This window comes from Barbus barbus, assembly GCF_936440315.1.
Source record: "Barbus barbus genome assembly, chromosome: 32".
NCBI classification, from domain to species: Eukaryota; Metazoa; Chordata; class Actinopteri; order Cypriniformes; family Cyprinidae; genus Barbus; species Barbus barbus.
In genome coordinates, this window is record NC_136760.1 from 22478221 (window position 1) to 22718964 (window position 240744).

At 36.5% G+C, this 240744-nt stretch overlaps 11 protein-coding genes across 19 annotated transcripts; 2 read left to right on the forward strand and 9 right to left on the reverse strand.

Moving 5' to 3' along the window:
* Nucleotides 1-33935: 33935 nt before the first annotated feature.
* Nucleotides 33936-45818, reverse strand: st6galnac (ST6 (alpha-N-acetyl-neuraminyl-2,3-beta-galactosyl-1,3)-N-acetylgalactosaminide alpha-2,6-sialyltransferase). The gene is made up of 10 exons (XM_079388568.1): nt 45710-45818; nt 43352-43726; nt 40545-40803; nt 39510-39675; nt 39123-39297; nt 38705-38843; nt 38218-38321; nt 37950-38033; nt 37624-37723; nt 33936-37089 (listed from the first exon to the last, which is right to left on the reverse strand). The coding sequence occupies exons 2-10, from the start codon at nt 43501-43503 to the stop codon at nt 36919-36921; spliced, it is 1350 nt and encodes a 449-aa protein (XP_079244694.1). The 5' UTR covers nt 43504-43726; nt 45710-45818; the 3' UTR covers nt 33936-36918.
* Nucleotides 45819-48984: 3166 nt separating this feature from the next.
* Nucleotides 48985-71902, reverse strand: cep131 (centrosomal protein 131). Its single transcript, XM_079388384.1, has 26 exons — nt 71663-71902; nt 70656-70844; nt 69983-70077; nt 67585-67696; nt 67242-67369; nt 66733-66837; nt 66404-66571; nt 66157-66274; nt 65788-65904; nt 64543-64696; nt 64327-64424; nt 64059-64238; nt 63432-63623; nt 63217-63354; nt 62930-63055; nt 61498-61614; nt 59110-59212; nt 58424-58625; nt 56792-56899; nt 56484-56601; nt 55712-55786; nt 54781-54923; nt 52801-52978; nt 51230-51426; nt 51042-51102; nt 48985-50929 (listed from the first exon to the last, which is right to left on the reverse strand). The coding sequence occupies exons 1-26, from the start codon at nt 71789-71791 to the stop codon at nt 50858-50860; spliced, it is 3423 nt and encodes a 1140-aa protein (XP_079244510.1). The 5' UTR covers nt 71792-71902; the 3' UTR covers nt 48985-50857.
* A 300-nt stretch (nt 71903-72202) lies between these two features.
* rnf213b (ring finger protein 213b) lies at nt 72203-102400 on the reverse strand. 3 transcript variants are annotated; one of them, XM_079389297.1, is made up of 63 exons: nt 102201-102400; nt 100776-101516; nt 100529-100684; nt 100214-100380; nt 99840-100105; nt 99394-99638; nt 99006-99209; nt 98688-98901; nt 98537-98592; nt 98275-98437; nt 98050-98193; nt 97719-97817; nt 97503-97631; nt 97180-97339; nt 95781-95948; nt 95542-95691; nt 94317-94924; nt 94071-94230; nt 93775-93992; nt 93440-93583; nt 93121-93273; nt 91753-92944; nt 91265-91449; nt 90992-91141; nt 86971-90894; nt 86695-86831; nt 86503-86601; nt 86260-86294; nt 86052-86168; nt 84982-85031; nt 84717-84873; nt 84488-84623; nt 83899-84087; nt 83664-83797; nt 83349-83524; nt 83049-83252; nt 82572-82759; nt 82358-82478; nt 82119-82219; nt 81672-81851; nt 81397-81542; nt 80946-81045; nt 80466-80577; nt 79859-80057; nt 79554-79744; nt 79308-79427; nt 78906-79016; nt 78389-78631; nt 78170-78251; nt 78044-78078; nt 77706-77954; nt 77366-77531; nt 76897-76982; nt 76516-76752; nt 76271-76403; nt 76078-76161; nt 75634-75814; nt 75081-75282; nt 74904-74981; nt 74524-74721; nt 74317-74406; nt 73561-73736; nt 72203-72671 (listed from the first exon to the last, which is right to left on the reverse strand). In XM_079389297.1, the coding sequence occupies exons 2-63, from the start codon at nt 101486-101488 to the stop codon at nt 72536-72538; spliced, it is 15147 nt and encodes a 5048-aa protein (XP_079245423.1). In that variant the 5' UTR covers nt 101489-101516; nt 102201-102400; the 3' UTR covers nt 72203-72535. The 3 variants fall into 3 exon arrangements, 2 of the variants coding, with proteins under 2 accessions (XP_079245423.1, XP_079245422.1); XM_079389296.1 differs by having other exon boundaries at nt 86260-86393; XR_013782589.1 differs by having other exon boundaries at nt 72211-72671; nt 77366-77548; nt 86260-86393.
* Nucleotides 102401-103068: 668 nt separating this feature from the next.
* dnai2a (dynein, axonemal, intermediate chain 2a) lies at nt 103069-109080 on the reverse strand. Of its 2 annotated transcripts, none has more exons than XM_079388555.1 (13): nt 108851-109080; nt 108062-108198; nt 107733-107897; nt 107072-107264; nt 106798-106940; nt 106611-106724; nt 106245-106384; nt 106006-106128; nt 105710-105930; nt 105239-105374; nt 105008-105154; nt 104618-104817; nt 103069-103474 (listed from the first exon to the last, which is right to left on the reverse strand). In XM_079388555.1, exons 4-13 carry the CDS (start codon nt 107242-107244, stop codon nt 103417-103419), a joined length of 1455 nt encoding a protein of 484 aa, XP_079244681.1. In that variant the 5' UTR covers nt 107245-107264; nt 107733-107897; nt 108062-108198; nt 108851-109080; the 3' UTR covers nt 103069-103416. The 2 variants fall into 2 exon arrangements, with proteins under 2 accessions (XP_079244681.1, XP_079244680.1); XM_079388554.1 differs by having other exon boundaries at nt 107072-107190; nt 108851-109073.
* A 2571-nt stretch (nt 109081-111651) lies between these two features.
* On the reverse strand, nt 111652-125354 carry LOC306852605 (nuclear protein localization protein 4 homolog). Its single transcript, XM_079389582.1, has 17 exons — nt 125204-125354; nt 124346-124426; nt 120546-120655; nt 120221-120448; nt 119971-120019; nt 119482-119576; nt 119280-119403; nt 118896-119075; nt 118236-118322; nt 116168-116239; nt 115950-116076; nt 115578-115738; nt 114768-114839; nt 114456-114548; nt 114156-114281; nt 113733-113835; nt 111652-113465 (listed from the first exon to the last, which is right to left on the reverse strand). The coding sequence occupies exons 1-17, from the start codon at nt 125216-125218 to the stop codon at nt 113308-113310; spliced, it is 1881 nt and encodes a 626-aa protein (XP_079245708.1). The 5' UTR covers nt 125219-125354; the 3' UTR covers nt 111652-113307.
* A 1036-nt stretch (nt 125355-126390) lies between these two features.
* On the reverse strand, nt 126391-130082 carry LOC306852181 (retinal rod rhodopsin-sensitive cGMP 3',5'-cyclic phosphodiesterase subunit gamma). 4 transcript variants are annotated; one of them, XM_079388852.1, is made up of 5 exons: nt 129994-130082; nt 129148-129277; nt 128439-128639; nt 128209-128249; nt 126391-128007 (listed from the first exon to the last, which is right to left on the reverse strand). In XM_079388852.1, exons 3-5 carry the CDS (start codon nt 128582-128584, stop codon nt 127931-127933), a joined length of 264 nt encoding a protein of 87 aa, XP_079244978.1. In that variant the 5' UTR covers nt 128585-128639; nt 129148-129277; nt 129994-130082; the 3' UTR covers nt 126391-127930. The 4 variants fall into 4 exon arrangements, with proteins under 4 accessions (XP_079244978.1, XP_079244979.1, XP_079244977.1 ...); XM_079388853.1 differs by having other exon boundaries at nt 129148-129250; nt 129990-130082; XM_079388851.1 differs by lacking the exon at nt 129148-129277.
* Nucleotides 130083-137377: 7295 nt separating this feature from the next.
* Nucleotides 137378-139000, reverse strand: oxld1 (oxidoreductase-like domain containing 1). The gene is made up of 2 exons (XM_079388564.1): nt 138785-139000; nt 137378-138177 (listed from the first exon to the last, which is right to left on the reverse strand). Exons 1-2 carry the CDS (start codon nt 138818-138820, stop codon nt 137809-137811), a joined length of 405 nt encoding a protein of 134 aa, XP_079244690.1. The 5' UTR covers nt 138821-139000; the 3' UTR covers nt 137378-137808.
* Nucleotides 139001-148216: 9216 nt separating this feature from the next.
* Nucleotides 148217-159221, reverse strand: gprc5c (G protein-coupled receptor, class C, group 5, member C). 3 transcript variants are annotated; one of them, XM_079388929.1, is made up of 6 exons: nt 158922-159221; nt 155391-156439; nt 151358-151458; nt 151028-151150; nt 150366-150409; nt 148582-149880 (listed from the first exon to the last, which is right to left on the reverse strand). In XM_079388929.1, the coding sequence occupies exons 2-5, from the start codon at nt 156433-156435 to the stop codon at nt 150404-150406; spliced, it is 1275 nt and encodes a 424-aa protein (XP_079245055.1). In that variant the 5' UTR covers nt 156436-156439; nt 158922-159221; the 3' UTR covers nt 148582-149880; nt 150366-150403. The 3 variants fall into 3 exon arrangements, with proteins under 3 accessions (XP_079245056.1, XP_079245055.1, XP_079245054.1); XM_079388928.1 differs by lacking the exon at nt 150366-150409 and having other exon boundaries at nt 148590-149880; XM_079388930.1 differs by lacking the exons at nt 150366-150409; nt 151028-151150 and having other exon boundaries at nt 148217-149880; nt 158922-159211.
* A 3893-nt stretch (nt 159222-163114) lies between these two features.
* Nucleotides 163115-173134, reverse strand: LOC306852230 (putative G-protein coupled receptor 142). The gene is made up of 3 exons (XM_079388935.1): nt 173002-173134; nt 168641-168788; nt 163115-167187 (listed from the first exon to the last, which is right to left on the reverse strand). The coding sequence occupies exons 2-3, from the start codon at nt 168771-168773 to the stop codon at nt 166235-166237; spliced, it is 1086 nt and encodes a 361-aa protein (XP_079245061.1). The 5' UTR covers nt 168774-168788; nt 173002-173134; the 3' UTR covers nt 163115-166234.
* A 7806-nt stretch (nt 173135-180940) lies between these two features.
* On the forward strand, nt 180941-187091 carry LOC306852601 (BTB/POZ domain-containing protein 17-like). The gene is made up of 3 exons (XM_079389578.1): nt 180941-181244; nt 183067-183349; nt 184982-187091. The coding sequence occupies exons 1-3, from the start codon at nt 181151-181153 to the stop codon at nt 186066-186068; spliced, it is 1464 nt and encodes a 487-aa protein (XP_079245704.1). The 5' UTR covers nt 180941-181150; the 3' UTR covers nt 186069-187091.
* A 99-nt stretch (nt 187092-187190) lies between these two features.
* Nucleotides 187191-211820, forward strand: LOC306852602 (dual specificity mitogen-activated protein kinase kinase 6-like). Its single transcript, XM_079389579.1, has 12 exons — nt 187191-188354; nt 202568-202631; nt 202854-202902; nt 205471-205584; nt 206501-206620; nt 206915-207031; nt 207190-207241; nt 207327-207454; nt 208552-208629; nt 209096-209235; nt 210204-210249; nt 211050-211820. The coding sequence occupies exons 1-12, from the start codon at nt 188267-188269 to the stop codon at nt 211125-211127; spliced, it is 1074 nt and encodes a 357-aa protein (XP_079245705.1). The 5' UTR covers nt 187191-188266; the 3' UTR covers nt 211128-211820.
* The last annotated feature ends 28924 nt before the right edge of the window (nt 211821-240744 follow it).

Here is a 240744-nt window from a genome sequence, read left to right on the forward strand (position 1 = left end):
GAAGACAATTTGAAATAAATGATGTGTAATGTTTTGTATAAACACTTATAATGGCAAAATAATTTTCATTTAATTATGCTAAATATAAATTTAACACTATATTTTATTATTTCTCTCAAAACGGCATGATAAAATTGAAACAAATTAAGCATGAAAACCTTTTTTTATGTCAATCTTTTTTTTCACAGGACAACTGCAGTAATGCATGGTCTCTTATAGCTAATTGATTTAACTGATGGCATCCTGTCTATATGATAAATGGCTTTGATGAGAGAAATACAGCAATGATACACCATTGAGTCTCTTCTGATTTCAGTGCATTTAGAATAACCAACATGGACTGAATGAAGATACTGTAACTTCCTGCTGTTTTCTCTCACTCTTTAAACTGTCAGATCTAATACTGCGATACACAGGCCAGTGGCACACATATTATTAAAGAAATGCCAGGGCAAACACATACAGTAATAATGAGCATAATTATCAATAATACAAGGGATACATGATCTAATTCATCATCTAACACAACAAAATAAGAAGACCAAGACTGATTGTCATTGTCAGTGAGGTCATATTTGATAGCTTTATTTATTTAATAGAATTGCAGGGTCTTATTTTCACTCCAAAGTCGGTTCCAGTAGTTGCCTTGGAAACTAGAATGGATACAACGAGTGTAAAATCTGCAGTTGGCTGCAAAACGCTCCGTGTTTCAACACATCCCCTCAATCCATGAATCCAAGCCTCCATCCTCACCTTTCAGCCCACTCATCTCATCTCATCTATCTATCTATCTATCTATCTATCTATCTATCTATCTATCTATCTATCTATCTATCTATCTATCTATCTATCTATCTATCTATCTATCTATCTATCTAGATGAAGAGGATGTGAGTTGTGAGTTTTGAGTTTACGTTTTATGAGCAATATGTTGTGAGGCCTCATGAAAAGCATTCATCTATATTTCATTCCCTCTGGTGCCGGGAGATTTTCTGGGTGCTGAACCGCTCACTGCAGCTGCATTACAATCAGACAGAAACAGCATTCTTCCATCTTAGAAACATTGCCAAGCTTCGAAACATGCTACCTGTTTCTGATGCAGAAAAGCTAGTTCATGCATTCATGACCTCTAGACTGGACTATTGTAATGCACTGCTAGGTGGTTGTCCTGCATCTTCAATAAAGAAGCTGAAAATGTCCAAAATGCAGCGGCTAGAGTTCTTACCAGGTCAAGAAAATATGATCATATTACCCCAATTTTACAGTCTCTGCACTGGCTACCTATTCAGTTCCGTATCATTTACAAAGTATTATTACTTGCCTATAAGGCCCTAAATGGTTTAGCTCCTGCGTACCTAACTCGTCTTCTACCACGCTACAATCCAACCCGCTCCCTAAGGTCACAAAACTCTGGACTTTTTGTAGTACCTAGGATAGCAAAGTCCACTAAAGGAGGTAGAGCTTTTTCACATTTGGTTCCCAAACTCTGGAATAGCCTTCCTGATAACGTCCGGGGTTCAGACACACTCTCTCTGTTTAAATCTAGATTAAAGACACATCTCTTTAGCCAAGCATTCACATAATGCATCTTATAATCTTGTACTGTAGTATATCTGATCAAATGTACATTAATATTATTCTTTAGCTTGGGTTGAACAAATCATTTTTGCTTAGATGGAACAGCCGCTACGCTAATTATGTCTCTATTTGTTTCTCTGTTTCATTAACATCCCGTGGTAACTAGGAATTACAGAAGCTTCAGTCTGGATCCAACCCTTAAATGATCTGAGATGACCTGAGAAAAGATAATGCCAACCCCTCAGAGGACCTCAGAGGATGCCAAAGCTCAGACAACATACAGAATTACCAAATTTTGCCATAAGTTAAATATATTAAGGTTCTGCAATATATATATATATATATATTGTGGAAACTTAATTTCCTGTAGTGCTGCTTTGCAACGATTTGTATCGTAAATACAAATAAACTTGCAGAGAGACACCAGAACTATGGCCAAACCACTAGAGACACTGCTTTAATGAATAGCAGTTGGGTTACTTCTGTTGTGCCTGGTAAAGCAGGTAATCAGGAATGTATTTAATAGAGATCTAGTCTCGGTCTGAGCGTAAGCATATCTGGTTATTTTCAAAGACGAGTCACAGACTGATTCGTACGAACGCTGGAATTAGTATTCATGAATCAGATCGCATGCGGTGATGAGGCACAGAGGGGAAGAGACAAAGACCCTTTCAAGCATGCTTCATTAGGAAAGGTTGATTGGATGAAAAATACAGTGATTTTGCTGCTCCAGGGTCGCATTAAAGAACATCTCAAATAATAAGGACCACACTGAATTTCCCCAAAATCGCTTGAGGTTTTAATCGTAAGGACGTTTCTATAAAAAAAAAAAAAAAAAAGTATAGCCAAATTTATATATTTAACCACATTCTGTTCAGTGTGAGATCAATGTTATTGAGTCCTGTCTTAACTGAAGACATTGAGAGGGCCCGAAAAGCCTTCCACTCTAAATGAGAACAGATATTACTAAAGACAGGGCACACAGACACTTTAAACCTCAAGACTTTCGACCCATACACATTTACATCTATTATTATTACTTGAATTTATTATTTGAGCCTTAAATTCATTTGTACACTCTAAAAAAATCAGGCACAATGTACTGTATAATTGAAAGGATATAATTTACTGTATTCATTTTTTAACAAGTGTTTTACCAGTATTCTTTATCATTATAGAATTAATGTAAAATTAAAGGATAATGTCCGTGTAATGAGTTGTCAGTAAATTTTCCATTATTTTACAGATGTATTTTTCACAGTGCACTAATAATCTACTTAATAAAAACTCCTTTAGTTATTAGTAGTGGAGTTTCAAGCAACAAAATAGTAACAGAAGGTTAAAATTTACATTGTACTGTAAAACAATTTTGTTCCATTAAATTAATTGTAATACCAAAGTATTTGGACTTTTAAGCACATTTCTCTTTCGTGGGGTACACACACACACACACACACACAATATATATGTACAATATCACATTGGACTGGTTGTCAGAAAATACACCAAATGTCCAAAAGTTTAGGGTCAGTAAGATTTATTTTATTCTCGTATTCAGCAAAGATGCATTAAACTGATCAAAAGTTATTTACAAAGATCCTATTTTAAATAAATAGTGTTCTTTAAAACTTTAAATTGAACAAAGAATCCTAGAAAACAGTGCATCACATTTTCCACAAAATGTTTTCAACATTGAAAATAATAAGAAATGTTAATGAATTACATTTAAAATATATTAAAATAGAAAATAATTTTTAGTGATAATCGTTTAAATCTAAAGACCTTTTCCAAGATCTGTGAAGTGAGACAATAAAACGATTAGAAGTGTCAGCTACATGCATATCTGTCACTTCTCCATTTCAGAATTCAGTGTTTACATTAACATTAGTCATGCAATGCTATTCTATTTCTGAGATGACCGTCTAGTTATCTTCATTTTAACACATTCTCTGAAACACGTTGTCTGGATCCTGTGAGCTCTAATTACAGACTGCTTTTCAAAGTGTGAGAGCTTCCGTGACTCATTGCAATTTCATCCAGCCATTACAAGGCTTTCAGATTCAGGTGCTCTCAAAATGTGTTGTCTTTCAGGTTTGATTTGGCCCAATCAAACTCTCAATTTGCAATCAAACTTTAGCCTAAAGTGCTTTCTGGAGCTTTAGACATGAGAATTCTTACTTTAAAAATGTTTTATAGCAAACAATCTAAACCGAAATGAATGAGCAGTAATCATCAGATTTAAAACACCATTTGGAGCCTATATTTTCCAAGATAATAAAACATTTCTCAGAAAGCCAGTTAGTAGACAGAGACAATACACCATACATTTCAGCCAAGCGCCATAGAAATACAGATTAAAAATATATATGTTTATCATTGTTATGATAAACCCTTTTTTAACCAAATTTTAAGTTTTTAATAGATACAGTTTACTGAAAGCTGTTAATTCCAGAGAATGTTTCTTTTAAAGCACAAAAAAAAAGTTTTACAAAAGTAAATTTAACAAATAATACAATGTGCTTAAAGAATATGACACCGAGTGATTTTTTAAATGATTTTTAAGGAGAAATTCATACTTCTATTCAGCAAGAACACATTAAATTAATAAAATCACCAGTGCATTCATGAGGTTACAAATTTCTATTTCAAATAAATGCTTTCTGCTCTTTTATTCATTAAAGAATCCTGATTTCTGAAAGATCATGTGACACTGAAGACTGGAGTAATGGCTGCTGAAAATTCAGCTTTGCCATCACAAAAATTAAATATATTTTAAGTAAATTATAGTAACTTTGTATTTTTTTAAAGTTATTTTTTGGTTATGACACTGTATATATTTCTTCACACCATCACTTGATGGACTTTTGTATATATCTGTGTTGCTGTAAATAAACTACACTGTTGTCAGACCTCTGTCGTGTGTGTCATGTGTTCCCGCCTCTTGTTTCCTTATTTGGTTTGTTTCCTGTCCTTATTTAATGTGATCATTTGTTAATTCTTGTCCAGCCATGTTTGTCTGACTATCTATGATTATCCTTGTGTTCAGTTTGACTTCGTCTGGTCTACTCGTTATTCCCCGGTGTTCCTGCCCAAACGAGTTGGTGGTCCTCGCAATATCACAAAATGGAAATGAGTTATATTAAGTTGTTATAAAATTTTACAATATTGTTTTTGTGTTTGTTACAAATAAATGTAGCCTTGGTGAGCACAATAGGCTTCTTTTGAAAACATTTTTAAAAAAGCAACTTCAAACACTTGTCTCCCCAGCCCTGCCTTTTCCTGTCATTCCAATTGAATTTAAATTCAAACTCAGAAACTGAAAAGAATCCATTTCTTAAATATTGCACAACCGCGACTCTCAGCACCAGATGACTGAACACCTAAAAAACAAGATAAGGCTGAGCAACTACTGTTAGAAAATATGAGCAGGAATACAGAGAGTGGCAGAAAGATATGACTGATGTTCTCCAGGCGTTTCATTTCAAGAATAACAAAGTAAATTAATGTGAAAGGGATTATAAAAAAAGAGGCAGGACCAGAACAATGTTTTAAGAGAGAACAGATGTTTTGTGTTTTTTTTTTTTTTTTTACAAAAAACGTTCTCACCGCAGTTCACTCTTCCCTCTCTCTCTCTCCTGCAGAGTAGCTCAGGGGTGGGTACCCATTTTCAGTGAGCTCAGGCAGAGAGCAGGAGCAGCTCTAATGACTAAATGATGAGGGATGGGTGGGGGTGAACCAGAGCAGAGCCACGAGAGCTGGAGAAAACGTGTACCCTGTTCCCGATGGGAAGCCACTTGAGCTCAACAAAAGAGCTCAAGATGAACCGTTCAGTTACAGCATTCAAACAGATACATTAACATAAACCAAGCCCAACCTGTTAATCAAGCATAAGACTGGATAATGAAGTTCTGCTTGTTTCTGTGGAGATGACTGACAGGTGATTTAAACGGCACAGGCTGGTGCTTACACAGGTCATGCGCTTTCACTTATACAGGAAATAAACTGCCTGAACAGCATTAATGGCCCTCTAGTCATGTCAGTACACACACAGATTTTTCTGTGATTGACAGGTCTGTTTGCCAAAACTAGACCGCATGAACTGACATAAACTAAAGCACTTCTAATGACTCTACATCCACATTTCACTTGATGGACTGAAATAAGCAGGCAAAACTTTAACCTGATCTCATGGACATAAACATATCATTCAATATGATAATCTGATAATATGATATCAAAAACATATGATTTAAAAAAAAAAAAGCAAGCATGAAGGTCCACCACCAGTCCTAAACATAACTGTCCCAGGGTGTATACACATCATATGAAAATGTGTGACTGAATCATACGATTTTGCCAAAAAATAAGTGTTTTTAAGACCTCAGTGTACCGTCACGAGCCGCAGGGTTTAATTTGGTTTTGTCTGTGTATGTTTTTTTGTTTCTCAAAGCCGTGGGTCCCATTGACTGCCATTATATGACTGACAGACTGTAACGGTTTGAGTTAAAAAATCTTTGTTTGTGTTCCACTGAAGAAACAAAGTCACCTACATCTTGGATGCCCTGGGGGTAAGCAGAAACACCAAATTTTCATTTTTGGGTGAACTATCCCTTTAATGTCAATATTTATGTTTAGGTTTTCTAAGAAGTACACGATATACTATTTTACTGTAAACTCTCAATAGAAAAAACAATACTATAATATTTATTGTTTTTATTTGAATATAAAATAAATTATTGCTTCAATAGCTTATATGTTTTCTATAGCACCTTTAAATGTTTCGCTTCAAAGAGCTTTACATAAACAAATAAAACAACAAAATACACCATAGAAAGATTATAAAATAAGCAATAAGAGAAGAAATGCATTTAAAACACTTAAAAACAAAATCATATAGAATATACAAATTCAAGTAAAAGCTACCCTAAGGAAATGAGTTTTAAGGCAACATTTAAAAATGCTAACAGATTTCGTTTAGTGAAATAAATAATTTGTTATCAGTCATCAATTACTTTTTTGATTTGATAATTCATGCTAATGATATTAAGTTTCATGAACCTTCATGACATCATGAAAGTAATGACTTAAGGTTCAGTAAGTCAAGTTAGTTCAATAACCACTCTGGCGTATTCAGTGAGTTCTTTCAATGAAGCATCAGACTGATTCAAACTTGGGAGTGATTCATTTGGAGTAATTAGGAGTAAAGAACAAGCTCACATGAGTCATCTATTTGTGAACTGGGCTACACTAATTGCGCCATATGTTTGTTTATGCACACAGAGAGCGAGGATAACATAATATAAAGTGGTACACAGAGTTTTTAGCTAATCACAGTCATTTACATTTACCTAACATTTGGCAGATTCTTCTGATACCAAAAGCATTCAAGCTATGCAGTACATATCTTCATGCATTCCCTGGGAATCGAACCCAAGAATTTGGTGTTGCTAGCATCATGCACTTTCGTTTTTAAATGCAAAAAAGCATGCAGTGCTATTGCAGATATAATAGTCCTACAGGATACTGCAACTGGCTTAAACATTGTGCTGAGATAGCTTTCTGTATTATACACACTCCTCACACTGATACTCAGGTAGTTTTAGTGTGCTGGCATCACTTCCATCCCTCACTCGACTATCTCCAACAGCTTTGCGCATTCAGCACAAGAGCAGGCAAAAAGCAAGTGATTAAAGACAAAAAATGCGAGACAGTAGAGGCTGAATGCCAAACATGCTCAGAGAAAAAGACAGACAGCCTGTTCAAACACGATCGAGCCATTAATCTAATAAGCTGAAGCCTAATATTGATGAAGGGACAGAATGTAAGAACAGAAGGCAAATGGAGGGATGGGTGGAGAGGTGGAGCTGGACCAAGGCCACGGCAGACAAACTGGAAACGGACATAGACATAATGCACATATGGCCAAAGAGCTGCTCAGACTGACCCCAAATACAGCCTGAGTGCATGAGAAACCCAGTCCCCTGGAGACATTAGCACACCAGAGCAAACAAACTGCCTCGAGCCAGGACAAGATTCAGCTTCAGATGTGTCCTAAATCTTTACTTTAGAAAGCAGGACAGTTCACTCGATGGCTATTTTTGTAACGCCCACAGGCAGGTCATTTGCAGAATTATTTCCTCACGTTTCAATACAGTGTCAAGTCACCAATAATAACAGACAAAAAATGTATAAGTTTATTTCTTCAGCTCAAATGAGCAGCATTGTTAATGTTAACTTAAAACTAAAATTATATAAAAATGTTTTGTTAAATGAAATAAAGCTAAAATAAAATTAAATAAAATATTAAATGGAAATTTCACATTTAATTCAATGTGTTACTTGCTGTTTCTTTGTAATTAATTGTGAAATGTACTAGCACCAAGTTCTAGTTCAGTGTAAAATAAAAGATAAATAGAAACATCACAATAGAGGTTATAGAAATATGACAAAAGCACATAACAAAATTAATAAAACTTAATAAAATAATAAACAAATCTAAATATGAATATATGCTATAATAGTATACATAAATTATGCTACCCTGCAAATCAAACTGATAATCAAAATATGCAATCAAAATATTTTACCGTGGTTGTTTCGCTATCTTATACATCTTTTGATTAGCTATACACTTATGATGAACATTCAGGATAACAATAAGATAATAATTGGGATGTTATGACCGATGATAAAATTCTACACATTTTTCAGGAAAAAAAGTATGAATGAATGAATGAATAACACTAAACATATAAATTTATACCTTTCAATTATACAAGTGAATTTAGGCATCAAAATATTATGATTAAAAGTTAAAAAAGATGATAGCAAAACTAATGTAAAATGGGAAAATCAGCAGAAGTGAGTACAATTCAATATCCTAGATCCTTTTTAAAACAAAACACTTGACCCTCTAAAACTTGCACTCTCTATTGTATTTATATCTGCTTGTTTTCTTTTTATTTGATAAAAAAATGCCCCTCCAACACTAGCATTCTCGATTCTTTTTCTATTCAGTTGACTTGTTTTATTTTTATTTTTTTTAAAAGACCGTCACACACTATAGCGTTCCCTATTCTATACTTGTTTTCTTTTTATTTATCAAAAACCCTTGCATGCTGCATTAGTCTAGGCTTGTCACAGCACTTACATATTATTAGTCTTTTGTTGATTTTAATTGCTTCTGTTGTCCTCATTTGTAAGTCACTTTGGATAAAAGTGTCTGCTAAATGACTAAATACAAATGTCAATGTATATCAATACGGATGAATGAAAAAGCCACTATAATTTACTGTGCAAATATTTTGCATCCCTATCTTTGAGGAACCTGTAAACTAATGTTGAGCAATATCCAATATTTTACATTATTTTTTATTTTATGTCCTTTAAGATACTCTCTCATGGCTTTCCATCAAATGAAGTCCAATTAAATGTGCAAAACAGTTTTTTTTCTTTATGGTATCTCTGCTTGGTGCTTTATTTTAAATGCTAATGACATTTTCAGGCCCAGCGAGGGCTGCTACTTACTGGCTGTTTTGAGCACTACAGTAATAACATGCTGTGTCACAATATCTAGTCTCCATGGCGACTCTCAAAAACAGTCTGATCACTGAAAGCTCTAATCATTTAGACTCCTTTCAAACTCGCTCACAGGAAGTAAAAAAAAAAAGCACACATACACAACATTGTGATGGAGGAGCTAGACACTCCTTACATTAAAACTGAGAGGCTGTGTTTATTTGATTAAAATACAATATAAACAGTAATGTTGTGAAATACTATTGAAATTTTATTTTAAAAATAACTGTTTTCTATTTGAATCTATTTTAAAATTACTCCAGTCTTCAGTGTCACACAATCTTTCAGAAATCATTCTAATAAACTGATTCGCTGCTCAAGAATAATTTCCTATATTATCTATGTTGAAAACAATTGTGCTGCTTTATAGTTTTTCAGGATTCATTGATGAATAGAACGTTTATTAGTCTTTACTGTCACTTTTGACCAGTTGAATGTGTCTTGAATACACAGAATTCACTGATTTTAGCTCACTCTTTAGTCATTCACTATGTAGTGTATAGGGAATTAGTAAACAAGTCAGTGGTTTTGAGCAGTTTATGCATGAATGGAAACATTCTTCTGCATAAAATTGTGAGTTTAACACTGAATTTACATGCTACGTTTGGCAAGCAGAGACAAAATTTTCGGATTTCAATCCCCTTTAAGAGCTATGTTTCAAATGAAGTTTTAACGAGGGTCTGAATGTGTTTTCAAGAAGCTACATGCATCTATTAATGCACACACGCACTTCAGCATGTCCGTTAGCAGATCAGCTGTATAGCAGCAGTGAAGTCTTTGCCCTGCGGTGCCCCTGCCTTCATTAAAGCTCGAAGATCTTGGAGTTGTGCTGGGCTCACAAACGTGGGGATTATGTAACTCCCAGTGAAATATGCCACCTTCAATAGAAAACCTTCGGTAGGAGTCTAATTGAAAGTCAATCCTTTTTTAAACTACTTCACCACTGCTTTGCAATTGTAATGTACACCTGCATGCTTACCTCTTACTCAAACAGCTATAGGATCAATCTTTATCATTTAAGTGTATTAAAATATGCAAAAGATATATATATATTGTGGCGGGAAGAGCAAACGACAGACACAGTGGGTGTGGTGTCAGGCCTCGGAGAGGCTTTTATTAAACAAAATAATAAAATAAGGTGTCCAAAAGGGGTTAAAGTGTCCAAAAATAAACAGGGGGTCTGGTGTCCTCGTCGTGCTGGGGGGTTTGTGAAGGAGGGCAGTGTTCTGAAAGGAATGGTCCAGGTAAGGGGCGCGAGGGGTGGTGGCTTCGTTTAGCGGCTTCGTCCTTCTTCGGCCCGCGGCGCTTCCGGGGGTTATACGGCCCGGCATCCTGGCCCGTCAGCCGTCTCGCGGGTGCGGAACTCGATCCCTTCTCGACGCTCCCTTCCTGGACCCACGAGGACACCAGCGTGCATGCACGGGGAAGAGACCGGTCTCCTGAGGAGAGGCGCTCTCGGCATTTAAACAGCAGCGGTGATGAGGCTCCATTCTCATCAGGTGCGCCTCATCACACGCCCCCAGCCCTGGCTGTTTCAGCGCCCCTCCTCTCTCACACACCCACTCCCGTCGGGAGCCTGGTGAAGGGCGGGCGAATATGGGACGGGGTGGTGATGATAATAAGGGGGGAGGCAGCCAATTCGTCACAATATATATATATATATATATATATATATATATATATATATATATATATATATATATATATATATATATCCTACTTTGTAGAAACTCTGACCCAAATACTAACAGCCTTCTTTTTGTACAGTCACCACTAGTTAGTGTGACACATTTTTACAGCAGTGACACAGATTGGCTTACTTCAGCACTGCTGTGCAGGAAGGCCAGATACACACGTGTGTGTGTCTGTCAGAAACACTTTTAGGGTTTACTGGTAGCTTTTGTTATGCTAAATCAACAACTCAATGACCTGGCTGTCCTTCCTTCCCATTCCCTGGATCCCTTTACACCTACTTTAAAATACAGTTCATTTATTCTAGTAGTTGGCACTTTTCCATCTGTATGATAGAAAGACAGACAGAGAAAAAGATCTATCAAGTATTCCCCACTGTGCCCTTTGAGCTGGATCTTAAATCTCATTTTCTTAATTTTCTCATTATGACTTGAGGCTCTTCCATGCCTTATGTTTATAGGCCTCATTTACAATCTGTGTTCTTTTTAAAGCTACCGCACATCCTGAATTTGCCTGGATCCAAGTAGTTCTTTATGAGGTCTTAGCAAAGCAAACTATATTGAAGATGAGAATAATAGAATGGTTTATATGGAACAAGGCTCCTGTGATTCTCCTTCAATCCAGATCTTCAAGATCTTTATCTATGTGTTTAATAAAACTAGTGAGATTATCCCTGAGCAAATAAGTAAACGTTGGCAAGCCAAAAAAGATATGTGTGTACTCTATCTGAGATATATGATTCATGGACCTGTCTGATCTATTAAATGCTGTTCATTTAGTTGGCCCAGTTTGGTTTTATGCTCTAGGCTAAAATAAACAGAACCATGCAGGAATGATTGAACAGAAAAGAGCAGAATTCTGTTTAGACTTTGAAACTTTCCGTCAAACTGAAAGGAATAACTATAAATTTAAGTGGTTACTTGCAGTTACAGTTAAATTCATGCATATTAAGTGGCTCAAACAAAACTCAATTATTTCAAATAATTTGATGCCACTCTGGTAAACTCTGACTAATCCAGTGATCAGTTCTTCCTCAAATCCGCTCATTGCATAAACCCTGTTTCTTGGCGGAATTCTGTACCTTGTTTTCCAGAAGTTGCTTAGCGCCAGCCACATTTTTTTCCTGAGAGTGCAGGGTTTAATGGGGAAAAAGGTCATGGTTTGACTCGGACTTCCTGTTCAGTCATAGCACAGGAATGTGTGCCCAGTGAAAACGCACACACATGCTTACTGCTGTTCCTGTCTGTGCACAGTAAGAGGCCTTTTTAATCGATACACTCCCCTTAAGTCAGCATGTCTACATGATGCTTGTGACAGGAATAGCATCTCTGTCCGTTCTTGAAGCTCACCTGCAGCGAGGACACATTATACGGTCACTAAAAGAGTCAGTGATGGATAGAGAAATGCAAAATCAATAGGAAAAAGTGAACATATGGATCAATCATCCCTTCCTCCAGCCATTTCATGCCTGTCTTTCAAAACCTAGAGAGCCTTCTTGTTGTTTTACTGTCTTTAAATGAAGCATCACAACTGAAATGTGTGATTAATTTGCAATATTCTACATAGGCAGCAACAACATTAAAAAAACTCTTCAAATGAAGCACACAGGAAAACTGACTTACATTTCATTTCAAAAGTTGGTTAGCATTTTACTAATTATACGATGCTCTAATTACATTAAAATAACACTTACATTGGGTGAAAAGTCTAATTTGAATATCAGTATTTTTTTCAGTACTTTTAGTACTTATCAGTACTTTTTTTTTTAATTAATACTTTAATTCAGTAAGGTTGCATTAAATTGTTCAAAAGTGAGTTTAAAGGCTTTGTTCATGTTTAAAAATGCAGTTTTTTTAACGTTCTATTTATTGAAGAATCTTAAAAGAAAATATCACAATTTCTACAAAATAATTATAAAATAAAAAAATAAGCAGCACAACTTAATTTTCAAATTTTTTCAACAGTGATAAAAAATAAATAAATAAATGTTTCTTGAACAGCAAGTCAGTATATTAGAATGATTTCTGAAGGATCACGTGACACTGAAGACTGGAGCAATGGCTGCTGAAAATACAGCTTTGGCATTACAGGAATACATTCAGAGACTAGTTTTTAAAACTGTAATAATATTTCAGAATATTACTGTTTTTAATGTAATTTTACATCTTGGTAAATGCAGTCTTAGTGAAACTTCTTTCAAAAATATATATAAAAAAAGTATTTCTAACATTAATAGTTTATAGCTTAGTATTTAGCAACACAGGGCATGGTAACTATACCTAAATATATTTATAATCAAAATTTCTCTGCTGTATTGGATAGGATTTTGTTTCCCACTAAGCTTGTCACAGTGAATTATGGGAGTTGCCTTCATGAAGATATACATGCAATGCTTCTTCTGTCCAAAAGGTATCTTATAAGGCATAAAAATATCACCTAACTTCTGGCACAGCTCTTGTGGCAGGAGTTACTTAAAAGCACCTCACCAGAGCCGATCTTTTTTTTTTTTTTATCTATCAATCCATCTACTCACTGTCATTCCAGCATTGACACTCTCTCCCTCTGATCCTCTCTGTGTCTGTGGTGGGAACCAGCAGCTGGGCTCTTGGGAGTCTAAATGCCTCATTCCTGGTCTGATCCTGCTAGACACCCACCACATCATCTCCTCTCAGAGATGCAGATCTCTGCATGGCTACGTGCCACTCAAGTTACATAACTTGCACTAAAAACAAACGTTGCTAGGCCTCTTTTTGATGTCTTTCCACGCACTCCTATCTGGTTTGGGTCAGGAGGCTCATATCCAGAGAGGATACTCAAACTCTGAGGACAAGAACATGACATTAAAATTTAAACACACACCAATGAAGTAGGAGAGAGTAGTTGGTGGAGTTGTAACTCGGTTCCTATAAGAGCTGCTGCAGCATCAGGCAGCTTGATAAAATAATGATGAAGAAATAAAAGGAAGACAATGTACTACAGAATAAAATGAGGATAAAAAGGCCTGAGATAGATAGATGTGTTTGAGTTTAATTCAATGTTTTTCCTAGTTTTCTTCATATTAGAAATGCATGCAGATGTACTATCTCCGTTTCAACCTCAGGCCACATCTCTTATTCAAATATTTGTATTATAAACATGGGCTGAGAGTTATTTGTGTCTGACTAAAAGTTACTTCTAATTAAATCCAATGCAGCAATATTTACTGAAAATTAAACAGTTTATCAACCAGTAATCATCATGAGTAATCAAGGAGGAAGTACAACAGATACTAATATCTCTAAACACATGTTGAGTATATATTCATTCATTTGGCAAACGCTTTTATCCCAAGTGATTTACAAATTAGGAATTCAACAACCAATTCGTGTTAAATGAATAGTTCACCCAAGATTAAATTTGCTGAAAGTTCACTCCCCCTCAGGCCATCCAATATGTAGATGAGTTTTTCTTCATCAGAACAGATTTAGAGAAATTTAGTATTGCATCACTTGCTTACCAATGGATCCACTGCAGTGAATGGGTGCCATCAGAACTAGAGTCCAAACAGCTGATAAAAACAGCACAAGTAAACTCCAGTCCATCAATTAACATCCTGTCAAGTGAAAAACTGTGTCTTTGTAAGAAATAAATCATGCATTAAGATGTTTTTAAATTTAAACCATCGCTTCTGGTCAAAATATCAGTTTGTAATAACACTATTGTTACTATTCATAATAACACTCTTTCAGTGAAAAAGTCCATCCCATGCTGTCCTCTCACATCAAAATCCACCAGAATATTTATTTAGAACTGTTTTGAAATGTTTTTGCATGTAAATGTGCAATCTGTGCATATTTCTCTCCTGATTCAGACTTTTTGAATGGATAAATCTATATTATATACAGTGTAGAGGAGATATATATGAGCATATTTTAGCTGGAAACAACTGTTTGAAGGTAAAAACATCATAATAAAGGATTTATTAATCATGCAGCTTTTCACTTCAGAAGATGTTGATATATGGTCTGGAATCGTGTGGATTACTTGTGGATTATTCTGATGTTTTTTATCAACAGTTCTCTCAGAACTCTAATTCTGACGGCACCCATTCACTGGTGAGCAAGTGATGTAATGCTAAATTTCTCCAAATCTGTTAAGATGAAGAAACAAACTCATCTACATCTTGGATGACCAGAGAGAGAATAGTAATAATTTTAAGTGTTCACAACCAATTTTGCTTCTGTAAGGTGATGTATTTGAGAAAAATATGATGTAATTTGTAATAAAAATAGCAAAAAAAATTGTCAAAACCTCATATTATCCATTAGGGATTTACTGAATTATGAGAAAAAGAATTTCTAAACAAAGGTTGGTTAAAAGGATGGTGACAAAAAAAAGAAAGATTATGAGGACAGTCCTTTTTTTTCCAGAATAACGTGCACCAGTTAATTATTCACAGTAAATCCAGGACCATGTGCAAATTTCAGTGCAGATTATTTTTTAAGCTTTGCAAAAAATAGTTTTTAAAAGATGGAACCAACTACATTGGGTTGAACATCAAAGAGCTGCAAAAAGTGCTGTTTCTCTTTTCAAAGAGGCCATTTACAATGGAGTCTGAATGGAAGAGCAGCAGAAAGGGTCAGGGAAAATAGGAATAAAAATTTAATTATGTTTTTAGCGCAAGAAACCTTGACTGACATTCTAAGTGGACAGTAATCAAAGAGCAAACAAAGCACAGAGCTGAAATGTCCAGTACTAGTCACCAAAACACTAATCATCCACTAGAAATATCCCAAATGATAATATTACAATGGCGACTACAGCATGAAAGGTCTTTGAGCTAACTGGTGGAGAATGACAATTCAATTCAAGCAAAATGAGAATTTTCGCTTCCGCTCTGAATAACGGGTCTACAAGAGCAGTGCCTCTAATTCCTTCAAAGCCTGAACTGGTCTTCCTGCTGTTGCCGTGGTTATAGATGGCCACAGTGTGATTACGCATTGAGAACCGAAAGCTTAAGTGTGCTCTTACTGTGCCATGGATGCTGAAGAGCTGTTACCATGGCGACAGAGAGACTACATATGTTTAATTAATTTCAACGCATATCACATGATGTGTGCTTTGAAGGTCAGGGCTCAATTATCCATAAACAGCAGTTCTGCCGGGTTTGGGTTCTGACTAGCAGCAGTGAAACACATCTAGAATCTTCCAGCTTCTGTGATCAGAATGGCAGCTTTATATAACCTTCAGTTCCTGCAGAGCATGTGCTACACGTGTGACGGCAAAGAGTGCGGTCTGTCTGATAGCGATTTTTTTTTTTTTACTATTTTTGTGTATAAGTCAACATTCTGTTTATTTTAATTTCTGTATTTTCAGTTGGTGATATTAATAGAACAAATGTGTTTGCTGGAAGGGTTATTGCCTGCAGGGTAGTTTAAGATATATCTGTGTGTCTTTATGTGAACCGACGGCTAATGCTCTTAATATGTAATGAATCAATGTCAAGAAAAACATTAAAAGGAACATCTCTCTCTCTTTTTTAAACAACTTTACTCTTTACTTTTTTTAAATCTAAAACTGCCTATTAGCCAGGAAAGAGTGTTTGACTGTCATGACAAATCATAGTTTGATTTACATAATATTGGCATCTAACATGATTACTATAGTTAACTAAAATAGTATTAATTAAAATTCCATTAAAAATTCAATTAAACAAAAAGCTAAATAAAATTAAACAATACTAAACTAAATATAAAAAAAACATTTTATTTCAGTTAGCTGAAATAGTTGCCTTGCTAATTAATTGAAATGTTTATTAATGAGAAAAAAAAAATAATAAAAAATAAAAATAATAATTAAATAAATATATATATATATATATATATATATACACACACACACACACACACACACACACACAGTTGCTACGTGCGGTGCTGAGTAAGGCGCACGACGAAGGAGAATAGGAATTAATCAGTCATTTAATATACAATGCAAGAAGATACATGGAGTCTCAGGAGTCAATCTGCACAAACAGACATGAAATAATAACTGACAAGCTCAAAGGACAGGAACTAATATAAGGAAGCTAATGAGGGCTCGACAGGTGAACACAATGACTAAATAAACAGAACGGGAAAAACTAGGTCACAGGGGAAAATACAGTCACAGTTCGCCCCCTCCCGGAAAGGCGCGCGCGGTCACAATCCAACTGAGGAGGGAGGGTGGGGGCTCTGGAGGAGGGAGTGGAGCAGGAGAGAGGACAAACCAAAAACAGAACAAAATTAAAGTCTATACTGTGTATAGACCGCCAGGGCCATATACAGATTTCCTAAATTAATTTGCAGATATCCTCTCAGATTTATTAGTTAATGATGATAAAGTGTTAATTGTCGGAGATTTTAACATTCACATTGATAATACAAATGATGCGTTAGGACTTGCATTTACTGACCTAATAAACTCTTTTGGAGTGAAGCAAAACGTCACCAGGCCCACTCATCATTTTAATCATACGCTAGATTTAATTATATCGCATGGAATTGATCTTACTTATATAGATATCGTACCTCAAAGTGATGATGTTACTGATCATTTCCTTGTATCGTGCATGCTGCGTATTACTGATATTAGTTATATGGCTCCGCGTTATCGTCCGGGCAGAACTATTGTTCCAGCCACCAAAGACAGATTCACAAATAACCTGCCTGATTCATCTCAACTGCTCTGTGTACCCATAAATACACATGAACTAGACGAAATGACTAGCAACATGGGCACTATCTTCTCTAATACATTAGAAGCTGTTGCCCTCAAATTGAAAAAAGTTAGAGAAAAACGTGCTACGCCATGGTACAAAAGTTATATCCATTCTCTCAAGAAAGAAACTCGTAATCTTGAGCGCAAATGGAGAAAAACTAACTTGGAAGTTTTTAGAATTGCATGGAAAAACAGTATGTCCAGCTATAGACAGGCTCTAAAAGCTGCCAGGGCAGAGCATATCCACAAACTCATAGATAATAACCAAAACAAGCCAAGGTTCTTATTTAGCACAGTGGCTAGATTAATAAATAAACAGACACCGCCCGATCTAAATATTCCCTCACAGATTAATAGTAATGACTTTATGAATTTCTTTACTGATAAAATAGATAACATCAGAAATTCAATATCAAATGTAGATTCTACTGCATCTAGTATTTCAGCTTCATTCATCGCACCCAAAGAAAAACTGTAGTGCTTTACAACTATGGGTCAGGAAGAGCTAAATAAACTTATCAGTGCATCTAAACCAACAACGTGTTTATTAGATCCTGTACCCACTAAACTACTGAAAGAGTTGTTACCTGTAGCAGAAGAACCGCTTCTCAATATTATTAACCCATCGCTATCTTTAGGTCATGTCCCAAAACGGTTATTAAGCCTCTTATTAAGAAACCACAACTAGATTCTAATGAACTGGCAAATTACAGACCCATTTCAAATCTTCTGTTTATGTCTAAAATTTTAGAAAAAGTTGTGTCTGCTCAATTGTGCTCCTTCTTGCAAAAAAAAGATCTCTATGAAGAATTTCAGTCAAGTTTCAGGCCTCACCATAGCACAGAAACTGCACTTGTTAAAATTACAAATGACTTGCTTCTTGCTTCAGACCAAGGCTGCATTTCATTGCTAGTATTACTTGATCTTAGTGCTGCGTTCGACACTGTAGACCATGACACACTCATAGATCGATTACAAAACTATACTGGTATTCAAGGGCAGGCTTTAAGATGGACCTCAGAGGATATCAATGCTCAGACAACATACAGAATTACCAAATTTTGCCTAGCTATACAAATAAACTTGAACTTGAACTTAAAGTCCATGGAGGAGTGGAGGGTGGGAGGAGCCAAGGGGAAACCAGGAGCAGGAGGAGCCAGATGAAGACCCAGGCCACAGTCACGATGGTGGCTGACGGAGGAGCCGACGGAGGGAGGAGCCATGGTGGAGGAGTGACCGCCGACTCCATGTGGGGCCGACCAACAGCAGCGGAGCAGGTGGTGGCGGAGCCCGAGAGCCGAAGAGCCGGGGTGAAGCCGAGGATCCGGAGGGCCAAGGCGGAGCCGGAGGCGTTGGCGACCGAGGTGAAGGCGGAGCTCCGGAAGGCCGCGGCGGAGCCGGAGCGACAGAGGACTGAGCTGGAGCTGGAGTGAAGGAGGAGACAGAGGGACGAGGCGTAGCCAGAGGACTGTAGTCCCGAGGTGGAGGTAGGGGGACGACTGACCAAGGCGGAGCCTGAGGGACAAGGGAGCCCGGTGGAGCTGGTGGACTGACAGACTATCTACAGTATATCTATGTGTTGTATCTATGTGTATATATATACTGAAAAAAAAAATCATTTAAAATATTAATAAAAACTACAAAAGTATCTTGATAGTATCTTGGGGAAGTCGTGGCCTAATGGTTAGAGAGTCGGACTTGTAATCCGAAGGTTGTGGGTTCGAGTCTCCGGCCGGCAGGAATTGTAGGTGGGGGGAGTGAATGTCAGCGCTCTCTCCACCCTCAATACCACGACTGAGGTGCCCTTGAGCAAGGCACCGAACCCCCAACTGCTCCCCGGGCGCTGCAGCATAAAATGGCTGCCCACTGCTCCGGGTGTATGTTCACGGTGTGTGTGTGTTCACTGCTGTGTGTGTGTGTGCACGTTGGATGGGTTAAATGCAGAGCACGAATTCCGAGTATGGGTCACCATACTTGGCTGAATGTCACTTCACACTTCACACTTGATGCTAAAATAACACAGGAATGTAAAACTAAATTCGAAGTAGTCTTGACCAACATAAAAATGGACTTCAGACAAAAAAATACAATGCTACAAGTGTATAAAATATGGCTACTTTAAATAACTACCAGCCTCAACATCCTCATTTCACCTCCTAATAAACTAAAGATTATAAATAACCCTTAATTGCCCAGGGTGACAGAAGTGACAGAGGTGATTCAGTATCGGGTGAATGAATCCTCCAGGCCAAGCCAATCAGAGTTTGATTAATGAGTCTGAAATGATTGGATGGTGTGAAATCTGTGGCACATGTTGCTATGGAAATGCGATGAGCATCTGCTGTGTAAACTCACCAGCAACGCTTCTGTCTTACACTTCTTAATCACACTCAAACTCAAATGCTGTGAGACAGAGAAATACTAATGGGCATTTACATGTGTTTTCATTACAAATACACTCACACGCATTAATCGCATACAGTGCATTAATGCAGGGTTTTTCCTAGTCACACAAATCATTTGAAATATTACACTGGCTGCCAGGATGTAAAATGGCAGTTAGTAGACACTTAGGTACACAAATAGGGTACTTTGGTGTCCCATTTCAGTTTTTAAGCATTAGATATGGCAAGGATTTATGTTATAATAAATATATAATGAAATAAATAATAGATTGCCGAGCATAAAAAGTAGTTTTGAAAATGTAAAATATCTGTACACTGTATGCATGTATGGAAAGTGTCAGTAGAAGGAAATAAACCAATTCACATCAATCCTGAAAGCCTGAAACACACTTCAGTTCACTACTGTTGAATGTTATTTCTCCAAACATATTGCTCTTCCAGACGCTTTCAAGAAAACCTTCAATCAGTTAGGGTTTTCCTGCATCGCATTCAATAGTTGTCTGTATTCTACAAGATGCATTGAGATTGCCAGCAAAAGGAGAGAGCGAACAATCATAATGGATTCTATACTGAGCTTGCATCTTAGCCTTGCTGTCCTTCAACATGGTAATATATATGAGATGGGAACAACATAATGGCCTCTGTTTCTCTCTCTGGAACTCTCCATGGTGCTGATGTGCAGAAGTGCAATAAAAGCCTGCTACATACAGCATACTTCACTAAAATACAGAATAGTATACTTTAATACAGGTATACAGGGCACTATGGTACCATTTCAAAGCCCAATCTAAACTTTGGGTACAAACTCAAACTTAAACTTAAATTACTCCTACAGTCAAACTTCTCATTTCAACAGTCTGCCCTTTCAGCATTTTGCTCTACCTTGTGTGAGTGATTTTGCTGTGCAATCCATCTGTATTTTCTGGGTCACTGTAGCCTGCAGTGAGTGTGACAGCAAGCAACTTTTCTCAAGCAGACACTGAGGACAATCAGCGCTTTTACTGTGTGGCGCCCTGTAGGCCTAGAGAGAGAGACAAACTGAATAGCAGGAGGTGCTTACAGGGAGGTCATGGCCCATCTAGAGGGATTCATATAATATATTTGCAAAACTGCTGCCAGTTTCATCAATGAAGTGAATAAGTTGTAGCAACATCTGCCTTAAACATAGATAACAGAAATAATCCCTTAAATACATAAAGGGATTTGCAAAGCCCTCAACATTCTATGCATACAATGGCATTCAAACCTTATGCAAACAATGAATACATTTTTGGTTCTTTCTGTGGGTCAAAAAAGGCCCAAAATGATTAATTACTGGGATACTATCAAGAATAGAAAAATCATTGTTGTCGTAAATATTACTAATGGTAAATATGTGCTATTCTTTAGAAACTTTCCAGAACTTAAAGGACAATAAGTCCTAGAAGGTTTCTAAAGAATAGCACAGTTACACTACAATGCATTCAACAGTAAACAATGGTGTTCACAGTTAAAGTCACTTTACAATTACATTTAGTAAACTGCTTGTACATTTATTTGACTCTTTACAGCCATTCATTCTCAAGTGAGCAATCTGTGGCATTTTAATCATTTAAATGAATTAACAATTGTATTTATCATTTAAATATAATTGAACACTCAACTGATCAAATTGTTTGATATAATCTACTTATTTGAATTATTTTTAATTGTTATGAAAATATAAAAAACAAGTACAAAGTTGTATTAGAGTCACCCATTTTCATATGATTCATCAGTGACTATTTAAATGAAGCTTCTGGCTATAACATGGCTGAAAAGTGACTAATGGCTTTGCCACTTTTCACTTTTTTTGAGATTATACTGCACCTCAAAGGGAAAAAACTTGGGTACTTCAGTGCTGTTCTAGGTCACAATCTTCCTTTTCTCTCACACTGAATAGCTCCACTTTGGGCATTATTGCAAGTCCTAGAAATAGTCTTGCACTTGGCCTTGTTTTCTCAAAGCTTTGATAATATAGTTTGATAGTGCAGGAAAAGCATTAAAATGTACTGAAAACACACAGACACAGACACAGACACAGACAAACACACACAAACACACACAAACACACACACACATACACACACTAGCAGATTAGAAAATTCTCCCTTGAGTCTGAGAATGCATGCTTCTGTTGTTTTTCTAATGAATTTCCTGAGTCAAAACAAACATACCTCTTATTTTTAAAAAGCATTTATAACTTTGCACTGGACTGGCATAGACTGTCAACAATATATATAAGCCAAGACAATACAACCAATATTGGTTGTAATCATATCCATGATGATGAGCCTTAATCAATAAAGAGTTCAATACAAAGAGCAAGAAAATAATATCATTCAGACTCCATCACTGGGAGTGGCATCTATTAGCGGATGCCATATTTTTTGGAGAGGAGAGAGATGATGGACTGCTCTTGTCTAACTGCACTAGACTACTTCTTTCCATCAGGATCGATTATCTTCCACCATCTCCTGTACTCCTACATACACGTATTCTCTTACTACAAAAACACACACACATGCACAAATGCAATGGCACAGGCCATTAGCACCAATCACGGCAGCTTGTTTGTAACTGAACCTGAAGGAACAAACGACAGCGCTTGGAGCCAAAGAGTAGGTGTTCAGAGCTTTACTTAGAATAGAACTGATGGGAGCAAATGTATCATGAAAATAACAGAGAGCTCACTGAAGCATGTGGACACCCCCTTATAATTAATGCCTTTGGCTTTTTCAGCTACATGTATAACGAATAGGTACATAAAATCAAGCAAACAGCCATGCAACAACTCATATAGACCAACATTAAAATATTTTTTTTTTAAATGAGGCATACATCTCATGTTCCAGCATCAGAATTCTCCTGTGCACAAAGCCCAGACCTCAAGCCTGTGAAATGATCTGTATAGTATCGTTTTTAGTGTCACATGATCCTTCAGAAGAAACCAAAAAATCAAGAAACATTTATTTTTATCAATGATCAAAACAGTTATTTTTGTGGAAACTGTGATGCATTTTTTCAGCATTCTTTGATGAATATAAAGTCGGAAAGAACAGCATTTCTTTGAAATAGGATTCCTAACATTATAAATGTCTTTATTGTCACTTTTTATGAAATTAATGTATTCTAGCTGAATAAAAGTATTACTTTCTATCAAAAAACACCAACATTTTAAACAGTATGTATTCAAATTCTCTACTCACTAAATCCGGTAAACCATAAATAAATCAAAATTGCATATGAACCATAGTGCCACTCACCTCTCACCAGCTTGTTTACATTACACCCGATGCCTTTTCACTGCCCTTCACCATTACTTGTGCATCATGTACCAGCTATGTCCTTCATAAACACATCAGAGCAAAAAAAATATCCTCTCTTCTCAATCTCAACCAGACACATCTTACACAAACTTTCTTTCAGATGATTTGAAGAATTTGTCGATGGTTATAAAATCTCATTATGTTATATTTCGTCTTTCCCTGTTTCTTCACTAGCACATCTCAACGTGCATATAATCTACTATAATCCATTGTAACATGCTCTTACCGATCCTTCTGTCAGATCCTGTGTGCGAAATTCACAGGAGGGGAATAAACAGCAATTGGTCTTTTAGGAAGAGCCCAGTGCTACAGGACAGTCTGATTGTCTGGCGGTCAGGAAACTTGAGCTCTGGAGGCTGGCATGGGATGGCCGCCAACACCACCAGCAATTACCCAACAAACACTGCTTCCAGAAAGATGATGTCATCGTTACAATCACCATGCCTCTCTATCGTTTCAGTTTCTTTATTACTAAGAAGTACATTTTAACATAACCTCAGGAACAATTGTCTAACTAGAACCATGCTGTTCTGGAAAAAGTTCACAGTTTTGTTTTTAACCATCTGTAACAGCCACTAATTTTAGAATCCATTAAGAAGATCCAGCTGTAATGATGCTCAGTGCTACATCACCATGATTCATGGTCATAACTGCTGACTTACAAAGTCATCGTGAGTCATTCACCTTCTAGCTAAACAGAAACTAAAAGGCAATTAAAATGGAAATGATGGGGTAAAAGAAGATTTCCCAGAATTTGTCCCTAAATTTCAGCCTGAAGTGTGACAACCTTTGCATTTTAAACACAAAATTATGTTTCTAGAGAAAGGAGATACACTGTTTTATTTCAAACTAAAAAAATATTTTTTACAAAGATTACTTCAAACTTCAAAATCATTACTACTTATTAATTTCACATTTAATAAAGGGATAGTTCACGCAAAAATGAAAATTCTGTCATTAATTACCCTCATGTCGTTACAAACCCGTAAGACCGTCATTCATCTTTAGAACACAAATTAAGATATTTTTGATGAAATTCTGACCCTGCATAGACAGCAACACAACTACCACATTCAAGGCTCAGAAATGTAGTAAGGACATCGTTAAAATAGTCCATGTGACATCAGTTGTTCAACCTTAATTTTATGAAGCTACCAGAACACTTTTTGTGCGCCAAAGAAAACAAAAATAATGACTTTATTCAACAATTCCTCTCTTCTGTGTCATTCTACGCTGTGCATTCACAAAAGTATACCACAATGCATGCGTGTGATGCTGCTGACGCAAGAGCCGGCGTTCTGACATTGAACCCGGATGCACTGTGGCTTGTTCCCAAAAAAATAAATGCACACGGATGCGTCATGGTAGTGTCTTGAATGCACAACGAATTCAGACACAGAAGAGCAAAAATTTAATAATGTCATTGTTTTTTCTTTGTGCATAAAAAGTATTCTTGTAGCTTCGTACAAATTACGGTTGAACCACTGATGTCACATGGACTATTTTAATGATGTTCTGACTACGCTTCTGAACCTTGAACGTGTCAGTTCTGTTGCTGTCTATGCAGGACCAGAAAGCTCTCGGATTTCATCAAAAAAATCTCAATTTGGGTTCCAATGATGAATGAAGGTCTTATGGGTTTGTAACGTAATTAATGACAGAATTTGTATTTTTGGGTGATTGGTTTATGAAATTTACTAGCAGTTTCAGAGTGAAAATTATTTCTGCACCAGTTTTACATTGCAAATATTCACAAAAACACAAATGAATCAATTTGAATCAGGCTTCAGTATCCTGGTCTGAAACAAGCCCAGTAGGACTACAAGAGCAGATTCTGTTTCCTTTATCTCCCTCTAATCATTCCCAGATTCTACAGGATGTGTCCTACTTCCATTCATCACTTTGACAGATAGACCTTGTTCCCCTCTTCATCACTGCTGATGGACATAATTAAATTGGGAGGAGGGGAAGAGGTCTGTGACTCCAAATTGAAACTGTAAAACATGGAAATTCCAATTTGTGAAAGTCAATTTGGAACATGGTGTACATATATACTGAAAAGAGGCTTCGATATAGTTAATAGCAGTATATCTCATAAAAGGTAATAATAAAAATGCAGAGAAATGGAATCACTGCTTAGATTCCTAAATCCAAGTCTGCAGACCCTCTTGGTAACCATAGGAACCATGTGAAGAGGCCACAAACACACAGCTGAGTCCAAATTTAGAAGGGAGGGAATACCATTCACCACTGGCAACAACCCACATGATGGCTCATTTTCACACCACAGGGAGGCTTTAAAGGGATAGTTCAACCAAAAAATGCATCATTATTTACTCGACTTCACGTTGTTCCAAATCCATATGCTGTTATTTTTTATCCAGCACAACAGTAAAGTACAGCTTTGTGCGAGGAACAAATATGGTGCCTTTAGAAGTGTCATATAAGGTTGGATGTCAATGACGTCAAATGTCTCATGAATGAACATCATTGATGTCAAGCTTTATCCTACGCCTTTTCTAGAAAGAAACTGATCTGACAACTGAGGGAGGGCAATATTTTTTAGAAAAGAAATTTGAAATTCAGGTAATTCTTCTTATCACAAAATTATTGTATGACTCCAGAAGACTTTAAAAGAGTCATATGAACAATTCCACGCTATTTTTTGCCCTCTCTGGAGCCTGACAGACTATAAACTGTTGTTAAATGGACAATTTCCTATTCTGAGGATTCTTCACTCATAAAATAAAAAATAAAATAAAATAAAATACAGGTTTAGAACAATGTGAGGGGTTGTAATGGAGCTTCAATTAGTGTCATCTGATATTTTATTATGTATTTTCTTTTGTTTCATTTTTAAAAAACTATATGTTAAGTGCTAATTGGTAAAGTGGTAAAATCAAGTATGTTTATTGCATATTTTTTCATTACATTTCAGCATTACATTGTAAAAAGTGATTTGTTTTTAGTTTTTTAGTAAGTTTTACAAGAAAATACTATTTTTTTAGTTCTTCTAAATTTTATGTTTAATTCAATGTGTTATTTGCCATTTCCATTTAATTGTTTGTGAAATTTACTAGTAATTACAGAATGAAAATAGTTTTTCATCTTAATTAAAATCTTATTTAAAACAACAACTGATCAGTAAGTGTCCCACTTTACCGGTATTCACCCTAAATTAAAGTCATGAACCATTTCAGGCCATTATTTTCTTTTTTGCAGCTATTTGATGTGGCTTGATGTGTCAATTTCTGGATCTTTCCATCTCATGAAGGTGAGTAAATAATGGCAGAACTTTCATGATATGTACCATAAGCATATTGAAGATGCTGTATGCAAATCTTTGTTTTTGAGTGCAATTTTAAATATGACTCTATATCTGTGTGTATACTTGTCTTAAACTACCCATTAATTCCATTTGCTGACCTTGTCATGAACCGAAGGTTATGCTCTTCCTCATTTACCAGTCATTATATTCTTAATTAGCTGCTCACTACACACACACACACACACACACACACGTCTCCCTGGAGGTTGATAGTGTCCTGCTTGTCCAATCAGAAATGGCTATACCTGTGCATCAATCACCCAGTCTTACACCTCCACCTCTCACCTTTGGCATGCGAGTCAATGGACGTGTGGAGAGGCAAACTGAGTTATTTTGTTTGCTTTCACCTATGGTTTATGAACCGAAATAATAATAATCTTATATAGATCGTTAAAAACAATAAAATGATCAGTTTACGAGTATTTCCCGTACAAGTGTAATAGAAAATCATTTAAAACGCTTCTAATAGAAGATCTCATTCTAGCAGCTCTCTCCATATGCTGCTGAGAGGAGCATTTTGCGCATCACCACAAACAGAAGCGGGTTTTCCTGAATCACATACGTGCATTAAAAACATAAAATACAGATGCATATATAAAAAAGCCTACCTGAGTCAAAATGAGAGCTCAGCGCAAAACTAGGGTTGAAAAACGACGCAGACATGACCAGCAGTGTTACAGACATGCTGAAGAGAACGTGAAGTCCAGTAATGATGTCTCTGATGTTAAATAAAAGAGTTTATTTTCTGTTCAAACATGTCATTTTCTCGCTCCTCCATGCTATAGAGCCAAAACAGGGGGATAGGCAGAAAATCCACTGGTTATGCAGTGCATTATCTTATGGATGGGTTTTGCCGTGTTCATTTGAATCTTCTCTGGTCATTCTCGTGGAGAGGGTCTCTGCTGCTTCTCTGCACCAAATGAAGCGAGCGTCCTGTGGAGCATTCCTTGCGTTCCGACTGAAGGAGAAACCCAAGGCGAATTCTGGCTTTCGTTTTAATTGATTGATCTAAGCTCAAATGAAACTGCTTGTTAAAAAGCCCGACGGGAGCTGTTCAGTGCTGAACGCCATCTTTGCTCACCTCCACAGAATCTCAGGCGGACTGCTTCTGCTGGAATCCGCTGAAGGGGAGGAGATTGCGCCACAAGCGCAGTGGTGACTGACGCTAACATTAAACCAAGAAACAAAAAGAAATAAAACCCTTCTTTTATGGTACATTACAATTCGCGGAACTGTTTGATGGGTCACAACTTTTGAATGATGAGAGTCATGGGAAAACACCTGGATTCTTGCAATATTGCTCATTATAAGATATTCGACTCTGAACTCTACAGGTTAATGCGCCAAGTTGTTTGTTGTTGTTCCGCAATACCGTTAAATAATGAACAGTAGGCTGTAACTTGGAGGAATAATCGCTTATTCTGATTAATATTTAACTTCAACAGTAGGCTAATTATTTGTTGAATATTTGTGTTTTTCTCTAATACTGTAGCATTTTTTGTGTAATTCATAATTCAAAACACTACTACATCATATACTTTCCATACTTGGAATGATTTTGATATAATTAAACTATTCTCAACATGTAATTAAGTATTGCAGTAATTAACACCTTAATATATTCACTTAAAAAATAATAATATGGTGCGTTTGGTCCAACTGTGTTGAAGTCTAAAAATAATAATAATAATAATAATAATAATAATAATTGTGCAATAGCTACAATAAAATAAATATCCTTATATATATATATATATATATATATATATATATATATATATATATATATATATATATATATATATATGTATATATATATATATATATATATACATATATATATATATATATATATATATATATATATATACATGAGTCCCATAGTTTAAATACTATAATAATAATAATAATAATAAGAAGAATAAATTAGCATAAAATGGTTTCTGAAGAATCATGTGACACCGAAGACTGGAGTAATGGCTGATGAAAATTTAGCTTTGCCATCACAGGAATAAATTCTATTTGAAAACATATTACAAATTTAAACTGTCAAAAAAAAAAAAAGAAAAATGAAAAACCAGCTTTACTCTTGTAAAAGCACAACAGATCTTTGAAAACACCAAAGGCAGAGGCTTACAATAAGTATAGCACAAGATAAAAGATATAATAGTATCATCAAAGTCAATACACTTCAGCAGCATTCACCTTCAAAGACTATGTCCTGTTTCCAAATCTGAAGACACATGAACCCATATGCCCTTACACTGTGTTTGGTTGTCCTAACAGGAAGCTGGTTCAGAGGCTAGAGTTATAATGTCAAGCGTTCGGTTTGTCTGAGACAACATGTCACTCTGTAAGGGTTGCCGTGGAAACGCTATAGATAGCCAGTGTGTTCATACAGTGCTGAGATGAATGTTAAAAGCACCTTTCTTTTTTCTCTCCCACTTTTCTTATACTCACACACACTGCTGAAATCTGCCTCTGTTCACATGCCTGCAGGTGAAAAACAGAAATCCATGAGTTGCTATGCTTTTTTCCCTCTCTTTTTTAGTCTTTGTGCATTTTTATGTATAGAGGGCAGTAGAATAGAAACATGAAAATGCAGCGAGAGAGAGAGAGAGAGAGAGAGAGAAGGAATGGGATCAGGACATGACCCATTGGTACTTGATTCAAGCCAGCACCAATTATGAATGTCACAAACATGATCAAAAAATGATATACAGTATATTGTCTGATCTCACCAACGATTAATGTCACACACACACACACATGTTGGTATTTGTGGTTTATGGGGACTCTCCATAGGCGTAATGGTTTTTATACTGAACAAACTGTGTGTGCTATTGCCCTACACCAACCCTACACCTAAACTTAGCCCTCACAGGAGACTTTGTGCATTTTTAGATTAAAAAAAAAACCTCTGTCATACCCATGTCATTATACAAATTTGTGTCCTCATAAACCACATAAACACGCACGCACGCACACACACACACACACACAGTCTTAAATCGCTGGGGTATATTTGTAGCAATAGCCAAAAATTGTAAATAAATACATTGACCCTACACTTTTGAATAGTAGTGTACATGCATTGATACAATGTTTTTTTTTTATTTTTTTTTTTTTACAAAAACATTTTCAATCATCTGGGAATTTAGATCAAAAGTTTTCAAACTCATGAGAAACTGATACAACTGTTGGTGCACAAATGCATAGTATGTGCATTTACTTGTTATCTAAATAATCATTCTGGGTATGAGTGCATTGGAGCTGAAATACAACCTCTTAAAGGGTGCTCAGACAGGAGACTTCCCTCCAAAATTACATTAGTTACTGGCTAGTCACATTGACTGAGATATTAACAGTGTATAAGTGGGAGAGACCAAGAGTGAAGGCAAGAGGAAGTGTAAGCATAGTTTATCCACAAGAGATTTATCAGGTATCCCATAAAACCTACCAAAGCATTAGACTATACTGAATCATGAACATTTTAGCTACATGACCCCCAGTTTAGAATCAGATGTAAATAATACCACACAAGGGGAAAAGAGCAGATGTTTCTTAATTGATCTGAGAGTCCAGTATGGTCTTAAATATCCAGAGCAGACTAAATAGCCTCAACCACCAACAAATGCCTTCAGAAGTTAAGTCTCCACCAGGGAGCCATAATCTCAGAATAATGTTAACATCAAATAATTAGACTTGAGCTCAAACAATTAAACACAACATTAGCCTTCTGAACTATTCACATGAGCCGAAGCTTAACACACAACTTTCATTAAGACAACACACACCAATAACACCCACATGAGCTTAGGCCTATATATACAGTGTCCTTCATTTGCACCCTTGGAAAATATCAGCAAAACAAGCTGTGATTTATCTTGGTGTTTTATTAAAGTACCTCAGTATTTCCACTGGAATGGATACCATCACTGTGCCATGATACTGCATTAAGCAGACTGTTGCCATGCTAATTTCTTCATGGAATGAGTGTGCCATTTATAGTCTTGCAAAGCTAATTAGTATAATAGATGCATGTTTCTGAGAGCTAAATGCATAGCAGTGAAGTGATAATGCAAGTGACACAATGAATATAGTGAGTTAACATGTCAAATGAAAATGAAACCGTGCTGGCAACCCATTTTACCTCTGTGAAGACGTAAATCATTTAAAATAAGACCAAAATATGTATTATGAATGTAAATATTTCTTGTTGGCTTTGAAAACTTTTCATCACATAGAGGTGCACCACATACAGTACCATTACAAAAATACATTGGCTGTCTAATCTTAGAGCACAGATGTTTTCAACATTGATGATAATAATAAGAAATGTTTCTTGTGAATATTACTGTATTTATAATTAAATAAATGCAACCTTGGTATAAGAGACTTAAGGGTTCAAAGTCATTAACAAATCTACTAATACCAAACTTTTCCAAGATCTCAACCATATAGTGCAACAATTATTGCACACATCTATAAAGAGAGGACTCAACACTCAAAGTACTAAATGTATACAAACAGACTGAGATTCCAATATTTATTGAAAACATGTCTCAATTTCCTGGAGCCTGTGGTGATAAGAGAGTAGCTTTCAGTAAAAGTGCTTTTATTTATTTTTGTGCTGTTATTACCGTAGATGCAAGCATTAAGAGAAGGACTGATTTGCTTTGAGAGCAGCTAATAAACACCATGTCTACACCGGATTCAACAATTGTCAAATTGCAACTTGATTCTTTTAGAAAGTTGCACCGACTGCCAATCCTGTGATAGCTTAATTGTCTCTCACAATCATGTCCATTACACTTGATTAGTGCATTATCTGACATTTTAAAGCAAAGAGGGTCAAGAATTGCCAATTACAGACAACATTATTGCAAAATTGCAACTCTGCGTGCAGTATTTTCTACACAGAAGAATTTTTCATTAAGAAATGATTTTAATGAAAAGGCTTTCAGTAGGTGCAATGATTACATACGTTTGAAATTCTGCTCTGCTGGAGCTCTCAAATATAAATTATGAGTTGCTCAAGAGGTTTGAAAGCGTCTCTGAGAATCTCTGGTGTGCCTTTGACCATCTGAGTAAAGCTGAGTTTGATCTGAGAGCTTCAGCAGATTATAGAGAGAAAGCATCTCTCAGAGAGAATATCAGGAGGAGGCCAATCAGTATATGCACTTAAACACACACATGCAATTCTTTCTATAAAACCAGTTTTGATGGTACAACATGACGCGTGATTAAATTGCATATTGTGACAGCTATGATAAATGCAGTGTTTTTCATTATGAGGCATGAATACATTTCTAAAAGGAGAAATTTCATTTCTTTCATGATGCATCTTTGTGTCGTGAGTCAAAACAGTTTACATAATAAATTGCCGTGTCTTAGGATGCTTAATTTAAACCAGAAAGCCCCCAGAGTGTTCTTTAGCTTTTCCCCCCATTTGTCATCTTCCCTCTTCTGTTCTGATCCACTTGGCTGTGTGGCAAACAGCCATCTAACTCGATTACATGCTTCTTCCTTAACCGACTGCAACAGCCAACCAAAAGCTGGACACACAGTAAAGTGATTATACACAGGAGCACAACCTAACGCACATCAAGGTGTATGTGTGTGAACAGCTATCAGAACTGTCACTTCTGAAGTCTAGAGCCGGGGGCGAAACGCGAGAGAGCAAAACACAGCCACTAAATCAGCTCCATTTGTATTTGCACAGACTCTCGTGCTCTGCCATGTCAATACTACTAAGAGACTGGGGGAATTCAACTTCTGAATGTAAGAGAAAAACAAAAAACAAAGAGAAGAGAAAGAATGCGAATAAGACATATAATACGAATCTTCTAAAGGCTAATATATGCATGTTACTGCTTATAGTTCTATTATGTAACACATTGCATAACACCACAAATATGACAAAGAATAAGACTCCTCATTCTTTGGAACTGACTATAAATAGCAAGTGAAATCATTTACTGCCTATTTTAGGCACATTTCCAATACAAATAACAGCTGCTGTTGTTTTAATCTCAGGCCAAAAATAGAGATATACAGTTAAAGGAATAAATCACCCTAAAAAAAAAAAAAAAAAATGAAAATTTGCTTAAAATGTACTCTCTCTCTCTGGCCATCCAAGATGCAAATGAGCGTGTTTTTCTTTTTAATAAGAAACAAATCCATCACTAAGGCATTTTAATTTTAACCTGTTGCTTTTGGCCAATGTATTTCTTTAGAACATGCAAAGCGGTGCTTGATCTGTGCATATTTCTCTCCGGATTCAGATTAAAGAACATTTTATTGAAGAAAGCGACTTTATGGATAGAGGACTCTATTTAGCTGGAAGCAGAAGTTATAAACATCTTGATGGATTTATTACAAAAAAAGCTTTTTGCTTCGCAAGACATTAACGGATGGACTGGAGTTTACTTATGTTTTTTTATCAGCTGTTTGAACTCTCATTCTGACGGCACCCATTCACTGCAGAGGATCCACTGGTGAGCAAGTGATGTAATGCTAAATTGATCCAGATCTGTTATGATGAAGAAACAAACTCATCTAAATCTTGGATAGCCTGAGGGCGAATATATTTTTAATAAATGTTTATTTTAGGGTGAACTATTCCTTTAAGACACAGAGAGGACATAAATTATGGCAGATTATCAAAGAACAGTCTGTGATTGCAGAAATTCACAGGTTATTGGTGGCAAAACAAGAACGACTATGCTGTTTCTGTCAGGTCTCCAATCAGATCTTTTAAGGCCACACTTTTGCTTCATTCACATGAGTCATATTGGAAGTAAGATGCTGCCTCTCAGAAGAGCCATAGACTCAAGACTTAATTTCCCTCATTATTCAAATTGTGAGAGTTAATGATCATTACAATTATTAAAATATCTTGCACCCGTCCTGCAAACACTCATTTAAACATAATAACATCTCTGTGTTAGTCATTATTATTAAAGACTGTATGCTTACTCAAGCATGTAGAGAGGGTTACTGGAGCTAAAATGTTGCTCTACATATATTTTGATACCAACCTACTGAAACTACTGAAAGTTGCTCTGGGCATGATGGTGAATCTGATTGAGAAAGACATTGATCAAATTCCAGATGAGGCAACAAGGTAAGAATTCACTGCATTATAAGTATACTAGACTGTGCCTTTAATGAATCTGAAATAAACTGACTTTTTTATTATTTGTAGTCTTGAATTCACATCGAGTTTCTGAATCAAAATTGATAACAGTATTTCCAACAGTTTTAAAAAATGTTCCTTTTTTATTTGACTCATTACATGTCCATGTAACTGCAGCATCATATTCAGATGTATGTAACGCTTGCAAAAACATCTTGAGAAAAGTTTTCACAGGCATAAAGTGTCTTGAAGTTATGGAATGGAACTAGAGTAGGTTTCTAGAGTTCATGACAGAGTTTAAATCCTCAGAGGTGCAGGAGGAGTCTATTAAAAAGAACTTTCAGTCTCTGAATAAAGACAACAGTGAACAGTGAGTGTAAATAGACAAAGAAAGCAGCAGAGAAACACCTCACCCACACTCTGTCATTTAACAGTGTGAAATTCATCACAAGACTGTAATTTCGTAAGCATTCACATACCACCTTTACATTTTCAGTCTATTTGTGCATCCAGTCCTCATCTCTGGCTGAACAACATCTTTCTGGGATATATTTTGTCCAAGCTCTGTGCCCCAGGCACCCCTGTCAGGTCAGGCCATTATGGAGTCAGTAGACATAGATACAGATGGACATCTCGAACTCAGAGGTAAACAAACTCAGGTCTTATAATTCAACCATTAACTACACAGACAGTGCACTAAACTGAGGTGTGCACACATTATAATATTCATTTGACGAATAATAAGGCTGCAACTTCGAATATTCACCACTAGATGGCAGAAGAAAATAAAAATAAAAATCACAAGTTGCAACGTTATCAGAATTCTAGTTTATGAGCAACCCTAGCAACAGCCTTTAGAATATTGTTTGTCTCATCGTTAAAAAAATATTTTTCTCTTTTACTGATATTTAAAACACATGACTCACCGATTCCTAAACACTGGGACTTGTGAATTCTCACGCGTTGGCAGGCCTGCTTAAATGACAAATGTATATGGCAAGCCATTTGGACTTTTATTCAATCTCAGGATATGAATTCTTGATATCAACAATTCAGTTTTTACTAGTTAAAATGTTAATTCTTGATATCAGGAATTAGATTTCTACTAGTGGCTATTTTTGATATCAGCAATTGTATTTCCACTAGTAACAATGTTAATTCTTGATATCAACAATTAAATTTTCACTAGTTAAAATGCTAATTGTTGATATCAAGAATTTAACTGTTGATATCAAGAATAGACATTGTTACTAGTAGACATCTAATTCCTGATATCAAGAATTAACATTTTAACTAGTAAAAATTGAATTACTGATATCAAGAATTCATATCATGTGAAGGAATAAAAGTCAAACCGGCTTGCCATAAATGTATAACATGTTGACACAGACACACTATAGGCCTACTTTGCCAGAAGCATGATATTGAACTCATTTATGGTTCCATTAAGAAGCTTTAACATCCATGGAATTATACTTTGCACAAAAAGTTTCTTTATAGTGAAAAAAGGTTAAATGTTCTTCACACTAATAAAAATGGTTCTGCTAACAACTGTTCACTCATACGTTCTTTGGGGAACTAAAATGGTTCTGTCACTGTGAAATCACCCTTTTGGAACCTGATTTTTTTTTTTTTTTTTAGAGCATATGCATATTCTGTTGTCCTTAAATGTAAAATATATTCAAATCTAGATGAAGTATTGCTTTATGACCTGATGACAGGTGGTTTAGGGATATTATTGTACATTGCTCCCACAAACTGGATTAATCTCAGATGTGATCAAATTCCTTAAGGAAGCGATAGTACAGTGTACTCAAAATTACAGTGCTAAACTGGTGCAAATATTTAGCTCCATAAAGCAGGTTGACATTACTTCATGTCAGTTCACACCTTAGGTACACCGAAACATAAATATAATGGAGTCATTGAAAAGTAAAACAATACCAGCATGCTGGGAGTTTGTATCCATCTATTAGATTTAACTCTGAACACTTTCAAGTTTGCTTTTAAGTTCTTTTTAAACCAAACTATATAGAATTGATTTCTACACAATAACTAAAGCCATATCCACATCATTCTGAGACAAAACAGAGGCGTATCATTTATAATCAACAACACCATTTCAAAGGATTTATTATTCAGAGCTTAAAATATACCCTTGCTGTAGGACAATCTTTCATTTTTTGATACTAGCATCCGTTTCCAAAAATCCTTAACCGTTTTATAAAACTGGAATGATTTTTTGAGCCAGGAGTGTGGTGAATCTCTAAAGCAGTTAATTTGCCCATAGTAAACATAGAAGTTAAATTATTTGGTAAAACAAATTATTAAATACAATCAAGAGATAGCATCAAGTGACCAAACAGACCGTAGCATTAACAGGATCAAATAAATCACAAAAGAAATTCACATTTTGATTCAAACCGCTTGTGAACCATAAGATATTGCACTTTAAAGCTTCCAAGTAAAGTTAAGCTATAAACATAACAGCTTAAGGCATAAAAAAAATCTCTTAAAAACAGAAAACCCTTCTTGATTTCCACATGATGCAACATGGCAAAAAGTACATTTTACATCTAGAAACATGTATACTCTAACGCACCATGTTAAAAAATGATTTAAAATATTCTCTTTGGTTGATTATTGTTCACTTAGTGTGATTCTCTGAATCTTTTAAACCCTCGCTGTTTCTCACATGCCATGACAGTCCATCGTTTGAGAAGTCTTAAGGCACGTATTACAGAAATTTTGTACGTGGACTAAAGCAAGATAGTGATTCATCCTGCCCGGTCTTGACGTGAAATGACTCAATAAGTGTGAACAAATAGCAGCCAAGAACACAAGAGTTTTTCTGTTATTTCTAAACACTATGTTTACAAGGCCAATCCCTAACACTCAGCCATTTGTCTCTCATGAATTGACTCAAAAGACAATCAATTCAAAGTATTCACTACGTAGATTCAGTACGTAGAATGAGCTTTTCCTTCAAAGGCAATATGTCTAATACCGAGGGAAGAGTAACAGGTTTGTCCTGCACACGCCTTCCAGAGGTTTTTCAGTTCTGACAATAAGAAACACCGTATACGACGTGTAGTGTTCATCCATTTGTGCTTATTGGCGCATGAAGAGATTGATCAGTCCGGCATTATGCAACTCTTGCCACAACCTCATTTCCATTCGCATGTCATGATTGGCATAAAAATGCACTTTACGTAGCTGTTTGTCGTAGTAGTGGTCTGAATACAAAGTGTAGTCAGGAGTCATGAACCCGTAAGCATCAACCTGTTAATAAAACAAACATCATCATATCATTAACTTTCTTTGGCAGACAAAAAAGGTTAAAAGGTTAATATTCCATCATTTGAAAATAATAATAGGCTTTGAATCTACACTAAAGCCTAACTGATAGTATTACCATTGTTTTTTTTGTGTCTGTTGCTGAAGCAGCCATGTAATTTTAGCTTGCTTCTACGAGTCTTTGGGCTTTTATCATGACTCGTGTTTTACCAGACTCGTACACGAACATGCCATATCTCTAGTGCAATGCTGTACCAGGTGAGCTACCGAGCAAGTTTACTAAAGAGAAAAGCCGGTTATGTGGAGCTGGTTATGTTTTGCATATGTCAAAATGTATTCTAAACAAATCTTGCACTATGGCAAAATGTTTTTGTGGGCTTAACATAGTATTATGCAAGGAACCGCATGAAAAGAAGACCTTGTTAATAGATAATCTACTCATTTTAAAGCAAGGGCACATTCTTAAAGAACCGGTTTGATTTAATTAAAATCTCAATTAAAAAAACTAAACAAACAAACCTGGTCACATGTATGCATAGCAGCTAAGAGCATCACTGCTCCCGTTGACGGCCTGTAAATTCTTCTCGCGCCAGTTCTCAGAAGCTTTGAATGCAGGAACCTTGATGAGAAAACAGAAAGTGTTAAACTTCAACACATACAAATGGAGACCAACAAAACAAAAAAGATCATCCAGTCCATTTAAATCATCCAACTAATTCAGGATGATCCTGAAATTCCACAAAAATATTAGGAAGCACAACAGTTTTCAACATTGATAATGATAAGAAATGTTTCTTGAGCAGAAAAGTGTACATTATCCCTTAGATTTTGTTTGCAAAGTTCACCTGTTTCTGAGGTAGCGGATAAAGTCTGGGTGGTAGATTTTGAATTTTTCTACTGTCACATCTTTACCAAAGTATGTAGGGGGCCTGAAAGAGATATGCATTATAAATAAATTGAGTCTTATTTATGCATATAATGTGCTATATTATAAAAGTGTCTTTTATCTACAAAAACAGTGAGAGTTGGATGTCGTGAGAGATGGACTTTATCTGATGTAGTGATCAAGGATATGCATAAGGAACTTTAGACTTGTCAGTTTAATATATTTACTTTTTGCTGCGCTCAGGGCCTTTAACAATTACTGTGTGCGTGGAAGCCGCCTTCATAAGAATATAATCTCTGTCGTGGTCTGGCAGGAATATGTACCTGGTTTCCTACAAAGGAGGAGATAAACAGAAATATGAGATAGCTAGCAGCAAACAACTTCCCAACTCAACATCAAAACACTTCCCTAAACAAAAGTATGTTTAACTTTTAGAGCAAGTCGCTATCAACAGCATGGGTTGCATTTGCAGGGAAGACATACCTTGATTGGACTGTAATAAAATGCATAATGTAAACTGTAGTGAGAAAATGTATTTGCTTTTGTTTTGTTTTTAAATCAACTTTCACACTCAATTTTCTCTAAATTTGAGGAAAGTCAAATCAAAACCAGTCTGTCACAGAACAGATCATAGTCAAAGGATTCAGTTTCACTCAATATAATAATTTTGACAAACAGTGGAATTACTGAGTCTTATCTTTTAAAAATGTTTACCTTGGATATAGGTGGACCTCTGTAGCCTACTCGAGCATAGCTACGCATAGAGTTTCGCATGGTGTTGGTTGAGAATGTGTAGAATGAAGTCCGTGATCCCACATCATTCTCAAACCCTGTAAGAGCCGCACCATTTACCCTACAGATGGGAGACCAAAGACAATTATTCTAATATTAATCAATAAACATGATTATCCTTCATTTCTAGCGAGAGAAGAGTCTAAATAATTAAAACATAACCCAAAACATTGATTTAAAGTAAAACTACACCATTATAAAAAGCATACAAATCAGTCAAAGACTTTCAGACAGTATAAGATGTGCATGAGACATGCATACTTTCTTTCTGAGATTTGACTCACTTTGAGAAGCACCAACCAAATAAATATTAATATCTTTTAATGATCCACCTCCTTACCTGAAGACATAGTCATGTTCATCTATCTCCTTGCCTTTCCTTGAACCATTAAGTATTCCACCATTTCCCACCACAGCACAGCGAATACACTCAGATGTGTTTGCTCTATTCTCCCAATCATCAAACATCAACCGATTTGCAGTTGTATTTAAAACTGCCAGCGAGCTGTTCAAAACTGTGGACAACAGACAATTGCTCGTTAATTGCGTCTGGCTATAGTGAATTCTGTGTAGCCTGTTTAAAATATAGCATCAGACATTTATCTAGGTTTTTGTTTTTTTGTAAATAATTGTATTGGCTAAAAATACTGTCAAACCCCAAGCACAAACGGACAATAAAAGCAGGTAAATTTGACGTTTTTCAAGCAGACACCCCAAAACAACACACCTTCGGCACTGACACTTCCCCAGCCGTGTGCTCCACCATAATGACTCAACCGCTGGTACTCTTCTGGACTAAAATGCTTTGCCCATTGGAGCACTGGGATATTGGTTAGAAACATCTCAGAATATTGAGTCTGAGGCACACGCTTCCTAATATTGTTGGGACAGTTCTGCAATAAAAAACAAATATTGAGAGAGGTTAGTATATTTCAGGGCAGTTGAAAACACTATTTTCACATTTAAACAACAATGGCTGACAGTTAATCGCAAAAAAACGATATTTTAAAGTAATTGGACCTGTTGTTTTGTTTTTACATGCATTATAATACAAAACAGTATTATCGTAAAACACTGTTACAATTTAAAAGAACCGTTTACTATTGTAATGTATTTTATTCCTAGAATGGAATTTTCAGCAGCCATTATTCCAGTCTTCAGTGTCACATGATCCTTCAGAAATCATTCTAATCTGATTTGATGCTTAAGAAACATTTTTTTTTTTATGATTATCAATGTTGAAAACAGTTACATTTTTTGTGGAAGCCATAATACATTTTATTATGAACAGAAAGTTTACAATAACAACATTTATTCTTTTGTACATGTCTTTACTGTCACTTTTGATCTTCTCGCTGAATAAAAAATAATTTCTTTAAAACAAACAAAAAAAAAAACATTTTGAACAGTAGGCTATGTATTATTTGTATTATAGAGCAGATGGTTTTCACTGGCCACAGTTGAGTTGTAATGTTTGGCTGTTTTAATTTGGGATATTTCATTGAATATTTTTCAGTGTCACCTAAATAAAATGCTGCTGTTCTGTTGTGACTGACTAACCATAGCTTACTACATACTGCTTTGCTTTTTCTCCGGATATCCACTGGCTTTTTGCTGAATTTGAATGATCATTAAATTTGAATGACCACTGCATTTGTACAAACACTTAAATGAAACTGACTTTAAGCAGGTGGCTTCTGGAAATTGCACTCACTCACGATACTAACAGACACGATACAATACTAGGCCCAAAAACACTCACTGTTTGTGAAGGAATGTCATCTGTGGCATACCGGTCACCAAAAAAGTCCGGCTCAGTGGGTTTTGCCACTGGTTTTGAGGAGCTTGTGAATGACTTTGCTTGATCAGACTTTGCATCATTTCCTGACTCTGATGAATCCTGAACATCTGATTTCTGAATATCTGATGAATTCTCCTCAGATGCTTCAACAGTGTCCAGTTCTTTCTCAGCAGACAGTTGATATTGCAAAGAACTGCTGTCATTCTTGTCAGAAAAAAACCTGCAGGCAAGAAAAGAAAAATAAGCAATGTTTTTCACTTCCTAACAGCAAGAATGAAGCCAAAGCCCACCAGCTCAATTAAAGGGGCCATTAGGAACAGGGAAACCACTGAATCGTACATCAATGTTTCACTGTTTGCCATAGAAAACAGCTGACTTGGTATCTGATACATCAGCAAACGCATCTTAATGAAAACAGGCATGCCAGCCATCTTCTGACTTCATAACTGAGGCAAGTGCCTCATTGTTCAACACAATAAAATGCAGATGACTGATAAGAAAACAGGAAATAAAAACTATATATAAAGCAGTTTAAAGGTACAGTTTAAATCAAATGAATGTACAAGGAAGAGAATGTATAAAATGCCTGAATGTCTTTTCCATTATTGCTTCATTGTGCATAATGTGAAATTATGTAAATGTTATGTAAATGTAACTGGAGTCATACTTCAAAATTCATAAAGAAATAGTTCACCCAAAAATATAAAAATTGCTCACTCTCGGGCCATGTAAGATATAGATGAGTTTATTTCTTCATCTGAACAAATTTGGAGAATTTTAGCATTATATGGATCCTCTGCAGTGAATGAATGGGTGCCGTCAGAGTCCAAATAGCTGATAAAAACATCACAATAATCAAAGTAATCCATATGATCCAGTCCACGAGTAAAAAAAAAAAATCCATATTTGTAAAAAAAAATTCTTTATTAAGATGTTTAACTTTAAACAATCGCTCCCTGCCAAAATAATAATATGGGTCTATAATTTATAATACCTCTTCTTCCCCTGCTGTCCTCTCACATCAAAATCCACTGACATATTTGTTTAGAACAGTTTGGACTGTTTTCACTTATAAACGGTGCTTGATCTGTGCATATTTCTCTCCTGATCCAAAGAAGTAAACTATTTCACTGGAGATAGCAATATGACAGATAGAGGACTTGTATTTTAATTAGAAGCAATGGTTTGAAGTTATAAACCTCTTAATGATGAATTGATATTATCTGCTGTTTGGACTCTTGTTCTGACGGCACCCATTCACTGCAAAGGATCTATTGGTGAGCAGAACATGGAACGCAAAAACTCATCTACATCTTCGATGGCCTGAGGGTGAGAACCTTTTCAGAATTTTTTTTTTTTGGGGTCTAAAGTTCTTCAATGCAAACATTGTTACATTTATAAAATACTTATCAACAGCTCATCATTAAGTCATTATTCTCAAACATAATTATACGTAGAGTGTTACTGGTACAACAGGTTTTCAACAGTAATTTTGAAATGTCCTAAAGTACTACTAACCGAACAAGTTTTAATGCCAGCTCGTTTCTGACTTTCTGTTTTTTTTTCTAACCATGCTTGGGTTAAAATTACATTTTTGCCCTTTTAAAAGCATCTGTGCTTTCACATAACAGACCCTACTTTCAGAGCAATGATTGTGCACTTCTCTAGAGAATACACTTCACCGGAGTTAAAGCCAAAGCCGAGCGATTCTACGCCTGACTGAACTAAAGGAGCAGACCCAGAGCCGTAGATCTCCCGTTGTTCATTTCTTTCCCTTACTGCAGAACAAAGCAGATAACTAAGGAAAGGTGATATCCCAAATGGTTTCTGCCTAACTACTTAAACATCTAAGGGAGTTTATTCCTTCCACTAGCAATTTTAGCTGCTCATTGGGACATTTATAAGCCTCTATTGTTTGTGAAGCTGTTTTGGAACAATATGTAGGCTATTGTGGAAAGTGCTATTCAAATAAATTGAAAGTAAAACCCTCCCCTCACTAGTGAAAAACAGAGACTCTCTTAGCTTGTGACACTCATCTCCACCGCAACGGCAAACATGGCTTCGCGCTGAACTGATTAGCAGAGGAAGCATGCACTGTGATCACGTATCTCAAGAGATGCATGCAAACTGTGACATCACTAACTGACAAATGGAAAAAAGCTTAACCTTAATCTTAATCCAACTTATTCAACCTCAGTAACTTTTTTTGTTCATGGACATGGCATTAAAATATGGCTGGCAGTCAATTCAGATAACAATAACAACAGTAATATTATGAAATATTATTCAAATGTAAATTTTTACATTGTAAACACACACAGCTGAAAATTCTGCTTTTCCATCACTGGAATAAATTACATTTGAAAATAAAAACGTAAAATAATGATGATAATAATAATAATAGTTTTTGTATATATTTATAAGACTATAAAAAAACACTAATTTCCTTTGACGAAAAAAATATTTGAATAAATTCAGGTTTGAAGCATACTGTAAGTAAAAAATAAAGGTTCCGAAAGGGTTCGTTTTTTTGTTTCGCATCAATGCCATTGAAGAATTATTTTGGGTTCCCCATCTTTCAGTGAACCATTTTTTTCTTACTGAGAAGAATGTTTAAACAACATATCAAACCTTTTTCCAATATAAACAACTTTTTTTTTTTTAATAAATATGTTCCATAGATGTTAAAGGTCCTTTATTGGGCCTATAACATCCTCTTCACAAGTTGGCAAAGATGAATAGTTTTTTTTAAGGAGTTCTCACTTTACCTGAAATGTTTACTTGGGAACATTCGGAGGCTCTTCACTTGCCATGGCACCTGAATCTGCGTAGTCACGCAAAGCACAACTAACGTCAATAATGCGACACCCAACAACCCAATGAACCACAGCAGAAGCCTCGTGGGCAGCCGGCTTGTCATCGTGCTACTTTCCTTGTGTTGCAAGTCTGCGTTCCCAAAAATGTCTGGTGATCTTGTAAGCACATGAGCGTTCTCCTGAGGAAAGTTTGAAGCAGTGTTTTGATGAAACTGGGGTTTAAAAGTACTCCTCAAGAGAAAGGGTCGGGAGGGTCGTTGCCAGTTAATTATTTGGTTTTGAGCTCCGGCTTTTGCATGTGGGAGTCTCCCGGCACCACCAGGACTTCTGTGAAAGGAGGAAAAAACAAGAGAGTGAAACTCAACATGGCGGCTTCTACACGGTAATCCTGTTTTAATTAAAGCGCCTGGAAAACCAGGAAGATGTGATCCTGGTTTCAAAGCGCACCTTTGCTCAAAGAGCGTTTCAGATGCTAATTAATAGTGTCAAAAAGACAGCAGGATTTGACAAAGGAAGAAACAGGGGAACAGATGCGGCTGTTTTCAGAGTCGTGTAAAGGAGAGGGTGAGGGAAAGCCTGAAATACTGTGGTAAAATTGCTTGTTAGTAGTTCTTCTAGGAAGCCAGAATTACTCCCCGAGGAAATATTTCCCTATGACCACATCTCCTGCTGATGTGTCTGGCATCATGTAACTTCTCAGAACATTTCACTGAAAAAAAGTGATTTTCTTGTCTTGTTTTCCCGGTACTAGTAACCAAATGCATACGAAGTCTTGTTTACTTACTTAACTTGAATAGGTTTTTCAGAAAACAAGACTTAAAATCATGTAATTTTGCTTCTCAAGTAAAAGTATCTTGATTTAAAAATGTTTGTACTGAAAAACAAGATCACTATTTTGAGTCAAGTAAGCAAAAAGTAGGCCTAAAAGATTTTAAAACATCTGACGCCCACTTTTCTCAGCGTTCACAGTCAGGCCCTCACTGAAGCAGAATCCCATTAACCCCTTCAGACTCTGTGACCACTGAAATGAACATCTCGTGGGTTTTGGTATAAACCAATATTTTTTTTGTTGCTTTTTCTGTAATGTGATTACTGTCTGGTCACTGATTGGTCCCTGAGCAACCAATCACAATGAATACATGACACCTAACTTCTGATCTGATCGAGCTTCAGGCATTACAAAAGACAAGCATGGCTAACCGACTAGACAGGACCTTTTATATGCTAATTTATGTTTACGGTAGCCTCATCAACTTGTACCTATTATAATCTTAATACTGTCCAGTGATAATATTAAAAGTTATTTTAGGGGATCTTTCAAGGATTTTTAACTTAATGTCCAACACAATGAACATCAGGACTTGAAAACTATCAGCGGGAACCTCTATGCTAAAATACAGACATGTAATGTTAATGTTTTATGATGAAAATGACTGTTTATTATTAACAGTATTAATATAACTTTATTAGTCTTCAAAGTGACTATACAACTATCATTCAATTCATAAGTGTTGTTAAAATATGAGGACATGAAAAAAGTAATAAACAAAATGCTGAGTTGGAACAAATCTTATTTCAACATTTGAAAAAGCAAATATAAAAAGGAAAATATCACACATATATCGCTTAGTGGAAAAACAAAATCTGGTCTTAAGGTTTGTTAATATAAGTATAGTGACATTAACAATTATTTGGAAGTCATTTAAAAAGAACTGGAAATACGAAATTACAATCTTTGCAAAATTGTCTTAGCTATGCCATTCAACATTCATGAATCATTAAAATATCCTGAAGATTCACATGCCACAATTTAGCAGTGATGAATCCCATTAAAGAACAGAAATATTTCTCTAAACGTTTTTGTAATTTCATTTAATTCTCAACTACTCTCTCAAATTCGGAGGCAGAAAGGCTTATGTTACGAGTTTTTGTCTTCAGAATTCCTGCTATTCTTTTTCTGTCATTTGTAGAATGAGAAGAATGCTATTTGTGTGAACTGCTTTGACTTTTACTCTGCTTACAATCCCAGTCTGAGTAATGTCTTAAAAATTAAACCATAAACCAAAGTCCATCTCTTATGAAACTGGATAGAATTTCTCAATAGTAGTAGAGTTAAAGACAATGAAATAAAGAAGGTCAAATAAAACACAAAAAGAACCAGCTTCACATCACATCAGACAAAGTAACTGTCCCCAAATGTAACATTCAAAGTCTTGCAACTTGCAGCAGCCCTTCAATCCAAGGAGAACTGGCAGAATATGTGAAAAGATACAAAAAAGAACTGTAAAACAAGTCAAAAGAGTCTCATACCTGAAGGGGAACTCCTGTCAAGCGAAGAGGGGTGAAGTCGAGTAGCAGTGTGCCTGGTTTAACAACATAGCTCTGTCACCCTCGCACGCACTGGGCTCAAGAGGCGGCCCTATTGTGAAAAGAGTAACAGCTGCTAGCAATTGGTCAACTCCCCTTCCCCCTCCCCCAAAGGAAGACATAAAATATGAGAACAACAGAGAGATGGTTACACACAACTCGGGGCTGGGTGATAACAACAGTGATGAACAAAACAAACCGTGACAAGAAGGTGCAAATTCAGGCATCAAACGACAGACGTAAGGATGCACATGTACACAGAATACCCAAAATGACATGCAGCGACATGCCGAAGACACCCTGGGTTCAAAGAGCCAGATAGTCTGCATTATCACAGCTGCCATATTTACATACTAGGCAGTTATCTTCACACTTTTCCACACAGTGGCCACTCCTCTTCCTGGTTGGTTAGGGGTGCAAAAGCAGGGGTGGTCACATGGGGACTTAAGACTTGTTGAGAAATAAATAGGCTGCATGTAACTTAAAAAAAATTGGAAACATCATGTGAGCGAGTAAGAGGCAAACTAGGGGTCAGAAATGTGGGTCAGAAGGGAGGACCTTCCTACAGATGGATGTGACTCACAGATTAGTGCACTTTTAGTGAGGAAGTGGAAGTGGTTAGTTGAGATGGCATACCTGAAAAGTCGTTTTGACAGTTTTTTTTGAAAACAATTAGTAAATAGTAAGATTTTAAAGTTTTTTTATATATATAGACTTTAATTCAAAACGATGCTTTAAATTGATCAAAAGTGACAAAAAATACTTTAAGAATTCAAATAAATGCTGTTCTTTTCATTGAGGAACCATTTCAACAAAATATGAAGTAGTGCAACTGTTTATTACATTGATTATAATGTTTCTTAAACAGAAAATCAGCATATTAGAATGATTTCTGAATGATCATGTGACAGTAATGATGCTGAAAATCCAGCTTTGCATCATATGAATAAGTTACATCTTAAAATATATCATAATATTACTTTTTAATGTATTTGTCAAATAAACACAGCTTTGATGAGCATAAAAGACTTTCCAAACTTTATATATATTATTTATATATTAGAATTTAATTACCATTTTCTAAATATACATATTGCTGATTATGATGAGAATCATGAAACTGCATGCACATTATAGATAGGAAAAATATGGCAATGACTAATCTTCAGTCAACTATCCAAGTGAAAAACTGCAGAAAAAAATATTTTTAAGGGAAATTAAATTTGGTTTTCTAGTTAGATAAGTGCTTCAAAACAAGATTGCAATGGATTGCAGTTGAGATTAAACTTGGAAGTTCATTCCATCAGGGATTGTGGAACAACTAATAGAATAGATGGACAAAATGCAGGGAATAATAAGGCAAACAAAATGCACCAGATCTGAATGTTGTCTGGGAAGTTGGGACTCAGGGAGTGGACTTCGGAGAACGGGAGTGATTATAATTGTTGGGTATTGCAAGTGGGGGGCAGAAAAAAAAAAAAACAAGAAGTCAACAAACTCATTTTCAAGATTTATTTTCATACTGCAGAGATTCTTTTCTTCATTTTTCGAAAACACAGCTATTAAATTCAGACCAAAATACAGGATGTGGGTAAAATAATCAAATTAAGAGCTACACGTTAAAGGGCACATTTAAATTACTTAAACTCTTAGTCATGCAAAAAACAAAACCTTATTAAAACCACGAAGAGGGAAAGGGGAAATGATCTAAGACATTAATTAAGATAATAAAAGTAGTGTTTTTTTCAGACCACAGTTACAAAAGGCCAGTAAAATGGCGACCGGCGCTTGGCTATTAAACACTACACTCACAAAAGAATGGTTCATTGGCACGAGTGGGACTGAGAAACTCTGGCCATGCCAACCACGCTGCCATCCGAAGGTGAAAGACAGCCAAAGACCTGCATCTGCTGCCAAAATGGACTTCTAACCTTCATGAAATGCATCTTAAACATTCTCAGAATGTTCCAACATTTTGAACCTCACACTGGGGTTCTGATAGAATGCATCCAACCGACCTTGGATACACACGCACACATTAAAATGTGATGTCAACAGGTGACTCATGAAATTAAGCCTCAGAGAAATCTCAGTATTTACACTGGAGTCTGCAGTATTCTGCCAGTGAGGACAGTTTGAGCTCACTCTGGCGTTCCCTCTCTGTCCTGAAATGAGACACCTGATCCTCTCATTAGAGAACGGGAATGAGGCACTTTTCATTCTGACCTTTTCAATGTAGCTCACACATCAGGAAGAATCTGATATACAAAATCCATCAAACAATGGTACAAGAAATCAGTTTCACATTGGGAAGTTGGTCATGGCTCGCTCACATTGTTCAACTTTTGATAAGCAATTTAGTTTGGCAAGTAAATCGACTTCTCTAACAAAAGAAGATTTTTGTAGATAAAGATACGTTTTTAAAAAGTAAGTTCTCTTTGGTTACAAAACCTTAAAGTTGCCCAATCAGATTAAACATCTGTGTCAAACTTCCCCAAGATAACAGAACTAACATTCACTGCTTTTCTGGCCTGTGCCATTACTGTTCACTTGAAAGGTTTTAGAAAAATCTCCTAATAAAATGAAAGGTTTTGCAAAAAATGAAAGGAAGAAAAATGTAGGGACTTTGTAACAAGAAACAATGGAGACTTGTGAGAGTTTTGAAGCACCTCCCCCACCCTGCCAACCCAACTCCTGCTGAATTGCATTTGTCTGTGTGTCTGTTCCTCTTAGGCAGACTGCTTGGTTTACAATGTGGAGAGAGAACGAGAGAGATTGGAGGGCTTTTTTTAGCTGTGTTTAAACCACTGAACCAATACCAGTCATGCTGCATCTCCCCGGGCTCACAGTCATTTTACCAAGGAGGAGGTTCCTGGATCAACATCTTGGTGTTAATGCTAGAACAACATTCATGTAAAGTATTTTCCAAACAATGGACTATACCTAAATTCAATAGGAAAAGATATGTTGATAAAAACAGGTTTTAATGTTAATGTTATTAATAATGCCATCAAATCCTAAAATCCAATTGGCTGGCGCTGTTCCAAGATGTTCTGAGTTTTCCCCTTTAAAAAAATAAAAAAAAATTTTTTTTACATTATTATAGCATTTACTAATATTTTTAACTGAATCTTTGAATATTTTTATATATTGAATATTTTATTTATAGTTTTAGTAGTGTTGTGTTTTTTTAGCTTTTATTTTTACTTCATTTATTTCGGTTTAGTTTTAGTAATTGTAGTGCTTCAAAGACAACTTATTTCAGTTTTATTTGTAATTCTCATATAGATTTTTTAAATTTAAGTTTTCTATTTAATATTTAAATTTAAATTTTATTTCAATGAATGAAAATCATTTTAGTTAACACTACTTGTAAGCCATGTTTACTCCAAAATATTTTGTTTTTATTTAGACAAAAAAGTATATATTAACTTTTATAAAATTTTATTAATTTCGGAACGAGACACTTCTAGGCCTGGAAAACACAATTTTAAAATTCCCTGACACTTCCATGACTGTGGGAACTGTGTATGTTGATTCAGGAACATCCTACTTGGTAAATCACAAGCACTGTGTATCACATCCTGTTGTACCTAGCTCTACTTTTCCTAATCATAAACACTGTCATTCTCTTAATTTTCATCTACCCAACTTTCTACATCCATCTCAACTCAAAACTCAACCAGGTCTCTCACCTCGGTTTGTGCAAATCAGCTGCAGATCATACCCCTGTGAGAGCTGCTCAATCTACTGTCAGTCCCTATCAATCTAAAGAGACATTCCATACTTATCTTCACCATTTACTGCTTTACTGTCAGCAAACCTTCTAAAATCTCTATCGTCTAGCTGTGCTGCCATCATTGCTCTGATGTCTACACTAGAACTGGGCCTCACTGAGGGCTCTGTGTGAGCATGTTTTGATGTCCTGGGGGCTTCTGGGACATCTCCTGTAATTTAGAGATAGCCCAGAGGGGTATCAGGACAAAAGGCATCTGTATGCAACACACAAAAGGCAGGGGGAGTAGGGCTGTTTGTGCTGGTAGGGGGTTAAGCCTCTCCTCTTTAAAGTAAAGGGTTAACTTCTCTGCTCGATTTTATAACATTTGCCTCTCCCAGGTCTCCTGTCCACTGTATTCTGCACCCATTTCCCTTATTCCAATGCTGGAGAGAGATGGGAAGAGGGGTATGCAGTTACAGAAACATCTGGAGCAGTTTACTGTGAATGCCTTTGTGCCCAGCAAAAGGGGCTTTCCACTTCTTGGGTGCATTTCACAAAAGCATGCAGATTTTACCCCTAAATCAAAATATGAAATGTTAAAAAAAATGCTATTTTGCATAAAGAAAATTAAGCTTATTTTAGGACTGTTTTGCATTGTGTCAATTTCCATGACAATTAATCACATTTTGCACACAATGCAAACTGTCATCATTGTTTGACGTTTGAAGGTTTTGCGACTCCCATTAATCTCAGTTGTGATAAGATAGACTATATTACAAGCATAAATTAAAAGTTAAAAACATGTTGCATAAATACTTTACAACTTAAATAATATATATATTTTTGCAATATAGAAACTGTATATTTTTGCTTAATGAACAATTTAATTTTCAAAGACATTTCTTTTTATCATTTCATTTCTATATTTTGATTCTGGGGTGAAATATGCACACGTTTATGGGGCGAAGTTTTATAAGATTCAACAACATACTAGATCCTATACTGAGGAAACAGTTTTTTTTTTTCCTTAAATTCATTTTGCTGTGTGAAACCGGTGGCTGAAAGAAGTCTGTAATTTGGTCATATCCGTGAAAGAGAGACCCACAAAAGCCTCTCCAAGAATCTCGGAGAAGACTAAATTCCCCTCTCATTTCTTGCCTTGTTCCCATGGGAATGCCAAAGGCCGTCTTTCTGGATGAGAAGTCTGTTAGAACCAAAACGTCCATCCAGAATCCATCAGTTCATCCAAACAACCAAAAGAAATAAAATAGAAACTTGACAAAAAAACAAAACAAAGAGAGTTTCTTTGTGCAGGAGGACGGTATGACAGAAGGGAAGAGGCTGTGGGGGATTTCAATGCCCTAACTTGTCAATCATTTCCCTAACAGCTGTTTTCTCTGCTGTTCCAACAAAGACTCGAGATGATCTGCTCTCTTCACTGCACCCTAAAGGACAGAGGAAAAACAAACAAGTTAGCTGTAAATCAAAACATATGCACAGCAAGTGTTGATTAACTGCAACAAGCAAATACACTGAATCAGATCGGTTGCAACTTACCTCATGCTGCTTGCGCAGGTTATTAACAGTCTCTTCTTTCTTCAAAATAGCTGACTTCACTCTACAAAAGAAACCAGGAACTCACATCAAGCATGCAGTAAACACCTCATCTGCAGCTTTAATCCAAAGCTTTTGACAACCACTGTTTTAAACAAGGAACTAAGAGGAAAATACTCTTCGATTCTGACCTTTGATGCACCTCTGCAAGCTCTTCTTCTTTCTCTCTTGTCACTCGCTCCACCTCTAAACGGAGTCGTGCCTTGGCCTCCGAGACCTCCATCTTCATCCTCCTGTTCTCTTCTTCCGTCTCTACAAGCCGTTCTGCAAACTCTTGTCTGATCACTTCTGCTAGACTGCGGCGCTCATCTGATAACTTGTCACGGGCCTGTGAGCCATTCCATAAAATGAGACCGAGACAAAGCATGAGGACGGAAGTTTATTGAAAACCCCCGGAAAACAAAAAACTAAATGATTCTTTGGAGCATAAATCTCATGAAGCAATTTTAGCATTATATCACTTGCTCACAAGTGGATCCTCTGCAGTGAATGGGTGCCGTCAAAATGAGAATCCAAACAGCTGATAAAAACGTCACAATAATCCACATGGCTCCAGTCCATCAATTAATGTCTTGTTAAGTGAAAAGCTGTGTGTTAGTAAGAAACAAAATCCATCAAGGCACTTAATTTCAAAGGTCACTTTGGGCCAAAATAAAAATTAATAATCCATAATAATGCTTCAAAAGTCTTCCCCTGTTGTCCATTAAAATCCACATATGTTTAGAAACGTTTTTGCTTATAAATGCTGCTTGATCGGTGCAAATTTCTCTCCTGATTCAGACGTGATTACCTTTTCACTGGAGGATGCGTTATTATCGATTATGCAATCATATTATAGCTGGAAGCAACAGTTGGAAGTTAAAAACATCTTAATGAATTTGATTATTACAAACACACAGCTTTTCACTTTATAAATTGCTAATTGATACATTGGTGTTAACTTGTGATGTTGTTATCAGCAGTTTGAACTCCTATTCTGACGGCACCCATTGATTGCGGAGGATCCACTGGTAAGCAAGTCATATAATAATAGATTTCTCCAAATCTACTCGGATGAAGAAACAAACTACTCTACATCTTGGATGACCCAAGGGTGCATAAATTAAGCAAATTGGATTTTTTTTGGTGAACTATTCCATTAAAATAGGCTTCACTGATTTATGAAATTATTATCATTTTATTATAATACACCACTGTAGCTGAGTAAGTTATCTAACCACAATCAGCAATCCATTTTCAGTTGTTTCATACACTGCCATTAACACTCAGGTGTAATGTTAAACAGAAAGTGTCAAAAGTCATTCAGTTTATCACACTTCCAGAGAAACAAGATGCCAAGCTTTTATCCCTTAATCTGAGCACTTCTTTACTTATTGAACTACAAGTCAATATTTTTTAGCAACTCAAAGTAATTGTTTTGTTACAGTGTATTAGTACTTGCATTTACAGTCTGTGAGACTTAAATCAATCTAATTATTTATACAGTGCAATTCTAATAACTGACTGTTATTGATTAGTATATAGTTATGACCAATTATCAATAATAAAATCATTAGGGAGCAAAAATTGTTACTTTAATAAAAGAATCCTTATAATTACCCTCTTTACCAAGGATTGTAGATAGAGCCTGTCGATTTATAAGTAACTTATATGTGTTAATGAGTGTGGACAAACAAAACCGTGCCACCATAACGACGGTTACCTGGGTGAGGTCTCTTATTTCCTGCTCTCGTTGTCGTAAAAGCGACTGCAGCCGGAGGAGCTCTGCCTCCATCTCACTGTGTTTCTCTCTCATCTCCTGCTGTTTCTGCAATGCTGCCCGTTCCGAACGCTCCAGATCTCGGAGCTCGGCCTCGTATTTCTCCCTCAAACGCTTTATCCTGCACACACACATACACATACACATACCATTCAAATTTACATTCAATTCGAAATGTAAATGGATGGGCTTAAATGTAAGTGGCAGTACATCCAGAGTGCAAATTGTCTAGAAAGAGCTCAAAAATGTGGTCCACAAGTATTCAAAACCTACTGAAAGTATCATTATATGATCATAATTTGAATTGGAGATTGCAAACAGGATGCAAAATTGACATCAAAGCTAAATACCATTCTTCAGTGTCACATGATCCTTCAGAAATCATTCAAATATGCTGAAGGTGTAAATTACAATAAATTAATTCACAGAATATATATTTTTAATTATAATTGTAGCAGTGAGTGGGGGGGGGGGGGGGGGGGGGGGGCGTGGGAGCGGAACGAGGCCGGTGGAGTGAATGATAATGAGCTACACCTGCACCACTCACCGGTCTCGAGTGCCACGGAGGAGCTCCGGAAGGATAAAAGGAGGAGTGACGACAGTGGAAGACGAGAGAGGACCAGGCCTGGACTTTATTTTGTGTTTTGTGTGCGGCAGTCGTCCGTGAGGGGCTGCCGCTTTACTTTTGTGTTTATTTTAATTATTAAATTCTTTAAATGTTTGCCGGTTCCCGCCTTCTTCTTCCCGACCTACGAACTTTGTTACATTGGTGCCGAAACCCGGGAGGAAGGAGGGACACGCTGTCAGAAAGCCCTCGCTGCTGAGGGGGATCGCGGTGCTGAGGAGATCGGGCAGCATGGAGTAGCGGGGGCGGCCGCTAGCTGTCCGAGGCGGCGGTGGTGCTGAAGCGATGGAAGAACAGGTGGGACGGAAGGCTCGCTGCCGTGCTCCTGGGTCGAGGAGGGGGGCTGCCGTCCGAGAGGGAGCGGAGGAGTCGGCGCCATTCGCCATGTGGCCGTAGCCTGCTGCCATCCACCATGTTGGGGAGGAGCAGGGAGTGGGGGACTCGCTGCCGGCTGCCTTCGACCGGAGGAGCCATCGCCGTCCGCCAGGAGGTGGAGCTTCGAGCCGTCCACCAAAGAGGTCCAGTACCATCGCATGGCACCGCGAGTGAGAGCCTCTCAGCTGGTTGAGGACCAACCAGCAGTGTGTCCGGGAACCGGACCAAATTTATTTTTTTTCCTCTCTCCCCTCTCTCGTCTCTGTCGCTCCTCATCCTTCCGTCTCCTTTTCTCTCGCCTCGTCTGTCCATACCCCCAGGTACGCCGCGGCTGCCCTGACGGGCCCCCCCCCAGGATGGCGGGGGGGTAAGTAGAGCGCAGTCTCGAGGGTACCCCCCGGCCTGCGAGGGGCAATGGGGGTATGTAGTAGTGAGTGAGGCGGGGCCGAGAGCCGTGGGAGCGGAACGAGGCCGGTGGAGTGAATGATAATGAGCTACACCTGCACCACTCACCGGTCTCGAGTGCCACGGAGGAGCTCCGGAAGGATAAAAGGAGGAGTGACGACAGTGGAAGACGAGAGAGGACCAGGCCTGGACTTTATTTTGTGTTTTGTGTGCAGCAGTCATCCGTGAGGGGCTGCCGCTTTACTTTTGTGTTTGTTTATTTTGATTATTAAATTCTTTAAATGTTTGCCGGTTCCCGCCGCCTCCTTCCCGATCTACGAACTTTGTTACAATAATTTAACTCATAATGGTCTACAAGCAAACTGGTCAGCAGGGAAATGTTAAGCACATACTGCGTCTTACAATCTGTGCTAATTAAACACATGGACATTTACTTCTACTGAAATGTATGTGAGAACTGTAACATCCTGTTCCACCAGAGACATTTAAGGTCACGCAAACAGGAAAGTGAAACACACCGGTTGTCAGACGCTCTCTCACACTCCTCTCTTGCCCCTCTGGTCTCCTCCTCTAGTCTCTGAATGGCCAGCTCGATCTCTTTGTCTCTCCCTCGACGCACTTCCTCTTTAAGCTCCCTTTCTCTGCTCAGCAGCCATGCTTCCTGTGGGAGAAAACACAGTGTTCTGAGATCACCATAGCGACTTTTTATCCTTACATACACTTGCAGTTGTAAACCTTCTGTGACTTTGTTAATACAGCGATATTTGACAACATTTGTTTGACCCAGAGGTGTGTAAACAGACTAAACCTGAGAAATTACACCAAGCAAGTTACTCTGTTACCACCTTTAACTCTTGCTGACATAAGATGCAAAGATGGATTATAAGAGTAAAAATAGAAGTAAAATAGAGTACAAAAATAGAATAAAACTGTTATATTGTGAAATATTATTACAATTTAAAATAGCTGTTTTTGATGCTCAAGAAGCAGAAATCTTTTGTAACATAATAAATGCCTTTGTCACCTTTGATCAATTTCTTGCATTCTCTCTGAATAAAAGTTAATTGGTTAAAAAAAAAATCTTACAAGCTTTTCAAAGGTAGTGAAAAAATGTAATACTTACTCAAACTAACATTTAGAATAGTATTTTTAGTAATTTATTTAGTATTGATGTTTAAAGCCATACAGTATATCTTGTCAAAAACATTTTCAAATTTTATAACATTTAATCTTAAAAACTGTTATTGAAGTGTAAATCTGGCAACTTTCACATCTGAGAGTCTCAGAAAGCAGAAGTGGACACTATATGTAATTTAACTTATGTAATTTAACTCCCAGTTGCCCATAACCGTAATGTACTAATGTAAACATGCAAAATATGCATAGAACAAAATAAAATATAAACTCATAATTTCTGCTCGATAGACTTGTTTAGACACAAACACGTACCTCTTTTTTCATATAATTTTCTTCCCATGTCTGTTTCTCAATCTCAAGTCTTTCCTTCAGGGCCTTTATTTCAACCTAATGAGAAATACAGCCAAAAACACAATTAAAAAGAACCAAAAGAAGGAGATGCTATTCTATATCACCACAAAAAAGGTGCTTTCATGTGTCAACATTGTGCCATCAAACACATGTACACATGTCTAAACGGACAGCTAATTTGAATACTATGCCTGAAAGCCTCAAGCAAATAAAACTGGTTGGGTTTGGATGATGCATGGAACGAGGAAAGGATGAGTGCTGCATAGTATGAGAGCTAATCAGAAGGCCTATCCTGAAACCTCAAACCGGTTGGTATCAGTAAAACTGAAAGTTCTTGTTGACAGTTTGTTCATTAAGACTGACTGCATCACATTTTAATGCATGTATGCGGTTTAATTGGTTGCCAGTGCTTTGAAAGGCATAGTTCACCACAAAATGAAAGTTCTGTCATCAATTACCCGACCTAATGTCTTACCAAACATGTATGACTTCCAAAAAAAGTGGAAAATAAAACAAAAAAAATCCAAGCTGCTTTTTTCCATACAATAAAAGTGACCACAGATGCCCACTTTCACTGCATGGCCGAAAACAGATTGCACAGTTTTCTACACGTATCCTTTTATGTTTGACGCAAGACAGAAAGAAAGAAAGAGAGTGAGTAAAATGATGAGAGTATGCTTTAATACATATTTGATTGTGTGTACTAATATGACTAGATGTGGAAGTGTTTTACCTGGTGTCGTCTCTCCTGTTCTTCTCTGCTCTTCTCCAGCTCTTCTCTCAGTGCTCTTGCTGCCAAAGAGCTGTTCCCTTCCAACTGCTTCCTTAAGTCCTCCAGCTCAGCATGCTGCCTACATAACACACAAACACATTTACATTTAGTTATAACTTAACTTTCATCTAGTCCCTCTCTTTTTGCAAGTATCACAACAAGAAAACACATGGAAGTTTCTTTAATTATTATAGAAATTATTTGCTAAGACTATTCCTGGCTAGAAACATTGCTCAGCAATTTGACCTTAAATAACCTTTGAACCTGACCTGGCTGCTAGCTGTGCGAGTCGCTCTTTCTCCTCTGCCACTTCTTTATACAGACGACGTCTCTGCTGCTGCAGCGAGTTCTCCTCTTCCTGCAGCTGTTTCTCAAACCTGAGATACAAACACACAGCTATTTTCTCAGTTGTACATAGACTTTCACTGAATATGTGTTCTTAAAATTCAATGCATGGGAAATTGAGACTTCATTCTTGTTTTATATACAAGGATTAGTAGGATGAATTTAGTTGTGCCACTTACATAAAACCCAAAACCCTTGCAAAAAAATGCAAAACCCTTATCCACATAATACCCACTATAAACATTGAGCAAGAGGTGTGTTTGCATACATTTTGCTACTGATCTTGGCAACAGTAATTGAAGACAGGCAAAGATTTGGGGGATTTATTTTACCTTATGATCTGTCAGCCATTATCTAACTGTTACATGAAAACATGTACTCAGCACTCGATTTGGGAATGTGTTTGTCCCAATTATCTCATTTGCATAAAGTGAAACAGTGAAAAAAAAACAATGCAGACGGGGTGTGCAAATTAGTGTTTATAAATTTTTTTCCCCCCGCACACACACAAAACATGGACACACTTTCCCATCTGCTTCTCTTTCTGTCATACACACATAGCCTAATAAAAACACATCCAGTACTCATGTTGGTTTTATTATCCCCTATGAATAATCCACAATTTGCCAGAAATCAGTTAGAGAGTAAGCTCAATTTTCAGGACCGAATGGAGAAATGGGTGGAATGTGGGAGGAAAAATATGCCTCCTCAATAAAGCCAAACACATTTAGGCTTACTTGATTACATGTGCACGAGCCACACAAAAAATTAAGGAATAGTTCAACAATAAATGAAACGGTCATTATTTACTCCCTCTCATGTTGTTTCAAATACTTTATGCTGTTATTTTTTTGTGGAAAATAGTCAAAGCTAGTGTGTGATGTATGTTCACATCCAGATGATGCCAATTCTGAAATCTGGACATAAATTCAGGCTGGACACAAAGTATGGAGGGGAAATTCTCATTCTGGTTTTCATACAAAGCAATCATACAGTATGGCTTCAGAGTCATAAAGACCGCGTTTATAGTGCTTCTATTGTGTATTTTACTTTTTTATTTGTTTTATTCTGTTTTTGTCAGGAAATAGCTGCATGAAGCGTATCTGACAGAAGTTTGTGTGTGAAACAAAACAGTCTTTGTGGCAAATTGTGGTTCACAGTTACAAACCATGTAAAAAAAAAAGTCCTACTTCAACTTCATCTTTCAACAGGAAACACACCAACAGAAACAGAAAGTTCATAGTACAGCAGGGTTAGTCTTTAATAAAAAAAGGCACTTTAAAAACAGCAGATTCTTTAGTCCTCATTGTGATAACCAAGTAAATATGTGTGTGCATTTTCAAAAGCAGCATTTAGTTTTGAGATCATGTCTAGTCAGCTTCCTCTGTCGCTCTCTTCCAGTCTCCTTTTCTTTAAGAGTTTGAATGTGTTTTCTAACATTGTGAACACATCGTCTTGGCTGTCTGTCAGGTTTGATCTCTGATGAACAGATGTGTATTCTGTGAGCAGATGATTCTGTGCTCCAGACACATGTGATTATGTACGGGTGTGCATACCTCTGTTTGGCCAGTTCTCTCTCTCTCTGGCACTGTTCATCTCTTTCTTTCTCCAACTGCTGTCGTAATTCCTCGGTCTGCCTGACGTAACGTTGGGCGGCCCTCTCGTCTGCCTGAAGCAGCTCTGCCTCATGAAGAACTCGGAGTTTCTTCAGCTCCTGCTTGTGTTTGGAGATGAGCTTCTGAATCTCTGGCTCCAGACCTGAAAGCAGGAGGAGACAGTTATGCAAACATTATTCAAAACTAACATAAATGTTTGCAGTAGCATTGAACTAATCAGGGAAATTCCAATGGAATTCAAAGCAGGAAAAGAATAAAACAACTATTGACACTATTCACTGATGTAATGTTTGAAGAAAAAAAAAAACTCAAATTGCTCATGTAAACTTTAATTTTGAATTAAAAATGGTATTAAATTGCCAAAATATTAAAATGTATAATATTGTGTGTGAGTGTATATTATATATATATAGTAGGTTACCACAAGCCAGTTATGCAATTTAACAAATGAACCTGGAGAACGTTGACATTATTCATCCTTTTCTTAATGCTACGGATATAAATCATAAACGTGTGACACATTTTGGCAGCTGGGTTTAGAGAAACAGGCAGGCTAGGCTGTAATGGGTATTGTTGAAGGGTGTGGTACTGGTGTGAACAGATGCTTGTTGTTGGACTCTGCTGACCTTTTACAGTGATCTCCTTGATCTTTTTGGTCTTCTCATCAATCCATTTCTCTCGGCGAATCTTTTCAGTGGCACTCATTAACTCTTTCAGCTTCTTAATCTCCTATGTGGAGAAAGAGAGAAATGGAAGGAGGGTTAAACATGTATGTCTAATGTGTTACTATAAAGAAATATGTTACATAAAAGTGGAAATTCTGTTGTCATTTACTCAAAATCATTTGTTTCCAAACTTTGAATTTGTGTTTTACTGGAACACAGAATAAGAAAATGTGCAGAATGCACTGGTCACATTCATTGTCTATTTACAGTGAATGGCCTCTGATGTTTTCTAGTGTTAAAAAGATGCAAAAACACCATAAATGTATCATAAATCCATAAGTCCAAAGTCATAGGATGGCTTTGAGTGAAAAACATTAAAAAAACATGTGAACCTTAACGAGAGAAGAAGTGTATGATTTGTTGGCGAGTTGTGTGACCAGCACCACAGGCCAAAAAAAATAATAATAATAATAACAATAATGAGGGTTAATTAATAAATGAGAATTCAGATGATGCGGATGTTCTCAATTACTCGCATAACTGCTTAGACTAGACTTACAAGAAGTCATCCAATTATTTTAATTGTGACATAAACGTTGGTATAATTTGAATCTTGGTATAATTTGAAGACTGATTAACTGCTAGTTAGTCAAACCAGTTCTTAACACAGTCTTAACTTGGTAACTATGTTTATGCAACTGGCCCCTGGTTTTAAATACAAAAAATTAATAATTTATTTCACAGTTTTAACATAATGGCTGTGTTTATGTAGTTGGCCCCTTAGAGTTGTTACAATGTTATGATTTGGTCTGTACATTTTGCCACGGTGTTGAGGATACACCAGAGGAGAGGTCCCTAAACCAACGGCCCATGGGCCAAATTTGGTCTTTGATTTGGCCCACCTTTTCACATCACAAAAGGGGAAAAAAAACCAGGGACAAAAACCCGTTGGAGCATATCTTAATTTCTAACTTGATGTTGTGTTTTAACACTTTTTGTTGTATTTTCGCATTAAAACGTATAGAATTTAAGTCAATTTGAGAGAAAAAAAAAAAAAAAGGAAATTGTACTACAGTATAGTTGAATATAATACAATACAACAATTAATATCGACCCATGGCCCTCTATCAAGTTTTTGGTCACACTTTATTTTACGGTTCAATTCTTGCTATTGACAAACCATTAACTATGACTTTTGCCTCAGTAAACTCTTAATTTACTGCTGCTTATTAACAGTTAGTAAGGCAGTTGTTTAGTTTAGGTATTGGGTAGGATTAGGGATGTACAACATGGTCATGCAGAATACTAATAAACATCCAATATGCTAGTAATATGCATGCTAATAAGCAACGTGAGAATTGGTCCTTATACTACAGTTTATTTTACTCTTCATAGAACAGAGTTTGTGCATTTCTGTACTAGACTAGAGCAATCATTTTATTTGAACAGCATGATGAATAATGAATGTATGAAATATAAGAAAGTATTAAACTTCAGTAATTAATGCAGAGCTGTTTTAATCTTTAGCCAATACAAAAAGTTATTTATTTTTCCTATTTCTGTATTTTGTTTCCATCTTAAACGTGTGACAAATGTTATGCGCAATGTAACTCCTTCCATGTGCAATGGGAACACCAAGATACGCTGATGGAATGTTCAGCACTTAAAATGTAACTGACAATGATATCACACCTTATTTGCCCAAACGTGGGCTATGGAATGCAAAAAAACAAGTTCTCGAAACCAGAAGTTTGACTAACTTGGAGATACTCTTGTTATTACAGTAAATTATCAAAAGCCCGCAGGCTACTTCCTTGAGGTTAAAAAAAAAAGCATGCAAGGTCAATGGCTCCAAGAAAAACGGAAAGTCTGCAAGTCTGTGTTAGATAAAAGAGGAATAAAAGAATGGAAATGACAGAATATGGGAGTGACGAGGGGTTAGATAGAAAAAGAGTTACCTCACACATTGGACCCATAATTTGCCACACCTACAGGCAGACAGAAGGAAAGATAACGAGAGAAACACACAACAAATGCAGAAAGATAGAAACAGTTAGCAGTGGCAAAGCAACACGGCACGTGAACATGCACTTGATGTTACTATGCACATACTCAAGATTTTGTGTAGAGATACAGTTAATGAAAGCAGCAGAGAAAACCACAAACCAGTGGAAACAATAGCTGTAGAAACCAACACACACTACCACTACATAGGCTATAACACACAGAAGCAGACATTTAAAGCTTGATCGCCGCCTTGTGGCATAAGTTGTTGTAAAGATTTTGCTCAGATGCACCTAAATCATATCACTACACCAACATCTCAAAACGTGAATAAACTGAACTCACCATCTCATGCTGCTCCTGCATCTGAGCGATCTTCTTAGTGTATTTCTGATCCACCTGCTTGAGTTCTCCCACTACTTCCTCACAGCGTTCGCTCAGGGCCTTTTTATCATCAATCAGCTGAGAGAGAAAGAGAGAGACACATTAATACATCTATAAACTCATCTACTAGTTAGACATACACTGCCATTCAAAAGTCTGGGATCAGTAGGATTTTTTAAGTTTTTAAAAGAAATTTCTTATGCTCATCAAGACTGCATTTATTTGATTAAAAATACAGAAAAACAGTAATATTGTGAAATATTATTGCAATTTAAAACAACGCTTTTCTATTTTAATATACTTTAAAAAATGTATTGTAATGTGATGTATAGCTGAATTTTAATCAGCCATCACTTCAGCCATTTATCCAGTCTTCAGTGTCACATGATACTTCAGAAATCATTCTAATATGCCGTTTTATTATCAATGTTGAATTTTTTGGAACCTGTGATATTTTTCAGGATTCTTTGAGGAATAATAATAATAATAATAAAAAAAAATCTAACTTTACAAAAATATTTTTTAAAATTTAAAAAAATATATAATTTCTAATTCAACATTTTTTCCCTTGATGAATAAAAGTATTAATTAAGAAAGAAAAAAATTTACTGACCCCAAGATTTTTTGAATGGTAGTGTATACAGATACAAAGGATTTCTATTTTAAATAATAGAATAAATTAGAATGATTTCTGAAGGATCATGTGTCACTTAAGACTGAGATAATTGTTGATGAAAATTCAGCTTTGCATCAGAGGAATAAATAATATTTTAAAGAATATTAAAATAGGAAAACATTGCTTTAAATTCCAATAATATTTCACAATATTACAGAATTTTTAATCAAATAAATGCAGCCTTGATGAATATATATATAATAAAAAATGTAGTATATAATATATATATATATATATATTTTATGTAGTATATAGTGTATATATAGTACATATACACACACACACACACGTCAACATTGGAAGTGGATCAAAACCTTTCATCAAAGTTGTCCTAAAACCAAAATGCGTTCTTGTTTGTCTTAGGACAACTTTGATGATCCACTTCAAATGTTGACTACTTTGTATGTATGTAATGTATGCATGTAATGTATGTATGTATGTAATGTAATGTGTGTGTATGTTTATATATATATACATACACACATATACATATACACACACACTATCATTCAAACGTTTAGGGTAGGTAAGATGTTATTTAAAATGTGAAATATTATTACAGTATAAAATTACTTTAATATATTTTAAAATGTAATTTACAATCCACATAAACTAGGAAAGCTTTTAAAGACAAGAAAAATATAAACAACACATTATAGGTTGTTGTCTGCTGATGTCTGGTGTCTCTATGCAGTTGAAGTGTGTTGAGATCAATACCTGGTCTATAAACGTCAAGTGTCTCTGTATTGTAGCTTCATACTGCTGCTTCTGTAACTGGAATGTATGATTGAGCTCTTTCTCAGTCTCCTTCACATGCCGGATCGTCAGCTCCCTCTGCTGGGTCTACAGACACACATTCACTTTCATATCAGTGTCAGACAGCACTGTTCATGTATCATCTGTTGCATACTGCACATAAACATATATAACATCATTGGAGGTTGAATGTGAAGAGAATATTGAACCATACTGATGATATGCAAATGTGCGTGTGTTTGTTTTACCAGTGCTGTCTGTAGCATATTGACTGTGCGTTTTTTCTCATCCAACTCCAGTTTGAGTCTCATCATAGATCCGGTGACCTCAGCAGCTGTGGCTGAGGCTTGTTCCACAACTGCTAGATCTTCTTCTGACAACACCACCTACACATGAATATAAAATTCAGTGCTGATACAGCATAAAAACTTAAGCTTCATATGCTCAGTTCAGATGCGCTTACCTCTCTATGTGATCCAGAAGTGACCGAGCGTGGTCTCTCCTGCTCTGACTTCTCCATCTCATCCAGGAAGCTCATAATGCTCTGTAGTTTGGCCTCTGAAAGCAGAGCGCCCCCATCTGGTAGGGCTGGATTCTGACTTAGCTGCCTGTGCCGTTCCACATTATCTGTTGTCAGAGAGTTGGAGTCTCCATCCTGAATAAAAAAAACAAAAAAAACAAATGGAGGTTAGCTAACCATTAAAAAGGTAATTTACACTCATAATAAATGAATATTTTTATCCAGCAAGGATACATTAATTTATCCTAACAGTAAAAGTAAAACAGTTTCCACAAAAATATGAAGTAGCACAACTGTTTTCAAATAATAAGAAATGTTTCTTTGCACAAAATCAGCATGTTAGAATGATTTCTGAAAGATCATGTGACACTGAAGACTGGAGAAATGGCTGCTGAAAATCATCAGCTTTGCCAGCACAGGAAAAGATTACATTCTAAAATACATTAAACTAGAAAACAGTTATTTAAAATTGTAATAGTATTCTATAATATGACTGTTTTTACTGTATAAATGCAGCCTTGGTGAGCATAAGAAATAGTAGTGTATATACAGAACTGATAAGTCAATCACCTCATCAATCCACGAATACTTGTCCTTCCTGTAGCTTTTGGGCTCTGATAGTCTTTCTGGTTCCTCTTCTAAGAGCTTCAGTGTGTCCAGCAAGTCATTCAGAGTGGTTTTTGACTGTGCCCTGCTTGATGACGCACACTGCCGCTGATCCTCCATGCTCACAGACCTCTGGAGGATCTCCTGAGGGAATGAAGCGTTGTGATGAGCAAGACTGTTTATTTTTCTTCACGGCTGGTGGAATCAGGACCAGTTTGTTGTGAGAGGATACCTGAGAACACGGAGATCCTCTGCATATAGAACCAGCAGGTGACGCAGCCCTTAGATTCGTCACATCATCCAGATCAGCCACCACTTTCACGTTAGAATCTGAAGAACAAATGCCAAACCTTGTGACTAATTAAAATGGATTTTTATGACTTAAGGCGTGAAACGTGACTGCGATTTTTTTTTCTGCGTTTAATCAGAGACCCAAAATAGTGCATACCTGTGTTCTTAGCCTTGATGTCAGTGGGAGAAGTGGGTGAACTCTTGATGAGTTTTTTACGCCCCACTTTCGCAGCATGTCTGAGTGCCTCTACCTCCTCCTCTGCGATCTGCTGTACCTCTGCAGCACGTTGTGCTCTTTTCTGCTGAAGCTCCTGTTTTGCATGCACAATGATGCACCAGCAAGTCATAAAACAATGGCTGTATCCGAAATCGCCCCCTATACTCTCAAATAGTGCACTATTTGAGGGGACAGCCATTTTAAGTGGTGTTTGAAACCATAGTGGATGTTCTCGAGTGCACTCATTCAATCCCACAATGCACCGCAAAAACGAGTGTACAACCGATGTACACTCAACGGCTAGAGAATCCCCAGAATGCACTGTGCGAGTCGTGTGCCGAGTGAATTCTGGCGTCTCGCCAGAAGATGGTGCCCGCAGCTGAATCATCCACTCATTCATTTTAGAAGCGCTCGTCCACGGCGTAATACAGCGTCATACAACAAAAGTACAAAATTAATTGTAAATTGACTATTAAGGTTTATGCATAATTTCTGTGACAGAGTTCAAGATAAATCCTTCAATCTTACTACTGGAGCTGCCTGTTTCAAATGATTATTAAACAGCAAGCAAACTATGCAAAAGCGGCAGTCCTTCCGGTGTACTCAGTGTCCGAATTCACTCACTCACTCGTTTTCATTCTCTCCTTCAAGTGAACTGTATGAGTGGACTAATGTAGGGAATAGTGAATGAGGGAAAAGGGGGCGATTTCGGATACAGCCAATGTGTTAGCCAACACAAACTACAACAGCAGTGCAAACTACACTACCGTTCAAATGCTTAGGGTTAATTTTTTGAAATAATCTCTTATGCTCACCAATGCTGAATTTATTTGATCAAAAAAAAAATTATATTGTGACATATTACTACAATTCAAAATATGATTCAAAATGTAATTTATTCCTGTGAAATCATTCTAATATTTTGATTTGCTGCTCACAACATTATTCAAAATTATTATAAACGTTGAAAACAGTTGTGCTGCTTAATATGTTTTTTTTTCAGGATTCTTTGAGGAACAGAAACATTTTTGTAACATTATAAATGTCTTTGCTGTAATTTTTGACCAATTTAATGCATCCACGCTGAAAAGTATTACCTTCCTTAAAAACAATATATTACTGACCCCAAACCTTTTAACCATAGCGTATATTAGTTCTGTATACAAGTTCTGAACCCTACTGTACCTGTATGGCAGTAAGTCGAGCCAGACGAGCTTTCTCTTCCCTGATGCGCTTTCGATCATCTTCTTTCTTCTTCAGTGAGTCAGCGGTTTTCTCCTCCTCTGCTCTCTGCTCCCTCTCCTATGGAAAGAATGAGACCGATACCTTTGAACAGACAATAACAATATCCACTGCAGGACTGTAGCCTATGCTGGTAGATACTGTAACTACATCACCTGGAAGCAAAAATAATCTTTCTACATTGAAGAGCATTCAAAAATAGTCATGCATTCTAAATAAATACATTTTGTATTCAAATATTAATGTGTTATATTTTATGATTAAATATTTGAGTCAAGTTTTTTATAGACCTCGTTGGGTGAAATACATTACCTTCTTTTTGGATGCGAGCAGGTGTTTGATTGTATTCTCATTGGCTCTCTTTCTGTTGGCTTGGCGACGATACCAACGCTGAATGGTAATAGCAGCCTGGTTCACCTGCTGAATATACCTGTAAAATTTTTTGTAAATGTTTAAATCACATACAAAGGCCATTTAGAAACAGTTTGAAATGTCTCAAAAGGTCAATCAAATATTTGCACAGAGATGATCACAACTAGGGCTGGAAAACACTGCTGACCTTTCGGCCTCCTCTTCGGTCACCTCTCGTCTGTGTGGCTGACCTGGGCTTCGGGGGGCATTGTTGTTGGAGCTTGATGACGCAGAGGAGAAGTTCTTCTGAGACTTTGTAAGAGAACAGCTCACATCCAGAGTCACATCATCATTTACGGTGGCTTTGATTATGTTACTGTAAAAACAGAGAGAGGGCAAATACTGTAAATGTGCAGGCCTGGAAACAGCATACTCAAACAAAAGAGAGCCTTATTTAGAGGACTATTAGTTACTATTAGACTATTAGAAGATTAGTTCACACAGCTGTACAATCATTCAACGTCATAATGATCCTACTTGAAGGAGGGTTTCTGATTGAAGCTCTTTGGAGTGAGGGGTTTCTCTGAGTGGTTATTATGGAGGATGGTGGTCACAGAGTTTCCCACAGCAGCTTTATTGCTCCTGAAAGTCAATGCAAAGACATTGTACATATTCAAATACATTTTTTTTAAATAAACATATTAATACAATCTAAATAATATATATGAAGTCACCAAGGCTGCATTTAGAATTAATTTACAATCTCAAGAACTCAAGCTCAAACTTTTATTTTAAAAGACTCTTAAAATCATAAGACACAAATTTAGTAAAGAGTCTCTAAACGTTTGACTGGTGCTGTATATTTTAAAGCCATAAAACTGAAAGGAATCTAGCACTTTCTGTCTAATGCTTTGACTGACAAGCACAAAAAGGCATAAAAGTGAATCTGTTGTCCGTGACACTGTTCTCATGGCAACCACAGAGTTTGAAAGCTAACCATTAGAACACAGTAAGTGCCTAAGCTGTAGGTGAAAATGGCTTCCCACCTGTTGTTGGCAGTGAAGTTGGCAGCCAGAGAGACGCCGGCTTCTCTCTTCTTCATGCCTGTAGGAGAATCCATACTGCAGGTACTGTGAGAGCTGCTGGGTACAGGAAATGCTCTCGGCTGGTCATCCTGAAAGCAAGACATCAGTTTAAACCAATGCAACAGCAAGAGCAAGCAAAAACATCATACCACTGTTTAGGGTCTCCCGAGCTCATAAATTAAAGCTATTTTTCACAGCATAACAATCAAATGGGCAAATTATCCTTATCATGGTGTCCTGCATATAATTTACAAATATAATAAGATCTGACAACTACAACACCCGAAGAGGAGTTGGACGTTACCAGGATGTTCCAGGTAGTACGGTCTTTGGATGTCTTAGAGAGGCTGGCCAGTTTTCTACGTCCATCAGAGCTGCTGTTGAACAGAGCCAGGAAGTCTTCTGTGTGGCCTTCACTGCAATCAGACGCAGAGAGAGAAAGAAGGAAGGAAGGAAAGACAGAAAGGTCAGAGTATTACACACTAAACACACATGAGGAACATATAAACACAACACTAGACCAATAACACAAAAGATACCATTCAAAAGATTGGGGTCTGAAAGATTTTAAAGGATTCTCTTATGCTTTCAAGGCTGCGTTTAACAAAAATATAGTAAACACAGTAATACTGTGAAATATTATTATTAATATGAAATACCTGCTTTCTATTTTAATATATTTTAAAACATACTTTATTGTTATTATAAATATTATTAATCCTGTGATGGCAAAGCTAAATGTTCAGCATCATTACTCCAGTCTTCAGGGTCACATGATCAGTCAGAAACCTTCAGAAATCAGTCTAACGGTAACATTTCTTCTTATGCTGAAAACTTTTTCATGATAGATATAGATAGCTTTTTTATGAAATACATTTTTCAGGATCCTTTTAATAATAGTTCAAAAGAACAGCATTTATTTAAAAATACATATAACTTTATAAAATGATTCCTTTGATCAATGTAATGTAGTCTTGCTGAATAAAAGATATGTATATATATATATATATATATATATATATACACATATCTTTTATTTATTATTTATTTATTTATAAATAAATATATATATTTTATACGTGTTAAAAAAAAAATTATACATTTGTTCAAATGCATTTTAGAGAATACCTAGTCTGTGTTTCCCTTCTTTAAAACAAAAGTAGAGGCAAATCTATGTCCAGTAAAAACAACCAGACTATTTAGGCTAAACGTATCAGATGAGCATATATATATATATATATTTAAAAAAAGTTTCCTTTTCAGAGGTGACAGCAGCTGCAGCTCACAGCAGAGGAATGTTTCAGCGGAGGCTGATTTTAAAGGGGCAGATGTCCATAGGCATATGGCAATCGCATCCCTCTGCATTTAAATTGCATAAAATGTTTAACATGATGCTCACCCCTATGTCTGACCCACTGGCATCTGTGCTAACAACTTCAGTATGTATGTGTGAGTGTTTTGGGGGTGTAAGGGGCGCCTAGCGTCAGCTGGTCAAATGAAAAGCAATTCAAGGATCTACATTCCTCCACGTTTCCTCTTTTTAAGCAATTCAGACGGGAAGAGAGGTCACGGAATGACAGTTATTAAGCACCAGAGGGAGGGGGAGGGGTATTAGGTGGTTCCTTCATTTAAACCCCCTTGTGGCATCCCAGGATGCAGTAGGATGGGAGGGCAGAACTGGCAGCTGCCGGACAAAAGAATTTCAGAGTGCACACTTCTCCTTTCACTGAGTCCTCATTCGAGTGAAACCGGAGACCCCGGCTCCCCTCTTGACAAAGCTGAACCCAGCCCCCTCTTGCTCGGCTTGTGCTGCAGCCGCCAGGCTACAATAGCTATTGTCTGGGGAAACCCAAAATCACTCAACCCCCAGCTGTTGCTGCTTTAAGGGTATAAACCCCCCGACCTCTACGGTTAGGAGGTGATCAACCAGACATACCACAGCTTGGGTGAAGTGAGTGCATGCAGGCATGTGCACTAGACTTGTACGTGCACAAACATGCCAATATTACTTAAAAAAAAAAAAAAAAAAAAAAAAAAAAAAAAAGCATATTTTGAATAAGTTGTCAGCTAACCTCTCACTCACATTCCATTCAGTCCATTCTCATAGTCTAAATAGGACAGCTGGCACATCTTGATGGGTGAATCTCACAAAAACATATCCTTTTTCTCACAAAATCAAAAGCAAGAAATTAGAATTTATAAATTACATAAAGACCATTTTAAGACCAAGATTTGCATAGGAGCATTTAGGACTGAGATTTGATTTGATTAATGATTTGATAAATACAGTATTTTTTAAACTGTATTATGGTAAATAAATATTATAATACAATGTTTTTAAAAATGTAAGTCAGCATAAACTACAGAGGGTACACCATATCATACAAATACCATACAATTTAATATATAATTATTATTAAATATTATTATATAAACATTAAATTATATATATATATATATATATATATAATATAAGAATGTTTATATTTAATTATGAAATAATGTCACAAAAAATCCTAAACATATACTAAAACAGGATTCATTTTATCAAACAAATTAGATTAAATTTTATTGTACTTATTTAGGATTTTTTTGATCGCCTGGATATGTTCTTTACAAGTTTTGTACGATTCACCAGCATCAACACCAAAAAAGACAAACTTTCAAAATGGCATGCAAAGGAATGACAGATGGTTCTGTACCTGGGGCTTGTGTTGGCCTGCTGGTTCACCTGTGTGGTGCTGTTGGACCGACGCAGATTCTTAATTGCTCGTGAGCTTCCCAATCCTGCATCAGCCTGCCAACAACAGAGAGTTCAAAGTAGTTACAATACTAGGCTTGCTGAAGACTAAAAACAGGTTTGGAATGGAGCAACTCTAATATTAAGGTGCAGTTATGACACTGGGTTAAGAGATATCCAATGCAATTTCCTGTTATTTGTGTCCAAACTGCACAATAAAAGGCATATTTTATTCATTTCTGTCTGTTATTACACCAAATTATCGTATGGCTTCAGACAACTTGAAATGCAATGCTTCAAAAACCACTTTGTTCCACAAAAAATAGTGTGTAAATAATGACAGAATTGAATTGACTTTAAACAAAGAAAGAATGGAGTTAGTATAATGAGAGCTGAAATGTGAAATATCCTGTTTTGAATTTGTCTAAATCTTAACAAACGAGTCTCAAAAGGTGAAGACAACAACATGCATATCAGAACAGTTGCCTTTATGACAAATGCAAGTCTCCAAGTGACAATGGTGGTATAGATTAATAAAGTATAACCTGCTTGTAGGACCATCACTCAATGACCTTATACAAGGAACACTTACTTCCATCTTCTTGATCATTACACAATCTTCTAGCCAGACTCACCAAGGTGTTTCGCTTCCCCCGGCCATCACTGGTCACAGACACAGATATGGATCGAGAGAAGTGCTTTCCAGGTGAAGCGCTGTTAGGTCTGCGGCCCACTGTGAGTTGAGAGCCGGTCAGGCTGAGGTCCAGAACGTCTCCAGCTGCCCCGGTCTGGACGGATGCGGATGGACTGCGAGTTGTATGCATCTTAAATTGATGAACATAGAAGAGGATTCAGTCATAAAAACTGACAAAATGCATGGATGCTGGATATTGTCAGGACCAATGCATTTCCATGATTTTTCCAATTTCTAGACATTACCAAATAAGTATTTAAGTAAAAAATTGTATACACATTATATCTACACTGATTATATATTTTACAGAGGAGCATAACTAGAAACATTTATATTCACTATACACATTTCCACCACAGATTTCATTAGCATTTCCAGGTTTTCCATGACCGACTTATCCTCTGGATCAGAAGCAGGGGAAAAACATGAAATACTAGCAGGTCAGTGTTTTTTATCAGCAAAAGATGCTGTTGAACGCCACAAGTAAAGTCATACACAGGTGTGTTTCTATGGTAACAAATTCAAAGCATCTACACTTTCCATCATATATCAAATTTCCACTTTTTTTGGTTACCTAAATAGTTTACAATATTCTTTATGCATACTGAAAATAATCTATGTTTAAATGAATATATAAATAAATCCTTAATATAACAGTCTAGGTCTTTCTATCATGACAATCTACAGTTCAAATATACAAAAACACAGATATTTAAAAACAAAGGCCTCTTTCGGCATCAGCACAAAACTGATGAGGGTCAATACACAATACACTGCCTTTGAGAAACATGCAAAAATATAAAGAAAGATGTTTAACTGAATAGTTACTGTACGCTACCACAGGATTGCATTACATTGGTTCAGCTATGGCGAAACTGTCTTTCTTGCTGGCTTCACATGATATACACGATGAACACAGCAGGATTAAACTGCCAATTCATTACTTACCTTCTCTAAATTGTCCACATCAGATGAAGAAACAGTATTTATCCAAATAAGAGCGTCGTTATTCCCGTTCGGAGCGTCTGACAGTGATTTCTCATCTGTCTCCAACTCCACAGCGCAACATCTTCTCATTGGCAACCAGAAAACATACAGGAGCTCCGCCCATTGAGAGTTTTGATTGGTGGAGGACGGAGCGTTCTAGTTAACTGATTGGCTGCTTGGGTGTGTCTTTTAGAAAGATGGCTGAAAGAGGTGTGACAAAAAAGGCAAGGTTGGTAGGCGTGCTGAACCGGCGGCAGATGTGATTAACTGTGATAAATAATTTAAGATGACTTCTTGTGTGAGGGAGTTTTAAAGGTGGCATGCTAATTAAACGAATGATCATAACTATTAAACATGGCAAAAATTAATTTACTTACTAAATCTTGTATTTTATGGTGTAATTTAAATTTAATTATGCATATGCATATTAATTTCGGTTTCTGGCATAATTTTACTAAATAATTGGACAAGTTTTCATATATTTTGTATACAAAACAAATTTGCCTGTTGATCAATAAAACAACTTTATTTGGCCCTGATTAATAGCGTGGAGCATATATGTGTTACAGCAATACAGTATTGTTTCATTAATTCTTTTTCCCTATAATTATACATTATTTATCAAATATTAATACAAATCTCTAAACAATAAAGTGCTCGACAATATGAAGACATGCTCAAAGTCCTAAAGAATAAACAGAGAATATTTTTAATCAACTGGTTTAACAATATAAAGACAAGAAAGATTCAGAGTGCTGGAATGAGTCATACATCTGTCCTAAACAACAGACATGACAAAACAATCAAAGAGTTTGGCTCGTTCAGAAGATCTTTTCAGTGTTTGAACTCCACTGCAAGCCTCCAGATTTCTGTTGCTTTAGCCAAAGTGATTTCCACTGGAAGATTGTCTAGACCAGGAAAAGAAGTGATGTTCTTCTCCTCCAAATGGGATTCCATGGTGGACCTGATGCTATGTTGTGAATCACAGAAAGAGAAAGGAGGAAGGGTGTTCAGTGGTGTGGTTTAGGATCAACAGTTAGCACTGGATTCTATTGTTCTCAGCACACGCATTCCTTTTCATTCCGACCAGCTGCCTGCTCAGTAGGTGACTAGAGCAGGGCACACTGACAGATGGGAGCCTGGAGGGGTCAAAGTGTGCCTCTCTTAGGTCTAAAAGCCCACAGGTCTCCAGGGAATGACTAGGTTTGGGAGGTCTGCATTGTTGTGATTGAAAGTGGCCGTTCGGAGGAAAACCTTAAAAGACTCTATGTCTATTTGTGTTGTAGTGCTTGGTACTAAATGCAATAGGATCTTTTTAGATGTATTTGGTTTGGGTGCCAGAACATTTCCTGACTTTTTATTTTGAGAATAATTACCTTGAACAATGACATTTAAGTGTATGACATTAAGGAATGGATTTATGTTTACAATAAAAGCCAGATTCAAAAGTTTTATGTTTCAGTATAATTCAATATTAAAATGAATTATTATACAGTTCTTTACAATACTTGACTGGAATTTTGGAGTACATTTTTGTATAATGTTTCATATTACAAATTAAATCAGTATTTCATATCCATTTATTTATTTGTTTGATAATTAGGGTCTTCATCAACCTGTGAAGGTTTGAAGGTATTTTGTTGTAATGACCGGCTCACATCACATTATCCCATATTTATATTTAAAAAGTAAAATGTCTGACATCTGTGAAACTTGGTCAGGCTCACTTTCCCTTTTGTGGCCAGTTTGCCTCATCAAAACCCACCCTCCCAAATGGTGAGACCAGAAGGCTGCAGTCCAGACGGCTGGAATGCTGGGTAAATAATATAAAAATGTAAAAAAATAAGTTTAATTCTTACTCCCAGTGTGGTGCGAAGCCTTCTTTAACGGTGCTGTTGGTCTTGAGCTGAAGGATCTCATGTAGCTCCAAAGAGAAAACGTCAGTATCTGTGAGCCCAAGGAAAACCTTCACCTGCTTTCTTTCCTCTGAAGTCAGTTTATCTCTGAAGTCTTCGGACAGTCGCTGGAATGGATCCTGCAAAATTGTTCATTGAAAGATTTAAAGATACCAGTAAAGATGCAAACATCATGAATATGTTACTGAATGAAGCTTTAAAAATGTCTCAAAAGCCTGGGTTAAAAGTCTTTGAACTGTTGGTGGCACACACTCTCTTGTTAAAGCTTAGCACGCTCTGACCAACACTTTCCCTTGGATTTACAACCCTCGTATGTCCACTCTCTATTGTTTACGGTCAATCAGAGGAGGTCAGTAGAGGTTAGCAGTAATGGGGTCAGTTTAGTGACAGGATAAATAGCTGAACAGAAGGAGGGATTTAGAAATTAGCTGCCTGTACAAGGAATGCACTGTGAAAATATTTATTCTGTCTTAAGTTATTCATGCATACACTACCGTTCAAAAGTATAGGGTGTTTTATTTATTTGAATAGAAATTTCAAAAGATAAGCATTTATTTTAAATACAGTATATATAGAGTCTAGGGAGAGCAGAAGAAAACAAATGTGAGAAATTGCAATGTAATTACTTCATAGCTTAGATGTAAAAATACTTGGTATTAATGATATACAGTACTAGATGTCTGATGAATGTCAAATTACCTGTCCTTTCCTCATCATCTGTTCACTCTTCCAGCAGGTAAGGAGCTGCCAGGTGACTGTGCACTGACTAAGCCGGCTCTCTTTTAAAGCCTGAAACCAATATGTGTGGAATCAAATTACAGAAAAAGATAGATTATACACACTGATAGTAGTGGCAAAATACCTGCTTGGTTAAATTTCCGTTACTACTTCAAATGCATGTCTCACCTCAGCTATGGTGCTTGAGATGTGTTGGTCCATTTTCAAGGAATCTGTCAGATAAGACAGCAGCAGATCTTGTGGGTGTCCACCAGTTTTACCTAAGAAACGAAGCCCAATCTCCAAGGCATAAACAGTGTCACACACATCAGTGAATGAACGTAGCATTGATCTCATGGAGTTGAGCACAGAGGTCTTGAGTGGTTCCTGTAAATCAAATAAGAAAAATGAGGCTTCCTTAAGAAGAAAATGTATTCAATTGAATAAACATATACTTACAAATAATTATATATTATATTATATATCTACTGTACAGTATCACCATTAACCCAGAGGCATTTGCTCCGCTGAGGCTTACTGTTAGTAAATTGAACGAAGTGCAAAATTACCTGAGGTATTTTGGCTCTGACCTCGTTGAGGACTTCTATAAAATTCTGATGGTGTCTTCTCAGATATTTATCAATGTCCTGCATGAAAAAAAACAGTTCTCACTGTTTAGCAACTAATGAATCTGGTCATATATTTAACTTTAGTATGATCGTAAGTTTTAAAATGTGTAGACTCACTGTTTGAATGCGTGGTTTGCCTGCAAAAAATCGTCTGCTGAGTTCTCTCTCAATAGCCTCATGATCATAGGAGCTCACAGTTTGCTGACCCTTCTCTAGTGTGTAATGGCAGTTAGCTAACACCAGGGGGAGCAACTCCTTCTCTGGGTGACACAGGGCAAGTTGGCTCTCAGACAGTGCCGCCAATGGCACTTTATAGTCACTGTAAGAGGAAATGCAACCAGTTGACATGCATTAATAGGTAAAAAAATAAATAAAAATAAAAATAAAATCACAAAATCACACAAATTAGAATGGTTTCTGGAGGATCATATGACACTGAAGACTGGAGTAATGTTTGTTGAAAAAATTGCATTATAAAATATATTTAAATAGAAAATAGCCATTTAACATTGTAATAATATTTCACAATATTACTGTATTTTTTATTAAATAAATTCAACCTTGTTAAGCTTAAGAGACTTCAAAACAAAAACATTAAAAATATTTCAAAACCCAAAAGTTTGAACAAACCAGAAGTTATTACACCAAACACGGCTTCTCAAATACACACCTGTCTTCCTGGTGAGAGAGTTTTCTGGCTTCACGCACAAGACTGTTGTGGGTCTCAGACAGGAGATCTATGATTGCGTGGAGACATGAGCCTGGACCGTGACGACTCAGGGAGAGAAACTGCCCGGAGCTTTCTTTAGTTATGTCTTTTTCACAAAGTGTAGGATCCAAACCCAAAGCAGCTAAAATAATGGAACAATATCATACCATACATTATACAAATATAAGGTTATAATGATGCCTAGACTCACCTGTATTATTAAAATGTTTGATTTTATTTAAACAAAATAGTATAGAATTTTAAACATGGTCTATTTAGTGGTTTATAACAGCTAGTTTAATAATTATCATGGATTCGACTCATAATGATAAATACTGAATGCACTGCAAGTTGCTTTGGATAAAACATCTTGCAAATTTCACATGTAAACTTCTAACAGCTTACCATTATTGGGTATTTCCATTCTGAGTTGGTTCCACACCTTCATGAAGATCTCTACTCTTTCCGACAATAATTTCCTCTGATGGCCTATTTTCAGTAACACAAATGAAAGTAATATTACAGTACATATATACAAAAAACCATCAATAAATCGAGCAACTAGCTATCTCCTTCATTGAGTATAAGTATGACAGACCAGCAGGAATGCATTGCAGTAGTGAAGCGATGGTGTGGGTCTGGGTCTCAGAGCCTGCTGGAAGCACTTTCATTAGATCAGACAACAGAGCAACAAGAGCCGGCAAATGGATCAGCTGTCTTATGCAATGCACCTGATAAACACAATCACACACATGTGGATATACTGTAAGTTTGGGAACATGCTTAAAGACAACATGTAACAAAGACCTGGATAATTGCTTTATATGTCTTCATTAAACAAACCTTATTGATAAAAAGAGTGAGCAGGGGTGCTTGACTCTGGTTTATTTGCTGTGAAAAGCTTTCCACTGTTAGGACAGGTGATGGGCTCCAGAAAGCAGAGTGGTGGGTGGGGCAATTGGTAGGGAGACGAAGGAGTATTTGAGGGTCTCCTCTCAGCACATTTATCAGGGGACTATCAGAAAGTTGGTTATCAGCTGCAATTAGATCCTGTGCTCTTCTCAACATCCTGTTCAAATCCTGAAAACAGACACAAAGGTTGACTTTTTATTCCCTCTATTTACATAGAAGGTTATTGGTGTTTTTCAAAGAAATTACTTAAATGTATTCCATTCTTTGCAAATGGCTCACACACTCCAGATATTCAGAAGTATCAAGACTGACCTGTAAAACAGGACTGATGACTGATTTACAGACTGTGGCCTCCCACTGCTCTCTGGACTTGCGTGTTGACAGATCCACACCAGCACCTGGCGAAGAGTAAAAAAAATTAATAAATAAAACATTTTCTGGTTGCACAGTTCATTGTGGTGTTGTTACAGTTAACTAAAACCTAACTAAAAATCCTTTTCGGTAATTGAAAAGCTGAAATATAATAAAAATTAATATTCAATATTAAAATATACATATAACTACAAAAACTTATGCAACAATTAAACTGAAAATACATAAATAACAAATAATAAAATTTAAAATATTTAGAAATACCACAAATTATATAAATAAAATAAATACTAAAAAACAATACATTTGTTCACGTTATGCTCTTCTTTATTACTATTATATAAGTAAAATATATGCAACTCTATAAAAAGTTCAAGCAGGTTTAACTTTAGTCAAGATTAAAGAATACCTGAGGTGGTCTGTAGAAACCTTTCAAAGATTAGATGAATTATAATGGTAGAGTCATCCAAGTTAAGATTTAAAGTCTTCCCAAGAACCTCCATATCCTTCTCAAGATGTTGCCAGAGGAACTCATTGACATCTTGAACATTTGGATGGATCATATTTCTGATGCCCTGTGAAGAACCAAAGCCTTTAAAAAACAGGGCTTTTATTCTCTAACACTAGAGGCCCACAAACTGATTTTTGACTAGTTCAAAAAAACAATGGGAGTTGGCATGCAAGACAACATTTATCAGCAGATCAGCAGGTATCAAGTGAACTTTCAGGGTTCCTTCAAACGTTTTTACCTGTTGGTGGTGAATGACTCCTTGCAACATGGCCAGGTGAAGACAGAGACGGAGGACACGGGACTCTGCTGAACCGAGATTCCTGTTTGGGGCATCAGACCGTTTTTCAGCATGTCCCAGTATATGTCCAGGTCGTGTCATGTCAGGGATTCCATGAGCTTCAATAAAACCTTCCACTGGTTTATGGTTTTGGCCTCCTATACGGACTCCACAAGTGTCACAATTTGACAAAGCCATTGGTCTGCCACACTAAATAAGTGGAGAAAATAAATAATCATAATCAATTTCCCAGACAATAGTAGCACGTCATTTAAATAAAAATGAAAACATAATCTCACCTCTCCCACAAAGCATGGATGACCGTTAGAACACACTGTAAAGTAAGGAAGAAAGACAAAATCATTTAGTCAGGTGGCATTTAAGGAAATATTTTTATTTTCACTTCATGCACAAGTCACACTCACGGTACATCTTCAAGTTTTTCTCTTTGAGCCACTGCCGGGCATCACTGGTATGGTCATCAGGCATTGTGGGTAGAAAGGCACCCTGAGGACAAGTAGAGAAAAAATCAGCACAATCCATTCAAAAGTCCATTTGCATCAACATGATGCAAAACATAATATCAACCGCAATCTCTCCAAACCCACTCCAAAAATGTATATTATTTATTAAGAAGCCCTTACTCTCATGTTCTGAGGTTGAGAGGCAATATTGTAGAGGGGACTCAGCAGCCTGTTCCCACTGTAAAACACTGCACTCGCATGCACCAGGAGCTCCAGTACAGGACGACACTTAGCAGGCACACCTTCTGTGAGACTCAGGTAAGATCCTGGACCTCCAATCTCATTGGATAAGAGAGCGGTGCAAAGCTCTCTGGCATGTCCTGCGATGTTCTCTCTAATAACCTCCTCCAAACATCTGATCTTCTGTTAACAGAGAGGAAAATGTAGGTGTTTAGGTCTGCCAGGCTGAGTGTTTTGCCTAATTGTTCTGAATCTCATAAAGTAAAAGGCATTTATGCTCAAACATTACTTTGGATGAAGTTCTAATGAACATCACAATAATACTTATGTGAATTAAATGTTTATAAATATGTGAAACTACGCTGTCATATTAAATTTAGTCCTACATGGATTCTAGTTGAATTCTGGAGGAATTTCACTAGTGATTAATAAAATCATAAAACCTAACAACACTTACTTGTTCTTGAGGATATATAGCTCTTTCAGGTGACATGAAGCGACAGGTGACCTGCCTGAACACAGCCAGAGTCAGCAGGACGTTTTTCAAAGGTTCTGAACCACCCATTGCCTGAAAAAAAAAAAAAAAAAAAACTCTGATTGATCAAATGTGACAGTAACATTTTTATTTCAAATAGAAAGCATATCAGAATGATTTCTAGAAGGATAATGTGACACTGAAGACTGGAGTAATGGCTGCTGAAAATTCAGTTTTGCCATCACAGGAATATACATTACATTTTAAAATATATTTAAATAGAAAACACATATTCTTAATTAGAAATCACATCATTAACCATTAGAGGTTTGCTCAAACAATGTTTTTGTGTGTGTGTTGTTTAATTCAGATGTAGACTCTGACCTGTAGGGCTTCTCTGAGTCCATTTGTGCCTTCTTGCAATGCTTCTCCCACTCCATCTCTAAGAGTGCGGTATAACTGTCCAAAACACAAGAAACGATCCACCTCTGCAGGAATCAACCTCTGTAGAAGAGAAAACAAACAAAAATGATCATAGAACAGCTACTTTTTGTATTATTTTTTTTAACCCTCAAACTCAGTATCTTTACGATGAATACCCTAAACATAACATTATTTGAATGGCCTTACATGAAGCCGTAGTATCTTTGCAGGGAAGATCCATTCATAATCAGCGTTGCTGATCAGTGCTTGCAGACAGTCCATGCCAGCATGCCTGTTGAGTGCTCGAAGCAAGTAAACTCTGTACCAGTCATTCTTACCGTATTCAAACACAGCCTTCACCTGGTCCAAAAGCTTTAGCTCAACTACCTCAAAATTATCTGAAAGACACCAAACACATGGAAAGGTTGCACAATAAAACATAAAAAGACGTTATTCATTTAAGCATTGCAATTTAACAACCATGAACTGGTCAGAGCAGAAGCCCCTCGTACCAGTTCTTTTTCCGATAGCTTGGGACAGGATACTTGCAGCAGAGTCCAGACACATTCTGAGGCGAGCCATAGACAGTAGAAACTCAGCTGGGTCATTCTGTCTTGAAGGTGTCTGTTTACGAGCCAGTCGGCTAAGGAAGTTTGAGTCCTCCTTCAGATGTCTATGATCTCCATTTAATCCAGAACAAAACAGGGAATCCTGAATAAACAACAAATCTGCTTTTAGAAACTTTTTTAGATTTTAAATAATAATTGTGGCAGAAAATGGAATACAACTGTTGGTGATTATACTTTATAAAAAATGACAAAGTTTTTTAGTGCTTTTCTATGCATTTGCTAAAATACTTTGCTAAGGTGTTACTAGGTAGTTGATTACTGGCCCCAAACAAACGTCTCACCATATGGTTTAGGACCATGGGATTTTTTTGTCCATCTGACAAAAATTGCATGTTTACACTTGATGTATCATTCATATCCATGGCACAAAATGGGTTAAAGTTTAGTACTTAAAACAACTTAATAGTAAAAGTGATACTTGGCTTTGCAAGCACCATTATTGAGTGAATATGTGGTGCAAAACCACCGGGGATACTTGATTATGACACACCTGGAAACAGTTAACAAAAAGCCGGTAGAGTTCAGTTCTGTCCTCCTGGTCCAGAAGCTTGTTCTCCAGGTTTTCTAAGTACATTTGCATATGCTTCTTTACCTGTTTGAAGCTGAAGAGATTATCGTAATGCAAAATGTTCTTGATAAGAGTAAAGGCCAATTCACATTGCACCAACAAACACTGACCAACGCGGACAAACACCAGATTACAGCACGTCACTTCCACGACCCAACAAAGGGCGACTGAACATGTTCAAATGGCAAATACATCGATCCAACAAGACCATACAAAGTGTCTGTTGCCATTGGTCGGCGTCTGCCAGTGTAGTGCCAATTGGCCTGAAACAAAACTCTAAAGACAGCTGTGGACAAAACAACTCACTATATGAAGACAATACTGCATATTTAAAGTCATAAACAAAAGGTCACATATTCCAGGATGTGTTAAGATGCATATGTGCTGTCGTTATTGCTGCACCTGTATTGAAGAAGTAGTTTTGGCAGCACAGAGCGCACCACAGGGCTCTGGTCAACACACTCCAGGAATGGGGTGAGCTCTCTGGTCTTATAAATATCTCCTGTAATATATACAGACATGTAAACATAAACATAAAAGGCAAATTATAGAGTAAATCCTTGATCTTTTCAGATCTTTAAAATGAATGAATTGCACAGAATTAGACTGAATGATTTATTCACAAACTCCATGATCCATGCAGATTATGTCTTAAATTTTGGCCTGTTTGTCCCATGCTATTGTATGATTTCATAAGACTTGGAATATAGAATGCAAGATTCGAAAGATTTGAAAAATGTACTTCCTTTTTGAAGCTTGAAAGTTCCAGTTATTGTTTATTGTAATTGCACTGAAACCATCAACCATGTAATTTCATTTTGTAATTAAATATTCTACAAGGAAATCCACCCGCCTTGTGCTGAAATGAGGAGAGAGAAAAGCAGTTCCACCAGGTCCTCTGGGGGATCTTGATCATCAGTCAGACAGAAATGAGAAACCACCTCCAGGAAAAAGGCATTACAGTATTTTCTTATTTCTTTATGCTGCTTCAGGGCTTTGCTGTAACAGATAAAAAAATTTAGATTATAGATTTTAAATCAACAACAGTAAAAAAGCCAATTCTTCCTTGTATACCCATTCAGTCTAAATGGGTATCTGAGGTTACCAAAAACAAAGAATTAAACTCACTCTATAGTTGTGGAGACAGTGAACCGGTAGTTGTTCGACAGAGATGTCCTGCACATGGGACAGAAGTCCGCTCCTCTCTCCGTAGATCTTCTCAAACAGGACAGACAAAACACATGCTCACAAGGAAGCACAGTGGGCTCTGACAGATCTGATAGACAGACAGAGCACTTCACACCATATCTGTGAAGAAAAAGTATACAGAAAATAAGTAATCAAAGATTTTTTTTGTTGTTGTTGGAATAGTACAAGCTAAACAAAGAAATACAGGAATCCTTAAATATTATTAATATTTGTATTAAAACAGTACTGATGAAAAATTATACATTTATATCATTTAGTTATTCTTAGTCAATAAACTGGAGTTTTAAAATAAAATGAATATTGTCACATGGTTCTAAATGAACTCAGTCATATCAAATAAAATTATACAGCTCAATTCAAGTGTACCGCAGTTCTCTACTGATGGATTCCTTGTGGTAATCACTGAGTATGCGGATGATTTGCTGAAGATTGTCTTTGCTCCTTAAATCAGGAGACCCTTCCATTAGCTATGAGAGAGGAAATATAAACAGCATATATGCTAAGGACTTTTGAGGTTCTAAACTCATACTTGTTGCTTTAATGCAGCATTTATCCTGAGATAATGCGGTGTTCATCACGTTAGCAGACAATAATTCTAGACTCACCCCATGTAACTGACTGCAGTGTTTCAGAGTCAGTGCTTTTATCCGGTCATCTCCCACTTTTATCCTGATGACCACCTTTTCAATGAAAGCAGCCACTAGCAACATCCCCTGCCACACTGACCTACAGAAATAAAACAGAAGATTATTTTGTAAGATATTACATTTTTGTTAATATGAAATTATCCTGTTTTCTAAATCAACATTCATAGCTCACTTTATAGTGTCCAGGTGTTTGAGACAGCCAGGGCTGGAGAGGTTGCTGTAACCAGGACTGAGCAATCTCTCTAAACATGGCTGAAGTTGCTCAACTCTTTGCAAGAAGGTCTGGCATTCATTTATTGATGTTACAGGTAGGAGCTTTGTTTCTTCAACACAGATACCAACAGCTAGAATGTCCTCACACTGAAATAAAGCAGAACAACAAGATAAACCTCCTTAAACCCATCTAAATATTGTCTAGTTAATATACATTTAGTAGTTTGACAACACTCAATGGCCTCTTATTCAGTGGTAGTTATTTTGCTACATAACAGTATTTTAAATAGGCACTGGAATCTATGTCACCAGCGAGTGACGACTAGCTAAAAAGTTTTGCTTTACTTTTCTTTTTAGCTAAAAAGAAGCATAACTAGACTAAAATAAGCCAATTCTAAATCAACTTGGAAATTCATGCTACACTCCTGCTCCTCACCATATCAGGGCTTTCTCTCTTTAATCTTTCTCGTTGGATGATGCGGGCCAGCTGAGGGTTGAGCTGAAGGGCATGGGATAATGTGTCCAGGCGTGGGCTGTAGATTTGAGCTGCTGCAAGGATCCATGATGGAGAGAGCTCAGGAGTTACTGACATCTCCATCTGCAGAGCAAACACACAACCCAGCACTGCACTATGAAAGACCTGTAAGAAAATGCACACACGCCCATAGACATCCACATTAGAACATGAGACTGTGAAAGCAAATGTTACCAGACTTATTAAACCTATGTATCTCACCCTATGCTCTTCCTCAGAGTGGATTTTGAATGACAGAAAAACATAATCGGTCAAGTAGCGCTGACCCAACTCGACTTTATCTCCCTCTGAGAGTTTCTGAATATAGCTGCCCAGTCCACTGCCTGATACAGCACTAACAAACTGCTGAATCCTCACTTTGATGTCTTGCTCAGAGCCTGGAAGAAAATGTAAACATTGAGTATACTGTTTTAAATGATCTTGTAAAGCTGTAGATGTTTTGTGTACAAGACGTGTGTGTAGTATCTGGTTAGCTAACTGGCCAACTGTAGTCAAACACAAAACAAATGACCTTACCTCGCACAAACTCTGATTCCTCCCACAAATTCTGGCAGTATGTTTTTATTAGCCAGCTAAAAGGAGCAGTACAAGGCTGTTCTTCTTCTCCAATAAACAGGTGACACTGCACATTAATCTCCTGATCTGGAGCGCTAAAAGGAGAAATCCACCTCATCAGTTACAGTTAGAAATTTTAAGCATTTAATGCCTCATTTAATCATGAGCAGGTTTCATATACAGTATTTAAAAATACCTTGCATTTTGTGAGATGGTTAGTTCAAGGAGCTGTTGATCTTCAAAGATATCCAGCCAGAACTGGGCCAGACCCACACTGAGCCCTTCTCCATACAGTAGGTACAAGTTGCAATCTCTGTCCAACACTTCTAGAACTCGGGCAAACACTGGAGTCAAAACACCCTGTAGGTTGCGCCACAAAGTGTGCCTGAACACAAACACAGAAATGTTTTGCTAGCATCTTACTTATCTCTAATCTACGGCTGATCATCTAGTGCAATTAAACTTTGAATCTCATGCTGTTGATTGCTAGTACCAGACATGACAGCATTTGGTAGGGATGAAGTTTGAGATTATTTTAAAGGCCTTGTGCAAATCTTACAAATAACAATTCTACTGTAATTGTATTCCCTTTTCTCCACACAAGTATAATTATCTGAGATTTTTATCCAATCCCTTTTGATTGACATGATATAATCGGTGCTAAGCATCGGCTGTTTTGAAACATCTGAGATAGATAGATAGATAGATAGATAGATAGATAGATAGATAGACAGACAGACAGACAACAGATTGTTAAGGCTAGTTGCATTACAGTACTGCAGTACCGAAGTGTTCCACCTTCCTGCAGAGCTTCACGGTTCTTTGCCAGTTTATAAACCCAGTCTTCTGCATTAGGAATCAGTTCCTCCTTCCGGATCAGTGCAAACACCAGCCTCCTAAACAATACTTCCTGGAACCGCACTGAAAGAACATATGAACAAGAATTTGTACGCTTATAATTTGTCATGGTTTCTATTTTCACTAGTACTTTACATAAAAAGTACAGGTGCTGACCTCCTATCCGCCCAGGGTCACCTCCCAGAAGGCCAAGTAATATGTTCATGCGCTCCATACTCCTTGAGTTTTTTTTGCCTATATCTCTCAGCAATGAAACAGCTTTCTGGGTGCAGGATCTCAATAAGGACAAACTGTGTAGATGCACTGAATCTCCCTGACAACCAATTAAACACAGTATTTCTGTCAAGAGGTATGAAGTTCTTTGAGATTCTTTGTGATATACATGTTTAATCCAATCTATTGCATGCTTAAAGCATTTTACCTTCTCACTTTCTGGTTCACTTGTATCCATTTCCTCTGATTCGTTGACATCTGTATAAAAAATATAGGATATATATATATACTGTATATATTATAAATTTTTATTATTATTTTATTTTTATTTGTTTTGTTTTTTATGAAGAAAAATGTGAGTTGTGCTTGTGCAAAGTTTACCACTACAAAACATGGTGTTGCTAGGGTGTTCTAGGTATTTCTGAACCCTAAAGGCCGGGACACACCAAGCCGACTACAAAGACCTAGCGGTGCCGAAAGCCGACAGTGTTGTCGCCTCGCGTCGGCAGCGTCGGACCAAAAAGCTGCGCTCGAACACACCGCACAGACTACAGCCGATGCCAAACTAACACGTGCGTTCTGCCCATGCGTCAGAGGAATTAACTGTCCATATCAGCAGTTATCAGTAGTATATATTCGTCATTCAAAAGGAGAAACCGAAACAAAGATATACGAGATAAAAGCAGATATACGAAATGTAAACAAAGCAGCGCTTGCTTACCAGTTTGAATATCAGTAACGTTGATAACTTTAATCATTTTAAGCGGCTCATGCTGTTATGAAAATATTTGCGTATTAGAATGACTGGGAAAGATCACATAACATTTAAATAGCCTTCTGTCTGTACCGCATTCATTTACATGCTTGTTTTCATCACTTTTTTGTTCGGTAAACTGAACATCCAATCAGAGTTCTCACTCTCGCCGACGTTCCCTACACCGATTCAGCATGTTGAATTGGGCAAACTGCCACCGACGTGAGCACGATGAGTGGAACACACCAAACAAACTAGCCCGACCATCGCTCGCCGTTGGCCGGACGGCTTGGTGTGTCAAAGCCTTGAATATGGCTTGGGTCTTTCCTTCAGTGCAAGTCTGTGGGATTTTTATCGTCCATCAGGTAGAAATTGTAAGATGAATCACTAACACTTCACCTCAACAAGCTGCATGATTTGAGGTATAATATGATGTTTAATAGTATATATACAAAGGGGTAGGGGATTGTTTAAATGCTCATGATGCTAGTTGCTTTTCGTTGTTGGTACCTTACAGTACATACCTGACTCGACTTTCTGGGAGATGAGTTTACTTATAGGTATTCCACAAAAAGCCTTAAGATTTAAGCTCATGTCACCAGAATCTCTGAGGTCATCAATATGTGCAGATAGCCAAACTCCTTTAGTAAAAAAGGCACTTGATAAGAATATTTATTTGACAATATCTGAACACACTGCAAAAGTTTCACCTGCCAAAATAAATCCACTTACCTCCTTGAAAGCCAATGTACTTGTTTCCGCTTGTTCTAAAATGCTCCCCAATTCGGGAGAGTTTTGTGATAAACACAGTATAGAAGTTACACTCATCTGAATTTAAGGACAAGATGTCATTCATGGTACAGTATCTAAGGTAAGAAGAGTGACAGATAAAATGTCATTAATGATGAATTTAACTCCTGTTGTATGGGGTGTTAATACACTGAAATCTGATTTAACCAGCATCGAAGGACTTACTTTGCTGAAGCAATAAGTTCATTTTTGCACAATGATTCTTCCATGTCCATCTGAACCAAAAGAATGTGCAGAGAAAGTCCAGATTCCCTCAGGAAGGACCTTTGGAAAAAGAGGTACAATGTTTTAGAAATTGTTGACCATTTGTTATGAAAAGTACTGAATAAAGTCAACAAAAAATAATATAAACATTACCGTATCTTGCTGCAAAAAGAAGCTTCTGTGTCAAATTGGTGTAAAGACAACAGAAGGAACCGCTCAGTGGACAAGCCCAAGGCTGGGGCAAGGTTTCTCACATCAGCTCCAGTGAGAAGATTTGAGAATGTAGTTACCTGGTTACAGAAAACATATACAGTACATTGATTTTGCCAGGTAAATTGGTAGAGATAAAACATAAAATCAAGTGCACATTGCTTAAAATCTTTAACAAGAATATATGCATTGGTAAACTTCTACAAAAGTAAACATTACCTCCAAGAATCTGTTCTTGTCCTGATCATTTTTGTTCAGATGGTTGTCTAATAGGTCTCTGAGAGATTGATGGCTTTGCTCATGAAAATAGATTCTCTGAAGTTTGTCTTTCTCCTGATTTGCAAATTCTGAATACTTTAACCTAAGTACAGAGTCTGGTGAGGCACAATTCAAGAGAAAGCTTTTGGCAGTTTCGTAGACTTGCTCTTCCTCATCCATGGTTTCGTTTGAGTCCATGCTGTCTCTTGCCTCAATGTCAACAGGATCTTCATCCATTTTCACAAGTTCAGAAGCATCTCCAAGAGTCTCAGTGTCTTCAAGAACTTCTGCATCTTGTACCTTGTTGTCAACTTCCATTGAGGCACCTTCTCCTTCTCCTTCTATTTTCACCTCCTCCTCATCAGGGAATTTGTTCATTTCCTCTTGAGACTCTGTCACATCCTCATCTTCATCAATGTGATACGCCTCACTTACCTCTTTCTTCATGTATATGTCCTTGGCCACATTAACATCAGAGCCCTCTTTACTTGGTTCACTGATTTCACTATCACACTTGGGAATGCAATGGAGTTCATTGTTTTGAGCAGCTTTATCATGGCCCCGTTTTTGTATTTTCTCTAAAGCCTGCAGAAGTGCACTGGCACAAGCATCCCCATGGAATCCAACAAAGGCATCTGATAAGATGAATTTTGCTTCAGTGGATCGATGAACTTTTGAGAAGTCTTCTGCCCACTGTTTGAGTTTTTCCAAAATTCTGTGCTGCCAGGGATTCAAATCCGTACTCCTATCAACTTTGTGCTTCTCCAGTCTGTTTTTAAGTGGAACAGGAAACTTTTTGTAGACTTTTTCCTGGTCCTCCACCACAACCAGTCTGAAATCTTTGTGAACTCGACACTTTACTCTATGTGAACCAAGTCCCAAGTCAACATAATTCTGTCCACTGAAGCAGACATAGTATTGATTCAAGGCATCATACAGGCTCTCATACAAATTGAGGAGATTCAAAAGGATGACTGTTCGACCTGTCTCCATGCATGCCTTTATTCTACTCACATTGCGACATATCTGGGCATACTCCTGGTCTTTGGGAAATCCTGATCCAAAGACAATTTCAGGGCATGTATAGTTCTCCTTGGAAAAAATGTGGTGTTGGATAATGTACAAGGCAGCATTGTTAGTTGTGAGCAAAAGAAGGTACCGGCAATCTTTGTCACTGTTGGGGTCAAGATTTTGTTCAATCATTTTCAGTGTACTTGGCCTTTGGATTTCAGTGTTCTGAAAGATATCCTGAAAGTAAACAAGAGGATCGAAATCATCCCTTTGTCCACTGAAGTTTCTCAACACAGCCTCTGCCAACTCACTGTCAGATGGCTCTTGATCTGAACTGTTGACTGTTGCAAAAATCATTTTCACCAAGCTATAATAATCTCGGAGTCCAAAGAACTGTTCACTGTCAGTTTTACAGATGTCTAGGTAGCCCTTTGCTAACTTTGGCAGGAGGTGCTTGATTTTGAGAAGAATGTTATGGGAGGATGAGCAGATTCCCTCGGCCGTCTCTATTAAGTCTCTCTCACTTGGGTCCCAACGGGACACAAAAATACCTCTGTTCATTTTTGCTGGATCGAGAGCCCAGTTTGAGATTCCAACAAATCCAACCTTCATATGTGGCTGTGGGTTATCACTGTCTATGCATCCATCCTCTAGAAGAGGGTGCAATGTCTTCAGTGGCATCTGAGGAGAGTCCTCTGCAAGTCCTATTTCATCTAGAACAACTACTGACACATACTCATTGAAGTTCTTGTCCTTTTGGAAACGGGCACAGTTCCGAAAGGTTCCAATGATTCCTTCAGGGCTTGAGTGAGGGCTGCATTGAAAAGACACCATATGAACTTCCTTAAGTTTCTTGAATAAGTCACAATGAGAGGCCTGGCGCTGCATTGCATCTGCTACAACAGTTTTAGCAAGAGATTTTGAGCTCCCTGGCTTGCCAACCAGAAAGAGTGGAATTCTCAACTCAATGCAGATGACCATGAGGAAGACATTTTCTTTCAAGGCCAAATTTTTGGCAATTGTATCTCTTGTTTGTATTTTCTCAAGAAACAAGTCTTGGCATGAAGTTATCTCCTGCTCTAGTGACTCTTTGGAGTTGAACGGACAAGGAAAGCATTTGCTCATATTCGCTAGGTATGTCCCTTTGTTTTCAAGTGATGGGTAGTAGCAAACACCTATGGCAAGCACCAAGCACTTCAAAGTCATCGGCTCAGTTTCATTCCTGTGGTAACCTGGAAAAAGATCAACTCTGTGGTTGTAAAACCAAACTAGGACACACATTGATCTCTCCACATCCCTAAGACTTACAAAGCTGCATTCATCTGCTTGACTGCGCATGTATCTTTGAGAGGTAGACAAAACTTCTGTGATCACTTTCTGGCATGCATGGGGCAGTTCATGTTCTTCTATTTGTTTCTTCACAATTTGACGGATATAAGAGAGCTCGGCTGAATCACTTAATTGTCCAAAATCCCATACCAGGGGCACCATGCTTGGGGGTAAAGGGTGCACACGGTACACAAGCTGTCTCATGGGAACTTTACCAAGGCGATCCTCTGTTTCTTCAGCTTTCACTCTGTATCCTAGCCCAGCACGCTCCAAGCGCTCAATCATTCTGGGTGTGTGTCTTCTGTATGGATTGCAGGCAGCAATTATTTTCAGACCAGAATTTTTCTTCAAAGGGTACCCTTGTGCAGTTTTGTCACATAGCACTTCCTTAATAGCAAATATTGCTTCGGTTGTGTTGGCTTCATCAAAAAACAAAACTGTGTCAAGTTCATATTTTTGACGGTTGTTCTGAGCAAGTTCTTCTGCTTCTTGCACCTTCCTATAGATGACCTCAGAAGTAGTACCTCCATGAACTTTGACTAGTTTCATGTTTTCAACCTTCCTGCCTTCACGTTGCAGATCACAGAGAAAGCGTATAAGCCGTGTCTTCCCACAGCCAGTTTCTCCCATGATGATCACTGGAATCTCACATCTGAATCTCATATGAATGGCCAACATCTTCATGACATTGTCAGTAGTGAGTTCATACGTGGGGTCTGGATCAAATTTTCCTTTTCCCCAGCCTTTTTTGGCACCAACAACTAAGGATATTTTTCGAATCTTGTCTTCTCTGGACAGGTCATCAAAGTTCTCTGAAAGGTTAATTTTTTGTTGCTCAATGTCTGAAAAGAGATCTTGTGTCATCACATTAGACATTAATATTTCGCCACTTCTTGGATCAACTGCATTAAGAATTGCCCCATTTTTCTGCACATGGAATCCTAAGAAAGACATGGTGAAATGGTCTGCATTGAAAAAGATGTATGGGTGAGGTTCATTTTCCCATCGTTTTCGAATAAATAGTTGGGCTAGGATATCTTGCTCATCCTCATTCTCAGAGAAGAAGGTGGGGCTTTCATCAGAGATGTCAATGGATGGAGAGGCAAAGTCTCGAGCCATGTGAATCATGAATTTTACTATGAAGTCCTTGAAACCACTTAAATTGTCAGCAAGAAAGTCTGAATCACAGTACAAAGAATTCTCACAGTCTTTAAGCTGCAGGTTAAGAAACCAAGTGAAGTGCTTTAATTCTGCCCATGATGGGTCTTTCAGGCTGTAGTTTGATAAAAGATGATGGAGACAGTCAACCGGGTCACCTTCTACAGATTGAGCTTGATATTTGAAACGATCCAAGTTCTCATTCCTGTTGAATCTTCTCAAGTATTGGTAGGGTCTCTGAATGGCCTCACTTTTAAACTCTTCATTATCCATCAGTGGATCTAAGGATGTGTACCCATCTTTTTTTCTATTGATCTCCAAAGCTTTGACATCTTTAGGAGGTCTGCAGAAGATAGTAGGTAGCGCATGCAAAAAACCATTGGTTAGCTGTAAAAAACAACAACAAAAAAACAGGTTAATGCCTGTAGCTCAACAATTATTCAAAGAACAAAAAGTTACCAAAATGGAAAAAGTAGGTTTGCACCTCCAACTGGGTTTGATTCTTTTGAACTTGCTGAAGTGCTTCAATTGCCACCAAGTGAGCTGCATTTCTCCTCCATATAGTTCCATTGCTGTCACTAATACATCTTAGAATGAGTAATTTGAATAGGAATTCTTCCAAGCCATGACGTAACTGACGTAAAAAGAATTGTAGTGAGACAAATTATCTTATTAGTGATCCACAGTTAGTACTGTATATAATAGTGCATGTTATAAAATAGAAAAAATTAATGAAATATTGTTTCATAAAACATACTGCTGCAATATCAATATGCAACACCACAGGGTCCTGCTCTCTCAGTGGAGCCAGTCTTTCGGACAGGGTTTGGACAAATCCATCCATGTCAACGCAGGGCTCGATGAGTCTGATTGTTAGACAGGTGGCTGTTGGAAACTCTCTTTTGAACTGCTCAAACAGACGCTTGACATATAGTGACTTTCCTGCACCAATAATAGGAAAAATTCCAGAGAAAAAGAGGAGAGTATCAGTATAATGTTTGGTAACGTTTTCACCATATCAAGGCAACATGAAACGCAACCTGTTTTACTTCCACAACGGGACATTTTCAATGACAACTTCTTAGTACACATAAATGGCTGGAGGAAAGGGATTGAAAAATAAGAGGGATTTATAACATCATGCACTATAAATCTTGCACATTAAGTCAAGAAAATGCATTTAAAAAATCAAATAGAGTCCATTTTGTTCATGTTGACTTCAATATACAAAAATCTAATACATACCAACAGCTGGACGTTGGGATGAAATCATCCAGACAGAGAGCTCCCCTGGATAGACCTTTGAGTGGGGAACAAGCTCAGATGGGATACGTAAGTGATGGCAAAGATAGTCCTTAATTCTTTCTGCAGATATACTCAGACCTGTTTGTACTTTATAGTTGCTGAAGAAGGAAGGGACATATCTATCCTGGTTTACAAGACAGACCATCACTAGACGGTAATGAGTCCCAGCACTCTCTTCTAGTCTCTCAAAGTATTCCACCAGTGCCACGCTCACATCATAAGTCAGTGAACCTGGATTGACCAAAGAGTAAATCTTCTGATGATTGCTTGCAGTGCCTTGGAATCCAAGACATCGGCGGAGGAAGATCTCCACCTCCTGTTCAGTTGTCTCCTCCTGGCACATTAATATCTCATCAGATGTTGGAAGAGGATGCTCTGGACTCTCTGTGTAAAAAGACAGAGTTGTGCTAATCAATTCCGCAACAGGGCACTGGACAAGGTTTGGCCTTCCCTCTTGTAGAATAGGAGGAAGCTTGCGTTTGATGTCCATTTGATTCATGGCAGACAGATTGGAGAGAAATCGTCCAAGTGTTTCAATGTCCACTTGATGGGTAAGGAAACTGGACATATTCTCTTTAAATTGCTGCCACAGGTCCTCCAAGCAATCAGTACCAACATCTAGTAAACCGAAACTCAAAGGCAGGTCAAAATCACTGTTTTGTTCTGATTCCTCTGTCATGTCATCTTGCATCATAGATTCTGTCTCTGTTGCTTTTTCCAAGGCCTCTCGTATCTCATTTAAGGTACAATCTGGTTTAATAGGAGTCAAAAGATGCCACATTTGTTGTGGCACAGGTTTCCTTTCGATGCTAACACTGTTGATCCATTCGCAAAGAAAAACGATTTGCTCTGAGGTGTAATGATTCAATGCGTAGTACTGGGAGCGTATCTTATTTAAGTGGTTACACCAGTCTTTATGAAAGTTCTCCAGAGAGCGACACAGTTTTTGAAGCTCCTCTTCAACCACACCATGATATACAACACACTTGCTCAACATGGTAAAGCTAACTTGAATGCAGGGTTGATCTTGGTGGTTGCATGTTATCTGTGCCTCCCAGTTTCGAAAGAGCATATTGCCCGATGTGCGCAACTGAAGGAGGATACGTCCCATCCTCTGGACTCCTTCAAAAACCTACAAGATGAAAATAAAGGTAAGTCTTCACAAAAGTAATGCCCATTTTCCTGAATAAAATGATGCAAATATAGAGATCTGATCTTTTATTGGAACTTTATGTTTTCAGACATCAGTAGTTTAATATTTCTAGCAAAAGGCTGGTGATAATTGTGATATTGTAATAATGGACCCACTTGTGTAAACTTGTTGACTTGCTCCCTTCCATGCTCCCCTTTAGAAGACATCAGCATGAGCTTATTCTGAAGCTCTAAGAGTTCATTAAGATTGTATGTGTTTTCTTGTTCCTTCTTTGTCACCTTCACATAAAAGACATTGCCCAAACCTGTCTACAAACATATCACAACAAGACATTGTTCTGTTACTAAGTAGATGTTCACAGACTCATCTATTGCACAAAATACTTTGACTAATTTAAAGAAACATTTTTGTGGAAAAGTTAAAAAAAAAGTTTGACTATAAGCTCTGAACATTTTTATAGTAGTGTCTACTCACTTTCCCATTGAAATCTTCAGGCCAGCCCACATGATAAACACCTCCAGTGTTGATAGCTGAGGCCATGGACAAAGACGATTGTTCAACAGAACCATGAGTCTCCCTTAAACCTTTCAGCCAATCCAACCATCGATTGGAGTCTACCTGTATACAAGATTGTATATCGCCAACACTACATTAAAAGCGTGTATGGGTCATGTTCCACGATAGTGACTTGGCAGTTTTAAATTGCATTAAAAGAAGAATAATTCAACACCTATTAAATGGAATATTAGAGGTGTACAGAACAATTTACATTTAATTATTGAATTAGTTAAGTGTTTGCAGAAACTAACCAATTTATCCATGAGTTTCTCATCTTTGTCAAGGGTGCCCCATACTTGCTTGGCACAGCCAATAAACTTTTCAAATCCTGCATTTTCTGGTAGTGAGTAAAGCAAAGGGCCGTAGCCCATCACAACAGTCTCGAAACTGGCTAGCCTATCAATGTCTGCATCATTCTCTCCAGCAGAAATTGTGGCCAGTTCCATAAAGACTTTCAGGTCCTTTAAACCTGAATGAAACATTCAGATTTTGATTTATGATTTTTCCACACTACAACACTATTAAAAAGATAAATCAAAAATCTTACTTGGAATTTGCATTTTGACCCATTTTATCAGAGCATCACTTTCCAAAAATGCCTTCAGACAGGCTGTGTGCTGGCATTTGACATCTGCCAGTTTTTGCCTGGCTCTGATCAGGTCATCACTCAGCGAACCCAGAGTATTTTGTTTGAAGGAGTCATCTCTCTATATATAGAAGAATAAAATGTTCACAAATCTAAACAAATATACATATATGATAAATATAATGACAATAATGATTGGTTTATTACCACTTGAATCAGGCTATCAATATGTCTGAAGTCTCCTTGTAATTCCAATCTATCTTTTATTTTCAGTATGACCTCAGCAGATTCCGCAGCATGGTAAAGGCGTCTGTATTCCTGAATCTGACTGAGACGATGCTCCGGCCAGTTCTCATCCAGCTCCTGGTGGCTTTTCAGCATAGTGGCCATCAAAGTAAGCTCTTTCTTTAAACGATCTCCTTCACCCCTGTCCTCACACCATTTCAAAGCTTGGTCCACCTCTTTAAAACAAGTGTCTCCAACTGCAATCCGTAGACCAAGGTTGAGGAAGTCAGTGAGACAAGGTTTCCAGATTTTGTCATCAATGTCTGTAAGGTCTAGTGACAAATGGTAAGGCACAAAATTTGTTGCCTTTTCTCGCCATAAAGATAGAAGAAGGTTGCTGGTCTTCACTTCATGCATCTCCCGTGCCATGTCTAGGACTTGTAGATCAACATTGTAGAATAACACTCGCCTTGTGTTGTTTTTGTCAAGATCTTCTTTGGAGAAATATGTCTGCACTTCCACCAGTTTGTCCAGAGTTACCATCTGCTGGTCAGTTTTGACCATGTCTTCAAGGGAAGAAACCTCTGGTACTGAGGCAAAGTTATAACATTTCTTTAAATAAATAAATAAATATATATATATATATATATATATATATAGAACATTATAAATTGATCTAAATCTTCAGAGAACTTTCATTGACAAATGTATCCTAAGGCAGGGTTTCTCAAACTGGGGTCAATGAAAAATTTAGATTTAATGCAGTTAGTGTAAATAGAGTTACCGACTTTGATATTATTATGGTATTGCATTTGATATTATTATTTGGAAATCATGACATTAATCATGATGGTGTTTTGTATTCTATTGATAGCTTTCATTTTTAAGAAATAAATAAAAAATATTTTATTTAAAAATATATATAAAATAGAAATTGTACTTCCTTGCACTGTCAACTTAATACAAAGTAAATATTTCACAGAAAATATTTGAATAATTTGCTTTGTCTCCAGGTAATGCAACAATATAAATGGAAATTATTTAGTTTTGGAAACAGCAAGCTGTCTTTATAATATCACACTTATTATTTTTCAGACACAGTATAAATGGATATTTCATCTTAATAGTTTAGGAAGGGGGTCCCTCACAAAGGGTTCATCATATTTGGTATCAAATCATTTGAAAACCCCTGTCCTAAGGTCCTTACCATCAACAATATCAGTAATCTTCCCCAGCATATTAATAAGCTTGGTCATGTACTCCTTCTGTTGTTCAAAGGCTTTTAAGTCATCTTCTCTCTGACTGAGTAGCTCTGACACATCGATTGAGATATTCTCTTCTTTGTTGTTCTTCTTATCTGATGTCAAAAATAAACCAAACAATGAATAAGCCTGTGCCTAAAGAGACATCTATAAGTCGTAATGATACTAAGTTCATCACACTTACACTGGTTGTAAAGCTTCTGAAATTGACTCTTAGACTTAATGATGGTCTTAAGGTGGCCCAAGGGTATACTTCCCTGACAAAGGGTCTGAATCAGAAAACCCAAGAATGACTGAGAATCTGCTATTAAACGACTAGCATCATCTTCCAACTTCCACTGATTCCATTTGTCTGTGAAAATTAAACATAAGCCACAATGTTAATAAACAACTGCTGCCCATATTGTATTTATGTTTATACATGAAGGATTCTAAAACTGTGTCCAAGTTTACTTTCTCTGACTCAGGGCCGGCCCATGGCATAGGAGGAACAGGCAAATGCTAGGGGTGCAATCGATCCATAGGGGCGGGGTTTTTTTTTTAAACTATTTATTTATTTTTTATTACCAATACTACTTCAATACTATGAATTGAAAATTTTACATAAAAGTGATCGTCCCACAAAAGTATAACTATTTTATTGCTCTCCCAACCGAGTCCCGACTCACCCCGGTTTGACTCATTATCAATCTACCCTGCATAGCTGCACTTCCACATAGCCCACATCAGTTACCTGTTTGTGATAGATGTTCACTAATACATTATCACTGTCAAAAAGACCGAAGCCCTCTGGTGCACAGGTATGAAAAGAGAGAGAGAGAGAGAGAGAGAAGAAGAAGAAGAAAAACAACAAAGACAGAGGTAATGTGATGTATGCCTAATGAATAATGATTATCATATAAATGAGGTAAAAATTGTGGACAAACTTTATGTTGGCCTAGTCTAGAAAGCCTATTGTCTAAAAGTTTAAAATAGGGAAATAACTATGTCTGGAGTTCCAGAGATCTGAGATTTTGTAACATAATCGTGTCATTTTTCGTGTCCCATGATAACACGTTTTTATAATATTTTTATGCTGTAATTGTGTAGTATTTGGGAATTGATGGTATTTTTAAGTTGATTTTGGTAATGATTGTATATAACATTGCTGCCATACTGGAAATCGAACACTTTTTCAAATTTATTTTGAAGATTAAACAGTAGCCTACTGTATGCTAGTGAAGTATTCAGGAATACAGTTTTGTGCAGGAATGCATGTTAATTATTCTCGCTGTTTGTGTTTAATTTATAATGTAACTTAGGCAGCACCTATATTTTTATAGTTTCACAGGAAACTATTTAAAATAAGGTTAATTTTCAATAACTAACATTAACAAAAATAATAATAAATACTGTAACAAATGTATTGTTCATTGTTAGTTCAAGTTAGTTAATACATTTACTAATGTTAATGTGAGGCAAGGGGCACCAGGTAAACTCTTGCCTAGGGCAGCAAACTGGCCAGGGCCGGCCCTGCTCTGACTATTCACTTTGTTGTTAGATCATGTTAAAATCATGAAACTTGTAAGACCCTGTCACTGCACCTTGAGACAAAAGGAAGTTGATTGCTGACTGTGGGTCCAGTAGACGACCTTCATGATCCTCTCCAAAGCGAGCTGCTGACTCCACAATAATGGAGGACACAACAGGCCATGAAATGGGCTTGGTAAAAATATGGTATAAAATGTCTACTTCCTTATTTGCCTGCAGCAAAAAGCAAACAAATACAAAAAGGTAACAAGTACTTACAAATATACCAATCTACTTTTTTTTGTAAACAGAAAACAAGACAGTGACACATTCAGTACAACAATACTGCAAAAATAATAAACAATATAATTCTTTCAGCATGAAAAGTTGACATTACCTTACACTGGTTCTTAACAGCAGCCTGACACATCTCTTTGAAACAAGACTGAAGGTTTGCATGACTATTCTTGATAGACTTCGCTGACATCTCCAGACAGCATACAATAATCTTGTCAGTGTCAGAGACCTGAAAAACAAAAGGAGGATGGTGACATATATTATGTACAATTTTCAATGTACAGTATATACTTCTAAAATAAAGTTTATATCTCACATGGGACAGTCTTCGTCTCAGGTCTTGGTCTAATAAGTCCTTCCATCTTTCAGAGACGCCTGGTATTGAACAGTCAATCCCATACAAATCATTCCACAACTACAAAGAAGCATTAACAAAACCAAAAATTATTATTTAGATCCAGTCAATTATCAAGTTCTCTGACCTGAAAATTTGCATAGTGCAAAGACATTTGACTGATAAAGGATCTAAAAGACACAAATTGATCTCTTGGTATAATTCAAAGAACAGCGAACAGTGTTTGAAGTAGTTTCACATTCTTAAAGTCTTGCATAACCTTTAAGTTGATCGGTTGTACTGATTACTACACCTGTATTTCTTTAGGGTAAGTAAATTTGGACTCCTTCATCAGAGGATTGTGTAGCAGCCCATCTCTCCATTTACTGAAATCCATTTGAATTTCATTAAGCATGGCCAAGAGCTGATTTTGTTTTTGTTTCATTTCCTCTCCACCCTGCAAAATAAAATAATTTGCTTACAGAGATGCACTACCACCTTTAAAATTGCTTTCAAGAAGATCTCAATGATACTGTACCTTTGAAAAATTATCATAATCAATTTCAGCCATTTTAAGCAAGAGTTTGAATGAGAGCACTGCGACTCTGTATTGTGGGACAATTCGAGCGATTTTGCACGCGCTCTTGTGAACATTTCCGCAACACTGAAGGATTATGCCAGATGACTTGGACTCCATGATTCTGTAATTAAAGAATTTCTACATTAATACCTGCCTAATATAATAATAGTTTTAAGAATAAGATTACTTAATAAACACCACATTTAATAAACTTGCGCACCGTTCTCTGTCCTCCTCAACCCTCTTCAACAAGACGTTCAGAACCTTTTCAGTTGCCTGCAATTTAAAAATCAAATATTTGTTGGTAAGAAAACATTCTCTGTGCCAAATACAAAACATGTAGAGCTAGGTATGTGACCTTAATCATGTACCTCCAGGTTTTTTTCTGTGCGGTTAGAATCAGTGTTTCGTTCAGTCTCCTTCATTCTATACATCAGGCTCTGGATTAGGAGCTCAGGAACAATTCCTGTCAACTGGACAAACTCAGGGACATCCTCAAAAGCCACCATGGAAAGCCAGCTTTTCAACAAGTAAGGATTATCCTTGGTCATTGATGAGTGATCTTTGATCAGCTGAAGGACCATCCTACAATTTTAGAGACAACACATGTAATATGCCTCACATTTTGTTTTCAAGTCTTAATATTTTGAGAAATAAAAATGAGTTCCTCTAAAAGTATTTGGACAAACCTCCTTTTCTCAGGGAGTCCTCTAATTCTCTCCCTGAAAGATGGATACTCTATTTTTTCAAGCCCTGCCCATCTCTGTTCATTCATAGCTGAGCCTGGATCTGACTTTGCCTCCGGTTTTCTCAATAAATGAAGGACAGGAACAAGTAACACCACTTCTGAGATCAGCTTCTTTGCACATTGATTCATCAGTCCCATCACAGTGCTACAAAGAAACAAACCAAAATTATGATGATATTGTGGTGTCTTTTAAAGCATACATAAGTCATTATTTAAAACACTAACAACTATTCAGTAGGCAAAAGGCTTTGCTTTATGTTGTGCATTAGGGGACACAGATAAAATCAAATTATCTGAAACTACAGATTTGTCAAATAAATCTTACTCACAAGTCAATCAATGGTAGGGTTGTTAGAGTTGTTTGCACTTCTCCAAGAGAAGCAGTCTTTTCACAGACTACTTGGCAGAGTTTGCCCCAGTTCTTTGGGCCAAGATCCACATCACAGCCACGGCACACCTGGAACACTGAGAGGACTACTTCCAATGATTTGATCGAGGCCAAGCCCTCTGAAGTTTTCCCTTCTAATTCTTCTTTCAAAATCCTATTCAGTTTAGCAGAAATCAGCTCAGAGACCTACAGTAAAACAATATAGTTCTGTTGTATAACATTGTTTCAAAAAAGACACACATACATACATGCATACACACACACACACACACACACACACACACACACACACACACACACACACACATATATATATATATATATAAATATGTATATACACATACAGTACATAGATACAGTACATATATATATATATCACACACTTACATTTGGAAATGGCAAGAAATTCTCTGGGAATCTGACACAGCTTGAATGAAAACCTTTTTTATATTGGTTTAGGTGTTGTATAAATGTCCTGCTGCTTTCTAGGTTAAATGGCTGCCATTTGCAAAAAACTCTGTCTAGCAACACATGTGCAGAGTTCTCCCAGCCTTTACTAATTTCTTTTTTTTCAGACTGAAACCAACTCTTCAACCAATCTGGAAATGATCCTGGGCTTGAACAGCTTATATAGCCTTCATAGAGGTGAAGTTCTGGAAAATGTAACAAAATCAGCCATTATTATTACAGAATGCACAGAAAATAACCAAAATAATAATAATAAAAAAAAAAAAATACATAATGTTTTTAGATTTCAGTACCTTTTACTGCATCATCAGTAGGGATTTGAACATATCTCACTGCTATTTCCAGCCTCTGATTGTGTCTCTGCTGCACTGCGTACGCATATTTAATTGTGGCACCCCTCGCCAGACTTTCCTTAACTGAAAATTTTGCCTCAATCAAACAACCATTCTTTCCTAGATCCCTAAGCAACAAGAAAAGGCAAGACATAAAAAATACTGATACTATACAATACACCATTTTACATCAGTTAACATCTTCTTGTGCAATTAATATAGCATTTGCTACCTATGGGATACAAAATACAAACAAAAAATTAATAAGAAACTTACATAAAATCTGTCACGTGTAGACTGATGTTTCCATTTGCATGAAGGAGCAAAAGAGAATCACAATCTTTGTTAAATCTGAATCTTTTGTCCAAAACTGCATAAATGTAAAATGTGAACATTGGTGGTTCATCTGGAGCCCTCACTGGGGAAGGTTTTCTGTGAAAATAATATACAAAATTAAGACGCATCAGAGGTTATATATCTACTTCGGTCAAAATTTTTTTATTATAAGTGCAATGCTACAAACCTTTTAGTCCCTTTGCTTTCCATTGTGCTCTCCAGATTCGCTGCTGTCTGATTTCTCTGCTCCTTATTTTTAGTCTTTCCTGCTGAAGCAGCTGCTGCGTATGATTTTGCGTCTTCTGTTCCTGATTTAAGGTTGTTAGTGTCTTTTTGTGAATCTCCTCCTGAATGTTTTTCCTTTGTGTCTGCATCTTTTTGCTTATCTCCATCTTGTTCTCTGCAACCATCTGATAGTTTGGTCCTTCCTTTTGTCTCCTCTGTTGCTTCACTTACTTTCCTTTTCTTCCTCTCAACACTTTCATCCTTTTCTCCATCACTTTCATTTCCTTTGACCCTTGACTGGCCAGTTTCCACCTCCATCTTATCATCTTCAGGACTGAGTTCTGTTGGCTGTGACACTTCTGTGGTCTCTGTGTTGCCATTGAGCTCTGTTTGTGTCTGCTGTGTTGCATGACTGACAGTCTCCGTCTGAGTCTCCTTGTTTTCCAGCCCACTTGGGCTTGTTTGAGTCTGAGCGTCTTTACTCAGCGGTTCAGGCTCTGTTGCACCCTTGCTGTGCCCTCCATGCCCTCTGGATGAGCTTGGATGACTAGTATGCTTGCCTTTCGTTAGGCTCTGTGAGCGTGTTCTGGATGATGCGCCACCATCTCTTTTTTGGGCCCCCTTCTTCTGTGCACCTGCCTTTCCTTTCTCTCCACTCTTTCTTTTCCTTGTCATTTTCTATCGTCTCACAGATTGTGACTTCCTGGTTGTAGCAAAAGAGGTTCAAGTGTCAAAGATTCTCTAAGATAAATATTTCATAAGTAACATGGCAATATTATGCATTTTTAAATTAAAATTCATTTTTGTTTTACTGTTGGCCTACTACCATTAATCAGAAGTGAGGGAGGTAGTGCTGTAGTTGCAGTACTGTATTTGTTTTTATAGGCTATCATACGCCATAGTCTGCTTTACAGAAACCACAGTCTAACCATGTTAAGGAGCCATCCATGATTTTACCTGTGGTTATTATGGTCTTGTTGCGAAAACTACGGTTAAAATATGGTTATTATACGACTACGGAAACTTTTCATAAGGGATCACAGAACATCGCATTGCCTCAATGACTGCAACGACATAACTTCTCAAATTCATAACAAGGTTTTATGTTTTTCCTCAGCTCAAAACAATCTCATAACCATCTCTGCTCATCAATAACAACTTCCTCATAACTTCGCTTAGGTTTCCTTTATCAGAAATAATACTGCCTCACACATTTCCCGAAAAGAGAAATCTAAAAATGTTTAAATACAGTTAAATGAGGGCAATTTTGAGTGAAATACAGAATTCAAAACAGCACATTAGAAAAATAAGAAAAGATGAATCATAAACCTCGTTTGCAACAAAACGGGTGTCTAACAACAAAATACCTTATGACTTAATGACTTACCTGACTTGATCCCTGGCATTGTAAAAAGATGACACATACATGTTTTGGAGAGTCACTCTCCCTGAATAGTCATCACTCCTGTCATCAAACCGAGCAATTCTCTGCAGTCCCCCTCCGCTCGGCTTCTTATAGCATTCGCTACACTTTCGGTTTCGTTTCAGCAGCTGGTTTCTAGACACTGGCCGTTCCCTCTTTACAACGAACTAAAGCTTCACTCATGAATATTAATCTTATCCCTAAGATGACGTTGCGTGACGACGCATAGTTTTATTTTATTACTAGGGCCTATATTTGAGATATTTTAAACTAAAATGTAGGGGAATAACAATAATTTGGGTAGATACTTGGGGAAATATATATCACATTTAAAACATTGGAAGATATCACGGAACATTTATGTAACGATAGCAAAGTACATTTCTTAAATTAATTATCTGTTTATATATGTAATGAGCCGGGCTTGATTCCAGTTTTCTTTTCTATTTCTTGCTCTGCCTCCTAGACAATCAGCGCTCGCGTCCATTAGGTCATGCCCCACTCTCTCCTATAATTTTTTTATTATTGTGAAATTGTACTATATTAATTGAAAACATTCTAATAACTTATACTGTTATGGTAATAATAATAATTTCTTTCTACGACTGAAGGAATAGGTAACTTGAAAAGGATCAAGATGGGGCTCAGTTCCTGGGTTGTTTCATGCTAAAAGGTGGATTAATATTTCATCCTCACATCCACAAAAAGTGCAAATGTTAACATTAACAATCTTAAAGACGGTACACTTCAGAAGAAATAGTTCCATTATGTGCCAATATTTCATGCTAAGACTTACATTATACAAAACAAAATCAAGTAGACCATTCATTTTCGATAGTAATTTAATGCTGTTAATTTATGCATTAATTCAAGGGTATTTATGCATATTATGTCTTAAAATTACAATAACTTGTACATGTAACACTCATGAGTTTACAGTAAAATAAAAACAGAGATTAAAGGACACATTCATAGTTCACATTTAATTTTCAAGCATGTCTTCAATTGATACTGAGTTGGTTTATGTATTATGGTTTATGCTAAAGTTATGTCTTTAAAAAAATAAAATCAAATAAATCAACCCAGTGGGGGGCAGCAAGGGTAATAATCTTGGATGATTTTTTTCAATGTACTTAAGATTTAACTGATTTAAAGTCTGTATGCAATTGGAGAAGCTTTCTTATTTGGCATCTTTAGGATCCGTGTTCTGCTTGGATGCCTTTACACACACCACTTTCCTACATGGGGACAAGAAACAACCTTAGAAACCATAGATTCAAAACCTGCCAAATTACATTTCTTTTGTTGATTACCTGTATCAGGGGCGTCATGCACTCATTATTTTTGAGGGGGCACGAGTTGGTGGGGGGGGGGGGGGGGGGGGGGGGTCGTCATGTGACACACAGCAGCCACAACAGCATATGTTTTATTTAGTTTTTTCTTTTTATTCTAAAAAATTCCCAAATGCATTAACTATATCATGAAATATCTTGATTCTCACCTTTATAGATAATGTTAGTTGATCTAGTGGGCGATGGTCAAAGTAACCTAATAATGTACATCTATTAACTATGCATAAAAACCTGTCTGTTTACTTAATTAACAGATACGGGTGTCATGCCACAATATATTTTAATACGACTGACTTTATATTTAATGTGAATTTAACATTGAAAGTTAATGTGAATAAAAACATTAAATTAGGCTACTAATCATAACACTTTCATTGAACAGAAAGAGAGCAAAGAACATTTACATCATTAAAGAACATTTTTACTGACAGTCTAGAGTTCAAGCACTCTCAAAAACTCCCATTAAAATCACTGAAGCTGTTTACACTGTGAAATTAATATCTTACTTACATATTCATATACACATTTGCACTTTGATGTTTCTGATGAGAGAATTCGTCAGAAAGAGGTATTCGGTCAATGAGCAAGTGAAGAAAACACCAGCATTTTAGCGATGACTCATCTGAACACCTCTGATTGGTCATTGCATTCATAAGCTCAACAGAATCGTGTGTGATTGGTTATAATGCGCAATGCTGTAAAAACGTGTCTGGCTCAGTGCCAGCCAGCGAATGCAGATTTGAATTAAGCAGCAAGACGCACTGAATGAGTGATTGTATTGAATATAGAAAATATTAATCGGCTATTTTTTGTCTTTTGGAAGCTGCATTCAAAATCCACTTGGCTCAAAAATCTGAGTGGGCACACTCTGAATGGGCATGACGCCTCTGGCTGGTATATACTGATGCCTACTAACATATTGATTCATGTCAAAATCATACCATGCCTGACAGTCAAACAGTTAAGCTTTAAAATCTTATTAACAGTGGAACCCAACCGTGTTAAACCTGAAAGCAAAACATCCCTGACCTTCTCTCTTTCTCCTCGTCCTCTATTTTCTTCTTCTCAGCTTCCACGGTCTCAAAAAACTCCCTCTCTGTACAGGCCAGAAGTTCCTCCATGTCATCTTTTCCTCCCTCATCCTCTACGGAGGAGCTCTGTTTCATTTGATTCCTCTCTCTGTACTGACCTTCCAGAATCTTTTCTCTCTTGGTCTCACGTTCAAACATCTGAAATGAAGTAAAAATCCACTCCAACAGCTCAGTGTACATCAGAAGGAAAAAAAAATGTTGCGTCTTAGAATTATATCTCTTTATAGTACAGTATAAATTGTCATCATTTACTAAAATCTCATGTCAATATGAATTTTAAAGTGTGAATGTGTTTGCATATGTGAAGGAAGTTGTGTTCATGTCTCACTTCTGAGACCAGGGCCTTCTCGTTCTTCTGCAGAGTGCACAGGTCTGGTGACATCTTCAGCAGTCTAACGGTTCCTAGCTGAGATCCACAGCACACCAAAGAGTCTTTATCTCGTACACGAGTGCTGTACAGAGCTTCATCACAAACCTATGAGAAAAAACAACAACTTATAAACACTATAAACAAATAATGATTTGATATTCTCAGTATGAGGAGATGTTTAGGTCTGACTTTGAGACTGAGAATGGGGTCCTTCTGTTTAAACAGTATGTCCCACACATCCAAGGTGCCATCCATCTTCACCGTAAAGAAGACAGAGGGTCTGACTGGACTCCAACAACCATCTAAGAGATAGGTCATGTGATATCTGTAGAGACAGTTTCTATGATTTTGTGATTCCAGGAGCTCTTTGTACGTTCTTCAGTTAAAAGGTTCAGTGTTCTTTAGCCTTTTACTGCAGAGTTAGAGTGTTTTCTATTAATAATAATGTATTCATTTACATACTTTTTAAAGTATATCAATTTAAATAAAGCATATCAATTTAAATTAAATTTAAAGTCATCCTGCGGCCCCCTAGGCCTCATGGTTGGGAACAATTGACTTAAAATATAGTTGATCCAACTTTGCATCACAAATAGTAAAATAAAACCCATTTGATTGGTATAATTACTGCTGTATTTCAGAACAATAGCAGTTTCTCACTTGGATGAAATGATGGAGGACTCTTTGATATCCTCTGACCAGATGCGGGCGGTCCAATCAGCAACAGTCAAGAAGTTCTTTGGAAAGAAGGGGTTCCTCTGGAGGGCGTAAATGGGGCCATGGTGTCCGCTGTACATGCATACAATCGGATCATCTGTGCTCTCTAACTTGCGATTGCACGAGACCACAAGCCCCTGCTCTGTGCCCACCAGAAACTTCGCCTTTTGTAATCAAAACCAAAAAAAACATGAATTTCCACAATGGAATGAGACAAAAAGAATGAGAGCTGTTCTTACCATACTGTTTTCAAACTCCATTGAGACTGCACCAAGGGCATTTTCACGTTTTCCCTTCTTACTGGGATCCAGCACAAGCCGCTTGGTGGGCTCATTCATATTACGAATGTCCCAGAACAGTACCTGGTGTCAGACAGATACTTCTTTGAGTACAGTATTTAATCTGACTAATTTGATTAATGTGAAATATTGGTGGCTTATTTGAATGTTTTTGAACTGTTTTGCCACTGTACACAGACCTGACCATCTGTAGAAGCTGAGAAAGTTTCAGTGCCTATCTTTGTCTGCAGCCAGATAACCTTGTAGACAGGATCTTTATGGCTATGCTCAGTGGCGGACATTTGTACTGGCTGGCTGCCACTCCGAGTGTCCCAATAGCCTGGAAATGAGGCAAACTCTCTGACTTGAAAACATTTGTGTACCTTTACATAAATACATCTACAGCTGTGATTTCAAACATATATCTGTGATGTTTGCAATCAATGGCAAACACATGTAGGGCTTGAGCATCGCTGAGCTTGCACAAGAGTGTCTGATGGATGGAAACAAGTACATCTGTCTATATAATCATTCATATGCAATTCATAATCATAATAAAAACCTACCGATCTGTCCATTGTAGCTTCCCCCAATAAGGATGTGAGTATCTTTGTGGTTGTACTCCAGACAAACAAGTGGAGATATAGGTTTCAGTGTCATCTCCGGTTTATTGCAAATTTCTGTAGATGAAGAAAAAATATGTATTTACCAAATACATAAATAGTATCATCAATGAAACTGTGTATAACATACCAATGTTCCATATGTAGGAGTCAAAGCTCATATTTTTGGGCGCTCTCTGAAATTCCAGACAAGAGTAGGCAACAGCTAGTTTATGATAATCAAGCGGGTGCCAGGACAAACTGGTGGCAGTGCGTTTTACTTTATTTGGGTCTCTAGAGAAAATCACATTGTATTTTAGTTAAAGTTGTGCCACATAAATCACACACTGCATCTTATTTATTGATCTACCCATCCATCCGAGCCAATTCATGTGTACACTAGTTGCTCTAATAAGTGCGCTTACCTTAACATACTGATGATTCTTGCTGATGGCTCATACTCCATTTCCTCCACCACCTTCTCATCTTTTAAATCTGGGAAACAATCTTCTGCTTCTTTACACTGGTTGCAGTGTTCCATGACCTTCAGTTGACAAGTAGACAACAATTCATGAAGTGATTGTGTTTCTGAGGACATGTGAGATTTAATAAGCAGTTCTGAAAAAGATGGAGATAAAATCTGAAACCAAAGTCAAATTCAATCTCACATTGTTTCAAACCCATAAGACTTTTTTCTTCCATGGAGCATAAAGGAAGAAATTTGTGCAGGATACAAATGAAAATGAATGGAGACAGCAGCTTTCAAGCTTTACAAGCTCCATAAAAGTATAAAAGAAGGACAAATATAATGCATCTGTCTTTTCAAATGGGGATGGGCAGGTGTACAGTATTTCCATCTTTACCTGAACTATTCCTAAAATTTACAACATTTAAAGTAATGTAAACAAAATTCACTTTTTTTTTTTTTTTTAAATCAAAGACATGCTCTTTGCTTAAGAGGGAGGAGAGGGGAGGATTGCTCACCAAGCTTATTCTACAGTATAATTTAAGCACATTATTACTCGCTTTGCAGTGCCTGATATACTGCTAAAATGTTTATGGTGTGTTTATAGTGTTGGCACTCACGCTAGCAGTCTCCATAACTGTGTGCTGACAATGCTCATCCTTCAGATATTTCTTCTTGTAGCGGGCAGTCACCTCTGTGTCGTCTGCGTTGATCATTTTTGCCCACCCCCCTTCTACATGGTTTATTCCTTGTGACACTTTTTCAAATGAAGTCATTGTGCTCACCTGAACAAGTCAAACAGACATTTTTATGCTTAATATAAAGGAAGGAAATACATTTTGAATTAAGTTTTTTTGTTTTGTTTTTTATCTCACTGGCAATTGTTTCCTTGTTTAAGCATCAAAAAAGGAAAAAGACAAATAATGTTGACCAATGTTGGGGTTTTCACCTCTGACATATCCTTGCTCAGTTCTGTGTTAACTTCAGATGCACAGATCTCTTGCAGAGCAGCATCAGGTGGGATGTCCTCATGCTCCACAGCACTTTCTGAAAAGTCACACGACTGATCGATGTCCATTTTGAAAGCTAGAAAAAAATGGGAGAGGGTTATGTACTGTAAACAGAATCTTAAAGGAGGTGCATGAAGATACACATTAGAGGTACATTCATATTTTTGATGTTTTCTTGAGAAACCTATTTTAATTGGTAGCCTAATCAATGTATATGTTTTTCTTCTGCCATCACTTTTTGAGTCTGTGATATCTCTTTAATATCATAATCCTACATTCATTTCTCTCTGTATAATAAATAAAACTGAATCTGATTTATTGAAAAATAAACGTAAAAAACAATTAAGTTTGCTGACACCCTCAGGTAGGTCAGTTTATATTCTTAATGGACAATAACTAACTTCTTCATCACAGAGTTTAAAGGTACGGCATAGCAGGAATGACCCATAAAAACAGACACTGATAGCAAGACTGTGTGTTTTATGAAGCACACTTACAGAAACTAAAGCTCAAGTTTGACTGCAGTTCAATGAACGCCGCTAAGTTAAACGGTTAACGTCTCCATGGCAAACAGGCTAGAATTAAAGCTGAAACGTAACTTAAACAAAGTTCGTCTTATTTTTAGTTTTCCTCAGCACAATTCTGTAATAATCGAGATGTCAACGAAACCTAACATTATAAATAAATAAATAATAATATTAAAGTTTGAAAATCTGTTGCTGACTTACCTTGACAGAATGAGAAGAAATCCAAAAATAACGGACAGTGATAACGTCAGTGATTTAAAAAAAAAAAAAAAACGGATAAAAAGCTCCTGTTTAATGCTAAGTGTGTATTTAATATATTTTTTTACGACGACGTAATAGGTATTATTCAATAAATTACAGTATTTTTGAACTTCCAGTTCTTGAATAGCATAGAGAGAGAATACTTGTCTCATGAATATTAATTAGACCATGCTGACGTCACCCACGTAACGTAATATATTAATATTCATAATCATTACCATACTGTGAGAAATCAACCAAACAACGTTTGTAAAGAATCAGGCCTATTTTGCATTTTTTCTAAAACACCACCGACCACTGTAAGAATATCAACAAATTTAATAATGCGGGAAAATGTATTCCCAACTTGAAAACATGGAAAATACAGAGAATATACAGAAAAGAATACAACAAATGCTTTTGATGAGATGATATTAGAAGCTGCCATTGCTCATCACATTATCTAAAAATAATTACAATGAATACATTTTTTTTTAAAGCAGCAAAAGAAGAAAAAGCTTGATCGTGACCCATTGTATATCATATTTTGTGGCTAAATGCTCCAAAAATCTTATTTTTTTCACCTGATTTAAACATAAGACATATTAAAAATCGACATATTCACTTGATTGTTTGTTTTTATTTTTATCTAGATACAACATAATTAATGTACAATAAATCTGGTTTTATGCATATGAAGATACCTGAATCAGTCCTAAATTTGTGAATTATCAGGTTTCTTAATCCTTCGCACCACCACCCTGTTCCTGCGTCCCTGTCTTGTGCCAGGCTCAGATGGGTTCCCCTCTCCCTCAGGAGGTGGACGCTCTGCTCGAGGAGGTGAGTGACTCCTGCCGGTTCGAGCTTCATCCACAAACAACTCTATTCCCTCAAACTTTGTGGTCAGCTCCGCTAGTCTCTCTTTCAAAGAGTTAAATTCCTTGTACAAGTCATTTAGAGCTTCAGATAATGGCTGAATCCTGAAGAAGAAGAAGAAAACACACAAGATGGAGCAAGCACATAAATATATTTATTTTTATTAATTTACTTATTTTTAAGCATACCTTCCATAGTCTGGTAGCACTGTGCTGTGATCATTCAGAAGGAGGTCTTTGACTTGGGTCATGATGGCATATTTCCAGTTATCCAAGACTAAAGTGAGATTGGCACATCCTCTCAAGTTCACTTTTTCAGCTAACACACACACACACACACACACACAAAACAGATGTTCATATTTCTTTATTTTTATTATCTTCTAAAAAAAAGTTTAAACATTTACAGTTAATACATTTAAATATTTTATCATGGTATAATTATTCACAATATAACAAACGTGTTATAATTACATAGCATTTCAAAAGCTTTTATAGAACAATACCTGTATGCAGGATTTTACCTTCAGTTTTGTAGTCCCACTCCACAGTCTGTCTTGTGCTCTTCTGAGCAGCTCCCAGTGACAGCACAAAAACCAATGGCAGTAGACAATTCATAACTCTGTACAAACAAATAAATTCAAACAGGATCATAAATGAAATTAAATCAGATGCATAACTACTGACAATATGAAATACAAAAAGAGTTTGGGAGATAAACATTTTATGACTATAGCGATGTGTTTACCTGAGGTCAGTTTGATTATATTGTCTCAAAAGCCAATTAAATAATAATAATGAAAAACACGTTCAAATATCAGAAAAATATTGGCATTATGCGTCTTTCTGGCTTTTATATTATCATTCCCACCTAATCCCGCCCCGTGGTTAGGGTTGTGTCTGAAAGTGGAGTTAAATTTCAGTTTTTAACCCACCTTGTCACACTTTCTTTTGGAAGAAAAACAGCTTTTATAAATCTTTTTCCCCCATGCATATTCAATAAACCTAAACTACTGTACAATTCAATTAGATACTCAAACAAGCGGACAAATCTCAAGACATCTAGAGAGGGTCATTGCAAACATATTGGGAAACATCTGAGAGAGAAAAATTGTATTTTTTAAAGGAATAACAACTTAGACGACATTTAATAAAATTAAATTATTGAAATATGATGGATAGTTTTCTATACCTATTTTCACTGACATGGATGTGTTCACACGTCCACATAAGCTAAAACCATACTGACAGAGATAACAACATGCCAATCACCTCTTCCAGAGCCCAAGTTCAAATGTAAAAAAGGCAGGTGCCTCTCAAAGGATCTACAACTGTCCCATAAAACTGGTCCCCACTTCTGTGGAGGTAGGTGTAAGATGAGATAGTGTTAAATTAAGAGGACTAGATAGAATCCAGATGTGTCAGACTGAACTTCTGAGAGCTTCGGGGAAGATGTTTGATGTCAAGTTCACTCTACCTCAGCATTCCAGCGACTCATCTGCCACACATATGAGGTCCTTCTGATTTCATGGAAGTGAAACTTCGTCAACCTTTACTTTTAAGAATCAAATTAACAAAAATTGACCTATACATTTTTAAAAAACAAACTGCAAAACCTTCACCCTCATGATAGACTCATATTTATGCTAAAAAGTAACTGATTTGTATGACATACTTGAATAAATCCATATGCTCAGCTTGTATGTGGAGCCCTTGAAGTATATCTAAAGCAATACATCAAGCAGCACAGGGCCCCATCTGGTCTATCCTACCATAAAAATGAATCAACTTTTGTATTTTTTAACCAAAACGTTGCTATTGAAGGCTAAACTAATTCATAGGTTATTAACAAACACAAAATCAGGAAATAAAAAAGACAAGACCACAGCATCCAAAGGAATCGATTTTATTGTTGAACTATTTTCCTGTATTTAAAACCCCAAAACCAACTGAAAGCATACAACTCAGGGCACCTGTGTTTTGTGACAGTGGGGCCTAACCACAGCTATCTGCACCTCAAACCTCTTAAAGCAAAAATCAGATTTCAGATTTTATTTCAATTTAAGTGAACCAATAGACTGAATTGAGTGTTGGAAATTATGGGTGAGTTTGAGAATTAAGAAAATTTAAGAAACTCTACAAAATATAACACAAATGTAAACATCTAGATCATTTCAGAGGGCTGAAATTTTCCTGAATGCATATTTAAGAGATGTCTTTGGGCTGGTTTCTAAATTATTGAGTTGTGGCCAAATGAAAATGGCTGTCAGATGATGATATAACCCTGTGTCCAGCCAGTAAAATCTATCTGCTGAAATACGCAGACCAGTGTAGAAGATCTGAGGCTGGTTTAAAAAAGTCCAAAGCAAAGATGCCAATCAAGTGGAATAAGTTTAGACTTTTGCTTTTATATTTGTACCTTTGTTCTTCCCTATCTATCAATCAATCTGTCTTGATCTCCACCAGATGTGGAGCCGACAGGTGAGCGAGTGTGTTCAAAGACGGCCCTGACAGAACTCTTTGAAGGTGCAACGGTACAGGCTCCTTAAGGGCTGAACAGTGGAAAAAAAATCTCCACAATTGACATCTGGACAAGCGCCAGGGGGACGGAAGGGGAAATTGGTAATGAAAGGGAGATGACAGTGAAATGGTGCAGAAAAGGGTTCCAGCACCAAAGTTGAGTGGCTACAGTTTTTGCAAAGCAAACGTAAACCAATCCACATTCAAAGCATAGCTTCTCAAGTCTTCAGAAGTCAACAGTCAATTGCAATCTTGAGGAAAAATAACCTCTGTGGCCAAACCATCCATTCGACTTCAATCTAATCAAGCATTGATGAGAACTGATGCTCAAAGAAACTCATCTTCCATCAAAATAAAGTGTTATGAAAAATTAATGGAAGAAAATAAAGCAAGCATGCGTGTTTGGTGAAGAAGGGGTTTTAAACTACGGTTGAAGATCTAAGAAACCATGATGATGTAAAAAGATCAGTGCTGCAAACCACAAAGCTCCTTTAGCTGCATGTTTACTTCAAAATGGGCTTGAAAAAGTAATTTCCCTCAACATATAAAATCTTTTGAAATTAAATAACAGTATTATTCCTTCTCTGTTTATTATTTACACAACATCCTCAGTGAGAGTTGGGGAAGGACATTTAATATCAGATGTTTCACCAATGGTGCTGAAAGGTTAGTTTGGACCATGGAGGGAGATGAGGAGGGTGGAAGGAGCTTCGCCGAGGGTGGAAGGAGCTTCGCTTGTCTAAATAAAAGTCCCAGAATGCACTGGGCTCACACAGAGAGTGCTACATGGGTACAACCCATCATCTTCGGCCATCAATCATCATCAAAGTGATGCAGCTCACAGCGCTGGATCGGGCGCATATTCGGGCACACGGCTGGCATCGGCGTTTAGATGCGACAGTCAGTGAGGGAGGGGAGGAGTTAAGGATTAGGCATACTAAAACGGCAGGAATACAGGGAAGCATGCCCACTCTCACTGCTGTTCCCGGTGGGATGTATGGTGCAGCCTGGACCCGTGGGGTTTTAGCTGCGGGGCAAACTGCACATCTCGCAGTGCTCGGTGCCAGGTTGGTTCATGAAGGTGCAGTGGAGGCAGGACCACACAGCTGAAGAGGACTGGGGGAGAGTTGGGCCACCCATGGCATAATCCAGAGATCCCGACGGCTGCCCTCCAACTGTGCCTGGGATAAACAAAAGAAAAATGGTCTGCCAGTTGGAAAACCTATTGAAGAAATACTGAAAAACTGAAGTTGAAACACTTAAATTACTAAATGGAAAAATAAACTAAAACTGAAAAAAAATTAATTAAACATAAATAGTATTATTAAAAAAAAAAAATCAACAAAAAATGAAAATTTAAATGAAAACATAAAAATTAAAGCCAATTCAAAATATCAATAAAAACATTATATAAAGAGTACTAAACAACATTGTTCAGGACTACTCACTGCAGAGCTGCTCGATTGTGGCCCACTGCTCAGATTTCTTCCAGGTCTGAGCCAGCTCCTCATTGGATGTCTTCACTGCATCCAGCAGAAGCCCAATGCTGTCCTGTAGACATCAAAGAAAAGGAGATGAAGTTGTCAGGCAAAATACACATACAAACACTTTTTAAGATGAAATTAATACTTTATATATAAAAAAAAAAAAAAGTGAGAGAATTTGATGTGTGGAGATATATATATATAACAAATTAGAAAATGCACACTTTTGTTTAAAAGTTCGGGGTCAAATACTTTTATTCAGCAAAGGTGGCATTATATTGATCAAAAGTGACACTAATGACTTTTACATTACATAAAAAAAAAGAAGATAATTACAATAATGCTGTTCTTATATATATATATATATAAATACAATGAAAAACTCACCTGTAAGGGCATGACCTCATTGGTGACAAGAAAGAGAAGCAGATGGAAGTCTGAAACGATGTCCAGGAAGGAGGAGGAGGAGGAAGAACAACACTGGGAAAGATACGTCGCTAAACTGTGGAAGTCCTGCGCACACACACACAAAAGTCAATATTTCACAAGAACTGTACCACAGTAAACAGAATTACAAAGAGTTTTATGCTCATCTTCAACAAGAAAAGCTGAGAGACATCTCCAGAAATGACACAGATCTAAAACATCATTCCTAGACTGAAGAGACTTCGAACCCTAAATGTGTACCTGGGTCTCTCCCAGAGCATCTCTGTTTTCGATGGGGAAGCGAAGAGTAGAGGAGAAAGTGAACACTGGGTCCTTTGGGAAAGTGGTGGTGATCTGAAAAACAGAGGGTTAAATAGCAAATGTCATGTACCATCATTTGGACATGGCTCTCTGTTGGGTTTTAAAGACCAGCTATCAAAGAGGACAAGATCTACATCTAGCAGTATAAAAACCACTTCCCTATACCATTGGCTTTTTGACTGAAATGTGTAGGCTGAAGGTCTAGATTTGATCAGTGCAAAAGTATGTAGTTATAACATGACAATTACTCACGTCAATGATCAAGTACTCCACTGGCAGTGGTCGGGCTAAATGTGTGATGTCATTGCCGAATTTGTCTTTGTCCTGGAGGTGAAGAAAAAGATTGGAAAATGTGAACCTATTCATGCCTCACTGACAACTAATCCCATGCATTCTTGTGGAAGAAGTGACACTGATAACACTGTTTATGCCCAAAGCAACAGAAATATTAATTTCCATTCCTTCTGTTTTAAGAAATATGACACGCTCAAGTAAAAAGAATCTCAGACTGGTTAGAAACATCAGTCAAACCCTGCAAGTGATATGATCAAGGTTACAGTTACATGCTGGAACAGAAATTAGAAAATGTACACTTTTGTTTTAAAGTTCAGGGGCAAATACTTTTATTCAGAAAAAGTGGCATTATATTGATCAAGTGACAGTAATGACTTTTACATAAAAAAAAAAGAAAAGATGATAATTACATTAATGCTGTTCTTTTGAACTTTCCATTCAATCAATCAAATTAGAATTAAGTCTGATTGATCATGTGACACTAAAGACTAGAGTAATGCCTGCTGATAATTCAGATTTCCCAACACAGAAATAAATAACATTTTAAAATCTATTACAACAGAAACAGTTACTTTAAATCACAACAATATTTCATAATATTAATGTTGCTTTTACTGTATTTTTGATCAAATAAATGCAGATTTGGTGAGCATAAAATGTGTCTTACCAACCTCAAATGTTTGAATGGTAGTGTATGTGCATGCATGCATCCTATGCATATGTCTTTAGTAACATGTTGTGTGATTGATCATCCGTTTAATCAAGTACCTTATAGAAGACATCAGGGACGTATTGCTCTGTGCTGGACTCTTTGGCAAAGCCCAGTTCAGGAACATCTCTGCAGGGCAGTAGACATTCATCCCTCACCAGAGCCATGCACTGATTGGACACTTGATACCCTTCAAAGTGCACCTGGTTATCGGGACCACCTGTCAACGCATAAAAAAATCTAAACCGGTCAAGTTTTTCCGGGTACCAATAAAATATTCCATGCAAAAAATGTCATGGATTGAGAATGATTTATCGGCCTTGAACTAAATACCACACAGGTTTTTGACATGACCAAATGCCTTAATTTATCACCACACTGGATAACCGAACAGCAGCAGTAAATCTTGCGCAAAGGAGGAAGCTGCAAACCTGTTGCCACCACTGTGACAAACTTGGATCCAAAATGGCCATCCGGGGAAAGCCGACACGCGTTGGCTTGTTGGTTCTGGAAGTGTCCAGCTGTGATGCACTCCTCTGCACTCAGGAAGTATGAATCCTAGACAGGTGACACAAATCCACTGGTTAATAATGATCTCCGAACACACCATGCAGTTAGTCAAATGCTAATCTTTCATTTCCCAATTGACCTTGTTTCTACTGTAGCGGACTGTGCCTATCCTGGTGTCCTCTGACAGAAGATCTGTGAAAATCCAGCCCACCTGAAAAAAATAGCCAATATTACTAATTAAAAACAGCTTTACATTTGGAAGCTGTTCCACATGCTCAGGCAGCAACAAGGGCCATGACTGATCAGGCCACTTCTATCATGCACCAGACAGTAATTTTGAAAGTATCATATGGAAGCCATAGATCTGTGAAGAGAAAGGAACTCTAAGAATCCCATCAGAAAGCCTCATGAGATGTATGACTACACTAGGTACAGAAGATCTACACCAAAACTACTCAGTCTTACGTATATATACAGTCAGGTCCATAAATATTGGGACATTGACACAATTCTAACATTTTTGGCTCTATACACCACCACAATCGATTTCAAATGAAACGAACAAGATGTGCTTTAACTGCAGACTGTCAGCTTTAATTTGAGGGTATTTACATCCAAATCAGGTGAACGGAGTAGGAATTACAACAGTTTGCATATGTGCCTCCCACTTGTTAAGGGACCAAAAGTAATGGGACAGAATAATAATCATAAATCAAACTTTCACTTTTTAATACTTGGTTGCAAATTCTTTGCAGTCAATTACAGCCTGAAGTCTGGAATACATCACCAGACGCTGGGTTTCATCGCTGGTGATATCTCTGCCAGGCCTCTACTGCAACCGTCTTCAGTTCCTGCTTGTTCTTGGGGCATTTTCCCTTCAGTTTTGTCTTCAGCAAGTGAAATGCATGCTCAATCGGATTCAGGTCAGGTGATTGACTTAGACATTGCATAACAGTCCACTTCTTTCCCTTCAAAAACTCTTTGGTTGCTTTTGCAGTATGCTTTGGGTCATTGTCCATCTGCACTGTGAAGCGCCATCCAGTGAGTTCTGAAGCATTTGGCTGAATATGAGCATATAATATTGCCCGAAACACTTCAGAATTCATCCTACTGCTTTTGTCAGCAGTCACATCATCAATAAATACAAGAGAACCAGTTCCACTGGCAGCCATACATGCCCATGCCATGACACTACCACCACCATGCTTCACTGATGAGGTGGTATGCTTAGGATCATGAGCAGTTCCTTTCCTTCTCCATACTCTTCTCTTCCCATCACTCTGGTACAAGTTGATCTTGGTCTCATCTGTCCATAGGATGTTGTTCCAGAACTGTGAAGGCTTTTTTAGATGTCGTTTGGCAAACTCTAATCTGGCCTTCCTGTTTTTGAGGCTCACCAATGGTTTACATCTTGTGGTGAACCCTCTGTATTCACTCTGGTGAAGCCTTCTCTTAATTGTTGACTTTGACACACATACACCTACCTCCTGGAGAGTGTTCTTGATCTGGCCAACTGTTGTGAAGGGTGTTTTCTTCACTAGGGAAAGAATTCTTCGGTCATCCACCACAGTTGTTTTCCGTGGTCTTCCGGGTCTTTTGGTGTTGCTGAGCTCACCGGTGCGTTCCTTCTTTTTAAGAATGTTCCAAACAGTTGTTTTGACCACGCCTAATGTTTTTGCTATCTCTCTGATGGGTTTGTTTTGTTTTTTCAGCCTAATGATGGCTTGCTTCACTGATAGTGACAGCTCTTTGTATCTCATCTTGACAGTTGACAGCAACAGATTCCAAATGCAAATAGCACACTTGAAATGAACTCTGGACCTTTTATCTGCTCATTGTAATTGGGATAATGAGGGAATAACACACACCTGGCCATGGAACAGCTGAGAAGCCAATCGTCCCATTACTTTTGATCCCTTAACAAGTGGGAGGCACATATGCAAACTGTTGTAATTCCTACACCGTTCACCTGATTTGGATGTAAATACCCTCAAATTAAAGCTGACAGTCTGCAGTTAAAGCACATCTTGTTCGTTTCATTTGAAATCCATTGTGGTGATGTATAGAGCCAAAAATTTTAGAATTGTGTCGATGTCCCAATACTTATGGACCTGACTGTATATATAAAATGTTATTTCATTGATGAACTACAGTTTACTTATCCCTGACAAGCCCCCAATTTTTAAGAGGCATGGAAAAAGACTCACCTTCCGCAGGCCTAGTTTTGCAGCAATCTCCTCAACTGCTTCTGCCTTGGGATCGTCAATCAACTCCAAACTGTTCTGGGTTCCAATCTTGAGTCAAAGCACACAGGTGGAAAGGAAAAGAACAAATCAGCAAAACAATACTTGACTTTATTTTAATAAAATGGTTCCATACATGCATGATGCTTGTAATGCAATTTATACAACTTTATTAATTGATAGGGAGCAATTTGGATTAAATGGCAGACATGGTCAGTAAACTATAACACTGTATTCCAGATCAAATTTGACCATTGGTTTGAATTAAATTCATTCATATGAACCAAAACCTCTGGAATTAAAGTATTAAATTATATATTATTTTATTAAATTATTTTAATATATGGCCACTCCAAGTTTGAAAGAGTATTGTCTTCATTTTAACAGAAACAACAGAAATATCTTCTGACAAGGGGCCTTGAAACAAAAGTCTGAAAACTGCTGTCCTAAATGTAAGTCTTTTATTGCCCTCGTGTTTATCTGGTATCATTGCTTAAAGAATAAAAGCTTAGAGAATCATAGTCACTCAAAGTTATGAAAACTTACCTAATGCTTTTGTTTTATTTGCAGTAAAAAAAAAAGAATGCTGGGCCCCTGATTGTGTGTCAGACCTGAGTCTCTTACCTGAGGAGGTTCATAAATTGTGGCAACCTCTGCTCGAATGCCAAGAGGGATGTCTTTGTGCTCGGTGTAGCGTCCATACAGGTACCCCATCCGCTGGTTACCCGTCTTCCTCCAGAAGTCGAGGAAACGGTCCGCAATGGTGTGATTCTCAAACATGATGTTGTCCACATGTCGATATTTCTGCAGTTTCATCAGATCAAAACAGACAGAAATATGACACTGCCCCTCAGGGAGCGCTCATTTACTTGCCCGAGCAGGAAACAGAGAAGCAGCGGGTTCATTTTTAAAACAAGAAATTGATTAGTGAACAGTCTGTCTGTATGTAATGTAAGAGTTAGATGAAAGTAAAGATGTTTATGATACAGACTGAGAGGAGCTGTGTACCTGTCTGTTGAGAGTGATGGCGCTGGGTTGGCACTTGGTACAGATGCCCTCTGGCCAGGGTGGATGCCCCTCACAGCCAGATTTAATCTTACAGCTGATATTCTCAAGTGCCACAAACTTCCCCCTGAGAGACAGGAGAAGTTTATTAAATCACTCTACAACCTTATTTAAATGGGAGTAGAGAGCTCTCAGAAGCACTAACTTGTCTGCTCCGCCGGTGAGTTTCCGGATATAAGCGTGAAAGGACATGTGCTTGACCGGTGGGTCGAGGTGGTTCAGATAGTCTTCATCAAAAGGCTATTAAAACAGAAAATGAAAGATGAAATGGCAACTTTGTACTTTTGTGCCATGCAGCAATTATATTTTACAAAATAAACAAATACATTTCCATGACCTTTTAGGGTTTTAATTATTTTCCATAACTCTTCCAGGTCTAGAAATCACACTTTTAATTTAAAATTCCTCACATATCCAAGTTTTCAGAGACTGCGTATAAATAAAAATGATAGTTGTTGAGGGAACAATTTTAAAAATGCATATGTTTTAAACTTGGTTTTTAGCTGTATTAGCTTATTTTAAATTAGTTTAAGTCTTGAGTGTTTACTGAGGAGCCTTGGTTGAGAATCACTGGGTTAGACCAGTCTTCCCATCAGTATTCTTGTGTTCCAAAGGGAGGATCACAAGTTCTTACCTCTAAAGGTACGCAGTGCACACATTTCCCCATGGGACCGTGCCGGCACCTGAGAAACAAAGACAAAGAATGCTTTATAAACATAAAAATATGTCTTGAATACTCTGTAGTTCTCATATTGCAATGAATTATTCAGAAGGCTGCATGATGCTGTACCTCCAAACTATGGCATGAAAATAACTTCAAGGTTTTGGGAATATACGGTATAAAAACTTTTTCCAATGCAGTGTGGAAAGTGAGGCAGGCTTACAGCTGGGGGTCTTGGTTTCTGTAGATCTTTCCCTCTTGTTTGGACAGATACTGGTCAATCTCGTCCTCCTGGATCTGTGGTGCAGAGTGTGAACGGGATAAGGAAGATGATGATGAAGAGGATGTAGGGAAGGAAGGGTAGGAAGAAGAAGTGTGAGGCTGAGCTGTGTCCATGTTCTCACTGGAGGGTCCAGCTGAGGATGGGAAAAGAAAGAGCATGTCGCCATGCCTAAAAGACAGAGGTAAAAAACAACTCAGTTATGTTTATGCATGTAAACACACGTGCAAAACGGAGTAAACTCAATCTCTCACAACGGCACACTTACTTGATTTTCAGCAGACTGAGGGTCTTGTTCTGTGACAGGATCTCTCCAGTCTTGTTCCGGTTCAGGTAGATAGAGAAACCATTTGAACTGAAGCCAAACTCTTTGCCAACCTAGCAAGAATGTAGCAAAGGATGTAAGAAACAAGAAGCTGACAAGTATATGGATCTAACATCAGTGCTGAAATTGGACATTACTTGTCCATTTCTCTTATCCTTGTTTTGGAGCCTCCAGTAGTTAATAGATAAAATGTAGATATCTTAAATAATACAGACATTCTGTGTAAAGAAAGTTCGCCTTTCAGAGATTGCTCAAACTCTAATGAAGTTATGAGAGTAGAGTGCATGAGAGAAAGAGGAAAAGAAAGTATTTGAGTATTTACAAGAAAACAAAAAAAGATTATACACTCCTCATTTTCAAACATTTCATATATACAGACATATACAATGGAAAAATCTATTAATCAATTAATAAGCCACTGAATCTAGTGGAAAGTCTACTAGTTGAATGTACACAGGAAAACAATTCATCTTTCAAAGATTTGATGCCACTGACATAGCAAATCCAGTCCTTAAATTCTTCATCTAAAGCACTTACGCTACACTCACTTAACTCATTTCATAGGACACTTGTCCAAAGTGAACTCATTCGTAGCTCGACAGGCTGTTCCGAATTTAAACTAGTTATAATTCACCATCAGGTGGTTCTGGTAACAAGATAGCCTAATTGAGAACAGTACTCTAAAAAAGTGCAGTCTCAGAAACAAATTGATCCATCATGTCCAAATGACTGTCCATTAGGCAACCGAAAACCCAGCAGAAGACCGATATCTTTACTAATCCAATCAGCAAAAGCTTTTACTGCTCACTCAGGGAACTATGTCCTAAATTTAACTTTTAACTGTAACATACTACCCTTTTAATAACATATTCAACATATGAGGCCTTTTTAAAAATGCAGTGGGCATTTCTTTTAATCCATGCACCAGAATACAAGATGAACAAGCACACATTTTTTAAAGCTAGAGCCCTCGACATCTCTCTGTCTCTTTCCTGCCATTTAATCCCAAAATCAAACTGTGAGAGGGTCTCAATTGATCGCAGGCTCACTCTCCACCCTCCTGCTGAGACATGAATCTTTAATGGGCCCTGCAGTGTCTACATCAGGCAAACACAAACCCTCTGCCCCTCTCAAAAGAGCCTTCAGCACCTTCAACTACCAACATTCTCTAAGACTTCTAATATAATACAATTTACCCAATCAAATGGTCAAAGACTGACATGAGGTAACTACTTATTTTGAATATTGATTACGTAAGGAATAATTGACAACGGGCCGTTGAATTATTAGAAAAATAATGCACACCCGAGGTGGTGATGCGGCCACGACGCGAAGCGGAGTGGCCGTTACACCTCGGGTGTGCATTATTTTTCTAATAATTCAACGGTCCGGAGTCAATTATTCCGCTTATACTACGGTTGCCACACCTCAAGACATCGATCAGATTATATATTTCAAGGGATTCGTCCGGTTTTTCTACTTAAATCGCTATTGTGAGTAGGATTATTTCTTCCGCATCTCATCCAACGACTCTTTTGCTAGTTCCAAAACGTCATTTTAAAGCTGGCAATGGAGGCTTGAGCCGTTGATAGCAGACTAATGCAGTTAATAATGAAGTTATTAGAAAGAGAGCGAGAGAGCGAGAGAGACAGAGACACAGAGAAAGAGAAACAGAGAGAGAGAGAGAGAGAGAGAGAGAGAGAGAGAGAGAGAGAGAGCTTGTATGAATTAGGCTACCTCTGTGTGTCCCTCAACAGTGTTCTGAAGCACCGTCTCTAAACTGTAAGTCTGCTTTAAGATGCAGCGCTGTTATTACCTCGCTAGTGAGAAATGTCATGTGTAGCCTTTAAGTTGCTACACTAGGCTAACTGATAAAATCGTCAGGGCAGCGCTGACAACGATGCGAAGTGATATGGAACTGTAATGCGGTCAAGAAAGCTGCCTGGAACTACGTTCGCCGTGCGTTTCCCTGAAAATAATTGCACACCTCAGAACGTTCGTCAGCCAATCAGATTCAAGCATTCAACGGCCCCGTAGTATAACTACTACTAATTTGCTACTAAACATACAACTAGTCAGACCTAGAAATAGAATTTTATGAAATATAGCTATTTTTAGATACCAAATAAAAATATAAATAAACTACAAAGGCCCTTCATTTGATATTAGAGGCATTTTGGTCACTTTTAATGGGATTTTGGCCACAAGCACAAGTTCATTCCTGACTTTGCTGCAAGCACACCGCCCATCAAGTTTTGCACCACAGCAAAAACGTGTGTCACTGCAGCCCACATCTGTGTGACTGCAGCGTATGGACATAGGTCTCCTTTTTCAGAGCCGCCTCATTAATAAATCAACACTCACAACTCAGCAGGAAGAGGAGTCTGTGCCGGCACTTTATAATGACTCAGGATCTGATGCTGTGCTTTTGTTGTAGTGTTATTCTCAGCTTTTTTACAGACAGGCTATGAATGTAACTGTCGCATAAGTGCAGAGGCATGACAATGGATACTGGGGTGAATAGTAACACCTACACTGTCTGTCATAACTATAGTGAAGGAGCAAATTAATTTGACAGGATATTTAATACCTATGAGTTTGCTATATGTTCTTTTTCTTCTTGCACGAAACTAATTTTTAATCCACTTAGCTTCAAAGGCTGATTGATAAATGTTATGTTCCATTTTTGGAGCAAATATATTATATGATACCGTTTAAAAATTTGGGGTTGGTAAAACTTTAGATGTTTTTGAAAACATCAAACATCAACAAAAATGTCTCTTATGCTCATCAAGGCTCACCAAATCAGGAAAAACAGTAATATTGTGAAATATGTAATATAATTTAAAATATTTGTTTTGTATTTTAATTTATTTTAAAATGCAATTTATTAATGTGATAATTTGTGTAGTTGAAAAAAACATGATCTTTTAGGAATCATTCTAAGATACCGATTTGGCAATCAAGAAACATTTCTTATTATTATCAATTGTTGAAAACTTGTGCTGGTTAATAGTTTTGTGGAAACGGTGATGCTTTTTCAGGATTATTTGATGAATAGGAAGTTAAAAAGTACAAAATTTATTTGAAATAGAAATATTTTTCAACCTAATACATGTCTTTACTGTCACTTTTTAAAAAAATCAAATACTTCCTTGCTAATATATAGCATACACACACACACACACACACACACACACACACACACACGTTTGTGCCCTACTGTCAATAAGAGATTTTAAATAAGATAAATTGTACAATATATGTGACCCTGGACCACAAAACCAGTCTTAAGTCACTGGGGTATATTTGTAGCAATAGCCAACAATACATTGTATGGGTCAAAATTATAAATTTTTCTTTTATGCCAAATATCATTAGGATATTAAGTAAAGATCATGTTCCATGAAGATATTTAGTAAATTTCCTACTGTACATATATCAAAACTTCATTTTTGATTAGTAATATGCTTTGCTAAGAACTTCATTTGGACAACTTTATAGGTGATTTTATCAATATTTAGATTTTTTTGCACCCTCAGATTCCAGATTTTCAAACAGTTGCATCTCAGCCAAATATTATCCTATCCTAACAAACCATACCTCAATGAAAGCTTATTTATTCAGCTTTCAAATTATGTATAAATCTCAATCGAAAAATTGACCCTTATGACTGGTTTTGTGGTCCAGGCAGGGTCACATATGAGAAAGAAAATAATATCACTGAGTGAGGTTCCTTATACCTTCTTGAGGAATGCTGCAGCTGTCTCGCGCTTTGTTGAGGTGATTTTTTTCATTCCCTCTGGAGACTGGACACGGATGACCTGTCGATGAATAAACATAAGGGAAGGGAAAGTAAGTTGGTTACTAAAACAAGTATGTTTGTTGTTCAATAATGTGCTTGTTTCTCACACAGATCTAGGACAGAATTACTCATACAGAAAAGTTACAAGTTAAAACGAGACGAGAGCTCAACTACAAATCAGCAAAACAAACCAGTATGAACAAGAGAAAACAGGTGGTTGGAGAGCAGACCATTGACATTTGACACACAATAAACTATCGCAGAAGGTATGCATGCCACACAAATCCATGTCCAAACATCTCACTGCATGACATATTATATTAACACTGAGCTAATGCTCTCACTGCTTTTTCTTAATACAAAAAACAAAACATCATGTGTCATTCAAAGCACTTTAATAAGTTACTCAATGTCATTTCACTTCCAAAATATAAAACTATGAGAAGCACTGAAGCTAAACAATCATTTTACCTTCTATTTTAACACCTCAGCTATTTATTAAGAGCAAATTCAGCATCTAGACTTTAATAAGTCGTTGACATGAAGACGAGATGTGTCAATGCATCAACCGGTGCCAAATAAAGTCCACCACAGCAGAAATTATAAACCTCAGCTGCAAATTATAAGCTAAATAAGTCAGATGTGTTGTAAACACACACATAAAAGTTGTTTTTAGTATTCAATGCGTTTCTGGACGATTCTGATCATTAGCATTATGCTAACAATTCTGCTGCCTCATCACTGGATGACAGACTTCATCCAAACTACCGATATACACACGCAGACTGACACTTACTATGTTTTCCGCCATGTTGATGGGATGAACCGTCCCTCTCGATGTCGCTGAAATGAGAGTTGACCTATTTTAATATCGCTGTTTATATGATCTGCTCGGACCTATGCAGCGATGCCAAACTCATAGAGCCGGTGCTACATCTATCTGAGTCCGGGCTGTGACTGCGTCCTGCTTAACATCACCGGATAGAAACAAAGAGTTAAATGTTGTGTTCATCTATATGCCAGATTATTTTAAGAGACTGTATGTATTGTTTTAATTTAATTTAATTTAATTTAATTTAATTTAATTTAATTTAATTTAATTTAATTTAATTTAATTTAATTTAATTTATAAATTTAATTTAATTTATAAATAAGAAATTACTTACAGCAACAAAAACGTTTAAAAATTATATACATAGTTTTTGTTGCTGTACAATTTTCCATCTAGAGATTATGCAGATGTTAATATCAATATATTTTCTTCTATGACATCTTATTTATACCGTAGGCTAATTTAACCAGTTTTTCATTGTTGTTGCTGTTTCTTCATTTGCATGCTTACTGGTGGTGGAACTGACTAATTAGAAATTATCCTGAGGCTTTAGGACAACATAGCCTAATATATTTAGCATATATAATGTATATTTTGAATAGCCACACTGTATTGCACTGCATCAAGTACAAGTAGAAATCAAAACTACTCTCTGAACAAATCAAATATTTCAGTACTGACTTTAACTATATTTTATTCAAAATATGATTCTTTAGATAATAGCTGCATTACATTTGAAAAAACAAAATCATCCATGTACATTTACATTTAGATATTTAGCAGATATTTCCAAAGCGACTTACAAATGAGGACAATGGAAGCAATCAAAATCAACAAAAGAGCAATGATACGCAAGTGCTATAACAAGTCTCAGTTATCTTAAATTATATAATAAATAAAAATAAAGTGTGTTAGTGGTTTTTTTTTTTGCTTTTGTCAACTGTATAATAAACAAAAAGAATAGAGAAGCTAGTGGTAGTTTTTTTTTAAGAAAACAAGCAGTTAGTAAGCTTGTAGACTTATATTCGAACATTTTATTTTATCATTAACAACGTTTTCAACAATGTTTTTTTTTCATTTCTCAGTTTATTGACTGTAATAATATCATATAGGCATAAAAAAACAGGCAAATATTTTTTTTTCTCTTTTTTCAAGCTTTATTTTGATCTCATCCTGTAGAGAGAAATCTTCCCTTTAGTCAATGATGTTGTCAACCCTCAAACATTCCCTCAAAATTGATACATGTTCAGCCGGAAACCCTATATCTGCAAAATACAGGCCTTAACAACACAGAAGAACTTCACTCAAGACTTAAGGATTCAGAAGGACACACACAGTCCTAACACATATAAAGGATCTGTGCAAAAATTAACATATGTTCATGCTTGTGCAAACCACATCTTTTCATAGAATTTACTTTGGATATGTTATCTGGATACATGAGACTCTGACTGTGCAGGAAATGGGCTTTTTTTACTAAATGAAAAATCTAGAATGTGACTAAATAATGGATGAACAAATGAATGAAAATAACAACAAAATAGTGAAAGATAGATCATGCAACAAACATAAACATAGGGAAATAAACACATACTTGACACAATGCCAATAAAGTGAAAGAAGGACATTTAAATGAATATATTAAATAATAATTAATAATATTTTACAATGAAATATACAAATGGAAAGTAATGAATACATTAGATTGAAATGACATTAAAGTGGGGCACAATGATAACAAGGAGTGTGATGATGAGGACAGATGATGGCGATGAAAAATGAAAAAAAACTACAAAAAATGATCACGGATGAAAGAAACAAGACATGACAGCCCAACAATGTTCCCTAACAGTCACCTGAGAGTGACATGAAACCGAAAAATTATAACCAAAAATGAAATCGTGCATGTATGTGTGCTAACATATGAAAGCATTGAATGAAGGGGTTGCAAAGCACAAAGCAAACATGATATTTAAAAAAAAATGTACAGTTCCTGAGGGTATCCTTATACAGAATACACAAAAATAAAAAAAGTACAAGGGAGTGAAAAGGTTGAAACTTTTAAATCAGCATTTATTACCCAACTGGGTATCTTGATGGGGAAATAGTGGGATGAAATATAGTTTTGGGAATCTAATGTCGACCAGCAGCGTGATTCATCTCTACAGGACTTTGATCTTTTCTTATGAACTCGGCGAAGGTGGACAGAGGAGGCACCGAGGCACGTGAAATGAGAAGCCATTCATTTCACGGGCACGTGTCTTGCTTTTACTCACTCTGAGGCTGTCTTGCTTACGTAAGTTTTGTGTTCCAGAAGAAAACAGGGAGGGAGAGTAGAAAAAGAAGAAGAGAGCAAAGAAAAGAGCAGCAGTCTTTCTAGTCAAACAGAATGTGATCTGACGGGATCGTATAGAATTTTCTGTTCTATAGTTTGAGCAGAACGTGTTCTTGGACTGCAAGAAAGAAAAGAAACCGGAGGGATAGATAGTCAGATAGATTTTTTTTTTTTTGTTGATGTTGATTTTTCTTAGTTTTTCCATTTTTATAAATGTTGCTGTTTTTGGTGTTTATTCTGTTATAAAATGTGGAACGGTCCACATGGAGACGGCGGCCAGGATGGAGGCAGGTGGTTTGGAGAACATGACAGGAAAGGGTCTAAATTGCCCAGAGGATGATGGGAAGGTGACAGGCTCAGATGATACCATACTGAGCCAGCTCGTGAAGCTCCAGATGGTTGAAGGCCTCCCAGGGGCAGATGACAGTGATGTCTGTAGGTAGAAACACAGGAACATGAGTTCATCTATCAATCAAAGGGTTAACTTAAGCAGCTTGAAGGCCAGCTAGCATTCATGTTTGTTTCATCACAGTGATGTCATAATGTCATATGATCAGACTAATCATTTCAGATAAGCGCAGCTTAGAATAAATGGTAGGAGACACACGAGGAGAAATGCAGAGGAGAAACTCACCAGTGCCTAAACCTTCCATGCCAGGGATGTCGTCTCCGAAACTATTAAAAATAAAATAAATTCAGTTAGATACCCATTATAAAATATATTTTTGAACAGTCATGATGCAGAATTATTGAACATGCACAGTTTTACGTATTTTTTTTTGTATAATCCCATGACTGAAGTGTGGAATATCACAAAGCCATTATCACAAAGATTTTACTTCATGATTTTCCTGTCTAACTTACCCTTGGATACCCTTCTTTGGTGGTTTGCTCTTGAACTGGCGAGTCTGCCTCTGCTTGAACTTGGGTGGTCCTTTGCGTGGTGTGGCGGGACCACCGGTGACACGGGTGGCAGATTTGATCTCTGGTTTGGGCAGCTCAAGATTCATGGCTGTTGGTCACTCTTGGTCGCTTTTCTTTGAATTCGCCCCCCGTGATGTAGTGCTAATGTAAATACATAAAAAAGACTGGAGTGAGTTTATAGTTCACACCCAATGACATATTGATTTTTCTATAAAATTGACTTTGGCTTCATTCTAGAAAGAAAATTTACTGTGGAGGTCTTTATGACACATAAAAACACAGATTTTTAAATTACACATTAGGTCAGGAAGGTTACAGTAATTGCAAGGTCAATCCGACAGCTAATGAATATCTATGGCAGCCACCCCAGACTGAGAAAACTGTACCCATAATCCTCTTACTGATGAGTAATACACAAATCCAAATATATATTCCACTATAATTGAATGTCTAACATGGCCCGTGCTTCCAGAAATGAGCTCAGGGAAAGTGTGATGGGTAGGGTGACCCATTTTGTGTAATCCAGAGCTTGGATTAATAAATGTCCCCCATTCCAATGGTGGCAGTCTGCACTTGGGTTAATCTTATTAGAACAGGGATAACACCAAACATGCTGAGCAAACAGAAATGATAAGAGTCAAAATATGACCTTCAGGTAGATTCCTCATAGATTAATGGGAATAGACAATGGCAATGATGCCTGTTGCACATTTGTTCTTTCTTTCTTTCTTTCTTTCTTTCTTTCTTTCTTTCTTTCTTTCTTTCTTTCTTTCTTGTAACTGAGATAACAATAATGAATTCTGTTAACATCAAATTCACAACGTTATATTTATATTAAAAAGGACAATGGTTTGCATATTTTCATATATTTTAAACAACAAACATGCATACATTTTAAAGATGAATCTTCAGTGGATAATTTGTGTGTGAGAGAGTGTGTGTGTATATATATATACGCGCACACACACACACACACACACACACACACACACACACACACACACACACACACAAACAATACTTAATTATACGCACATTTTTCAGTGCATATGGCCTATGTCCATTTAAACGGTGTTAATACAAAGTAATCCATTTATAATTAATTTAAATTGTTCAATTGAAAGTTTTTATATTTTGCAGATATATTGTATAAAAATAATTATACAACTTCCTGGAATATTCTGTTTGGCCAATTATGGCACTCTGTGGTTATGCAAAATGCTGACTAAACTGTATAAATGACTTATCCCAGGCTGTTATACAAATCTATGGTCCATTTCTTCTTACATAATAAAATATAACTCAAATCAATATTTCATACTATTCAATAAGTACCCATATAAGAAGTAGCATGGTGTGCAGTCAAATCCTCCTCAAGACCCATAATACCTCATAGTATTATGACCTTTTGACACATTGTATATTTTCAGCCACTTTGTTACAGAATATTACAAAACAACTCATTCCTTATGGAGAATTAAATATTTGCACTCACCGGTTTGTTGATTGACAGGCTGTTGACGGTGACGGTTCTTATGTATGTCTCTCCTGTGGAGGGGTGGATGTCAACGCTCGGCTTTCTTTGGGAGCGGTGCAGGGGTTACAGGTCTTTTATACTCTCTGGCCCCCTTAGAAGATTAGGAGAGGGACGCCTCCCGCCCCTGATCCCCTCAACTGCAGATGAACACAATAGGTATGCATTTAATATATATTATAATACATTTTTGATATAATAAAACAACATACAGAACTATCCACAATAAACTACATACAATGGCCTCAAATAGTATTTGGATAAATAAAATATCATTGCATTTGATGATGCCACTTTATATACAGTACTTCAGGCCTGGTTTTGTTTAAAAAGTGTGTAACAAATAATTTTTTACAAAGCTGGCTTAAAAATAAAAATAAAAATTTATTTTAAATGTCTTCTTTATATAATTTAATATAATATTACATTATAATACATATATATATATATATATATATATATATAATTCTGTTCATTTACATTAAATAATCAAATATTAATATTTTATATAGATAAACAGACTAAAATCGTTGTTCAGTAATATTGCTGTAATATGAATTATGTAAAAATATAAATGATGTTTCTGAACTCATTCTGTGCAAATGTAGTGTTTGTAGGATTTACTTGATGTTAGAGGTCAATAACTATGAAAAAATAATTGTTCCAGAAGGTTTCTAGAACAGGCTAATTCTATTTGAGATGGGATTTGCTAATCGAATAACACCGGATAATATAATGGAAATATCCAGAAACGGATGATAAATGTTCACCATATAGCGTTCTTCTAGACTTCTAGAGCTTCTTTGTTCTGCAACTTTCTATCCTTGTTACGCAACAGGCCCACATCCGTGTGGCTCCATTACATTGTCCAATGGAGTTCATTAGCGTCTCATCTCATCTTTAGCAGAACCACTCCAGCAGAGACATCAGATCAAATCACACATGCTGTATTTTGAGACTGCCTTCAGGACAGCACAAAAATAATTACTGCAAGAGGTTTAATTAGTTGATTACATGATCTAGATCTGCAGTCAGGATTACTTAGCCTCATTAAGGCATCTGGCCATCTGTATTGCTCTACTATAATGAGAGTCTTTGTTATTGACAAGCTGTTGTCAGTTAAACAATAAGAAATCTATGATTAGGATTAACTATAGCTCAAAAAGTCCTTTGATCTACATCACTATGGGTGATTAAATCTAGTTCATTTTCATCTGCAGAACATAACATTTAGCAAAACATCTCTAGATGTCTTCTGTCCTTATATTTAGAAAATATGTATATAATATATTTGTATCAGGAAAAATGAAATGTGTTGATGTGTTAAAAAAGGGATTTATGGGGGTGCTCATACTTGTGTCTGGGTCAGAATTTGGCCCCACGGCCTCATTGAAGGTCAAACATGCCCCTTGTTCTGTCTGTGGTTAATGAGATATGAAGACTCTCTGCATGAAGAGGCACAACAGAGGAATCGATCAGTTACAAAGCCAGTAGGTTACAGGGATTCATGTGCTATAACAATTGATAACTATCTTGTGAGATTACTGTGATGACCCAGCTCAAACAATAAACATGTGACCAAACTCTTATCCATGCTAGTTATCTGAGCCATTCAACCAATCACATAACTGACACTTTGATTTGATGTTAAAAATGTTTTATTATATATTATATAAAGCCTCTAAGTGCCATTTGAAATTGTCTTCTAAAATGAGCATTTTTGTCAGGCTTCTATGTTTATATGTGTAGGTTCAGTAATTTCACTTTAATGAAATAAAGTGAAATTTAATATTTATATATATACATTTTGGCATATAGATAGATGATAGATAGATAGATAGATAGATAGATAGATAGATAGATAGATAGATAGATAGATAGATAGATAGATAGATAGATAGATAGATAGATAGATAGATAGATAGATAGATAGATAGATTTTTATACTGTACAGACTGTATGTGCTATTGCCCTACACCTAAATTTAGCCCTCACAGGAGACTGTGCATTTCAACTTTCCCCCCCAAAAAAACTCAATCTGTAGATTTATAAGCATTTTGAAAAGTGGGGACATGGGTCAATGTCCTGAAAAGTCACCTTCACCTTGTAATACCTGTGTCATTATACAAATTTATGTCCTCATTTGTCACGCGCACACACACACACACAACAAATATATATCAAGAAAATGATTGTATAAATGCTATATTATAAATAAATTATGCATAGTATTATTAGCATTTGATACAATACTATTAGTTTTTAATATACTCTATGAAAATCTGAAACTCAAAACGTTAAAAATCTTAAAAATAATAAATACTAGTATATAATATAATATAATACAGGGTGGGCCATTTATATGGATACACCGTAATAACATGGGAATGGTTGGTGATATTAAAGTCCTGTTTGTGGCACATTAGTATATGTGAGGGGGGCAAACTCCTCAAGATGGGTGGTGACCATGGTGGCCATTTAGAAGTCGGCCATCTTGGATACAACTTTTGTTTTTTCAATAGGAAGAGGGCCATGTGACACATCAAACTTATTGTTAATGTCACAAGAAAAACAATGGTGTGCTTGGTTTCAACGTAACTTTAGCATTCATCTAGGAATGCTCGGACCTGACACCCATAATGTGGTGGTGCACCATCAATGGAAACCTCAAGGCCACTGGATATTTGAAATTGCTACATGATGATGTGTTTCCCTCTTTATGCACTGAAGCTGGCACGTTCCCTGAGTTTTTCCAGCAAGACGGTGCACCACCACATTATGGGTGCCAGGTCCGAGCATTCCTAGATGAACAGTTTCCTGGAAAGTGGATTGGTCGTCGTGGGCCAGTTGAATGGCCCCCAAGGTCTCCCGATCTGACCCCCTTAGACTTTTATCTTTGGGGTCATGTGAAGGCAATTGTCTATGGTGTGAAGATACGAGATGTGCAGCACCTGAAACTATGGATACTGGATGCCTGTGCTGGCATTTCTCCTGCGGTGTTGCTATCAGTGTGTGAAGAGTGGGAGAAGAGGGTTGCATTGACAATCCAACACAATGGGCAGCACATTGAACACATTTTATAAGTGGTCAGAAACTTGTAAATAACTCCTGAACGAATAAAGTTACGTTGAAACCAAGCACACCATTGTTTTTCTTGTGACATTACCAATAAGTTTGATGTGTCACATGGCCCTCTTCCTATTGAAAAAACAAAAGTTGTATCCAAGATGGCCGACTTCTAAATGGCCACCATGGTCACCACCCATCTTGAGGAGTTTGCCCCCTCACATATACTAATGTGCCACAAACAGGACTTTAATATCACCAACCATTCCCATGTTATTACGGTGTATCCATATAAATGGCCCACCCTGTATAATATAATATAATATAATATAATATATGTGACCCTGGACCAAAAAACTGTAATAAGGGTCAATTTCTTGTATGAATAAGCTTTCCATTGATGTATGGTTTGTTAGAATAGGACATTATTTGGCTGAGATACAACTAATTGAAAATCTGGAATCTGAGGGTGCAAAACAAATCTAAATATTGAGAAAATTGCCTTTAAAGTTGTCCAAATGTAGTCAATGCATATTGCTAATCAAAAATTAAGTTTTGATATATTTATGGTAGGAAATTTACAAAATATCTCCATGGAACATGATCTTTACTTAATATCCTAATGATTTTTGCCATAAAAGAAAAATTTATCATTTTGACCCATACACTGTATTGTTGGCTATTGCTACAAATATACCCCAGTGACTTATTTCCATCGCCCTACACCAACCCTACACTTAAACCTACCCCTTACAGGAAACTTTGTGCATTTTTACTTTCTCAAAAAAAAAAAACTCATTCTGTATGATTTATAAGCCTTTTGAAATATGGGGAAATGGGGTAATGTCCTCATAAGTCACCTTCTCCTTGTAATACCCATGTCATTATGTCACAAAAACGCGCACACACAAACACACACACATTACATATACATTTATTTCTTTTTTATGTTTGTGTCATCAATTCTCAATTCTCCTTAAAGTCAAAGAGGAAGAAAATATTTCAAACTTCATTGTCATTAATGACCTCCATGAATCAGAGTTGCACTGTCTTCTGTACGTCTTGTCCTCAGAATATCTAACCACTATTCACGTCATTCATCACAAATCCTTCAAGCAGCTGGATCACAGCCCTGCTCTCAGGCCTCGGCCTGGCACACGCCATCAAGCCCTCATATGCTGACTCACAGGTACTCAGATCAGGATGGCTGTCGTCAAAGAAACCACTCATACAAGTGCCGGCCAATGCCATGATCAATGCTGCTAGGCAACCCTGATGACTATTCAGAGCCAGCCAATGTGGGTTCTAATGCCACAAGAGCTGATCAGAGAGGGAAACATTCTGACCCTGTGTCATTATAATCAGCATTTGGGTACAGTTATTGGTCAGAAGCATTTAGATGTGAATCTATGTATACTCATAAGTTTACAGTTTTTCTCGATTGCTAAAACACTATAACCAGGCTTTTGAACTAAAATTTCAAATTTGTCTAATTTTTCAAAAAGCACACCCATCTTGCTGAACTATAAACACTATTCCCTGCTTTAACACATGAGTCAGATTTGGTGAACTGTTACTGCAAAACTCTACACACAAATCCCTACATTTCTCAGTGCTTTCACCATGTGGTCATTTAGAAAGCACTAGCATTCAATATTGTTCACTCAAGTCTGCACAGTTTGAGCTCAATTAGCACACAATTACCCAAGTGGAAACACTAAGAGTCTAAAATGATCACACACCAATCAGAACCTTCGATGGATAAAGGGCCAAAGTCAGCTTACAGTGTTTCTCAGAGGCTTTGGTGCATTTCTCAGATCAGAGATTAAATTCTCTAAACTACTTCAACCTCCACATCATCTAGTCACTTGTGCACATCATAAAAAGTTTCTCATTCTTTTGAACAAGTTGCGATTGCTTTGATACATTCAAGCAACTGATTACTGTATGTACATTAGTCTGTGGTTTCCTACATTATCAGTTGCTATTGTCATGTTGCTCAAAATGTATAGTTCTCTGTGCTATAGACTTACCCCTCAAAACCTCAAGTCATTAGTTCATTGTATAAATCATTACGGTAAATGCAAAATGGTTGATCTAGTTGTCATAAAAAGTCAAGCATATTTTCTACACATTTCTATTAGACTTTTTATAAATTTGCCATGAATTGTTCAAGTGAATCATTAGAATATAGATCAACCAATGACAAACCAGTTCTCTGAAATAGGTCAAAGGAACATCTCATGAACCTTCAATTGGAAAGCATATATAGAAAGAGGACAACACAAGACTTACACATTCTGATAGTGGACTTTCATATTTTTATTGTCGCCTTTGTGCACATATTTCTTTTTCTATACTCTATTTCACAATGATGCTGTAATGTTTTTTTTTTTTTGGGGGGGGGGGGGGGGGGGGGGGGGGGTCAGACCACTAGTAAAAGTGTAACTGTGAATCATATCCAGTCTTTTTCAATCAATATCCCACATACAGTAATGTGTACATTTGAAAGGATATATGACATACATAAGAAGTGCAGTCTTCTGCATTTCAGTACAGTGACCGTCATCCAAACCGTTGCCAAGAGTTTACATCAGGTAATACTAACAGAGTGCACTGTTATATTGACAACATGACTAAGCCTATCTTGTTTGTGAACAATGACACAAGTAGGCATGCGAGAGGAATTTACCCCCGCTGCCAGGCCAGGGCCAGTATAGCCTGTGATGTTGAAGAGGTTCTTTGGCCTGTCCCAGACCAAAGACGGGATACTGGGGCAGAATAATTATTTTTGTTGTTTGCTGTATTGTACTGTAATCTACAGTACATTAAATTGAGGAATAAAACATTTGGGGAGTACCACAAGCAACACTTATTACTGTTTTTGTAGTATTGTTTTGAATTGATCTCATCAGTGTGTAAAACTGTGCTGTAGTGTGTGTGTTTTTGACTGTTTGTGTGTCATGTCTGAGAGCAAAGTTTTTCAGCAAGATTGAGTTGTTTTGAGTGAACAGCTTCATTTTGACCTGAATATAGGAAGTTTGGGGAATTGAGTTAGAAGTTATGGATTCGTGTTTACTGTTTTGAGAATATGAGGCATAGTTTCAAGAAATGTGTTTAAGCAATCGAGAAAAACTGTAAGAAGTCATCATAAAGGCTTTTTTTCTGTTCAGTCCTTCTCCATGGAAGCATATTGACACACACAAAAAAAACATACACTACTGACCAAGACAAAATAGCAACTGAAATGAGTTTGCTTACACACCTTGGTTTTAAAGATAGTACCATCCTGCCTAGTGTTTTTCACAGAAAGCCTCCAGGTCCAAGATCTTTGATTAGGTTGCAAGCACTGTGTGTTTGAGTTCTTCATGATGTTGAGATCCTAAAAGTTAATGATGCTCAAGGAGGAAACACATTATAAAAACAATAGTATTTAAACATTTGTATGTAAACTTCTGCAGGACAATTTTATAATTTCACATTTAATTTGTGAAATACAAGCTAAAATATTCCACATGTAACATGATTTTTAAAGAAATTAATGCTTTTGAAGTTTCTATTAATCAAGAATCTCAGTTTGTTTTAACATATTAAGCAGCATAACCGTTGATAATAACAATAAATGTGAAGCACCAAACCATATTAAAATGATTTATGAATAATCAAGTGACAATGAAAACTGGAATAACACTTACATTTATTAATTACAAAAACAAATAACCTAAAAATAAATTACATATAAAACATTGTAATAATGTTTCACAGTATTACTGTTTTTGTGTTTGAGTGTGTGTGTGTATGTATATATATATATATATATATATATATATATATATATATATATATATATATATATATATATATATATAAAAAACTTAAAATAAATAAATGCATCCTTGGTGAGCACAAGAGCAGTCTTTAAAATACTTGTATAAAATGTTTTTAAATTTTTTCAAAAAAAAAAAAAGAAAAAAAAAAAAAAAAAAAAAAAAAATATATATATATATATATATATATATATATATAAACAAAAAAATATATATATATTTAATGTGATCTGTGTAACTTAAGTTATTTCAGAGAAAACAAATGTGTGCTATATATATATAGCACACATTTTTTTTCTCTGAAATAACTTAATAGTTACACAGATCACATTAAATAAGTGATAAGAAATTGTACACTCTCTTAATATGCAAAATTATAAAACTATAAATATATAACATCTACAACATTTAATATTGTTTTCAAATTATTCAAGAAAAACATGTTTTTTTTTACATGTTTATTACAATTCACACCATTTTCCTATGTATAATATTTCTATTATAATAAACTGTACTGTATTCTGTGAAGAGTACTAAAAGAAGAAAAAACCCTCATCAAATTGTTGTTTTAAAACTGTTTTAATACTATAAAGCCATTCCAAAAAAAAACCTCAGAAATAAAACATCTACATGCATTAAAATAATAAGGATTTTGGGGGAAAGTGATAATTGTCATGAAAAAAAAATGCAAAAAATGTTTATGTTCCTAAAATAAGATTTATAGTCTTTGTGCAATATACATAAATATTTTTCCTTTTGATTTAGGGGTGAAATATGACCCGGATGTGTTTTCGACAGACTCACCCATTAAAAATGTGCAAATAGCTGCTGCTATGAAACTTTGAATCTGTTCTCAGTAAATCTACACCCAAGTTCACTATCATCAAGATTTCTTCAGTAACTTGATCTCCATTTTAAGATAAGCCTTCAGGTTGTCATCGAGAACGCTCTCCTCAATGGCCGCCAGAGCTCTGTCTCCCCCATCGCTGTAATATTTCAGCAGTTTTTCAGCATGTTCGATCCACACGCAGTTATGGCAGCCGCTCATGCAGCAGTGGCTGGGGGGAGATGGAGGGCCCTCGTCCATAGCTTCTGGGACCGTCTGTGTCTGGTTTACACTGCTGACGGTAGAAGAAGAGTCAGAGCTTGAACACTGCAGTTGGCAGGCAGAGTAGTGCAAAGCTCTGCTCTGAGAAAACACAGTCCAGCGATGGGGTCTGTTTTTGAAGAGAGCCATGTAGCAGGTGTGCAGCTGTAGAAAAGAGTTACAAATAGATTTATGCAGGAATTCACAATGTTTATATTTTAACAGCCTATTCTTTCTCTGAGCTTTTCTAATTTTCAAAATTCGATCTTTTAACTTCAACTTTGTATTTTAATAATGTTAGGTTTTTTAAAACAGTGATAAACAACATGAAATAAAGAAAGGAACACATTATTTAGATGAATATTTTTCCAAATGTCTAAATTACTAACGCTAAAACTCTTGAGAAACTATATCTATGCAAAAATGCATATAAAACGTTAATATACATTAACACTTATATATAAATTTTGCATATGTATGCAAAAATATATCAATTTATTAGATATATTTAAAATCCCAGATTTTTCCAAAGTGCATGTTAAAATATTATTTAAGAAAATGTTGGCTTAAAGAATGATCTTACTATACTATCTATCTTACTTTAATATTTTTTTGTGATATATACAAGAGACAGTTACCATATTTCAAGAATGTCCCTTTGCCAATCAATAAATATACACAAGACCCTCAAACACGGTGTACTTTGCTTATTTTATCTGATTTGTATTTTTATATCAAATTATAGCGGATATATATGAATTTTCAAACCCACCCTTTGCAAACATGACACAACATTGAGTGAAGGCATCGCAGAAGTAGATGACAGCTCAAACAGTCTCTTCAGGTATCGCCATGTTTTCCATATAAATTAGAATGCATTCTCCTCAAAATAAATGAAATAACAAACATTATTTTTACAATCACACAGAGGGTAACGTTTCAACTGGAGGCATCCATATTGGAATAATGTGTGACCTCTGTTGTGAGTGACTGCTAGGGTGAATGCAGTTAGCCAATCAGACCGAAGGATGAAAATTCTTTGAGCCAATTAGAAGTTGAGAAAGCGCTTAGGAGGCGGGGTTTGTAGAGAACGCAAACAGACTGCACTAAAAATGATATCCAGTAGATGTCAGTAATGGACCATAATCCTACATTTGTCATGGAAAATCGGTGATGGCGCCATTTCCACACACAAGAAGATCAGATAAGATTCAAAATAACAAGAAATGCACTAATACAGCTGCTACTACTACTACTACTAATTCATGTATATCCTGTAATACAAAATAATAATGACTATTAATATAACATAACTCATAAATTAGTAAAATAAATATTATTTAATTGTAAAATGCATATATTTGCGATGCAAATTGTATATTAGGCCTATTTGTGCAGTAATGAGTAATAAGCAATATTGTGACCTGCTGTTTTAGGTCAGTATTCCTAAATCTGCCTTTTTTATTACATTATGCTGTTTTAATCAACTTCTGCTGGTCAGTTGTCCCTATTATTATTAATATCAAATTATAAACCCCTGGTTTCATAGACAAGACTAAAATGCATGTCTGGGCTATTTCAACTGAAAGAAACTTGCACTTGAGTGATCTTAAAATTGACTTAATTACTTTCATTAAAAAAAAAAATCAGCTTTAAACATATTCAAATTATCTTTAAAATATGTAAACACATTTTATGGTCAGCCAGATTGTGAATTATCAGTGATGCATGTAATTATCCAGTCATCCCTACAGGACTGTGTGTTTTAGAGGCACGTCCATAGAAACAGAACACACAGCACCCATGAGACCTACATAAATTGTGCATGAATGGAAACTATTCATTTTCAACATGCTGTTTAAACCCACTAGTTCATAATACTATAAAACAATGTTTATTTAGGATATTGGCATCTTTCAGATAACCGATACTGATGACTCAGAATCAAGTGTTCCCATGAACAAAACCTGTTTTACTCTTTGGAGAAAACTAGGCTTGGCTTTCCTGTGATTAAGTCTTGAAAAACAAGGCATGTCATTCAAATGATTGGCTGAGAATATTTTTGACTTAAAAGGGAGGAATTTTCCCATTCGCAGGACAAGTTTATTCATGTTTTGTTAGCTGTGAACACAATGTGATATCAAAAGTAATAATTAAACACGCAACTGGCCTGAGAAGTTAAACTTAAAAACTGTGCAATGATATAATGACACACACACACCTGTCCACAGTGATACCGTTATCATTGGGACAGTCATGTAAACTGGGGTCTGAAAAATCATAGGTGGGTCTGAAACACAACATTATCAGAGCAGAGATTGGTGTGGCTTCGATAGAGAATTTTTAAGTGATTGCATGAACAGGTGTGTACGCTAGACGATCTTATTATAGTTAGGTGCCGTCAGAATCAGAGTTTAAACAGCTGATAAAAACGTCACAATAATCCACAAGTAATCCACACAACTCCTGTCCACCGATTGATGTCTTGTGAAGTGAAAAGCTGCATGTTTGTAAGAAAAGAAATTACATAATATTGTCTTCGCCTTTTAAAATGACATCTCATCTGAATCAGGAGAGAAATAAGCACAGACTAAGCACCGTTTACAAGCTAAAACTGTGCTAAACGAATATGTTGATGCCGGATTTTGAAGTAAGAAGACAACTGGGAATGGACTTTTTCACTGGAGGAAGCAATATTATGGATTTTGGACTCACATTTTATCCAGAAGCAACAGTTTAAAAGTTAAAAACACCTTAATGATGGATTCATTTCATAAAAATACACAGCCTTTTCACTTTACAAAGCATTAATTTATCGTCTGGAGTCTTGTGGATTATTGTGATGTTTTTATCAGCTGTTTGAATTCTCATGGTGGTACCCATTCACTGTCCATTGATATAATGCTAAAAGAAACAATCTCATCTTGAAAGGCCTTATGCACATTTTTAGCAGATTTTAATTTTTGGGTAAAGATACGAAATGTAGAAATGTTAGATAAGTATGAACACTTTCAATCAAAATATGCTCACCTATGACATTCATTCATGCCTTTTTATTCATATAGAAAATGGATAGGCCTATCACTGAGTAAGGAAATAAATTATGTAAAGCAGTAAGAGTGTTATGGAAACCGAGCTTTTAATATGCATATGGACTGCTGCATGCATGGACTGAACCCTCGCAAGCTTCTCTGACTGTGTGAATCAGTAACTATGCTTGGCATTTGAGTATGTCCACAGTTCCAGATGAGGAAAGGTCCTTGAACATGCTTTCACGCACACATACGGAGAAGGCACACATACGGATAAACACAAACACACACAGTTGCTGGATTATTCTTAAAAGTGTTGCTATGACAGCGGTGGATTCTACCTTAGGCAAAATGGTTGGAGGTGTTTCAAACTCACACGAAAGTGAAAACAAGCATTAGAAGTCAGAGAGAGTCACACGTAGCTGCTAATACTCTTTCATTCAGCCCCAAATCAGTCTGGGACATTTTAAATACATTAATCCCTGCGATAGAAATGCTCTTTGCAGCACAATAAGCCCTGGCATATTTTCTGACAAGGTCTGCACATTCCTGACCCTCTAATGCCTTCCTGCTCTGCCTGTACTAGAAACTGCCATGAGAACAAAATAATTATCCATTATTGTCAGGTAATTCATTGTGCGTGTGTGTTTGTTTGTATGTATGTATAACATTTCATATTTCATGCTTTGCATACATTCAAACAGTTCTACATTCAAAATGTTTACCATGCAATTTTGTGCCAAGAACAATATTTTCCTATAAAATAAATAAATAAATACTATTTTTTCAATACATACAGTTGAGCCCAATGAGGCCTGTATAAGTGTAACCATTATAAAATACTAAATTAAAGTACTTCTCTTTGAACCATGTGGTTAAAAACTATAAAAATGATATCTACTGGAATATGATATAATACGTATTGGAATATGTAGACATACATATAATGTCTATATCTAATATATACAAATGTGTGTATATATGTATATACACACTTTTACATTCACCTTTTTTAATTAATATATATATATATATATATATATATATATATATATATATATATATATATATATATATATATATATATATATATATATATATATATTACATTATATGTATATTTATAATATATATAATATACAGTATATATATATATATATATATATATATATATATATATATATATATATGTCACATGTATGTTCTGTTTAGTTTTGAGTTTGTTTTCATTGTTTTCTGTTCTACCTGCCCTGACCTAGTATTCCTTAGTTCCCTGATTATCATTTGCATACCTGACTCCTTCGTGCTCTATTGAGCTTTAAGTCCCAACAACCCGTGACAGAAGACAGGACCTTTAAAACAGAAGGAAGACTGCGGCTGAGGACAAGCTGTGGGGTTTGCGGCAGGTCGGTCGGAAGTTGGAGCGGTATGTGGAGGATTTCCACAAGCTCGTTAACCAGCTGAGCTAGCCCGACGCCGCTCTTGGTGCGTGCAGTCCGCGGCGAAGTCAAGTCCGCCGGCTCCAGACCCAGAGCTCCTGGATACGGCCCTACCCCTGGAGTTCTCGATGCCTATCCTTCCTCCAGTGCCCGCTCCTCCAGGGCCCCCTCCAGAGCACCCCCCAGTTTTCCTTAGTTCCCTGATTATCCTTTGTATCACCTGTTCCTAGTTAATTTACTCCTTAGTCTCTTGTTTGGTTAATATTTATAGCCCTGCCTTTCCCCTGCTTCTTTGTCCTGTCTTACGTTATTTGAAGAGGTTGTTTTCTCGTTCTGTGTAGATTTATTAAAAGACTCTGTTCATTTGCATACCTGACTCCTTTGTACACTATTGAGATTCAAGCCCCAACAACCCGTGACTATATATATATATATATATATATATATATACACACACTCACCTAAAGGATTATTAGGAACACCATACTAATACTGTGTTTGACCCCCTTTCGCCTTCAGAACTGCCTTAATTCTACGTGGCATTGATTCAACAAGGTGTTGAAAGCATTCTTTAGAAATGTTGGCCCATATTGATAGGATAGCATCTTGCAGTTGATGGAGATTTGTGGGATGCACATCCAGGGCACGAAGCTCCCGTTCCACCATCTGGAGATCTGGTGACTGTGGGGGCCATTTTAGTACAGTGAACTCATTGTCATGTTCAAGAAACCAATTTGAAATGATTCGAGCTTTGTGACATGGTGCATTATCCTGCTGGAAGTAGCCATCAGAGGATGGGTACATGGTGGTCATAAAGGGATGGACATGGTCAGAAACAATACTCAGGTAGGCCGTGGCATTTAAACGATGCCCAATTGGCACTAAGGGGCCTAAAGTGTGCCAAGAAAACATCCCCCACACCATTACACCACCACCACCAGCCTGCACAGTGGTAACAAGGCATGATGGATCCATGTTCTCATTCTGTTTACGCCAAATTCTGACTCTACCATCTGAATGTCTCAACAGAAATCGAGACTCATCAGACCAGGCAACATTTTTCCAGTCTTCAACCGTCCAATTTTGGTGAGCTCATGCAAATTGTAGCCTCTTTTTCCTATTTGTAGTGGAGATGAGTGGTACCCGGTGGGGTCTTCTGCTGTTGTAGCCCATCCGCCTCAAGGTTGTGCGTGTTGTGGCTTCACAAATGCTTTGCTGCATACCTCGGTTGTAACGAGTGGTTATTTCAGTCAAAGTTGCTCTTCTATCAGCTTGAATCAGTCGGCCCATTCTCCTCTGACCTCTAGCATCAACAAGGCATTTTCGCCCACAGGACTGCCGCATACTGGATGTTTTTCCCTTTTCACACCATTCTTTGTAAACCCTAGAAATGGTTGTGCGTGAAAATCCCTGTAACTGAGCAGATTGTGAAATACTCAGACCGGCCCGTCTGGCACCAACAACCATGCCACGCTCAAAATTGCTTAAATCACCTTTCTTTCCCATTCTGACATTCAGTTTGGAGTTCAGGAGATTGTCTTGACCAGGACCACACCCCTAAATGTATTGAAGCAACTGCCATGTGATTGGTTGATTAGATAATTGCATTAATGAGAAATTGAACAGGTGTTCCTAATAATCCTTTAGGTGAGTGTATATATATATATATATATATATGAGTTAAGTTAGTGTTACACAAACAGCACCAATTTATGAGAATGACCCATAAATACTATTTAAAGTGTTACATTTTAAAACTATTCAGTTTAGTTCAGCTTGTGTACAACATTTGCACATCTGTTTTTATTATCGTTTTTTTAAGTTCCATCCTCTGGTGAGAAGGTTTTTTTTACTCTTTCAGGTCTAATACACCTGCTGATGTGAGCCAGCACATGGACAAACACCTGGAACCCTCTGAGACTCTTTTCCTTGTGCGTGGTGTCCTGTTTCATTGCTAAGTCATTACGCTTTCTGCCACCCACACACACCATTCTCCATGTGCCAACAGTTCTTTAGAAATTCTGAGAAGTTGAAAATTTTTTGGACTGTGAGTGTGCTATTTATAGCTCTCCACACCCCACATGAACGCACACTTGGGCCGTTATAGCACCCACCCGTATTGAGATCTTTTCTTACAAACTGAATGGCTCTGTACTGCCTTCTGTTCGAATATTGCATGTTGAAGTTTTTTAATTGGCTCAGACTGTGTGAGCACTTGTTGTTTTGTTGAGCGTTGGTGTTTTGTCCTCTGTTACTCGAGGTGCAGAATCCAGAGGTAGGTTTGGGTATGTGTGTGAGGGTCCTTCAGATGTCCTTGGCTTCCAAGCATTAGAGGAACATTAACCTGCTTTCACACAGGTCCAGCTTTGTCCAGCTTGCACAAAGACCACACTGTTCCTCTCCTTTCCCAACAGGCAGGCTGAGATGGACACAGAATGACACCTTTGTGACAGGTTGTGCTGCTCTTCTATCTTGTCCAACAGTGGTATGAAATGAATATCGAAAATAGTAGCCTACTATTGATGTATTCTTCTCTTATGCAAACACATTGAACTCTGGAAAAAAGTACAAATTTAGCAGATTTTTTAATGTTGTATTTTGGTGTCCAGCATGTTTTCGAGTGTGAGCTCATGAAGTCATTGCTAATAATGATTGCACAACAGCTTCCTGTGCCATGAGGCTGTTCTGTGTCGTGAAAAGTCACAAGGTACAACAAATTGAATCCCAGCAGGGGCAGCCAGGCAAACAAGGCCTAGGAGTCATGAGAACGGTCCAATTAAGGCCAAATGAAGAGACAATCAGCTCTTGTGGGAATTTTGGTATTCCCTCTAAAATCAGTTTGAGGCACCTTCCTAAGCTATAAGGAGATCGAGAGAAAAATATATTCTTATTTTAGTAGTTAATGAGGTTTATTACTGTTGACAGTGAAATAGGAAATCAGTTTGTATACATTTATCATGGTTTCACATGTATGATCACAGAAATCAATCTCCCAATTTTTTTCTCTTATGGAAAGTCAGAAATGCTATTGCGGATGTTTCCTTTTGCTATTTTCCTAGTTTTCATTGACCACTATGGCAGTCACTGTTTCTGAGAAATCCTGAAATGTAAAACAAGAGTTCACTGTGAATAAGACAGTATGTAATTTAGTAGTATATTATAAGCTTCAGAAAGTGATTTAGTGCTTCAACATACCAGTCATCCTTATGATTAAAAGGTTATAACAAGGATATTATTAGACAAGCAGAACATGCTGTTGTATATCTGGAAGCTTTAAACTTAACCATACTAGCCTTATGATCTCTAGCGAGAGATCTTGTCTTCTGTATTTTGGCATCTGAGTGTAACAGATTGCTGAAACAAAAGTAGGCCGGGGACTGTTTGGATGCAGATAGATATGCAATGCCAGCTTTCCATTATACGTCAAAAAATTAAAAGTTTGAATAATTCAAAGTAAGATCAACAATATGCATTTACACTTTCATAAAAATTTTTGACAAATCTGTCATTGGAGCAGTACCCTAAGATAAAAAAGCTCAAAAGTACATTTTTCACCCTTAATATTAGTACCTTCAAGGCACAAGCTAGTACTTTAAAGAATATAGATAAGGGTTTTCATATCATGCCAACTTTAAGCGGCTTTTAGATTTTTAAAGCCACTGAATAAATCTGCCACCAAAAGATACTTAAATGTTTAAATCTGAATACAACATATTTGTTCGGTCACCGCATACATTCAGCTAATGTTGACCAGAGACTAATTTAGCACTAGCTGCTGACAATAATATCACTTTAAAAATACAGCGTAGCAACTTCTATTCATCCAAGTTCTTTCAGCTTGAAGGCAGCGCTTTATAAATGAATCCCTGGGCGTGTAGTTTGTTTGAGGACCTGTGAGGTGAACAGGAGTTTGCAGATGGATTCATTCTGGTTTACTGAGTTTGTATGTTTCACAACAGCTGTTTTAACTGACTCCTAAAACACTTAGCAAACGTGACATGCCCAGAGTGGTTAAATTTTTACACCTTTGTTTTTCTATATAGGTTGAACTTTAGGTTACAAGGGGGAAAAGAGAGATATGCAACTTATGTACCACAAAAATAACAAAGGGCCGGTCTTTTGAAGTTCTGTGGATAAGAATGGAGATCGTATAATACAGAACATGGGAATTGTTTAATGGGTGGACCAGTATGAACAAGCACTGTGGTGACTTACTTCGTGGATCTCTTTTAAAGCCTCTCTCCACCTGGATGAGAACAGTTCTTTATAAGCCTGCTTGGGAAAGTGGCTGAATACATGGGATGATGCAAATCTGTTTGTAAAAAAAGATGGAGTTTAGATCAGGTTTAATGCTAAAATATCCCCTGAGGATTTAAACCATTTAAATATATATATATATAAAATCACTGTGCCTGTAATGTGAGACTTGTTTTGTGTTTGTAGATTCGGAGTTCTCGATTCAACATATGTTTGCAAAGCATTATGAAAATAAAAAAGGTACACTGATACAAATGCAGGCAAATAAAATGCCACCCCTTTATGAGGATCATTTGTAAAATGCACACTGAGTTTACATACACAAGCTATTATAAGAAAAGTGATATGATATGATCATCAATATTTTACTCTTTTAAAAGTCCAAATAAGATATCCTGTATACGGATCTAATTTCGGGTCTTATTCAGAATATTTGCAGAATATATGATCACATATCACTTTCATTTGTCCATGCGCAATATGAAATCTATTGTTTTAAATATTAAATATTTATTTGCTCATGGACAAATGAAGGTAATATTTTATAAAGGTAATCCCTTTTTTTCAGTTTTGACTTTAATTTTAGTTTACGTTTTAGTAGTTGTGTGCTTTTGTGAGTTTTATTAGCTATTAGCTATTCAGTTTCAGTGCAGCATTTAGTCATTTTAGTGCTTCAACTTATTCCTGTTAGTTGCCAATGCAACATTTCTCATTTTCATTTACTTTATTTTTATTTCCTCTCAAATGTTTATAAAAAAAAAAAAAAACAGTTTTTAATAGTTTTAGGTTTAATTTCAGTTAAGGATAATAACTCTGATATATACATCCTGCTTTTTGGAAAAGTTTTAAAATAGAATTTCTAAAATAAAAATTCTGTTCATGTAAAATGTCTGGCTCTGACAGGTGACAATATCAAACTTGTCCTGGTTCAAGAGTAACAGTAAAAGATCATCTCCTGTTAAACCACACAGGCTGACAGATTGCGAACAAGTTCTGTAATTTATGTTACATAATTTAGCCAAGTGGGCGGAAATGAGGAAAATTGATACGTCCATAACACCTACTCATTCATTTAATGTGCCAAATGTCCTTTTGGAATAGAATAACAAACAGCCGCAAACATTATCTTCAATGTTGTTGTAGAAAGGACAGTTGTGTCTCAAGGACAGGTTTTATGCTTTCTCCTTAAATACCCAGCACACAATGTTCTCAATGTGAGGAGAAAATGCTTATCATATTACCTATAGATTCAGCATCTAGATTTTACCGGCAGCGCTTAACATTTGATACACAGTCAGGACAGGCTGCAGGGAAGACATCCAAGAAGGCAGCCAGGGAGAACTTGATGAGAGACAGTCTAGAACCTACAGACGCATCCTAAATGAACAAAACATGCTCGATGCTTAATTTGCTAAGTCTGCACTGTTCAGCATTATTTCCCAAAGACAATGAAATGAAATCTTACGCATCTTTTTGCTTTGAAATTTTAATGCATATACTCATACTACAAAGTCTGTACTTTGTACACTTGTTTGCTTGGAGAGTATTTTGATTTTGCCAAGTATGTGAAAACCGTACTGACTGTAAAAAATGATGGCTGCGATTAGGTATCACAACTGAAAATTCAACATCAGAGTAAGTTATAATGTGTTGTTTCAAGTGTTTGTGCTTGACTTAAAAAATTATAACTTTAGTTAACCTGGATATTTATTTCAACAAAGTTTAAATTGTTATAGCGAATTGCAGCATGCAGCATTTTTTATTTTTTATACAATGCATGAGATGTTTAATTGCTGATATAATGCAGATTTTATATACAGTACCATTTAAAAGTTTGGGGTCTGAGTAAGGTTGCACCAAGGCTGCATTTATTTGCTTGAAAATACAATAAAAGCAGTAATATTACATTATTTAAAAGCAACATTTCTTAACAAATGTTTATATTTTTGTGGAAACCTTAATACATTTTTTCAGGATTATTTGATGAATAGAAAGTTTAAAAGAACAGAATAAAAAGAGAAATAGTATAACATTATAAACATCTTTACTGTGTCATTTAAACAATTTAATGCATCCTTGCTCAATAAATGTATCCATTAAAAAAATTGTACTGACCCTTAACTTTTGGAAGGTAGTGCACATCTAATATTGCTAATTCAGGTGCGATAATACAAAATACAACCGTGTGAACTATGATCTGTGTTTTGGTCATGTGTTGACGCAATGGCTACCTTCAACGCCCCTCCATCCGGAACCTTGTAGCTCAGGCTGACATACTGAGACACTTATCAGCAGTGCCTATGTAAATGTCGTCACTAGTTACTGTGAAGAGAATTTTCCATACGACTAACTTCCCTTTGGGAAGTTATCCTGATGAGGTCCCTGTGACCAGGTCACACACACAAACAGTCTCACATTAGGAAATCAAAAATAGTATTTTTTTTCACATGGAAAGCAGTTTGTAACTAGAGCACAAAGAGTTAATAAATATTCCTGAATTTCCCATTCTGTCAAATTTGAATATCTACATCAATAAACAGAACATTTGCATTTTGTTTTGAAAAGGTTTTCTGTTCAGTTTAATTGTACTTTACACTTACAATAAATACAAAGTTGGGTAAATAATGAAATAATCTTGTTGCTGCACCACAACGTTTGTGATTGCACATTTTATATATGTAATTTAAAGCTTAGGCATATGTATGGTGTCGCTATACACCTACGTTTACAGTGGTAGAAGCAGCATTTCAGTGCTTATACAGAGTGACAGAAAACCAGCACACATTTATTTTACAGTCCTTTGCTGGTCCGTGTTTCTTAGTAAACACAGCTGGTAGCATTGCAGTAGTCTACACAGTCATTGGTACAACTAATCTTTTTAATGTGTCCCATGCACAACCAAGCCATACTGTACGATGTCTCAGTGTCTTCAGCTGTTGAGATAACCCAACACATTGGCTTTCAGTGGAGCAAACCAACTAATTGTTGCTCAGTTAGTCGGAGTTAACAGAAGTTGGTCTATGTAGTCGACCACAGCGATGGAAAGGAAAACAAAATCAGAAATCTTAATTAAGAAACACCAGAAAAAAAATAAAAAAGTCGGTGTGGGCTGATCACTGGGGTCTTCTGTTGAAATGTCCCTACAATGAGAAACAGAGGAAATATTAGATTACGTCTGTATAAACTATCCGGAAATATTTCAAATATTCTACAATCGACTAAAACCGCAAACATTAAAAAACAATAAGCAAAATTACTAAAATTTTGAATGCGAAATCTAAACAAAAACAAAGGATTTCAATGACACTAAAATAATATTGTTTAAATAAAAAAAATATGAATTTAATAATATACAAATAAATATAATTAAATCTGTAAATACCTTGAAAATATTACTTAAAATGTGCAGATTAAATCAAACTAATTGCAAATAATCACATATAATAATAGTGATGTCTATAACATATAACACATAATTAATACATGTAAAAAATGTATTTTGTAGCAGTGACTCTCTGACAGAAAGAGGAAATAAGTAGCAATAAGACAAACAGACACCTTCTGTTACAGAGGTGAAAAAACAAAAAAATAAATTATTTTTGAAATGAAAAGCCAGAAAACATACAGTTTAGTTTATTAGATCTGATGCCTTCTTCCACCCTCTCATACCTTACAAAAAAAATGAAAATAAAAATAATTAACACAAACAAACACAGACAAAAAAATAGCTTTTAAATTCCACCATTCCAGACAGAAAGGTAAAGTGTCACCAAGTGTCATTTTAGGAATGAAAGCAGATCTTGAAAGAATGAACGACAAGGCAAAGAGGGAGAAGAATTCCCCACGGACGTGTGTAATCGAGAGAGAGGCACCAGAAGACCCAGAAATTCGAGAAGAAAAGTTCAAGTTCTCGTCACCAAAAGGAAAGATGACGTTTTGTGTGGGTGATTATGGGCTTCATTTTCACCGTTTCATCTAACAATCAGTAATATGCACATTGACAGTATCTGTTGATTAAACCAGTGGCATTTACAGGCAACAAAATCATCCCTTTATACATCAAATGCCCCCAATTTACGGTAAACAATTACATTTTTTTTTTTTTTTATTTCATACAGCACCCTTACAAAACTAGATGAAACTTTCCACTCAATAAGATCATTAGAAAGTAGGTGAGTATGCATGCATGTTGAAAAGGAAGGAAGGAAGGAAGCTAAAAGTGAAAGGGTGATAGTCTGGAGAGACCCAAAGCAATGAAAAACAGCATGAATAATGCTCTCCACATACATTTGTATATATTTGTCTCATATCATCAAGTTGTGTGGAGGGGTTGGTGTGGCCGCTCTGGGGTCTGGGAGGAGTGCCTGTGGATGCTCGTGGAATTATATTGTCATATGATTCCATCTTTTGCTACAGCCGAAAACAGTCCAAATAGACATGGCAGGTGAACACACAAATGCACAAAAACATTGGGTCTACAATACAGATATGTACATAAGGTTCTTTTGTGGACTTTGGAAAATTTGTTGTATTTTTTATTGTGCATTTTTGTTTGTGAACCACACGACTTCGTGGTTGTATGCATATTCAAATCAGTAGTAAAATATGTGCACTCACATTGACAACTCCTTTGGTGATGATGGCTAGTTCTGTCGGTTGGTAAACACAATTTCGGTGTTGGCCATTATAGCCGCCGTATGGGGACACAGGCTTATTACCTGAGAAAATGTTAAAACAAAAAGGTTAGCTGTTTAGACTTGAGAACACCTTTGTGTGTGACACACATGACATCCATATATATACACACACTTCATGAGACAATAAAAATGACAACGCTGCAATATGTGATGAATATGTAGATAACCTATTTCCCCCTAAATCATAGTAGTTAAAAAAAATGTATTTCAAATGTGTTATGACTTAAGTTGAACTCAATCTTAGATATTTAAATAAATACAGTTAACTAAAATATATATATATATATAAAACCCTATTGTTACTTAAATAAAGCACTAACTTCAAAGTAACAAATATATATATATATACATACATACATATATATGAAAGCGTAAACACTTTATTTCAGCTATTCTCATTTATTTTGTTTAACTTAATGTACTAAAAAGAAATATTATTAAACATTATTAATAAAAAACGAATAAAATAAAATTATTAAAATAAAACATAAATATAAGAAAAAATATTAAATATTATATTATATATAATTATATAATATAATATTATATAATACACAGATTAAATAAAACTAACTGCAAATATTCACATACAATAATAGTGATTATATAATAGTTTGGAGTCATAAATGCTATTGTTGGTTCTGCTCATCAAATAATCCTGTTGTGTAAAAATATATGTATTTTAAAAATGTAAACTGTAAAGTAGGCTATATGTAAAAATGTATTGTGGTTTCCACAAAAATATTAAGTAACTGTTTTCTGACAATTATTATAAAAAATGTTTCTTGAGAACCAATTCCGCATATTAGAAGACTGAAGACTGGAGTATTGACTGCTGAACATGTACATTTTACTAATATTTCACAATATTAATGTTTTTAGTGAATTTTTGATCAAATAAATGCAGCCTTTTTAGAAGGAGACACCTCTTTCAAAACAACCAAAAAACAAAAACATACTGACCCCAAAACTTAGATTGGTATTGTGTGCCAATATAAATATATAACTATGTACACACACACACACACACACACACACACACACACACTTTAATACATATATTTGCTACTGAAAACCTCACATTTATTCTGCAGAACAATAGCAACAATAAAACAATGTTATGTTTCCAAGAAACAAGATACGGGCTATGCCTTCCTTATATCACAATCACTTAGCAAATATCTCACGTTATCTTAACCGATAATACGTGCGTTTCGATGCCATGTGACACAGTGCGGTTTGATAAGACTGAAATGATGCAGTGGGGCAGAAATGTCCTCTTGCTCTGTGAAACACCTAACACTGATGATACTGTTGCCACACCTCAGTCTCCTTGGAGACATGCTAATGTAAACACACGCTTCAGGGTCACCACAGAGAGTCAGATAGGAGTAGCATGTGCTCCTGTTGACTCATGTCAGGGTGGGAAAGGTCCTCTATTTTGCTCTGGGTGTTCATTTACTCATGAGATATGATTCCTGAACTTTCCAGCACTCCCTGTTCAATACGAACAGAAGCATTCCTTTCATATCACAAACCCACAGCAGCTATGCAAATATTGATGAAGATGAGGGAACGTTATGTGTATGGTACCTAACTGATAGACAATTGAATAAATGTGACTGTACTGTAAGCTATTAGTTGAGCAAACACCGTTGGATATTGTTGATCTACAATAGAAAGGCTTGACCCATAGCTCTGAATGCGCAAATGCATGGAAACTCTGGGTGCAAGTTCATGGACATCAAAAAGCAAAAGACATTTGCATGTTTGGCTGGAGGAAACAAGCAGGTGCAAAGACAAAGAGAGAAAGAGACATAGACAGGGACAGACAGATAGTGAGAAGACAGGAAGAGAGGACGGGAGGACGGATGAACAGCGTGTTCAGTGCGGTATGATCAGATACTAGACTGACTGGATTCAAACATCAGCATATCAAATTCAGGTGTGTAAGCAGCAGTTATCGTTCAAATTCAGCCCTGTTTCCAGCATGTTCTGCAGCTTTGTCCTCTCTCAAAGTCACGCGCTCCCTCTCCTCTCAGTGCATGTAAACACACACAGACATATTGGGTTTCTGGAGTTAGGCACGTTTAGTTTAATTCAGAATCACTGCATGGAGCTTTTGAAACGGCACAAATAAAAGGTGCAAGGTTACATGGCTGTACACAACGTCCAAGACGTTTTAGATCCATAACAGCAATTAGAGTTAGGAATTCAGAATTAATTTGTTAAAACTGAATGATTTTCATGATGTTTGGGTCCATTTACAGTTCTGGAACATTTGCACCCAGCAATAGAGCCAACAATATTTACATGAAACGTTAAAACAGAAACTTCTACCTATAAAAGCCTGATTTCAGACTCTGTTTTATTACGAAATATTTCAGAACAGATCCCAATGAAACATATCCTTCTCAGCGTATCCACAAGTGGTGCTGCAGTGGCTGTCAGTATAAACTGTCTGTTACAGCCAGTTTTCTCTTACAGGTCAACTACAGTACTTCCCCAGTGAAGAAATACTTGTTTAAAACTAACTATCTGAGTATTTATGCTGAATCTGAAAAACTGCTGAGATATATAAAGGTCACTTCAGGATCGCATCTGCCAAATGCAAATCGCGATTAGAATTATGAAGGAACCAGAATCATTGTGTAAAGAATGACCACAGGCACAGATACACTACTGCTCAAAAGGTTTGGGGTCAGCAAGATTTTGTTTTAAGGAATTAATTTATACTTTTATTCAGAAAGTAAGCATTAAAGGGATAGTTCACCCAAAATTGAAAATTCTGTCATTAATTATTCACCCTTATGTTGTTCCAAACCCCTATGACCTTTATTCATCTTCAGAACACAAATTAAAATATTTTTGATGAAATCTGAGAGCTTTTTGACCCTGCATAGACAGCAACGCAACTACCACGTTCAAGGCCCAGAGAGGTACGACAGCTCACAACAGTGCCAAGATGTCATGTACTCGCATGAATGCACATGAAAACTGAAACGGAAGAGAAGAAATTGTTGAATAAATTAATTAGTTTTTTTTCTTTTATTTTTGTGCACCAAATGTATTCTAGTAGCTTTATAAATTTAAGGATAAACCACTGCTGTCACATGGACTGATGTCCTTACTACCTTTCTGGGCCTTGAATGTAGTAGTTATGTTGCTGTCTATGCAGGGTCAGAAAGCGCTCGGATTTCATCAAAAATATCTTAATTAACTTGTGCTTCGAAGATAAACAGTGGTCTTACAGGTTTGGAACTACATGAGGGTGACAGAATTTTCAACTATCCCTTTAAATTAATCAAAAATGAGAGTAAAGACTTTTACATTGTCTCAAAATCCTGAAAAACAGGATCACTGTTTCTACTAAAATATAAAAAGACAAATATTATTATTATTTATAGTAATAAATGTTTGTTAAGCACAGATATCATCTAATATCAGCATATTAGAATGACTTCTGAAGGATCATGTGACACTGCTGAAAATTCAGCTTTGTCATCACAGGAATAATTTACACTTTGAAATATATTAACATACAAAACCGTTATTTCACATTTTAATAAAATATTGCACATTTTACTGTCTTTTTTAATAAAATAAATGCAGTCTTGGTGAGCACAATATTTAAGGGCTTAAAAACATAAAACATGCTGCAGGGTAGTGTATGCAAAGCCAATAACATTGTTAAAAACTGGACAAATATATAATGTTTACCTTGCTAAAAAACTAAATGTATAACTTTACAGCAAAAAAAAGATAATCAGCCTTATCAGACTGATGCTTATAAAAGCACACATAATTTTCCTGATAATGATATGAACACAGATATATTACGGATCCCCAATAAAACCTAGCTTGTAAACTAAAGTAACTAAACTGAAGTTGATAACTTCAAAGCAAAGATGATAAAGTTAAGAACAATACAAAGTAAAAACTCTTGCATTTACCTGCGTTGGGCTCATCCATAGAGAAGGCCTTATTCTCCATATATATGCTCTGTGTACTTTGCTCTTTCAGAATGTTCTCGTACCCTCTGCTGGGGTACAGATTTTCCTCAACAGCTGTATCTTCATCTTCCTCACTCAGGCTACACACCGCTGGCACCGTGTGGAGCAGCAGAAACACCCAAGCGTTTGACACCAGTGCTATAGCCAATGTGGGGTCATCCCAAGTCGGCCCACCGTGCTTTGTGTTCCCGTACACATACATGACAATCCACGCCACCCAGATCCCCACCGAAAGCAGTCCTGTGACCAGGATGAAGGCTCCATCTTTGCACCAACGCTTGTGCTTACCTGCTAATATGGGCACGGATGCCACCACCACCGCCAATAGTAGATTTAGAACGTATATGAGCGCCATGACAAAATCCTGGTTTTCGATATTACAGGAAATAGCGGTAGCAGAAGCCAGAATTCCAGTGATGTTAGTTGGGTATCGTACAATAGTAATGATTAGCCATTCGGTGTTGATGACAACTTCTACTAGCCAGAGTCCCAGAGCCCCCAAGCACCAAACCCAACCTCTGGGCGCCGAGTTCCTCCTGGCCAGTATGTTCAACCTGATGGCTTGCATGAGAAGGCAAGAGAAGCAGCCGGCGAACAGCACACCGAAAAGAAAGCGGCGTGATGCACATGTATCGAAGTTTTTTCCAATGATGAATGCGAATGTGAGGGCAAACAGTCCAAATGTGAAGATGAGGAACCCTACGTGTAGCCCCAACGAACTGCGCCACTTCCTGTCAGTGATGAAGGGAAGGCTGGCTAGCAGCACGATCATAAGAATCAGGGATGCCACCAAGCCAGCAGCTGCAAATGCCTCAACTACAACACCCCAGATTGATGTCAGGTCACAGAGGTTGAAATATAAGGAGTCCACATTATCTCCACAGCCCCTGGGGACCGAAGTCTGGGCCAGTGATCCAGGAAAGATGCACAGAGCGATGAAGAGCAGAAGATGAAAACGTTGGGATTTGAAGATGAGGTGATCCATGTTTCTAAGAGAGAAAATCAAGAATGAGCATGCAATTAAGAGTTACAAGATATTGAGTGATATTAGCTCAACATCCTCCCCTTACACACCCAGTGAGGGAGTGACAACATCAAGATCTTCACAATATTAAAGCCATTAGAATATCACTCACATGGTTCAAGCTTCACAAGGGTGGCCCACATTAGGCTGGCTCTCTAAAGGTGTGGACTCTCTAGACTTTGAGCATGCAAAATTACTTCGGACACTGCAATGATTATGAGAAACAGGATTGCATAACTTAAATCAAGATTTAAGTTACACAACCATTTAAAGTCAGTAAGAAATGCTTCTTGAGCACCAAATTAGCATATTAGAATGATTTCTGAAGGATCATGTCACTTACGACTGGAGTAACAATGCTGAAAATTCAACTTTGCAATCACAGAAATAAATTATTTTAAAATATATTAAAACAGAAAAAAGCTTAAAAATGGTACTATAGTATTTTACAATACTAGTGTTTTTACTGTATTTGATCAAATAAATCTTACTCACTTTATACTTTTAAATGGTAGTGTATATAACCTATGCTATTTTACGCTTGCATTTGTTCCAAATTCATGCTCTCACTGCTTTTTAAGAATATTTCTGCCTATTTTGGGGGAAAAAATAAATATTGGGTTCACTTCACAGTACACTAAACCTTACAGTTGAACTTTAATATGTTTATTTTTTTGTAAAACATCTTTAATTTTTATAAAAATCACAAACCTAAATGGTACAGGTTCCTGGTTAATTTTGAATGAGACATTTTCCAAAATAATTGTTTAATGAGGAATTCAGTTATGAACTCAGTGATAGCTATAAAATGATTCACCTGAAAGGGTTTGATTCATCTAGTGTGACCGCACCTTAAGAGCAGACATTAATCATTAAGAGTAGAAATATCTACACTTGGGAGTTTATCCAGATTTGTCTGGATTAATCATTAATCGGATTTTTAAAGAATATTGATTTTCTTAGTTCCACATTCAAAACTTTGAAGAGAGTGAAACAATGAAAAATATACAAAATGACAAATGGACCATATAGAGCTCTTCGAAACCTTGAAGTTTCATTTACTTCTTTCATTTACTACTTAGTAAGAAAGGTGTATTTAAAACACCATTTACATTTTCTATTGCGTTGTGAAGGCTAACCACAATGAATTGAATTCCAATGAATTATAAACAATCTCATTACAACCTAGAAGTGATACTGTTACCGAGTGATAAGACCATTCATTGTTAACAGGTTGTGTCGGTTTGATCACATTGATTTCATTACTTAATCGATACTTTCCCTCAGAAATTAGGGTACTCTTGCAGGAGCTGCTACAGTACAGTTTGTGCTTTACTGAAGCCAGTCGCTTTTACATCTGATGGATAAAGACTACTTAAATTAGTATATTTGTTCAACTCTTGCACTGGAAGAACTCTCTGAAAATCACAACTTTAACACAGTCATGCAATATAAAAGGTGGCCGAATTGATGAACATGCAGTGCCTTAAAAATAAACATAACATGAACTCAAGATCTGTGAGTTGTTCACCTGCTGGATGGTTAAAACTCTCTCTAGGGTTCTCATGTTCTGATTACATTTCTTATTTTCTACCATGTTAACAAGATGTCAATTTCTGAAACAATCAACAAGCATTTTATTATTTCAAGTTCAAGTTAAAAAATAAATAAATAAAGGAAGGGCTCTTCATTTCCAAGCCTTTTACGTGAAATGGCTTGTGTGGTTTTCTCACAAGGAAAGAGTTCCAGTGAAGAGTATTTATAGCCTATGTACTCCTTGTACTCTTTATTATGTATACTCTTGTACTTAATTTACATACAATGCTCTTTCTTTCTTTGAAAATATTAAATAAATAATAAATAGCTTTAACACACAGTCTATTAGAATATTCAACACACATCCACCCAAATATGTAGCTACCACACATATAAAATGTAGTGATTATATATGACATTTTAGCAAGGTTTAAATGCATTTTTTTTTTTTTTGGTTCTTTTCGATATTTTCTACAAGTTCAAGTGACATACAGCCGTTTGAGCCAATCACATCATTCAGTCCGTTGCAACGCACCAATCAGATCGCAGCAAGGGCGTCTCACCTGAGCAGGTGAACAAAGATTCTCTTTATTGCTCAAATATAACGGGATAGTTTGACAGTTAAAGGTGAATTTGAATTGATTAATATCCCAAATAGCATGCATAAAACCGCAGTTAAACATTCGCGACCACCCGAAAACAAAACATGATACTGAGTCTATAATCGTGCTATTTTCACCAATACATTTATAAACAAACCAGATCAATGCTCTTGTAATTGCATAAAACGGATTAAAGCCCAAAGCACAGGCAATTAATATCAATAAGCCACAATAAAATAAACCACAAACATATAGTAAAAGTGCCAAATCTGTCTACGAAATCACGGACATGCACATGAATAAACTCACCTTTTGCAGTCAGACGTAGATACTGTGTCGTTTCTCTGTCACTCTTTGGTATTTGAGCACAATTTACCTGTTCCAGCAAGTGCACGGAAATAAATAAGACATCGCGATGCCAAAATGTGCCAGAGAGCTGCTGGGGTGAGGTATTAAACCCTGAAGAAGAAGAAAAAACAATGTTCCCTTTGTATTCCAGGCAAACAAACCTTCAAACAGCTTCAAGGATAGTCGAGGGCAAACACTTGGCGAGTTTTGATAGCGCCAGTGATGTGACTCAAACTCTCAGTTTATCTCTCGCGCGTGCACGAGCTTGTACGTGCCTCTCTCGCTGTCATTGTCGGGAGCGCGCCTGCTTTCACTACCTGGAAAAAAAACCTGACAATGAAAAGAAAAAGAAGGTATCATAGTGGCACCTCGGTGAGCTAATTATGGTGGATATTATGTATTTTATCCAACTACACCTGTCTATCCTCAGCACATTACAAGAGCCATTACTAACTTTACTACTATACTCTTGTAATTTGAGGCCTCAATGCTGCAGCACCAGCCTACACTGCTGACAATGGCTTTGTTTCTTTTTCTGTACTTCTGGGTCTGAACAGAGATGAAAAACAATCTGAATCGAGGCAAAACGAAGACACACATTGAATCTTCCCTTGCTTATATGCTGCCCATTTAAAATGAGCCAAAATATGCTCAAAACACATTACTTGTCGCTGTAATGTTACAAACCTAAATTGATATTACAAATCTATATTTATGTTATCTGCGTTTCACATTTGCAAGCAGAAAGGTAACAGGTTCAAAACTGAATTCTGTGGGATTTATGTTTCTAAAAGTGTGTGTACATTGCCACCTGGTGGCAAATCATATAAACATTACCTATTCATCTTGACTGTTATTACTGCCTAGGAGGGAGCACCACTCACATTTTCTACAGATGAATCTCATGTTTTTTATTCCAGCAGTGACAAAACCACATGTGAGTAACGTGGGTAAGATGTCTTGCTCAAGGTTATATCTTGATCCCCTTTTACCCTCCCTTTACAGTTTTATATTTATTTATCTGAATACAGTTGAATATGCTGTATTATATACAGTGCCCTCCAAAAGTGTTGGAACAGCAAAGACAAAATTGCTCTGTTGGCTGTAGAGTCAAGACATTTGCAAATATGATTAAAAGATGAATATGAGACAAAACTACAGAATGTCACATTTTATTATTAGCCGTTTCAACACATACATGTTTTACCAAATAAAAAGAACAGCACTTTTAGAGTTCATCCCACTCATTGATGTGAGCATAAGTATTGGGACAGTTGAACTTAAGGCAGATATAAAAGATTAAAAGCTATTATTTAGTTGCAGATCCCTTGCACACAATCACAGCAGTGAGTCTGTGACCCATAGACATCACCAGACTCTTGGTCTCATCCTTTGAAATACTTTTCCCAGCCTTTAATGCAGCCAATTCCACTTGTTGCTTGTTTTGGGGAGTTTCTGCCTTTACTCTCCTCTTCAGCTGGTGAAATTCATGTTAAATCGGATTTAAATCTGGAGATTGGATATAAATTCCTTGACTGATCTGGCAGGGTGTTTTGGGTCATTGTCCTGATGCAATATGAAGCACTTCCCAATGAATCTGGTGGCATTTTCTTGAATATTGGTAGGCAAGATGTTTTTGTACCCTTCCAAATTCATTCTGCTACTGTCATCATACATTAAGTCATCAGTAAAGTTGAGAGGGCCTGTTCCAGAGACAGCAATGCATGCCCATGCCATGACACCACCTTCACCATGCTTTACAGATGAGACTGTATGCTTGGGATCATTTGCAGTTCCCTTTTTTTCTCCTCATTTTTGCTTTCCCATCACTTAGATAAAGGTTCATCTTCATCTCATCGGTCCATAAACACAGTTCCAAAACTCTTCTGGCTCACCTTTGTGCTTTTTTGCAAACTCTAATCTTGCCTTTCTATTTTTGGTGCTGGTCAGAGGTTTGCATCTTGCTGTGTAGCATCTGTAAGTCTGTGTCAAAGTCTCCTGAGGACAGTAGATTGTCAGAGTATCACCCTAAACCCAGTTGGTTGCTGGTGTCGCTGGTGGTTTCCAAACTCTTGATTTCTCCATGCCCTTTATTTTTGCTATAGCTCTAATTGACTTCCTCTTTTCTTTTAGCATCCAAATTGCTTGCTTTTCTCTCAAAGTCAGCTCCCTCATCTTCATCCTGGTTTGTGTGTGTCATCATCGAATGCAAGATTCAGAATACAGAAGTAATGGATATAACTGATACAACACATTCCTTGCTTTTAATATCTGAAGAATTAATGCAACAGGACACAGCTGATCACTTACCTGTGAGGCAACTGTTCCAATAATTTTGCTCACATCAGATATAGGGGGATGAAACTCTAAAAGTGCTGAACTTCTTAGCTGGTAAAACATCTATGTGTTGAATCACCTAATAATAAAACGTGACATTCTGTAGTTTTGTCTCATATTCATCTTTTAAACATATTTGTAAATGTCTTGACTCCACAGCCAACAGAGCAATTTTGTCTTTACTGTTCCAATACTTTTGGAGGGCACTGTATATGCATCTTAATCTGTCTGTTTGTATTGTATCCTATATAGAAGGTTTTTTGTCCATTTCTGTTACAGTGATGATATACTGGAGGTAGTGCTAGCAGACTCATTGTTTGTTTTTGTTACGAATCCTGGCCATGCACTTCAGTTTACTCACCACCAGAGGTCACCCGCTCACCACATGGACTTTTACACTACACAGCACACTGGACTCAATTTCCCATAATCCATTGCACTGACGACTTGCACAGCTGTTCACTATTTCGCCCACACCTGATCACCATTTCACAATCACCATCACTCTATTTAAGCCTGGGACTTGCTCTTGCTCACCGCTGAGTATTGTTAGCCTGTCTGCACTACAAAGTGTTCTCTGTTCCTAGTTTTCCTCGTGGTTTTCCTGTGTTCTGATTCTTGCCCGTGTTTCTGGATTATCTCTCTGCCTTGCCCCTTTGGATACTGTTCGCCGATCGTCGACCCACGCTTGCTCCACGGATTGCTTTGTCTTGCCTCCACCATACCTGTTTGCCACTGTCTGACCCTGCCTGTTTACTGACCATGTTTGGTAATAAAGCTTTGCATATGGATCCGCACGTCTCACGTCTCGTCAGCCCCGTTACAGTTTTCCTGTCTGGTGTGCTGTTGGAGTGTGAGGTGTGAATGTGTTCTGCTCACATAACAGGATATTGTAGTTATTGCACAGTGTGTTTTCTTTCCTTTTTTGAAAGCCAGAAGGAAAGGAAGAAAAAAGTCAAAGAAACCTCAGCATGTATCACAGCTGATTTTATAGGCTTTAATTCTGAATGTTTCCATTATTGAAATACAACAGAACTTTAGGTTTGAGTGCTTTTATTTTTAAGGACTCCAGACACATAAATAGATACTCATAGACATTTAATTTCCGATCAGTATGATCAAAATGCAAAAACAATTCACTGCACATATTCAATAACACAACCGAAGGAAAGCTTGTGTCACAATGTAAACAATGAACAACAATGCAACCTTTAAGAGGAAGTATCATGCAAGTGGCACATGCCTTTTTGTGGGGATTTCTGTTCTGCAGTTATCCTCTTACACCACATCACACAGAAACATGTTTAGTGTCACAAATTAAATATCACTTCATGGTAAAATACAGCATATTACATAACTGATGAAACAGGTTGGCAGTTCTAATCTGCCAGACATCGCCATTGGTTTTACTTTTAATTTATTTAATTTATCTGCCGTAGGTCATATAAAACCATTGAAGTCAACATGAAATCACTTGTTTCAACCCCATTTATTTTCTTAATACATTCTTGGTCTTATTGTGCACATTAATCAAAAGTAAAGTAAGAAATAAGTCTTAATCTTAGTGATTTGAGTAAGAACACCATCTGTCATCCTTGCTTATGGGAACCACAGATATTTTTGAGCCAGTTTAAACATTGCTACTTTTAGATCCACACTAACCAGCCAAATTTTAACCTCTTGAAACTGACTCTGGCATAAAACTCCTATATTTTCATAATCCAATCAATTCCAAAAATATTTTTCAAAGTTTGACTAATTAAAAAAATATTGGAGTATGTTCAACAAGAAAATACTATTTCAGTCTTTCCACTTCTAAATTTCATGTTTTATTCAGTGTATTATTTGTAGCAATTTCTGAGAGAAAATAGTGAGTAAATCCTCCAACAAATATTTTTCAGTGTACAGGGTTATGAATGTCATTTCATGTTAACCTTAACAGATTTAATGTAGGTAAAGCGGCAAAATGCATGCACAGCGAGGACAAAACAATCTTCTGCAGCTGCAGCACAAGGCTTAGCAAATTTAAACCTCAAACAGAGCAGGTTATTTATTGTCTTAAATATTCATACTCTTTCTTGTGCTGTCAGCCGTCTGCTCGTATTAAGGCTTTAACGATAGATGCGCTTTCTTCTCAGGCATCTGTGTTTGTGATGCAGCGGGGGACTTTTTTCAAAGAGACAACATCTGATAACATCTGCAGGGCCAGAGGCTCCCTCTCATGATTGATAAGGGAGAGCGAGATCAAGAAAGAAAAAAGGAAAGAGACACACAGGATGCAACACTGGGTGCTGAGAAACACAAGTGTACTAAAAGGACAAGCGAAGCATTCATAACCAAAGCTCCGGATAATAAGTGAGTTAGTGTTTTTTTCTTTTTTCAGACAAAATTGTTAAAAATGTTTTTCTCCAATTCACCATAATAATTAAGTCAAAGCTTTCAATGTACCTTTTAGTCAAACGTGTGCTTCATTAAATCATTAGTCATAAAAAGGTCTTCTAAACACATTTAATTATCATTTGTACAATCAAGGAGTCATATAATTGATTCTTGCAGTCTCTCTTCCATCAGATTTATTCAGATTAAACTCGACAGGAAAATCGATGCACACGCTTTTAAAATAAAAAAATAATTTTATATACAGCTGGCAAGTGTGTACGTGAAAAAATCAAGACTTAGGTCTTTGTATCGTATTTTGACTGCATTTAGATTGAGCTGAACCTAAAGATCTCAATCTGTTCTCCTTAAGTAGCTACACGCTGGCAAGTACTGCACGATATCTGATCAGATAACAAAGTACAGAGTAATATAACTGATCCTAGCACATCTCTGGTGATCCTGGTGAATTCTAGCAAATGGAAATTTTTGCTGTTGCTGCATGGGTGCACAGAAGCTCAAGGCTGGCTTTGTTCAGCAGAGCCTGAGCTCCTCAGATGGGTCTGTTTGTACAGTGGTGTCTTCACTCGTTGTGTTCCCACGTCGAAGCCCCTTTTAAAGCCTCATCCAGTCGCCATGCACTGAAAATAAACAGCTAAGCTAGCGTCTGCAGTTTGCACACGGGTTAAAAAGGTTAGCCATCTTGCTCTGCTTCACTGGATGGGCTCTGAAAGGGTTTAATTCAGTCGTGCAACGTAACCTACAGCTGCAAGAAAGGTATTGATCAGAACATTATGAACTTTATGGAACCACGTCTTAAGTTTGATAAAAAAAAAATACTAATTACATTCAAATGGGAAATTATGTAGTGTTTAGAGCATTAATATGTCTTGAGTAGATTTCAGATGGCTTCAAATCTACCAATAAAAATATTTTATTGTATGGAATGATAGCTCATAAATAAATGAGACAAGTCTGTTAATGAAACGCTATTGTATGTTTAAAGAACTTCATTCATCAATATGAGCAACATTTATAAAAACACTAAATACATGACACATTCTTACAATATCAAAATACATCAATTAAATGGAATAGTTCACTCAAAAAAAAATCTGTCATCATTTACTCATCCATATGTTATTCCGAAACTATAACTTTCTATCTACCAAAGGTAAAAAGTCTGGACCACTCATCCTGTTTTTGATGTCAATGTGACATGACCATCATCATAAATGTCAAAACTTGTATAAATTACATATAAATATAAATGACAGTATGTCATATTTGAACGAATGCAAATTTAAAGAAACATATGCCTTTTCATATAATGAATTGAATTTCATCCTTTTCTCACACGGAGCTACGTATATCTAATGGCTTTAAAACACCTTCATAATCGTTTACCATACGCAATAGTTTTACAATACTTTTATGCTGCTTTTTGTCACTGTGGTGCTTGATAGTATACATCATTTACTTTCCTTATATAGAAAAGTGTGTTCCACCAACCTGTGTTTCACAGAAGAAAGTAAGTCTTACGGGTTTGGACTGACACAAAGATGTATAAATGACGACAGAATATTCATATTTCAACCTATTCCTTAAAAGGATAGCCATTTATGGAAAATGACAAGCCATAATAGTGCTTATTTGATGAGCCAAATATCTTTGTTTCATAAATACTTTTCTTATCCCCGCAGAGGACAGGACTATAAATAACACAGATATGCAGATCAGTGCAAAAGACAAGTAAGCTTTGCAGAACAAAATACAATCTTTTCTGGAATGGTTATGTCTTGATATCCGTGATGTCCTGCAAAGCTTCCTTGTCTTATCAGCAAGACAAAGTTAATATTATTGGGCTTTTGTTTAATGACCGTAAACAGTGGTCTCTCGGGTCACTAACCAGAGGTCAGATAAGACAGCATTCAGATTAACAATACCTGTGGTGCACATAATAGCGTGAATGGATGCTAGACTCTTCATTATGATACTTTATTATGTGGGAAACAAGTCAGTATTTTTTCTATTCTGTTGGGGACACTAAATCACGCACAATTACACTGTAATTGTAAAAAAAAAAGTTCCCCATGGAACAGAAAGCTGCTTGGTTTGAAAGTGAATTTCAAAGTGAACAAATGCACCTTTTTTTTTTTTGCATGCAACATTTCGCTAATGTGACCGCACCTTTAACTTTTAAATCCATAAATGCCACTAATTTGAATTCTTTTCAACTTCATTTTAAGAACAAGACCATGCTTTTGTTGGGGCTTAAAGGATAGTTCGCCCAAATATGAAAATTCTGTCACCATTAACTTTCGCTCCGAAGCTGTATTCTTTAATCTTCAGAACACCAAACATGCTTCTCCAAAGAATATTTCAGTGTTTTTTTGTCAAAATAATGATATTAAATGGGGTCCAAAACCACATTGTACCCTAGTGACTTTCACTGTATGGACAATAAGAAAAGTCATACAGGTTAACATACAAAACAACATGAAGGTGATTAAATGATAACAGAATTTGAATTTTTAAGTGAACTTTCCCTTTAAGCAGAACTATATCTTGATGTCTGCCCTTTTGGTAGAAAGAGGGGTGACCTCTCGCTGGGAACGTTTGGAGCTGGAAATAGAAGACGTGGAGGCATTGGCAGCAGTGCGATGGTGATGTAGGGGGCGGCGTGGGTGCAAAGGCGCCCCCCGGAACAACAGGACGTCCCTCACTGAAGCTCTAAAGGGTTTGCTGACAAAACAGTACAGAAAGAAATTCACAGCAGTGTTTAGCATGGCTAACATGTTGGCTAAGTCGTATGCTAGATGTACCCGCCAATCGTTGTGCACTGATGACACGTAGAGATGATAGAGCACCACTCCGGTACGAGGCGCCCACAAGACAGCAAACACAGAAGTCACTGCTAGGAGCATAACTGTGGTTTTACCCAGCTTGCTTGGCACTGCCAGCTGCTGCCCGCTCTCGTCTTGGCACATATGCTGTCGCTGTCTCTTCCGGAGCCTCAGGATGATCAAAGAGTTTAGTACCAGGAAGATGCAGCATGGAAGGAAATAAATAATAGTCACGTGGGTCCAAATCAAGGCGGTATCCAAGCTGTTTGGCGCACGGCTGACCCTCCACATGTCTGACCACCAGAAGAATGGCACGCCGGATGTCAGCGCCAATGTGAGCACCACTGCGATGATCCGCCGAGCCCGTGCCGGGTAACTTATCTGCCGGTGGAGTAGCGGGTGGCACAAAGCGACATAGCGGTCCACTGTGAGGGGAACGGTAGCCCAGATAGATGCATGATTGGCAGAAAACTCCATCATACTGACCGACCTCAGCAGCAGGACAGGGACGTCTCGGTGAAACACAGCCGTTTCTAACAGGAAGCCCACAAAGATGATGAAAAGCTGACTGAGGATGTCCGAGCCAGTTAGAGCAAGAAGATACACGTACAGGGCTTTCTGAGTACGAACAGCCAGCCGGTAAAGAGCCACCAATGTCAGGATGTTCACTAAGGACAAGAGATAACTGGAATTAGAAAGAAGGAATGAGGTAGAGGAGGATTGAAAAGGCATAAACAGTTAGGGAATGAGGCCAGAGAAGGGAGAAGCAGAAGACAGAGATAGAAATCAAGGGCATGGAGGGAGTTGACACAGCAGGATTGATGGGACGTAAAAGATTAGGGGTCATATTTACAGAACATGGCGGCCCACAGGAACCTTTGCCCTGATTTTCCACAAAGAAAAGATTAAACTCAAGTGAATTTGTGCTGTTTTTGCTGGTTGAAACAACAGGAGATAAGTGTATTTTAAGTTTTTTTAAATATTTTTATAATAAAACTATTTATAGAAAAGACATTTCTCCAGACAGCAGAATGGATAACACTATGGAGAATTTAACTAAACTGAATCCAATAAAATGAAAATATGATTTCTTCTCTACTTACCATGTCATACCACAGTAGTAAAGCCTTTGGATAGTTCATTGAAAATAAAAATTCTGTCATTATCTCCTCATACTTACGTAATTCCAAACCTATATAATTAATTTTTTTCTGTGGAACATAAAAGAAAATATTTAGAAAAATACTTTTCACAAAAATACTCAGTATTTTTGTGTCCATACAATGATGTTTCAGATCATTTTGACTTTCATTGTATGGACAAAAAGTGTCTGCTTTTGTGTTCTGTAGAAGTAAAAAAAATAGTTATAAGTTTAGAATGACATGAGCGTCAGTAAAAATGACAGAATTTTCATTTTTGGGTAAACTATAGAGAGATCTTATATTAGACGACTAGTAAACTGATTTGTCTGTGACCCTGATCTGATTTATATTAGCAGTTTATTATTAGCCTTTATTATATTAGCCTTTCAAATGAGTCTCTAATTAATTGTAATTTGTATTGATTGGTTTATTGATTTCTTTCTTGTCCTCAAGCAGCTGCCAGTCCCTCCCAGGATTGGTGTAGTAAAATGTTTGTGGATAATTAATTATTTCTAGTCTGGTCTGATGTGTGTCTCACAGAATGAGTTCATACCTTGAAAAAGGCTACTAGCCTAAATGTTGGTTAATAAATAGTCTATGCTTAAGTGAGTGTGCGGTTGTTCCCTCTTCATTAGGTCTTAATTTTTTCCTACAACCTGCACCTCAACAGGTGTGCATTTGCTTTGCCTTACTCACAGAATGAATTTACCATGATCTTCCTCCATCAAAGGACTCAAGGTGATGAAGATCAATTTCCCATGCGCCAAAAATGTATATTTTGGAACGGTTTATGTACCATGCTGAATTTCATTCCATTCTTAATAAATTCCATCATACTTCCCTAAATTATATCCAAAACTGCATATTGATTGCCACTCAGTTCTTAACTTAGTATGCATTCTCAATTCAGTTCTCAATGGCGCACGACCCTAATCTTAATTAACCCATGCTTATAGATATTAAAATGCACATCTCATACCTGGCACTCCAACACACAACAGAGTACTGTAGTAGACGACAGGGATGTAAGCCAGCACACACTCTGACCTCTCCTGAGCGCTGCTCTCATCCTCCTGCTGGCCGGGTGCTGTGCCATTGTGCCAGTAAATCATGGCCTCTTAGTTGCTCTTGTGAAAGGAAAGAGAACAAGAAGGAAACCTTGAAACTACAGTATCAACTGAAATCAATGAAATCAACCTGATTGTGTTCATGTCTCATAGATTCTGCCGTGCAGAAAAGGTCTAATGCATTTCTGCATGGAATTTCACTGTGCTCTGGTGGTCTTTCCCGGGTCACTTAATGACAGACGCAGCTTGCCCTCACAGGTTAAAAACAGTCAATTAGGGACAGATGGAACGAGTGCACAACACTCTCCCATTTACTTGTCTTATCTTTCCACTTTCTACCTTTCCTTCTGTGTTTAACTTTGATTACTCCCATAACTGCCCCCTCCTGAGAGGATGAGGTGATCAGCTCTGTGCCAAACATGTTTATTTGCTTTCAGACCCAGTTCAGAGAGCGGAAATGATTGCTTTGCTCTGTATATTTCCTTTTACCTCATGACATCATTGAGTTTTACGAACTACTCTGCTAACGTGCTTTGGTGATTTTCTTATGGTCAAACTAGGCATTTTGCCTTGTGTGTTGTCATTGGAATTGAACTGTGGTATATTCATAAGCCACTCATTCTTTCCTCCTGGCAAAAAGACAATATGAAAGAGCTGGTTTATGTTGTGGAACATGATTGCCTGCTATGATGAGGCTGCTTCATCAACTATCTTGCTTAGGTGGGCAAATTCTCACTGTGGGTGAGAACTGGACAAGACAGGAATGATTGGTCTTCTGTCACTTTATAATTACTGATCTGTCTTTGCCTTAATGGGGATTTATGTGAGTTCCATAGAGTCTTTATGACTGCTTTAGCAATTTGGACTAAAGCAATTCCTTTCTACATTTGCCATTCATGTGCATTTATAATAAATTTAATTGAGGAAAAGCAGTACAATATATTTTGTTACTATGTTGTGGGAAAACATTTAATACCCATAGAAGTTATATCTATAACCCATAAATGAATATATAAATGACTAATTTAAATGAATACGATTTAAAAAATGCTTGAAATAGTTTAAATGGTCTAAGAAAACTATTTAGTAAAAGATACTTTTCTTTTTTTCTAGCAATAACATGAAATAAATGTGAAGATTAATAAAAATAATGAAAAATACATCCGTCACGATGTGTAAGAGGACTGTAAATGGTTTGATATACACACATATTATATTATTATTATTATTATGCATATATTATATACGAATATAATTTTTACATTTATTAAACAACAGGGTTGAATGGGTGAGATTGACCAATGTAGAGGACGTTAAATTTGAGCAAAAATGAGGAAAAAATGCTTTCACAGTGCATTTCTGCATTAATAGTGATCCACAAATGTTTTACAAAAATTGATTTGTATCGTCTCAATGGTAAAATTAAAAAAGCATCTTATTATTTCCACATCCAGAGAAGCATAATCCCATTATCATGGACAGTTACATCATATATTGCAATGAGACTTTTATGGCTCTTTGTTACTCTGTAGTTGTTTTGATACAGAAACTGATAAATGATAAATCTTTAACTAAAGCTAAGTGTGTGCTAGGCTACAGAAGAGAGGTTTTCCCTGAAAGGCTTAAAGTACTTCACTACTAATGTTGTTTTCCCTTCTGAAAATATCTCTACAAATAAATCATCGCTCATTTAAGAGATCCACAATGAATGAGTAGCGTGTGTGTGTGTTAATATGGGTCTGAGTGTGTTTATATGACATGCTGTTTGCTCTGTGAAAATCTGACTCTATTTAGATAAAAAGGGTTGGGTTCACGTAACACCAATACTTTCTTCATTATTCAAAGCGTGAAAGCATGTATCTAAGGAAAGATCAATAGTGTTAACTGGACAGTAGTTGAGAAATCAAAATGATTATAATGATTATGGATTCAAGAATCAATGCATATGCATATCACACATTATAAATAATGTGGAAACAACATTTTCTTACAAGGTTTAGAGTTTATGGATTCTCATGCATTAGACATGCCTGTTAGCGAAAGACTTTAATATACCCACATTTCCTAAGGGAACTCTTTGGATATTATCCTATTTCTCTTTGCCAATCATTTTTTTATTTTCTAAAGTACAATTTTATAGGCTGTGTGATATAACTAGAAATATATATCTCAATATATTTTAGCATTGTGGCGATATATACAGTATATTGTATATTTCAATATTTATGCTTTTTTTCAGTCACAGGAACCAGAATTTCAACCAAACAGCCATTAAAACCTTATTTCTCACATGTCCTGATATGGATGGTATTGTTATATCTACAGTATATCATCCTTGAGCTCAGAACTATTGTTTCAGGTGAAGCCAAGCAATGTAAGAAGTAAAATATAGCATGTTTCCACATTTTGTCACTAAACTGACAAAAAGGAATTCATTAAAATGCAACAATATCACAATACATACCGCCTTCAATCTTAATTTCCTCAATTTTAATATTGACATTAACTTTTAAGCGATGGTGCAAATGAATTGTTCAATCAGAGATTTGAACTGATTCATTTAAATTATTTTATTTTATTTTAAATTGATTTTGTTTTAAATGATTCACAGAAATGAATCACTTTTTCTAGCTTAAATCAGACACTATTAAAGCATCCCTGTCTAATGTTCACATATTCAAGAGTCATGATGGTGAAATTAGTCATATTCGTTAAGAAAACTTAATGGCCAAATTAAAAAAAAATATTAAAAGTCTTAACTGGCCTTGCATTGTTTCCTCATATACAACAAGAGCTTAAATCCATGACCAGGGATTTTCAAAGTTCCCATCCAGAGGCTACCATCTAGAATTAGGGTCTCAAAAGATTCATATGAAATAACTCGTACAAGCTGTTTAAACTGAAAGCATGACACTGCAGCTTATAGTAGGCTACAGCCTGATCTATGTGAATGCCAAACAGCAATGTTTTCTGTTACTGCATTAGTTCACATTGCCTCAGGGCAAATACCAAGTATCTATATTTGTTCAAACAGTAGACAATAATGAAAAAAGTTGTTTTTGCCAAATAATGAACTATGGCTCTGTCTACTGAGTCTCAAGGGTAATCACCTCATTTTGTACCAATATAAATGGCCGCTGTTTTCCATTCTGGGATGTACAGGGAGTCAATGTGTAAGGTTTCAGATCTCTCTCCATGGACTTTTTGGTCTATTGAACACTCAATTATTCATATTCGGCCAGTACACCTGAGACAATAGTTATGAGCTCAAGGACGACGGTATAGCAACACTATCCATGTCAGCACATGCAGGGAAAGGAGTATACGTTTCGTTGTTTTCTAAAAAGGACGAGAGAAGATGAGAGGCACACAGTAACAGAGGTCTTGAAATTCACAGTCTCTTGATTACATAAGACACTCACAAACAATGCCAAACATTTTTAAGGCAATCTTTATGACTTCCAGAGCTGACCTCTGGATATCCTGTAGTTCTCGGAGAAAATATTAAGATGACAAAACACAGAGGACATAAATAACTGATTGTCCAGAACAAGCCAGTTAAGACTCGTTTTTAATAAGCTGCTTTTTTAAGAGGATGTAAATAAAAGTGGAAACTACACATTGTACCAATATAAATATTTTATTTATTTATTTTGTGAGCATTTGAATGTTTTGGAGTCCTACTATTTTATATACTTTTAAATACTTTTTATTAACATATACTTTTATACATATAAATTAAACTAATAAATAAAAAATCTAATTAATTTATATCAAAATGTATACAATTTGTATATATTTTTAAAGACTTTTAATAAAAAATATATGAATTAATCAAATATATTCACATCACAGTCTCAAGGGTTTTATGGAGTAAATTATAAATTTATATATACATTTATTATATAAACACACAGAGTTTATACTATTTATGTTTTATAGAATTTATATACTGTTAAATACTTTTTATAAAATATAAAAATTTGTTCTATATACTATTATAATTTCTTATATGGAATACATTATAAATGAACAATTATTAATTATTAATTAAGTGACATGAATTTCACTCTGAATTTTACATTTTACTGATATTTTGAAAGACTTCGTTCGACTATCGTTACACTTTACACTATTAATACAGCAAAAATATAGTAACAAAAACTGTAACTGCAACTGATGCTCAATTTATTAAATTCACTTAACACTCTCTTAAATATAAGTTAAGTGATCCATTAGATAAAAACTGATATGGACAAAGAGGTTTTCTTACCCTCACAAATCGCTGCAGGTCCCCATCCGTGGACTCTGGGGCAGGAGTCCTAACCGCCGATGCCCAGCCAGGCAGCCCTTGAGGAGGACAGGGAGGGAGGACAGGGGACTTTGAATAACAGACACATCACTGCAATCAAAGAGCGAGTTCGGGAGGAGGTTATGGAAGGAGCTAGAGAGAGATAGAGAGGGAGAGAGGGAGGGGTTAAGCAGGGCTGATTCCTATAGAGAGGATATTGGTAAATGAGTGAAGCATTGAGAATGAAGGTGAGTCAGATATACAGAGGTCTGTCTTTCAAAGAGAGGTCAGTATAGCGCAGACACATGAGAAGAAGGGTGTATAGTTTCACTCAGCGATGCCTTCAGACCCATGGGAGCTCTTATCTGTTGTGTGCTCTTCTTAGGGCCCTTTATAGGATTCCTCTGGCTGTGATGTCAATTTAGCTTAAACCTAAATATAGTCTTTTGATCCTTTTTAAGCTTGAATCATTTGAATCAATAGGTTTGTGTATTTACTAATGAAAATGTGAATGGTTCTCGTCTGTGCAAAACTCACCGCAATGCTAAATAAGGTCATGCTGGGGTCTTCAGGTTGGTTGCCAGGGTATTGTAGTTGCTAAGGTGTTCTGAGTGGTCTTTAGCACTTTTTTATGCAGTCTCTAGGTGGTTTTTGGGTTGCTGTATGGTTGCTTGCAGTCAAAAGAGTCCAATATTCTGGTTATATGTAAATAAATTCTTCAATGTATGTTTATGGGATTTTCTTCACCGTTCATTTAATGATGCACCAGAAGTATTATGTATATACTAAATGTAGTATTTTTAAAAACATTGTGAATTGGCTTTTATTTTTATATTTCCTTATTTTGTTGTAATTGTTTTACGTTTTAGTCATAATGTGCTTTTGTCGTTTTATTTGTTGTTTAATATTTCTATAGCTTTTATTTATATCTATTTCAGATTTAGTTTCAGTAATTCTAGTACTTTAACTTAAACTTATATTTGTCTCAGTTGTCAAGTCAACATTTCTGATTTAGTTTTGGCCAAAAAGTCACACAATTTGACAAATCGTATGGGATTTTTAAAATGTAGTTCTACCATTTTTTTTATAAGATAGAACCATCACATTCTTTAAAATGCTTAGGCATACCAATCAAATTACAATTAGTATCAACGTACTATGGTATTACCATCTGATACCATCACTTCACAATACTTTTACAGTACATTTTGTTCATTTAATGATAAAAATGTGCTTTAGGGTTCAAGATTTTTTTTAGCCAAATCAATAAAGGTATTAGATGTTTTCTAGAAGAATTAGCTTCCCTCACCAGCCAGCAACATCATGTCTCCAGATGGACGGAACAAAAAGTACATGTACACCACCATCTGGACACAGAAGGAGAGAAAGGATGGAGGATGGAAATCTGAATGCATGGATGCTCTCTCTCTTTCTAGTGAATGCTCATCACTGAGTGTTCATTTTGATAATCAGTCTCTGAGCTGGCCTTGCACCACAGCAGAGGACTGGCCAGGCAGAAAATGAGCTGTGTAAACTCTCTGTCCTTGGTCGTGGTTCCAGCAGTATAAGCTTGTGTGATTGTAAATATATTAATGCTGTGGTGTGACAATAGAATTTGCTATAAATAGTTATCAATAGTGATAAGGTAGATCATCACAGACTTATCTTATTGACTTACGCAGATAACATGCACTTCTGCAAAAAAAAGTCCTCTTTACATTTCCAGATCATAGAAAATATAGAAAAAAATTAAAAGGATTGTTCACCCAAAAATGAAAATTCTGTCATCATTTACTCACCCTCAATTTGTTCCAAATCTGCATAAGTTTCTTCCGTTAAACACAAAAGAAGTTGTTTTAAAGAATATTGGTAACCAAACAGTCGATGTAGCCATTGACTTAGTATGGAAGTCAATGGCTACCATCAACATTTTGGTTATCAACAGCTTTCAAAATATCTTCTTTTGTGCTCAACAGAAGAAAGAAACTCATGCAGGCTTGGAACAAATGGGGTGAGTAAATAATGACATAATTTTTTCATTTTTGGTTGAACTATACCTATATAATGCATTGTGTTAAGCAACCATTTCTTCCCTATGGTTTAGCAAAACATAAAATACAAAATACAATAAAAATCTATTAAAATAGTAAAATAATGCAATAAAATGCCCATATTTTTCCCACTGACACAATATTCTCTAATACAAGAGCAATTTATGTATTTATGTATTTCGAACTACAGAGCCTAATCAGCCTCAACTATCGGCCCACTGTTGTCTCAGTATATATCATAACATTTTTTGGATGGCAGAGACACCAATAAAACATTTCTCTTAAAAGAAAGCCTAGCAACTTTGTTTGGAATTCATGTTTTCATGTTTTCAGGTTAAAGTGAGGGTCAAACTCTGCAGAAGAAAATGTTGATTTAATATGTCCCGTGATCCAGAACAGCATTCATTATCCCATATATTCTTGCACTATGACACTTCAACATGTTAGATCTGAAACATGGCAGAGTTATAGTTTTATAAACATATTCCAAACCTCATCATCTCACATTATCAGTTTTGCTATCGGACTGGTCATAGTATGCATTCCAGCTGTCAATCAATTTCTTCACTCCACTCAACATGACCACTAACAAGTTTAGTTTATTTAATTTGATTTACAAAGCATCTTAATATGAAATACGGTTGCTCTTGTGCAATGGAAGTCAGCAGCTCTGAGTTAAAAAGAAGTTTGTACGTCATACAAACCTCTCATGTTTGTAATTGTTTTTATCGATTGTCCCAAAAGAGCAGATGCTCACACAGCTGGAGGAAGTGCAGTCTCTGTTCATTTGACCTACAACAATCGCAACTTCCATATAGCTTGTGGAGGAGTGCAGTGCTATTTTACACAGGCCTATAAATCCTGTCATTCATCCCTCCCCAATGAAATTATGTTGTTCCACTTTACAAAAAACCTATTAAATATGCTGTGATGCAGAAAGCGGTTATGTCCACTTTGTCCACTCTGGTTCACTTTGCTTTTATCTACTCTTTGTAGAGTGAAGAAGAAAAATTGCCAACAAAAACTCACTTAAAGTGAAGGGTCCTTTTGTTCCATATAAACACATTAATTCATAATGTAACTGCTGTGAGTGGGAGCCTAGAATTATTCATGTGAATTTAATTACCTGTAATTTCTGAGGCATGTGGGGGAGATGAAGCGAGAGAAACAAGATAAAAGGAAAAAACAGATGAATAAGTGGCAAAAACTAATGAATGCAAAGGGATAAATAGAGAGGCATTTTTTGTGATGAATTATGGGTTGTTAATGTTTCTTTGTGTCTAGGACAACAGAAAATTAGTTTAACAATGCAAATGTGTGTATGTATTTCGCTTGCAACAATACAGCCCTCTAGCGACAACGTCCATTCAAGTTTAGTAAAATGCATGATTGTTTGGTTGGTTGGAGACATGAATGAAAACATAATGTTAAACAAAATAATCAACTAATTAAGGAAAATTTAAAATGAAACCAATTTCTTCATGACCTACAATACAAAGAACACAATATACAGCTACAAGGCAGTAGAGCAGTAGATACATTGAGGTGCCAAGTGGGTCAATTAATGGAGTCCTATTATGAGAGAGGGAAAGAAATCGAATTAGGTTTGCTGGGTCACTGTATCACTGATTTTATCACTCTCGTAAATCAATATTCCTGCAGGCTATCCAGACTGGCTTTCTCTCCACTGAGTAGTACAAATACTGGAGTTTGAGTTATTAGTACAAAAATAAAATGGGCCACGTTTTGGTCAATGACTTATAATACCATCAAATAAGCTATGCATGAGATCTAATGATATTCTTATAAATTAGCATGGGTCTCTTAGATATATTTGTATTTTTTAAATGTGAAAAAGTTTTAAAATGATGAGAGTTAGAGTATCAGCAGGTACCTTCTTGAGCCATGGCACAACATTCAGGTAAAATGGGCCAGCTGTTCAGGTAAAATGGGCCAGTATAAAAAGGTAATTTCAGCTTAAATCATTTTATTTTTAAAAGTAGATTAACGCTATTGTCTTTTGTGTGCCATAGCAACACCATAAATGTATTTCATTAAATATAAAGTTGAATGAATATTTAATTAAACAATGCAATTAAAAATTAACTGATCATGGTGTATAGGTGTGTGTTTCTGTGCATTGGTGTCTTTTGTGTGTTTGTGTGCATGTGTGTGTGTATGCTTGTAAGACTGGTAAGATTTTGTATGGATACATTTCTACAGTAGGCCTATAAACCTATTTTCACCCTCAATTTCTGTGTAAAAGTATGTGTGTGCATGCAGCCCATTTACTGACATCTTCCTTTCTTTCCCTTTCTCTTCTCGTCTCTCTGTTTCCTTTCTTTGCTTGTCCTCCTACCATACTGTCTGCAATGCAATTTTTTTAAAGTGTGTGTTTGTGTGTGTGTATGCAGCCCATTTTAGCTTAACCAGCCATTTATACCTAAAATGACCATTTTCACAAAAATCAGTTTCTTTTATAAATTAAACTTTTTTATTTGAAAGAGCATGCCAAAACATTGTTCATAAACCTTTGCTTTGTATAATTGCTTAGTACCCTTATTAGTGATTAATTAAATTTTCTTCGTCAGGCTCAGTTACCTTACAATTTCTCTGACAAGCTTCATGTAACACTCTGCCCTGCCCGCCTTAAAAAACTCAGACCAATAAAAGTTATTGTTACATATATCAACTGTTAAAGCAACAATGCAAGATCAGTTATTGTGATTTTCTTTTCAAATTTAAAGAGATATAATGCTACAACCTTATTTGGCCCATTTTACCTGATAGCCCATTTTAGCTGACTTCACCCTATTAAGTAAAAATGTAACGATGGTATGATTTCTCCTATTTTTTAAAGTAAGAGTCATCATACAGCGTGCACTGTAAAAATAATATTTTAGTCTTTCCAACTCAAAATGTTTAATTCAGTGTGTTACTTGCTGTTTCTGTGTGCAATCTGAACGTTGTTTGAATCCTACTTGATAATAATATTGCCTGTATACTTGTCAATGCCTGTTGTTCTTTCACCTGAATATGAAAGCTTGCTGCTTTATTACACTATCTATGAGTCACTGCATCACTCATAGTTACTGTTATAACACTCTACAATAATATTGACCGTTCCTAGGACAGGTCACCAATGAAATAATACAAACATTAGGCATTATGTATAATCAGCTGGTTATTATCATGCATTATGTGGATTTTGGTGTACCAAATAAATAATTAGCCAATAAGATGTGAGATGTAATGTTTGTGTCACAGTGTCAAAGGTTCCAAAGACGAAGAGTCAGAAAGTTCCAACACAAAGGTATTTAATAAAAGAATAAACACAGGGTAAGCCAAGGCAATGTAACAGTTTGCATGGCACATAAACAACAACCGACAATGAACCGAGGTAACAAGGAACGTAAGTATACGCTGATAATCAACTAAAGTGTGTGTGATTTGAGTGTGTTTTGTCTCAGTCAAAATAAATTTTCATATTCACCCTGAATGTCGCCTTAAGAGGAATCCATTCATCGCTATCAGTCTAGATCAGGGTCACATTCGGCCTGATAGTAGCTTTAGGGTTTCTCCTAAGTAAATGATTTACTCAAATTTTACTCGGAAGTTCGTCTCACACACCCACTGCACACACACCCGTACACTTACACAAACACACGCGTATCTGTGCTCCCTCAGTCGCCTTGTCACTCAGCCAAGGTTCAGGCTCTCTCAGCACATTTCCACCGCTCCTTTGACTGGCAGTAAACAAGTGACATAACCTCTAACTAGAAGACTCTGCAGCAGGGGTGGATGTCCTTACATACACAGAGAGAAATAGACTCCAATCCTTCTTTTGATCCCGAGTGTGGACAGCATGTAATAGGATCCACATGTTCAGTCTGGCTGAGGGGTCTCACATACTTCTGGGTGCCATGTTTAGATAGTCCTGTTACTACTTCTCATACTTTAAACAAACCACTAATCCGAAGAATTATTTGTATTTTTTATATGGAATGATATCTCAAATTGAGCAGGTCATTGTGCTGTATAAATTATGCAATTTTAAAGTGATAGCTCACCAAAAATAGCAAATTCTCTTCTTTACTTACCCTTATGTCATTCCAAACCTGTTTGAGTTTCTTTCATATAGAATACAACAGAAGATATTTAAAAACTGTGTTATATTTTTGTCCATACGATGAAAGTCTTTCAGTGTACTGAAAATAATCCCTAGATTTTTCAAAATAATTTGTGTTCTACAAGAAGAAAGAAATACATACGGGAATGACCCAAGTGCTGGTAAATTATGACCAAATTCTCATTTTGGGGCAAACTATTCTTTTCTTTTTCAATAATGGACAATACAACAGACAGAAAATCACAGATTTACATTGAAGAAGGGATATGAGACACATCTACAGTGTAAAAATGATTTTTTTTAAATACAACAAAGATTATTGTAGTATGTTTTACAAGAAAATACTATTTACATTTCACATTAATTCAATGTGTTACTTGCCGATTCTTTATCATTTGTGAAATTTACTAGCAATTTACCAGAAATCAGAGCGAAAACTGTTCCTACATCAGCGATCATAGTGCTAAAAACCACTCAGAACACTTAAAGCAATCATTTGCCCATTTTAAACCACCCAAATATCCCAGTTTATTTGTTTATTGTTATGTGTTTCTTTACACAGCTGAGTTAAGGCTACTATGTGCCTGCACAAAATTCAGTGTAAAGACGCAATGCTGGATAAAAGCCAGACTAAATTATGCCTGCTGTGACTCACCTCAGCCCATAGTATCAAAGTATACAGTTGAATTGCTGTATAAATGCCAAGTTCTGTCATGAAACTCTAGATAGTGCAGTCTGATGGTTCATTAATGCAAATTGCTGATATTCATAGTGTTAAACTACTTGCAAAAACTGATTGATTCATGTTGCATACACAACCAATGAGCTTACTGCTTTACATTTAAATGGTTGGTAAGCATTCACTAGAGCAGTTTACAATGCACTTTCAGAGTTCCTCTGAAACCCTCCACCTTCCCCAGCTCCACCTGTATAAATCTCCTATGGGTTATTATATATGTTATTTGTGCAGCAGCAGTATGTCTTAAATACTCACAGCACCGTATCAGCATATGTATTGGTAGTAGCAAGTTCCTGTACTTGCTTTGCAGCAGCAGCAGCAATAATGTACAACAACAGCAATAACCAACAGCAGCAGCAGCGTAGCAAATTTATCCCACCAAGACTAAATACATTAAATTTAAATCTTCCGAGAGGTGTCATGATAGAAATGCATACATGCCACCTCTGAGCAGCATTAAACAGTCTGCGTGAAGACACCTAAACGCCATTTCAGAAGCACTTCTGTGTCATCTTTGCTGTCTTTGCTCTGCATCTTTGCTAAATTTGGGTATGTAACAGCAATTTAAAAAAGTGTTTCTACAGTGACAGCCAAGTTTTATTAAAAGCCCATCTTGCCAGCTGTGAATTAGCCCAAAAAGCAAACACATAGCAATTCTCCGATAACCTCTTTTTCTTCAATAAAATGTAAAAATCTAGTTGCTGTTCTAAGAAAAGCATGTACTTATTCATGCATACAGATACATTTGCATGAACACACCTGCAATTCTCCATAGCAGTTATAATTTGTGATTAGAATTCCACGCTTGCTCTGCCCGAACAGCTGAGGCCTCCTCTGGATCTATGTCATACAACATTAAAATAGAGAAAAGTCAAAATCAAAGCCGTTGTCATGGCAACTGCCGTTCCTACCCACCAAAATGAACTCCCCACCCCCCACAGGTTCCACTGATCGATAGGATATTGTGAGGGTGGAACTAACCCAAAACAACCAGTAACCTACATACTAGTTATGCACCATAGCCTATATGCCACATAAAGAGAAAGGGGCCGACAGACCATCCATCATCCACAGAGAAGGAGGAGGAGGAGGAAACAGAAGAAAGACAATTAAATTAAGGAAGAGTAGAGGGTTAAAAAGAAATAAAAGAGACGAAAATATAGAATTCAGACAGAGAAGAGGAAGATCAAATCTACTATCGGACAATAAAAGATGGCTTATTTGTTGGGGAATGGGCTGCTTGCCCACATTTTCCTGCTTTTCTTGCTGTTGGCAGCCGGGTCTCATGTGCAACCTGTCCATGGAGGTAAGATGACTTTCTTCTAGATAATATATGCTTCGCTTGGACATCATGTCAGAAGTACTGGTTTTGATATCCAGAACTCTGGGTTTCATCTGTTGGATGATAGAAAATGATGAGTCTAAAGTGTGAAGTCTGCAAAGTTGCATGTTAAGAAATCAACAGATTTTAACATATCAGTTGAACGCCAATTCATCAAGGTTTTATTCTTTGCAAAAAGCATGTTTTAGAATGAAAAATAATGCTCAAATATTTTCTATCAAAGACAATGACATACCTAATCATATTTGGTTTTAACAGACAATTATATTGTTTTAATTTGATGACAAAAAATGTATTATCAGCCTTTCCTTCTATTTCATTATTATGTTGTATTTATTTATGGGTCTGTTTTAAGATTCATAACGGCTTGCACTTTAGGTGGTAACAAGTAATAGGAAACCAGGGCGCTATAAGTGGTTTGTTCACACGCACACCAACGCAAACAAAAGCACACACACAAGCAGCTCATAGCATTTCCCAGAACTCTGCAATGACACCTAATACAACAGAGGCTGGATGATCATGAGGGTGCAGAGCCACTTGCCCATTACAAAAACATATTCTGTTTAAAAACATTTGTTACCTTCTAGGCAAACAGGAGGGTAAAGGCAGTTCTACTATATGTGTAACTGTAACAATGGAAAAGAAGAAACACTGAAAATTAACGCAAACATGTAAAAGTTGTTTCCATATACAGAGGAGTCCAAACGTTAGAGACTATATAAATCTATGATTCAGAATCTTGCAGAAAGAAGCAAACTTTCTGAAAAGTTTCTTTTCTCTCTTCTTTCAGAAATAACTTTCTGAAAAGTTTGCTTCTGAAAAATCTAGAGAAGAAATATTTAAGATAATCTCATAGGAAATTATACATAATTATATTAAATATGCGATTGTATGTATATCTTGTATACAGTACCGTTCAAAAGTTTGGGGTCACTACATTTTTTAATACTTTTATTTAGCAAGAATGCATTAAATTGATTCATTAAGTTTATTACAGAAGATTTCTATTTCGTATAAATGCTAAATTATTTGTATTAATCAAATAGCACTGACAAAAAAATATCATGATTTCCACAAAAATATTAAGCAGTACAACTGTTTTAAATATTGATAATAACAAAAAATGTTTCTTGAGCAGCAAATCAGATTTGAAAATATATTCAAATAGAAAACATTTTTAACTTGATTTTAAGCTGTAATAATATTTCACAAAATTGCTGTTTCTACAGTATTTTCTATCAAATAAATGCAGTCGTGTTGTAACAATGGACAAGAAGAAACACTGAAATGCAACATCTTTCAAAAACTTTTGAAGAGGAGTTTGTATATATATATAGATATATATATGAGATAATGTGGCTAGAAATTTACCAAAATTAACCTTTAAAAAAAAGAAGTAGTCAATTCATGGATTTTGATCATCCAGGCTCTATACAACTGATCTATAAAATGCATATGGAACAAGGTCAACATACAAGCCATTAATGCCACATCTAACTGTGCAGTCAGGTTATGAGGCCTGCTACACTGTTGCAAAATGAGTTTCAATGCTGGGCCATTTTTTAATGCGAAAAGCAGAGAAAACATACTTATTTGTCAACAAAGCCTTTATGAAGCTAATAATATCATGGATTAAATTACACGCCCTTTGTTTGAGAAATGCATCTGATTCTTGAAGCAAGTTTCAGGCAGCGACAGGCACTCAGCAGCCATTTCTATTCAACAATCTAGATGATTAGTCACTGGAAATTGATAATTACACCTCTTCCCCCTTGCTCTGCAGGTTTGAGGGCAGAGGGACTGGTTGAAGGCACCACAGAAGTGATCAATCACTCACAGGGGCTGGTGGCACGGCTAGAGGGCCTTCTGGTGCTGGGAAATAACAGTGACATTTCCCTACGTGTGGAAACAATGGATGCGGATGAGGTCAAGGTTATCCAAGCCCACACGCTAGTGCTTTCACTGCAGAGCCGAGTGTTTGAGAAGATGCTGAGAAACCGCAATAGTAGCACGCTAGTGCTGCGAGAAACAGCAGAATGCACTGCCGTGTTCGAGAAATTCATCAGGTGAGAATCATTGCATTCAGGAAGCTCAGTTTGTTTTTTAATTTTTTTAAAATATTAATTTGATAATTTTTAATATATTTAATATATATCAAATATCTGTATATATTGAAAATATGTAAAATATATTTTATGCTAGTTTAAAGTAGAACACAAAAGGAGCCTTTACCATTTAAAATGTTTATTTTGGTGTAAAATAAAATTAAATTAAACATTTAGAATTGCAAAGCATCATAAACATTTACCACAGCACCCAAAACACATTTTTGGAAAAAACCTGCAGTGCTGTATCATCCCAACATGTTAGCCTAAAACATGTTGGGACATGACCAATTATGAGAACATTCCCATCCCACACATGTCCAAGACTCTCTCTATTGGCCAACGGTGGAACTGCAACCTTCCTGTCAGCACCTCAGACCCAAAAGGAGATAATATCTATGAAACATAACAGCAATATTTAAAAATGAACTCTCTGCTGTAATGTAAGGCAGCTTTATAATGAGAAGGGCCGAATAGGGTGACATTACAATAGTGATGTGTAGCTAGCGTGAGAAGATGTTTTGGTTACAAGAGCACATGCCTCCTACTCATTTATTTTGAATGAGCTGAAGTTTTTTGTTTGGGGTCTTATTTCCTTTATAGCGATCCAAAGGATAAGACAACAAAGATACAATCAGAATTTTTTTAAAAGGCAAACAAGGCAGTGAAAGCATTAAACTACAACGGTAAACAACACAACAAGATGCATTATTATAAAAATAGATTTATACTTGCATATTATTTGATCAGGTAATAATCCAATTTGGCTCAATGAGACAATGGATGCCATATCTGAGACAGCTTTTTTTTTATTAAAAAAAATTAATGCAAGTTAATTTAATAAATATAAATGTATAAATTTTTTTGCTGTGAATATCTCATTTTGTTTTCCATGAAGGAAAGGAAATGTAAAAAATCCGGCCAAAAAATATTCACCACCAGCTAACCTCATTAAAATAAAGTTAATTTAATATTAAATTAATACTCTTCTATGAACATGTTATTTGGTGATCCATGAAGGAATGGAAATGAAAGCTTTGTAAATCATGACAAATAATTCTTAAAATTAGAGCCAAAAACAAATAATACAATCAAAATACAATCATAACAATGTTTTTATCTAACTTCATAAAATAAAAAAAATAAAGTTAATTAATTAATTATTATAATTAATTTATTGATTATTTTAAATAAAGTCAATTTATTAATTATTGATTTCTTGAATATTCTGCAATGCATATTTCCTTTTGCGTTCCATGAAGGAAAGGAAATAAAAGTTGACAAATTTCTTAAAACTACAGCCAAAATGTTCTTGTCAGCTAATTTTATAAAAAGTTATTTATTAAATATGAAATAAAATTCAGGTTTAAAAAAGTATAAAATATATGAAAGCAGTATATAATACTACTACTAAAATTAATACAATAATATACATTTAAATAATAATAATAGTAGAATAAAATGGAGTTTTGAAAAATCAGTTATGACACAGTTGTTTATTGTTTTCTACCTTTAAACACAGGCAATGCACTGAAATTTTGTGTAAGATACACCGAATGAAGCTTGATGAATTCTTTGTCTTCTGTTTTGCAGATATCTGTATTGCGGTGAACTCACATTGCAGTTAGACCAAGCCACACCACTGCACAGACTAGCTACCAAGTACGGCCTCTCCAGCCTCCAGCAAGGATTAACCCAGTATATGAGCCAGAACCTGGCCAGCGATTCTCTGGGTGGTCACGTGGTGGGCTGGTACCAGTATGCTGTTTCGGTTGGCGACACAGCACTGAGAGACAACTGCCTTCAGTTTTTATCGTGGAATCTGTCATCGGTGCTTCAGAGTGCAGAATGGCCTTCGGTTAGTGTTGAATTGCTATTGACCCTCCTGCAGCGCTCTGATTTAGTATTGAAGAATGAGCTGGAATTGTTTGAGGCGCTTGAAATCTGGCTCACCCGGAACGACCTGGATACCCTGAAAGCAGAGAACGCCCTTCGACTGGTGCGCTACGCCATGATCCCTCCACGAGAGCTGTTTCGCTTGCAGCAACAGTCGGCAATCATGACGCGCTACCACGAGTCGGTGCGTGATCTTCTCTACATGTCGTACCAGTTCCATTCAGCTTCGCCGCTTCAGCTGGCCAAGTTCTTCGATGTGAACTGCAGCCTCTTTGTGCCCCGCAATTATCTCTCATCCATGTGGGGATCTCAGTGGGTCATAAGCAATCCAGCACGGGACGACCGCAGCACTAGTTTCCAGACCCAGTTGGGTCCGAGCGGTTTTGACTCCAGTAAGCGGGTGACTTGGAACGCCCTGTTCTCGCCCCGCTGGCTCCCGCTCAGCATGCGGCCCATGTACACCGAGCAAGGTGCCATGCAGCCACCACGCCCTGATGGAGGAAACGGCATCGCCCGGCCTCGTATCATCATCACACCTGCTACTTCCAGTTCAGATTTTGCAGGTGTCAGCTTCCAAAAGACTGTGCTCATCTTGACAAAGCAGAAGAACAAGCTTGTGGTGCGGCATATCTTCGGTTTCCACCAAAGCACAGAGGAGGTGGGGGATTTCCTGATTGGCGAGGACCTGCAGTATCGCACATCTGAGTTCCTGGTGGATGGATCGCTGTACTTGCACATCATTGTAAAGCCTATCTACCAGACTCTTATAGCAACCAAGAAATAATGTAACAAGTACATTGAAGTAGAAAACATTTTAGATTTAGAAGGTCTTATGTTTTATTGATGCATGGAAGAACATGTTTAGGTTTAATGTGATTAACACTAATAAAGTGCATCTCCACTGTCCTTACTCTGGAAAAAAAAAATGAAATGCGATAATACACATAAAAATTTTGTCATCATTTACTCACCCTTGTGTCATTCCAAACCTGTATAATTTTTATTTTTTTCCCCATGGAACACAAAAGGAGATGTTTGGAGGAATGTTGAACATTTCAAGTTCTCTAAATAATATTATTGTGTGAAGAACAGACTGAAATTTAAGTTGTAAATTTTACTTTGCGGTCACCATTAATTGGAATTAAATGGAGAAGAACAGCTTTGAAAATATTCTATGAATATCTCCTTTTGTGTTCCATGAAGGAAAGGAAATAAAAGTTTTGTAAATTATGACACAATTTTAATTTAGTTAATTTAGCTTTAATATAGGCCTGTGACATACATTAGTGTCCCAGATATAATAACTCATATCATAGGTATTTTTCAGCTTGATAAGGCAGAAGCCCTTTTCTTTTTAGGAAAACCAATTTATGTATAATCACCACAACATTCTTTGTCCACACTGGACTCAATGAACAAAGAGAAAGTGCACAGAATTGTTGAATTTAGCATATTATTGCATAAAGTATATTGCAAAAAATGAAACACAGGTGGCAATTGTAAGTTTTAATATACTACGTTTTAAGTGTTTCAAGGTGCTATTGTAAATTTAATGAGAAATATCACATCTTTCAAACCTGTATTGTCTTGAAACATCACACATTTGTGCTGGTTATTTAATTATTTAGACCATTAAGTGATGTTATATATAATAATTCTTAGATAGGCGGCAGGCCTAGTTAGTTTTTCTGTATTTTCCTATCTGTGCTCATACTATTTTCTTAGATCTGTTTCCTTGCATGTTGGGATCATGTATAGTATTCACTCCCCTGAGCAGAACATACAATAAAATACATGATGCTTGCAGAAAGTTTGAGTCTATCATTGATTATGTGGGTAAAGGAAAAAAAGACAAGACTTCAGACACAAGGTCATTATGGTCTTCTTTACAACACAGCTACTAAGAGGTCACGTTTTATTGAGTGCCTTTATCTGCAGGGGTGTAACACGTACAGAGATTCTCATACAAGACAGAATCTGCGGCCAGTGCACAAAACACTCTCATAAACCAGTTCTTTAACGATGACTGTAGTCCGACTCACGAAAGAATGATTTGAATGAGTCGATTCTTTAAAGTGAATCAACTACACGCAGCGCGACTAGTGGAGTCCGATTCCCGATCGAATGACTCTTACGAGCCGGTTCTTTCAAGTGACTCGAAAACACTCATGAATCAGTTGCGGTTGTAAATAAAAAATTCAGGACGTCATGTCGAAACGAATTTAATGACAATTTTTGTTTTGCTGTAATCAGCATATAAATATTAATTAATAATACAAAAAATGATCACGTTTATGCCAAAAGTCTTTGTAAACAGAACATACTTTTTTTTTTTTCAAATAACTGTTGATATCTGACATGTTACAAAAAAAAAAAAAATTAAAAAATTGTTAGTGGAACTGAAATAGTTCAAAAGAATCATAACAGGAACAAGAACTGGTGATTCATTTTCTAACGATTTCCAAAAGAAAACGTTTCCGTCATCAAATACTGAGTTTCAAAATGATTCCAAATTCACGAAATGACTCTTGAATGATGAAGTACACTTCCTCAAGTACTTCACGCCCTGCTTATCTGTCTGAAATACACAAGCGAATCTGTCTGTTAGCCTGAAAGAGACTCGTATTAGCATAGGCCTGCTCCTCCTTTTCCCCGGCGCACAGCAATTACGTGCAAACTACCAGTCCCATGATCCCCGGCGTCGTCAGGCAGGAAGAACGTGTGTTAGCAGGGGCTCACACTGATCCAAGTTAGGAGCTCTCAGCTGCTGGCCTTGGCCCATCATGTAAGTGCCTGCCGAGGTTTCTTTGCAGAGTGGTTGCAGAAATCTCTTCGTTTTCGTTGCGTGCAATTGAAGAGCCAGCCTTTGCACGGAGAACAAGTTACCCGACGCCCAAAGGCTCCGAGTGCATGAAGATCGCGGCTTGTATTTTGCACCTTTGTTGCAAGCAAGCCCGCTTGAAGCCTCACTGCGAGGGATAGATGGAAGGAGGGAGCGACAAGGAAAGCAAAGTCTTTTGTGCTTCCCCTTCCCCCAACCCAAAAGACGAGATGTCCGTGCCAAAAGGAGGTAGGTGCTTTTTTTACTCAACCGATCCGTGCAAAACCTCGGAAATGCAGCCAGCGTTGCATGGCTTGCAAAGTGCACGGCTGCAGCTTCATCGTGGCCAGTGCATTAAAAGTTTGATGGCTCGCGAGGGTCAGTCGCAATTCCTGTTTTAATGATCTGCCCTTTTGCAGAGTTTCTGGTAAGGCGATGCTCTCCTTAGACACTCGCACAGGCGCTATTTGCATTATTGTTGTGCCACGATTATTAAAAGAAACGCCTTCTTTCCGCGTTGCGGAACTGCCTAGCCAGCAATGCAAAAGTGATTGTGCAATGGCAACGCTGTCCGCACCCGACTTATTCACGCGCACGAGGCGATTTTCTCTCGAACAATGTTCGATTGTTACGTCATGACGGCCTCGGCTTCGTTCTGCACGTTTAGATTAGTTCGTACAACTTCTGGCGTTGATGCATGCGAGGTGCATTAGATAACATGAAACTTTGGCCGACGGGTGAGTGTGCAAGTGCAATGGGGAAACAGGGACCTGACAGCCTGCTTGCATGCCATGTTGAGCATGCAACAATTTTTATTAGTTGCGCGCAATGGAAAATAATTCGGACGCTCTGTCATGCAAGCTTTGTTCCAGCAGTAATGCATAGGTAGAGGCTGCAAAATAAGGGGCTAAATATAGTTTTGTTGCTGCAAAGGAATAGGCTTCAGATGTGCTACACAAGTCTCCATGCACAAATATCCACAAACCCTCCTCGAGCCAAAAGCTGCAGAAAAAATACTGTTTTGTATTCCAAGATTACTTGTTCATATTTTAAAATTGGCTTTTACTGGCATTTCACCTGTTCATGCACAATCATTATACTCGTTGTATGCAAATTTGCTGCATGCATTTTCATCTTTTCCACTTACAGTGCCCCACTGCATGAAGCTTTGTGTGCTTCAGACCCTGCTCTTAAATTGACCCACCAAATTATTTGACAGAGGATGTGACACAAGTTAAATTACTGGCTGATGGACATATTTTTAGCTATGCAATTGTCATCATATGGTCAAAGAAATGGCAAGTAATAGTCGATTTGACCATTTTTTAGTGTCTTTAGGTTGCAGTGCTATGTTGAAAGTACTTATTTCAATATAAGAAAGAATTACAGACGTTTTAGTAAACTGGGACATGTCTTACAATTATCAATTTGCTTTGCACAGTCAGACTAGTAAAATTCATGCGAGTATATAAAAAAACTGAAGTATATAGTGCTCTTTGGTACTGGTGCACGTTTCAAACTTTCCTACCATTTCAATTTTGGAATGCATGCTCCGAAAGAAGTATATAATAATAATTCTGACAAAAACACTGCATGCTTAGTTAGACCCGTTAATTACACTCCATGGAGCCTTTATATCTAATGTTCCTGCTCTTTCACAGAAGTACTGTACAGAGCTCGTGTGTGAGGTTTCTCACACCTTGGGCTGAATTGACGTACATGCACAAGCCCAAATTAAAACTATGGGCAGCAGCTGTTATACTGGGTCCATTCCTATCCACGCAGTGACCGCAGTCGAGAGGCAGATTGCAGCGCAGGAGTATTTACATTTTGAGAACAGAACACTCGTGGATCATGTATTAGTAGGCGTGGTTGAGGAATGTGTGACTCTGACGCCCTAATGAGGTGATTTTTGTATCGTTGAAAGAACAGTAATTGTGTTGTTGCTTAACCGTGACACACCTGAGGAACATTTGAGGAACTAAATCCTTATGAACCAAGCCTCCGTCATGCAAACAAACACAACTTTACCTTTGCACGAGGAGCAGGTAGTGGATTGTGAAGGGCAATATTTAAGGGCTGCTTGATAGTGCAACTAGTTTAAACTTAAATATAAATGTATTGTATTGTTACTCCCTAAAGGGATAGTTCACCCATTGTTACTTACCCTAATCTACTTCCAAAACTTATGCATTTTTCTTGTGTGGGGAAAACAAAAGTTATAAATAATGAAAAGTTGGTTTGGACATTTGGACTGTTTTCGCTTCTAAACATTGCTTGATCTGTGTGTATTTCTCTCCTGATCAAGACGAAACAAATTTTTCACTGGAGAAAGCAAAATTATGGATAAGATGCTCATATTATATCATCTTGGTTGACCTAAGGGAGAGTAGAACTTTCATTTTGCATGGTCTATTCCTTTAAGAATTTATGCTTAATTTTCTTTTTGGTTTTTTTTATGATGCATACTTGCACACTAAAACTGTGAGCTGAAGTTCAGAATGAAAGCTGCATAGTTCAGAATGAAAACTGAAAGTCAGATTATAAATCTGATTGGAAACAATCACTTTTAAGTGGATGCATTGCACAGGTAGACACTTTTCCTGTTTGGAAGCGATTTCTTGGAAGAGGAGCCCTGCTTACATCAGTAGGGGTCTATATTGTGCTTGTTGGCCCCTGGTTCATTGAGTTTGCACTGGCCCCAGTGTCGTACAGAGCGAATTGATGTCCCTGCCATGCAACCATGCAGCGTGTTGCTGCCATGTGCAATTGCTACGTTTGTCATGCTAATAGACCACAGAGATACTAAATCCCCTATTTGCGACAGCTCAATTGTTGGTGACCGTCCAGCCTTGCTGTGTTGTTTTCATGCAATAGCATGAGGATTGTTTTAAGCATTGTGCAGCTGATCCCCCCCAGACCTTTCACTTTTCATCTGTGTGCGTGGAGAGCACAACAATGCTGTTCCATCTCTCCAGCATGCTTTTGCATGAATTTATGCAAGCTGCAATTCAGGGCATGAAATCTCCACTAGATACTTGCATGCAAATCACAGTCTGCACGTTGGCAAGCTTGCATCCCAGTCTCTATATCAACGAAAGCAGTACATTGCATGCATTTTTTTAAGCAGCTAAGCTGTTTTTAATGGGGTAATGTCAGGCCTGGGAGTGTCCTCCTGCTGAATCGCTTGGGAGTGACCATATGATGACTCTGTTGGCTCTCTGGGAGGCCCTGTCTAGAGGCCCCTCTCTGTCTGTCTTTGTTTTTGTTTTTTTCCCTCTCTCTCTTTCGTGCTCTCGCTCTCTCTCTCTCTCTCTCTCTCTCTCTCTCTCTCTGTCTCTCCTGTGGGCCGTGAGCTATGCTGGGTCGCAGGAACTGCATTCTGACATTGATCCACCTTATTGCAGACTTCTGAATAATTGACCACTTTTAGGGTTTTCTGTTGAAGGCCGCCAGGGTGTCTCTTACCATAGCATTACTAACAGTATTGCTTTACAAGAATGGACTGCCTTTAGCTTATTGCAATCAGGGTGTGAAATGCATGTCTAGAAAGGGCTGAGGTTACCTCCTTAGATGCCTCATGTTGGGGTGAAAAGCAGTTGGTGTTTTTTTTTTTTTTAAATCAATCCAGAATTTTTACACTGCATTTATTGATGGAAAAAATGTATCCGAATGATATAGTTTTGTTTGTTTGCTTTTTTAAACAAGGTTGCTTTGAATTGTTCAAACTTAAAATGCATTTATAATATTACCAATTATTTCAAATAAATGCTTTCATTAAAGAATCCTCAAATTTATCAGTTTCCATAATATAAATAGCAGCACAACTACAACATAACAATCAATGTTTCTTGAGCATCAAATAAACAGAATTATTTCTGAAGGACCATGTGACACTGAAGACTGGAATAATGGCTGCTGAAAATTCGCCATCACATCTCAGGAATAAATTACATTTGGAAGTATATTAAACTACAAAACTATTTTTACTGTATGATCAAATCATTAATTTTTAATCAAATACACGCAGCCTTAGTAAGCATAAAAATGTGTCATTTGTAATTGCGGAATTAGTCGTGCAGACAAAAGTTATTTAATGTTTGTAATGAAATTTATGATTTCTAATCTATATGTTCTAGAGAATGTGTGCAGAAATTTCCTACATTATGAATGACTCAATTGTGTGAGAATCCCACAATCCTGCACCAAAATGAAGTTCCAGATGATTATGCTATTGTAGAGAGTGAGTACGTCATCTATCCTTAAAAAAAAAAAAAGATTTTGTATTTACAACACCCAAGGCATGCCCCTTCTCTGCAGGGGGCAGTAAACAGCTTTCTGTTGTCATCCAATGAAGCCAAAATGTGTTAGATATTAAAGCAGACTTTACTTGGCCCCACATGCACAGTTGTATAAAACTCTCTCACATGCAGGAAATAATGTCTTTCTACAAATGACAAGACTGCGGTGCAACATTCTTCTTGTAATGCTGGTCTCTTTTCAAATTGACACTTATGAAATTTCAGGTTCAGTTAAATCCTTACAGATTTCATAATAAAGCTAGTAACATTCAATATGTTTTGTTTTCTTATGTTTTGGAATAATTTGCCAAAGGCTACAACTTGTGTATTGCATTTAAAATGGTGGCGTCTTTTTCTTCGTACAAGGGTAAGATGAACACCTTACATAGTAGTTGCATTGGTCTCTAATGCCCTCATTTACTGTTAACACTTCTGTTTGGTTTTCAAAATGGTGTATGTCACAACCAATTACGCAAAGTGCTGAATAAAAGATTTTGCATCACATACAAACCACTTAGTGTCACTGCGGCAGTGTTTCGTGGAAGATGCCAGGGCAGAGATTGAGTGTCAACAGGTTGAGGACTCCACCCTCTGGTAGCATTTTGCCTTGCTCTAATTCTGCCGGATCGTGCATCGAGGAATTGGGACGCCTCCTGGTATCCTCCCATGCTTGGAGGAGAATATCATCAAAACATCATGGCTTATTTCATTCTAGAGTTTAACTGTCAGAATGTGCATGCACAATTATTAGATTGCAATTTGAAGTAGATTTATGTGACACCACATCACCAAATATAGCTGTCCCCTATCACAAGCTGAATCCATCGACTGTAATATGCATGCAAAAATGGTTAGATTGTAGTTAAAGGTATTTATGTGCCACTAAAACCACTAAATGTACTTGCAAAAATAACTGTTTTCAAACAGCTTCGTTCATTGAGGCAATGTTGCTGATTTGGACTGGGCTTCTATCACAAACTGCATCCATCTAAAATGGTGGCATGCAATATATGTGCATGCAGATTATTAGATTGCACTTAAAAGTGAATTTATGTGCCACTAATATCACCAAATGCGCTTCCAGAAACAACTGTTTTCAAACAGGTTGGTTTTATTGAGCCAGTGTTGCTGATTTGGACTGGGCTTCTATCACAAACGGCATCCATCTGGTTGATGCATATGCACACTTTCAGTCAGACACGTGTGCAGTAGTGTACAAATGTAATGGCGACATGGTTGCTGTTAGAACAAACTGTTTTGTTAAATGGAATTACCTGTTAGATTTTTATAACATCTACATTTACAGTAATCTATCAGTATGAAGTTATACACTGTGGAAAACATCTCTCAACAAGCAGTCTGTCAGAGCTCACACTGCAAACCACACAAAGCTGTATGATCTACCTTAAAGCGTTTAGTATGAAGTGCTCCCAATTTAGCTTGTGCACTCCCTCTGTGGTCCCTGCCATTCAGATGCATATTTTACATAAAATCACATTTTTGTAAATACTCTGAGGTTTTCAGTACTGCAGCACACATCCAAAAAATGAGTTTCTTTTATTTTCAGTTTAGTTGTTTCAGTTTTATGTATATTTTTTATTATTAAAGGCCTTGATATACACACTAAAAAACTTTTTTTTTTTTTTTACATTTCTTATTATTAATGTTGAAAATAGCTGTGCTGTTTTTAATTTATAATATTTTTGAAATATTTTGGGGAACCATGAACAATTTTTTTTCAGGAATAAAAAATGCATTTCTATGAAAGAAATATATGTATAAAACAGTGCCCCCCAAACGTATTGGAACAGTAAAGACAAAATTGCTCTGTTGGCTGTGGAGTCAAGACATTTACAAATATGATTAAAAGATGAATATGAGACAAAACTACAGAATGTCACATTTTATTATTGGGTGATTCAACACATAGATGTTTTACCAGCTAAGAAGTTATACTTTTAGAGTTTCATCCCCCTATATCTGATGTGAGCAAAATTATTGGAACAGTTGCCTCGCGGTCTTTCTAAGTGATCAGCTGTGTCCTGTTGCATTAATTCTTCAGATATTAAAAGCAGGGAATGTGTTGTATCAGTTATATCCATTACTTCTGTATTCTGAATCTTGTATTCGATGATGACACACACAAACCAGGATGAAGATGAGGGAGCTGACTTTGAGAGAAAAGCAAGCAATTTGGATGCTAAAAGAAAAGAGGAAGTCAATTAGAGCTCTAGCAAAAACAAAGGGCATGGAGAAATCAAGAATTTGGAAACCACCAGCAACCAACAACGACCTGATCGGCTGAGAAAACAACAGTAGTTGATGACAGACAAATCATAAAAGCTGTGAAAATGAACCCTAAAAGACGTGTCTGTAAAATCACCAACAACTTCCAGAAAGCTGGGTGATGCTCTGACAATCTACTGTCCTCAGGAGACTTCGACACAGAATTACAGATGCTACACAGCAAGATGCAAACCTCTGACCAGCACCAAAAATAGAAAGGCAAGATTAGAGTTTGCAAAAAAGCACAAAGGTGAGCCAGAAGAGTTTTGGAACTGTGTTTATGGACCGATGAGATGAAGATGGACCTTTATCTAAGTGATGGGAAAGCAAAAATGTGGAGGAAAAAAAGGGAACTGCAAATGATCCCAAGCATACAGCCTCATCTGTAAAGCATGGTGGAGGTGGTGTCATGGCATGGGCATGCATGGCTGTCTCTGGAACAGGCTCTCTCAACTTTACTGATGACTTAATGTATGATGACAGTAGCAGAATGAATTTGGAAGGGTACAAAACCATCTTGCCTACCAATATTCAAGAAAATGCCACCAGATTCATTGGGAAGTGCTTCATATTGCATCAGGACAATGACCCAAAACACCCTGCTAGTTCAGTCAAGGAATTTATAAGGGCAAAGAAATGGAAAGTCTTAGATTGCCCAAGTCAATCTCCAGATTTAAATTCGATTGAAGCAACAATTGGAATGGGCTGCATTAAAGGCTGGGAAAAGTATTTCAAAGGATGAGACCAAGAGTCTGGTGATGTCTATGGGTCACAGACTCACTGCTGTGATTGTGCGCAAGGGATCTGCAACTAAATAATAGCTTTTAATCTTTTATATCTGCCTTATGTTCAACTGTCCCAATACTTATGCCCACATCAATGAGTGGGATGAACTCTAAAAGTGCTGTTCTTTTTATTTGGTAAAACATATGTTTTGAAACTGTTAATAATAATAAAATGTGACATTCTGTAGTTTTGTCTCATATTCATCTTTTAATCATATTTGTAAATGTCTTGACTCCACAGCCAACAGAGCAATTTTGTCTTTACTGTTCCAATACTTATGGAGGGCACTGTATGTATATAACAGATTTTTGAGAATAATTTCTAATAAATAAGTAAATAAAATCTCTCTGACTCAAAACCTTTGAATGGCAGTATATATATATATATATATATATATATATATATATATATATATATATATATATATATATATTTTTTTTTTTTTTGCAAGCACATTTAAGCCACTGGCATTTATCTGTCTCTGAGGATGACCTGTCATTCCTGGACTGTCTCTGTCAGTGGAAAGCAGAGGATGCAGAGTGAGAAGCAGTGACGGCATTGGTTCAAAAGCAGTGTCCCCAGCTGCTGTAACCCAAAGGGTCTGCCATCTTTGGAAGTATGGTGTATCTTACAAACTGCCAGTGCGGTCAGAGGGACCAAACAGCCGGCAGCCCAAGAGAAGTTATTTTCATCTCTCTGTCTTTCTAATTCACCGGCCCTCCTCCGGGTCCCTGAAATTCCATTGAAAAACTCTTGGGATTGTTGGAATTCTGTGTGTGAGTGGGATAGTGAAGGACTAGAACTGGCTGACTTGGGTTTTGTGATAAGGTCCTGGGCAGACAACCACAGAGCAAGCAAGCTACAGCTAGGGGGGTCTCAGGGGTCAGTAAAGTTCATGTTACACCACAGCCCAAAACACGACAGCAATTGTGCCTGATTCGCATTGCTAACGGTCACCTGAGGCCTGGCCCTAAAGGACCTGCCAGACATTAGCAATGACTGTGCTGTGCCAAACCCTCTGTGTTTAGAACGAAGCAATGAATTAGGCATTTGATTAATTCAAACATGACTTGAAGGTTTTGCGAGCGTATCTGACATACCTGGACTCCGTATGCTTTTCATTACGTTAGAAGGCTTAGTTCAGCAAAAAAAGAGAATTGGTCTGTTTGCTTGCTTAATGTTGAGTCAACATTAGTCTTATTCAAATGATAGAAAAATATAATACTTGCAAATCTAGGTGTGTGAATTGTGTTATGAAGTTGACTCAATTTACTTTCTGCAGTTGTTGAACAATACCTTTGTTTCCTGCCAATACTGCAGGTTTATATAATCTATTGATCTTTTTTGCCTCTTCTCACTATCTTGTTCTCCCTATGCAAGCACTTTCACATGTACTGATATCGTGTGCTTTCGGTCCTAAGTGTGTACGTATGGTTTCTTGTTTTTTTCTTTCTTATTTACTGCGATGGGAACGGTGGTTTTTAGGTCAACCTTGGGCTTGGGAGTAGTATAAAAAAATTGCATGAAAAAGAATGTAATGCATTTTGTTATAGTAAACTAAATCTATTAAAAAAAAATGTCATTAATGGAAGTAAAGCTTCTCATTGATTGAATTTGAAATGAATAGAAAGTTCAAAAGCAATTATTTGAAATCTTTTGTAATATTAATCAAAATTGGCATTAAAGGAATTTACAATATTTGATTCAATGCACCCTTGCTAAATAAAAATATAAATTTCTTTAAAAAAAAAAAAAACCTTTGAACACAATTATTGTATTCTTATATATTATATATGAACATTTAAGAATTTACAAGCATCTGGGGGAGATACATTAGTATTAGCAGTATATTATAGTCTATTGTGTGTGTGTACATGTACACACACACACACACACACATACTATAGGATAAAATATACTACTACTACTACAGTAACACTGTATTTGATGCATCTATATGCATTTACTTGGAAATGCAAAACTTATTTGTCCAACAAAAGTCATTGTGCAAAGTAATTTGCAATCATTGTTGCATTCAAAACATTTATTGCAGGTAAAATAAGTATTGTTATAAATGATCTAGACTTGTTCTTACTGTTTTAGAACAAATGCATAGGAATATAGGCATAAACTTGACTTGATCATTTTTGACATTTTTAATATTTGAAAAAAAAAACTGAGTAATGTAAAATGCAAAATCAATGAATCCCAACTTTTTTTTTGCTTTTTTAAAATTAAATTAATGCACAATAATATTGTTGCAATTTGCTCGCTTAATTTAATAATGCTATCCAAATCAAATATATTGTGACTAGTCAATGGATTGCCCAGCCCTAGTTTGAACTTCACATGGTCTTTTAGTTGTGCACTTTGTACAGTGGTTCTGTTGAATAAGAAACCTTATTTATCTCGGTTATGCAAGCAATAATTGCCAACCACTTCAAGAGCAGAATTTATTTACAAACAGAGTTCGTTTATGTGACCAAAATAAATGCAATATGTGTTTATCTGCATGCATGTGTTTAGTTCTTCTAGATGCCGCTGGTTATTTTCATGGATGAAAGAGCTTCTTCAGTCTGTAGAACACGCCAGAACATGTTCCAGCAGATAGAGCCGCCTCTGCATCTCCCTTTACGTTTTGTCTGTACATTGACACATTTAAATTGCTGTAGGCTGTGGATTCGCTATAGTCCTGGACTGTTTACCATTTTAGTCGGCTCAGCTTTGTCACATCGCCAACGTTCGCTCATGCTGCCTCATTAATTGCAGACTCTTGATCAAAACGAACAACTTCCGGTTTCTTTATGACTACAATTGCAGTGGTCAATACCAACACCGGGAACTTTTCACAGGCAGCATTGTGACACAGAAGGGCACTTGTTATATTTGGAGTGCCTGAAGTGGCTGTTTTTAAAGCTTATGCAACAGTTTTCACAAAGTTAGCAAAGTCACACGGAGGTCCAGTAACTGAGATCAGCCTTTTCCCTACATCACTGATGTGAGCAGCCTGAAGAAAGCTATCGGTTTTCGGCCTGTGTGATTTTAAGGATTAGGGCTTTCAACACAGAACATTGCTTGAGTCGGTTGCTAGGGAGTGATTTCCAGTTGGGGCATTGTTATTTTGGCAGTCGTGATCAGTGATGTGCTTTCTGCAGGAGGCGTGCGACCATTTTGTTGTTTTGTACCCTCACTTTAAAAGGGATTGGAGTCCTTGGTGAGTTTTTTTTGAGTGTCAGCTTTCTGTTGCTATTGTTGTGCATGCAAAGGCAGGTGGGAGAGGTTCAGAACTACTTTTTTGCCGGTAACAATAGAGTAACGGACACACAACAGGACTGTGGGTGAAGGTTGACAATGCACAACCCCCTTCTCATGCTGCACTGGCAAATAGCTGCTCGTATTTTGTGTAGAACTGTGACAATATGGGAAGTGTCTCTGCATTTGTTTCCTGTCTGTGGGCTCATGGTGTGGTCAGGACTTTTTTGAAGCCACACCTTTTGAAGGGTTTCTTTCTCTGGTAGTGATCTGTGCAGCTGTTAAATATTTGTTAAATTATGTGGATTTACTTGTTTATTAAGGGGAAGTCGTGGCCTAATGGTTAGAGAGTCGGACTCGTAATCCAAAGGTTGCGGGTTCGAGTCTCGGGCCGGCAGGAATTGTAGGTGGGGGGAGTGAATGTCCAGCGCTCTCTCCACCCTCAATACCACGACTGAGGTGCCCTTGAGCAAGGCACCGAACCCCCAACTGCTCCCCGGGCGCCGCGGCATAAATGGCTGCCCACTGCTCCGGGTGTGTGTTCACTGCTGTGTGTGTGTTCACTGCTGTGTGTGTGTTCACTGCTGTGTGTGTGTTCACTGCTGTGTGTGTGCATGTTGGATGGGTTAAATGCAGAGCACGAATTCCAAGTATGTCACTTCACTTATTTTTTGTGTGCTGCTAATATACTTCCTCTTATTTCAGATTAATGAGACTAACTATATTTAGACCATTTGTGTGTTGATTGTCCTGAAAACTTTAAACACTGTGGCTCTGTTGTGCAGTCAGCTTCGCTCTGTTTGTTGGAGCAGCCCTACACGAGTTTGGGCGGGACTATCTGTTTGGCTGGCCAATGGCAGATGGGGAAGTGTTCTGGAAACGTTTTTTCCATGTTCCATATAATTATTTATACATTTATTCTAGGGCTGCAACAACTAATCGATTATTATCGATTATGAAAATCATCGACAACGATTCTCATTATCGATTAATCGGGTCTGCCCACAGTGCACGTCCAACTTCAGCTGGTTAGTCAAATTACGGCACTGAATAACGCATTTCTATGGACAAAATGCATCTAAAAATAGTGGAGGAAACAGAATGAGATTCTGCCGGAGAAGCAAATGATCCAAGCTGCCCAAAACATGATAATTCTTTATTTTAAGCTTTAAGTTAATGCATAAGAGTAATGGCTTGCCCTGTCAGGCGCTTTGACAGATGCGTGTGCGTCCTCAGCGCAAAAACGTTCAGTTTACGGTCATATCCTTATCTATAAATGCCACAAATTCACGCGAGCATTTCCATTTTTGCATAAAGGTCCGTCCTGACAGTCTGTGTTAAGTTTAAAATACCGAATGAGCGCCGGCGCGGCGGGCGCGCGCACGCGCGTCAGACGGACAGAACACAGTAGAGAGGGAGACAATTAATAGGCTTTTCAGCGCAAACATATCCACTGTGCTGAATTATCTGTTGTTGAAAGTTAATTTAAGGTTTAAAATAAATTAAAATATTTTATGAGAGTAGGAACTTTAAAGGGATAACAGCGTGTAATTGTCTGTCTGAATATAAACATGAGACGCTCCATAACGGCCTTTTACAGGATAAAGAAATGACGAGGTGACTGTGATCAAAGTAGTTCCTGCAGAACATTACTCTTACCTGTTGGTTAACACTGAGTTTGTGTTTTTATTCGTCTTTATTATTATCTTTATTATTTTAATTTTTAATAGAGGTTTAAACTATATTCAATTTTTACAATGCTTAACAAATTTATGTAAGTTTAACAATGTGTTTATGTAAGGTTTGTGCCACTGCTGCTCTAAAGTAACAGTATTGGTGATAACCAAAATCATTTTTCGGCTTTCTGTACTGGTTAGTACTCCAATATGTGTAAGCTCTTTAGTAACAGTAGTAGGCTATTTTTAATGCTATAATATCATTATTGCTGTTATCTATGAAAGAAAACCAGAGCACTTATTTTTTTTTGTATTTTTTATTTGAGTATTTTTTTTCTCGATACCCAATTGCAGTCAAAAAGTACATAAACAATACCAGCAAGAATGCAAGCTGTTATGAGGACATTTTTTATTATTATGTCCAATAAATGACAATAACATTTTTAAATTTAAACAAATTTTTGACAAATTTCTAAAATATGTTTTCTCTTTATTATGATAAGTGGTCTAATAAATTAAGCACTGTATGTTTTCATAGCATTCAGTTGTCACGTTTGTTTGAAGGACATTGGGCAGAATGTGGAATAGTGTTTTTTTTGGTCAATATTTTTTTAATCCGATTAATCGAAAGAATAATCGGCCAACTAATCGATTATCAAAATAATTGTTAGTTGCAGCCCTAATTTATTCAAATTTTCATTTATTTCATTTTATTAAGTTGCCATATGAGATTAGAAGTGCTCTTTCCATTTCTGTTTTTTGGCGTGTGTTTTTTTTTTTTTTTTTTTAGCACATGGGTCAGTTTGGTCATTGTGCTTAAGGAATATAATTTACTTATTTAAAAAAAAATTAAAAAAATATTTATTATTTTACCCATTTGTTTTGGTGGTAGTGGCTCAGAAATTTTAACCTGTAACGTAGCTTTAAACTTCCTACTGTGGCTTTATCTTGCTTTCAAAAGATTATTCTGTTTGCTTGAGCATCCATACACTGAAAGTTTGCCTCAACCTGATTTTGATTTTATTTGATTCCATTTGATTCAATCTGATTCAATTTAAATTTTATTTGGTCATTTATTTTCTTATTTTATCAATTTTTTTTATTTATTTATTTTGATTAAATATCAATTTTATTTGGTCATTTTATTTAGTTTTTATTTTATTATTTTATCAATTCTTTTTTGGTAGTGTAGCACAGAAATAACACATTTCTGCTTTAATACTTCAAATTCTGTAACAAGTTTCACATCACCATCTCAGTAAATGTAAAAAACAAAAACAACAACAGCAAAAACTAATATGCAATTAAACTTTATTTGAAAAGCTAAATCTGAACGCTAATGACACTCTTTATTTATTGATTCATTTTCAATTAAAATAAATTACATTGAATTAAACATTGTTTTAAAATTTCAGCTAGCTAATTAGAACTACTTTTAATGAATTTATGACGTATGAACCTTTTCAGACTATACGCAGACACATGCATAAGCATTAAAACGCAGATGCCTATGAGTCAGACAGCATTTAGGTACCAGATTGAGAGCTGCTGATGCTACACAGAGACTGATATTCTTTGATCTTCTTTTTTAGCATTTACTGTTACAGAAGTACAGCATCTGATGTCCTTATCCAGGCACAACTGTTGATATGTATTGCAGTATCTCATACAGAGCACATTATACCTATTGCTTGCCTTTAGCAAGACTGGAATGAGTCAGTCAGGTGGGTGTGGGCTGTTCCCGTGCCATCAAGTATATGGATCGCCCTGCTCTGGTGTCACTCACGATGATGGGTCACCTGATGGAGAGAACGTACCTGGCCCTGCTGTCTCACCTCCCTCTTTCACACTTGCACTCTCTCTCCTCGCACTCTCTCGCTCTTTCACATTTACTCAGCCAGGATCTGGAGCTGCTTGCACTGTCTGACCGTAAGTGCTCATCCGATAGGGAATCTCGCAATTCCATGGGGAGCAGAAATAAAGGAAAGGGCTCTATATCCATCGGGACGGTTTCAGAATGCCTCTTTTGTTTAGACAGTCCTTTTGAGTTTTTTGTGTCACATAAAGCTTTTGTTGCGAGACATTCGTATTTTTTTCTCTCTTAAAAGGATCTTTTAAAAGGGCATGATAATGATTTTTTTCTTTTTTCTTCCCTCTGCAGGTAAAAAGAAGCCACCACTCAAGCTTCCAAAAGAGGTGTTTGAGAAACCCCAACCTGCTCCTACGTAAGATTTTATGCAGATTTTAGTGCACTGATTAAGTTTTAAGATCATTATGCTTCTCTTGATGTTACCGAGAGCACATTTATATTCATAAATGGTGCTAAAACTATATGCTTCTGTCTGAGTGTGTAAGTACAATAGATTTTATAATTAAGGCTGGCTTTAGTTAGCAAGTCATTTACCGTGTCAGACAAGGACACTCAATGAGATTTCTTTGTTGTGCAGACCCCCGAGAGACCTGGACTCCAAAGCGTGTGTTACTATTGGAGATAAGGTGCGTTTCATCATCCTTTCTTCAATTGAGGAGAATCTTGTGTATCTTCATCTTACACTTTTTCACCCTGTTTGTCTCCTGTTTTCTATTACATTGTTTTTCACTTTTCATTTTTGCTTTTTTTTTTTTTAAATGATAAAAAATCTGCATTAATCTGTTCACGGCAATAAAAAACTAGCCTCTATAGGAAATATTTCATGCTGCGTGGTTTCACTTCACGTGCATCTCTTCCTCATCTGTATTAAAAAGCAATATGAGAGGAACTGTCCTTGGGTCACCTGTATGCAAAGCTTTGTTTTAATTTGCATTCCCGTGCTAAGGTGATAGACATATCTTTTGAAATGTCATATTTTACATTGCTTTTTATGGTGATGTAACTCCTGTGCCGGGCTTGATATGAAAAGCTTGGCTCGGTGAAAGACCGGCGGGTTGTACAGAATGGCCCAGTGCACATTACAGCCCTTTTGAATACGTCTGATTGTAGGCAGCCTGGAATGTACTTTACTGCCTTTCAGGCTGTAAAAATATTTATTTTAAACTCATCAAATAAGTGGAATTTTCCATTGGCAAAGATTAAGGCTTTTTGTCTCACAACCAAACCCAAAAATGTAACTTACTAGTTTTTTTTTTAATTAAGTCAGATAGGAACGTACAAGCTTTTGTGAAGAATTTCTGAGGAGCCGGTGTTCTGTCGATTTTTCCTACCTTGCCAGATTTTCCTACCGTAGCGCAAAATTATAGCTATATCTATCGATACATCCTACCTCATCAAAAGATCCTACTGCGGGTTTCTGCTTCGTGCCTGTGACTACGTGAAATAATTAAGTGTAACTTTGCTGTAGATTCTTATTAGGCAATGATGTAGTCTATTTACACTGCCAAGAACATAATCAGATTGTGCTACCACTATATAATAAACAGGTAGGATGATTTTACAGCTCAAAATGCCTCGTCAGATTGTGCTACCACTATAGAATAAACAGGTAGGATGATTTTTGTTTTTAAATCTATAGTTCCTGGACAGATGTTACAAACTCACCCAAAAATCAGATGATAATATACATTTGAATTTTATTGAATATAAATTTGAAAGATTAGTTATTGAGATTATGTATAATAACGCAGAACAATATGAAAAAGTGAAAAATTCATTCAAGTCATGAATTCATTTTAAAAGTTTAAAATCATACACCACAGAGGCACATAATACAAAATATGAAAAACAACAGCTATTATTAATAGGAATATGAACTAAATAAGACCACATAGTGCTGCAGAATGATCCGATTCAAGTCATACAGGGAAATACTCTCATAAACTCTTTTAAAGAATTAATTTGTTCCCCACACATTTTTTACACAAACACATTTAGGCTATTCTTTTTGAATTTGCAACATTCAAAATGTGCCCATCTATTGCAGCTCTCACACTGTACCTGAAAATAAAATTGATGAATATATTAGTAAATTTGTATAACTAAAATATAAAACTTATATTAAATATTAATGTATAAATATTTCAAATTGCAATTAATATGAATTTTTTTTCATTTAAAGAGCAAAAATTTTTTAATAGGACAATTAATTACACACACTGAAAACAACAACAACAAAAAAAACCAGTAGTTTCATGTTGTTTGTATACCATTTCAATCATGCTTTTGTTAGGGTTGTTTTCCAGCATGCTGCAAACCACACAGTACTCCTCCGCATTACCTATAAACAAATTTGTTAACATTAAATTGTTACATATGAATTCATTGGGCGATCATGTCATAATGCACTACGTCAATATACACACCATGAAAAATACAATCTCAGATGTGTTCTGAAATGAAAATAAATCACTCTTGCATTACTTTCTGCCACTTTCAACTTATTTTCTACTGTTTTTTTTCCCCCTCTATCCCCTAGATAGCATCTACAGAGCTATACTACATGACATACATTACAATGGTATTACAGAATTACAACAGCACGCACCTCGACATCTAAGAAGTGTGCAGGCTATTTTCATGCGTGCTGAGCTAATGTGCTGTGACATTAAACAGTTCTCATTACTGCTAGCTGTCTTGGTATAATAAAACTAACAGAAATAGTCAAAAACCTACCTTACATTAAGAAATCCACGCGCGAGTAGTAAAAAAATATGGGCGTGTTGTTCAGCGTGACAAAAATGACGCAATACCGATGTGTGCATGCGCTCTAAGCCCTGGTAGGACAATCTGACGGGAAGCATAGAATGTCAGGACACCGGGTTGTTGTTGCCTCCAGGTTTAAGGCGTTTGTTGTGATGGCGAGCTGAAACAGGGATTGGAAAATGTTATCAAGAATGGCTTGCTTCCATTCTTAATAGGAAACAATCAGCTTATGCTCATTTGTGCCATTTATTTTTTTTAGATGTCTTTCAGACTGTGTTTGGAATGCAGGTTTAATTTTTTCCCCCTCTTTGTCCATCCATTTTTTTTTTTCGTTTTTTTTTTTTTCTTGGTTTCCTTTTATCTGCCACTGTGTGTGCATCAATTTCACCATTCATAAACTTTATATGATGTGTTTATGTTGTGAACAGAACTTTGTGGTGAAGGCCGATGATTTGGAGCAGATTGGAGAGTTGGGGCGAGGGGCGTATGGAGTGGTGGACAAGATGAGACACGTCCCAAGTGGCGTAATAATGGCAGTAAAGGTGAGTTCATGCAGGCCTATGCTAGCCAGACTCATGTGGGGAATATTGCTGTAATTAAATGTCTTAATTCAACAGAAACGGGCAAGATTTAGTTGTGCTACTTGTAGCATTTTCTTAGTATTTCTTAATTATATTTGCAGCGCACATCAGTATTTAAAATGCTATTCAGTGTAATAACAAACCAGTAAGCCTAAAGTGACTTATGGCTTTTGTAAAACTGTAGTAACAAGGTCAGCAAATTAAATTTGTTAGCATTAAAGGGATAGTTCACCCAAAAATGAAAATTGTCATCATTTACTCACCCTCAAGTAGTTCCAAATCTGTATGAATGTCTTTGTTCTGTTGAACACAAAGGAAGATATTCTGAAGAATGACATAGTATTTTTTTTCCCTACTATGGAAGTCAATGGTGCCCCAAAACAGCCTGGTTACAAACTTTCTTCAAAATACCTTCCTTTGTGTTCGGCAGAACAAAGACATTCATACAGGTTTGGAACTACTTGAGAGTGAGTAAATCATTTTTGGGTGAACTATCCCTTTAATTGCTGAAATAAAGTAATTTTCTGCCAAGTCATATGGTTCTAGTGCGGTACTAAGCTTGCCATATTAAGGTGGAATGTGTGGCTAGTGTGTTTATTAGCATCTTACAACTATCTTGGAACCGGCTTTGAATGGCTTATCCATTCCATCGTAACCATCAGTTTTTTTTTTTAATTATTATTATTATTATTCATCTCAATTTGAAGTGTCCTTCCCATAGAAAATATATTAATAGTGACATTACATTAATAGACAAAACTGTAACTACAGTATGTATTCAACAGTTTTTGAACACTGTGTTTTTCAGCATCCAGCACTGAAACTATCATAATTGACAATATTATTGCTAGTTTCCCTGACCCATTTTATTCTACAGCGAATCCGGGCCACAGTAAACACACAGGAGCAGAAACGGCTGCTAATGGATCTGGACATCTCCATGAGAACAGTCGACTGCTTTTATACTGTTACCTTCTATGGAGCCCTGTTCAGAGAGGTACAGTAAATGTACAGTCATCTCATTTACCTGATAGCATTTGTTGCTATTTTAATACTAGAGTACAGAGTGGTAATTGTACAGACTAAAGGCTGAGCAAGCCCAGTTATCTGAATCTGTGTCCTTACAATGTCTTAACTCCACTATTGTACTTTGATCTGAAAGAAAAGTTCCACAGGAAGCCCTACAATGGAAATGTGTTTAGTCATTTCCTGCTGTCTCATTTTTATGTCAGGTTGTTGTTATGTCTGAAGTTATCCCAGCTCTAACCTGATTGGCCCTTTGTGTTGTCAGGGTGACGTGTGGATCTGCATGGAGCTGATGGACACCTCTCTGGATAAGTTCTATAAACAGGTGCACGAGAAGGGTATGACCATCCCAGAGGACATCCTTGGAAAGATCACCGTTTCTGTATGTACCACCTGATTTTCTGTCTTTTATACAGATTTAATGCTTCAAATGTTTATTTTTAATTGCATGCCCACTTCCTGAGCAATTTACGATCATTTTAATGCTGTGTAACTCCTGCAGAGCTGTAATGAGCCTGATGTTTTATATTCCCGTTGCAGATCGTGAAAGCATTGGAGCATCTCCACAGCAACCTGTCAGTGATACACAGAGGTGAGCTGCAGCTCAAATACAGTGTTGTACATTTGCTTTTTAATGATGCCGGCAACTGATTTTCACGTTTTCTGTCCTCTTTCAGATGTGAAGCCTTCTAACGTCCTGATAAACATGCAGGGTCAGGTGAAAATGTGTGATTTTGGCATCAGCGGGTACCTCGTGGATTCAGTGGCGAAGACATTGGACGCCGGCTGCAAGCCGTACATGGCGGTAAGCAAGATGAAAGAAGAGTTGTATATTTAATTTTCAAAGTGCTGGAATTTCTTTTTCTTCCCATGTACATAATCTTAGTGATTTAACATTAATACACACAAACACATTTATTGCAGTATATTTCTAAATTAATCTGAATATTTAGGGTTGGAATATTTATTTATTCTTATTTTGCATGTTTGTACAGGTTAATAAAATAAAAAATATGTATAAGAAATATATGTATATTTGTTAATTGTCATTAAGTATTTAAATTATAATGGTCAGTTTTTATTTGATGTCTTTTAAATATTATTGTTAAATAAATTTAAGATTGTCAGCTTTTGTTATCTTTTTAATGTTATAAGCATTTAGGGTCCGTGAAACGGCATAATTATTATTTATATATTTTGGTATTTTAAGCGTTATGACTATTTACCTTAAAACAAATAATAAAACTCTCTACTGTACTTGGTAATGAATTAGACATGAGCTGTTCACATTTAATGCAATATATTTCTAAATGAATCTGAATATTCAGGGTAAGAATATGGATTTTTCTTATTTTGCAAAATGTTGTCTATGTACGTATGTCTAATGCAGGTTAATACAATAAAAAAAATCAATTATATATTTTATATTTGTTAAATAATTTTGAGATTTTAAGATCAATTTTCTTTGATTCTTTTCAACTTCAATATTTAGGGTCAGTGAAACTGCAAAATTATTATTATTATTTTTTTTAATATATATATTTCAAGCATTTTGACTGTTTGCCTTAAAACACAAATAATGAAAATGTCTACTGTACTCAGTAATGAATTAGACGTGAGCTGTTCAAAAACACATATTGAGACATTGATAAGTGTGCATACTCTAGAGAGTTGTCCACACACTTCACAGCCTGTGTTCATGTAGCACTGCATATAGCTGTGAATGTTATACATCTAAATGAGAGACTTGTAAATGAGCAAAAGTGTATAGAATTAATATGGAATAATTATTTTTTATAGCACTTTCTCAGGCTTGCTTATCTCTCTAGTCTACTTATTAAACCACACTTCCTCTTTTGCCCACAATCATATTAATCAGTCATATTTCTTTCTCATTCACAGCCTGAGAGAATCAACCCAGAGACCAATCAGAAAGGCTACAATGTCAAGTCCGATATCTGGAGTTTAGGAATCACAATGGTACGTCTGAATGACCTTGTATATTTTTTACATTTCGGTGTTGATTAATTGTAACACTTCATGCATTGCACTCAAAATGTATGTATTAATATTAGGGCTGTCAGTTTATTTAAAATATTTATTCACAATTAATGACATACTTTTGTTATAGCTAATGTGTTGAGGTTTAAATTTGATTAAAAAAATTAAGGCCCATGTGTAATATAAAACAACTTCATTCAGTATTTATGGATAAAATCTTACACATGTAAAATGCATTTACATTTATATGAATAACAGGTTCACTTGTCCAGCTTCAGTGATGATTCAATTTCACTTAAAATAAGTGTTTGTAAATTATCCATAAAAATGTCTCTGTTATTTACTGATAGTTACAATAAAAACAAATCACTGCTGCTTCCTCTGTTGCATGGCACTTTATGGTTTGTGATGGTTGTGCTGTGACGTGTTTTTTTTGTTTTGTCAGATCGAGCTGGCCATTCTGCGGTTTCCCTATGACTCATGGGGAACGCCATTTCAGCAGCTCAAGCAGGTGGTGGAAGAGCCGTCACCCCAGCTGCCTGCAGACCGATTCTCACCCAAGTTTGTGGACTTCACGTCAAAATGGTAGGCGAGCTGTTACGCACAGTTGCACACTTACACACCAGAGTACAACAGTAATGACTGCCAACTTTCACTGGCTGCAACACAAATACAAAAAGTACTTGACAAAAAAATAAAAAAGTTCAGTTTGAGGTACTTAAAAAAAAAAAAGAAAAGACATTTAAATAATTTTATTCATCAAGGGTGCATTAAATTGATCAAAAGTGACAGTAAAATTGACTTTACATTATCCAAAATGAATGTATCGCTTTATTTAGAAAAAACATTTTGTTGAGCACCAAATCAGCAAATTAGAATTATTTCTGAAGGATCATGTGACACTGGAATAATGGCTGCTGAAAATTCAGCTTTACTATCAGAAATAAATTACATTTTGAAAATATATTAAAATAGAATAGTTATTTGAAATTGTAACAAATATTTTACAATATTACTGTTTTTGTTGTGGTCTCTTTCAAAAACATATTTTTTTTTTTTACTGTTCAAACATTTGAACAGTAGCATAAATCATCCATCACTAAACTTGCCAAATCCTTTCTCTCCAGGATGCGTCAGTGTTAATGAGTGTTAGATCCGTAATACACATTTGGGATTGCATCACCCGTGATGGATATTAATATGTAAATGAGGCCTATAAATTGACACATGATGTTTTACTTGTGACTGCAAGTGCATTTCTCCGAAACAATGCTGACACCACAATGTTTCGTGAAAGTGAAAACACCCATTTAAATGTAGCATAAGACACACACACACACACACACACACACATTCTCTATACATACCTGGACTCTACATTGTGTGGTAGGAAAGTGAACAGGATGTAGAAACCCTGATTGCATCCTCTGTGTCACATTGTGAGGGGAAGTACTTGAGGCCACCTGAGGTTTTTGCGTGTTCCTGCTGCAGTTCTGCTAATTCGTTTTGCGTTTCTAACATATGTGCTTTGCTTTTCTCTGGTTGTGTTTCAGCTTAAGGAAGAATTCCCAAGAGCGACCGACTTACACAGAACTAATGGTGAGTTTGATGCTGAAACTTTTTTTTTTTTTCACTTCCCTGGATTGGCCTTTAGGTGTCAGACTTGTGCTTTCGATGCAAACTTGAACCTTCTCCCATCTGATTCTATTTGGCTGATGACAGCAATTAGACTTGTTTAATCTAAAATTATTGTGAATATTAAAAAATAAGCGTGTGTGTGTATAAATATATATATGCGCATATGCACACGCAATAAAAACAATTTTAAATGCAAAAACAGGTTTTGCAAAACCTTTAAAAAAAAAAAAAAGTGGAAAATTACTCTAGTGTATAGTGTAATACACTATACTCGTTTGGTGATGAGTTTTTGGCTCAAGATAAAGTCACACCAGAGGTGTTCAGCTGGAATCAGGACTTGGCTTTCTGCAGACCAGTCAAGTTCTTCCACACTGACTCAATCAATCATGTCTTTTTGAACCGTGCCTTATACACAGAGGCACTGTCATGTTAGAATAGAAAAGGGTCCTGTCCAAACTGTTGCTATAGAATTAGAAGCACACAATTCCCTAGAATATCATTATATACATAAACATTAAGATTTGTACTCATAGAAATTACTAAAGTAGTCAAACATGTTCATTAGAAGGGGGTGACCCAATACTTTTGGCAATATAGTGTATATATAATTTAAAATATATATATTTTAACATAGCAGGTCCATGTTACTTGTTTATTACACTAATACACTTTTTTTGTTTTGAAATATACATAAATGTAGCTTTTTCTCTGAACACATAATTTGGCACAATATTGACGTTTCAAATCTTTTCCACACCCAGCAACATCCCTTTTTCACCCTCCATGACTCCAAAGACACCGACGTCGCTAGCTTTGTGAAGAGCATCCTCGGGGACTGAGAACGTCCCTCTCGGCAAATCTGATGTGTTGCCGCGGGGGGAGACGGGACTATTTGAGAAAAAGCACCAATAGCAAGACAAACACCTGTAAGACGCCCACCTCAGCAGCCAACAGTGCACAGGCACTCAAGAGGGTCTGGGGGAGAGAACACCGAAACTGAGGGTGGGCGGGCCGTTTCCTAGCAAAACACGGAGTAGGGCATGGGACGGGAATCTCAGCGCGTGTGTGCATGTATGTGTGGGTGCTTGTGCGAGAACGAGCGCGTGTGTGTGTGTGTGTGTGTGTGTGTGTGAATTCTTCACCTGCCTGTATGTGCATACATGTGCATTAAAAAAGGTTTTACAGTCCCAAGTCAAACTTCATCAATTGTTCAAACCCAGTCCTCCTCCAGCTTTACCTCTCAATCCAAAAAGCAGTTTTAGCATCAGGTGGGTCTGTTATAGATGTCTGTTGAGTTTCCCCAGTGGCACCTCACTGTAATTCTTAAAGTATTCAGAAATGTTACCCACCCCCACAACGTCCGGTTCTTCAAAAAATATAAAAAAAATTAAAAGAGAGAGAGTGGTATAGATATATTTATCTATTATCTAGATATGTATATATACTCAAAATATTTCTTAAATTTGTTAAAGGAGGACAATAATCTGTGTTGGCTGTAAGGAGCGATGGTTATTAAAGTGGATGAATGGAGCATCTTTCTTTTTTTCTTGAATTTGCAAAGACAGATTGGTGATTTGTTTCACTGAAGGCTAATCTCAGATCAGTTTATAAATGCTGTTTTTATAGTGAGGGTCTAGGCCCACAGAGCTGTCCCTAAATCAGATGTTAATGGCCAGAAGTGAAAAGACTGCTTTTCACATACCCTCCATGAACTGTGTGTGTGTGTGTGTGTGTGTGAGAGAGAGAGAAAACGCTTTTGTGCTTTATATGCTATTCGTCTAAACCAAGGTGATTTTGGGCAAAAGGTATCCAAGTCTGTTGGCTACATCTAGACCTCTTTGTTCTGAGCCAATCAAAAAATTCTCAGTCTTTTGCAATCCAACTGGAAATGATTATATTATTATAATTATTATCATTATTTTATTATTATTATTATTATACACAGTGCATATGTATTAACAGTAATGAGGTGTTCTGCAGTTTCTGTATGTGTTGTAACTGCTGTTTTTCTCATTGGAAACTTGACAATTTCTTTTTAATTTTAAGGTGGTGTGCAGGTATGAGCGTGTGGTCATTTGTGAGAGCATGTGTGTGTAAGTGTCTGCATGTGAGCGTTATATAAAGGTCTGAACACGCGTAGCTGACACTTCTTTCAAAGCCTCACTGTGACTCGGAAGCCTGACTTTGTGCCTCTCTATAGAAAAAAAGAAAAGGAAAAAAAAACACCTGCATTAAAACAAACTACAAAACCCACGCTGCTGTGTCATAAGACATGCTTTGCTTTCCACAGGCTTCAGATAGTAGTGGGGGGGGGTCTGTTGCTTTGCTTTGCTTTCTGGGCTTCTGGTTTTATTCTCGTATCATTTTTGTAAGGTGGAGATGATGAATGTGTATGACTGTGTGTGTGTGGGTTTTATTTTTTCTTTTGGTTTGTTTTGTCTTGTGACCACTGTATACAGAATTGATAACACTGCTGATTTGCCTGTAATCGTTATATTGTTTGATTCAAACATAAAAGTTATCTTATATCATCACTGTTTCTTTTTGATATGCTACATAAAATGGTCAGGAGTTTTTTTTTTTTTTTTTGGCCAGTCAGTCTGAAATCAGAAATTATAGTTTTTCTTTCACCTTGGTTTAATTTAGTTAATATATATGCATTATATGTGTATACTGTAGAATTAAATTGTCAAATATTTAAAAAAAAAACATTCACCTCATCATTTGGGTGAAAACTGACAAGGCCATGTCTAGATCACATTTCCCCCCAGCCAACAACCTGTCTCCAATGTGGCATTTTCATTATTTTTACATTTGTTGGATGACAAAAAAATTATTTATACTGTGTGAATGAAATGTCACTTAAATAGTATCTTTAAAAAAAGCATCATAGGTTTTATTGCCTTTATGCTGACTTTAATATTTGCGGCATTTTAGCGTACCACTGCAAAAAACTATGGATTCCTTAAAGAAAATCAAGAAAGTAAATGTAAAGGAATACAAAAAAAAAGGTATTGTCGCAATGCAAAAATATCCCAAAATTGTTTGAATTTTTTTTATTTGAACAATTTTATTCTTTTGAAGTCAAATGTGATTTGGACATGTTTCCTTAAAATTCAGCTTACAAAAAAAACAAGCATGTTAATGAACTCCTGAAACATGTGAGAACCGACTACATTTTTTTCAAGTTCTGGAAGTGTCTGTCCTCAAGTGTCCTCCTTCAAAAAGATGACCGCTGGATGCCACCCAAATTTCTCCACTTCGTCTGCTTCAATCATCCAAATGAATGTTCCCAGCCATCGTATGTTATAACATTAGACATTTCATATAATGATAATGAGTTTGTGGTCTTATGACTTGCAATCCCAGAATGCCCTCTGTAATCACACGGATAACTTTCCCATTAATTTTAGTCGATGTGAAAGAAGCTGGACTGAGAACCCAACTTATGATCAACTCAACATCTCACTCTCTCTCTCTCAGGCAATTCTCATCTTTACAGGTTGTCCAAAAGTCAGCCAAGTATTTTTAGAGGTGGGGAATGCAAAATAATCGTTTGAGATTTGCTGAAAGGTGTTTGGGCTGTCAACACACCCTCTAGAGCCATGTCTGCAAACCTGAACATGCAAAATGACTAAAAGACTGAACTCTTCTGATTGGCTGGTTTTATCGGCAGTATATAGTAAGGACTTTTTTTTTAATAATAAAAAAAAATTCATTCTTTCGTTTATTAGCAAAAGCCACTTGTATATATACTTTATTAATCAGTGCAACATCAAAAGAGAAGCAGAAAAGAGTTATTTGATCAAAAATCAACAGGAGGTCTTCATATAATTATTAGGCTGTGTGTTTGCTGTGGTTTGTCTATTCTTTCTCTCCTTTGGGTCTTTGACAGGAAAATGGCGAGCCACACCGTAGGCATCAGAAATTGTGTCTCAAGGAGGTTTGTATTCATCTGATTGGTAATTAAAGGGTTTTAGCCTTCCATATGAGTAGGTCTCTATGTGCCAGCTCTGTGATACCCACATGCTGACTAAACTCAGAATTTGTCACCTGTACTGTACAAAGAAAAACGTGTCTTGAGAACCATTGGTGACGTTTTGTTCTGCTGGGTTCTTTTTTAATCAAGTGGTCTCAGAAAGGATGAATCCGATGAGTTCATTTCCTCTTACTAGAATATAAGAATATGGCTTTAATTAATCACAAAGCTCCGTCTACACGTTGATGTGACTGATCCTATGAATCTCCACAGATAAAGAATTCAAGGAAATGTGAGGACATGTCTGTTCCTGTTCCGATGCCATAAAATACTGATGGGGAAAATTACAGCGTATTGGAGGGGGGTTGCAGAGGGTCATGTAGGTTTCTATCCAAATCTGAGAAGCCTTCGGGCATTTAAAGTTCATAACTATATTCAAATCTGTCTTAACTGTCATGGAGTGCTGGGAAGCCACTTTGACAGAGCTTCCCAACGTAGAAGCTGCTCTCAATTTAAACTAGTTCAATTACAGTCAAGCAATCCAATTTAAAGTGTAAAAAAGTAGATACAGTAACTACACTGAAGTCTAAGCTTGATCGGATAATATAATTTATGTAATTGAATGATATAGTGATGATAAAAAATAATGATTTATGTATACGTTACTAAATGTATGCCAAGATATAATTATTTGTATTTATTTAAATTCTATAAATAATTGAAAACAATGATGAACAACTTAAAATTCCTCACTTCAACATCAGTGCTATTTTAGTATCATTTATACTAAATTAATTTTTTATATACTGTCAGTTTTAGTAATTGTGCTTTTAGTATTTCTGTTAAATTTTTTAGTAGTTTTAGTAGTACTTCAATTTAAACTTTTCTTTTTTACATTTAAGTTTTTTCAAGTCTAAGTTTTCATCTTCATTTTATTTGAATGTTGTTTGGACATATCTTTAAATATATATTTTGTTTTTTGCCGAAAGAAAGCACAGGTTTGGAACAAGATGAGAGTAAATAAATGATGGCAGAATTTGTATTTTTGGGTGAGCTTAGTTAGTAGTTTTACTGCTTTTAGTGCGTTACTGTACACTGCTATTCAAATGTACTTGTGTGTAGAAAATGTTTGTATACAGTGTGTAGTGAACCTGACAGTAAATGCACAGCAAGTTTTTTTTTTTTTTTTTTTCGCTGCGTTTGCTTTGTAGAAAGAGTAAAGTGAATTTTTTGCTTGAGGACTTTGGGGCCTTTTTGTCAGCCTTTTTACCCTTATTTTACCCATGTTTATTTCTTTCTTTCTTTTGCAATGCTCCTTTGAAGCTGAGGACAGTTCATTGATTCAGCAGGTTCAGAGGATGAAATGGAAGCTTTGACTTAATTTGACCTATGAATAAGACTGCAGCTATGAGAAATAAGGCAGACAGCATAACCTTTGAAGGTTTTTTCTAAGTGTTTTTTCCTCTCTGTAGAACTAGCATTGAGAGGATGGATGTACAGACATGTATTTCTGCTGGTCTGCACAGCTGAATAGATTTTTGTGAATATTTTAGATAACAGTTGACTGATTTTGTGACCTTAATGAAAGGGGCTCAATAAAAACGGATTTTATACTTCAGAAATGCCTTTTGTTAGTCTCATCCTGTAATGAAAAAGACTTTGAGAGATGTGGGCTTCAATAGAGGACATTTGACACATGGCTGGGCTCCAGTGTTTAATCAAAAGCTTGGTCTTTGACAAGACTTTTTATTTTTTAGCAGAATAGGGTTTAGGCTTCAGTCACGTAGCATTGTGAGCTAGTTTATACGGTAAGGCGGAAACATGAACTCCTTGAACTTGTTGAACATATTACACATAATATAGACAGCCAAAAACAGCAGAGACGACAGACAAACCATGCCAAAATTAAAGCCTGTCTGTCCGAAAACCCCGATGAGAAGAGAGGGGAGTGAGAGAAGATGAACCCCTGTGGCCCCTGTGTGTGCAGCATAATATAACGGGCCCCTATTCACGGACACCTGCTTCGATGTGTTGTGTGTGTTTTGACGCACATCCCTCCACCCATGATCTTGAGCTAAATAATGGCCCCTTTGGATCGAGGAGGTATTTATAGCAAACTTCAAGGCCTCTGTTTCAAGATATTATCAGATATTTTTTCTCACACTCTCTCAACTAAATCCAGCTAAAGGGCAAGAGGATCCATTCACTGATGGAGACCTTCACCTCTGTTTTCAGTATAAACAAAAATGGAGTATGCTTTGTGTTAAAACATATAATTTTTAATCTATTTTTCATAGGACATAGGGAGGTTTAATTGAGTAAAAGAGGAAAAGAAGAGTGTGTGAATGATTATAATGGTCATGGTGTTGATTCGGCCTTCCAATGTGTCTGTAGCCTATAATACTATTCTGATTCTGGATTCTGTCATTGGATTAGAAGTAAGAAATGAACCAACCTGGTTCTCACAAACATTCTACATCATAGAAACCAAATAAAGGCCTTTAAGTTTTAAGATCATGAGAAACAAATTCAGTCAAGTGCGTTTAAACAAGGTTTTTTTTTTTTTTTTCTGTTTACTTGGCACTGAAACTTCAACTTGTTTCCTCTTCACGGATTGAGGGGTCATAAACACAAAACGTCCAGAGGAAGTGTTAAAGTATGCTCTGCACGCCAGCTCTTTTGTCGAAGGTGACATTTGCACATATGCCTCTAGAAATATCTGTGAACACGTTTCTTTTTTTTTTACTTGTCTCCCAGTACAGATCAAACTATATTCTAGAGCTGTTATTGAATGGGTCTGTCTGTTGTGTGTGCTTATGAGTGCATCAGTCGATTCCGAAAGAAAAAAATCCCATTAATATTTTTTGTTAAAGACATATACTGTGAGCTGCGACGTTGTTAATTGATATACTTTCGTTGAAGTCATCAGCCCTGCATTTAAAAAATAAACCAAACAAAACAAAAAAACATATAAAAAAGAAAAATCGTGTTTAACAGCACAATTGAAAAACTATGATTCTGAAAAGAAATCAGAGAATCGTGTCAAAAGAACACGTTGGAGCCTGTATTCATTATGAAAGATTAATCAATCTCCCTAAGCCTTCAAACAAAATGCATATTTTGCAAAAAAGGTGACATGTTTTCTGTACATCAGCATCTTTAAATCAATAGTTTTACATTGCTCATAGATTTACGGTCTTGTACCTTTGTCTTTTTCTCTGAATTTTAAACACTTTTTTTGCTTCAAATCAAAGATTGTCATGATTCACCTCTGGTGAATACCATGGTTGGTTTGGTTCACAGACTTTTTTATAATGGAACCAAGGATGCTAAAAAGGTAGGCTGTTGCACTCCATTAATTATCTATGGCGCCAGAAACATATGTAAATAAACTAACAATTTGGCACAGTGTATGTGGTATGGCGACATACAACATGCTTAATATGGATGCGGTATATTTTTGACAGAATTGTATGTGTCTGTGTCTGTATTTCCTCTTTCAACCGAGCTGAGAATGTTACATGGAATACCGCACATAATGTATGTGCTATTTCGTAGCTTATCTGGACATATTTATATTGCTTTATTGTTTTGTGCTATATAATGTGAAGATGTTTTGCACTAATATGAGACTTTAATCATTCGTTTTGAATAATATTAGGCCTACCTTTTGGTTTGTGTCTATCGAGTTCCAAATTTGAGAGAAAAAAAGATGAAGTCACATTCCTTAAAAGTATTTAAAGCTGCAGTCTGTAAGTTTTGCCTCTTTGTCGCCATCTCTGTTTGAAAACCTGGAATTGCAGCTTTTTGCGGAATTATCTTCCTTGCGTGGGGTTGTGAGTCGGCACAGCTCCAGAGCAGATAAATCTAATAATTACTGATATTTAATATTTACGAATCTGCATATTTACTGTACTTCGCAATCACAGATTCTAGTCTTGGAATATATGACCCAAATAAGAATTTTCACCGTATATTGCCATCTGAACAAGTAACAAGTCTGCCACGTTTGTTCTGACCAACTGAGGAAAAAAGCATTACCATAAATTGCTCTACCAATGGTAATTTAATCTAAAGATCGGTTAGCTCATATTACATCAAACCATGCAAAGTATTATTATTGTTATACTTTATTCTCAAATTATTAATGTTAACAACATCAGCATTGCGTGGCTATGAGTATAGTTTGTATTATCGTGTAGATTTCAATTTCTGTACAGTCTAATCCAGGGGTCGGCAACCTTTTCTGCATGATGTGCCATTTTTCATTTTTCTGGTTAACCACTGTGCCAATACCCCATCAAAATTTGCAGCTTCATCTTACCTTGCTCGCTTTCAACGTTAAACTAACGCATCTCGCTCAACATCTGTTAATAGTAAACCCGCCTACTTTGATTTGATTGGCCATCTCAGTCATTTTGACATTGATGAGCCTATTAGACCACTGAGGATTTGATCTGAAGCGCCTAGTATGTGCAGCGGTCATGTGGGCATCCGTAGACTAGCGCAAGTTAATTCTCACACTTTAATAGTATTTATAGCTCCTAACAAGCTGTGTGACTATGAGAAGTTATTACATCAAAATGTACGTCAGTATACAGTTTTCCCTATTGCTCGCGTGCCAGCCATTATCCCTCTGCGTGTCATTGTTGGCGCGCGTGCCGTAGGTTGCCGACCCCTGGTCTAATCTAATTGTCATGCCATTCGAATTTCATATTTAGACATTCTTTTAACCCCAAAAGCAAACTATGTTCCTTTCGAACTGGTTTTCTTTCAAATCTTGTGTAATCCCAGGCTGTCTGTAATGAGAAGCATATTTAAAACTGGAATATAATTTAATTTCATTCACGTGTTTCATAAACACACAATCCTTTCTGGATCCGCCACAATCCGCGATCAAAATGATACATTCAATTATTCTAAAAAAGGCTATAAACGATTCGTTATTACTAGATGGATATGTAACACATTTTGTTTTTTTAATTGTCAAAAATAGCTCTATTGTGTGATATACTGTTATGACAGGAGATTTTGGTCATACCGCTTCCCTAAATTTCACGGCCATTCATGCCAATGTACTGTATGTGGTGACCTTTGAGTGGCCTTGTTTGAATTTTCATAGCTATTAATGTTATTCCATGGCTTTGTGCACACATTCACACCTTTACACGCATGTGTAACATTCATCATTGTGAGTGTGCTTCTCAGTGGGACTTCTCGTTGCGTGAGGGGGCCGGTTTCCTCTCTGTGCCCTGGTTTGGGTTTCACAATATAAAGGACCGGCTTCCCATACTGACAGCTGATGATGTCATGGAAACTGTTATGATTGCACTTAAAAACGGGAGAATGATTTGTAATGAAGTGCAGCTCTTTCACTCGACTTTTTCTCTCCTCGTTTTCTTGAGGAAATGGGGAGAGGTGGTCGTCTTTAAGCCTTTGCGATCATTAAAGCCATCTACCTGAGCTGAACTCATACTTATGCGTTTACGTAATCCAGAGGAGGGTGCATTGTGGGACCCTGTTCATGTTGAATTTGAAATTGTATTTTTTTTAAAAACTAGGGCCTCCAGTAAAAGATGGTTTTAATGCACATTTTACATCCGTTGCTGCTTTTCAGGCAAGACACTGTAAATTGATTGCAGTACAAAAGACCCGTTGACCCGAGACACAAGGTCTATGCAGACCTTTATATCAAACTGTCCGGTTCTCATGCCAGACCGCTCAAACAGAAAAGCATGTTGAGAGAGACCAGGGGGCTTATGAGACTTATGGGACATTGTTAAAAAAAACTCAGTGGCTATTCTTAATATTTGCAGAAAAGATATGTGACATAAGGACCTTACATAAGGTAGCAACCAGTCACGGAAAAACTCGCATGATTAATTTACGTATATAACAGCATGCACTACCCAATAAAGTGCAACAGTGGAATTCTGGAAGTAAAAATCCCATTCGTTTTCTCCACAGAGACATTTATTTCTAGCAGTAACATTTCAGAGCAGACCTATCAGGAGCTTTGAGATCAACAGATGACATATGTGACCCTGGAGCACAAAACCAGTCTTAAGTCGCTGGGGTATATTTATAGCAATAGCCAAAAATAGATTGTATGGGTCAAAATTATAGATTTTTCTTTTATGCCAAAAATCATTAGGATATTATGTAAAGATCATGTTCCATGAAGATATTTTGTAAAATTCCTACCGTAAATATATCACAACTTAATATTTGATTAATAATATGCATTGCTAAAGACTTCATTTGGACAACTTTAAAGGTGATTTTTGGCACCCTCAGATTCCAGATTTTCAAATAGTTGTATCTCGGCCAAATATTGTCCGATCCCAATAAACCATACATCAATGAAAAGCTTATTTATGATGTATAAATCTCAATTTTGAAAAATTGATAGAAAATTTCTTTCTTTCTTTCTTTCTTTCTTTCTTTCTTTCTTTCTTTCTTTCTTTCTTTCTTTCTTTCTTTCTTTCTTTCTTTCTTTCTTTCTTTCTTTCTTTCTTTCTTTCTTTCTTTCTTTCTTTCTTTCTGCAATGTTCAGTAACTAAATAATAAAATCAATAATTGTATATAGTTTTCAGGCTTTTTCCTCCATTCCATTCCATTATATCAAAATTTGAAATGTGATCCATCTCACAACACTTATTTGAAATTGTTTTTAAATGGAACAGTGTTTTTGTAATTTTTTTCTGTAAAGTTGTAATTTTTGCTTGCTTGTTTTTATTTGGAGATTCTGTAGTTTCAGATTATTTAGTTATTTTAGTTATATGGCTGCTGTGTTTTTATTTTAGGGCTGCTGAATCAAATGCGCTAAACATTATATATTAAAAATGTACAGAACAGTATGTGGTTTCCCGGGACAGTTTAGTGTTATTGCTTTTTCATCTTTAACTGTGCTGGAAATATTTTTCTTATTTGATGTTCCCAATCAAAAATGACTGGCCTTTTAAAAATTGCTTGTAAATTTTTAATTATGCATTATACATACATTATCACCGGATAAAATCTTTTTGTCAACTAATTTTCTTTCAAATTAGCAAAAACAATATACCATCTTTTCAGAACTGATTGGTCATAGCAAGTCTCATTGATCTGAGCTTGTGCACCTCAGTTTTTGACTGTTAAATCCAACACTATTTGGTAATAATATAGCATAATAGGAAATTCACAAGCATTTTTTGTAGGCTGGTCAGGCCAGGAAAATCCTTTTATATATATATATATATATATATATATATATATATATATATATATATATATATATATATATATATATATATATATATATATATATATATATATATATATAAATAATTTTATTTACATTTTTAGAAACTTTTTTTTTTTCATTTAGTTTGCATTAATGATAATATTTCTATGCAAAAAAAAAAAAAAAAGGGAAGAATAGGCTACTCATGGTTAGTCACTGTCACACGCACATAAAGGCCTTGTGTACAGATTCAGTGTGAGTTTGTGCTAGAAATAGCAGAAGATGTATGTGTTTTGTAGATAGAGAGAGTTCACATGGCGGAGCGAGATGAGTTTGGAAGATGGAAAAAAGGAGGGGGGATGGAGCGGTGGGGTGATCACCACATTGCACCTGCAGTGTCGTTGCTCGTTGGGAAAAGGGAAAAAACAGGAAATGGAGCTCAAACAACATCCTGTTACGGCTCCCCCCTCCTCCTCGGGCTGTTTGTGTGTGTGTGTGTGTGTTTGGTTATTCATGCCTCCTGAGTGAATAGTGGCAATGAACTGAATTAGGATACGGTGGGGAGGATGGTGAAAGGAGAGTGGGTGGTCTCGTCTTTTCAGATTGGGTTTCATTGATTCTCTCTCATTCACCTCTTATTTCATTCATTCTACCTTAGGGGAAAGACAATGAATAGAGTGTGTGTTTGTGTGTGAGAGAGAGGGAAAGAGAAAAAAGTCACCAGAGAGATAAATAGTGAGTGTGTGTGTGTGCATATCCTTTGCTCTTAATGATAGTCTGAGTAAGTGGCCTTGTTACTGGAATCAAAGCCCTTCCTTTGGTGGAAAAATTGCTTCATGCCGTAACTCTGCTGTCTAAAACTGGCAAAAAGGTGAAAGAATAGCACCATCATTTCCTCGTGGCGATAAAGTTAGGCATTACCGCACGTTTACACGGACTTCCTACTAGGTTCTCATTACAAGAGACTTCCTTCAGTCTGTGTTCAAAGAGAAAGGGGGATGTAGCATCAGTCATCACAACAGTACGTGGAAATGTTATAGTTTACAGCCTACCTCCGAGTCGTTGTTTGCGTTCTATTTTTTACAGAATCCAACAAGTTAAGTGATTCAGGACCTGAACCAATAGAGTTTAGGTTAATTATGTCTACACGCAGGATTTTTTTCTACAGAGGAAAGGCCCGTGTGAAGGGAAGTGTGTGTGGTGGTTATGTTTGGCTACGGGAAGGCAAAGTGTTAAAGTTATTTGCTGAGAGGGAGTGTGGTGTTTAGGGGGCATCCTGTTCACAAAAAGTGCTTCCTGTCTCAGCTTAGCATGCCATAAACAACAACTTGAGGGAAAGAGGCGCAAAATGATGTGTTTGAGAGATATAACAGGTTCACCAGTCACAAATGAATGACTGAGGGAATATATCATGAGAGACTATCAGCTCAATGGGGTTTTAACCAGTGAGTTTTTGCTTTTTCCATTTTTTTTTTGTTGTTGTTGTTGATCCATACATACCTTTTTATCTCAAAGTGTCCAGTGACCAGTTTTTAATCTATTTTTTTGACAAACTAATAAAAATATGCATTATGAATATTTTACTAATAATTATGATTACAGTTGTTTTTAATGCAGTTGTTTTGTTATTTAAATGGTCACAAATGTATTTACTTTTCCATGTTAATGCCATGGATTTGTTGTTTTTCTTTAGCATTTTGTTTTTAAATGTAGAATTCTTATATTGTATTATCTATAATAAAGGTACATTCCACTTTTTTTGAAAATAGGCTCATTTTACACCTCCCCTAGAGTTAAACAGTTGAGTTTTACCGTTTTTGAATCCATTGATCTCTGGATCTGGCGGTAGCACTTTTAGCTTAATTTAGCACAGATCATTGAATCATTGGATTAGAGACCATTAGCATCTTGCTCAAAAAAGAGTTTCGATATTTTTCCTATTTAAAACTTGACCCTTCTGTAGTTACATCGTGTACTAAGACTAACGGAAAATTAAAAGTTGTGATTTTCTTGGCCGATATGGCTAGGAACTATACTCTCATTCCGGCGTAATAATCAAGGAACTTTTCTGCCGTACCATGAGTGCAGCAGGTGCAATGATATTACGCAGCGCCTGAAAATAGTCCCCAGCTAGGTAACTAGTTATGATATAGCTGGGGACTACTTTCAGGCGCTGCGTAATATAATCAAAATGATCAAATATTATCAAAATTATCGAAACTCTTTGCAAATTTTTTATGACCAAATGCTAATGGTCTAATCCGATTCAATCTATGCTAAGCTAAGCTAAAAGTGCTACCGCCAGATCCAGAGATCGGCTGAATGGATTCAAAAACAGTAAAACTCAACTGTTTAACTCTAGGGGAGTTGTAAAATGAGCCTATTTTCAAAAAAAGTGGAGTGTTCAAAAGTAAGTAATTTTGCTTTTTTTTTCAAAAATAAAAACAGCGAGGGTAATAAACGGATCAACAGTGACAGTAAAGACATTATAAAAAAAAATGATCACAGTTTCCACAAAAATATAAAGCATCACAACGTTTTTTATTATTATTGATAATAATAAATTTTTATGAGTACAAAATCAGCATATCAGAATGATTTTTGAAGAATCACAGAAATAAATTGCATTTTAAAATATATAAAAAATAGGAAACAGTTATTTTTTTTAATTTTACTATATTTTGATTAAATGCAGTTGATATACATAGGAGACTTGTATCAAAAACATTAAAACGACTTAACAATTGCATCATGGTTAATTGAATTGAATCATGGGTTAATTGAATCATGTCAACCATCCAAACATTAATCTGATCTAGACTCTTTATTCTGCTGGTCTACACTCTTTCTGCTGTAGCAAGTGCTGCCTGCATGGACAGGACTGATCAGATCTATTGACCAGCAGATCTTTTTAGCAACAGCTGCAGCAAGTGCATGACTAGACACACACATACACAGATTTATGAATGTTTTTTGGCCCTCTCACACAGTCAAACCACAAGACTTGATCCTCGTCATTTTGACCAGTTTGGTCAGCTCATAAAACATGTGATATCATTACACAATCATTAGCTGAAATAAGCCAGATGATGTAACAGAGAGAATGAAAGCTTGTTCTTGGATCGACCCCAAACTATTTCCTTTGGGAGCTTCCAATGTGCCCTACTGCTCTTCTTGACGAAAGGATTGATCTGTAATTGGGATAATGAAGGAAATAAGCCTTGGGATCATCAAGGCCTGAGTTAGGCCTTGACATCTATCCATGCCAACTTTTTCCCTCCCTTCCCTTTCAGCAATGCCCTCATGATGACAGTGGACGCCACTGATAGACATTTACTGGCACAGAGGTTGGTGAATATACCCATCAGATTCTGTTGTCTAACCTTGGCATATGCCCTGTTTTCTATCTCCCTTTCATAAGGGTATCCGTAATGATACCTGGGTGTACGTGATGATGCAGGTGTGCCAAATCACCATGCCAATCAAGGCTTGTGTATGCCATCCTGGCAGAGCAGCTGTCCATGTCTATCTGAGTACACACCCCTTCTAGCGGACGAATTAGACTGGCACTAATAAGTGTCATGGGCCACGCACGGCGAACAGACACAATTATGCACTTTCCATAGTAAGGGACCGTCACAAATATGCAGGGGATCTTTACAAGATCCCTCGCTAAAAGCTCCTGCAATGCATAGCCCATCAGTGCAGTGGGGCAGATGATGGTTTGGGGCAGGTTGATGACGGAAGAGCTTTGTGGCTTTGTGCGCCTCTACAGAGGATTGTGCATTACAGCTAACAGCGTTATTATTTGAACAGTTATTTGCTGTTTGTCATTGTCTTACGAATCTCTGATTGAAAGGTTGGGCTACTGAAAAGCATTTTCATTCCTAGAAAGTGTAAATTTGTAATTTGTATTTTAGGATATTCAATGAAAAATAATATTGAAGTAATTGTTCACTGAAAATCTTTCTGACATTCACTCTAGCTCAGTTTCTAAATATTTTGTCAATCCACCTGTTTGTGTTGCGTTAACTGACACTGGGCAGTGGATTTCGAGCTCCCATGCTTTGCATGTTACAATGTTGAAACTGTTTTATTTTATGTACTTTTGAGATAAGAGGAAGACTTGTTAGTCTTAATGTTCTGGTATTTGCAGATTTAGTTTTGAATGTTTTTCAGGTTTTGTAGTTGCCATTATGCTGAATAGAAGAACAGTTATAGCAATTTGTTATCTTATTTTATGGAGAGTTTTCCCATTCAATTAGATTTCCAATACACAAAATAATTGAGTTGAGTCTAAATGGTAATTGTATGTTAGACAAAATAATTTCCAACATGTGGAACAACTATCCACATTTTTTTATTTTATATTATTTTATTTTATGCTTTTCTGATGCTTGAAAGTATTTAATCTCCATGGAACAACATGAGTAAATGATGGAAGATCTGATGCATTCCTGTAAAATATAATCTTTCTACACTATAAAAAAGTTGAAGTTGTAAATAAAGATTATTGGAATATGTTTTATAAGATAATACTTTTTCAGGTTTTCTACATACATTTTTTTTTTTAATTATTGATGAAATGTAATAATTTCTGACATATTTTTTTTTTCCAGTGTATAACAGGGCTTAACTTTATTCTATATGGTTAAATCGTATTTTTTTTCTCTGTGTATAGCTGCATCATCCCAAATTTTATAGCTAGTATCTTTTTAAACATTGATTTGTTTGTTTTAGAAGGAAAAAGGTCAAGATGAGGTTTTAAGAGGAGTGCAAAAGGTGACAAGGAAGGATCCAAAAGTCTTGGATGTTCCGTCTGCTGTTAACTCCCTTCTTGATGCAGTATCACGTAACAGGTTTCTCCGATCACGAAGCTGAGATTTTCTAACCATCCTGGTTGATTTAAAGCCCACAAGGCATGAATCCAAATCCAAATGTGGTGTTGTATTCCCTCAACCCATTACGGAATATCTGGAAGCTTTACGAATGTATCAGTTGTGCTGTGGTTGTTAACTGCTTTGGCTTTCAGGGAATGGTTCTTATTACAGAGATGCTTCCAAACTGCAACACTAGCCTCTGATAACAATTTCTCATCTAGTACCAAAAACAACAACAACTTGTCCTTAATGTTATCATGTCTGTTCTTTCTCATACAAAGAGCCTCAAATGGGTCAGAAGTCTTGACAACAATAGTGCTTCATCAGAAAGTAAGTAAACAAAGAGGGCAACCTAGTACAACGGAAGTAGAATTTGTTATTACGATATATAGACAAAGGTGGACATGGTGTGGGAAGGATATGTATTTAATAACAAAATAAAGAAGGGAATGAGAGCGATAGTCACCAAGAACCTAATGTGTTACCCAATGGTCAAAAACAGGGCAGGAGGTTATGTGGAGTGTGAAAGGAAAAACGAATCAGATCCGATCTGAACGTTCATGATTTTTATCAGTCTAGTCCAGAACTTTAATCTGTAATTGAGAGCGTACGGTTCTGAGCATTCTTCCTCTTCAAGTGTGTGCATGCTGAAAAAGGTTAGGAAAAAGTTTACTAAATAGTTTTTAGATATATATAAAGATAGATTTATGTATATATAAATACACATATATACAGTATATATTTTGAAAATATTTCCATGTTTATATTTATATTCATGTAATTTATATTACATATAAATTAATGCTGGCAAAATTATGACAATGATTAATTATTAGGGGGGAAACTACTTTATAGAGACATCAGTAGTATTGGTATCACTGTGATACTAGCCTTCAGCCATTAAAAAATGCCATTAAACAAATATTTATAAAATACTGTCTTTGTTGTTTGTACATTAATTTGAAGATTCAATGTAAAATTATTGAAATATAAAAGTATATTTAAAAACTTTAATGTTAGGTGGGATTAATCGCGATTAATTTCAGAAAAATTTACAATTTAGTTTTTTTAAATCAATTGACAGCACTAATATAAATATATTTAGTATATGAAGATAACATATTTTTCTTAAATATATACGTGTGTGTGTGTGTGTGCATTTATATACAAACTTTTTGTTGATGCGATTAATTGCGATTAATCATTTGACAGCATTAAAATAATTAAATTAAGGTACATATCATTTATAGAATTTAATATTTAATTTATGTTCATTAATATTTTACATGATTTTATTTACAGTTAAGTGCATATCAGCAGATTATGTCCACATTATGAATATGATTTTGATTGCTGCATACCTTTGAGAAGGCTAAGAGGTTGTACAAGCCCAATTTTACAGCAAGATACAGACATTCAACATATTTAAAATTAGTATGCTAGATTAACCGTTTGTTAGATAATCATTGTTTATCTATCATATTTAATACTTTTCACAATAAACCACACAGGTTTTGTGCCTCTAATGCTTAAAATAGCACAAAATGAAGCAACCACAACTTGTACCCTATTACAGTGTTTCAATGAGAGAGTCTTTATGTATGTGTGCAAGGGAATGAATGAATGAAATGTTTACAAACGTGTGTGTGTTGAGAGGAAAATAGAGAGGATTCCATTTTATTGACTGGACGTGGTTAGGCCCCTGTATATGGAGGGAAAAGGAGAGGAATTTCCCATGCGGTCTGCGGTGCTTTTAGGAAGCAAAAAGCGTTTAAAAAAAAAAAAAACCTCAGCGGAAACTGGGAGAGGTGGGGGGAAGTCAGAAACGTCAGGCCAGGAGTTGGTGTGAAATTATTCCTGCCCTGAGAATTCCACACACACACACACACACCGGATAAGAAATTTCTTTATGTCTTTAGTCAGTACAGCTCACGGGTTCACTGGCATGAGCGCAAGACTTCTTTCTAAGCAGCTCTTTTGTATCGAATGTCTTCATCTTGTATTCTTTCCGTCGACTTGTGCCCCATGCATGTAACTCAAGACCACGCAACACAATTTGCTGAGGCATGTGCTAAAACCCCAAGCTGTACAGTGAAGAGATAGCAGAGAGGTCTAGTTTGAAATGGAGAGTAATGAGTGTTAGTAATGCTCTTATGAGATCATGTTCATTTCCATTTGTTTGTGTCTTTGTAGTTTCCATCTTGTGGGCCAAGGCGATCGTATTCTGTGAATGTGTCCCATTTAGGCGAACGCTCGTGAAGTGCTCGGCCGGCGTCGCTTGCATTTCTAGCTGCGTGCCTAAACGCCTGAGTAATTGTAATTTTAAAAATTAACTTAAGTTAAGTTTGAGCAACAATTAACAAGCTCGCAATACATTGTGGTTGCACTTTATTGTAAAGTTCCCTTGTTACAGTGTAATTATACAAATTAGCACCGAGTAATATTATAATTACAACACGTGCTTGCTATATAATTAGGGTTTGGGGTTACACTTTGTTTTAAGGAGTTCTTGTTACAGTGTAACTATACATTTAAGTACGGAGTGATATTAATTAACAACATGTATTTACTATAGGGTTAGGTTTAGGGTTTGGTTTAAGGTTATTGCATTATGCATAATTTTGTGCTAATACTATAGTAATTACATGTAAGGTGTAACAAGGACACCTTAAGATAAAGTGTTACTGAGTTTGGTTTAGACTTAGTTTCTTGTAATTATGCATAAGATGTGTAACAAGGATACAGTAAAATAAAGTGTTGCCTGTATTATTTAGTGGTTCATTTTTTTATGTAAATTGTAAAAGTATATGCATTGCTTATGAAGCAATTTAAACTTTTTTTTTTTTAAATTTTAACTTTTAATTCATTAACGTCATGAACTTTTAACAAACAATTTTACAGCATTTATTAATTAATTTAAGTTAATGTGAATCTGTAAATATGCTATTATTTATTATTAATTTGATGATGCATCAACTTGATATATTATTACTTGAAATGTTAAATATGTATTAGTAAGCCTATACACTACCATTCAAACATTTGTGTCAGACAGACTGTAAAAAAATATTTATTTATATATTTGTTTTTTTGTTCAGCAGGGATGCATTAAATAGATCAAAAGTGATCAATGTTACCAACAATAATAATAATAATAACAATTAATTTTGTAACATTGCTGAACTTTCTGTTCCAAATCAGCATATTAGAAAGATTACTGAAGGATCATGACACTGGAGAGTGGAGTAATGATCTGCCATCACAGGAATAAATACATTATGAAATATGCTTCAAAAAAAATAAAAAGTAATTTTAAATGAAAAAAAACAAAAACATTTCACATTATTGCCATTTTAGTATATATTTGATTAAATAAATATAGCTTTGATGAGACTTTAAAAAACATTAACATTAACTGACCTCACTTCTGAATGTTGGTGAGTGTACAAATTAACATTAAGACTATTAAGTGCTCTAAAAATTGTTCTGTTATCTATAGTAAACTAATAACCATAGAAATCACATTACCAGTTGAATATTGCTCAATCTCAGTAAACCCTATATGTGACCCTGGACCACAAAACTTGTCTTAAGTGTTAATTGAAATGGACCTTGAAAGCTGAATAAATAAGCTTTCCATTGATGTATGGTTTGTTATGATCGGACAATATTTGGCCGAGATACAACTGTTTGAAAATCTGGAATCTGAGGGTGCAAAAAAATCTAAATATTGATAAAATCACCTTTAAAGTTGTCCAAATGGAGTTCTTAGCCATGCATATTACTAATCAAAAATTAAGTTTTTATATATTTACAGTAAGAAATTTACAAAATATCTTAATGGAACATGATCATTACTTAATATCCTAATGTTTTTTGGCATAAAAGAAAAATTGATCATTTTGACCCATACGATGTATTGTTGGCTATTGCTACAAATATACCCCAGAGACTTAAGACTTGGTTTGTGGTCCAGAGTCACATATTACAATTTCTACAGCAGAACTGGTAACAAAACAAAACCAAAATTATAAAATTGATTGGTTTTAATAATATCACAAGACAGTTGTGTTCTTTTCAAGAGTGAATGAAGAAAAAATACATTTGGGGTTCCTTGCTTTAATGTGATGTTTAATTTATGTTAAAATACTGCTGTCCCAGAGATAAGTGTAAGTAAACCATTCATAGATTAGTTCTCCCAGAAAGTGTACAGCGCTTTGTGGCACTATATCATAATATATAGATTGTTGGAGACCAACAGCATTGACTCATCCAGTGGCAGGAGTTTGGGCTGGTGCTACTGTATTTGTTTGGGTAGCCAGGGTTAGTATTTAGGAAACCTGCTTGAATGCAGTCATTATTTATGCATATCCATGAGTAGAAGTTACACACTTCGCCTTTAACTAGTGCAACTGGACTGTAAGTGTAAAGTTGCCAGCACGTGTGGTCCCTGTGCGTGTGTTGGCTTGTTTTGGTTTACACTGTAAATATATCCATGTGCAAACCATTGAAAGTAATATTCCCAAATCACAGTACCTCCCAGCACTAATACAGTTATGAGGTCATAATCCGTTACCCTGAGTGACACGGATAGCAACATGTTTGATTTATGGCCTCCTGAAAGCTCTGAACTTCTCATTCGGTCTTCCATTGACAGATTTGGGATGAGGGGATACATCTAATATGCCTGTAAACACAATTACCATTAAGTCAGTTTTGACAGACAGCCGTTGACCTTTGCTGAAACCGCAGGGCAAGAGGGCTTTGAATATTTCATTGTTCATTTAATGGTCCTATGGGGTTAATGATGGGGTCGAGCCTCTAAGGGAGGTAATGAGACCCCTGGCATGCACATGCACAGCTCTTTATCTGTGGACCAAGTGGTTTTTGACTATTTTTGCTATATGGGGTGAAACATGATCTGTACCTGAGAAAAGAAGCTAAAGAGGTCTGGACAGCTGCAAAGATGCATCTCGTGGAAGAAAGTGAGAGTTAACAAGTGAGAAATTAGCAGTTGGTACTTTGTTTAAAGGTGTGTCACGTAAGGAACGTACCGAGTGTGTGTTTATTTATGTGCTTGTTGCATATTTTCCCATGTGTATTGACATCTTTCCATAAGCCTGTCCCAACAGCACATGCTTAAATTATATACCAGAGATACACACCCTGTTGAAAAGACCAGCTTAGATCAGCATTTCTACGCTGACCCAAGCTGGTTTACGCCAGTTAATTCTGGTCTGGTTCTGGGCTCGCTAGAAGAGCAGCAGAACCACATTGTTTTTTAATGTTCTTGAAATAAAACTCCTGCTCACCAAGACTGCATTTATTAGATAAAAAATACAGTAAATGAGCAATTTTTTATATATATATATATATACTGTATATATATATATATATATATATATATATCTCACAGGAATAAATTACATTTTAAAATGTAATAAAATAATTATAAATATTATATATATATATATATATATATATATATATATATATATATATATATATATATATAATATTTATAATATTTATAATTATTTTAAAATGTAATTTATTTCTGTGATGCAAAGCTAACGTTTCTGCAGCCATATACAGTATATGAAATAAATTTTCAATAATTTAATATAGTTTGTTATTTATAGTATATGTTTGTGTGTGTGCGCACGTGCATGTGTGTGTAAAATGTAAAAAAATTATTATGTATATAACTATGTATATAACTTTAAAAATATTAAAGTAACAGATTTTGATTAAAATGAGGGTAATTAAGTGTTATGATAACATATTATATTAAAATGTTATTTTTGGGATGAACTATCCTTTTAATACACTACACTGAGACCTATAACGGTAACTTTAACTTTAAAACTGTAATAACTGTAAATGCTGTTTACAGTACGGAACAGTATATGACCTCATCAATCCTTCATTGTTTTGTACTTATATTGAGTTGCCATGGCAGCATAAATGGCATGTCACTGGAAGCAGTGGCGGTGGATCTGATGTATTGAGATGAATGGTGTGTGAGAGGGGAAGGTGATGTCTCTCCAGGTCATGTTGGGGACAACCCAGGAGAGATGTCACATGGTCGGCAGTGACGCTTTCTCCCTCTGTCCAGAACAATACACGGAACCAGCTGCTGCTGTGAGAGTCACTACAACACCAAGGACCCGATTGAGAACCTGTTTACCCGTGTATCATCCAGCCGTGCCCGGGCCGGACATACACACACACGGTTCCGTCACTAGTTTATCAAGCATCCTCTTCAGTGTTTGCAGCCTGTCTACTGTTGTCATTATCAACACAAATTCTCACCTTCCCTTTGTCTACAGTAAGAACAAAGCCATTGGAACTCTTTTTGAAGGTCTGAACAAAGAGATCTTACTTACATTTCTTTTGTTGTTGTTGTTTTTTTGTGGTTGCACGCCCACAGTCTGTTCACGTAACGTCTATTTCGCACTGTGCACAAATATGATAAGCGCTACCCAAAAATCAGCTTTTAACATAAGGTACCATAAGACACCTGGTCCTCAGTCTTCATTTAGTAATCTATTTAAATATGATACATCGTCAGTATAACTACTTGAACTGAAAACTCATATTAACATATTGAATTGAATGCTTTCACCAGGTTGTACATATAGAGATGCACAGAAGTGCATTTAGACTCCTCAGTAAAGAGAGAAGCCAATTAGAGAAGATTGATTCTTGTGGTATGATGTTTTAATTAGTTGCAGCTGTACTCTTTAGTACGGTATGGGTTTTGTACACAGTATAAGTATTTTCATGAATCCTTGGGCTGAGTTAATGTGTTAAAAGGTCAGTTGTGTTGAATGATGCAGTTGTGAGAAATACTCAGTCTTTGGTACCTGGAAATTAAATTAAATTAAAAATAAATGAAATATTTATTCATAAAATTATAAAAAGTCCTTTAAAGTCATTTTTGTTGTATTACTGACTTCAGCCACACCAATTCTGTCTAAAACACCGCGATCCAAAAACAAATCAGTGTCAACAAGCTCAAACGTGCAAAATGATTCACAAGTAGAGAGTGTTTTTGATTGGCCATCTCTGAGACATTTGCTTAGAGTCACTTAATGCTGCAAGAACTGTAAATAAATAAATAATCCAGAGTTTATAAAAAAAAAAGTCTTAGTAAGAACCCCTGTGAATATTTTCCACACTGATGCACTCTGAGGAATCTGGCAGCTGTTGAGAGACTTTCATAATCATCTGTAAGCGGCTGTTTGTTCTTATGACAGCTGTCATATCAGTATTTATACTCAATTATACTGTACTGTGGTTCATATATTTAATCAAATATATTACATTATATACTGTTTAATTAATACATTTTCTTAAATATTACAGAACTTAAATGTAATTGCATATATAAGTATCATGCTGTCTTTAGTTTTATGTATGAGTCAGTGCATATTTTTTATTTTTTGTGTTTTTTTTTGGGGGGGGGGGGGTATTTATTATTTGCAATAAATATTTTGTATTAATAATTATTATTTTAATGTATTTAATTATAATAAATAAACACATTAAATTGACAGCTCTAGTTAAAAACAAGCTACAAAGTAAAAATGCCAGAGAAATGTGCAAAGGCTTTTTCACTACAGGAAACCGATTGGAGGGAATCGAGAAACGTGTACACAAACACACTCCCTCTCTCTCTCTGTTTCCTGAAGGTAGGATGTAGCCCTTTATATTTAGATCACAGCTGTTCATTGTAATAAAAATATTCAAGGCCCCCTGTGGCCAATGGGAGGTGAGACAGACCTTACATATACAATTTCTTCAGAAGTCTTTAAAGCTAATGTACTACTGTGGATGTGATATTGATGTGATTCATCCGTTAATATGCTGTATTAGTGGTCTTATAGGAATCATTAATAATTAGCTGCTTATTACTGAGTCGGGTCAGTCTAACACAAGAGGTTGGTTTCAGGGAAAACAGTAAAATACACAATTTTATGGTCATTATTTGATCTGAATCTGAAAAAGTCTAGATTAGTAAACATGTTTTTACAATAAATTTGCACTAAGAATAGTATTCAAAAACATAAGTGAATTTCATCTGCGATCTACTGGCATCTGTTAATCATCTAAACAGTAAGGCCGAATGAAAGAGTAGGAAGTCTATGGACATACGGACATGTGTCTTTGCTTTCATGAGAGTCAGTGGTGTCTGTCCCACCATGGGATTTCCCATTATGGTGTCTCTGTGTGTGTAAGAGGAAAACACCATGTTGACCTTTGCTAAGTGTGTGTTAGTTCAGACAGCTGCTCACTGCAATGTTGGACAGCTGTTAGGAGAGGGAGAGTATTGGATCGTGTGTGGGTTTGAAAGGGACAATAACTGTTTGAGAGCCGCTTGCTGTTTTTAAACGTGGAGTGTCCCGTTTTCAGTGCGGTTCCGAGTTTCCATGCTGGCCAGATAGGGAAGTATTTTGACCAGCTGAGCGGGAAAGAGGAGACAGCTGGGGTGAAATCTGAAACGGCATCAGACGAGCCTTTAAAAGTAAAACTTTCATCCCTTTAGAAGAGCTGTTTTTATCATGGAAAGGTCATTCAGGGGGAAAGTGTGGTTTTCCTTTAATTGTTTTAATAATACCCCTTTTCCATAGTGATGAAAATACTCAAGTGACCTGACTGCTGTGATCTTTCATATTCCATGTCAAATTATTATAAGGGATTCAAATCTTCAGAGATTTGACACCACTGGCAGGTGAGATTATGTAGTTCACGCAAAATTCATTCCTATAGCCATGGGACTTATTGTGTGAGGAACACCTGCATTAAAAAGGATTGCTTGATTGGTTGATTGATTGATTTTTCATTTGTTGTTCGATTGTTTGCTTATTAATTCATTCATTCATTTTGTGGGAGAGTAGATATACAGTAGATTAGTTATTTATTTATTTGTATTTGAACTAATTTTTATTAATTTAAATGTATATATTGTAATTTATTTAATGATTCACTCAACTCAAAACCCACAAAATAAACTTTCAATGGTTAATACTGGCATTCCAGGAATTATATCTGAAAGTAAAAGTTATAAAGCAAACTGACATCTCCAAATTCTCATCTTGTTTTCCCACATAGTATTCGTGTTCTGCAAAAACTCCCTGCTCTTAACCAGATGGCATCTGTCTTCTTATGTTCTTGATTACTGTGGATTTGCTCTTTTCAGTGTCCAGAAACCTCAGAGGACCTATTTGGATATAGTGAAAATGGGTGTCTTTGTCCTTCACATTAAAGAGTTTCCGTCCAGTGAAGTTCTCCAAACTAAGTGTCCAAAGAGAGCATTGTTTCATAAATACGGCTAGAATCACCCTTAAAAAAAGATCAATCTCGAGGACAGGGTTGAATGACAGTCTGAAGCAGGTCCTTAGGTTCCTTTGGGAGTATCAAACCTTTTCCAGGGACCATTTAGCTTTGAAAAACTCCCCAAGTGGCTGAAATTTGATTCTTGCTAAAGACGCTATCAGCCAACAAGTAACCGTCAGTTCTGGTCAACCACTGGTCAAGCTGAACTCTGCACGTAGATGGGACAATGAAGGTTAGCATCTGTTATTTATCACTATTTGTACAATAACCTTGCTGTTGTACCAGTAAAGATATAATTAGGATACAGACTGAAAATTCAAGGATACATGTTTTCACAGACTTGTTTTAGAATATCTTTGCTCAGCAAATAGGCCTTCATACGATTACTGTGTGGTACACTTGACCTGTTAGAAAGCCTTTTCTCATTTCCAAGGAGGTCAAGTATATACAAGTATGAAATGGAAAACTCACAGCATAAAAGCGTAAAGTTCCAGAAAGACTAGAAGATGTGAACACAAAAGATTGCTGTTTGATTGATGGCAGAAGTGACTTCTGGGGTTAGTGAGAGCCCTCAGTGACTCGTTACAAATTAATATTTCAATATTAACCCAATAATGCCTACGTTATCATGCTTATGTGCAAAATTAAGGCCTCTAAATAATCAAAATCATCAAAACTTCATACAAGCCTCCTGTCATATGATTTATAGTTTATACTTTTTTTTTTTTTTTTGAAAAATTAATTTTTGTATAATATCAAAAAATATTTACTGATTACTATAAAGTAAATGCAAGAATAACTTTTTATAATGCTATATTAAATAAAATAATTTAGATGAACACTGAATCTGAACCGAAGAATCTGTAATTACATATATAAATTTTTTTCTGCATGCAACTATATATCTACATATATATATATATATATTTTGGAATTTGTAAAACTATGGAAATGATGGTCATTTGCAATTCTTATAAATTTCCTTGCAGGCATTGCTGTTATTAATTTGGCCTAATGTACTGTAAATGCAACATAATTAAACAAAATTTAAGCCCCTCAGATATTAATATAGACCCTTTTTCTGTTAGTAAACATTGTGATGTTTTTCTGTGGGTGGAGCTTAGCTGGAGGCAGAAAGATTCCACTGACCGCTTCACTAACGCTAGCTTTGAAGTCTGTTTAGCTTGTTTTTAATAATAACTGAATTTTACCTGCATATGTAAGGTATACATGCACTGTCCAGGACCGCGATTGTTATTTGAAAAGGTTCATTTTAACGGACAAAACCAGATTGGCCGACCCGCACATGCTTTTACTCAAAGGATGGACGATCTGACAGGATTCCCTTCTTTTGAGTGACTCACATCTAATGTGTATAATTAAGACAAACTCACCGCGTCTATCTAGTCGTGAAGATGTATATATATATTTTAATTTCAGCAGGCAACTAATTTTAGAGCTACATTATTGTTCCAGCCACAATTAATCACAACAATGTATATATAATTACAAATGATTAAATTAATAAGTAAAGTTTATTTATATAGCACATTTATCTTAGCAAAGCTGACTAAAGTGCTGAACAAAGTCAAAGATAAACATAAAATAAGGAAGACAGATGATACAGTAAAACAATACAACATAGATAAAATCAAATTAAAATGCCTGTGAATAAAGATATATTTTCAACTTCATTTTAAAAGTTGTAATAGAAGGTGCAAGGCGGATGTCCAGTGGCAGTTGATTCCAAAGATGAGGGGCAGCAATTGAAAAAGCTCTATCACCCTTTGATTTTAAGTGTGAACGCGGGACAGCTAAGAAAGCCCTGTCAGAAGATCTTAGAGATCTGGAGGATGAAAGTAGAGTAAGATGATCTGTGAGATAAGATGGGGCTTGACCATTAAGTGCTTTAAAAGCAAACAACAATATTTTTAATTGAATTCTAAAATGGACAAGAAGCCAGTGAAGAGAGGATAAAATTGGTGTAACGTGATCAGTTTTTTTTCAACAGCCTTGCAGCAGCATTTTGTACCATCTGTAAGCGTGCATTGGATGACTGAGAAAGACCCAAATATAATGAATTACAGTAATCAAGGCAGGAGGTAATAAAAGCATGAATGACCTTCTCCAGGTCATTAAAAGACACAAATGATTTCAATCTTGAGATAATCTGTAACTGATAAAAACTGTTCTTGACAACTGTATTAATTTGCTTAGTTAAGCAAAGTTCAGAGTCCAGAATGACACTCTTCCTGACCTGGGAAGAGACTGAGGAGAAATGCTTGCCAAGCTCATTTATTAGACCACTTTGGGGGGCCAAAGACGATTACTTCTGTTTTAAGCATTAAGCATGTAAATCGTCAGTTTGTTTTTTAAAACACATACACACAGACATTATTTCATACACGACATAGTGAGATGCATAAGAAATCTTTAGACGCGCCCATAACAACAAAAGACAATACTTTATTGAACCGTTCCTGATAAGAAGTGTGCACTGCAAATGCAAGCATTTTTGACGATCGTTTCTGTCCAGTCCGCTCGTTTAATCTCGTTTCACCACAGCTGTCATCGGTTTTTGTCTGGCAGTGGCATTAGGTATGCCTTAAAATGTCAAATTGGAGCCTTTACAACATCGATTCGGGCACCCAAAATCACAAGAAGATGATATTCTAAGCTCCTTGCGTAGCCGAATCTGCACTGGTTTGAATGGGCCGCCTCCAGTTTTCCCTTTGTTTTGCCTCCAGCTAGCACTGTGACGTAATTGTAACGTTGGCCCTAAAAGGGTCTATTGGCAGTGATTTGGCATGAAAGGAATTCTGCTTTATAGCAAGTTTTATAAAAAACAATCAATCTGTTGTGATTTAAATAATAATAATAATATAAAAAAAACAGCATGCTGAAACTCATTTTGTGCTGTTTTTCTTGCAGACCCTTTGCACTGCCTCTGCCATGACTACACAGAAGCTCACTGTCAGCTTATTTGAATGTCTCATTAACTTTCATTTGGTGGACACTCTAACAGCACGTTAGCACTGCCATTGTCATGGAGACCGGTGTGAGAGCAGCTCTCAGCTCTTGTGTGAACACACCGCTTAATGTGATGCTCTCCAGAACTATGCTGCTCTTGTTTTTCTTCCTTGTGGAGAAAGTAAGGAGATTGCTTACTAAGCTATGTGATCGTCTGTCATACTTTCATGGGACTGGAAAAGAAAATACAGCACAGTAGCAGACAGTGACTGCAAAGTGGGCAAATAAAAACTCTACTGGCTTTCACAGAAGTGATTGGCATTCTCGGAAACTAAGAAGCAATAAAAGCTAATTTAGAATGAAAAGAATAGCAGCTGGCAAATTAGAATTAATGTTTGACGTTATCAGTGATCAAGGGCTATTGTTTTAAATTGAGAGGTGGGAGAAATCGAAGACATCATTAAATATATTTATTATTTTAGTACATCAGCAAATTACAACCCGAATTCCAGAAATGTTGGGACGTTTTTTAAATTTGAATAAAATGGAAACTAAAAGACTTTCAAATCACATGAGCCAATATTCTATTCACAATAGAACATAGAGAATATAACAAATGTTTAAACTGAGAAATTTTACACTTTTATCCACTAAATGAGCTCATTTAAAATTTGATGCCTGCTACAGGTCTCAAAACAGTTGGCACGGGGGCAACAAAGGGCTGAAAAAGCAAGACATTTTGAAAAGATTCAGCTGGGAGAACATCTAGCAACTAATTAAGTTAATTGACATCAGGCCTGTAACATGATTAGCTATAAAATGGATGTCTTAGAGAGGCAGACTCTCTCAGAAGTAAAGATGGGCAGAGGCTCTTTGTTGGATGTCCGTGGTCTTCGGGCCCTCAGACAACACTGCATCACTCATCGGCATGATTCTGTCATTGACATTACTAAATGGGCCCCGGAATACTTCTAGAAACCCCTGCAGGTAAACACAATCTGCCATGCCATCTGCAGATGCCAACTAAAGCTATGTCATGCAAAAACAAAGCCATATGTGAACATGGTCCAGAAGCGCCGTCGTGTCCTGTGGGCCAAGGCTCATTTAAAATGGACTGTTTCAAAGTGGAAAAGTGTTCTATGGTCAGACGAGTTCAAATTTGACATTCTTGTTGGAAATCATGGATGCCGGACCAACATCGTGTTTTGGAAGGCACCATGAATGCTGAAAGGTATATGCAGATTTTAGAGCAACATATGCTCCCCTCCAGATGACGTCTATTTCAGGGAAGGCCTTGTGTATTTTAGCAGGACAATGCAAAACCACCTACTGCAGCTATTACAACAGCATGGCTTTGTAGTAGAAGAGTCTGGGTTGCTGAGGGTGCTGAATTGGCCTGCCTGCAGTCCAGATCTTTCACCTATAGAGAACATTTGGGGTATCATTAAACAAAAAATATGTCAAAGACGACCACAAACTCTTCAGCAGCTGGAAACCTATATCAGGCAAGAATGGGACCAAATGGCACCAAAACTCCAGAAACTCATAGTCTCGATGCCCAGACGTCTTCAAACTGTTTCGAAAAGCCCCCATTTTGAAAATCATGCCCCCGTCCCAACTATTTTGAGACCTGTAGCAAGCATCAAATTTGAAATGAGCTCATTTTGTGCATAAAACTGTAAAATTGATCAGTTTAAACATTTGTTATGTTATCTATGTTCTATTGTGAATAAAATATTGGCTCATGTGATTTGAAATTCTTTTAGTTTTCATTTTATTCAAATTTAAAAAACATCCCAAGTGAAAATAATATAAATAGTAAATGTAATATATATATATATAAATATAGCCCTTATTGTGTAAACATTTTCAAAATATATACTGTTTGTGTGTGTATTATATATACATAATAAATATACACAGCACACATGTTATGTAAACAAAAACTTTTATTTTATATTTTATTTTAAATGCGATTAATTGTGATTGATCGTTTGACAGCACTAATATATATATATATATATATATATATATATATATATATAGGGTCTGAGAGTAAC

Coding starts and splice junctions, on each gene's coding strand:
- dnai2a (XM_079388554.1), bottom strand. CDS start 108,190: ATGGACATCGATCAGTCGTGTGACTTTTCAGAAAGTGCTGTGGAGCAT. Junction 106,941..107,071: donor AGAATCATCAGTATGTTAAG/GTAAGCGCACTT, acceptor GATTTTCTCTAG/AGACCCAAATAAAGTAAAAC. Junction 106,129..106,244: donor CAGCTTCTACAGATGGTCAG/GTCTGTGTACAG, acceptor GTCTGACACCAG/GTACTGTTCTGGGACATTCG.
- LOC306852605 (XM_079389582.1), bottom strand. Junction 120,020..120,220: donor AGAAACCAAGACCCCCAGCT/GTAAGCCTGCCT, acceptor TTTGTTTCTCAG/GTGCCGGCACGGTCCCATGG. Junction 114,282..114,455: donor ATGCTCTGGGAGAGACCCAG/GTACACATTTAG, acceptor GTGTGTGCGCAG/GACTTCCACAGTTTAGCGAC.
- oxld1 (XM_079388564.1), bottom strand. CDS start 138,820: ATGCCTTCACTCAATGTTGTGTCATGTTTGCAAAGG. Junction 138,178..138,784: donor TTGTGTCATGTTTGCAAAGG/GTGGGTTTGAAA, acceptor TCTTTTCTACAG/CTGCACACCTGCTACATGGC.
- LOC306852602 (XM_079389579.1), top strand. CDS start 188,267: ATGGAAGGAGGGAGCGACAAGGAAAGCAAAGTCTTTTGTGCTTCCCCT. Junction 207,242..207,326: donor CCTGTCAGTGATACACAGAG/GTGAGCTGCAGC, acceptor GTCCTCTTTCAG/ATGTGAAGCCTTCTAACGTC. Junction 209,236..210,203: donor GTGGACTTCACGTCAAAATG/GTAGGCGAGCTG, acceptor GTTGTGTTTCAG/CTTAAGGAAGAATTCCCAAG.
- cep131 (XM_079388384.1), bottom strand. CDS start 71,791: ATGAGAAGATGTTGCGCTGTGGAGTTGGAGACAGATGAGAAATCACTG. Junction 66,838..67,241: donor AACTTCACTGCCAACAACAG/GTGGGAAGCCAT, acceptor ATTGACTTTCAG/GAGCAATAAAGCTGCTGTGG. Junction 58,626..59,109: donor CAAGGAGATCACTGTAAAAG/GTCAGCAGAGTC, acceptor TCCTGCTTTCAG/GTCTGGAGCCAGAGATTCAG.
- st6galnac (XM_079388568.1), bottom strand. CDS start 43,503: ATGACAAGCCGGCTGCCCACGAGGCTTCTGCTGTGGTTCATTGGGTTG. Junction 38,844..39,122: donor GAACATGACTATGTCTTCAG/GTAAGGAGGTGG, acceptor TCCCATCTGTAG/GGTAAATGGTGCGGCTCTTA. Junction 38,322..38,704: donor GAGGTCCACCTATATCCAAG/GTAAACATTTTT, acceptor CCTCCTTTGTAG/GAAACCAGGTACATATTCCT.
- gprc5c (XM_079388928.1), bottom strand. CDS start 156,435: ATGGATCACCTCATCTTCAAATCCCAACGTTTTCATCTTCTGCTCTTC. Junction 151,151..151,357: donor TCACCAAAGGAGTTGTCAAT/GTGAGTGCACAT, acceptor TTTCGGCTGTAG/CAAAAGATGGAATCATATGA. Junction 149,881..151,027: donor TGAGACAAATATATACAAAT/GTATGTGGAGAG, acceptor TTCTCATTGTAG/GGACATTTCAACAGAAGACC.
- LOC306852230 (XM_079388935.1), bottom strand. CDS start 168,773: ATGATTTACTGGCACAATGGCACAGCACCCGGCCAGCAGGAGGATGAG. Junction 167,188..168,640: donor GTTGTGTGTTGGAGTGCCAG/GTATGAGATGTG, acceptor TCTTGTCCTTAG/TGAACATCCTGACATTGGTG.
- LOC306852181 (XM_079388851.1), bottom strand. CDS start 128,584: ATGAATCTTGAGCTGCCCAAACCAGAGATCAAATCTGCCACCCGTGTC. Junction 128,250..128,438: donor CCAAAGAAGGGTATCCAAGG/GTAAGTTAGACA, acceptor TATTTTTAATAG/TTTCGGAGACGACATCCCTG. Junction 128,008..128,208: donor CATGGAAGGTTTAGGCACTG/GTGAGTTTCTCC, acceptor TTCTACCTACAG/ACATCACTGTCATCTGCCCC.
- LOC306852601 (XM_079389578.1), top strand. CDS start 181,151: ATGGCTTATTTGTTGGGGAATGGGCTGCTTGCCCACATTTTCCTGCTT. Junction 181,245..183,066: donor TGTGCAACCTGTCCATGGAG/GTAAGATGACTT, acceptor CTTGCTCTGCAG/GTTTGAGGGCAGAGGGACTG. Junction 183,350..184,981: donor GTGTTCGAGAAATTCATCAG/GTGAGAATCATT, acceptor TCTGTTTTGCAG/ATATCTGTATTGCGGTGAAC.
- rnf213b (XM_079389296.1), bottom strand. CDS start 101,488: ATGACAAGGAAAAGAAAGAGTGGAGAGAAAGGAAAGGCAGGTGCACAG. Junction 100,106..100,213: donor TACTGATGATGCAGTAAAAG/GTACTGAAATCT, acceptor TACATTTTCCAG/AACTTCACCTCTATGAAGGC. Junction 93,993..94,070: donor GGTCAAAATGCAAATTCCAA/GTAAGATTTTTG, acceptor TGTTTCATTCAG/GTTTAAAGGACCTGAAAGTC.